Source organism: Phyllostomus discolor, chromosome 3 (assembly GCF_004126475.2).
Source record: "Phyllostomus discolor isolate MPI-MPIP mPhyDis1 chromosome 3, mPhyDis1.pri.v3, whole genome shotgun sequence".
In the NCBI taxonomy this organism is placed as follows: domain Eukaryota; kingdom Metazoa; phylum Chordata; class Mammalia; order Chiroptera; family Phyllostomidae; genus Phyllostomus; species Phyllostomus discolor.
The window spans coordinates 34371971-34603134 of NC_040905.2; the positions used below are offsets into that span (position 1 = coordinate 34371971).

General features: G+C 50.9%; 4 protein-coding genes and 1 pseudogene across 9 annotated transcripts; 2 read left to right on the top strand and 3 right to left on the bottom strand.

Annotated features, from left to right (window-relative positions):
- Positions 1 to 35245: 35245 nt before the first annotated feature.
- Positions 35246 to 83148, top strand: SLC9A3 (solute carrier family 9 member A3). Of its 2 annotated transcripts, XM_036020303.1 has the most exons (17): positions 35246 to 35613; positions 64543 to 64845; positions 68324 to 68484; positions 70405 to 70483; positions 71174 to 71351; positions 72049 to 72269; positions 73336 to 73538; positions 74088 to 74177; positions 74303 to 74373; positions 75238 to 75367; positions 77818 to 77933; positions 78659 to 78788; positions 79120 to 79296; positions 79555 to 79627; positions 79881 to 79994; positions 80297 to 80540; positions 81916 to 83148. In XM_036020303.1, the coding sequence occupies exons 1-17, from the start codon at positions 35397 to 35399 to the stop codon at positions 81917 to 81919; spliced, it is 2511 nt and encodes an 836-aa protein (XP_035876196.1). In that variant the 5' UTR covers positions 35246 to 35396; the 3' UTR covers positions 81920 to 83148. The 2 variants fall into 2 exon arrangements, with proteins under 2 accessions (XP_035876196.1, XP_028388128.1); XM_028532327.2 differs by lacking the exon at positions 81916 to 83148 and having other exon boundaries at positions 80297 to 80544.
- Positions 83149 to 83267: 119 nt separating this feature from the next.
- On the bottom strand, positions 83268 to 110670 carry EXOC3 (exocyst complex component 3). Of its 4 annotated transcripts, none has more exons than XM_028513236.2 (13): positions 110065 to 110150; positions 108310 to 108504; positions 106334 to 106553; positions 99899 to 100580; positions 97421 to 97538; positions 96492 to 96617; positions 95343 to 95443; positions 93456 to 93566; positions 93227 to 93377; positions 92215 to 92337; positions 89588 to 89749; positions 88939 to 89066; positions 87692 to 88121 (listed from the first exon to the last, which is right to left on the bottom strand). In XM_028513236.2, the coding sequence occupies exons 2-13, from the start codon at positions 108451 to 108453 to the stop codon at positions 87950 to 87952; spliced, it is 2238 nt and encodes a 745-aa protein (XP_028369037.1). In that variant the 5' UTR covers positions 108454 to 108504; positions 110065 to 110150; the 3' UTR covers positions 87692 to 87949. The 4 variants fall into 4 exon arrangements, with proteins under 4 accessions (XP_035876198.1, XP_028369037.1, XP_028369045.1 ...); XM_028513244.2 differs by lacking the exon at positions 110065 to 110150 and adding an exon at positions 110317 to 110670 and having other exon boundaries at positions 87700 to 88121; XM_036020305.1 differs by lacking the exons at positions 87692 to 88121; positions 88939 to 89066; positions 89588 to 89749; positions 110065 to 110150 and adding an exon at positions 83268 to 83357 and having other exon boundaries at positions 108310 to 108485.
- Positions 110671 to 115063: 4393 nt separating this feature from the next.
- Positions 115064 to 196933, bottom strand: AHRR (aryl-hydrocarbon receptor repressor). Its single transcript, XM_028523185.2, has 11 exons — positions 196815 to 196933; positions 187635 to 187707; positions 178062 to 178243; positions 158055 to 158161; positions 133125 to 133214; positions 126628 to 126757; positions 125542 to 125675; positions 121955 to 122154; positions 119465 to 119526; positions 119034 to 119175; positions 115064 to 118222 (listed from the first exon to the last, which is right to left on the bottom strand). The coding sequence occupies exons 2-11, from the start codon at positions 187694 to 187696 to the stop codon at positions 117205 to 117207; spliced, it is 2127 nt and encodes a 708-aa protein (XP_028378986.1). The 5' UTR covers positions 187697 to 187707; positions 196815 to 196933; the 3' UTR covers positions 115064 to 117204.
- LOC114505299 lies at positions 147369 to 148006 on the top strand (annotated as a pseudogene).
- A 10767-nt stretch (positions 196934 to 207700) lies between the features above and the next one.
- PDCD6 (programmed cell death 6) lies at positions 207701 to 225880 on the bottom strand. Of its 2 annotated transcripts, none has more exons than XM_028524416.2 (6): positions 225677 to 225880; positions 224638 to 224699; positions 216416 to 216460; positions 214615 to 214767; positions 210646 to 210755; positions 207701 to 208269 (listed from the first exon to the last, which is right to left on the bottom strand). In XM_028524416.2, exons 1-6 carry the CDS (start codon positions 225787 to 225789, stop codon positions 208171 to 208173), a joined length of 582 nt encoding a protein of 193 aa, XP_028380217.1. In that variant the 5' UTR covers positions 225790 to 225880; the 3' UTR covers positions 207701 to 208170. The 2 variants fall into 2 exon arrangements, with proteins under 2 accessions (XP_028380217.1, XP_028380207.1); XM_028524406.2 differs by having other exon boundaries at positions 214609 to 214767; positions 225677 to 225879.
- Positions 225881 to 231164: the final 5284 nt, after the last annotated feature.

Here is a 231164-nt window from a genome sequence, read left to right on the forward strand (position 1 = left end):
TCATTTACAAGAGTTTTTGATTGTTAGACTATTTTTCTGTCATTCCCACTCATGTGTGGGTACTGCAAGTTCCCTGCCTGTGACCAAGCTGGACTCCTCCTCCACTCCCTGCTCTACCCAGGGGGAGATCAGTTCCTTCTCTCCTATAAGGGTCTCCTCTCTTCTAGGGGCTCTTTGACAGGTTTCTGAAACTATGGATGTATAGCTTAGTCAGCTTGTTCGGCTTGTTAGGTGAGACTAGTTTCCTGTGACTTTCTGCACTGTAACTGAAGTAAAATGTGTATTTTTATATAAACATATTTATTTGTAGAAGTTTGAAAAGTAATATATTTTTAATTTTTTTATTTTGACAGGAATGGTGAATGAACAATACAAATAACTGTTTTCCTGACCATTTGAGAGTAAATTGCCAAAAAGATGTCTCATGCTCCAAGTATCAACAGATAAGCCAGGATATTAACTCGATTCATGGCTCTTTTAGTGAGAATCCAACCCAGAATCAGGTCTTGCTTTTAGTTGTCGTGTCTCTTTGTTCAGTCTTCTCTGGCAGTTACAGTTCATTCATTTTCTAGAAGGTTCTTCAGTTTGGGTCTATCAGACATTTCCTCACGACTAGATAGATGCAGGTTATGACTCCGCTGCAGAAATAACAGAAAAGCTATGTGGTGTTTTTCCCGTGGAATACTACCACTTGGTGCCCAGTTCTCATTGGTTCAATGGCTGAGAGGGTCATGTGTTCACTTGGACCTTAATGGAGGTAATGTTTTCCGGCATCTTTACTGTAAAGTTACCTTTTTCAATGTAGAAACCAAGGTCTGGGCACTGAGTGTGCTCATCGCTCCTGGGGTGCTGCTGCACCCTGAACCCCTCACTGGCCACAGGTAAGGAGCACACGTGCACGCACAAAGGATTATCTGCATCTGCATTCATGTTGGTAGCTACCTATGCATTTTAAAAATGATGAGTTCACACAGATACCATCAATTCTAGTCCAAGTCAGACTTCATAATCATTTTCTCTCTTTAAAACAATGTATCACTCCCTCTTCTGTAAGTAGGAAACTCAGCTTCTGTTGTCCTCAGTATAGTTTCTATTTGACCCACTCCCTTCTAGGTAACCAGTCTCCTGGTATCCTCACCCCCTGCACCCCCATGGCACTCTTTTCATCTTGCTTGGGTCTGACAGCCCACGCCAGGCCACCTGTGTGGATGCCCCCTCCCCCTGCTTGGGTTTCAATATCACAGGCCAGACCAGGCCACTGTCCCCGCCCCTATCTGCCCAGTGTGTTTAGGCTTGACTGGGCAGGATGCCCCATCCCACCTCCAGACCTCTGGTCAGGGGCTTTTCACTGCAGTGGGCAAGGTCACCTGGGCTCAGGTAAGTGGGAGCCAGCTGAGATGAGGGTCCAACGAACCTGACCCTGACTTAGAGGGAGAGGCCTGGCAAAGGCAAAGACCCTGGAGTCACTCGGACTCCAAGGATCCCCAGAGAAGGTGGGTGACATGTGGCTTTGTGACACGCACACCTTGTGGCAGACCACATATGGGAACTACACTGCTGGTGTTGCATTTGCAGGTAATGTTATCAGGTGTGATCCCTTCCTGTGGTTTCCCCATCACACAGCATTATTCCAAACAAAGACTGAAACACCTGATAAAGAACCCATTAAATCCTGTTTCTTCATCTGCTTTTATTTTATGTGACAGGCAGAACCTAATCTCATGGGGACAGGCAGCCTTTATCTTCCCAGCACAGGAAAAAGCCCCATCCCGGCAAAGGCTTTGAACTCCTGTGGGGAGCGAGCCAGCCCCAAGGAAGCCCTGCTAGCCAGAAGTAATTGGCAAGGAAGGAACTAAGAGCTTATCTGGAGGTGACCTGGGCTCAGGGGGCTGCCCAGGACAAGGCTGGGCTATGGTCAGCAAAGAGAAGGTGGTAGGAAGGTGGAGGGCAGAACGAACTCAGCTTTAGGACAAAGTGGCTAGAGGGAAGTTGAGTCAGGGTGCTGCCAGAGACCAGCTGGGCAGTTCCCTGAACTGACCAGGTCACCACCACTTGTGAAAACCATGGTGAATATTTGGGGACTGGTTGGGGACATGGGGCACCCCATGCCCAGGGTGCAGGCATAGGGGTCTGGTCTGTGCACCTTTGTATTGCTGGTCTGGCTGATGGCCAATGTCTACCTGTGGGTACTTATTGGCTGAGGCCCAGGGCCAGCACCCACTGCCCCTGAAAATAGCAGTAGGGTCCCGGTGGCCAGTCTGCAGTGGCTCTTTGTGTGGGCCCCCTTCCTCATTGCTCTGTGGACCCTCATGGCCCTTTTGTCCCTCATGGGTAAGCTCACCATGTTAGTTTGAGTGTTTGCACTGTGTTCACAGAACAAGTCTCTAGAAGCATCTGTGTGCTGTTTGGTCTGCATGGCCTTTCTGGTTTTGTTGCACGACTCCTCGTGCCTTGTAAATACTCTGAAAGTAAGCACTGTTCTTCTGAGGCAGAACAGGCCTCCCCAGCCCCAGTGAGCAGATGAAAAGCACTGGTCGCTCACTGTCCCCCTCCTGCACTCTGAGGCTGTGACACCCTCTCAGTGTCTCTCAGTCCTGTACCTACCCAGTGTGGTGAGGAGGAGACTGAGGTGTGGAGATTTTGAGAGCCCGTCTGAGGTGGAATGGCCCATCCGAGTGCACACAGGCACAGTCCTGGCCAGTGCCACTGTCCGAGGGAGTCTTCGACGGCAGCAGTGGGAAGAAGGCCGCCTGCCTGGCTGCCACATGTCCACACACAACCGTGAGCAGAGAAGGCCATGCTCCCTTGCAGAGGAGTCAACTGACCCCTTGCAACTCTTGGTACATTTGTTCAGCTTTTTTCTATTGAATGTAAAAAGACAAATATCATCCACAATTTTCACAAATTTTGGAGTCTTAATTTGCATTTATTCTTTATAAAGCATGATGTAGCCTCTTGGTAAAATTGCACAGTGACTGGGCCACACAAGGCCATCCAGGGTCCTGACAGCCCTTTCTTTTTTTGTGCTGGAGGAAAGGCTTGGAGACAGCCAGGCTATGCCTTGGAGGTGGACAAGGGAAGGGTACCTAGTGTGAGTTCTGGGAGGGTTGGTGTCTGGTGGAGGGAGTTTGTCTTTAAGACGAGAGGGATTCACAGCTAGTCTGTAGGCCAAAGGGATCATCTGGCAGAGAGAGTGCAGGGTGCTGGCCTGGGGCCTGAGTTGGGCTGGGCTGGGCTGGGCTGTGCCTGCACCTGCACCTGCACCTGCACCTGCAAGAGGTGGGGGGCTGGAGGAAGAAGGAAGCAGATGGCAGGAGGGCACAGGATTGGTTTAAACACAGGAGTCTTTGCCAAGGGGGTACTATAGTGATGAAGTGGAAATGGAAGGAATCCAGGGAAATACGAGGGTATGACTGTACTAGAAGGTGGGCCCGTGGGGGCAGGGCACTAAGAGGACAGGGAAGTATAAGGATCAGCAGCCTGGAAGTCCCTGTTGCTGGGTGGTCAGGGAATAGGAGGCTAGATGTTGGGTTGGAGGGAAACAGAGATTGGCAGGACAAGGTCTAGGGTGTGACAGTGGGACTGAGAGGCCTGGGTGGGGAGAAGACAGACCCCTGGAAGGGAGGGGCTCAGGAAGTGGCTCAGCAAGGAGTCTGTGTGCATTTCAACAGTGACGGAATTTGGACAGGGGTGATGTGCAAAGAGTGACATTGAGCCAGAAGCCGAAATCCTGGAGAAATGAGGGGAAATGACCTAGCAAAGGCTGCTAGACAATGACCTGGGGTTTTTGATGAAAAGGAGAAAGGGAGGACGGCCTGGAAGCAGTGGAAGGATTTCAGGAGTCAGGAGAGGTGGGGTGGGGTCCATAGAGCCAGTGGGTATGCAGTTTGTGAAATGAGGGTGGTCCAGGAGGCTGGCTCCTTATAGTGGGCAGAGGTGGAGGTAACAGACATGGTGGGGCTAGTCCTGGAGGGTTCAGGGCAGAGGTGATGAGGGGCTCTGAGTGTGGGGGAAAGGAAGGCAGTGTTCTCTGCACCCAGAGGATGGGTGGGTGCAAACAGCCCCAGGCAGCCCTTCTCCTGACACTGTACTGGGGGTAGAGGATCTAGGGGTGCTGATTTGGAGTGACTGGATAGTTCTTGGGCATGCCTATAAGTGCTTTAAACGTCAAGACCAGAGCTGCTGCTGTGAGGTATTCAGACAATATCTGGAGGGACTCTGAATGAACGAGCCTTCACCTGTGCTGCTGCTGCTGCTTTTCAGAGACCCTAAAGTGTCTCTTCAGCAGTTGTGTGAACTATGTAGAGGTTCCTGGACAGACAGGGCTTCAGGGATGTCACTTCCTAGGCCTCCCAAGGGGAGGCTCCCTTCCACCAGTTGTGTGCTGTCGCAGCCACGGCCACAGCTGCGGCTGCAGGTATTGGCAGGCAGGTGGGTCAGGTGGGCGCCTACCACATCCCCACAGTGGACGCTGCTTCTCTGCAGTGGGCCGTGTCCAGCAATGTTACCTTAGGTCTCTCTGCACTAGTCCCTGCTATAATGTGCAAGAGTTTTGCTGGGAAAACATGCATCCATGAGCTCATGAACTTTGGTAGGTAATGCCTAACCTGGAGTAGTCTCTCCAGTTCCCACTGGCGCTGGAGGAGACTCCCATGCTTCCTGTCCCCACAGCTGGTATTTGCAGACCTTTGAATTTCAGACGTTCTCGTGGTTCTCGTTCTGGTGTTGTCTGCATTGTCCTCATAGTCGATGAACTTGGATTTCCTCTGTTGAGTCTATTGTTCACTTCCCTGTTCTAATTTTTGGTAGCTCTTTACATAACCTGGACACTAATCCTTTGTCACTCACATACAGTCACATATCTTCTCCAACTCAGGCTTACCTTTTCCTCTCAAAATTATGTCTTTTGAATGAGTAGCTCTTAATTTTAATGTAATCAAATGTATCTATATTTTATGGTTAATGTATTTCATCTCCTATGTAAGAAATCTTTCCAAATCTCTCCTAGTTATTTTTTGTCTTCCATATACACCATCACTTGTCCCAACACCTTTTACTTACAAGGACCGTCCTTTCTCCTTTGGCCTGCAATGCACCTTTGTCACAAGTCAAGTGTCCATACACATTCTACCTGGGCTCTTTGTTCCCTTCCATTCAACCTCATGCCAGAACCTGGCTCTCTGAACTGCTGTGGTTTTATTAGCCTGGACACCCAGGAGAGCGCGGTCCCCTGTGGTCTCAGTCTGCTGCAGCTGCCATAACAAATACCACAGGCTGGCGGCTTAAACAGCAGAATCTTATTTTCTCACAGTTCTGGAGGCTGGGAGTCCAAGGTGAGGGTGTCAGAAGGGTTGGATATATTTAATGTAGAGAGCCTCAACAACGACAATAAAACATCCCAATTCAAAATGAGTAAAAGGCTTGACTAGATCTTTCTCCAAAGAAAATACACAAATTTGCAACGGAAGTCCTTGACCATGGTCAGTGAGGGCATGAAACGATTCCCAAAATCTCTAGTCACCAGGGAAATGCCAATCAAAACTGAAATGAGGTACCACCTTACAGCCATTAGCAAGGTTTCTGTAAAACAAAACAAAACACAAAACAGCAAGTATTATCAAGGATGTGGAAAAACTGGACCTTTTTTGCACTATGGGCAGCAGTGTCAAATGGTACCACTATTGTGGAAAATAGAATGGTGGCTCCTCAAAATATTTTTTTAAAAATTAGCATATGATCCAGCAATTTCATTTCTGGGTGTATACTCAAAAAAATTGAAAGGGGGGTCTCAAAGAGATATTTGTGCACCCCTGTTTATGGCAGCATTGTTCTCGATGGCCAACAGGTGGAAGTAACCCAAGTGTCTATCGACAGATGAATAGATGAGCAAAATGTTCTGTATACATACAATGGAATGTTATTTGGTCTAAAAAAAGAGGGAAATCCTGACACATGCTACAACATGGGTGAAATCTAGAGGACTTGATGCTAAATGAAACAAACCAGTCACAAAAGACCAACGCCGTGCGATATCACTTACATGAAGAACCTGGAGCAGTCAAATACACGGAGATGGAAAGCAGACAGTGGTGGCCAGGGACTGGGGGAGGGGTGGCGGGCTAGTGTTTAATGAGGCTGGGAGGTTCGGTCTCTGCAGGAGAAAGGGGCCCTGGAGACCAGCAGTGGTGGTGAATGTGCTTACTGCCACTGAGCTATACATTTAAAAATGCCTAAGATAGTAAATTTTATGTGTTACATAGTTTACCACAGTAAAAAAAGTTGTGGGAGAAATGTCAACAACATCAAGAAGCCCTGGATGAAGCTGTCCCAGCAACCTATTAACGTGGCTCCTGGGTGCTCAAGCTAAAGTAAACTCTACACGCGTGGTTCCCCGGGGCAATCCCAGCTGCGTCCTTATCCCCACCCCCCCACCCCCGCCCTCCCCCACCCCCCGCCCCGATCAGCAGTCAGAGAGCTCAGGTCTGTCACACCTGCCCAGGCTGGCATGGCTGCTTCCTCATGACTCCCTTAACTTGTCATCCTGCCCCTCGTATCCCCCGTTCTGGGGGTCAGCCCACTGTCCCCTCCACCTGGGGCCATTCCCCCCGCCCAAGGAACCCTCTGTGTTGCGTGTGTGGCGAAACTCTGCTTTCGCTTCATTCATTTTGAAGGAGATTTTCTGGAGTACAGGACTGTAGGTTACAGGGTTTCTTTTCTTTCTCTACCTTTAAAATGTCATTCGATTTTCTCCTGGCTTCCATAGGCTGGAGGTCAGGGAGACTTGCCATACCAGCCAGCATGACTTCTTACAAAATCATCCATTAAGATGGTGTCACATGGGCTCAGGAAGAGGCAAATAATGAAATTGGATTCTTCAGACAAAAATTTTGAATTACTTATCTTTCTCATATTGATTTACAAGAATTCTGTTTTTCTGGATACTAATCTTTTATCAGTTTCATGAATTACAAATACCTTCTCCTAGTCAATACCTTTTTTTTAAAAGGTGTGTTTTTTTGATGAGTAGTTTTGAAAATCTGGAATTAATTTACTGTTAAACCTATCCCCAGGACCACATGCTTCTTATTTAGTTCTTGTTTTAGCAAACTTATTGAATTTAGTCATTTGTTTATAAGCTAATGATAATCTCAAAAGTGTGGAAGACAATAATCTCATCTTGAGATAGGGTCCTCTGGTTGCTTAAGATAACCTCCAGCCCAACTCTGTCCCACACTAGGGGGTGTCTCCCCACCAGGAGCCTGGGGTCTTATCTCTCCTTAGTCATTATCAGGGACAGAGAAGATCCTCCCAGGATAACTTAACATCCATCCCTTTGACTGCTCAGCCAGAGGGGCGGCACAGAGCTGTGTTTCCTTGCCTATTAAATAGCACCCACCTCACTGAGTGTGATGAAGACGAGCTAATACATTGTGTTTAGAGCCTGCCGGGCGCGCAATAACCTCCCCACAGTGTCGGCTATCATTTGTTTTCTGAGATACACCGAGACCCTGAGCAGTGTGGGTCGTCTGGGCGAAGTGGGTGTGTGGCGGGGGTAAGGGGATGGAGGGGTGGTCTGTACATCATGGGTGGTCTGTAGAGACTGGGTGGTCTGGGCAGAGGTGAGGTTGCTCAGAGAGACATCAAGCTCGGTCCCTTTCCTCTGGAGCCTCTGTGGAGCATGGCTGGAACACCCTTGTGTGTGGACTGGCATCTCGGCCAGGCCACAAACACTGCATGTTGTCCCGAAACCCACTGCTCCTCCAGGTGGGTCTTGACCACAGCCGTGACTTGGGTAGACCTGGACTCACCAGCAGGTGGCAGGCTGTCCCTTCCTCGCCAGGGCGTGGGTGCAGAGGCCCTGCCTTCGCTCTTCCTTCTCTTCTGCCTTCCAGTTCACAGCACGGAAACGACTTCCATGCCCTGGTCACTTCCATTTGTCTTGGGCATGTATGTGCCTGGTTTGCTTTTTCTCACAGGTTTCTTATTTTTCCTTAATCAGAATTAAGGTGAGAGATCAGAGTCCAGTGAGCCGAGCAGAGAGCGCCCCACCAGAGAGGTGCAGGAGGTAGGGTGGTGGGGGAGGGGAGGGGCGTTCAGACTGAATACGTTTCAGATTCCATTTAATCTCCTTCGCTGGGTTTTGGCTGTTATTGGCTGTTGTGTTTTCCCGGTCACTTTAGGGTTTATGATGCACACCTTAGTTATCCCATTCTCCCTCCCAGGGGTGGCAGACCAGCTAAGACCTTCACAACAGGTGTGTGTTCAGCACACCTTACAAATTCCAGGCTGCATTGTCGATCTGTTTCCCAGGGATCACTGTCTAGGTGGCCTGATGTCCAGTGTCTCCAAAACCTTTGTTTCATTTACTATTCCTGCTTTCATTCATCTCAGTAAGGCAGCATGGCTGGGTCCAGTTACTCCATCTTCATTTCCACCTGGACCACGGGGAAGTCAACCCACTGTTGACAGTAACTCTTCATTTGTGTGTAAGTTGTGTGTGTTCACTGTAAAAAAAAAAGGAAGCTATAGAAAAGCAAAAGTTAAGAAAATAAAATGCATCTCAGATCCCACTCTCTAGCGCTAAACTGCACCTCCATGCACTTGTTCTTCCATGTGTGGGCATAGACCATGCCCAGTGGGCATCTCTCAGAAGCTACTGGAGCAGGAAAAGCCAAGGGCCACCTGCACTTCCAGATTTGATATGACAGCTGGACAAGTCAGTAAATGCAGCAAGACTGTAACACTGTTTATGCATGCATTTTCACATGTTGGGCTCACAGACTTGACCATTTTAGCCAGCAGAGTTTCAGGAGAGTGATGGGTACCAGACTGATGCAAAAACAGAGTGAGGGATGGGGAGTAACAGCCTGCAGGTAGCCCCGAGCTCACGGAAGGCCGGGGCCGCACACCATGGCACCACAGGCCTGTGGAAAAGGGATTCTTCCACTGAGATTGTGTGATTTCCCCTTTAGGCATTTGGGAACACAAGGCTGGGACCGCAGTCATGCCGTCTACCAGTCCAAGGGTATGGAAATGAATGAACTGGCTACAATCAAGAGATTGCTGCCCTGTCCAGGTGACTTACTTGGTTGGAGCATTATCCCATACACCAAAACATTGTGGGTTCTGTTCCTGGTCTCTCTTTCACTCTCTCTCTCTCCCTCTCCCCTGCTTCCACACATACCCCTTCCTCTCTTGCTAAAAGCAATAAACGTGTCCTTGAGTAAAGATTTTAAAAAAGAGAGACAGAGAGATTGCTAGGACAACCTTCTTTTTTGTCTTTGCCTGCAAGCCCCTCCCTCAGGTCTTACCATGGGGTCACCTGCTCCTCACCCTGGGGCCCTATGAAGCCCACAGGTGCTCCTACATCCCTAGCAGATGCTGCACTGAGCTGAAATGTCTCTGGTGCACTTTGAGAGGAGGAACCTAGTTTATCCACCTCAAAAGCAGGAGCCTGGCCCTCCCCAACCCTTGGCCAGCCCCCTCTCAGGGTCTCCCTTCCTCCAGGGCGCAGAGTGCACAGGGTTTTGCACAGAGTGCTGTCGGTGGGAAGTTGTCTTCCTGACACAGATAACAGATGGACCCCTATAAACCAAGCGACGGGTCCCGTGGCCCCCAAAGCTGTTCAGTGTGGCCTAAGTGATTTTAGGGTTTGTTTAGTGCTTCACTGTTGTCAGACCTGAACTTACCAGAACTGTCAGAGTCCTGATTATAACAGGGTGTCTCGTATCAACTGCACCCAATCCAAAGACAAGATAATCATGTGGCAGTATTAAAATGATCATAAGATGGACATTTATTCATTGGAATAAATGGAAAATTATTTATTACACAGTTATCACTAACAAAACCTGGTGCCTACATGTTATTTTGTTGGGAGGTCCCTCTGGTTCAGGTCTGGGTAGGAGGCCTAATACTACAAGAGCTGAGGGACTCTTGTTTTTCCTGCAGGTGTGGGCAGAGCGAGGGTTCTCCACCTGGTGCCTGAGCCTCAGGTGAGTTTGGATTCACCCGGCCCAGCAGCAACACACATGCCAGACTGGACTTGCCAACAGGCCAGCAGCAGGAGCACCATCCTGACCTCACCACTGGTGGGCCGGGCTGACCTGGGCCAGGTTCCTGTGTGCCGTGGAGGCAACGCTACTGGCCCCACTGCACTGCACGTGTCTTACATGGTGTGCATCCCTACACCACCCCAAAGCTGCACCCAGCTGGGACCCCAGGGCAGGCCAGCCTGCCAATGAGGGCCTTAGAACACTGCCTGACTTGTCAGACCCATTCCCAGACAGGCTTCTTCAGCAAGCTCCTGACCACCTTACAGCCAGGGTGTCTGAGTTCAGACTGTATGGGCTGAACTTAACCTCTGGGTTGCAGATGCCCAGCGGCTGAACCCCAGACTTGCCCCCTCCCTTATGTCGGGTTTGAGCAGCCTTGATCCTGGGCTCCTTGATGCACCCAGAGTCTGGCTCCCTCCAGGCCCCTAGGGCTGTGTCAGCTGCTGGACAGTATTGTCCAGCCAGCACTTCGTGGTATTGTGGCTGAGGCTGGGGACACTGAGGCCACTGGGCAGTGCAAATGACACAGAGGGGCTCCTGCTTCTGTTGTTTCAGTGATTCTAATGTCTGGTCTGTGAAATCCTCAAAACTCCATTTGAGGGTACAGCTTCCCTGCCCCAGCTTGGTGGGTCCAGGGCCTGCGGGGGCGGGGCATCATAGGCAGCAGTGGGTCATGGCTGACCTTGCTCCTTCCCAGGCTGCTCGCTCCTCCATGTCTGCTGAGACCTTTCTGGCTTCTTGGAGGTCCCCCCCCACCAGAGCATCCCTCCACCTTTGGGCCCCATGCTTGTTCTTCCCTATTGCCTGGGTGCTCCAAGTGCACCCTCAGGGGGCCCCTCATCCCTCCAGGATGGACCCATGAGTTTTAAACCCCAACAGGCAGGAGGCAGTGGCAGGCAGACACCATATTCCTGACCATCGGGAGGCTCCGGGGCCAGCACCGAGCGACAGAGACAGGGCTCCTGCCTCACTATCAGGAAGCAGGAAGTCGGCATGGCAGGTCTGAGCGGCAGGAGTCATCTGATGGCACAAAGTCCAAGCTGTAACCCCGTGAACTTTACTTGTAGGAGGGGCTGCCTTCTGGGTTCTCTTACCCCTATTCTAAAAATGATATTGGCACCGAGTATGTGTGTCCCCCTCTACAGAAAGGCCTTTCAGGGTATGAGGACATCTGTGCTCAACCTCCAGTGAGGCAAAAGGCAGAAGACATGGAAGACCAGGAGAGTCCAAGCCGGGCCCCAGGGTCGGGGCCGGCACTGAGGTTGCAGCTGGGCAGGCCAGCCCATCACCTGGCCCTGCAACCACGCACATGTGAACAGAGCCCCCGGCACGGGGTCAGTGCTGGGGCCACAGAATGATGGGCATGCACAGGCGGACTTTCCCCCTGATAAGTCCCTGGCAACTACTCCAGGCCTTGGCCAGAACAGGCAAAGTGACTTTCCTCTCCCTCCTTCCCAGAAGCTTCCCAAAGCTGCTCTCACTGAGAGCTGGAGGAGCACACAGTGGGGGTGCAGAAACACCCTTGACTTGGACCTCTCGGAACCCAGGCTTGTTACCAGAAAGGGACCCACTCAGAGCAGGCTTGCCTCAGGCTGGGCTGTAGTGTGTGGCTTATTGACTTGGTGCAGGAAAGATGTGATAACTCAAGTCCAGGTGATTTTGAAAGTACATTTATTAGGCTGGGGACAGTGAAACAAAGGAAGGCTTGGGATGGAAGAAGGAACAGGAGAGCCTAGTCAGGGCTGCTTCGGCTCACTGAGAAGTCAGAGAAAAGTAGGCCTTGGAGACAGGTTCAGGGGGTTAGCCTGGGACTACCTGCTGCTGTCCATTGTTTCCCTGGTTGCAAGTCTCACGGGGACCCTTGGAGTTAGACGAATGGCTGTGGGGAAAGAAGGGGAAAGAAGAGGGGAAGGGAAAAGGCACAGATGTGCTCCTGGGAGAGAGAATGCACACTGGATCCTCTTCTTGAATGTTTTAAAGGCTGGACCCGCAACCACGCACATGTGAACAGTGTGTGGGTAGGGGAGGATCTCAATAGAATATTCTTCAGCTTTCTGCTGATGCACCAAAATGAGATTTATTCCCTTAATATCAGCTGTCCTTGGGTGTGGTTGGTACAAATTGCACTAATTGGATTTCTGATATCTATCTCCCAGGACCATTGTCCCCACTCAGGCAGGGAGGGAGGAAGTGCTGGGGCCCAACCCTCAATGCCGCCTCCTCAGAACCCAGCCTTACCCTCCTGGGCTTGGCTCCACTGCACAAACTCAGGTCTGGGGGGCCCATGGAAGTCATTCAGTGCCTGGTGCCACATCTGGTGTGTCCTGGACCATTCTGACCGCCACACCCCAAGGGACAGTTCTAGTCAGCGGGGAAGATGAAGTTACCTTGGCTGATGGCCATCATCAATGGGCCCAGAGGTGGCACACCACCCTGAGATTGCCCACAGCAGGCAGAGTCATTGGTGACATCTGACCTCCAGGCTCTGTCCACTGATGTGTCCAGCCAAATACCAGTTCAGCAATGCCAAGCAGGGAGAAGTTTCTTAATGGCCAGGTATGAGTGGAAGAGTCTGCGTGTTGTGAGTCCTTAGCAGGTCACCTGCTCACACTCAGGGTGGAGTGATGCCTCCTCGGTCATGACTGACTAAGGAGTACACAGCTGGCCGTTAAGCACAGATGGCTCTGGGGGCCTCTGGGGGACAGGGGCTCCTCTTAGAAAGAAGCCCTGGGCATGCACCTCTGATGGGTTTGGGGAGTTTAGCACCAGAGAACCTCCAGGATACATGCCAACATGCCGCCCTGGAAGCAGACAGCAGGAGGAGGCCACGGTGACCCGACCAGCCCGCACAGGGCACTGAGGTTCTCATCCAGCCTGCCACCAGCAGGCCCCTCAGTGAGAGGTGACTTCTCTGGGTAGTCAAGGGTGGCCTCATTCACCATTTGGGTTTTGTTTTCACCAGACTCGTGTGACAGTCTGGATGAGCCCAGAGAACAGGAAGTGGTGGGGCATGCGTGGCCTGGGCCATCTTGTGTCTTGCTGGGGAACAGCCTGATTTTTCCCAGAGGCCCACAATGGCTCTTCACCTGCAATGATGGGGAAGCAAGCCAAGGTTACCCCAACGTCTCCTGTCCCCAGGCAGGCGGACGCTACACACGGCTGTATTTGTTAACTCTCCAGGGGGTGGGTCTGCCAGGCTGACAGCCCCCAGTATCTGATTGTTGCAGTGGCAGGTACCACCCACCCTCTTCACCCTCCCCCCACAGTTACACTGCACACAAAAACGGAACAAGGTGAGGAACTGGAAGGCACAGGGACCTGGCTTGCTCCACTGCTCAAGGGCCAGAGTCTTTGAGCTTGCACTCGCCCAGCGTGCTTAATTCCCTGAACGGACTCTTTGCCTTCCAAAGAGCAAGGTTGGCCAAAGACAATTTGATCATAAAATGATTTTGAGATTCTCGGTGTCTGCAGCAGGAGCCCTGCCCATCAGAAGCCATCACAGTGAGACAATCCTGTTCTTTGACCAGCTCCTGTCACTGCTGCTTCTCCTTTCTACTCAAATGACAGGACAGCGTCCAGCTTCACTAAGTACCCTAGCAGTTATCTTTTCTCTTTTGCTGACTAGGGTGTCATAAATCACACAAGGTTTACGACTGAATGTGCAGAAAGAGACTCTGGTTCTCCTCTGAGCCAACTGTGACTCATATCCAGGTGGGCAGCATTCTTGGGAGTGGACTTTGTCAGCCGCCATCCCAGACCCCCCATCCTACCCTCCCTACTCAGCCCAGGGGCCCCACAAGACTTGTTTTTCCTGCTCAGGGCCCATGGCATGGCCCTAGGGAGGTCCTTGGCCCATGCCAACCTCTAGCCACACTTATTCTGATGTCTGAAGGTGACAAGGCCCTGAGGAATACCCACAGAGAAGGACACGAGCCCAGAGCCAAGTCTCCCACTAGGACCCAGAGCCGGTGTGTGTCCAGCGGAGAAGCTCACTCAGGCTGTTCTTTGGGTCCTGAGGCCCCTGCCTCCCCTCTGCTGTCCAGCGCCCCATGGAGAGCACCTTTGCAGAGACGGAGAAGGCGTCATCTGCCCTGGGCTATCTGAGCAGTTGGCCCTGGGTGTCTTACCGATCAACAGTGAAGCAGCCCAGAGGATGTTCCCTCAACAACTTTAAGACAAAAGAAACAAAGCAAGGCCTGTTTTCAACACTGTGCACTTGACTAGTGGCGTGCAGCCACCCTCGGCCATTCGGGAGGGGAGGGCATTGTGCCTTCCTAGTGTGGCCGAGGCACAAGGGGACTCTGGTCTGGAGTGGAGTCTGTTCATTCCTGCCTATGCCGGAGAAACTGGGTCCCAGGGAGCTCTGTCAGTAGGGACAGAATCTGCACCGATGGAAGGGAGAACACGTGCTGTGCCCCGTAGTGGGGACGGTGGCCTAGTGGCGGGAGGGTGCTGTCTCCAAGGCTGGAGGCTGGGAGGCCACTGAGCCCCTGGCACAGGTCAGGACTGAGGGAGTAAAGGGTGAGCACAGGCTTTGGACAGAGGGCAGGTCCCACAGAAGTAGGAAGTGGGGGGAATGCGGATGCAGGGACCAGGTGGGGGAGACATCAACAGGGGGCCGACACCTCCCCCTTTTTAAAAGGATCTCTTGGGCCCTGGCTGGGTAGCTCAGTTGGTTAGAGCGTCATTCTGATACACCAAGGTTGCGGGTTCAATCCCAGTCACCGCACACAGAGGGCTCGATCAAAGAATGTATACGTAAATGGAACAACAAACTGATGTTTCTCTCTCCCTCTCTCTCTAAAATCAATGAATAAAAAATTTTAAAAATAAAAATATAAAAAAATAAAAGGGTCTCTTGGTCTGCTTTGGGGGCTGAGGGCCCGGGTCGGCCAGGGAGGTGGCCGGCAAGCAGGACAGCCAAGTGCCATGCCATGCACGCCTTCCCCCGACGGCCGTGCTCTCAGGTGGCCGCCCAACGCCCATCGCCAAGTCCCACTTCTCCTTGGGGATTAACTAAACTCCATTGTCCCTTCTAGATACTTTTATAGTCTTTTCCACTTTTCTTAAGACTATTTTTCTAAAGCAGTTTAAGGTTCACAGCAAAGTTGAAAGGAAGGTACAAGGATTTCCCTTACATCCTCTGCCCACGCCCCAACCCCCACCCTGCAGCCAGATCCACACAGCTTCCCTCATGATCAACAACTGCTGTTCGATAACACATTTGTGATAACTGCTGCACCCACAACGACACATCATCACCTGGAGTTCATAGTTCACATTAAGCTCGCTTTTGGTGTTGTGCATTCTGTGGGTTTGCACAAATGTGTAATGACACATATCCATCATTATAAGTGCATACAGAGTTTCACTGCCCTAAAAACCCTCTGTGATCTGTTATTAATTCCTCCTAGCCTCAAGCCCTAATAACCATGATCTCTTACTCTCTCCATAGTTTTGTCTTTTCCAGAATGTCATAGAGTTGGAATCATGCAGTGTGTTGCCTTTTCAGATTGGCTTCTTTCACTTAGTAATGTGCATTTAAGTTCCTCTGTGTCTTTTCATGGCTTCACAGCTCATGTATTTTAGCTGAGTAATATTCCACTGTCTGGATGGACCACAGTTCATCCATTCATCTACTGAAGGTTATCCTGTTTGCTTCCAGGTCTCAGCAATTACGAACAGAGCTGCCATAAACATTAATGTGCAGGTTTTCGTACGGATGTACATTTTCAGGCATTTGGGTAAATTCCAAGGAGCACAACTGCTGGATCACACATGGCAGTGGTACATTTAGTTTTGTAAGAAATCGCCAAACTCTCTACCTATGTAGCTGCACCGCGCTGCACCCCATCAGTAGTGATCGAGAGTCCCTGATGTTCTGCATCCTCACCAGCATCTGGTGTCGTGCTCTGGATTTTGTCCATTCCGGTAGGTGCGTAGTGGCATCTTGTTGTGGTTTTAACTTCTTTTTCCTTGATGACGTTTGACGTGGAGCACCTTTTTCATATGTTTATTTGCCATCTGTATATCTTTTGTGACTACATCTTTGGTGTCGTATCTAAAAAGTCATCTTCAAACCCAAGGACATCTAGGTCTTCTCCTGTGCTATCTTGTAGGAGCTTTATCATCTCGTATTTTACAGTTAGGTCTGTGATCCCCCAGTGTGAGTTAAGTTTGTGAAGGGTGGACGCTCTGTGTCTGGACTCATTTTCCTACATATAGACGTCCAGTTGTTTCAGCACCATTAGGTGAAGAGATTATATTTGCTCTGTTGTTGCTTTTGCTCACTGGTCAAAGGTCAGTGAGTAGTCAAGGAGGTCTGTTTCTGGGCTCTATTCTTGCTTCATTGATCTACTTGTCTGTTACTCCATCAACACCACACTATGCTGATTATTGCAGCTTTATAGCAAGTCTTGAAGTCGGGTGGTGTCAGCCTCCAACGTTGTCCTGCTCTTTTAATACTGTGTTGGTTGCCTGGGCCTCTGCTTCCATACAAACCTTAGATGAGTTTGTCCCAAACTAAGGATTGCACCCTGGGTGGTGTTGATGCCCCCAGCCACCGCCCCCAGCCCCAGGCTGCACACGCTGCCGCCCCCTCAGAGTGTGATCTCAGAAGGCTGAATCCATCTGAATATTCCCTGGACCAAATCAGTGATTAGCAGAGATTTCTCTAGGAGTGAACACACTTCTTTCTTTGAAGCCAGAATGACTGTTGGATCTCCCTGCCCCAGAACTCATTTCCCAAGTGGGCTCACTGGACAAGTCTGCCACTGCAGGAGGAGGTTTGTGGGGCTGGAGCCTGAGGCCACCGGGCTCAGGCCCTGATCTGGGTGGGGTGGCTGTCTGGGAACAAGTGTCAGGGTCCACCAAGAAGGCCAACTCTTGGGCACAGCCATACCCTCCTCTCATTCTGGGGCCCTGGTGCTTCAGGCTGAAGACTTGAATGTGACTTGGGGATTTGGGGATGCTCCCACCTTAAGCTCCAGGGAACAGAGGGGCAGGGAGCTCAGACCTGGAGAGATGGGACAGAAGGATGAGGGGACAAAGGGCCAAAAGACGGTTAGTGTCCTGCTGGAGTCAAACATTGGGCTAAGCATGCAAGCCAGTTCCTGGGACAGTTTGAGGGCATCCGTGGACCTTCAGCACCCCTGACCCCATTCACCCCCAGGGATCCTTACTCCCACCTGGTTGTGCCTCCATCTGGTCCTGTCCACCAGCCCATCCATACCCCACCACACATGGGCTTCTGCTGACACGGGAGGCAGGCCGGGTTCCAGGTCACCACTGGGCACCTTCAACTGCCTTTCCTTCTTGGAAATGTCCCTCATTCCTCAGCTGTCCACTAGGCCCTGTGTGGATATCACTTTGGGGGGGGCAAGCCCCCCCACCCCACTTGCCTGCTCCCTGAGGGGGGACATTCCCTGTACACAGTGCCCCTGGCCCCTACGCAGCTCAGGACTCAGTGATCCTCTGACCAGAGCCTCCCCAAAGCAGCTGGGTACAGCTCTGCAGAGCCCGAGGGTCAGTCCTTCCCAAGAACAGAAGCTCCAAGAGTCTGGCACTACTGTCCGAGGGCTGGGCTCCCTACTCACTACACCCCCCATGTGGTTACAGACACTATTGTTGTTATTATTATCACCATTATTGTCATTTTTATTACTGTGGGTGAAATACGAGTATGTCTGGACTGGCTTCAAAGCCATCTGGGGGGGCTGGGGACAAAGTGAGTTGGGGGCAGTGGGTCAAGGAAAGAAGGTGTAGTGGCTGAGAAGGGGCGGGGAAGGGCTTGCACCGGGGACACAGGAGAGAAGACTCAGGGCACAGGGAAAGGACACAGAGCCCAGGCCTGGGCTGGGCCTCAGAGATGGGCAGGGGGCTTCTTCTGCTGTCACAAGAGGGGAGATGGTTGTTCGAGATTGAGACCGTGGACAGGCTCAGAGAGGCACAATCCCTTCAATTGCTCAGAGGGGAGGCCCAGGAGATGTTTATGACGGCTCCCCACTCCCCAAGTGCAGACAGGGAGCACAGTGGGGTAGGGCCTGGCCAGCCTGGTGGTGGGGCATGCGGCTGCCCAAGACTGGAGTGTCAGCTGGCCACCTCTGCAGAAGCTGATGCTGGGTCATGGGATGGTGGTCCAAGGCACCGTCTGCCCTAAATGGCTGCGTAAACATTAATTAGCACGAGTTAATATATAATTCTGCAGACACACACACACACACACACCCGGGTATCTCGCCAGTGCCAGCACTATTGTTTGATAAGGATTTAATGAGAAGGAAGAGGGAAAGCTCCCGATAAGAGCTTTCTCTCACTGTGACCAGCACCAAGGTCATGGGATGGGGGTGGGCGTGCCAGAGAAGGGCACAGACACCACTCCTTCGCCGCCCACTCGGGACCCTGCCACAGGGAGCCCCCAGCATCGTCCAGGCCCTGGTGCCCCACTGGCATCAGCACCTGCCCTGCAGGGGCTTTGGAACAGTGCCTCAGCACACGTCTCCACTGAAAGTTTTGGGGGATATTTTACTGTTATTTTGCGTTAACGTTCACCATAGGCAGCAGCTCTGCTGAGGGGCTTGTCCGCACAGGTCACCCACAGGTGTGCAGGCTGTCCTGTCTCCATGTGCTTTCCCTCTTGGCACACAGACAGCAGTCCCAGGAGAGCAAGGTCAGGGAGCCAGTGATTGGTAGAGTCACGTATTCCCGGACAGTCAGTTCCCTTCCTGCGAGCAGGTTAGAGTGGGAGGCAGGGCAGAGTGCAGGCATTTGGGGCTTAAGGCAAAAATATGGCATGTCATAAACTGGGATCACCTCCAAGCCCATCCGGTGTCTGGGGGACGCCAGCGCACTGACCAATTACGGGCCAGCTGCCAGCGAGCAGTAGGGATGGTGACTAAGTGCTGATGCCTGCTGTTCCCCAGATTTTTCTGCCAGGGTGGAGAGGGCCACAGCAGGTGGGCGTTGGCCTTCCAAGGGAGCAGAGGAATGCATCTCAAGGAAAGGGACACATCAGGGGCCCCTCTCCCGGACCTGCCCTCTTCATCCGGCCACCCTTGCCCCATAGTGAGTGACTGTGCCAAAGGTAGGAGTCCTCTGCTGTGCCAAGGCCACACCTCCATCCTCCTCCCTGGGGAGGCAAGTGGAGCCCCCACACGATCCTCAGGGTGCAGCCCCCGTTCAGATGAGCTAATCCAGAAGGAAAAGTGGGAACTCATGTGTGTCAGAGAACAGTTCATAAGACTCGTCCACTGGGCGTTCCCCACCAAGGCCGCTGCTCAAATGTAGACACCCAGAGATCCTCGTCTTGGTCTCGAGGCACACGCGTGTGCGCACGTACACAGCTTGGTGTCAAACCTCTGGTCCTGGCTCCAAGGAGAGCTTTCCATACAAATGTGATTGGCAGTCAGTCCCCGCTGTCTGCTGCACTGTGGGCACCGGACAGTGCGAGCTCAGGAGGCACGTTTGGAGCTGGGCGGGGGGACCAAGTCCACGCCTGACTCTGCTCTGCGCTGGCCTCCCTGCCTCTGCCAGGCCTGTGGGCTGAGGGGGCTCTGGAAACCTCTGGACAAACCCTCAGGGAAAACCTTCCAGTGCATGTGCTTTCTCTAGCAAACCAAAACCACGGCTGTCACTCACGCTGAGACATCAGACCATGCCTCCGGAGCATGTGGGGCATTGATAGAAAGTCAGCCATGATGTCAGCAAATATTTAAGTGATCACTTGGCCAGCCTGATGCTGGAACTGAGTCAGGAGAGACATTTCCCCCAACGAGCCAACTGCTCTTGTGCCTGTAGGAGTCTGCGCATCTTGAAGGGACCTCATCTGTAGACATGGGGAGGGGGGGTGGCCGAGCATGGTCCCAGTGGCCATGCTCTGTGTGTCTCTCAAAACCTGCCGTGTGATGGGCTCTAGCTGTTGGTCGACGACTCATCAGGTTTTCTCCCTCCCTGACCTCCTGGCCACTGCTCCAAGTCACCAGCCCCCCTCATCACCCAGGCCTTCCCTCTAGATGCCTTGTTTCTCTTATTGGGGACTCTGGGCTTTGGAGAGAAACCCGGATGCAGCTCCAGCAATGGGGCCATGAAGAGAGACAAGGAAGCTCCACACCAAGGCTGGCAAGTGCACCGTGCCTGGGACGGGACACCAGCATGACACCTGCTAGGGAGCACCTGTTGCCAGGGCCATCCGGGCGAATTACTAAATTAGTCCACTATTGGCACCAGCATTCTTAAAATAAACCACCCATCCACCGGCCCCCGGTGGGGTATATTCATTCTGGCTAATCTTTGTGCTGGCCCCGTGCCTGGGCAGTGGCTTCACTGGGATGATCACGGGTTGCCTTCAGTTATACACAGACAGCCCCCTTCTCCTGCATGGGACGGCCAAAAGCCCACACCCGCATTCATTGACCCCAGACACTGGACCCTCCCCTGGTACTGGTGAGCTCGGTGCTGTTGCCATCACCGCACCTGACAGATTAGGTAGTCAGGCACGGAGAGGTTAAGTTACTCCCCAAAGGCAACACGGCTGACCAGTGGTGGGGGCAGGGTTCCCCTAGGCCCTTGGGCTGGTGCGGGGCCACCTACCATACGTGCTGCTTCTCAGGGAGAATGCCATTGGCCAGAACAATTGAGGCATGGGGACATAGTTCCACGGCCCTGTGATCTTCAGCAAATCACTGAGGTTTTCCACTTCCTTGCTTTATAATGGAATCCAGAGGCGTGGGCAGAGTGTCAGTTGGACCTGCTGCGTGGGGTTCCCAGGGGTATCGAATGAAACTTGGGGTGGGACGTGTGCAGGGTAAGCAGCTGAGCTGTTGTTGTTTTTCTGTGCAGCCAATACCCGATCTCTAAATAGGGAAGTTCAGAGGCAGAACAATGAACATATTCATTTGCAGACAAACACAAAGGATGGTTCCCATACTAAGTGGGGAACCCCATGGCAGCCAGTGCTGCCTGCAAATAGTGGCCACTGGGTCTCTGCCACCCCATGGGCGCATGCCTGTGGGAGTGGAGTGTATTCCTTCGTGGTACGTCTTCATAAACGACGAAGGCTATCCTAAGGAAAGGAGACCTTGGCCCCAACCCTCACACAAAATTCAGCCAGACTAATGAATTCCTATGGCGACAGCCTGCCCAGGTGAGCAGGTACTGCTCACGAGCGGAACATTGTGCCTTCAATAAGATGGCAGAAAGGCAGAATTACTGAAATAAAACACACAGGCATTTTTATCTGAGGGAAACAGTGAGCAAGCCACCACACTTATTCTTAATCTTATTTATTAAGTTGGTGATACCTGTGGCCCTGGGTAGGTGAGCCAGCAGGGGTGAGCCAGTGGGGAGTAATGGGGGGTGGGGGTGGTGATGACGGTGGCTGTTCTGCAGGAGGACCCCATGCATATCCAAGGAAAACACCCTTGTTTTCACAAGCTGAGACGGCAGATGCAGGCGAGATTGATATTTGAAAATATTATTCCTGAAATCTAAACTTGTAGCTACTGCTTCCTGGCAGCTCGGCTCTTCGGGCATCTTGGCCTCAGGACACCAGCGTCTACCCTGGGGCTTGGCTGACGTCGGTCAGGGAAGGATATTGGGACTGGGGGGGAAACGCTTGAATTTACATGATTTCCATCCTGGGAGAGCAAGAGGTGGGGGAGTGGCTCTTGCACCTTCTCTCACCTTGCACAGCCTCTCCTGGGCCACTAAACAGTGACTCAGACCCTGCTGACCTTCTAAGTTTTCCTCAGAATTACACTCAATAAACCTGGTGATTTCTGCAGAGAAGTCCTGGTTTATGTCCAACACAATCACATCTCCTTTATGGCTCAATTGACCTCAACCCAGCTTGTACCCACGGGTGTTCTTGCTGCTGGGCCCACGGTAGGTGCTCGGGGCCGGCCTGCAGGTTCTGTCCTATAAGACCCAGCAGGGGTGAGTATGGACGGAGCTTCAAGGATAAATCCAGTGTGGAAAAAGTCTTCTCAGGCAGGGGTGGGGGTGGAGGCCAGAGAGGGTCGCAGCTGGACTCGGAAAGGGCCTCCTGGGCTCCAGTCGGAGCTGCCTGAACAGGGTGGGGGCCAGGAGAGCCACGCTCCAATGCCTCCCGCTGCAGAGAGGAGGCCGAGTGGTCCTTCAGGACAGCCTCTCGGGCGTCCCTCTCCCTCCCCTCCTTGAACCGGACGGAACTTGGCATGGGAGAGTCCCAAGCCAGATGGTGTCAGCTACCACCCACAGGGTCCCCATAGAACCTGGGGACAGCACCATTCACCACACACAGGGTAGGGCAAGGAAGAGCAGTGAAGGGCTTCCGGGTTAGGCTTTTGTGGACCGGCCACCATCAGTCACATGTCCTGGGGCAAAATCTGCCATCTCTCCGTGCCTCAGTTTCCCCACCTATTAAAAGGAAGGTACAGTCCCTAGTTTTTCCCTCCCTCTATTCCACTTTCACACTCATTTTACAGAAGGGGAAACTGAGGCACAGAAAGGTTGAGGACCCAATCAAGTTCCATGACCCCCCATGAAGCCCCTGTGTCTGGTGAGTTTGGTATGCAGTGAGCACCCTGCAGACCTCAGTGCCACCACAGATAACAGAGCACAGGCAAAAGGCACCAGGTAGAGCAGGTGCTGCAGACCACCTGCCACAGGCCTGTGATGGCACCTGTGGCAAAAGGGTAGAGGCTCAGACTTATACTGCCCTTGGAGACAAAAGCTGATCTAGGTCACAGTGGCCCTGAAGCCCAGTCCTGGTGTCCCCTGGCTGTGGGGTCAGCAAGGGCTTCAGACGCCTCTGCCGGGAGAGGCATCCTGAAGAGGCCCGGGCCAGGGTGCTATGAGGATCGGGGTGCAGAATTCATGTGCAAGGCTTTGTGGGGTTTCAGGGCCCCAAAAGAGTGGAGCAGGGAGGGGACCCGTGGCTATCCGAGGAGGCAGATGGGGAGTGTCTGTGCACACAGCACCCACCGGGTCCGCCCACCACGTGGCCCGTGCAGCCGCGCCCTCCTGCCTACCACCCCAGTTCAGGACAGTCCAGTGGGAGCTGCACTCTGAGAACAAAGATAGATCCACGAGCTGCCCTCGGGGCCTGGCTGAGGCCCATGCTTGGCTTCCTCACACCCCAGAGGTCAGGGTCCCTGCAGGGCCAAGGCTAGGTAGTCTGGGCACCGACTCAGGAACACTCTGAGAGCCCCCATTCCGGTTTCTGTGGTGTTTCTTGTGGAAGTCTGAACAAACAGATGTGCTCAGGCAAGTCTGAGCCAACACCAGGTGGCCCCCTGGATGGGTGTGATTCACACTTCAACAAGATTGGGTTACAGGGACCAGGCCAGAAGGGATCCCCCACCCCTGCCCCACCCCCCAGCCCTGGGGCAGCTCTGGACAGAGGCCTCCCTCCTCCGACCATCTCAGGCCTGCTCAGACCCTGGGAGGTCCCGGGGAATAGCAGTGAAAGGAACTACAGGGGTCAGGGGGCAGTGATGTGCCTGGGAGGGGGTCTGCCTCCTGCCTGGACACCCATGAGTGTCCTGCTGGGCCAGCCCCCACCTATAGGACTGCAAAGGATTGTGCAAGGGTCTCAGGGGACAGTGCAGGCACAGTGCATTCCCCAGGGTGCTCGCTAGCATACGAGTGAGCCCCTCTGCTCCAAAAGCACCAGCAGGGGAGCCAGGCTGGAGTGTGAAGGCAGGCACAGTCAGGCCACCCTGACCATCCTCAAAGGCAGTGTGAGCAGGTGACCAGAGGCTTTTTGTCCCCCCTGTGGTCCCCCTGATGAAGGCGGTCAGCTTTGACCAGCAGCTTGGAAGGAAGAGGCTGTTGGGGGCAGGGGAAAGCCAGCCTCGTGCAGGGACCTTGACTCTGTGCCCGGGACGCAGAGTCCCCCCCGAGAAACTATTCTGTGCTGGTCAGGTCTTGCATGAGCAACATTCCCATCTGAAAGGCTAATTTGTGCAAATGAGTGTTCTGCTCACCCCTGCCTAGGAATTCCCATCCCCACCATGCAAGCTGCCGACATTCCTCTCTCTGAAAACTTTCCACTGTCAGGTGAGCCCAGCTAGTCCCACTGGAGCGACCACATGCTTAGCATCTCAGGGAGCCCGGCTCCCATGCTTCTGTGTCCACTTCTAGCACTGTCTTTGGGTATAAGCCACACTTCAGGAGGTCAGAGCCTTTGAGAGAGAGGTCAGGACAGAGCTGTCCTGACTACAGGGCCCAGAGTCACTGGCCAGGACCCTTGGTCCCCCGGTCTCAGGCTCAGGGGAAGAGGGAGCTATACACACCTCACTTGAGCCATGACGGAGGCACCTGGCGTTCCACCCTGCTCCCTGCCAGCCTGCCTCTCTGACCAAGTAGCCCACCCCTCCCAGGTTCTCTTGCAGCCCGAGGTGGGGGTCAAGAGGAACAGGCTATGACTACCCCCCCGCTCCACCACTGCAGGAACGAGCGTAACACCATGGCCCCTCCATCTCTGTGCCATAAGCCCCCTCCCACCTCCCAATCTCCTCGGCACCTTTGGGGTTGAGTGAACTCAGCACTCACTTCTAGGCCTCCAATTCTCTGGAAGTCTGGAGGCTGCCAAGCAGAATTGGGCCTTTGCTTGCACTCAAAAACATAAATAAAAGGGCAAGTGCACAAAAATATGAATAACCAATCTTCATAGCACATTCATAGGAGTTCTCAAGACTCCCATGAAGTCAACAAAACTGCCATTCTTTGGGGAAATTTCTCTGGATCCTTTTCAGAAGAAATTCGATCAGGAGTGAATGTGTTAACAAAGCTTCATCCACCTCTGTGAACAGAGGCCATCGGTCCCCCAGGAACAGTGTGTCCTTAGGATGGCATCCCTTCAAAGGCCCCTCAATCCTATGGTGCACACTTTACAGCCGTAGACAAAGCCTGGATGCCCCACTCTCCCTGTCGAGCTATTGTCACTGATATTTTAGAGAGTGCTCGCTCTGTGCCAGGCCTGATACTATTGATTGACAGGTGAGGTGGGGCTCCAGGCCAGGCAGGGCCCACAGCAGTTTTCAGGCCCAAGGGGACCAGGCCCACCTCCAGCAGCCCCAGCAAAGGCTCTGCAAGCTTCTTCCCATAGTGACAGGTTAGCTGTGTGTCTTACCCCATTTGGAAGGTCCAGGGAACAGGGGATAGGCTGGTACTCTTGCCTGGGGTCATTCCCAGTTTCAAGACGAGGACTCACTATGGTGCACAGCATGGGTTGCAGATGAGGCCTCCAGGTCCAGCTTGGAGTCTCGTTCACATCCACGCACCACAGCAGAGGGCCACTTGGGGAAAACTGAGGCTCTTCAACACAAACAGGATCTCCCCCGAGGCGGGCGAGAGTCTGGTCCCAGGGTGTCCAGAGCTTCTGTCTTCCGTATCAGGTTCTGGTGGCATGCAGGCACTTTTGGCTCAAAAGAAAAAGATGGAAAGTAGAGGAATGGGGAGCATCAGAGCTCTCTTGGAGGGACAGGAAGGTTCTTCATCTGGAGGGTGAGTTAGGATCAAGGGAACAATCACCTGATTAATCAATTTCTTCTGCTTCACCAGTGTTCACAGCCAGAGCACAAGGCAGATGCAGTGGTGACCAGGGCTCCGTGAGCAGGGCCAAGGTCCTGCCTCCATGGAGACAGGCAGGAATTCCGGCAGCAGGGAGCAGAAGTGAGTATCATCACGAGCAGGCCCACCGAGTGCCCACTCCGAGTGCAGGTCAGCATCCTGAATGATAATTCACTCCTGGGAAGCACAGTCTTGTGGTCCAGACTCCCAAGGGGGGTGGGATCAAAGAGAGGATGACTGCTCATGGTGGCAGGTGGGGTCAGCACTGGGCCACCCCTCCTCAGAATCTGCTCCCAGCTGCTTCACAAGACCCCAGGTGATGCTAGGGGTCCCAGTACCTGAGTGGGCTCCAGGGTCCTTAACTGGTACAAAGCCTACAGTCAGCTGAGGGGGCTTCTATGTTGTCTCTGTGGGTGAATAAGCCCTCCCAGAGGGGAGCCTTGCAGGACCAGGGAAGGAGCCAAAAGCAAGTGTCCTGGAAAACAGGCAGATCCACAGGTGAGGCAGATCGAAAAGCTCAGCCCAATAAACCTGGATGTGTCCAGCTAGGACATACTCTTGAGCCCCTGGGGGGCCTCTGGGCCTGGGAAGAAGTTGAGGAGGAGACCTGGATGACCACTCAAGTGTGGGAAGCCTCAGAGACACCAACAAAAGCTGAATTCTGCATGAGCAGTGACTGGGAATGCAGCTGGCAAAGCAGTGGGCAGGCCTAGATCTCAGACATAGGGCGGTCCCAGATGTGGCATAGCTTCCTGGATCTCTCCTCCCCTGTGTCTCCAGGCTCACGACTCTTTGTGTCATCCTCTGACTTTTACCTGGCAGGGTCCACTTCCCAGGCATTGACTGAGGGGTGTCTGTGCCAAGCACAGAACATAGCAGTCCAAGCCAAGCTAGCTTCAGGGAAATGAATATAAAAAGGGAGCTTGGGGAATCAACAAGGCCCAAAGGAAGAAGGAAACATTCAAGTACAGACATGCAGAGCAAATTCGCTTTTCTTTGAGCTGAGTCTGAGTGAGTGATGGATCAAATGGAGCTGAGTCTGAGTAAGTGATGGGCCAATAGGAGCTAAGTCTCAGTAAGTGATGGACCAATAGGAGCTGAGTCTGAGTAAGTGATGGACCAATAGGAGCTGAGTCTCAGTAAGTGAATGGCACAAACAGAGCTGAGTCCGAGTGAGTGATGGACCAGGTGGAGCTGAGTCAGAGCGACTGGTGGAACAAATGAAGCTGTGTCTCTGGCAGAGAAGTGTAAGTGTTAAGAAAGACACATGTCTGTCACTCACGTAAGGAGCAAGAGGTTAACTGCAACATCCAGATCTTAAATATACAGGTTGGCCATTTGTGCATTGTTATTAGTTAAGAATAGATGCATGAAGATAAATCTTGTCAGACTTGATGAGAAAATGAAAAATGTGCTTTCAGTATAGGAACACCCGGGAGGCTGCGAGTGAAAGAGTGGGGATGACACACCGCACATTCATGAACCAGAAGAAAGCAGTGCGGCTGTGTGAATATCACAGATCTTAGGCAAGAAATATTAGGAGAGAAATTGAAGGACATTCCATGATGATAAGGATCCAATCCAATCTGAAAACATAGCAACTCTTTCTCCTCCTTAGCTTAAATTGTAGAAAGCAGAAGCTGATAGAACTAAAATGACAGGCAAAGCCACCATCGTTAAGGGACTCTTTTAACATGTGTCTCTCAGTTACTGAAATTAGTAAGAAAACAGAGAATTTGAACCACTTAATTGACCAATTTGACCAAAGGGACAAACACAGCACCCTCCATCCAACAAGTACAGAATACACACTCTTATCAGAAACACATGGAGTACTTACCGAAGGGGCCCAGACTCCCAATCACAAAGCAAGTTCTAACAAAGGTGAAAGGACTGAAATCTCACAGGGCATGTTCCCTGCCATGGTGGAATTATATCTCAGTGACAGAGAGATAACCTCTCCAAATGTTTGGAAATTAAATGCCACCTGAACAACACACTCTAAGTAACCTATGTCAAGGAAGAAACCACAAAAGGAATCAGATAATATTTTGAACTGAATAAGGAAAATACAACATATTATAACCGCCGAGGTACACAAAAGTAGTTATCAGAGGGAACTTCACAGCTTTCTGAAAAAGTCATATACTAAAAAATGAGAAATACTGAAAATCAAATTCCTAAGCTTCCAGCTCAAGAAGCTAGAAAAAGAACCCAAAAATAAAAGCAAAGAAAATACAAGGGAAGACGTGTGTGAAAGTCTGTGACAGAGAAGGCAGGAACACGGCGGAGAACATCGACCAGACCAGAATCTGACTCTGTGCAGAGATTAATAAAGTTGGTCAACCTCTAGCAATACTGACCATTAAAAAGAGAGAACACGAAGATCACCAACACGAAGAATAGAAAGGGAACCGTCACTGCAGTTTTATAGACGTAAAAATACAGTGAAAGAACATTATGAACTCTATCCCAACAAACATAAAGTTTTTGATGAAGTGAGCACATTTCTTGAAAATACAATTTACCAGAAGGATCACATAAAGAAACAGAACGTCTGAATAGTCTTATATTTACTAAATAAATTAAATCCATAGTTTAAAACCTTTCCACCAAGAAAACTGCAGAGCCAGCGGGCAGTTTGGAGAGAACCCTCCTACAAGCATTTTGCATACCTTTTGTCAGATTTTTCCCCCTTAGGTGTTTCATAGTTTCTGATGCTGTGTAAACAGTATTTTCATATTAACTTTCATTTCCTAAAACAGCTGCTGTGGTGTGAAGAAATGGACAATTGCTTTTGTAGCCAGCAACCTTGCTGATCTCACCCTCCTTTACTCTAACAATTTTGTGAGTCCTTTTGGGCGTTCCTTACCGGCAACCTCTCACGTGCTAAGAACAACTTTGTTCCTTCTGTTCCCGTTCTCACAGCTTCTCTTTCATCTGCTCAAGTGCACAGAGAACAGCAGTGAGGGAGGCGTCTGGACAGGCTCCGTACCTCCAGGAGGCGGGGTCTAGTTTCCTCAGCACTGTGCTCGCTGTGGGGCTCCTGGGTCCTATTTGTCAGGTTGAGAAAACTTGCTTCTGTCCTAAGTTTGCTAAGAGTTTTCCTTCTTGCCTATTTTGTCATGAGTGGGTTTATAGTTTTCCCAAAGGCCCTTTCTGCCTCTGTTGACAGATCGTTGCCCTCTCTCCTTTAATCTGTGGAGGTGAGGGCTCGCTGCACAGCTCTTCTAATGTGAAGCCCAGCTCCTCCGCCTGGTACCTTCTCTGCACTTTGCAGGACTCAGTGGGTCCATTGCATTTAGGATGCTTCCAGTTTTTGGTGACTGGGCTGGTTTCTGGGCTGCCAGAGGGGTGGGGAGACATGGTTGGTCACTGTGCCCTGGGCTTTCATGGGGCCTCAGTGAGGAGCTGGGTTCAAGGTCCTTGCTGACCATGGCTGGGGTGGGGGCAGGGTACATTGTGCAGGTGGGTCTCAGGGCAGTTCTCTGGGAAGGGGTCCCAGCAAGCGGATGTCAGGGGGCGTGGCCCATGGTAGGGGTTTCCTCCCAGGTTGGGGGTCTGGCCTCCAGAAAGGAGGGGGTAGAGTCAAGACCTTTCAGAGGAGAGGGCAAGGCCTGGGGAGTGGGGGTCCCACCAAAGCGTGTGACAGGGCTGGCAGGACAGCACAAGGGACAGAAGACAGGAGCAGGAGTGATCAAAATGGTTGGGGGAGGGGCACCCACAGAGTCCCTGTCCAGGAGGGTCCCCCATGTCCCCAAGAGTGGAAAGGGTGCCAAGCCAGGAGCATGGAGATCAAGGCAGACCCAAGATCCTTGGGACAAAAACCCCAAAACCCCACCCAGACTGCTGCACCCACCTTCTGCCAAGACCTGCCCAGCAATGCAGTGGGAAGGTACGAAGTGTGACTACAATCTCAGCCTGTGGCTACAGCCTGGTGACCCCAGGGCCTGGGGACACAGTGGCTAAAGTGGCAAGATTGGAGCTGCTGCTTGTCCTGAGACCCCACTGCCTTGAACCCTCTCACCTGCACACTGGTCGCTGGCTGTGGGCTGGAGAGGGTCCAGGCTCACCTGAGGCCCCAGGGCCGCCATGGGCTGACCACGGAAGAGCCCTGCTCACAATCTCTTTTGAGAAATGCAGCTGTGTCACAGCAGCAGAATAAAGAAGGACAAACACGGCGACAGTGGTCAGCGCCCGGAGGGGTCTGGTGTCTAGGTAGGACCTGGGCAGCAGGCACGCAGCCCGATCACTGGCTGGGACTGTAATGACACTGGGGTCCCTCCTCTCTAAGGGCTAGTGTGTGAGCGCTTCAGGTTTAAAGATACACTTTGGGGGTTGGGTGGTGAATGCCTGTGTTTGTGGCCTTAAATGTCTTAAAGTTACATTAAAACTTAACTTTCACATCTGTGTATTGTCAGCAAAAGCATATATAGATTTGAAACCTTTTGTCTCTTTATTCAGGGGATTTTTTTCATGAGCTGTGTGAAGGAAGTTCATAAGCAGAAATTACTGTGATGTTTTTCACTTTCATTTTTTAAATTTTGAAGTTCAGATACTTATGGTAGATTGCAGTTTCTTTGGACTGGTTATTTGCTTTATTTTGACATTTTTTGAGTCATTCATGTGATCATGGCATCTTCTCATGTGCTATGGACTGAAATTCTGTGTGTCCCCTAATTCATATATTGACTCTTGAGCACCCACTGTGGCTCTGTCCTGCAACGGGGACTTTGGGAAGTAATTACAGTTAAACGAATTCATAAGGGTGGGTCTTTAATCCAATAGGATTGGTGCCTTTCATGAAGAAGAAAAAGAGAGAGAGATCTCTGTCCCTCTGTCTCCCCTCACGCCTGCATCCTGAGGAAAGGCCACAGGAGGACACAGTGGCTGTCACCAAGGCAAGAAGAGGCTCCTACCAGAACCAGAACCTGGTTGAAACCTTGGTTCTGAGCTAAAACAAAGGGTGTGCATGCAAACCCACCAGTCATCCTCACCTCTGGGGAGGGTGGGGCCGGGAAACTCTGCAGCGCTGCCCGCGGAGGTGAGTGAGGCGGTTATCAGATCATCACACACCTGCGGGGCCCTGAGGACACCTGCTGACACATGCAGGCCCAGGCCTCTGGCTATATTTGGCTGCTGGGACATTTGAAATGTACATTGCACAACTCCAGGGGTGCTGTTCATAATGGTAGCCCTAGGGGGTGGAAAACTGTAGACCTGCTTAAAACCACAGCCCAGTTAGAGAGAAAGAGGCCTTGGGGCCATCCCTTGGCCCCACTCTTCACTGAGGGCACCATGGACAAGTGGGTCAGTGGGTGGGTGGTGTATTAGGAAGAATGGGGCAGTGCACATATTCCCCACCTGTATAAACTTACTTCTGCTTGTAAGGGAGGCTGGTGTCTTCACCACTGCACCATTTCCAGGCAAGGAGTTGAGCAGTGCCTCCTGCCCTGGAGCCTTCCAGCAACCTAGAGCACAAATGCATTCATCCTACATGTGCCCACAGATCTTGCAAACAACCTCCTTTTCACTGGAGTTTGCCTGCCTTGAGTACTCACCCCATGCTCCCACCATACCATTGCAGGGGCTTGCTTCCCTTCAACTTTCCCTTGTCCTTGGGTTGCCTGTGGCCACCCACGCTGTCTGATGGCTGATGCCTGGCATCAGCCTCACTCTGAATCCACCAGTCCTCTGCCCTTTGAACTACCTCTTGGGTCTCCCAAGAGAAATGCTGTGAGCTCCTTGGACAGGCTCTGGTAAAAAGCTCCAAGGGTAGCGTGACCAGAGGGTCACTAGGCATCAGAGTACACGCTGTTCTGGTGGGCATTTGGCGTTCCTGTGGAATGCAAGGGCACTGTCATCAAAGAGGATGCCCCTGAGAAAAGAAGAAGGAGGCTGTCTGGGCTGCAGGTAATCATGTCCAGCTGACTCCACCTTTAGGACAAGAGGCTGAGAATGGAGCTGGGGACAGAAGCAGGTACGGCATGAACGAGCTTGAGCTGGGAGCAATGGTTACCGAACCAGAGAGGATGTTCAACTGCCTGCTGCCATCAATAGGCAAATTCTAGAGGCAGAGGCTGGTGAGAAAGGAGAGAGGTTTTTATTCAAATGCTGCACAATCTGGGAGAATGGAAGGCTCTTTTCTCAAAGCCCACCTTTTTGGGAAAACCTGGAGGAAAGCCCAGCCATCTTCAGCCAGACCAAGACCAAAACCAAAGGCAGTGTCCAGAGTTCCTTCTCTTATTTAAAGCATTGTCCTTTGGGAACTGCAGGCAGCCACTGAGTGGTCATCCAGGTAGCTCAGTTTCTCTCTCAGCCACTGTCAGGCTGCAGACTCCATCCTGGAACCTGTGTGTGGGGTTGGTACCAGCACTGACCATGCACTTCCGGGACCAGAAGGTCCTGTGAACGCACCGGCCAGTGTGTTTGCCAGATTGGTAAGATTGTGCATCCCTGCCTTCCCTTGGGTTTATATTAGTTTTGGGTGTGGAACAAAAAAAAATCTCACTCAACTTCCCAAACCTCTGTGCACTCCGGGGGGTCCACCTCCTGACCGATCCATTCTTTGACCCAGGCTCGACTGACATGCTCCTTCAATCCAGCACCTCCCCTACCACCATTCTGATCTCTGTGGTATATATGCCTGCCTTCCCCTGGTCCCAGACCCAATCAGTTACTGGGAGCGGGTAGAAGGGCTTTCCCCACTATCCAATTGTCTTCTTAGCTTTGTGCATGCTTGGTTCAATACTTCCGCCTGCTGCCTTCTACGCCAGGGGCAGTGGACCTGCTGCCAGGAGCAGGACGTTCCTACCAGAGGTAGAGCATTTGGAAGGCAGGAGCTCAGTTACGGGATAAGTCTGCCCACCATTGCCTCAGGCATCTCCACAGTTTCCTCCAGTGGTCCCTCCTGTTCCCCACCCTCTGCCTGCTCCCAGTGGTCCAGTCAGGCTATCTGTATCACAACTACACACGGCCCACCATGGCCCACCAAGCAGGGCCACCCTAGCAGCTGCCAGTCACATACTCCCATTGCAGCGTGCTGTGGACTAGGCCCTGTGCTCATCTCAGTCCAGCTCCCACCCCATGCTCGCAAAAACCCTTGCTCCTGGCCTTTCTCCCCCATCCTCCCTGGGCTACCACAGAGGCCCTTACAGCTGACAAGTGCCTCAGGACCCCCAGTAAATACTGACACCCTCTGCAGCATCCTCCCAATGGTCACCCGGTTTCTCTCACCATTTAGCATCCAGCCACCCAGCCAAGCGAGCATGATTTGAACTTTCTCTCCATTACCTGACTGATGGCCACCTCTCATGATAAGAAACTGATAGGAGAACTCCGGAGTTAAAGATTTTATCTTCAGTTATTGCTGATAGGCTTAAGTGATTAATGTATGTGGAAAGCTGTTATTCCAGGAACTGGAATGCAGGAACTACTGAATCCAGGAGGTCCATAAGCAATTCACCTTTTGGTCCCCAGCGGGTCTGCAAGCCTGGAGATGGTATCCGAGCCATTATGTTCCAGGAAGGGACCCTCCATGACTCAGATGAAGAATTTTTGATTGGCAGATAAAGAATACTAGGAAAATTGCAACTCTGATCTGATCATCCTTTTCCCAAACCCCTTAGCTACACTTTCCTTCTCCCTATAAAAGGTGGGCTTGAGATGAGATGTTAAGATGGTTTTTAAAAACTGCTGTCCTCACCCTGGCTGTCATAGCTCAGTGGATTGAGCGCAGGCTGCGAACCAAAGTGTCGCAGGTTCGATTCCCAGTCAGGGTACATGTCTCGCTTGCAGGCCATGACCCCCAGCAACCGCACACTGATATTTCTCTATCTCTCTCTTTCTCCCTCCCTTCCCTCTCTAAAAATAAATAATTAAAATCTTTTAAAAAAAACAAAACCTGCTGTCCTCTGAGATCACCAGCATCTGAATAAAGTGCCCCTACAGATCTGATCTGTGTCTCTACTTACTGGTTCTCGTAGTGACAGGCAGCACGTACGCTGACTTTGCTGGCTTCAAAACCAGGAAGGGAACTCACGATAAAGTCATGCAGCCCAGCACTGTTCTCACCTCCTCCTAAGACACCAACATATACTCAGATGTGTCCACCTGACCTCTCACCCACCTGTCCATCAATTGTCCATTCATTTAACCAATGTCTCCTGAATGCTCCTGTGTGCCAGGCACTGTTTCACGCACTAGGGATGCAGCTGCAAGCCTGGAGGGCTTCGTGAAGCCCTTCTCTCAGGGACCAGGTGTTCCCATGGAGAGGCAGGCAGTCAACAGGCAAGTGGAGCCAACAGCATGTTGAAAGCCCAGAAGGCGTGGGGGAACACAAGCTGGGGAGGGGGCTGGGGGAGCTGAGAGATCAAGGGATGAAACAAAGAGGTGACATTGGAGCAAGACACTCCAGAACCAAGGGAGCCTGGGAGCAGAGGTCTCAATAAAGGGGGAACATCTGGGGGGGGTGCTCGGAAGAAGTCAGGGAGGGGCCTGAGTCTTGAGAGTTCCTCTGAGTTGGAGGGTCCAATAGGAGGTCTGGGCCAGGCATCTGCCTTTGCAGCAGCCAGTGGTGGCCAGAGGTGCTGAGCAGTGGTTGGTTCCGTTTGTATTTTGCAATGAGAACAGACAGGTTTTCTGAGATGGAAACAGCGTGAGCCGAAGAAATCAGGTATGCATCCCAGGTTTGGGGTGGGGGACAGAAGGCAGGGCTGCCCCTGCTGAGGTTGCAGGGTGGGTTTGGGGAGGAAACGTGAGGTGCCTTGGAATCTTGGAATCTGAGGTGCCCTGGGAAGCCATCTGCAGACACTGCAGACAGCAGGGGCAGCAGAGCCTCCCATCCCAAGTCAATCTGAAGCCCACCCTAAGGTGAAAAAACGGCATTTCTGGTCCGATGCTAGAGGTCTGAACAGGGCTGCTGGGTTCTGAGGTGGGGGTGGTCGGCGTGGGGAAGGTATCCATCACCCAGGAACAGGGAACATGTTTGGGGAAGGGCAGCAACTTGGATTCTGCACTACCCGAGGTTGGGGAGGAGGCCCTGGTTTTCTGACAAGTTGTTGGATCCTGTTATGAAATACAGGTTCACATGGAAGACAGCACGAGGCTGGTGGCGGGGCCCTCCGGCCTCTAGCGAGGTCTAACAGCCTCAGGTCCTGCATATGTGGAGGAGTTGCTTGTGGCCAGTGTGCCCACGGAGGCCTCAGGCAACTCGGGAGCTGAACGAATGCCACCAAGGAGTGCTAGAGGCCCAGAGCACTCGCCACCTTGCAGCCGCCCCCACAGGGACCCCAGCCCCCAGCTCTGCTCTCGTCCCCAAGGGAGGCGGTCCCCCATCGCCCTGCCACCGAACGGACCTCCCCGTCTGCACCCTGCAGCCTCGGGCTCCAGGAGAGGGCGGGAGTGGGTAGCACTCGAGCGCCAAGTGTACAGGCTAGTGAGGGAGGGGGACAAAGGGGACCCGTTCGTGGGGGTGGGAAGGTGAGGTCAAGGGGCCGGTTTGGCCCGGGGTGGGCGTGCCGAGAACGCGGGGCTGTGTCTGCGTTTGCACGTGCGCAGCGGGGGCGGGAACGCCCCGCCCCAGAGCGGGAGGGGGCCGCGGGATTAAAGGCCACCCCGGCGGGCGGGGACCAGGACAACAGCCCACACCCGGAGTGCTCTAGGCTCCGCGCCACCCCTCGCAAGTCCCGCCGGCTGGCTCATCCAGCGGCCGCGCGCAGCTCGTCCAGCAGAGCGCAGCCAGGCTCACACGACATGAGCGTCCGGACAGGGCACTGAGCTGTGGCGACAATGTCGTGGCGCGGGACCCTTGGCCCCGGTTGGAGGCTTCTGCTGGCGCTGCTGCTGGCGCTGGGTGAGCTGCCACAGGCGCGGGGCGTCGAGGAGGACCCTGTTGTCGAACACGACAAAAACCAGGGCTTCCATGTGGTCACCTTCAAATGGCACCATGTCCAGGACCCGTACATCATCACGCTTTGGATCCTCGTGGCCAGCGTGGCCAAGATCGGTAAGCGACCTAGAGTTGGGAGAGTCGCGGGGTTCTGGCTTCTCCGAGACTTTCCCTCCACCGACCCCGCCTGCGCTCCAGGGAGCAGAGCTAGGCCCCCGTCTCCCTTCGGGTCTGTGCCGGTCCGTGCCGGGTCCATGCTGGGTCCGTGCTGGGTCCTCGGTCTTCCTTGTGGAAGGGGCGCGTCTAACGTCAGTTGTCCGGCGGTCGGGTCCGAGAGCACCGCGCCCAGCCCGGGGGAGTCAGACCCTGGGTCAGGCAGGGCGAGGCTCAGGGGCCGTGAACCCCGCCGGGTCCGGAGTAGCAGTGCGGGTCCCGGAGAGTCGCCGGGTCTTGCTGGGCTGGTGCAGTCTGGGAAGCCTGCGCGCTCCGGCCTCCGCGGCCCCGCGTTCAAGCTCCAGTCGGCACATCCAGGCCTGGGGACAGTGCGCCGCTCCTCCCAGGGGCTCCTGGGCCGGGTTTTCTGTCTGTCAGGCTCGTGGAGCTTTTTAATACCCGAAGAGAGGGAATGTCCTGGCTGTCAAACACTGAAGTGATACTTTGTTCCAGGGCAGAAGGGAAAACGGTGCCACTCAAAATCAAACCCAGTAAAATCCTATTTATAGGAGCGATTTTTCCACTGAGAGTGTTTCTCTTTTAAACTCCCGACTATTAAGATTTCTCTTCTTTTAACTTGCTCCAGTGAGCTAGTAGAGTGGGGATTGCTGTAACTCCCGGCAAGGTGATGGGAAGGTCAGCTTCCGTAAGAGCTTAGGAGGGCTAAATTTCTGAGTGTTGGTCAACACCTGGGAGGGTCTTAGCTGAGAGGGTGGAGATGTGAGGGCGTTTGTAACTTACCAGGGGCAGCCTGAGGGAGGGCCCACTGAGAGGGAGGGCCCATTGAGAAGGAGGTCTGAGGACTGCGCCCCCTCAAGAAACGGTAGGTGGTAAGGATGGATCACCAATGGTTTTGGAATGGGGAGGGGCAAGGCAGAGAGAAGAGGGCCCCTTCTGGGGTTTAGAGGGGGCACTGACATCCTCGTCCTCCACAGGACAGGAAGGACAGATTTGGGGCAAGACCTTAGAGGACTTCGGAGCCGCCGTTCAGGGGCGCCTGGCACAGGCTGGTTGCCGCTTGGTTCCCCCTCACTTTGGGTTATGCCCATGGCCTCCCAGAAGCCCCTCTCACTCCTGCCTTCTCTTTCTTGGAAGCTGGATGGATCCCTCTGCCTCCTCCCTCTTTCTTCCTGGCTTGTGTGTAGACCCTTGGCCCTGCCTGCCAGGTCACGTTCTTACTCTGCCCCCCAGAAGGCTTTCCGGTGGGGGCTGTGACGTCAGGAGTAAAATGTGAGCACTCAACGCGGGCCTCCTGTGCCGTGTCTCTGCCAGATGCCTGTGCCACAGGGAGACCACTGACACTGGCTACGTCCAATGTGACATTTACTGGGCAGGTCCAGCCTCAGCCTGGGGCTCTGGGCGCACCTTGCCTTGCTGCTCACACTGCTCACCCAAGAACTGACCTCTTTCTGGGGCGGAGTGGTGGGGTGAGGGGGGTCTGTGCCTCTGCCTGCTTCCCTCCTTTGTGTGACTACCATAAGGATGATGACATGTGCAGGGTGGGCCCAAGACACTCTGGGAGGTGCAGCATCTCTGTTGTGTAATCAAACGTGCACTTTCCGGTGTCTGCACAGGTGTGGAGGCTGGCAGGTGAAAGTTTGGTGACAGCCATCCGGGCACCAGCCAGTCAGCCTTGAGTGGGGCTGGGGGCATGGGGAGGTTAGCACTGACCCAAGTGTTTGCCTGGCCCAGATTTGTTACTCACCCAGGAAGAGCCACGTTCTGCAGCTCTCTGAGGACTCGGACTGTCCAAAGAGGGCCTTCCCCAGGGTGGCAGTCACCTGCTCTGGCAGCTCCAGCTCTGTCTCATGGGCAGGGCAGAATGCGCTTTCCTGCCAGCTCTCACCATTTAAAAAGGATCACCTTCACAGCACCACACCCCATATGTTGTAATCCTGGGAAGCTGGGGGTGGGGGCTCTCCGGACAATGAAGACCCAGGGGGCTGACCAAGGTCTCCTGGAGTGCCCTTTGGCCCTGGGCCAGACCTTGCTGCATCCCACCCCACAGAGTTCTCCTGTATTTGGAGGCTCCGGCAATGACGGCACCGGGCACCGGGGCCTCGCCCATGAATGGGCAGTGCTGCAGGGTCACTTAGCCTCCCCATCTTAAAAAGTAAGCTGGGACTCTACCCATGCCCACCCCTCTCCCAGCCTTGCTCGCTCCCTGTCTCTCCTTGTGCTCCCCCATAGGCCTGTCCCCTGGAATCCCCTGCACTGACCCTGCCCAAGTCTTGTCTTCACTGCAGAGCGTGAGCCTCACGTGACCCCACCTCTTTTCCCAGCCCTCTGGAAGTCTCCCCACCCCTTACTGCCTTGTACTGTCCCCATCGTTTGAGGCTGCTCCTTCCTCATCCACCTTGGGACCCTGCTCCTGGGCCTGGGCCTGGGCCTGAGGCCTCCCCTGAGTCCACCCTCCACGAACCACCCCACACCCAGCACCTCCAGGTACCAGGTGCCTGAGGTTCCCTGCCAGTGTGGCTGGTCATCAGGCATCTCTGTACAGACACCTCCCCACACTGTAGATGGACCCCGCCCCCCGCTCCCCAGGCTCCCAGTCTCCAAGCCAAAGCTCAGCAAACAAGCTGGACCCACCACTCACATTTAGCCCCACAGACCTGGAATCGCCTTGAGCCAGTCACCTCGTCCCGGTGGTCCAGATTCACTCCAGTCTGGATCCCACCGTGCTCCGCACCCTCCAAGGCCCGTGTGCCACCCCTAAGAATCCACTGTGCTCTCTGCAGTGAAAAGCAGAGCTCCGACCTGGCTTCGGCTGGACTAAGCCAGCAGCTCCCCACAGCCCCAGCCCACCCCCACCCCCCCTGCTCAGCCCTCTGCATGCAGTTCCCCCTGGCCTCTGAGAACTCTGGACTTATATGTGGGTCCTTGTTCACGAACCAGGCCCCCTCAGATGACTCCCACCCTGTGAAGCCAGCCCCAGGGCCTATACTCAACCCCCAAGAGCACTCATGCCCATCCCGTCACCTCACTGGGCCCGGAGACCGAGTGGCCGAGGGTCCAACCTGTGCACAGATGAGGGACGTGTTTGGATCACAGTACACTTCCTCCCGCCCCACAGTCCAGGGTTCACACTTGTTAAGCTCCTTGGCCCCTTTCATCGTTTAAAATGGTCAGGGATCATCCAGACTATTTGAATCTCAAGTTACAGAACAGAAGAGTTGGATTGATAGTGATTCCCAAACATTTCTTGAGCGTCTCACACATGGTTCTAAGTTCTCAGGGGGCATACATACCTTGTGTGGCAGAGGCCAGATCTCTTCCAGCCCTTTGTAACCTTGTTGGGGAAATAAGGTGCTAGGGACACTGAGACACAGGCCATATCTCGTGTACATGTTTTAAGGCAACTTGTCTACTTAGTAGCTGGGGACAGACAGCAGTGGAGAGTAGGGTCACAGCACTGTCTCGGGGGCCTGGGACTAGGTCCCGCCACTTGGCAAGGTGAGGAACCGGTGTGACGGCTGTGCCCGCAGATGCCCGAGACATGTGTCTGCCAGCTCCCCACATGTGTGCATCCAGGCCTGTGAGTGCATCTTTAGGAAATTCGGGGGGAAGGAGGCCACTCAAGCCAGGGACCTGTCCAGAGCTCAGGGCCAGGTGAAGAACGAGGTGGAGGGTCCTTGTGCAGTGGGATTGCGTCTGCCCCTGGTCAGGGTGGGGGGTGTCCTCTGGACCAGCCTGGAGCCCTGGACACATGCTTCCTTGGGGAGTCCCAGGTCTGCCACCGCCCCTGTCAGGGTCACTGTGGACCTTGGATCAGGCCAGGCTTTCTCTCACTAATAGTGCCCTCAGTCCTCGGCCTGCCCTGGCTGTGTGACTTCTGTCTAGACCCCCTGCCTAATGGTGGGTTTCTCAGAGGTCCAGCTGTCAGTCACTGGGCATCTGCCCCGAACCATATTCCCAGGCTGTAGGGGAAGCCCCGGAGTTCGTTACTGCCTGGGGTTGCTTTCACATGCTCTGGTTTTAGACCAGGAGCCCCTGCCTCCTGTTCCGCTCTTCCCCGTGGGCTCCCAGCACCCCCCACCATGCTCTCCCTGCACCTGCTGAATTTCCCTTGCTCCCTTGGAGGGAACACATGAGAGGGTCTGAAGGACAAGGATGGCTCAGAAGGGCAAAGTGACCAGCAAGAGTTCCCAGGGGACCCTACCCTCCCAAGAGTAGACGCAGCCAGTGGGCCCTCCCAGACCCCAGCCCCAGCAGGACAGGAATCTGTGGCCTGGAGTGAGGACCCATCATCCAAGGCCTGGAACCAAGGACTTTCCCAAGAGTTTCTGGGAGGGAGGGTTCTATGCTGAGGGTGTAAAGTCTCTTTTTTTTTTTTTTTTTTTTTCAGGAACTGCCCACGGGAGAATTAGCCCCCAGCTGTAAAACAATCCAGGGGTATTTGGAACTAAGATATTCCACTGGACTTTTCTGAGGAAGGGGGCAAAGGTCGGGAAGTACAATAGCACCCAGTCCTGCCTGCTCCGTAGAGGGACTCCCCAGGGAGCCTGCCATCTGAGCCAGCTTCCCGTAAGAGTCCAGGAGAGAATCACCACCTGTTCCCAGGACTCCAAGTCCCTCTCTGGAGTCTGGCCCTGGGTCAGCCTGAGCACGCACAGGCTCTGTGAGTGCAGGAGTTTGCTGAAGCTTATCTCTGCATTCTCTAATCTGGCCCTTCATCAGCCTCACATTTTATTTATTCACAGACACGTCAGCTCCACTCCCACCCCCAGCTCTGGCCCCTCTAGGAAGATTCCACTCTGTCCCAGTAGGACACAGGTGGGTTTTCCCTGCCACAAGTACGGGGCCCCTTGCCATGTGCTCTCCAGGAGCCAGGGAGTGTTTAAAGTTGGGGTTCCCACCCATACATCCTCTCTCTGGTGTCTCCTCACTCCCTTTCAGCCACAAGTTTTACCGGAAGCTGTGCACCTGAAGGGGGTAGGTGCTCCATGTTTGACGAAGAAGGCCAGCCAATGTCAGGGCCAGCCAAGGTCAGGGCCAGCCAAGGTCAGGGCCAGCTCTTCTCAGCTTCTCCACCTGCCCTCCCCTGGCAGGTGCTCTGAGTTTCTCTCAGAGAAGGGGCCTCTCTGGTTCTATCCCTGCTGGGATGCTGGCATAGGCCTGCTCCCAGGAGTACGCTGTCCACGGCTCTGACCGTGGCAGCTGGCAGCTCTCTGGTGTTGGGTCTCAGACACCAAGCCTTGGGGTGCTGGATCTCAGGTACTAGGTGTTAGGGTACCAAGTCTCAGGAACCATGTCTTGGGGTGCCAGGTTTTGGGGTGCCAGGTGTTGGGCAAGGGGATCTAAGCAGAGCCCACTCCTCCACCCCTCGGCACTAGAGCCCAAAGGGGGTGGTGTCCTGCCTGAGCCATGCTGGGCACCGTGGGGTCCCGGTCCTTTGCAAAAGCTTCACGGAGGCCGGGGGCTTTCCTAGCACGAGGGTCTAAACTGTCTGAGGTTTGCTCAGCGGGGGCAGGTCTCTTGCCCCATCTACATCTGTGCCTTGTTCACATCCTTCCCCCACCCTCTGACCTCCAGCTCTTCCTCCTGACCTCCTTCACTTATTTGCAGCCCCTCTCTATCTCTTCATACCTTTGTCTTCCATTTCCCCCCATCTCTGCTCAAGGCTGGGGAGAGAGCAATCCTGGTGAGTCCAGATGCATGCACCCCACCCAGCCCTGCCTGCAGAACCCATCAAACTGGGAGGGTGGTGCGCTCAGGGGCATGTGGGCTGGGGGTAGGTGAGTGCCTGGCAGCTCCCCAGCCATTCTGTGGCCCTGTTATGCAGTGGTTTCTCTTGGCTTCACCTGAAGCCCAGACTCCACACCCCTACACACATACACACCCCCGCCCCTGTCGGGCAGGTCGCCCAGACCAGCGCGCTGAGCCCCACCTACCCGGGACCTCTCTTGCCACACCTCTTCTGAGCTCAGAACCATCCAGTCCCCCAACCCCCAGCTCCCGAGGATGCCTCCACTACCAAGTCAGTGCTGAAAAGGCAGGGACTGTGTCTTTCTGTTCCTGCTGTGTCCCCAAAGCCCAGAGCCTTACTTGCCCCTAGCAATGCTCCTGCAAGGGTGATGGGTGGATGAATGAATGAATGAATGAATGAACACATTGATGACTGTCAACTTCTCCCCTGTGTGTAAGCTTCCTACAAACAGTCCAGATGCTGGGCCTGGGAAGCAGCTTCCTAAGTTCCTCAGCCGAATTTTTTCCCCCAGACTGCCACACAGCCTCAGGTGAGCTGAGCGGCACGCCCTATGACGACACCCTCCAGGCGGGCAGACCTTCGACACGCGGCGCCAGCATTAGCTCAGAGTACTGTGGGCATGTTGGGGTTCAGGGTGGGGAACACCGTCACCCCACACAGAGCTCGCCTGGGTGGGCCGGGTCCCCAGGAGACGGCACGCTCCTCCATGCAAGTCTAGAGCGCCCTCCACCGCAAGCTGAAACCTGCGGCCCTGTCCTCCCCCCATCCAACCCTGTAAAACAAGACAGAATGAATCTGCCGGGTGCTGACATGCTGGCTTCTGGAGACACGGACGCCTGCCCAGTTCCTGGCTCATGCACCCCGCTCGGACGGAGCCTGGGTCCCAGGCAGGTCAGCGGCCTCAGTGCAGTGATGACTCTCCAGGGCTTGATTGGGTTGATTTATCAGTACAATCCAGAATGTCGATCTTCTCGCAGGCACAGTTCTGGGCGCTAGGGCAAGCTCTCACCAGCGTGACTTTCGTTTAACAAATGTCTTCTGGCTGGCACTGCTGTGGGCCAGGAGGAGGCAGCTTCCAACAAAACAGACCCAAGCCTCGGAGGGTAGCATTCCTGTGCGGGGATAGACAGACACAGCCATGTCACGGAATAATGGCATTAAGTGCAGTAGTGAACACATGACAGGGTAGTGAGCCCGTGGGTGAAGGGGAAAAGCATTATCAGGGGTGGAACAGCCAGTGCAAAGTGCTGCAATGGGCGTGTGTGGGTGTGTCTGAGGGTCAGCCAGGGGGGAGCCAGCAGGGAGGACTGGGAGGTGAGGTCAGAGGGGCCGGGGAAGTGGGGCCATGAGGGCTTCTGAACCGAGGTGGACTGGACCCCACTGGGAGGAACATGATGCCAGGGGGGCATGAGGGCCACTCAGACCTGTCATGCCATAAGCTGAGCTGCCCCAGGGCGATTTGTAATGTGGCAAAAACCCCTCTAATTTTATAAGAGTCTTCCCAATAACATGTTCAGAATGCAGAGATTAGAAAACCAGTGCATATGTGGGGGTCTGAACAGGGGTCTGAGCAGGGGTGTGGGCTCCTCCCTCTGGAGCTGCTGACAGCTCTGGTGAAGCGAGGCCTCTGAGAGCTACAGGGCCTGCCAGGCTGTCACTTTGGCCTCTGTGCCTTCAGCATCCCAGGAGGGCCCAGGCCTGGGAAGTAGGGAGGGCATATGGTGCCCAGCTCTGTCGGACCTGAACCATGCACGGGGGTGGTGTCTACAAACGATGACCACTGACAGCACCAGAGCTGCCCTCGAAACCCTGGGCAGCACCTGAGTGGAGTGAGGGCTAATGTGGCTGTTCTTCAGGCCATGCAAGGTGCCTGAGCTGGGCCCAGGGTCCTTCCTGGGACCTGGCTGTGTCTCAAATTCTCATATATAACCCAAGAGTCATTCAGTACTAGAAAGGGGCGAGAGCCCCATAGTTTACCAGCTGAAGGCTCAGAGTCCAGGCAGAGAGGTCAGGTGGTGGCCAGGTGCAGGCTCCCCTTTGGGGGGCCAGTTGAGACGGGCCTCAGAGGAAGACAGAGGGCTGGGCTGAGTGAGAGGCTGAGGGGAGAATGGTCAGGCAGACGCATCAGCCCAGGGGGCCCCAGTGGGAGGGGTGCCAGGGCTGCTTAGGGCTATTGGGGCTGTAGCGGTGGGTAGTTAGGTCCTGAAGATGGAGACGGGGTCAGAGACGGGGTGGGGTTGGGCCAAGCTGTCTCCCAGGCATCTCCCCTCCACCCCTTCATAGAGCCCTTTGCTTGCTTCAGACACAGATATGGCCCCTGCAGTCAGACCAGTGTCAGCTCCGGGAAGGTGTCCTGTGAACCACCCGTGCCCCAACCTCCAGCCTCTGGGGGCAGAGGTAGGCCAGTTCCTTTCAGGGCCAAACCTTGCTCAGGGGAAGGAACAGAGCTACTGGGGGAGGGTCAGACTCTGTTTCTTTCCTTCCATGAATTCACCACCTGCGGAGCTGTCATGCCAAAGTCCAACCAGGTTTGAGTTCTCAGCTAGAAAAAGGTTTCTTGCAAAGGCAGGGTAGGAAAGCTGGAAATGCCTGTCTCTAACAGCTTTGGGAACATGAAGGGTGAAAACCACCAGCTCATGGGACTTTGTTTCTTCCTGGGTTTGGCTAGCCCTAGTTTAGGGTGCAATAGCACAGTGCTGCAGCCTCCCCTCATGCTTTCCCTGAGAACTTGGCTCCATGTGCTGGGCACTCAGCACAGGTCACCCTTCCCCCCTTCATTTGCCAGCCAGATGTGGACATGAGCGGGGCAGAGCCACCGGGGAGGCCCAGTCTGAATTTCCATGTGCACGCCCATGTGCAGTTGTGTGTGTGTGCACACGTACATGTGTGCGCTGGTTCCCGTGGGGTTGGGAGTTTCAGCTTATTTCCCATGTGGCCAAGGATGCTGGGCCTGGGTTTCAGTCCCAGCTCTGTCACTCCCTAGGGGCGTCAGGCCTGTCAATGACCTTTGTGGCACTCCCTATGAGGGATCAGTAAGGAGTGGGTGGAATTCGGGCCAGGACAGACCATAGCAAGCATGGAGGGGATATCCACCTAACTATCAAGTTATTGCCACCCCCACATATATCTGATGGAGTGTTGACAGGGTGACTCTTGAACCCTGGACACAGGGTCACCGAGGAGGCTCCCTGGACCCATGCCACTGGGAAGAGCTGGGCCCCCAGGGGAATGGGCTAGGGAAGAACCTGGAGGTGTAGGAAGAGGCTAAAGCCACCCCTTGGCTGCACCGGTTGGAGGCTTGGCCCACTGAAACTGTGTTGTGGGGTCACAGAGGCTTTTTTAGCTTGAGATATCATGAGGCACCTGCAGGGCAGGGCCCAGAGCAGGCCTGGGAACAGGCATACTCAACACCAGTGCACCAGAGGGGCCTCAGTCTCCTGCTACTTCCCAAAGGCCAACTCAGAGCCCAGACTCCCTACAGGCAGATGTCACCCCTGTGGCAGTGACAGCAGTAACTCGGTAACTGAGTAGAATGTACATTTTGGGGACTTGGGACCTGACAGGAGTGCATCCGGAGCAGCACCCTCGTGTCCCTCGCTGGATACACTGGCAAGTGCAGGATGGACACAGGGGGCCAGCCCCCAGGAACAGGATGGGCTCTTCAGACCAGAGAAGCCACTCTAACCCCCCGGACCAGCAGCTCAGAGTCAGGGAGTCCCCAACCCCCAGCCAGATGCTCCAGGCCCCTCCTCGCATCCCTCCTTGGTGCCTTCCAATTGGCGCAGCAGGAGCAGAGCCAGGGGATTTGTCCCTGCACTACACTCCCTCAAGAACCCCACTGACCTGCCCATGTGGGTGCACCTCCAGCGGGCTTTCCATTTATATGTTTGGTTTGCTCATGGTCTGGAAATTTCTTTGGGTGTTAATGAGCTGAATGTAAATCCACTGCCAATGAGCGGTGTGCCTCCCTGAGCCAATGCTGGCGTCTCATTAAGTGTGTGGTGTGTCATCTGTAATCCTGAGTGGCTCTGGTGGCCCATGGCTAATACAGAACTGAGTAGAATTTCTCAGGTAGACCTGATGTGGCACAGTTGTGCTGGCTCCCAGGAGAGGAGCCGGAAGGATGCTGGCAGCCTGCAACCTCTGCCCTTGGCAAAGGCCTGGCCCCTGGCCCATGTCCGTGGTGGCCACCACCAGGGGGCAGGTGCTGTGGCCAGGCAGCCCTTGAGCTGAATGGGTCCATCATAGCAGCCCAGCCACCTGCAAGAGTCTGAGGTGCCCTGTTGGGCAGTTTTCAGCTCAAATCTATGCTGATTGGCCTCAGTGCCTGACTGTGGGAATTAAAACAAGACACTATGCCCAGGAAGAAGTTTCTGCTTTGTAGCGTGCTCCTCGGGGTAGCACCCTGTGCCTCCATCAAGGGCAGCAGGGGAGGGTCTGTGATCCTTGGGCAGCCTGGCCTCAAGCCTACCCTCCTGCCATGAGAGCCAATGGATGACTCGTGGCTGGGCCCAGGAAGGACTCCTGTGCTGGCTGTGGTGAAGGTGTATGCACGCCGTGGCGGATGTGTGCGCGGCATGGTGGACGTGTGCATGCTGTAATGGGGCCACATGGGGTGGAAGATCCCTTCTTCCTGATGCTCCAGCCAAAAAACTAAAACTAAAAATAAATGACAACCTTTCCTTTTGACTTTCTTCAGGCTTGGGGAAGAAGCACTCAATGCACATTCCTTGCAGGAATCTTTCCTTTTTACAACAGCCCAGAAAGCTTTAGTAGACTATCATTTGACAATAAGGAAACCACGTCTGAAAGAGATGAAATACTAATAGCTTGTAGTGAGTGGCAAGACAGGCCCCTCCCACAGAAAGATGTCCAATGTGCAGAAATATGACTCTGACCCCTGCGCCCTCGCCCCTGCCATAGGTACAGCTCCATGAGGGCCCCTGCTGCTGGAGGTGGGTCTGCCCCTGCTATTCATCAGGGTCTGTCCTTGGCCCCTCGCTCTCCTGCATTTGCCGCAAACAACCAGGATATGAAACCTGTCCCAGTAAGGGTGTCTGGGCTCTGCACTTGCCTCCAAGAGCTTTTGCTTGTACCTGTTTTTGTTGAGCTTTCTAGAAACTCGGTGCCTGCACAGGCCCTCTGGGCTGGTGGTGTCTTGTGGCCCTCTCATGCTGGGGAGCCCTTTGTCCTCTGGCTGTGCTGCATCAGTATCAAAAATCAATAGTTCCATTTCTTCCCACTGCTCTGTGGCCTGTGACAAAGTCCTGGTTTCGGGGGACAGTACTCGGAACACCCTGATAGTGGCGACTGTGGGGACATGGTGGCCACATGAACAAACACAGCCCTGTTTATGATAATGTGGGACGTCACCCACACGTTGGGTCTGCAGCAAGATGTCCTCAGAGGAAATGACCTTGCTGGGACTTTTTACATGAAGCTGTAAACGTTCGTGAGATCCAAACTCACTTCCCTTCAGAGTATCTGTTTGCCAAATTCTTCTAGCCTTTTCGGGGTCCCTCTCATCCTCCTGGCCCCACCCCAAAGCAAAGCATCTGCATCCTTGCTTCAGTGGACTTCCCAATGAATTTCATGGTCACAGTCAATCTCCAGACCTCCCGCCAACCACAACGCCAACTGAGGGTGAGATTTTTCTCCTCTCACAATGGCTTCTTGGGCTGTAAGGAACCTTTTATGTTCTTGAAACTTGAAGCATTGGAGAAGAACACCCCTCTGAGTTGCCCAGCCCACCGGCCTTCAGCTTTCTCATCCTGGGGACAGGGGATGCTGCATGTGCCCTCCCGTGGCCCTTCTTCCACCTTGCGCATCTTCTCCATCTGGGGAGCTTCTTGGTGCTGGCCCACCTGTGTGTGACTCTGATGTGACACCCTCACTTCTTAACTGTCTTCCCTGTTTTTGCTGGCATGCCTGTCACACTGGGGTACAATGTGTCCTTCGTTTAATAAGCTCTCAGTGACCTGGTCACCAGCTACCTACCAAAGTCATGCCCCATGTGTCATTCAGTCTTCTGTTTGATTAGTGGGTGGACTCTGCTGGCCCTCTTGTGAGGTGCTAGCGGGGCCACCACCTCCCCCCAGCTCATCCCCAACTCCAGGTGCCGTGTTCAAGCCCCTCCTTCTTTTCCACCCAAATTTACCTGCCCTGGACCCTCAGCATACCTCACACCTGTTCCAGCTTCATCTGAAGATAGATCAGTAGAAACCACCCAATCTGAAAAACTTGCTCTAATCTGTAAATCTGTATATTTCACTAAATTGGGAACATTCAGCCATTATTTCTTTGGATCTTTTTTCTACCCCATTCTTTCTCTCCTCTCCTTTGGGACTCCAGTTACCCATAGATGGACATTTTGCCATTGTCCCCAAGGCCACTGAGGTGCTTCATTTTGTAATCTTCTTTCTCCTTTTTCTTCAGATTAAATAATTTTAATTGATTGATCTTCAAGTCCACCATCTCTCCTGTCACCTCTGGCCTCTGTGAAATAAGCCTATTCATTGGATTTTTTTCATTTAGATACTGAATTCTTCAATTCTGGAACTTCCATTTGGTTATTTAAGATATCTTCTGTTTCAGGGGTCAGTTGACTACAACCCATGAATTGGCCCCCTGTTTTTGTAAATACAGTTATGTTGGAACACAGGCTGTGCCCATTTGTTTATGTATTATGGCTGCTTTTGTGCTAAATAACAGAGCTAAGTAGTTGCACAACAGACTGCATAACCCACAAGCCTAAATGATTTACCATCTTGTGGAGGGGTTTTTCTTGTTTTTTGTTTTTTGTTTTTTTGCCTTTTATTTCACTTATCCCCCTCTTTGGTAACTCTCAGCTTGTTTTCTCTACCAATGGGTCTGTTTCTGTTTTGTTTTGTTTTGTTTTGTACATTCACTTGTTTTGTTTTTTTCAGATCCACATATAGTGAAATGATATGGCATTTGTCTTTCTCTGAATGATTATTTCATTCAGCACAGTACCATCTAGGCCCATCCAGGTTATTGCAAATGGCAAGACTGCACCCTTTGTATAGTTGACGAGTAGTCCACTGCATGTATGTGCCACATCTTCTTTATCCATTTATCTATTGATGGCCATCTGGGTTGCTTCTGTTATTTTAGCTATTACCAGCAGGGGTGCATATATTTTTTCCAATTAGTGTTTTTGTTTTCTTCAGATAAATACTTAGAAATGGAACCACTGGATCATATGGGAGGTTTTTAAAATTTTTTTGAGGAATCTCCATACTGTTTTCCACAGAGGCTGTACCAGTCCGCATTCCTACCAACAGTGCACAAGGGTTCCCTTTTCTCCACATCCTTGCCAACACTTGTTTGTTGATTTATTGATGATAGCCATTCTGACTGATATAAGGTTCATTGTGGTTTTAATTTGCATTTCTCTGATGATTAGTGACATTGAGCATCTTTTCATTTGTCTATTGGCCATCTGTATGTCCTCTTTGGAGAAGTGTCTATTCAGGTTCTCTGGCCATTTTTAAATTGGACTTTTTTTTTGGTGTTAAGTTGTATGAGTTCCTCATATATTTTGGATAGTAACCCTTTATTGGGTTTATCATTGGTGAACATCTTCTCACATTTGGTAGGTTGTGTTTTCATTTTGTTGATGGTTTTTTCACTGTGCAGAAATCTTTAGTTTCATGAAGTCTCATTTTTAAAATTTTTTTATTTTGTTTCCCTTGCTTGAGGAGATAGATCCAAAAAAATATTGCTAAGAGAGAGGTCCAAGAGTTTCTTGCCTATGTTTTCTTCCAGGAGTTTTATGGTTCTAAGAATTTTAAGGTCTTACATTTAAATCTTTAATCCATTTTGAGTTTATTTTTTATATATGGTGTAAAAACATGATTCAATTTCTTTTTTTTTGCATGTATCTGTCCAGTTTTCCCAACACCACTTATTGAAGAGACTGTGTTTACTCCATTGTATTTCTTTGCCTACTTTGTCATAGATTAATTAACCATATAACTGAGAATTTATTTCTGGGCTGTCATTTCTATTCCATTGATCTGTATATCTGTTTTTATGCCAGTACCACACTGCTTTAATTATTGTAGATTTGTAATATAGTTTGAAATCCAGGAGCTTGATACCTCCTGCTTTGTTCTTTTTCAGTTTTCTTTGGCTATGTGGGGTATTTTGTGATTTAACATAATTTTTAGGATTACTTGTTCTAGTTCTGAGAGAATGCCATTGGTATTTTAATAGAGGTTGCATTGGATCTGTATGTTATTGTAGGCAGTTAGGACATTTTAACAATATTAATCCTTTTCATCAATGAGCAAGGCATAGTCTTCCATTTATTTGTATACTCTTCCAATTTTTTTCAACGTCTTATGGTTTTCAAAGTATAGGTCTCTCACCTCTTTGGTTAAATTTATTCCTCAGTATCTATGCTGTTTGATGCAATTGTAAATGAGATTGTTTTCTTAATTTCTCCTTTTGATTATTTACTATGATACATAGAAATGCAACAAGCAGATTTCTGTATATTGATTTTATGTCCTGCAACTTTACTTAATTCATTTATTAGTGCTAATAGTTTATTTGGGTGGCATCCTTAGGGTTTTCTATATATATCATGTCATTTACAAATAATGAGAGTTTTACTTTTTTCTTTCCCAGTTAGCTGTCTTTTAGTTCCTTTTCTTATTTGATTGCTCTGGCTAGGAATTCCAGTACTGTGTTAATTAGAAATGGTGAGAGTGGGCATCCTTGTCTTGTTCCTGATCTAAGAGGAAAAGCTTTCAGCTTTTCACCATTGAGTATGATATTAGCTGTGGATTTGTCATACATGGTCTTTTCTAGGTTGAAAAATGTTTCTTCTGTACTCACTTTGTTGAGGGTTTTTATCATAATTGAAATTCTGTCAAATGTCTACATTTATTGAGATGAAAATGTGGTTTTTATCTTTCACTTTGTTAATGACATGTATCACATTGGCTAATTCACCAGTGTTGAAGCATCCTTACATCCCTGGGATACAATTCCATTTTGTCATGGTGTATGACACTTGTAATGTGTTGTTGAATCAGTTTTTAATGTTTTGTTGAGGATTTTTGTCTCTGTGCTCATCAAGGATACCAGCCTGTAATTTTCTCTTTTTGTAATGTCTTTACCTGGTTTTGGTATCAGGGCAATTCTGGCTTCATAAAATGAGTTTGGAAGCATTTCTTTTGATTTTTTGAAATAGTTTAAGAAGGATAGGTACTATTCTTTAAATTTTTGGTAGAATTCATCTGTGAAGCTGTCTGGTCCTGGACTTTTATTTGTTGGGAGTTTTTTGATTACTGCTTCAATTTCATTGCTAGTAATCAGTCTGTTTAGATTTTTATTTCTTTCTGGTTTAGTCTTGGAAGGTTATGTATGTGCTTCCAGAAATTTTCCATTTCTTCTAGATTGTCACATTTATTGGCATGTAATTGTAGTATTCTTTAATGATCTTTTGTGTTTCTGTGGTGTCCGTTGTAACTGCCCTTTCACTTATGATTTTATTTATGTGGGCGCTTTCTCTTTTATTCTTAATGATTCTAGCTATAGGTTTGTCAATTTTGTTTATCTTTTCAAAGAACTGTTCTTGGTTTCATTGATCTTTTCTATTTTCTTAAATTTCTATTGTGTTTATTTCTGCTTTGATCTTATTTCCTCCCTTCATTTACTGTGGGTTTTGTTTGTTCTGCTTTGTTTTAGTTCTTTTTAGGTGTAAAGTTACAGTTTTAAATTGGAGTTTGTCCTGCTTCTTGAGATAGGCTTGTACAGCATTTGCTTTCTCCTTAGAACTGCTTTTACTGCATCCCATAAAATTTGGAAAGTTGTATTTTCATTTTCATTTGTCTCAAGGTAGTTTTGATTTCCCTTTTGCTTTCCGCATTGAGCCATTGATTGTCAGTTGCTTGTCGTTTGGCCCCTGTGTATTTGGTTTTGTTTTTTTCCCCCAGTTTTCTTCCTACAGTTGATTTCTAGTTTCATGCCATTGTGGTCAGCAAAGATGCTTGCTATGACTTCAGTCTTCTTGAATTTACTGAAACTTGTCTGTGGCCCAATACATGGTTTATTCTGGAGAATGTTCCATGTGCACTTAAAAACATGTGTATTCTGCAGTGTTTGAATGAAATGTCTAAATGTCTATTAAGTCGATCTAGTCTAATGTGACAGTTAAGACCATTATTTTCTTGCTAATTTTCTGTTTGGATGATCTGTCCATTGATGTAGGGGTTTTTAACCCCTACTATTATTGTGTTTTTGTGAATTTCTCCCTTTATGACTATTATTAATATTTGCTTTAGGTGTTTAGGTGCTTCTATGCCAGGTGCATAGATATTTATGATTATTATATCCTGTACCTGGACTGACCCCTTTATAATTAGGTAATATCCTTCTTTGTATCTTTTTTACACTGTTTGTTTTAAAGACTATTTTTGTCTGATATGAGTATTGCTAACCCAGCTTTATTTTCCCTTCATTTTGTATGGGCTATCTTTTTCCATCCCTTCACTTTCAGTCTACACGTGTCCTTCAATTTGAAGTGAGTATCTTGTAGGCATCATAGAGGTGGGTCATGTTTTTTAATCTATGCAGCCAGTCTACATCTTTTTGTTGGAGCATTTAATTCATCTGCATTTAAAGTATTGATTAAGTATGTATTTATTGCCATTTTAAAATTGTTTTGGGTTATTTTTGTATTGAATAGTTCTTATCTGATCTTTTCTTCATCTCTTCCCTCGTGGTTTGCTGTTTTGTTTGAGTTTCTTTCTCTTTATTCTTTGCATCTTTGTAGGTTATTTTTGTGGTTACCATGAGGTTTATATATATCATTCTGTGTATATAGCCGTATATTTTAAGTTGATAGGCACTTAAGTTTTAATATATTCTGGCAAGGATGCCAGGTGCATGTGGTAGCAGAAGTACTATGTTTTTACTCCCCAATCTATGCTTTATGGTTTTTGCATCATATTTTAGAACTTCTTTGTTTAGTGAATTTTCTAACTACTTATTGTAATTTGAGTTGATTTTGGTACTTTTGTCTTTTGACCTTCATAGTGGGTTTTTAAAGTCTTACTCACTGTTTATTAAATATTTGATTTTACCTGTGATAATTTTTCTTTCTCATATTTTCTTATTTCTGAATATTTTCTTTCCTTTTCTGATTAAAGAATTCTCTTTATCATTTCTTGTAAAGCTGGTTTAATGGTAAGGAACTCCTTTAGTTTCTGTTTGCCCAGGAAACTCTTTATCTCTCCTTCAATTCTGAATGATAACCTTGCTGAGTAAATTATTCTAGGCTGTAGTTTCCTTTCGTACCACTCTTCTGGCCTGTAACTGTTGCTTCTGAAAAATCAGCTAGAGGCCTTTTGTGGTTCCCTTCGTGTAAAACTAGTTGTTTTTCTCTTGCTGCCTTCAAAATCATCTCTTTCACTTTTGCTATTTTAATTTCATTATATTGTATCGTGGGTCTCTTTGGGTTCATCTCGTCTGGAACTCACTGTGTTTCTTGGACCTGGATTTATCTGTTTCCTTCTCCAGGTTAAGAAAGTTTTCAGCCATTTATTTCTTCAGATAAAGTTTCTGTTCCTTTTTTCCCCCTTCTCCTTCTTGGATCCCTATAATGTGAATATTTGTGCACTTGATGCTATCCCAGAGGTCCCTTAAACTATCCTTATTTTTTTTTTTAAATCTTCTTTTCTTGTTGCTGTCCTGATTGGTTGATTTCCACTAGTCTGTTTTCCAGGTTGCTGATCTGTTCTTCTGTTAGAGTATTTTCCATTTCAGTTATTGTATTCTTCAGCTCTGCTTGGTCCTTTATCATACTTGCTAACTCTTTGTTGAAGTGTTCCCTAAGCTCCTGTATTCCACTCTCAGTTTTGGTGAAAATCTTTATGACCTTTTCTTTAAATTCTTTATGAGGCATATTACTTATCTCTGTGTAGGATTTTTTTTTTCTGGGGATTTTTCTTGCTCCTATATTTTTCTGTCTTTTCATTTTGTTTGGTTTTCTACATTTGATTATATGAATTAGACAAAATAGCACTCTCCAAGTCTTAAAAAGTGGCCTTGTGTAAAAGTGACCCCTGTGGAGGCTGTGTGTGCTGGGTGGTTTTGGCAGGCTAACTGGGGCCTGACAGGTGCCTAAGAGCCTAGGGCACTGGCCTGTTGGGCTGGAGCAGCTCTGAGCAGGGAGGCTAGGTGCATTTGGTGACACTTGTTGATCTTGCTTGCTCCCTTTAATCAGAGCAGAAATGGGCTCTGAGCAGTGTGGTTGGGAATATGCTGCAGTGATCTTCCAGGTAGGCCAAAGCACCCAAGTGGAGCTCTCACTCACCCTGTCAAAGTGGAGAGGGACACAAGCATGGTGCTCACTAGCGCCTCCAAACCTGGAGAATTCCCAGGGCTCCCAGAAAGCTCCCACAGTTTTCAAGTCTTCTCTATTTGGCCTTTTTCTCTTGGTTGTTGTTCAGAAGTGTTCATTAATCCCTCAGTCATCTCTCAAAAGGAACTCCCCTGCCTATACATGTATATTTCAGTGTGCTTAAGGGAGGTGGTGAATTCAGTGTCTTCTTATGCTACCGCCATCTTGAACACCACTATCAAGTCCTTATAGAAAAAATTTACCCATCCCTGTTCTATTCCACTGCTAAGATTTACTATTTGTTGATTTATTATATTTTCCTTAATATCCTTAAGTATAGTTTTAATAGGTGTTTTTAAATTCTTGTCTGCTAATTCTAACATCTATGTCACCTTGAGGTCTCCATTGGTTTATGGGTTCCACTATACTCGTTCTTCATATGTTTGGCGCTGTGATTTTCAACCAGTGTGCCACGGCATGCTGGTGTGCCACAAGAATTTTCAAAACACGCAGTACCTGACTGTTTAGACAGGGGCACTGACCTCTTTTCCCTCAGATTGTCAAATTAAGAAATGACAACAGCCAACACAACAAAAGCCATCTGGTGTGAATGGATCAAAATTATACCTAGTTTTTTGTCAGATGGGCAAAAAATATAATATTTTTTGGTGTGCCACAAAATTTTAATAGTTAGTTTATATGTGCCACGAGATGGAAAAGGTTGAAAATCGCCATCTAGTGATTTTGGATTGTATCCAGGATGTTGTTACTGACATCTCACAGACACCATGTATTCTATTAGGTTCTTCTGAAGAACACTGACTTTTGGGGTAGTTGTTGCTTCATTGTTGTTGCTGCATTATCGTTTTACCAGGACTGGACTAAAACTCCAAAAATGCGCCCCCTGTGGTGACAGCAGCTGAAATCTCTGCTCATTTCTTTTGGCTTCTGCTGGCGCTTGGGCTCACCTCTCTCGTGTGTCCTGCAAAGACAGAGCAACCAGAGACCTGGAAGGAAATCACACACACACTCTGGGGCTTGGCCTCTCTGGCTCTTCCCTTTCTGGGATTTGCCCCCTTCACTTCTCAGCTGCTGTGCTTTTACTGGTCTTTGTCCTTTGATTTTTCAGGCCAGGAGGACCACAGGCTTCTTTCTGATTTTTAGGTGTTCTGCATGGCCCTAGCTGGGATTTGTTCTCTGGAAAAAGCCTTTAAAAAAAAAACACAAAGAGGGAAATTACTAGTGCTTGTTCCTTCCTAAAAGTTTAGAGCCCCCTCCAGTTTCTGCTTTATTTTTCTTTTGGTCTCTCTTCAGTGTCTATCTATCCATCTATCTATCTATAGATATATAATATATAATATAATATATATAATATATAAATATATATTTAAGATTGTATATATTTTATATTTAATTACATATAAACATGTGCGAGAGAGAGAGTTCATGCTTGTTACTTGAGGGAGAGAGGGAGAGTTGGTACAATAGGAGCTACTCCATCAATTTCTAGCCATAAAGATATACAGGTTTCTCCCCTAATTCAAAAATAGAACGTTCCTATGAAAGCTTTCTTAAGCCAAAATGACATAAAGGGAGAAGCAATCACCATTTGAATGTTCCCAAACAGAAAACATAACCCACCAGATCATACCACATAACACATACGGCCTAAAATAACGCCACCGTGCAGTGAGGGCGTTGCCACTCCCCCTGCTCGGGGTCCTGCTGCCTCTGTAACGGCTGCTGCAAAACAAACGCTGGATGCTTTCTACGCTTTTTGCCTCTTTGCATAAAAACAAAAATCCTCTTTGAATTTATTCCAGTTAGCAAACACAGGTACTAATGTAGGTCTTTCATAAAAGCAAAGTGGCATAATGTGGACTTTTGAAAAGCAGGAGCTACCTGTGATTGTGGCAGGTCCTCTCCTGAATCTGTATGTTAAAATGTATAATCCTTTGTACATGGAACACTTCGGGAGCAGACTGATGTGGAGGAAGGACCGAGGAGGCCAAGGCACTTGGGGAGAAGGATGCTGCAGTGTGGAGGCTCCGCTGCTGCAGACGGAGCTGGTGGCCTGGCTCCTGTGGGTCACACCAAGGCCACACACGATTCGCTAACAGGCTTCACCTGACAGCACTTACTATTCATTACTATTCATGTGTTGAACCACATAATATATCAATAACACCTGCTGGGTGGTTACTACCTGCCCTGCAAGGGCCAGCCTTGGGGTGGATGCCTCTGAACACAGGACGAGGGTTACTTTAAAGGGAAGTGCTCCTCTGGGTCTCTCTTTAGGGCTCGAAGATGAATCTAAAACCCTGTCCTTCTGTCTTACTGCTTTTCCTGAGAGCCTGCCCTGACCCCAGGCCCCAGGAGCCACACTGTGGGCACCCAACCAGCCCCTAGCTCCCTACCGGGCACTGGGGAAGCAGTCCACTGAGCTTTTCTCGCTGGCTTTCTAATCTGACCCCAGAGGACACACCTGTCGGTGAATGGGTCACAGGGGAACAGTGGGGGCTCTCATGAAAGCTGCACCCAATCCTATTTGAGCAACACCTCCTACAAAAACATTTATGGGAGATGGTGTGACAGACAAACATAAGCGATGAGGATAATGAAATAATTCAGAGCAGGAACGCCTGTGTTCAACTGCATTCTCCAAAGGGGACAGTCATGGAAGGGACCTCAGTGTTTCAGGACTCACACACCATCTTGGACATAGGCCCAAAGGACTTCCTGAGCTCGTCAGTGTTTGTGACCGAAGGATGACGGGCTTCCCTGTCTGTCAGACCTGGGGGCCACAACGTAGACAAAAGGCCAGAGCCGCCCCAGAGAGGCCCCGCTCTCCTTCTGTCCTTATATGTGTTGCTCGCCATGGCTCAGAATTAAAGGAACTGCCGCTCCCATAGGAAGCCACTAACAATTTTCACTTTTTAATTTAAAAGTTGACGAAGTCTGCTTGAGTTTTGTAACCATGTGGTATTTAAAACATGTTGTGGTTTGTGAGCAGAAGGGCTGGCCCCCCGAGCCCGATGCACGTGGTGCAGGAAGCAGCCATCGCCCTGCCCGACAGTGCGCCCCTGCCGGGTCTGGGACTCCCTGCACAGCACTCTCGTCTGCTTCGTCTGACGGTGACCTCAGAGCGCCCATCTGGAACATCCTCTCAGGCAGGAGGTGTGGGGTCAGTTAGATAATATTTGCGGACTCTATAAATATCATTGCCTCCTGCCCTGGACTGGGCTGACACATTCACTTTAATTTCCCCCAGGGTGCCGAGCGAGCACAGCCGGGGCGTGGAGGTCAGAGAGGAGTGGGCTGGTGGCAGTGGGTACAGGAAGCTAGCCCCTGTCCTGGAGGAGTGCTGGGGGGACCCTGTACGTTGTCTGTAGAGAACGCTGGAGAGTTTGTGCTGGGTGCTCATGTGCATGTGTGTATCTGCACGTGTCTGTGTTTCTGTGTGTATCAGCATGTGCACGTGTGTGTCTGTATACCTGAGTGTGTGACACTTCAGGTCCAGCCCTGCCCTGCTCCTCCTAGCAAGTGACGTGGGTCCCAAGTGCGCCCCGTCCCTCCTCTGGAAAGGCATTCCTGGTTGCTCTGGTTACTTTGTCTGCAGGGTTAATTTACCAGGCTCGCACATGTTAAACTAAAACCAAGGGATTTACTGTGCTGTTGCATTTGCGTGGACTCAGCTGAATCTTGTGGAGAGGTCCTTGGAGGCAGCAACGACGCAGGGCCTGACCCCAGGTCCAGAGCCCTGCTGTGTATCGAGGGGAGTGACACACACCAGCACTGACCTTCCGAGCCCTCGGTGCCCGCTTTGTCTGGAGCCTGCTCCAGAAACGGCTGGTTGGTCATCTCCTTCTGACCTTTAACACTGGTCAGAGGTTGTAATTAGAACTAAAAGTGTGTATCCCCTGTTGTTACCACCTTGTGGCCATGTTGTTTGCACTTAATTAGCTATAACTCTCTGGCTTGGGCAGTTACCTGTGGGCTTGGAAGTCACTTCGCTGAAGTGCATCGTCGGAAGAACAGTAGACAGCAGGGGAGCTCCGGACCTGGCAGGCCTCACTCTGCTTTTGAGTGGCCTCACATCTGTGACACACTTCAATTTTGTCCTGTGCAGAGACTCCCGGCCGCCTCCCGCTGTCACGATTGCTCTGTGCTGTCAGCCCTGGGACTGTGTGTCAGTGTTTGCTGCTTCAGTGTTTGTTCCGGTGGCTTGCTACCGAGGAAGTGTTTGAGTGTGCGGGGAGCCAGTGTCTCCCTGCAAAGCTTTGTCTTGGTTCTGGCTGTGGCTGCAGCTGCCGGTTCTGCACGTGGGGCTGACACACAGCTGGATGGAGCTCTGCCTTTTGCACGCTAAGCAGCGCACAGAGCACAGCTCCTCTGCTCTTCCAGCTGCAAGGGCCTGGCTTCTCCCCAGCAAATGCAGGTTTTTGATGCACAAGGTTGCACCACATGCTTGCTTCCCCATCAAGGCCACCCTCATAGCGCGTGGTTATAGGATCCCGGACCTTTCTCTGTGGCTCAGGCCTTGGATGGGCCAATTGTGGGCCCCGGAGCTATGGGTCCAGAGGAAGAGATGACCAGGTTACTACTCACACACGCCTGGTGGTCCCTTGTCTCTTTGGAAGTAAAGACTACGTAGGCTGGGAGGGAACTCAGGATCTTCCCACTGCCATTGGTGTCCAGGTGGCCAAGCCCCCCTGAGCACATGGTCCCTACAGCTTGGACTGAGGTGCTGGGTCTTCTGGTGATGAGCACAGTGGTGAGGAGCAGGGCGAGGGACTGGAGCCCCTCATCTGACTGCTCTGTGTGCTGCTCCCACCACCCTGGCACCCTCCTTGGGTGCATCCCCGGAAGACCAAGCAGCCCTAGGCAGTGGCAGTGCCCCAGCCGTTAGATTGGAGGCAGCTACCCAAGTACTGGGTGGGTGTCCTCCCCACATTCGCTCTCGCAGAGCTGCGGGCTGTAGACAGAGGGCACAGGTAGGAAAGAAAGGCCCATGTGTGCAGTACTAGCAGTCACCTCCACCCCGTTACCTTGGTAAATTTCACAATAACCCTGAGACGTGAGTATTGTTACCCCATCCCAGTAATGTGCAGGCCGTGGCAGGAAGTGTGTGGCCTGCAGTGACTGGGGTCCAGACGAAGGGCCAAGTCCTTCTTGTGTCCAAGGCCCACGCCGTGGAGGCCAGGCCCGGTTCTGGCCGGAGACCCTCACCCTCAGCAGCAGGAATGATGCTGCAGGGCACTTGGAGCCAGAGTTGCCTGGCTCCTAAAGTGCCCATTATGTGCTTAATTGCCAAACCACTAGCAAATTGCCACTTTAAACCAGTTGAGTTTTCAGTATAATTAGCTTATTACAATGCAGCCTGCCGTCCGTCCGAGGTGGCCGTGGGAGAGGAGGGGAGCCGGCTTGGCCTGCACCAGGCTGGCAAGACGTGCTCCGGAAGAAACCCATGGACCAGAGACCATGACCAGAGACCCGGGGTTCTGGGTGAAAATGGAGAACCAAGACGATCTCAGACTGCTGCCCTCCCCTTGTCCCCAAGTCTGAAAGACAAACCAGTCACCAGAGGCTGACCACTGCAGTGAAGACAGGACAGGGTTGCAGCAGAAAAGACATCCCCAGCATTAGAGGAAAGAATAAAAATCGGCATTGAGAGGTGTCCTTGCTACAAGGTTGTTCTCAAGGATTAAAAAATTTCTTCCTGCAACCAGATGGAAAAAAGCAGGCCAACAGGTGACTGGCACAGGTGAAATAAGTAAATAGGAGCAGCTGGTCTGCCTTTCCTCCTTGCACCGCTCAGAGCCCAAAGACGGTGGGCAGCATCTTCGGGAGGCTGTGGGCAGCTCTGCCACCACAGGACATGACCTCACAGCACAGGAATCTGCAGGCAAACGTCTGCAGACGGGAGAAGGTGAAACCCAGGCATTCTGGGACATAGGACAGGGAAGCGTGGTTGAAGGGCAGTGGCGAGCTGTGAGTCCATGCCCAGGGGAGAACACCATGGCACAGCCCCTGTGGACGCGGGGCGGGTGAGAGTCCCAGCCACAGGGGCAGTGAGCTGTCCATGGACACTCGGGCTCAAGGGAAGGCTCTCTCTGGGGTTCAGCAGATCCTTCAGTTTCATGACTATTTTAAATTATATTCTTTGTTAAATTCAAGTAAAGCTAAATTGAATGTTAAAAGTTTAATAGAAATCAGAGGAGTAGGAATGGCTTTTTGAAGCATAACCCAACCTTCAGAAGCCATAAAACAAAAGATGAATAGATTTACCCAAAGAGAAAATGTCTGCACAAACAAAACAAAACAAAACAAAACAAAACGACACGAACAAAGTAAAAGAATAAATGGCCATACCTGTGACAGCGAGAAGGTCCCCGGACTAGTACGAGAAGAGCAACGTGTCAGTAAGAAGGGGCTTGAGAACCTGTGAAGCTGCAAGCAAATGCCGTGAAGAAACAGGTCACGGAAAAGGAAACAATGTCTCCCAAATGTGAAGAGAAGTTAGACTAAGTCTGCCAGGGCGTGCCGTTTCTCATCTGCCTGGGATGAGGACAGAGCCGCCCACTGCCCCTCGTGGGCAGATGTGACCAGCACTTCCACACAGGAGGACATGGGTGAGCCCTCGAAATGCGCCCATCCCCAGGGTTCTGCCCTCATGGAGTGTGCCCGTCACTCGTGGCAGAAGTTCAGAATCAAGCGCCTGCGTGTGGACATATGTTCTCACTGAGAAAAAAGTGCAAATCACTTTTTTTTCCTGTGGCTTTCCAGGGCTTCCTTCTGAGTAAGAGCATCTGGTCTGAAGTTGGCTTCTCCTCTGCTATTTCCCAAATTAATAAGATTTTGTAGTAACCAGCTGCCATACAGGAATGCAGCGAAGGATTAGCTGATGGTGTCAGCCAGGACTTCCAGTTCAAAAAGTGCAAAGTTTGTTGCTGTTGTGTTTCAGGGTGAGCCTGGTCCCGCGGCACCTTCCCGCCTGCTGGCCCTGCAGTTGTCAAGGGGAAATTCATAATGCTGTGATCCGTGGTGAATCTCTAATTTTGGGAGAGTTGTGACGAAACATGGAGTCCTCACCATACAACCTGAGCCAGCTCTGGGGATCCCTCACTGCTGCCTTAGCAAGGGGCCTACTAGAGTTCAGAGGTCACCGGGTGCCCCTTAAGTCTGGCCTTAGGCCCTGTAACCTGTGGTGCTGTATTTCAGTCACTGGGTTCAATCTTCCAAGAGGCCTGCAGACCTATGGGCACCTCCTGGCTGCTCTGGAGCTTTGCTGGACAGGTGCTTATCGTGTGGCCCTTAAAGAGCAAGAGGGAGGGGATCTAAGATGGTGGAAAAGTAGGTGGAAGCTACACCAAGCTCCTCCCAGAACCAAACTGGAACTACAGCTGAATTATAGAAAAATCATCCTGAGTAACCAACTGAGCGCTAGCTGGAGAGAAGCCTTATAGCCAAGGACAGACAGAGGAAACCACATCGGTATATTAAGACAGTGTTTGTGGATCTACCTAACACATAGAAACAAACCCAAAGAGGTGGAAAGAGTGGGAAGACAAAGAAACAGGCCCCAAATGAAAGAACAAGAGAATTGTCCAGAACTAGATGGAATGGGGGCAAGCAATTGATCAGATATAAAGTTTATTAGAGTAATGATTATAAGGATGTTCAAAAGCATGAAAAAAGATCTAGAAACCATTAAAAAGTACCAGTCAGAAATAAAGAGTGCAATATCTGAAGTAAATAATACACGGGAAGGAAAAACAGTAGGTGAGATGAAGCAGAGGATCAAAACAGTGATTTGGAAGACAAGGTAGAAAAAAACATCCAAGCAGAGCAGCAAAAAGAAAAAAGACTTTTAAAAAATGAGGAGAGTTTCAGAAATCTTTGGGATAGCATGAAGCGTGGATACCAGGAGAAGAGAGTGAGCAAGGGATTGAGACCTATTTGAAGAAATAATGACTAAAGACTTCCTTAACCTGGTGAAGGAAAAAGACACACAAGTCCAGGAAGCACAGAGAGTCCCAAACAAGGGGGACACAAAGAGGCCCACACCAAGACACATCACAATTAAAATGGCAAAGGTTAAAGACAAGGAGAGAATCCTAAAGCCATGAGAGAAAAGCAGCTAGTTACCCATAAGGAAGCTCCCATTAGACTGTCATCTGATTTTTCAGCAGAAACATTTCAGGCCAGAAGGGAGTGGGCATAAAATATTCAACATGATGAACAACAAGGACCTACAGCCAACGCTGCTTTACCCAGTAAAAGGCAAGAGGAACAAGTGAGGAGGTTGCCACAAATACAGTCTCTGCTGGAGCCTGGCCAAGACATGAAGGAGGACAGAAAACATGCATTTTGTAGAAAACAGTGACTTGTGTGGATGAATGGTGAGTGGAACTAGAGCCTCCAGCTGGGTGGCCCCCAAAACAGCTGGCTTGGAACTCCTAAGAATTCATGGAGGCAAGAGATAATGGCACCCCCAACCCCAGAGAAAGGCGTTCCATCACCAATGGCCCAGTCAACGACAGAGAAGCAAGGCCAGGGACCACTGGCCTTCTCAACGCAGCTCCTGGACACCAAAGCCATTAGGAAAGAAGAGAAGACTATCAGCTTGGTTCTCTCTGCACATCATTAAATAATTAGGGAGGGTCCAGCTGGAGGGACATGCTCTCCAGTCCTTTCCATAGTCCACCAGGGAGGGGCCTTGAGACCAGTTAGAATGCAGACTGCTGGAATGGCCCAGGACTTTTGAGTCTGGTGTCTGGAGTGGGGCTCTGGAACCTGCAGGGGGTTCTTGTACTACCCTGTGCACTTGGCTTTCAGGGCCACAAGCCACAGGAAGAGTAGGGCCTCCCAAGTCTCTTCCCAAAGCAGAAGGCAACCCCCAACGTCCCAGAGCCCGGGGCAGTTGGAGCATGCTGTGGCAGAAAGAGACAGTCTCTGTGTGCTCTCGCCGCAGGCTAGGTCTCTGTGGGGCTCTGGGAAGCCCATTGCTGCTGAGGACAGGGGCTCTTGGACGCTGTCGTGTGGGGAAAGAACTGAGCACGGGGTAAGCTGTGCTGCCCCCCTGCCCTTTCTCACCCACATCACGGCCCCTCCCAAGCTTGGGGAGAACTCCCTCCAGGGGGCGTGAGCCTGTAAACCCCAGTGAGGCCAGGATGTTTTCCTGCTGAGAAGCCAGGCAGGGCCTGATGATCCCAAGGAAACTGGCCCTCCTTGTTCAGAAACAACATCCCTCATTCCAGGTGGTCACCCTTTGGTTCCACTTGTCATCTGTCCTCAAGCATGTGGCAACATCCAGGCGCCAGTCTCCTCAGCTTTCAAGTTTCCCCATGAGGGTGGGAACGCCCTCTGCGGGCTTCCTGGGAGGCTCCCCTGGGGTGGGGCGAAGGGGCGCTGCTTCCGCCTGATGTGTGTGCATTTCATATTGGGGGGAGAGCAGGGCCTGGTCAGGATGCGAGATGTGCAGCTGGGCTGGGGCTCCGGAGGGCCCGCAGGCCTGTGGGCATGGGGCCGGGACCCTCAGCAGGTCCACAGGGCCCAGAAGCACTAATGCATTCTGATTCTTACCCAGCATGTGGCCGGGCGGGGTTGCGGGGGGTGGCTCTTGGAAGTCATAGGTCACAGGCCAGAGGCCACGGTACCTGGAAGGCCCTGTACTGGGTCTGTCATGTGCCTTCTCGGCTGGACTGGAGAGGGCTGTCCATGAGGAAGAAACAGCAGTCAGGCCAGGAGACCTCCTGCCTCAGGGAGCCCCCACTATGACCCGTGATTACAAGTGATGAAACAGGCCAGGGAGTGAGGCAACCTGATAGGTGGGGCTGGATCTGAACGGGCAGGACCCAGCCTCTGAGCCGCAGCCTCCAGCCTCGCCCAAGAATTCCTCCTGAGACGGGGCGGGACCTGCCTGGGGCGGGACCTGCCCAGGGCAGGACCCTGGCGGGACAGTGCCCTGTGCCCTGCATCCCAGTCCTCCCCACTGGGACTGGGTCCTGGCAGTTCAGGATATGGCTCAGCTCAGAATTTCAAAGAAGGCCTCTTGCTAAGCAGAGAACTTCAGTGGATGAAAAAGATAATTATGCCAAATATTGCTTAAGCAGAAGGAGCCCAGTGCTTCTGTCAGCATTCCAACTATTTTGAAAGCTTAATGTAGACACTGTCACTGTTTTTCTGAGTCTTACAACAGAACAAAGGAGAAATGGGCTCCATAGGCCTGGGCCCCCTGAGATCCTGGCAGGGTTGACGGCCCGGAGGGTCGAGGGGGCCAATGGGCCGGTTGTGGGAGGGAAGACCTCTGGGGGCCACGGTCCCCTAAAAGCTGAATGTGGATAGTGGAGCTGGTTCCTTTAGGGAGCCCTGGAGACCCTGATGTTAGAAGGCTCTGCTCCTGGGAGAGGCTGTTTCCTGCCCCCAGAAAGGACCTTAAGGGGGCGTGGCCTGGCTAGGCCCTGAGGGAAGGGGGGTGGGGGTTGGGGGGGCTGCCACATGAATGGGGCAGAGGGAGGCGTCCAAGGACAGGCCGAGGGGCCTTGCTTCTTGAGCCGTGTCTGTCCTGTGATGTCTGGATGGCCCCTCCCGTGGGGCCCCTGCCCCCCAACCCCTCCCTCTTGTCCTTCCCCCATGGAGTCCCAGCCCCTCACTCATCCTCCCCTTCCCTGTTGGGCCCCACTCCCCACAACCCTACTCCCTTCCCCCAGGGGTCCTGGCCCCCTGACACTCCCCTCCCCCGCAGGCTTCCACCTGTCCCACAAGGTCACCAGCGTGGTCCCTGAGAGTGCACTGCTCATCGTGCTGGGCCTCGTGCTAGGCGGCATCGTCTGGGCGGCCGACCACATCGCATCCTTCACGCTCACACCCACCGTCTTCTTCTTCTACCTGCTGCCACCCATCGTGCTGGACGCTGGCTACTTCATGCCCAACCGGCTCTTCTTCAGCAACCTGGGCACCATCCTGCTATATGCTGTCATCGGCACCGTGTGGAATGCGGCCACCACTGGCCTTTCTCTCTATGGCGTCTTCCTGAGTGGTCTGATGGGTGAGCAGGCCCCCCGTCCACCAGGCGGACTCGGCAGGGTGGGCACCATTGGGGTGGGCTTTGCAGGGTGGACACCATAGCACCCTATGGTGCTGCTCTGCTGGGCAGCCTCTGGGCATCTCTGTTTAAGAAAGCTCAGGGTGCAGAACACAGGCCTTAGAAGTGGTGTTTCTGGTCAGTGAGAAAGGTCACTGGTGGGCCCACTAAACCCTCTTGGTTTGTTTAAAGTAAGCTTCAGTTCACGAATAGCTGTCCCCAGGCCAAGGCATGCATTCTGCCTGGAAATGAAGTCCAGTTGTACCAGGGAGGCCAGTGGGCTGGGCAGGTGGGGACGGCCCAGCTGCTATCCCTCCCGCTTGGCAGAAAGATGGGGTCCGGCCCCACTCCCCCGTCACCAAGCCCCCAGGGACAAAGGAGGAGGCCCCTCTGGCAGAGGCCTGCATCCAAGCCTCACAGCCCAGGTAAACACACACCTAATCAGAATGTTTGGGTGTCCTTTCTGCATAAACCACGGAGAAAAGGCCACACCTTTTCACAGGCACACAAAGCTACTCCCTTGCCATGTGTTTCTTCAGTTTGGTTACTTAACTCAGCCTTGGCGGACTGCAAGGTTCACCCCACCCACCTGCAGGTTGGTCATTATCTACCTGGGAAACTGGAGCAGGCGAGGCTAGGGGTTCACCTGAGGCCCTGCACCGACGTGCCGGCGCCGTGCCGGCGCCGTGCAGCCCTCGGTGCAGCCCTCGGTGCTGGCCTGTCTGGGTTGCCACGGCTGCCCCTGCTGCATCACAAGTCTGCAGGTTTGCTGTTGGCACTGGGGTAATCGGGGCAGTGAGACGGTGGGTGTCAGCACCCACCACCCATGCGCCTGCTTCAGCGCTTGGCCCCACCTCACACACTTCCTCCACCGGAACCAGTTTCACGGGGATGAGCCCAGATTAGCGATTTCCCATCTGATAGAAGGAAGAGCCTTGTACCTGCCTCCCATGTGGCTTAAGACCTTTAAATCCTAGTGACAGAGGAGATGCATTGAGAAAGAGGGACCAAAGTTCCCCTGATGAGAACAGTCACCTCGCCCAGTACATGTGTCACCTTGGGACTTTGTCCTTACCCCACGGGGAGCACACATCTTCCCTCAAGCCCCCCACTGTTGGCACCACCCGCCAGGCCCAGCCCAGAGAGACCTATCAAAGGTGACATGGTGTTACACTCGCCTAGAAGCTGCAGGACCACGTGGTGCGATTAGTTTACATTTATTGGCGATGCCTTTAGGTAGTCAGGACATGCCTAAGATGGCATGGCCATCTCTGGCTGCTGGGCCCAGGGGGAAGTCTCAGGGTTTAGAGCAGGGACGCCTGTGACTGGCACCCCTGGACACAGGTGGTTCGGCTGAGCGCCAGGCCGGGTCGGGGAGCAGAGCGGTGCCCAGGGGCCAACATGTCTGTTCTGTTCCCGGGTAAACAGAGCTGGAAGCCAGTGGGACTAGGGGGGCAGGGATCCATCTGTGCAGACCAGTGGCTCGAGGCCCAGTGCACCCCTCTGGGGAAGGGTTGGCCTGGACATCCTGGGTCACTGTCCACGTGAGCCAGCTCAGGGGCAGGACCTACAGAAGCTCCCAGCAGTTGGAGAGGCCCCTGCAGGTAGGCAAAGCCACGGGTCTTCTGGCCCAAGGTAGAGAGAGGGACTAGAATGTGCAGATTGGGGGCGACAAGCCCCCAGTCTCATCCACAGCGGTCCTAGCTGGGTCAGTGCTTCTAGCCCCAGCATGCATCCTGCTTGGAAGGCTGGCTTCTAGAATGCACCGCTGGCTTGGCCAGTGTCCTCCACAACTTGAGGCTGATATTCAGGGAAGCTTTTAAGGATTGATGGGCCTGGACAGAGAACGTGTGTCAGGAAGCCCCTGGTGTTTGAACCCAGGCAGGACTAAGTTCTCATATTTGCCCACCAGCAGTGTCTGGGGTGGAAAAGCAAAACCTGTGGTCCCCATTCCAAACGGGGCCTTTAAAACTCACCGGAAGCTGGTTCTTTTAACACCTGTCACTTCCTCGGGACACTGTGACACTGATGCCAGGAGTGGGGCTTTAGGAGCTCACAGGAGACTTCCTCTGCGGGCAAAGCCCTCTGCAGAGACCACCTTCTCTGAGGGGACCCTGGGGGCATGGCTGGGCCCTGAGGAAGAGTGGGGCTCCCGCAGATGCCCCTGTCCTGGAACTCGGGGCAGCATCCAGCCCGTGTGCACTCAGGCCCGCCTGCCCTCCCTCTGTCTTCCCTGCCCTGTCAATGGGTCTCTTCCTGCTCTCAAGGCCTGGCTGGCCCTTGGGCCCCTGCGGTCCACTCGGGCTGGGGAGGGGACTCAATGCCAACAGGGCAGCAAGGAGGCCCACAGCCAAGGTCCTCCTCCAACCAAGCCCAGCTGAGGGCAGGCCTAACACCTGGGCTGAGATGAACAGGTACCCACATGCACCTCCCTGAGGTTGTGGGCCCATCACTGGGAAACGGGGTCAGCATGTGACGGTTGGTGATAACTCTGTTATCTCAGCCGTTGGTGACGGCTGAGATAACTCTGGGAGGACTACAAAGGGTGAAAGTGCACTTCAGCACCATCTCCCCACCCAAAGGTGCCCAGGAACCCCCTGGGCAGGAGCCGTGCAGCAGAAGGAAGTAGGGGGCTGGGCTCCATATGAACCCGTTCCTTCCAGAGCTTCCTCCCTCACCCCAGCCCCTGCTTCTCCCCTCCCAGCACCCCCAAATGTGTCATCCATCTCCCTCCTCTCTCCCCCATTCCCTTGCAGCCACTCACGTTAGGGGTCTTTGGGGTTTCCCAAGGGCAGTCATGGTACCCAGGGTCCTGTGAGGCCTGCCCCACCCCCTCACCTCCCCTTAGGCCAGTCCCGGTGCCAGTCATGGCTGAGACATCATTTCTCTGGGAGGCCTTCTCTCGCCCAGTCAAGTCCCCTGATGCTTTCCCAGCACCTGTGACCCTGCATCTGTACTCATGTTGACCTGGGCTGCAAACTCCCCAGGGCTGGGGTCTGACTGCACGTCTCCTGGCCAGGCACGACCTGATGCCCTCATCTGCCTGCAGTGGGCTTCCTGGTGAGCTGGCCAGGAGGGGTCCTCCAGGCCTAAGGGGACATGAAGAGGAGAACCAGGTGGTCAGTCTCCTGTGGATGGGCTGGGGTGCCCCACCTTTCTTGAAGGACTATGGAAGCCCCTGAGAAAGGCCAGTAGTCTGACTTGGGTTCCCACACCAGCCAGCCTGAGCCCTGAGAGCCAGAGTCCCCCACCTGGGGGTCCCCTGTCCAGCAGTCGCCAGGCCAGCAGCCCGAGGCAGCCCCAGAAAGGCCAAGGATATGCTCCCACCTTTGCTCCTCATAGCCCCTCTTCTCTCCCAGGTCCTGGTGGCCAGGGGACGCTGCAGGGGCCCTCACCCACTCAGCCTTCTGAGGCTCTCCCTGATGCCCCGCTTGTCTCCCAGGAAACCTGGAGATTGGGCTGTTGGATTTCCTCCTGTTCGGCAGCCTGATCGCTGCGGTGGACCCGGTGGCCGTCCTGGCGGTGTTTGAGGAGGTTCATGTCAACGAGGTCCTGTTCATCATTGTCTTTGGGGAGTCACTGCTGAATGACGCTGTCACCGTGGTGAGAGAGTGGGGGAAGGAGGGTCCTGGACTTGCCACAGAGCATTCAAACCTGTTGGTGGGGGGAACCATATTCACTGTGCTGGAAAGCACAGACCCCCTCCCCCAATCCCCGGGCATCGCCTCTGTCCCTCAGTGCGTCCAGCACAGGGAGAGCCTTGACGAGGTCACCCGCAGAGCCCGGGTCTGCTCGTTGGCCCCAACAGCCTTCCCCAGGCCAGCCCCTTTTATGGGGGGGGCCTTTTCCTCCCCTCGCTCCTAACTCGGAATGACGGGCTGTTTTAATCACATTTCTTCATTTGTTCTTTCACAGTTCTTAGCACCCACCCCCCTACCCCCGCCCCACACACACTTCATTCCTTCGTGGGTGACAATTTCACTGTTGCAATCCCATGCTCTCTGTCCCCAGAGCAGAGGGTCTTTAACCTTGGGCCTACAGTGGGTGCCCTCCTTCCTGATTTTCCAAATGGCATCAGTAAGTAAACAGACACAGTCTCACTGGGGTTGGGGAGGGGGATCAGCCAGTGCCCATGGCGTGTCCAGGAACGTAGTTTTTCCCTCAAAGAGGTGGCACTGGGGAGCTTGGCAGGGCCTTCAGGTAGGCAGGGGCTGGAGGCCAGGCTAACACTATGGGACGTGAATAGAAGATTCTTGAAACATGAGGAATTGTCTCAGCACTGTGGCCATCACGAAGGTCTCAAAACCCAGTCCCAAACTGGGCCACAAGCTCCCTGGGAGTGACTGTGTCTCTAAGCCGACTCTAGGCCAGGCTGTGTGCCCCGTGCCCCGCCGTGCACCACCTCGGCCCGTAGGCTTTGCAGACACCGTGGGAACTGGAGTTCCCTCTTTGCTCTGAAAGTGCATGTGGCTTCTCTAAGAAATCCTTGTCCCCAGCGTCGCTTCAGGGCTCAGGAGATTGAAGAACCCTAAGGGAAGATTGCACCAGTTTCATTATGTGGTGGATGAGATAGTCTCCAGGGGCTTGGAAGTAATTGGAGACCTGATCAGAAATGCAGTGCACGCCCTGTCAAGGCTGGGGCTCCTGTCCTGAGGCTTTTGTGTCTCTGTAGGGGCACAAACCCCAGCGGAGCCAGGGTGTTCTCCACTTATCTCCTGCACGAGGCCCCGTCTTCCCTCCCACACGGGTTTTCATGAAGAAGCTGGGCTGGCGATGGTCTGGTTCTCAATGACCTTAGCGTGCATGCGCTCCATCCATGTGCACAGCACCTGTGTTTCTTCTTTTGCAAATACAACTTTATTCACCCACCCCTTGGGAGTCCTGGGGAGCACAGACTTGGGGGCACAGAGATGAGTTTCCTCCCGAGGGGCCTGCAGCCCACCCAGGGCGGCACCTCTGCTTCCTTGGGGTGGAGCCCGGCGCATCGTTCAGGAGCGCTCAGGCTCAGAAAACACAGCTGTCTCTACAACTGAGGCTGAGGATAAGGTTTCTGGGTGTTTCATCTCAACGTCTTGGTGGGATAAGGTTTAAACATCAACATGCAGAGATGCCAGGGGGTGTGATCCCACATCGGGGGGCAGCATAACAGCGAAGTCACTAAAGATGAAACTGAGTTTGTCTTGGAAAATGAAATTGAGAATTGCACGCAGTGGGTTAGCTTTGTGACCACCCCTGTTTGGCCCAGAGTAGGAAAGGGCCATGTTTGCTCCTGAAGGTTCTAGTTCCTTTCAGAGTGTTCTGCCTCCCAGACCCCACCTGCTGGCTCCTCATTGGCCTTCTTCCTGTTGACCATTACTGCCCTGTGATAATTTTCCTGCCAGCGGCCTTCAGGTTACAAGATAGATGGCTGCCACAAGCTCCTCTGTAGCGCCAAGTCCCACGAGGCTTGGGGCCTGAGACGGGGAGAGGGGCAGTGCTGACGGAGGGCTGACCCCATGTCTGGTTTGCCTCTCTGTCCCCCAGGTCCTGTACAACGTGTTTGAATCTTTCGTGAACCTGGGTGGTGACAAGGTGACTGGCGTGGATTGCTTGAAAGGCATAGGTGTGTGGTTGGGGGGTCCGTGTGTTGGGAATGCCAGGGCCACGTCCCCTCCTCCAGAATTCAGGCTGCTTCTTGGCAGTGTGTCTGGGGACTGCAGAGCTGGGCTGGGCCCGGCTTTGGCCCAAGGTCTGCCCCAGGGACCCACCACGGTCTGACAGTCCTTTCTGGCCCCAGTGTGTTTCACAAACACAGTTTCACTGGGCTCCAGCCTCCCTGGGAAGCCCGGGTGTCATTGCCCTGTTAGACCCACAGGGATACCAGGTTGGGGGTTGTGGGTCCTGGTGCCCTATGAGTCCTAGATGTTTCTCTGGGCAGGGATAATGGCAGCCCGGCTGTGCCTGTGGGCGCGGGGCTGGGTCCCCGCTGCGAACCCACACCAGAGGGCCACTGGTCACAATGCGCCCTCTGATGTGGACGGGGAGCTGGGCCTCCTGTGGGCCACAGGTCCGCCCCCTCCCCAGCTTTCCACAGGGGGGCTGGAGGAGTCCAGGCCTCTCTTCCAGAGAATGGGCCTCTTATTAGCTGAGCTGTTGGCGCCTCTGTTGGGGGGGTTACCAGGCAACTGCCATGAGGAATGGCCTGAAAGGAAGGCCAGCCTGACCAGCCTGGCCCACGCCACATGGGTCAGGCCATGCTGAGGCCACAAAGGGCCATTCAGGAAACCCAGCATTGCGTCCTTGCCCCTTGCAGTGTCCTTCTTCGTGGTGAGCCTGGGGGGCACGCTGGTGGGGGTCTTGTATGCCTTCCTGCTCTCGTTCGTGACCCGCTTCACCAAGCACGTGCGCACCATCGAGCCCGGCTTTGTGTTCGTCATCTCCTACCTGTCCTACCTCACCTCCGAGATGCTGTCCCTGTCGGCCATCCTGGCGTAAGTCCTCCCTGGCTCGCGCAGGCCCCGGAGCCCGGAGCACACCCTGGCGGCCCTGCTGAGTGGGGTGGGCTGTGGCGCCAGAGGGCTGTTGAAACAGGGGAGCGGGACCGCCCAGATGAGGGGGCGGCAGGGGTGGTGCCTGTGCTCCCCCGGCCCTGGACGTGGCACAGCCTGTCACGGTCCCTCCTCCAGCCCACCGTCTGCCTGGCCCGCTTCCCAAGCTGGGTGGAACGTCACTGTGGGGGCGAAGAATTTGATCTGTTTAGCTTTTTAAACAGGGAGTCGGTGTTCTGCTGCAACCGTGCCGCTGCAGGCCCACTCTGGGCCGGAGGGGAGGGGCTTGTGTTCCTGGCCCACCACATCCCGCCTCCCTCCCGGGCCTGCGCTGTGCTCCCTGCTTCGAGCCAGCCCGCCTGGCTCGGGCAGAAACAGGCAGCCTGCTCTGGGGCTCAGGGTTCAGGTCCCAGAGGCTCATTATCAGATAGCGGTGATGTTGGCCTGGTCCCAGTGCAGGTCGCTGAACCCCAAGTAGGAACCCTGAGCTTATGGAGAGAAGGGCTGTCCAGTGAGTGGACATTTGTCCAGAACATAGAGGCCCCAAGATGTCTCTGGGGGACAGAGGTGCTGAGCCTTGGGAGTGGCCCCACAGGGTCCAGTGGGAGCGCTCCATGGCATGTTGTCACCCCCTACCCAGCATCACCTTCTGCGGCATCTGCTGTCAGAAGTACGTGAAGGCCAACATCTCGGAGCAGTCCTCCACCACCGTGCGCTACACCATGAAGATGCTGGCGAGCGGGGCCGAGACCATCATCTTCATGTTCCTGGGCATCTCAGCGGTGGACCCCCAGATCTGGAGGTGGAACACGGCCTTCGTGCTGCTGACGCTGGTCTTCATCTCCGTGTACCGGGCCATTGGTGAGGGCACCGGGGTGGGCAGTGGGGGTGGCACGGACCATGTGGGGATGGGGGAACGACAGGTAATGAGGGGAAATGGGGAACCTTGGGAGATGGTGGGGGGCAGTGGGGATAGAGCACAAGGGGGGATGATGGGGCTGGGGTGATGGGGGATGGGAGGCTATGGAGGATGATGGGGAGATGGCAGGAGGACAGTGGGGGGACAGTGGCAGGTGACATAGGGACTGGGTGTGGGGAGTCTGTGGGGACCAGGGACTTGGCATTTGCCCCCAGCACAGCAGAGGGGAGGTTCAGGAGCCCCCAGGGAGCTTCAGACGGATGGTCAGTAGTCCTCAGTGAAGGCCCAGGCCTTCTCGTGGCCTCACCACAGTGATTCTAAGGTAGGACAGCTGCAGGTCAGCATAGAAGGTTCCCAAACCCAGGGGAGCCCGGCTGGTTCCCCATGGACTCATTCAGGATGTGACAGGATGACTTGGGGACAGTGCAGTCACTGAGGAAATGGACCATGGCATGCGTGAGGCCGGAGCCCATTGCCACCCCTCAGAACCTGTCACCATCCCTCGGGGGACCTCGGGAGCTGCCTCGGGTTCCTGTGTGGGGGCCCAAGGGGGCAAGAGGCTTCCAGTGATCTCGCCCATGCCTCCCCCGGTCCTGGGGACTAAGGGCTCCAGGGAGCAGATGCCATGGTGGGGTAGAGCCAGGTGCTGGCCTTTGGTCCCAGAGCTGCCCGAGGCATCAGGAGGCAAGGCCTCGGCCAGCACAGCCTGAGCCCCACAGAGACCTGAGCCCGGCAGAGCTGCCCAGCAGCCGACACCTTGAACTTGGAGTGTTCAGAGTGTCCGTAGAGAGAGGCACAGTTCCAAAGCGGAACAAGGGACGGGGTGAATAGGGCCATAACATGGATTTGTCACCATCCCCTATGCTAGAGGCTGCTGTCACTTGTCACTGCCTTCCATCCTTAGAGGGAATTCCTAAGTGCTACCTTTCAAAGGCAGCGGCTGCCAGGGAGGGTGGCAGCGGGCGCAGGGCCCTCTGTGGCAGCTGAGCGCGGGCCTGGCCCCCACAGGTGTTGTCCTGCAGACCTGGATCCTGAACCGGTACCGCATGGTGCAGCTGGAGATCATAGACCAGGTGGTCATGTCCTATGGCGGCCTGCGCGGGGCTGTGGCCTTTGCCCTGGTGGTCCTTCTGGATGAGGACAAGGTCAAGGAGAAGAAACTGTTTGTCAGCACCACCATCATCGTCATCTACTTCACTGTCATCTTCCAGGTAGCCTCTCTGCACTGGACCGGCCAGGCCTCGCTGTCCTCCTGACAGCCCTCCATGGCCCGAGTCCGCCGGCCACAGCGGGCAGGCCACACCGTCGCCGCCGTGCTCTCCAGAGAGCCTTTCCGAGCTCCAGACCCTAATTAGATTCTATAATTTTAGTAACTAGGAGCTGTTTTGTAGGTTTTCATGTGGCCCCTCAGGGGACGCAGCACAATTCGGCTTAAAAATATCCTTCCTGAGCTGTCACTGGTTGAGAGAGCCCCAGTTCGTATTTTATCACCCCGATTGGCCTTGCTTCAGGCTCATCTGAGGAGCTGATTCGGGCCCTCAAGAGGTGCCGGGGGACCCACAGGGCTGTTGTGGGGGATCCTCTCTACAGGGTAGCCCACAAACCTGCCGGGTCCCTGGATAAGGGTGGCCTGCTCCACCCTCTGTGGGTGTGTGCGGGTCGGGTGTGGAATGGCACACCAGGGGCGTGGTGGGCTGGAGCGAGGTGCCGCGGGGCCTGCCCTGGCTGTCAGAGTCAGCGTGGCCCCCTCCGTCTCCCAGGGCCTGACCATCAAGCCCCTGGTGCAGTGGCTGAAGGTGAAGAGGAGTGAGCACCGCGAGCCCAAACTCAACGAGAAGCTGCATGGCCGGGTAGGGGGGTTGGGGAGGGAGGGAGGTGGGAGGGGAGGGGAGGGGAGAGGCTGGGGGGAAGGCAGGACCTGGGGAGGAGCATAGGGAGAGCCAGCAAGTGACACTGACCCTTCTGTTCTGGAAAGGCTTTTGACCACATCCTCTCGGCCATCGAGGACATATCAGGGCAAATCGGACACAATTATCTCAGAGACAAGTAAGTGGCCGGTGTGGCCCCTGACTGGATGAGAAGGGAACCTTGGGAGGTACTTTTGCCTCAGTTGTTCGTTTCCCTGCCTCCTCCTCTATCCAATGACTGACTATAGACCTTCCGGATAAAGAGAATGCTGCCCCTCTGACCCCACAAAACTCTAATTACGAAGAACACTGCACTCAAAGGAGCCGAAATGTCCAGGTCCCCCTCCTCCCCCTGCAACCCCTCCTCCCAGGTGTTTGGAGCCCCTCCTGCCTGGTGTTCCCCTCCCCAGGGCACTGAGCCTCTTCTGGAAGTTCCCCTTCCAGCCTTGTCCAGCCCCTTCCTCTTCTGACCCAAACAGCTGGTCCCTGTTCTGATCATGTTGGGTTTAAAAAACTACTTCTGGGCAGCTTGATTCTCTCCTAGTGTGAGAGATGAGAGGAGCGGGGTGGGGCAGTCTCCTCCCCTGACCCGTGCCTCCTGCAGGTGTGACACGCCCCACGCGGTCCTCAGCCCACCTTTCTGGAGGGTGACGTAGTCACTTGGAAAACTGTCTGCAATATCACATTAAATGAGAAAACAGAACCCACAATTTTATGTACATTCTTATAACCATTGTCATCAGATAGGAAGGTAGGAACAAAATACAGGGTTGTGAAACAGGCATGATTGTGGTTTATTGCTTTTCTTTTAACACCGGCCTCTGTGGTTGTTATAAATAGTACATAAAAACCAGTGAGAGAAAAGGGGGCCTTCTGTGTCCACCCAGCTCTGGGAGACCGTGTTTGGCGAGTCTGGGTCGTGGGTGGGGGTGCCCTGCCCTATCGTCCCAGGGCCTCGCTCACAGCCCTCCAGCTGCTGACCTTGTCTGGTTCCCTCCCCCAGGTGGTCCAATTTTGACAGGAGATTCCTCAGCAAAATCCTTATGAGGAGGTCGGCCCAAAAGTCACGAGATCGAATTCTAAATGTTTTCCATGAGCTCAACCTGAAGGACGCCATCAGCTATGTGGCCGAGGTACGAGACACTGCACATGTTCCGTGTTGGAGGTGGGGCCTGACCCAGGCCCCAGACATGGGGTGTGGCCAGCCCCTGGGTTCCTCTTCGCCTAAGGCCACGGGGTGGGTGGGGAGGCAGCTGCAGGCAGCACCATGCTGTTCTTTTCTTTTCTTTTAGAGAGAGAGGAAGGGAGGGAGAAAGGGAGAGAAATGTCAATGTGTGGTTGCCTCTCACACGCCCCCACTGGGGACCTGGCCCGAAACCCAGGCATGTGCCCTGACTGGGAATTGAACCGGCAACCCTTTGGTTTGCAGCCTGTGCTCAGTCCACTGAGCTACACTAGCCAGGGCACCATGCTGTTCTTGATGGCCCACCTGCTAGTCTACATAAAGCCCACAAGTCCTCCAATACCCCAGGGAAGGGTCACGTCACAGCTCCCTCTCACTGGAGGCTGAGGCATAGAACCCTCCCCCATGACTCTGCAGGACACTATGGTGCTGGTGGATCTGACCTCTGAGGCCAGGTAGGGGGTTATGGGGCCATCATCGCTCTCAACACACATGCACACATGCTCGTACATGTACACACATGTGCTCACACATGCACACACAGGGGGAGACAGCAAGGATGTCTTCTCAAGTCCCATGGGGTGAGCATGGAACACACCCGGGGGCAGGCTGTGGTTCTGAAGTGGCCTCCTCAGTATCCCCTCTTCCCTCTCAGGAAGCAGGACTCACCTGCGTTCAGAAACCCCAGCCTTCCCCGAGGAAATGCGTCCAACCCCAGGCCTCTGCGGGAGCTCTCCACCCCCATGCGCCCAGGGTGCGGCGTCGACGAGCAGGGCTCAGGGAGCATGTGGGTGGATAAGGGACAGGCCTGCTGTGTGGGCTGCATGGTGACACCCAGGATCTCTCTGTTTCTGACACTGCCTCCTAAGCGGCAGCTTCCAGCCACTCACAGTTGGGGCACAGTCGGGCCATGGTGGGTCTCAGGTCTAACTCCATCCCTCATGGGACACCCAGCCTGACTGGCCTCTTCCCCAGCAGCCACACACCTCCTGGCAGTGCTTTTGAGCTTTCAGTGCACATGTGTGATCACCACATGGCCATCACACTGATCACCAGACCACCCCTGCCATATGCACGCCTCCACGCATGCCCCAAGTCCCACGCATGCCCCAAGTCCCTGGTGCCTTGCACAGGCCTGGGTCTAGGCAGGTCCTGAGCTTGCTTCTTTCCTGCCCCCAGTGCATGACCTGTAATGGTGACTTCCAGGCCATCCCACATGACCCTGCTGGGCACTGCTGCCCCCAGTGACACCCAATACTCACAGCAGCAGGCTCACTTTCCAGCCCTGACTAGGCCTCCTCTGAGGGGCTCTGACTAGGCAATCCCAGCCTTCCCTCTGACCCCCCAGAACCTGCAGACGTCATTCCTTCCTTCTGTCCTTTCTCGTGCCAGCTGAGGTCTGCACAGAGCCTGAGGAGCTGGGAATCTCAGCAAACCCTCTGGCCTCAACACAGAGGTGCAGTGAGGGGGCTGGGAGCGTCTGTTTGTTCAGAGGGAAAGTGGCTGCTGCCTCCGCAGGGCTCCTCTACCCCCCACGTGCCAGACACGCTGGCACCCAGGTTGCTCAGAGGGACCTGTGCTCCTGGCGGAGGAGCTGGGGGATACGGGGAGATGAGAAGAGGGTCCCTCAACCATCCACTGAGCCAGGGCCATGCCAACCCTGTTCCACGGAAACCCCAACCCACAGGGTCCAGACTCCCGGCTGCCATGTGGGCGACACAGGCTCCTGGCAAGGTCCCCAGCCTCATCTCTACCTGTGCTCCCCACATGCAGTGTCTCAACCCCGGACTGTGCCCGTGGGCTCCTCCCCTGGTCAGGCCTGTTCAGACAGCACCAGGGTGTGGCCCGTGCACCTTGCTGTCTGCTCCCAGCAGGTCAGTCCCACCCAGCCATCCTCCCTAGCTGCAAGCCCCTCCCCTCAGGGGTACCCCCAGCTCATGGCCCGGCCCCCACCAATAGGAACCAGGCTGTGACCTTTGTTCCTGTTGGGCTTTGCTCTGTGAGGTCTCAGTCTGGAGGTACAATTCCAGAAGGCTCCCTCCATGGGCAAATGAGGACAGCTAGTGTGGACCCCCAGCAGAGGCAGGGGTCACCTCCCTAACCCCATCAGGCTTTACCGATACCTCCCCCCACACGGTGCCCAGTGAGGTGCTGTGTCCTCCACACACAGTTGCAGCGTCACTTTCCTCTCCCATCACAATGGCTAACTCACCGCTTCGTAGCCCAAGCAGGGCCTTGGCTGTGGCCTCTGTAATCTCGGCTCGCCAGGCAGAGAGGTGTCCTGGATCCAGGAACAGTGTGACATGGCTCCGGCGCTTCGGGTTTCTCTGGGCTCTGTCCGAGTGCCCGGCCTGGCCCCGGTGCTCCCTGTCCTCGCTTACGCAGGCTGTCCCCTCACAGGGAGAGCGCCGCGGGTCCCTGGCCTTCATCCGCTCCCCCAGCACTGACAACGTGGTCAATGTCGACTTCAGCACGCCGCGCCCGTCCACCGTGGAGGCCTCCGTCTCCTACCTGCTGTACGTGCCCGAGTTCACCCAGGCTTCTCCCTGGGAGAGGCCGCCCCTCACCAGGGCACCATGCCCCTGGGGGCTGCTGTTGGGGGGCTGGTATTCCCTGCCCGGCACTTCCCAGGCCCTCCTGATCACAGCCACACCAGGGACAGACACCAGCCACTGGGCACCTTGGGGCAACTGAGGGGTGTAAAAGAGGCAAGTGGAGGGCCCCAGCTTGAACACCATGGGGGGGGGGGGCACAGAGTGGTGCGGAGGGCAGGGAAACAGGTAGGTGCCAGGTGTCCCCCTGCACAAATTCACCGCTATTATCCAGTCAGCGGGTTAACGTTGGCAGGGTGGGGACAGGGGGTGGTCAGGAAAGCCAGGCAGCAGGTTTGGGGCCAGAGCCTCCTGCCTTGTCTGGGCCAGCTGCTTGGCTAAGGCTTGCAGGCAGCAGAAGGCTGTCCTTGGCTTTGTCAGCCAGTGTCCTGATGCTGCTGGGGAGAGGCAGTGGGCGTTCGGGCCCACAGCTGGGGCTTTAGCATGGCTGTGGGAAATGCACACAGGTAAGGTCAGCCTTCAACGGGAGGCTTTGTGGGCGTTGGTCAGACCAAAACCCCCAGGGAGAGGACTCCTCAGCATCAGCCTTCTAGGCAGTGGCTGGTACCCAGGCCAGAGGGCACGGGACAGGAGAGCAGGGGGGGAGAGTGACAGAGCTCTTGGACACCACTCCACGTGGTCCCGTGTAGGAGGGAGAACGTTAGTGCGGTGTGCCTGGACATGCAGTCCCTGGAGCAGAGGCGGAGGAGCATCCGCGACACAGAGGACATGGTCACTCACCACACGCTGCAGCAGTACCTGTACAAGCCCCGGCAGGAGGTGAGCTCCCCAGGCAGTGGGGGCGCCTCCCCAGAACCCCTCGAGATCCCGACCAGAGAGAGAGCCTTGGGTGGGGGCATAGGCCCCCCTTTCCTCTCCCTGGAATGCAGGGGGGAATCCTTGCCTTCAGGGAAGACGCCCCTCAGGCCGGAGGGTCAGGGCTCAGCCTACCTGCTGCTGGTCCTGGGGCTCCGGAGTCCTGTGCGTCTGTCTGGCCAGTGTCGCAGGGAGCCTGCCCTGGGGCTGCATAGGGGTGGTGATGTTGGGGTGCCTCCAGCCCTGCAGGTCACCACCAGCTGTGCCTGTCCCTGTCCCCTCTCCCCTTCCCCAGTACAAACATCTCTACAGTCGACATGAGCTAACTCCAGAGGAAGACGAGAAGCAGGACAAGGAGATCTTCCACAGGACCATGAGGAAGCGCCTGGAGTCCTTCAAGTCGACCAAGCTGGGCATCAACCAGAACAAGAAGGCGGCCAAACTGTACAAGCGAGAGCGTGCCCAGAAGCGGGTGAGGGTGCTGAGTGAGGAACTGTAAGGCAAGGGGGACCAGGGGTTGGGGGTGGGGGATACAGCGTGAAAGCAGGTGTGGGGGGTTAAGGTCACCAGGGGACCATGCTGGTCAGTGATCCAAGGCGCCCCCTTCAGGGACAGGCCTGCACAGGGAGGGGATCTGGGCTGCGGGCCAGTGGAGTTTCCCAAGGACCATCTGCCAGTAGGGACTCTGTGGCTGCCTTATTTTTACCTGTGTTTTTTGCCTGTTTTTCAGAGAAACAGCAGCATTCCCAATGGCAAACTGCCAATGGAGAGCCCCATACACAATTTCACCATTAAGGAAAAAGGTACCAACTGGGGCCACAGGAGAAACGCTTGTCAGCAGGAAGTCAGGGGCACGGGCAAAGGGTGAGGCAGGGTGCAGAGGGCCGTCCTCGGAGGGAGACCCTCCGCCCAGCACCCAGGACACTGCACTGCAGGCTGCTGCCCTGCCTGTCGGCGTGGCGGTGACGGTAGCCCCCAGGGTGTGCTGGGAGCACTGGGCTAGGCCCTTCTGTGTGCCCAGCCCATTTCCCTTGTGCTGTCCTTCTCTGCCACCAGATTTGGAACTTTCAGACCCGGAGGAGACCCCCAACTACGATGCTGAAGAGATGAGCGGGGGGATCGAGTTCCTGGCGAATGTCACAAGGGACACAGCAACAGACTCCCCCTCAGGTGAGGGGAGAGGGTGGCCTTCTGCTGCCTCAGAAGCAAATGCAGTCATTGGACAGGGCCAGTGGGACTGGGGAGGTCTCTGTTCTGAGAGAAGGGAGCTGTCACCTGTCCTGCCCGTGGTGTGGGGAAGGAGAGCATGGGGTGGAGGGCCTGAAGCCCCAAAGACACATGTCCCTGACCTTCTAGGTGACCTCCAGGTGATGGCCGCAGGACGCACTGGTATCTGACCCCTGGGTACCACCCTCCATCTTGCCATTCTGGGTACACCTGGGAAGCTGATCAGCCACTGCCCTTTCTCCTAGGAATTGACAACCCTGTGTTCTCCCCGGATGAGGACCCGAGCATCCTGTCCAGGGTGCCACCCTGGCAGTCTCCCGGGGAGACAGTGGTGCCCTCCCAGAGGGCCCGTGTGCAGATCCCCCAATCTCCGGGCAACTTCCACCGCCTGGCTCCCTTCCGCCTCAGCAACAAGTCTGTGGACTCCTTCCTGATGGCCGAGGGCCCCAAGGAGCAGCCCCACACCACTCTGCCTGAGTCCACGCACATGTAACTGGCTCCTCACCCCTCCCGAGTCCCTAACGCCTGCTCTCTCCTCAGCTCCTCTCCCCAGGCATCTGCCTCTCTCTTGGCCCTGGACCTGAACCTCTGCAGACTTTCTCCAGCAGCTGCTCTTCCTCTTGCTAAGCCTGTTCCCACAAGCCTCTTGTTCTGGTTGAACCTTTCTTAGGAGACTATCTGAGTCTCTGCTTCTTCAGCTGGGATATCAGGATTGAGCTGTTTGGGGACTTGACTCTTTTAGCTTACTGGTTAGAATTTACTCTTAGATTGTCAGTTTGATCACTAACTACTCTAAGTTTTTAACCCATGCAGCAAGCCCATGAATCTCAGTTATGAGCTCAGAGATGACTGGGCATGGGCTGGGCTGGGGTGCTATGTGGACAGGGAACTTCTATTTGTCTCCCCCAAGGCCTGGGGGCCCCAGGGAAAGACTACATGACAGAAGTGAGTCCAGGAGAGAAGCAGCTGTTTCCTTTCACCCTCATCCAGAGAGGAGCACCCCCTGAAAGGGGGCCTGGTCCTTTACCCACCGCCCTTGCCCACCACCCTCTCCTTGCCTTCTCCCATCCTGTCCTGGTGGGCGTGCCCTCCTCGATTAGGACAGGAAGGGAGAAGGCAAGGAGAGGGTGGTGGGCGAGGGTGGAGGGTAAAGGACCAGGCTGCCTTTCAGTAGGTGCTGCAGTGGTGATATTGCTGGGTCCCAGAAGGTGCTGTCCCCACTTACCTCCTGTAGGGAGGGATTCAGCCCCCTTGGGCAGGGTTTTGGGCTTGGCACGTTTACCTTGAGTGTTTGTGGGAACACGAGAGGAAATGGAAAACAAGACTTCCCCCAGCACAGGTGGGGCAGACTCGCTTATGGGGGTTTCACCTGTTTTTCTCTCCTGTGCACACTTGGAGAGGGGTGGTTATCAGTCCACCTGGGAGGACTTGGTCCAGGGTGGCGAAGTGGTTTCTTGGTATGCGAGCTAGCCTTTCTCCGGACATTTCTGGGACTAGAAGTGGTGGTGCACAGTGAAGCGTCTCACACAGTCCCACTTGGCAGAGAGTTTGTGGGCAGGACCCCGCGTTGCTTCTATGCCCCTGTCTCCTCCTGGCTTCCTCCCTCCTGCGGTCTTCTCCTTGAACATCCTGGATCTCAATGCTGGGCTCTGTACGGTGGTGGGCAGAAGGGGGCACATGTGGAAGGTCTGTGGAGTCAAGGTCTTACTGACCCTGTCACTGGGGGACCTTGGTGGTCACACAGCCAGGGTGTGGCCTGCAAGTGTCCCAGAACAAGGCAGGTGGTGGGGGTGGGCCCCAGGCTGGGTCTGTAGGGGTTCTCCTTGCCCTCAGGAGCCCGGGATCACGCTGGTTTCTCCTGCAGGTGACACAGGCTCTGATGCGCCGCTGACGGGACGCACGTCCCCGCGCGAGGTAGTGCCCGCCGCTGAGAAGCCTCCGCGCCTGTTCGCCCCACCCCTGCCCCACCCGGCCCCGGCAATTGCATCCCCGGCCCAGCCCACTGCCCAGAACCCAGGGCCCGCTGCGCTGCCAGACCTCGAACTGGGGGCGGGCCCTATGTCGGAGGCCGGTCCTGCGTCGGAGGCGGGGCCTACGCAGGGGGCGGGATTGGAGCGCCGGGGACTGCCGGGCGCGCACGCGCGTTCGGCGGCGGCGCGCCGTGTGCACAGCCGGCGCTCGTTCCAGCGGCCCCGCGCTCGCCGCCGCCCGGCACTGCTCAAGCTCGCGTCGCTGCAACCATCGTTCCATGCTCCGCCGCATGCACTAGAGCAAGAGGAGACGCCCCTGTGACGGATGCGACCTCCCAGGTGTCCCCTCCTTGGCCTTGACCCGGGGTCTTCCCGCCGAGGCCTGGGGCAGCCTTGAGCGCCACTCCCCCCGCCTCATCCAGAGTCTGGGTGTGGGATCAGCAGCAGGAGGACCAAAAGTCTGCAAGGCCTGAACCTCGAAATTGCGTGGCGCCACCTGCAGAGTGCAGGGGAGCCCCTGTGGAACAAGAAGTTGACAGTGGCCAAGCCTCCAGCTTCTGGGAGATCTGAACAGGTGCCCTTGTAAGGAGACTGCCTCGTGGGTCCCTTCTGTACACCTGTCCTGGTTTTGAACTGAGTTGGCACTTAGTACTCTTCCCGCTGTCACCCCTGACTCAGGACTGGAAGGGCCCTGGGACTCCAGAGGCCACGCTCCGCGTTTGAGTTCTTGTCACTTTTAATGTTCCTTCTCTCTCTCATCAGCACTGTCAGGGAAACTGAGACCCAAGAAAAATGATTTTTTCCCACATGGTACCAACCTAATTTCAGGCCCAGGCTGGCCTCTCTCAGGGCCCCAGGAGGTCAGAAGCCCTGGCTCCAGGAGCAATTCATAGGCCCAGGGGTCGGGGCTGTGGTCATCCAAGGCCTGGGTGATACCATGTCCACTAACCAATTCTGTGAACCACCTGCCACCTCATGGACTCAGTACAATTGCAGAAACATCTGTTCATTCATCCTTTTTGTGTTGAGACTTCTAAAGCCCAGCACTTGTCTGGTCTGGTCTCAGTGCCACAGCCTCTGAGTACCAGGTGCTGCTCCATACTCAAAACACCTGCTCTCTGGCCTGAGCTGCCCCACCTGCCACTGGCAGATAGCCCAGGCTGGGTTGGAGTGTGCACTGGCTGCATGGGCATCCCCCCACAGCTCCAGCTAAGCCAAGTGGGGCCTTCATTTAGCAAACAACTCTTGTTTAGAAATACAATCAGTCCTTAAGTGGACCTGGGCCCTCCTGACCACAGCAGAGGGAAGCTGGTGGAAGTTCTGCCCTTGGGAGCTGCTTACCCCTGGCCCTGTACTGAGGACGCTGTAGCACAGACGGCCTATTACCTCCTCCAGGGTCTCAGAGATGTGGCCTTAGAGCTCCCCCATCCCCACCAAGACCCTTGTCTGGCTATCCTGCGGGGAGCAGTTAGCGAGGGACCCGCTAACTTAGCAGTTGCCGAGTACGCCCTCATCTGCCCACCCATTCCTCAGAGGGAAGGTTTTGTGTGAAGTCGAGGTAGTGAAGGAGTAAAGGGACAGTGGACTTCAGGACACTCCTAGAGGCTTTTCTAAAGCCAGGCTCTGCTCTGCTCAGGAAAGGAGACTTCATACTGGGCTCAAGTTGTCACAGCCTCCACGAGTGAGGATTACTAGCAGTTTATAGTGTTTTCATGGTGCACATTGAGTCCCTGATGGAAAAGTCTCTGCAGTTTGCTGTCGTGGCTTTGCTGTTGAGAAAAACAAGTGACAGCAAAAGGAACATTCAGTGTGGTGTTTGTTCACCACCGTAGCGAAGGCTCTTTATCCCGAGGGGAGCAGAGCTGCTCATTATTTGAATTAGTTCAGCCATCACAAGTAAAGGGAGAGCTTGTTTTCAGTAGTTTGCTCCCCACACTTCGCAACCATTTTAATCAACTCTATCAGCACAGACGCAGCCACATTCTGCACAACAGAACCTGTCTGGTAGTGACCTCAGGCCAGCCGTCACGAGCCACAGCCACCACAGCAACTAGGAAGGTAATGCTCTGTCCACTCCCCGCAGGAGTGGTTCCTCCAGAGCAGGCTGGGTCCAGGAGCAGGTGGTCATCTGGGGTCCAGGGCCCAGTCCGTCTGGCACCTCCAGCTGCCTTAACAACTCCCCTGGACCACTGGACCCAGATCCAATTTCCGGATGCAGTGCCAGAGGCTGAGTCCGGTAAAGCAGCTCAGGGGCAGCTGCTGGACACCCTACTCACCCCACTCGACACTCAGCTTCCCAGTGGTGAATCCATTTGGCAAACATCTGGACAAACCCTTTGGCCCTGTGTTTCTGTGATGGGTGGGCAGATCTGTTTGTTGAACTGCACAGTCTAAGCACAGCCATAACAGAACTGAAGTTCCAGACACGAGACCTCACAGAACCCCAAACCCCACATTTCAGTGATTGAGAGACAACTCCACCTGTGACACAGTGTTATAAACCCTGGTACTGTGGATACATTTCATAAATGAGAATCCTAGCTGTTCTTGTCACTGTAAAACAGAATGTAAACAATGTCTTATGAATGTATTTCCTTAGGAAAACTGTTGTAAAATTTTTTATTAGGAAAGAATTCCTATTTATTTAATACTGAACTTTGGCCTACTTTGTGGTAGATGATAAAGCACACAAATTTGGAAGTCACTGTTTCTCACTTCTTGAAAATAATTTTGTCACAGTGCTCATGTACTGTGTACTATTGATCTATTGTGAAAGGAGATTTTTAAAGCAAGAATTTCATTGAAATTGGAATTGAAGTATAATGAGTGGTGAAATTGTGAATTTTGTGAAAATGATCTTAGCCAAGCTTTGTGTAACCCTAATCACAATCCATGTGCCTTAAAGGGCCCCCCAATGTGCTGTTGGCAGTGTCCAGGCAGGGGGCCCATCGTAGACCCTGCCACAACTGCCTGATCAAATCTATTAAAAACATTTCAAGGCATTTCTGGGTGCAAACTTTATCAGCGAGAAATCACACCAAGGAGAATGTAAGGAGCAGTCTCCTGAAGGCAGACATTGCTCTGGCTCTGGAATTAACGTGGACATGTGTGTGTACACAACTGTGTGCACATGTGCAAGGGGGGTCCTTCTGGATGGTATGAGGTGGGTGGACACACAGCTGTGGGCACAGGCTGGGTCCTCGGAACTGGTTCCTCCCCAGCAGAGACAGGTGGACACTGCCACTACTTGCTTAGACTTGTCACTGCACACAGGGGCCAGGCCCAAGGATGGGAGCAGCATTCACCAGTCTAAGGGTGGGGGTGGGGGTGAAGTAGCTGAAACATCAAGGTGGGTGAGCCTGGGGCCAAAACAAGGGCAGCACGGCACAACAGTGTCCACAGCCCGGTGCACAAGGAGGGCCTCTGCAGGGTTAAGATAAGACTAGTTGGGGAGGCACAAATGGGGGTGGGCCCAAGAGATGGAGCCACGTGCCTGCCTCTAAATGTCCCAATGAACCCACCTCCCAGGTGTGTCCCATCCCCCAGAGGGACCCAGACCCCCCAGGTGGAGCCACACGGGGAAGCCTAGGCAATCATCTCCAGCAGGTCATCCTTGAGGTCTTGGTGTCACAGAGACACGCCTTTAATAGTTAAAATTTAGATGTCTTTTATAAAAAGAAAATAGTGCATCAATGTCAAGTCCATAGATACCATTCATGAGGAGTCCAACCATTTCAGTTGATAGAAAGGAGCTTCCTGGGGCTGTCATAGGAATCACCATGAACTGGTGGCTTAAAGACAACACACCTTCACGGCCAGGAGTCAGAAATCGGGTGTGGACAGGGGCCCACTGCCTCTGCGCCCTGTAGGGTCCTCCCAGCTCTGCACTCGCTGCCATTCCTAGGCTTATAGAAGCATCGCCCCAACCCTGTCTTCACCTAGTGCCACCTCTTAAAAACACTAAGTCAGTTCAGGGCCCCCGCCTCCCCTCTCTAAGGTTGGTTACCAGAGGGAGCCATGTTCTGGCCCCTCCTTGCTCTGTGTCCCATGTCTGTGCCCAGGTGGCACCTGCCGTTCGGTACCATCCTGGCTAAGGCATGCGCCACACAGGAGGGTGAGGCAGAGCAGCTTGGTGTTGCCCACCAGGAACAATCTGTTTCCTCTGGATAGAAACCCTCACAGAAACTGAATGAGTCAAGGAAATTTCCTAAAGATGTTTGTTCTTTCTCCTGAACAACAGGAGTTTTTACAGAGAATGACCCTGACACTCAGTGAGTAGACAGTGGGCCCAATGAGACAGGATGAAGCTGGCCCCTGACACAGGCTGCCTGTTCTGTTAAAACCAGGGCACTTTACCTGGGTGCTGCTGGCCTCTTGCCAGGTAGCCTGTACCTAACCCTACCCTGGGTGTGGGCGTGCGTACCCACCCACTGCCCACTCGCCGAGACATGACCTCCACTGTGGACCGACCGCCCATGTCTCCCAGCACATCCTGGCCCACATCCTGCCCCAATATGTGTGCCACTGTCGGACCGTGCTGACGCTGGCATCCAGCTCGGACAGCCGATGCTTAGCTGTGACTGCCGTGTCCCTGAAGCGGACACAGCCAAGAGACCATCGAATAACCAGAGTAGGACACCAGCCAGAACATGTGCCACCTGGGTCTATTATTCTCTAAGTGGTCACACTGGACATTTATTCCAGAAGTAACTTGGAGTGAAAATAAATGCATTTTTATTATTATAAGGGGCAATAGTTAATGATTATTAACAATTAATCGAAAGTATTTACTGAGCATTGCTAGATGCTGTTTAAGGCATCTCGTAAGTAGGGAACCAGATTAACACATGTATCAAGAAACCGCACACCAGCTAGATGTCTTTAGGAAGAGTACACCTCTTCCAAGCCAGTAATACTCGTAAGAACTGAATTTTTAGTTACTTACTTCCACACTTCAGTTTTGACTCTTCCCAGAAAGTCCTAGTTGTGAATTTCTCAGGTCTCGTGAAGACGAGCGCACCACACCAACGGTGCTGTCGGGGACAGGTCTCAGAGGAAACAAGCCTGCCCACGGACACCTCGGAGGCTTAGGGCAGCCCGACCCCACGCGCACGTGCCGTCCGGTGGGAAGTTGCAGCACGGGCATCTCCCCCAGCCACAACCCTCCTGCCTGAACTGGCCAGTCCCTGGGACCCCGAACCAAGGGTGGAGGGACCTGTGACAGGGAAACAGGAACAGGTCCCTCTGTTTCCCATTTCAGTCAGCAGCGAAGCTAGACCAGAGCACTGCCACCTATGAAAGCCTGCTCACCGGGATGGCAGTACGAGGCTGGGGAGGAACGTGCAGGGGCTCACTGTTTGTCCTGGGCGGAACTTTCCTGGGCTTGGTACAAAGATTAATGTGTAGAATGAAGCTATGGCTGAAGGCAGCCAGGGGCAGACAGCTGAATGACAGAAATAGGGTCTCAGAGGCTGTGTCAGGAACAAGCAGGGCCCATAAATCAGACACACCCAGGACTACTGCCTATTCAGGTGATGAGCAGCGGGCCAAAGGGATGCCAGTGGGAGTCCCCTGCCCCACTCAGGTGGGTGAGGGTGGAGGTGGCCTTCAGATGTAGCATCTGGGCCCCTTGCAGCCATGGCTAGCAAGAAAACCCCAAAGCCAGACATCTCTAAGTTCCCCGCAGCAGCTATTTTTATTGAACAGAGGCATCCAAAGTGCTGACACTGCAGACGGGAGGGAGGCCGAGAGACAAACAGGAACAGCCAGCCAGGACCCTGCTCACAAAGCCTGTCCATGACGAGAGGGCCAGAACCCACCACCAGAGCACCTGTCCCTCAGGAAGCCTTGTGCTCGACACCATGTGTCCCTGGCTGTCACTCGTGGGGTGATGAGTGCGGGACCAGCTTCAGGCTGGAAACTGAGAGGCTACTTGAGCAGCTTGGCCACATTCAGACTGGGAACTATGATTTCTTTGAAGATGGGCACGTAGTTCGGATTCGCCTGCGTGGGGCCCTGCTCCAATGTCTCGATGATGGTCTGCTTCATGTCCCGGCTGGCATCCCCTCGCATGGCCAGCAGAGCGCCGATGTGGTCGTCTCTGGGAAAGCAGGGGTAATGGCAGGGGTGCATGGGAGAATGCACCGAGCCGCTCGCCTGGAGCCTTACTCAAGCTCCCCACCCCCACCACCCGCTGCGGCTCAGCTGACACTGAGGGTCCCCAGAACAGGGTCAGCAGCTGCAAGTGAAAGGCATGTCTCCCGTCCCATCAGAGGGGGAGAAGCCCAAGTTTTCGTATCATAACATGGTCTTTCAGTCTATAACTGAGAAGTTTTTTAAAGGTTCCTTTTCTAAATCTTTGTTTAACAGACTAACTAGAACAGGAGGACCCCGGAGAGCACAGGACCATCGGTTCTTCCTGCTCGAAGCCAGCCCAGAGCAACCGCAGGAGGAGAAGATGCTGGGAGGCCACCTGGGTGGGTGTGCAAAGTCTGCAGGAGCCTGCAGCCAGCCCCGTGGGCAGGCCCCTTTCCCCACGAGGGCTGGAAGGTGTCCTGGCCAAGCACAGAACGCAGGCTACCTTTTCTGAGTCCACCACAGCACAAGGTAAGCTTCGTAAAACCACTCTGCTCAGCCACTTTCCTACCCACATCGAGCGAGTCCCAGCCCGGCCCCACCCACTCTGACACTTGGGAGGAACACGAACAGGGCTGGCAGAGGGCACATGAAATGCAGGCAAGTCCGCTGTCATTCTCAGAAGCCCACTCTGCCTGCAACTGTTGTCTGCACAGCTCACCCTTGAAGGAGCCCAGAGCTGCCGCACTATCACCCCTCAGGGACATGCCTAAAACCCAGGACCCTTGGAATGACCCTGCTGCTCTGCTCCCTGAGTTCTAGCTGAGACAGGAGGCCATTACCTGATGTCTGGATATTTGCTGACCAGAGTCGAAACTTCCAGGTAGAGGAGGGACGGGTCTGTCAGCTTAATCACTTCTGCAATGGCGTCGATCGTATCACAGTACCCATCCACTTCTTCGCCGAAGCCCTAGAAGTGAGTGTAGAGGTCATGAGCAGCACGCAGCACCATGACGCCTCGCACCAGACACAGGCTGGAGCTTCTCAAACCCTCCCTCTGGCTGAGGATGCCTGGCTGGCCAGCCCATTCTCTCCTTTCACGTAAACATCAAGGAGGTTCCCACAGGGGGTCATTCCCATGGGAGCACTAAGCACAGAGACGGGGCTGGGGGCTGGGTGGTTCACGAGGTCTGCTCAGCCCCGCATGAGGGAAGGGACGGATGAGCATTGTGTCTCAGAGCTGAAGTCTGGTTACGTGCTGACACCAGAAGTCTTGAAGATGTTGCCCTGAGCATATGTGCCCCAACCACGGGTCAGACAGATCTCTATACAGATTCTCCTGTTTGTACAGGAAACAAGAATTAGTCACTTGGTTCCTGACATGACTGACGAACTGGCCTGAAAGTCCTATGGGTGGAAACTGGAAAAGCACCCACAGGGATACTTTTTAGTGGTAGCAACTCTGAAAGGGCACGAGGCAGTGGCACTCACAGACGCCAGCTTTCGGAACAGGAACCGCAGCTGCTCAGCCTCCCGGACCATCCTTTCGGCTCCCTCCTTGCGCTCCTCAGGGCTGCGGAAGGAGATGCGCTTCTGCATGACAGCCCGCAGGTACTCCACCACCACACGTCGGTGCGCTTCGGCTGTCATCCGCTGGGGAGCAGAGACACGTCAGCTCCTCAGACACACGGACTTCCACTTAAATCTAGGTCGACGTGTGAACAGAGTGCATTCCTTCCCATTTCCCATCAGCACAGACGGCAGGGCTTCAGAGTAAGTAAATAAGCACATCTGTGACATTTAATTATAATTTTTACTTTAGAAAATCATACCAGCATTCACTCTGATTCCCTGAAATCCAATGATAAAAAGGAATTACACAGGCAGGGCCCAGCACCAGCAAGAGTCGTGCAGGTGGGTGCCAATGGAGCTGACCCTGCGTCTCAGGTGCTGACTGTCCCTCCAGGGGACAAACAGAATAAAGGTCCCCACATACGGCCTGCCTGCAGCCTCACACGACACGTCCTTCTAGCAGCAGACATCGCTGCAGGGCGGTTTCCTGCCAGGCCAGCCAGTATAGCACGTGCTTTTCCCAGACCACTCACGGGGCCTCATGCCCACCCCTCTGGGTAACCCCAGACGACTCCTCCAGCTGTCTCATCTTGCACGTATCTCAGAGCATTTCACCTCAGCGTGGAGTTTGGGGTCAGCAGGGAAACTGGGGACCCTGAGCCAGGCCCCAGCTCCAGCCCTCTCAAGTGGACAGGCTCCAAAGGACAGATGTGCACGAAGCACACACATCGTGCCTCATCCACAGAAGCCTGTTTAACAACCAGGAAAATGGTGACAGAGCTTCAGAGGAAGGAGGAACCCCGAGTCCATCCATCTGAGGACACGTCAGAGAAGGCCACGGCTCTCTCCACAGCACATGTGGACACAACGCAGACCCCAGCTCCCACTGAGATCCACCCCCAGTGGCACGTGGGCACTAGGCAGTCATCCCGCAACCGTGCAAATAAAAACTGCGCTGACATGATGAGTGGCATCACAGCTCCAGACCGAACAGAGCTGTGCCTACCTGGGAAGGCTGGGTGCTCCACTCCCTGTGCCAAAGGGAGGGAGAACCCAAGGACCCAAAACAAGACAAGCAAGATAGCACCCAGCACCTGCCTGGGGTTGCGGCCAAGAGCAGGATCAAAGGACTGTGCTCCGGTCAACAGCCCAGGCTCTTGGGACAGCAGACGCCCTCACGTAAGGCATGAGCATCACCACACTGGGAGACAAGCCACCGGGACTGGGAGTCTGCAGAGACAAGCTCCCGGCCCGGGGACTCCACACACAGACCCCAGACATCGACAGTTAAATAAACATACAAAATGTTTAAAGAAATAAAAACTGGAATTAAAACCTGTGTAAGCAAAAAGAAATTTGAAAATGACCAGAGCTGGCTGATCCCACCAGACCTCTAAGCACCAGAGCCTCCTGACAGCTGTGAAGGGACCCATCAGTCAGGTGGACTTAAAGCACCTGGGTCTCCCTACAAGTATTATTTTTAATGGCAGTTAGAAGAACTTCTTTTAAGATTTGGAATTAGACACAGATGCCCACTGGACTGGGTGTCCAGTACAGCAAGGCATGGAGAATACATGAAAGCTGTAAGGACCAGAAATGAACACATGCAACGTCAGCGTTCATGGATAAAACTCCTGTCTGCCTAGAGACCTGGAAAGACGTGGAGACACATCCTAGGAACAGTTAGTTTTACAAAGTGTCTGGATATGAGGTCAACATATCAAAACCACTTCATTTCTGTTAAAAAAAAAAAAAGCTAGAAAGCCTGATTTTACAAATGAAACTTTAAAAATTTATTTATTTATTTATTTATTGTCAGGGAGAGGGGAAGGGAGGGAGAAAGATGGAGAGAAACACAGATGTGTGAGAGAAACATTGATCAGTTGCCTCTCTCATGGCCCCAACTCAGGACCTGGCCCGCAACCCAGGCACGTGCCCTGACCAGGAATTGAATCAGCGACCTTTTGCTCCACAGGATGAAGCCCAATGTACTCAGCCACGCCAGTCACGGCCAGATGAAACTTTTAATAACAACAATAGCAAAAACCACACAAGGCTGGGTGCACATGAAAATAGGCCCTAGCCCTGGATGAGGACATGGTGGCATTGTACTGTTAAGACTTGGAGGAGACTAAACAGTAATTAACACAGGGGCTCCCTATTATCACGGGACCTCTGCAGACTGGAGGAAGTCCAGTAGCCAATGTGTCTTGATGGGTACCTGGACAGAGGACTGCTCTTTCTCCCTGCCGTTTCATCAGAACCATGGCCACTGCCCCACCACCCACGGGGGATCGGGTCTGTGGCCGTGTGTCAGTGTGGCTTTAGTGGGGTGTCAGGAGCAGTAAAGCCAGAAGATGGTCTCAGTCTTCACTGAGAGGTGCCATCACCGCCACCTCCATCTTATCTTTAGACACCGATGTCTCCTGCCTTGGGTTAATAAAACCACCTCCGAACTTCCACTCACAGAACTAATTCGACACTGAACTCTACACAAGATGCCACGTGGGCTCCAGCATGCTAGTGACTGTGCCCCACACTCTTACCTTTTTATATGGCTTTTTAATTTTGGCAAAATCATTGAAATAGTCTTCCACGGTGACACAGATGATGTCTACAGCATTCGATCCCAACAGCCACTTTTTTGTCATCAGGTCACTGAGATGTGGCTAAAGAGCAGACCACAGAAAACATCACTTTGACACTGAGATCCTAGCATCAGGAGGGGTGCCTGCACATCTGCCTGATGTGCTGCTGTGAGCGACAGCTCCTGGTAATCACAAGCACTACTGGTGTGTAACCTGCAAGTGTGTACTTTAACCACACGGGACTCAGACCACATGCACCTGTGAGGTATGCTGGTATCTGTGTGCACACATTTCACCTTTAATGACTGACTATATATAGAGTTGGGCAAAAGTAGGTGTACAGTTGTGTGTGGAATTTTATTCTTGTATTATTATTTATTAATTACTGTCATTTTATATAAAAAATAATACTTTTGCCCCACCCTGAATTTATCATACAAATATTCTCTAATTTACCCACCCTATTCTGATGGACATTTAAAATTTGTCACATTTTGCAATTTACAAAAATGCTGTAGTGACTTTGTACTCTTCTGCAGGTAAAACTCTTATAAGTGGAATTGTCCAAAAAGCACGCAAACTAAACCCTCAGTTACCTGTTTCAAAACTGTCCTCCAAAAACTGCACAATTCATGTTCTGCACAAAACACAAGACTGTCCCTTTGCTCATGCCCTTGACAACATGTTTGCAATCCATGCCATCTTGGTAAGTAACAAATAATATTTTTTATAGCCGTATTTCTTTGCCATCAAGATTCTGCTAAGGAATATAGCAGTCTTCCTGTGACATGGTTCTCGGTTATAATCCACTGATGTTTACCGGAAGTCTCTATTCAGTTGTGCAGCAGGACCAAAACTCAGACCTACACCACCCAGGGCACACCACGTCACAGAAAAGCCACAGTGCTTTTACTACGACTGAGGATGCAGGCAGCGCACTCAGCTCGGGCGCACAGCCGGACAGCCCCACCTCCAGGTCCAAGAAGACCTCCTCCAGCAGGCTGCTGCAGCCCTCCTTCGCGATGGCGTCCAGAATCCCGTCCATGCTCGGCTGGCTCAGAGACATGCCTTCTTCCGCTTCGTTTTTTAAGTACTTCTTCTTTAAACTGACTATGGATTCTCTGCAAAGGAAGAGTTGAGGCTCGGTGAAGCGGCTGAGTGTCCTCACAGGCCTGTCTTTGACCCTAACAGTCACTTACTTGAAGGTCTGGCAGTTGTTAATGATGGCGATCACGTACTGGACGTAGCAGTGAGGGTGCTGCCGGTTCCTCAGGTGCTCCTCCTTATACAGCTGAGCTTCGTCTTTGTATCTGAGGACGCACAACCCACAGCAAATGCTATCAGAGGAAAGCCTGCAGGTGTTTCACATGCCACACTGACATCACTCGTAATATGTGGCTTACATCACTAACGCTTGACCAGACAAGTCTTTAACACAAAAAAGAAAATTTGGATGCTCTGTACTAATAAAAGAACAGAAAAATTGGTCATTTTAAATGAATTATTAAAAATTAATTTCATGTCAACTCTTTGAAATAGGGTTCTGATTATAAAAAAATATTCTGGAATATTTGATTGAGTCACTGGGAAAGTATTATTTTTTCTGACATAATTTGCCTAGAATATATAAAACGGGAACACTATCAAGTATTAGATAAAATGTCCCTTTCTGAAACTCTCCCTGAAGAAATCAAATAAAAAATAAATGAGACTCTTTAGATGTCACGAAAACAAACAACTGAGAGGGCTACACGTTTTATTTTTTAACTAATTATGGAGATCCTCAAACATGTACAGGAGTAGAACACTACAACATGCTATAGATCTTAAAAAAATGAAAATTGGCAACTAAAGGGAAATATTCAGTATTCTACCTTTCTGTCCAAAGTGTGGTTCAGGTAATCAAATGGCTGAGGAAATGAGAAAAGCTTCCTCTTTACAGAAGAATCCAACCTCACTCCCCTAACAAAATGACTAATTCCGGCCGTGCCCCCCAGATGGATGGCCGACGGGAACTCTGAGGGGCCTGCCTGTTGGCGCCAGCTACCAAAGCAGGATGGGAAGACACGCGTCTCCTGATGTGCTGCCGTGTGGAACACACATCCCACCTGTGCAGGGCTCTTACAGCATGATAATATAGGGAATCCCATAGGCTGCTAGAGACAACTTATGGTTGTGAGCAGATGGCAGTCCGAGACCTGGGCTGGAAGATGCTGGTCACTCTACAGGACAATGTGCACTCTCCACAAGCCAGTGGCTTATAGAAGGGAAGGGACTGTTCTCCTGCGTCACAGACCTGAGACCCCGAAAAACCACATGTGCTGTAGAATACGTAACTATAGAGATATGTATGTGACCACTGGGAAAGCCCAAATACAAACTTGGTGTCAGATGGTCCTGTGGAGTGACTGTGCAGTTTTATGTAGGTTGATAGCAGTGTAGTTAGGGCAGAGAATGCAGGGGAAATGCCTCAATGTCTGGGATTTTCTCTAAAGTTACTTCAGCAGAGAAAGAGAGCACAGGGGAGAAGGGAGGGGGAGGGTGACCGCATGAGGCAAGGGGTGGTTTTTAAAGGGACAGCTCTTGAATCTGGATGATGGGTAAACAGTTTTTTATGTCATTCTTTCTACTTTTGCACAGGTTGAAAAATCTTCTTCATGAACAATTCCAAGGGAGGGGGTATCCTGGGGGTACAGTCCCTCTGAGCCCCCATCTAGGGCTGGCTCAGCTGGGGATGCCTCCCAGAGGTAGGAGCCACCGCTCCTGGAGCTGTCCACCCGCCGCAGAAATTCAGACTACAGGAAGGACAAGCGTTTCGGAGAAGCTCCACCTCCACCCCTGCGGCGTGCTGACAACACTGCTGGGGGTGGCACGGATCAGACCTGGCATCTCAGGGGTCTGGGGACACACACCCAACAGAAGGTAACAAGGAAAGGCTGCCTTTCTAAATGACAAAATAAGGTGACTACAGTCAGCCCAGGCTTAAACTCTTTTTTAATATAAGGCATAACAGGACCAACACAGTTTTGCCTCTGATTTTTAAAAACATGTATTTTCTACATTAATACAATGGCAAAAATACATACCTACTTAAGAAAGAATTCATTTGCTGAAGACACAAACCTAGTACCTTTGTTTTTAAATCTTCACTTATCTGAGCAGCAACTTGAAGATTCTGTTCGAACATCTAAAAATTGGAGAATGGATGAATTCTAACACAAACTCACAAGAGCACAGATTTCCCGTTATATAAAACCCCATCTGCTAACTGGGAGTTAGGATAGTCCAAATTCAGAGGAAAAAATGAAACCATGTGAAAAATAAAGTTAAACAAACGACTTTCTCACCTGGCAAAAAAAGCAAGTGAATCATTTCCTAATTGCCTATAAACAGGCAGGTCTCCTTGAGGGGAAGCTGGCAAGGAGACGGGGCCCATGAGGTGACATGGGTGCTGCACAGTGACTACTGATGTGGATTTCTTAAGAAGAATTAGGACATATATTGGAGCTAAGAAAAAGTGAACTTGAAAAGACAGAAGAGCCAGCAGGCAAAGCTCACCCCAGGTCCTTGTTGCAAATGGGCTGTTATGATGTGAGAATAAATAAAGAATAAAAATAAAGAAAGGGTGAGGACCAATCTGTGGCTAAGTGTTGCCTGGAGAAAACCACCACCAGTACCCATTTCTGCAGGCTAGCCCCAGAACTGGCAGCAGACAGAGTGTCATATGAATATTCCAGCAGGGCTCAGGCCTCCTACTGTCATCCACTCAACTGAAAAAAACTGCACAGGCCAGAAAAAAGAGAAGGGCACTGGGTACACTATCAGGTGGCCAGGCGTTCAAAATATATTATCTGTAAGAATGCATGATTATTGTTAAAATCTAAGGGACTCTTCCCCAACTCCATCAGGTTAGACTCAATTCTATGGCATTTATAAAGGCATTTACAATATCAGGATACTCCAAACAAGCAAACTCAAATCCAAGTGTTACACTCAAATAACAAAGAATTCAGTTCTAGCTCAAGTGCAAAAGGATTAGGAAAACTAAAGTGACCCTAGACAGATCTACTTGGCAGGTACAACCCTCAGTTTCTTCAGCTTCAGAGAGAGGACCTGAGGCACTGGGCAGGATTCTTTCTATCTTCACTACGAAATGAGGCACTTGGCATTCATTTGTAAAACCCACAGACCCTGTTAACTACCCAGAAGTGAACCTCAGAATCCACAGGTGGTACCTGGAAGACAATGGCCGGTAATGTCGTCTGGTAGTACCCGTCTTGGTCAGCTTCAGGCTCAGTCTCTTTTATCCAGTCTTTCTTGTCTGTTTCTAGAGCTTTGCGCAGCCAGGCAATGATGTTTGACTAAGGAAGTTTGGCAGCAGAGGGAGGGAGAAAAGAATATGACCTCTAAGCCAAGGATACACTGGTGCAGCCCCAGAAACCAAACACAGCACGCTCAGAATTCCTGTTCTCAAACAAGGGAATGCCACAAAAGCCACCCCGAGAGCCAACTCCACAGCAGCAGTGCCCCCACCAGCCTCCATGCTTTTGGTCAGGTTTGTCAGAAGTACACAGAACACCAAGACAGACCTGTCCGTGGAAGACCGGACACCAGCACCTTCACCTCATGTGCACAGAGCCACCACCCAGCTTCCACGGCGTGGGCCTCTGCATGTCAGAACGCTGTGCGGTGAGCAGGCCGGAAGCAGACCCTGACTTCATCTTACTCTGAGACTGCCTGGGGATCACTGGGCAGCATTTGGTGCCCTAACTGCCACCCTCTCATCCCCAGGCTCAATGCTAAGTGGCTGGCAGGCACCACCACACATCAGCAGGACATCCCGAGGTCTTATCAGCCTGCAGGGGTCAGGACAGGCTCACTCCTCCAACCAGGGCCAGTTTCCATACCTGCGGAATGTGTGCCCCACACAATCTCCACATCCAGGGCTAGAGATTGGGCCATTCCCCTCATCTAACTGGCAAGTATATGTTTCAAGACCTAATTTCCCAAAAAGAGAGCCTGCGCATCCTTAGGAGCCAATGTCCAGGCAGGGTCTCACTCCCTTCTTTTGCACACTGGCATTGGTTCCAGGTTGACATGCAGAGACCGAAGCAGCGTCTGGGCACTACACAGACTGTTCGGGGCCACACGCTGCTCTACTCACAGTAAGAGTTGACATGTACGTGTCCAGCAGCTCAGAGACCACGTTTGGAGAAAGCAAAGGCTCCAGGCTGCTAACATCCACTTCTGGGGCCAACTCCACGTTTCCCATCATCTCTGTGCTATAAAAAACCCAGGAACAAGAAAGATTAAAAGCCAGGAAACAGATAGAAAATTCTAAGTGTTGCTACTTCTTTTCTGGAGGAGAGGCAGGGCCTTGGGCACTGGCCAAGGAGCCCGGGTGCCCGTGTCACAAGGTCCTGGAGGCCCCCTTGAGAAACAGGCCCAGTGTGGAGAGATCATCTGTAGTACCGCAGTGCCTCCTATGAAGACCGGGGCAAATCGGAGGTGCTGAACAGGTATGTTTTATGAAACAGGAGAGTAATCTCTAGTGCAGAGAACATGTCACATCCATAATGCAACTCAAGTCAGCAAGGAAAATGTCACTGTATCCAGTCTACCATGCTTCAGAAGGCAGGGATATAGACTAACTTTCAGAAAAAAGTTTTCTTAAAAAACGGTTAATACCTATGTATGTAGTTGGGTTCTTAAAGGTCCGAGGTTCAACTGCTCAGAAAATTCACATACCTTATGCTACATTCCCTAAATGTGTGTGTATGTTTATTTATTTTTATCATCATCTGAGGACGTTTTTTCTTTTCTTTTTTTTTTCTTTTTTTTTTAAGATTTTATTTATTTTTTAGAGAGGGAAGGGAGGGAGGGAGAGAGAGAGAGAGAGAGAAACATCAATGTGCGGTTGCTGGGGGTTATGGCCTGCAACCCAGGAATGTACCCTGGCTGGGAATCAAACCTGGGACACTTTGGTTCCCAGCCCGTGCTCAATCCACTGAGCTATGCCAGCCAGGGCTTTTTTTTTTTTTTTTTTTTTGAGAGAGTGAGAGAGATAGCAAGAAGAGACACATCAATGTGAGAGAGAAACATCAATTGGTTGCTTTCTCATTTGCACCCTGACTGGGGATTGAACCACAACCTGGGGTATGTGCTCTGACTAGGAATTGAACCTGTGACCTTTTTGCTTTATAGGATGTTGCTCCAACCAATTGAGCTACATTGACCAGAGCCCTAAATGTATATTTAAATGACACTAGTCCACTCTCTACAAGAAATACAAGATCTTCCTGAATAAAATGACACTTCATAAAATTATGCCAATGTCAAAAGATGATTCATTTAACCCAAATTATTACCCCCCCCACCAAGAACCTTAATTCATCATGAAAATATTTGCAATACAAAAGCAGTTCAATTCTTCCCATGATAAAGTCCAATATGATGGAATGGGAAGACAACAGGAAGCTGCCCAAGACAGAAAAGTGCTTACCACGTACTGAGTGAAAAACAAAATCAACACACAAAACTCAGCATGCCACATAAACACACCCCCCCATGTCAGATGGCTGGGGCACAGGCGAGGGCCCAGGGTCCAGATTTGAACCCTGTTCTACACTTGACTCGCTGGCTGTGTGAACGGGCACATTACTCCCTGTGCCTCACTCCCTCGCGCACTGAAGGAAGATAATCGTCCAGTGCCTTCCTCGGGGGAACACAAACAGATCAGGGCTGCACGGAGATGACTGCCAGAGGGGGCAACCACGGCAGCCGTGGGCTCCCGGGCTGTGTGACAGCGGCACACAGGAGGTGACCAAGGCTGCAGCCACAAGGATCATCATTAAAAAGGTGAGATATTTCCTCTCTCTTTATATTTTTCTGCACTAAAAATGTACACAGCATCTACTATAAGCTGTTACCAAAAACAAAACATCCCAAAACCTTACTGCTAGAACAAGAGGTTTAATTAATTTCTACACACTAGTGATAAGACTTAAAAAAAAAATTCCGATATAGTACCTAATACTGTTTTTTATTCACAAAACACTGTGTTTTCCTCTCAGCCAGATGATCTTAAACAACTTCACAATACCCAACCACTGTTCCGTCTTGTACCCTTTCACCCTTTCGTGAAGTGACATAGCCCCAAGGCTAAAATGCAAAAAGGACAACTGAATTTACCACCATACTGGTGAGAAAAAAGAAACCAAATCTGGCAAAGGAGTGAGGGCATCTCCTCACCAACCACAGGGACTCTGAAGGACCTCCTGGGCCCATGTGTCCTCACCTGTCCACTGAAACCACCTGCTCAGTGTCACCTCGAGGAGAAAGCGGGTTAGTGTATAGTGACCCTTAGTACCACAGGAAAGTCCAACCTGAACTGCTCAATGTGGACTGGATGTCAAGGGCAGAGGTACCACCCAAACATAAGGGCATTCACATGACCAGAGGCTGGGCCCTGACCTCAAGGACAAGCCCCCACAGAAAGATGACTTTTATCAACCGGAAAATAATGCCTGCGGTGCTGAGTACCTGACTGGAGCAAAACAACAGTGGCTGTCTAGAGAAGGTTGGTGTGTTTTTGTTACAGTTTCTACATAAAAGAAGACACAAGGGGCAAAGTTAGTGTTACCTTGTGTAGGTGTTTAAGACCCAAGTCAACAGGCTCACAATTTCATTTGCTTCTAGGTCTTCCGAGGCCAGCTCCTGCATCCGTGTGGTCAGGGCCTGGTGGTACATGCTCAGGAGATTCCTGAAAATCTCATAATGGGGAGGAAAACACTGAACCATCAAGTTTTTGGCAACAGTGAGGTCATCTAGGACATACTTCCTTATAATTTCTAAGTGGCGAACGAGCCACATCTTGTCGGACTCCCTGGTGTCTGCCTGCGTGCCCTCGATTCTGGTAGTTACAGTTCTGTCCAGGATGGCGAACATCTTCTCCTTCCAATTCTTGGGTCTCCCCGGAGGAACAAAGCCAGTTTGCTTTTTTCGATCAAGTATGCGCCTGTCAATCTTTTCTTCCCTTTCGATGATCCTGACAACAGACACCAGCAAGGTGGGGTCACGGCGGACGGTGACCAGCGACCTCTGCAGCACCATCCACAGCTGCTTGGCCAGCTCATCAGAGAGCCCCTGTGTGCTCCCAAAATAGCTGTGGATGAGGGTCATGTCCCGAGTGTTCCCGCTGTCTATGCGGTACTGCTCGTACATCAGGCCGTCCCGGGAGCACTCCAAGTCCATTAGCTTCCGGTGGGCCTGCAGGAGTGCCCCTTGCTCTATGAGGTCCTGGGTTTCCCTCACGATCTCGGGCACTGGGGAAAAAGGCACAAGATGGCACTGTGAAAAATCACATACAGCTGTACAGGATTCTGGGAAGGTGGCAGAGGAGGAAGTACCAAGAGTCTGTCTCCCCCATCTGGGTAATTGTACCAACAGAATCTGCCTGATGTAACTACTGTAGAACTATAGAGTCTGCTGAACTCTAGAGTCTTGCAACTTCCAAGGGAAGGCTTGGACAGGAAATTACAGTTAATTTTGTTCAATTTAAGCTCTCAGCACAACAGCAGCCACTGTCCCCCAGCAGCCACCACACCTGCCACATGTCTCTACAGCAGCTTACATACAACTCGCAGGAGCCAGAGTATGCAAAAAGGGCCCTAACCTCCAAATACTGGGGACCTGCACTCCACTTGCTGATTGCTGTGCTTCTGATCACAGAGGTGCAGACACGAAGGTGGGTGCCATTGTTGCGAGCCCCTCCCTAACTAGGTGAAGTGACATCCAGAGGACTTACAGGACCAGTACCTTTTACCTCTTTCATTTTTCTCTTTTTCCCTTTTGGAAGCCAGATGTTTAAAGACTAGAGCATTTAAAGGCAACCTCATATAAAGGGAAATTTAGAAAGTGACTACATAGGCCCAGGGAAAGGTGTAAGCTCAGAAAAGACTCGAGAAGAGTCTTTTCTCGCTCGCTTTTCTCGCTTTTCTCAGGCTGATCCTCAGCACAGATAGCCTATAACAATAAAAAAAAAATCAAAAACAATAAACAAAAATCAGCATTCTTGGGGAAGAGGAGAATCTGATTTTGAGTTACCTAATTATTAAATTCAAACATCTTGTGTTCAACCGAAAGAACCACAAGGCATACAATGACACAGGTGTAGGGATAATGGAGTCAGTCAGGCTCTGTCACCCGGATGTCCAGGCAACTGTGACTCAGCAGTGTTTGTATACCCTGGAGCAGGGCCCGCGTGAGCAGATTTAAGCTCTGTCATATAACCATAAGGTCAGCTATTGACACTTGCTGGCTTTGTGTTCACGCAGTATACAAGGAAGCAGGGACTCTCTGCGGTGCTACTTGTGGCTTGTGGCACACGTGGATTGTCCCACCCAGAATAGAGGCGTGTCAGACATGCTGAAGGCTCCTCCTATTTTCTTCTGTCTGCCCATATCTCATGTGAACCTGCCTGGGCTGGAACACTAGCAGGACAAGAGGGAAGTATGAAGGTTCAAAATAAAAAATAAACCAACAGAAACTGTCCTTGAGAAAGACTAGATGGGAAATTTATTAAACAAAAGCTTTAAAACAAGCTTTAAATATGATGCTCAAAGAACTAAAGGAAGACATGGAGAACATTAAGAACATGACAAATGAACAAAATGGAAACATAAATCAAGACATAAAAAATTAAAAGAACCCCTGCCCCCAAATTTAGGAGCTAAAAATAATAATGACTGAAATGAAAATTTTACTTTAGGGATTCAAATACAGATTTGAGCAGACACAAGAGGGAATAGGTAAACTTGAAAATGGTACAAGAGAAATTATGTAGTATGAGAAACAGAAAGAAAAATGATGAAAGAAGAGTGAACACAGCTAAAGGGACCTCTGGGGCACCGTCAGGCAGACACATGCACACCGTGGAGACCCTAGATGAAGAGAAGGGAGATAAGGGGAAGAGAGAATATTTGAATAACAGTAAAAATTTTACTAAATTGGATGAAATACATCAATATAAACATCCAAAAGTTCAACAAACTGCAAGTAAAAAAAACTCAGAGACCCACACTAAGACCTCCAAACTGTGGAAAGCCAGAGACAATGAGAGAATCTTGAAAGCAGCAAGAGGGAAGCAACTCATTACATACAAGAGCTCATCAATAAGATCGTTAGCAGATTTCTCATCAGAAACTCTGGAGACAAAGGACAGTGGGCTGGTATATTCAGGGTTAAAAAAAAATTGTCATCCAAGAATCTTGTAGCTGGCAAGACTATACTTCAGAAGTGAAGGAGAAATTGAGACATACCTAGACAACAAAAGCCGAGGGAGCGCATGACCACCAGATCTGCCCCCCAGAAACGCTCCAAGGAGTCCTACAAGGTGAAGTGAAAGGACACCAGACACTAACTTGAAGCTGTGTGGAGAAACAACTATCTCAGGAAAGACAACAGATGGGTAATTAGAAAAGTCACTATTTTTGTAAGTTTGGTTTGTGACTTTACTTTTTACTCTACATAACTTAAGAGACTAATACATTTAGAAAAAATAAAAATATTAGTCCAAAGCTAGGATTGCTGTAACTTTGCTTTATAATTCTACATTTTGCTTTATACATAATTTGAGAAACTAATGCATTAAAAAAACTATCAGTCTATTTTTGGATACACAATGTAAAATATGTAATTCTGTGACATCAATAACTGAGAGGAGGTGAGGACAGAGTTGCAGAGGTAGAGTTTTTATATCACTAAAATCAAACTTGCATAAACTTAAAGTATTATAACTTTAGGATGTTAAATGTAATCCCATGGGAACAACAAAGAAAACAGCTACAGAATATACACAAAAGGAAAACAGAAGAGAATTAAAATGTTTTAGCACAAAAATGTCCATTAAACACATAAGTAGACAATAATGCAGAACATAAAGGATAAAAAAGCTCTAAGGCATATAGAAAACAAATGGGAAAATGACAGAATTTTCCCTCCTTATCGGTAATTATTTGAAAGGCAAATGCATTAAACAATCTTTTGGAGTAAAAAGTTGGGTAAGAATCACACCATCCAACTTTATGCTGTCTACTAGAAACTCACTTGATATCTAAAACCATAAACAGATTGAAAATGAAAGGATAGAAGGATATTCCATGCAAAGAGTAACCAAACTAGAGCAGGGGAGCCTATACGAATACCAGACAAAATATTGAAATTTTAAAAAACTACAAGAGACAAAAAAATAGCGTATATTAATAAAAGGTTCAATCCAGCAAGGGTATACAACAATCTTAAACATTTATGTACCTAACGAGAGACCATCAAAATATTCACACATGAAGAAAAATCTGACAGAACTGAATGGAGAAACACAACTCTATAATAATACTTGAAGACTTTAATACACCACTCACAACGACTAGAAAAAACAGACAGAAGAAAACAGAGGATTTAAGCAACACAATAAACCATTAGACTTAACAGACATATACAGAACAGTACACAATTGCACATACATTTTTATTAAGTGCACATGAGACCCAGGACAGACCATAGGTTAGACCACAAATTAAATCTCAATAGAGTTTAAAAGATAGGAATCACACAAAGTATCTTTTGTGACAATGGATAAAATTAGCAACCTGTAACAGATGAAAATTCACAAATTTAAGGAAATTAAACAACATATTCTTAATGGGTCAAGGGAAATATCACAAGGGAAATGAGAAAATACTTATGACAAATGAAAATAACAACACATCAAAACTTACAGGCTGCAAAGAAAGCAGGGCTAAAGGAGAAGTGTACAGCTATAAACACCTAGAAAAAGATTTCAAATCAACAACCTAACTTTACAACTTAAGGAACTACAAAAATAATAAACTAAACCTAAAGCTACCCTGAAGAAAGAAAAATCATTATGATTAGAGCAGAAATAAAAAGTAGAGAACAAAAAAGTAAAAGAGGATATTAACAAAACCAAAATGTGGTTCTTTGTAAAGATCACAATTGACAAATCTTTAGCTAGATGGACTAAGAAAAAAAGAGAAAAGACTCACATTCTAAAATGAGAAACGAAAGGAGAACATTACTACCAATTCTACAGAAAGAAAGAGAATGCCATGAACAACTGTAGGCCAACACACTGGATAGCCTAGAGGAAACGGCAAACTACTGGGAAGACACTGAGGCCTACTGAGACCAAACCAAGAAGAAACAGAAAATCTAACTAGACCTCTGACTAGTAACGGGCTGACGGGAGGGGCAGTGGGGCGCTATCACTTAATGGGTGTAGTTTCAGGGTTTTTTCCTCCAGTTTTGAGATATTGCAACTGACATATTGCACTGTGTGAAGAGGTTCGGTTTGTAAGATGACAAGTTCTGAAGATGGATGGTGATGAGAGTAGCACAATATGGAAGTACTTAAAACCACAAAACTGTACACTTAAAGTGGTGATGACAGTGCATTTTGTACTGTATGTACTTTCATTTTCAAAAAGTGGGGAGAACACTGCGTACACAGCACTACTGAATTACAGGCGATGGGAAAAGTCTGGAGGGCGCCAAACAAGCACAGTGTCCTCCCAGGAAAAATCGACTCCTAACAAAAAAAAAAAACATATACGACACAGGCACATTTGTTCACCAAGGGAATACAATTATTTTCAACTTCCGTGGGTAAACGTCTTCCAGTAAAGAAACATTCTGGTCATTTGGCATTACCTTTCCAAGGCGGAAGAAAAGGCTGCCAGTTAACAGGCAAGTAAGAGAGGAGGAAATTAACTAGGAAGGCACTGGCTGGATGAAGGATATCCTGGCGTGAGGACTTTGTTCCAGCTCCAGGCAGTCAGCAGTCAGCAAGGGGAGCTGCTCCCTAGGCACCCACCATGGAGTCGGGAGTGCTGCTGTGCCATTAATGGGAGACACAAGAAGTGACTCAGAGCACAGACCCAGGAAGATGAACAGGCACGGAGCAATGGGGTCAGGCACTCAACATGCTGCTATCAGACACAGGCGTGAGAACAGGACCCAGATCACCAAGGTACGAGGTGGCAAGAAAAAGGCCTCCTGTGCTACGGATTCACAGTGGCAGGCTGGTAGGAAGAACTGTGCTAGGTGACACTCAGGGGTCAGGCAGAGTTTGGGGAAAGACAGAAAGAACTCGCTGAGACCTGACACGAGATGAAGGCAGAGAAGTGATTAGATCATCCCCAGGGTTCTTGCTGGGGTGCTGGTGAACCTGATGGAGGCAGGGGGACAGGCTCCGGGGTGAGGGGCAGCACACGAGCAGCTTCCATCACAGCATCATGTGGGCATCAGCTGTGCTGAATGCAAAAGGGAGCCCACCTAGGTGACAGCTGACACTTCCCTGAATAGGCCCTGGAACGCTTTTCCTACCATTATGGAGGTGCTGGGAGATTACTCTGACAAGGTCCTTCGCACAGCTTCCTGGCCCCAGACCACCCCCACCAGCCCCAGAGCCTCCACCAGGTCTGGTTCCAAAGAAGACTGAGACTCCAGAGTGTGCTGCACACCTGCCCTGCGGGCCCGGGGCTGTGCATACTCTTCCTCCTCCTGGGAACTGCCGCTCTCCTTAATCACCTTGCCCTCTGATGATTACTCAGTCTGTCCTGTTCACAGGGCTGTTTCTGTCACAGACCACAAGTTCCTATCACCAGGGTGGCACATCTTTATCCTTCTGTACCTGGCAGAGCCCCAGCTGGTCTATGGATCTAACAAGGGCCACCCTACTGCCGAGTGAATGCAGCTCACACGGCACTGGGTCAATCACTCACTCCTCTGTCCTGACCAGCACAGAGCTACTGGTCTTTACTTGCTCAGTTGATCATTTCTATCCATGTTCAAAAAAAGAAGCTAACTGTGCAAGTAGGAATCACACCTACTGCACACTCTGAAACAGGTCTACAAGACACACTGCACAGAAGCTGGACCAGCTCTCCATCACCCACAGAGCAAGGAAAACCAGGCAAGAGCCATGGGCATGAGCACCAGCGGCACTCTGCCCTGTGATGCCCGCAGCGCCCACCTGCCCTGCTGCGGGCCCAGCTACCTGAGAAGATGTTCTTGAGGTTCTCCACGGCGGCAGCAAGCTGACTGTGCCGCACCACGGCATCCTTCACATCCTTCAGGCTCTCGATGGTGTTGATGCTCTGTCTCCAGTCCTTGCTGACATCGCCCAAGGACTGCTGAATGTCCTTCACGTCGTTCAGTGCGTTGTGGAGCTGGCTCAGGCCTGTGCGCACCCCGTCTAACTGCGACTGGATAGCTGCCTGTGGGGCGACAGTGGGCAGTGAGCAGTGCTGGGCAGCCACGAACAAAGCTTCCCCAGAGAAATGCCATTTCAGCAGCAGGGGAAGAGTCAATACCCAGAGCAAAGAGGGTAAAACTCAACAAAGTACCTAACTGATTCCCAAGAAAACTTTTTTTCATTGCTGCTTGGAAAAAAAAACAATACCTTTTAAAGCTTTTTGAGAAAACCTCACACCTCTCATCCAGCCCCTCCACCTGAAGGCAATGGATGCCACTGTGGGTGCACCTCAGGTCTCGTGGCCACCCCTTAAATGGTATCTTTAGAAGGACCCCTTGTGATTTCCCAGGTGCCTCTCAGTTTTCTAACAGGCCTTATCTCAGTGCAGAAGACTGTCAGGACTTGCTCATCAGCTTTAGAGATGAGGGGCCTCCTGCCATTCAGCCTAAACCAGACTCCACTCAAGGGGAGCCAGCCCGACTATGCAGAGCTGGTGCGTGTACAGTCTGGACTCATTCTGTGGGGCCCCTGGCATGCCACCCAGTGAATTGTACACTCAGAAGGGAACGGGCAGGACAGAGGACACAGGTAGAAGGGAGGGGACAGACTAAGTAGCACAAAAGAGACCAAGAACACCTTTAATCCAGGAGTTTTAAGTTGCGTTTAGAAATAAGTAACAAAAGACTACACAAGGTTTCTAAGTCACTATTGATAACCCTTAGTTAATCCCACACATTTTTAGAACAGATTAAAATTCTGACTAAAAATGCAGCAAGTCTACACTTTAAAATTAACATGGAACTGCTGTTTCCAACCCGTCCACGGTTTTGGGATGCCTCCTTACAAATGAATGGCCTCATTCTGTCTCACCAAGGCTGCCCTTACCTTACCTGGATTCTAGTGTTTTCTAGTGGAGAGCTGACCTCACTGCCATATCAGCGTGAGAATTAACTTTCCTTAAAGACAAATCCTCAACCAGGGGTGTCCAACTTGCGGCCTGTGGGCCAATGCAGCTCAGGATGTCTATGAATGCAGTCCAACACAAAATCGTAAATTTACTTAAAAAAAAAAATTTTTTTTGCTCTTCAGTTTTCATTAGTGTTTGTGTATTTAATGTGTGGCCCAAGACAACTCTTCTTCTTCTTCCAGTGTGGCCCAGAGATGCCAAAAGGTTGGACACCCTGCAGCCATCCTGCTGCCTGTCACCACGGCAGCCCAGGTTTTTACCATTTTTGTAACGATACTGCATGTGCATATTTTAATGAAACCTCCTCTTTTCATATGAGTTAAGTTGAAAGCCAACCCAAATCATAAAATATCTTGAAAAGAATGATTTTCTTTCTTGCCCCACTCGCACACACTCTTAATACCTGTGTCTGTCTTCCTCCCTCCTTCCCCAGGGCCAGCAGAATACCTGGCCCACAGTCGGCCTGTTACAGCATGTGCTGAAGTGACCTACACAAAATATTCTCAGCATGCACGATGTAGAAAAGCTTTGAAAAAGTTAAGTGGAAATTCCAGAAAAGATTGTGTGTTTTCATGTTTGCAATATTCCCACAATCTTATTTATAAATCTATAGATGGGTAATAGACTGTTGGAAGGCATGTGCTAAGTAGAGGGAATGCTCTGCTCTGCTCTGCTCTGCTGCTTCCCAGATCATCACCAAGTCTAATTTAGGAAAATGACAATGAGGAAGCTAAGAACCTAAAACTCAAGATAAATGACTATGTCCTGCCTGGGGATTCAGCAGGTGCCTGTGGCCTCTCCAGCCTCATACCTTTAATCTGGCCTCCACGGAGGCCTTTTTCCGGGCCTCTCTTCTGCGATACTGCTCCACTTTGTCCAGCTGGTCCGGGCGCTGAAGCATCCCAGCAACCCTTTGGACCGCTGTTGCAACAGCCTCTCGGTCAGTCTCCTTCATGGTTAAAAGGCAGGTGGAATCTCGGACCCTATCATACTAGAGTTACATACCCTGTGTGCAGAGGTGAGAGGGAACAGGAGGGGAAGTATGTTAGCAAGGTAGTAGCATCAGGTACACAACTCACCCCACCAACAGTCAGTTGTTTATAGTGGACTTACAAAGAGAGCATTTGATTAATCCAGTAAACCTGAAAGAGCACTGGACTACAACCATCAACGCCTTAATAATAAATATAAAACTTAAGAACTCAAGTATGAAGAAAGTTCTACAGCAGCATTCACAGGTATAAGATTTGAGCATATGGAGGATGTCTCTGAGTGGGTCCCAGACCACTCAGCACATCAGATGTCAGTCTCCAAGGCATTTCTCTTGCCCAGACGGGGCCAAGTTCTCATTTCTGGAGCTGTCACACCACCCCTTGGCCATGCTGGTGGGACAGCTGTACCAGAAGTGCTCAGTGGGGACACAGAAGCACAGGGACAGTACACCTCACCACCCCAGAAGTCTCAGCACACAATCTACGATACCCCTCAAGAATCACAACAGTCTGTAGCACCCAGATTTGTTTTGCACTACTTAACACAGCCAAGTAAACGAAGGTGAGAAGACAGAAGACTGGGGTACAGCATAAAGAAAGAGATGTTGCCAAACCAAGCAAACCTGCCTTCAATCCCAGCTCCACCAACATCCTGGTCATGAAGTCAAAAGGGAGAGCTGGCGTCTGGCAAATGAGAGGATCAAACAAGAATTCGTTCCCCTGGACTTCAACCATCGAGCCTCCATTTTCATGCATGTTTTCTGTACACAGCTTCTCAAAGGTATGAAAAAAGACCCACCCTCTCCCTAAAATTTCCATTCCCCATTCCCACATGCTTACAGAAAAACACTGAAACCCACAGAGGATTTCCTAAGTGTTAAATAAGTCCTCTGCTTGTACATAATATGCCTTTTATCTTTCAAGTGGAACTATATCACAACCACTGTCTTTCTTTTCTGATTATGAAGGTATGGACACCAATGCAGAAAATCTGAACAGGCAACCCCGCCTTAAGTCCGCCATCGAGGGGCAGGCACTTCTGCCAGGGCTCCCGTTTTTCCTTTGCATTCCAAAGTTGACATCCACCTGCGTACATAACCCTGTATGTGCTTTGTTTCCTTGTTTCACGTTGACAGGCTTCCAGCATTGCCAGCGACATTAACACCTGTACGATTTTCACTATGCGGCGGAGTGTCGCACAAGGAGGGGTCTCCAGTGGCCACAGGTGCGCAAAGCTTCAGTCCGCGCCTCGGGGATATGTGCGGCCTCAGCTCCGAATGACGTTCTAGGGGACAGCCAAGCGCCCTCAGAACCGGACAGTCATCTCATGACGGGACCCCCAGTCGAGGGGCGACACCGCGCCCGCTCAGACGGAGGAGAAGACGACTGACTGCGGCCCGAACACATCTGGGGTGACGGGACCGCGGCGGCTGCTACCAGGGCTGCGCCACTCGCCTCCGGGGCCGCGCCCCGCCCGCCCGAGCCCCGGGAGGGACAGCGGTGGAGGCCGGCGACCACCGCCCGGGATCCCGCGTCCGCGTCCACCCCCTGGTCCCTGTCCGCAGTCCCCTCACCATCAAAACGGGTGCTGCCCGCCGCCCGACCGGAATTGAGCGTTCCGCGACCACTTCCACTTCCGGCTGCACGACCGGAAGGGCGTGGCTGGCGGCGCCCCCGCCCACCGGCAGCACCCACCCGCGGAGACTTCCAGGATCCATCCTACCTGCCTCTCCCGCGGGTTCATTTCTGGTGGGTGGGGCCCTTCGGCCCTCTCCCATCAATGCACAGGCCGCCTCCCTCCCTCGGACCCCGTCGTCAGGACTCACCCGGACCCGCGCTGTTGTCCCGCACGTCCCCCGTAGCAATTTTGTGTGTGTCTCCACCACGGTGTCCACCTCTGATGCTCCCTGTTCATCGACTACACCTGTCTGCCCAGCACGGTGTGGCAGGGCCCTGTCCCCAGACCAACGATTGACGTGTGGCGGCTGTTTAGTAAATGAGCGTCACGTGTGACACCCGACACCCTCCGTGTCACTTGGCAGTTTTCTCGTGAGATGTCATCCTTGCACCCTGGAATCTGACGCGAACTAAGCCCGTCAGGGAATACAAACATCAGAAAGGTGCAGCCCACCTAAGTCGGGCGGTCAGGGAATGCCGGACCGCGAGGCCATGGGCCGAGCCCATGGGTCTTGGAGAACGAAGTTGCCTTGTTGGCTGGGTGATAGAGTCGCAGGGCGTGAACTGGAAAGGAAGCCAGGGGAGCAGGGTCCATGTGTTACTCCTTGAGGGAGAAACATGTACTAGAAAGGCTTCAGGCTTGTCTGTTGTAGTGAGAAGCACTTTGCCTTAACTCGAACTAAAAGGGAACCTTTCACTGTTACCAACTACTAGACTACCGATGGGCACCTCCTGGAAGTCCGCCAAGATGATACTAACAGGGCAGAGTCCTGAACAGGCAGGGAGTGAGCAGATCTGGAGGGGAGGCAGGTGGGGCAGCAGCAGAGGGGATGGGTGCCTGCACACACACATGTGAACACACACATGCATGCGTACGTGATCCCACAAACATGCACACACCTGGGTGCATGGGGGTGGGGCAGAAAGATGGAGGTGTGTGAGCCTCCCACCATTGCCAGGGATACTTTGTTAAAGTATTTTTTCATCCTTAAAAACTAGAAGAACAAGCCCTGGCTGGCGTAGCTCAGTGGATTGAGTGCGGGCTGGGAACCCAAGTGTCCCAGGTTCGATTCCCAGCCAGGGTACATTCCTGGGTTGCAGGCCATAACCCCCAGCAACCGCACATCGATGTCTCTCTCTCTCTCTCTCTCTCTCTCTCTCTGTCTCTCTCTCTCTCTCTCTCTCCCTTCCTTCCCTCCCTAAAAATAAATAAAAAAAATAAAATCTTTAAAATAAATAAATAAGCCTTTCATTATAAAAAAAAAAACTAGAAGAACAAAATATTGATTAAAAATCTTTTTTGACTTTTTTTGCAAACCAAATAATTGAAATCCCTCCTATAAAACACTGAATAAAAATAGCAATCACCTATTTAAATGCACAGGAGAATTCACAAGCAAGCACAGGAAATGACCCGGGGTGGCAAAGCAAAGAGGGGAGAGTGAGGTGAGTGAAAACTCCCCCTGGAGTGGGGGTGGGGGAGATAGTCCTAATGCCCAAGGTGAGGCCACGGCTCCAGCACGTGGACTCTGACCCTCCTCCATAGGGTCAGGACGCTCAAAGAGTTGACCAGGGGAAATGAACAACAGCCCTGAAAACTAGTTTCTTTCTGTTACTGGGATCCTGAGGTTAAGGAAGGCACCCAGGAACTCAAAGCGAGGGGCCTGCACTTCACTTGGGTTTACACCTTCCTCAGGCTAGAAGCTCTCACTCAAACACCCATTGGCAGAAGCAAACTGGGAACATTTCTAGAGAAGCCCCTCCAATGTTGGCACGAGTAAGAGAAGTGAGGTGGCCTGTTCTGAAGCGTCCTGAGACCCTTGTCAGTTCTGAGGGAATAGAGATCTTGGTCAGCTCCAACTGAGACCTTGTTAAATAGGTATATCCATGATAACCACCGAAGAGACAGAAACACAGGTGTGATTTCCAAACAAATGGGGAAAGGAACAGAGGAAACCCAGCAAACCCGCATGGACAGTAGGAAGGAGGAAATGCCAAAGGATCGTGTGTGACTCAGAACACAAAGTAGAACTATGTTCAACTATATCAAAGATCAGAACACAAGTAAATGGATTTTAAAACAGCAGAATAGCTGTTAATGAGAAAAACCTAAAACACGCACAGGATGGCTAAGCATGGGAGGAGTTTGCACATGGCCAGTTGGGCCAACAAAGCTGGTGTCAGACAAAATGGGCTTTATGTCAGAGGTACTGTCAGTCATTAAGATTCTGAATGCCTAAGCCATAAAGAAACAGTTTGCTATGCTAAAATCTTAAACTTTTATTTTATTTTTTATTTTTTTTCAAAGATTTTATTTATTTATTTTTAGAGAGGGAAGGGAGGGAGAAAGAGAGAGAGAGAAAAACATCAACGTGTGGTTGCTGGGGGCCATGGCCTGCAACCCAGGCATGTGCCCTGACTGGGAATCGAACCTGCGACGCTTTGGTTCACAGCCTGTGCTCATCCACTGAGCTACGCCAGCCAGGGCTAAAATCTTAAACTTTTATGATTAAAAAAAATCCTTCACTGAAAAAAAAAGCTGCAGACATCGACCTGTAACTGAGGGGCACCACTATCCTGAGCAAAGACAAGCACAGTTCACCCAGTGAGGGCGAGTGTGCAGGAGAGCAGGGAAGAGACCAAGTCTGTGCTGCCCCAGGCCTGGTCAGCGACCTCGGGGAGGCCAGAGGGCCCCTCCCACCCTGCAGTCCTCATGGCCTTCAAACCACAGGCCAGGGTCATTCCCACTCAAAGCCCTGCCAATCCCTCTCACTCAGACCTACCTGTGACCTGCAGGCCCTACAGGAACTTGTCCCACCCTCGCCTTCCCTTCCATACCACCCCACGGCCCCTCCAGCCCCACCCACCTGAGCTGTTTGTGTACCTGCACCTGTAAGTCAACTTCGGGTCTTGGCTCAAACACAGCCTCCCAGCACAGCCTTGCCCACACAGCTGCCACCTGGGCCGCCCCCTGTCCCACCCCAGCTAATCCACCTGTGTGGCACCCAACCCCTTCTGATGCATTACAGACCTTAGTGGTTCTGCGGTCACTTCTCCCTCCCTTCCCCCATGCACACATGTGCACACACATGGGTATCAGCTTCAGCACGGCACAAATGTCTGTATCCTTCCATTTCTGGTGTGTCCCCAGCCCTGTCACAGGGTCTGGTGTTCACCAGGGACTTAACAACTACTGTTGAATGATGAAAGGAAGGAAATACACATAAAGCAACTACCTACCATTCACCATCCGAAGGACAAAGCCAAAGTGTCTGACAACACCCAGTGTTGGCGGGAACATGAGCCCCAGGGCTGCTGGTGGGGCATGGCTGTGGTCCATGTCCCACAAACTTTGTATGCTGAAACCTCACCGCAAAGGTGATGGTGTCCAGAGGTGGACCTTTGGAGGGGTACTAGGCCCAGAGTGTCCTTCAGAAAACATGCCACAGAGCGGGCCCCTCCCACCAATGAGGACACAGTGAAGAGCTGGCTGAGCCCTCACCCACTCTCCGGCACCCTGATCTCAGGGTCCAGTCCCCAGGATGTGAGTGTCTGTTGTTGAACCCCCACCTGAGGTGGTGCTGCCACAAGGGGACTGAGGCATGCATGTGGCAGGACCCCTTTGGAGGGTCACGGCAGCTCTCTTGGGATGTCTTCAGTCCTAAAGAGTGCATTTGAGGGGTCTGGAATTGACCCCCCTGCCCATCTGTCCCCACAGGAGCAGAGTAGTCACGGGACAGAGTGTGAGTGAGTGACCTCCATCTCAGGTCTCAACACAGATGAGGCTGAAGAACATGGGCAAGATGGGGAGGCGGCACGGGGGAGGATGGGTGGCCACTATGGAGGGGGCAGCTGGGTTTGGCCCAGCAGATGGGGAGTGGCCAGCCTGCTCTCCCCTGTGAGGGACACAGGAGTCTCAGGACCCCAAAGGAGGCCTGGCCAGGGCGTGACCTGCTGCTGGCAGGGGCAGGTCCATGCTCTGTCCAGGGCACCTGAAACATGTTGTTTTGGAGGAGCTCTTTGACCAAACAAAGGGAACAACCCCCACTCTCTGGGCCTCGGGAGGGGTCTCTGCTGGGCCCTGATGGCCCTTGCCCCTTCCCACACACCCATCACAAGGTCCTGGGCCAGGCCGGGCTGAACCCACAGGGTCTCCACACACATGTGGCAGGGGCATCTGCTCTCACTCAAGTCTGGGGTGTCCTGAAGGCACCTGGGAGAGTCCCCTAACCTCAGTGACTGGCCAGAGAGGAGCTGGCAGGCAGAGGGAGGAAGCAGCCCAAGGCTGCAGCCAGCGCCCCGCCCCGCCGATCAGTCTCCCTCCCCCTGTGATGGGGCCCCACCATGTTGAGTTTTGCCTTTACCACTACCTGGTGCCTGCGACAGTAAGGAACTGTCTCAGCGTGTGAGCTAACCAACACTCATTTTTAAAGGAAATAAAGTGACTTCATTTGAAAAAATCAAGTAGATGTTTCCATTTACGATAAACCCTTATTACCATGATTTATTTTACATCAATATTGCAAATGTAATGAGTCCACGGTATCAGAAATACATTTGAAAGCTCCTTCCAAAGGCACCAAGGAAACTACAAAAAGTTACATTATAGTCATCCATTTGTAAAATTCAGAAACATCAGTCTAGATACCAGAAACTTTTTTCTCCCAGTAGAAACTGCCAAAATATAAAATATAATTTGTGTGTATCTCCTCCCTCCCATCCCAACCCCATCTTCTATTTGATTGTAATCTGCTCCAGCGACCCAGGCACAAGCCACAGACAACAGAAGAACACAGCAGGCCATCGGCACTGCTGTGGACAGCTCAGAGCAGGAATGCCGCCGCTGCACCTTCTGCCTCCTGTTGGCACCGTCCCCACACAGTTTTGAGGACAGGCACTGACTCAGGGAAGTTTTGTTGCTGCTGACCCGGCAGAGGAAGGAACCTGGGCCCAAGCACGGGACAGCCTCGAGGACAGAAAACCTATGGCGTTGAAGTCCAGATGCTGAATTCTGCAGCAACAAGCATGCCCTGTCCACCCAACAATGACCGGTCTGGTGCACGTGGGCCAGCGAGAATGCGGACTGACAGGTTCACCTGAACATGAGGGAGGGGGTGGGGCAGCACGAGCACTGACGCGGGCGGGACAGGGCACCGCAGGTGCCTCGCCCCGTTGGCAGGGGCCACGGAGTATGTTTGGGAAGGCTTCTCCTCCCGGGACGTTCAAGCCTGCAGCTCTCCTTCAGTTACGCTGGGATCTGGCTACAGTGTGCAAACACGCAACGGCATCTCTGAATTCCATCTTTTTAGTCCCCTATTTTCATAGTTACACATTACGCATGTGCAGTACTGCCCTCTGCAGCATCCGAAGGTGGGGAAGGGCAGTGGCCTGCACCCTCTCAGTTGAATGAAGTGAGAGGAGGAGCTGAGGGAGAGCTCTCCCAGGTGGGAGCACAGAGAGCAGGCGGCTACTCCCGAGAGATGCGCAGGGGCTTCTGGCGATGAGGAGTGGGCACTCAGTTTGAACAGGAAGGAGGCAGAAGATTCCGAAACTCCACCTCTTGTCTTTGAAATAAAATCTATAGATACCCAGAGAGCAGAGGTGTGCTGTGCAGGGCGTGAGAACTGGGCAGACAGGAGATGCTGGGCCAGCATGAGGTGAGAGGGGAAGTAGGTGGTCCTCAGAGCAGCTGGTCCTCACAGGTGGCTGATCCTCACAGGTAGCAGGTCCTCTGCGTGGCTGGTCCTCAGGGTGGCTCTTACCAACCAGTTTCAGCATTAACCCAGGAACTGAACACTGATACCCCAAAGCCACCGATGACAGAGAGGAAAAACCACACACGGAAGAGCAGAATTTCCAGATGGTGGAACAGCAATTGCTCACTCAGGGGCTCCTGCCACCTCCCTAGATGCCCAATGGGAGGCCACTTTAAGGACAGATGTCCTTTGCCCCCAAAGCCTACCTGCTGTGACCTCTCCTCCTGCCTGTTGCCGGTTTCCACAACCTGATGGGGTGCCCTGGAGTCCCCCCTGGAACTTTGCCATCAGTCACAAGCCATCTCTGGGGAGACTGGGGGTCGCCTTTGCTTTCTGATTTATGCTTTGTATCCAAATTCTCTACAATCAGGATGTATTACATTTTCAATGAAAAAAGTTACCTGCCTGCCTTTTCTGTAACAATTCTTCCTGGGATGGTGATAGGAGTCCTCATTTGAAAAACTGTGGACAGTCAGCAAGACAGCAGCACAACGAGACCTCCTGTTTCTTTTCCCTACGTTTGCAACCTCTACCTCCAAACCCAGAGTCTGGGAACTCTATGTGACATGTTGCACCAAGATACAGATAAGCATAAAACGTCTTCAAAGGCCCATTCCAAACCTCAGAGAGACTTCTGGGAGAAACTGGACATTGCCCTACGAATCTCCACTCCGGTATGGCCTCTACCTCCGCCGAGAGTCACAGAGCACATGCTGCAAAACCTGGTGCCCACCATGCCTTCTGCCTGGAACTTCGCAGATTCTTTCCACGAATGGGTGACCAGCCACCTGCAGCTCAGAGAGTTACAGCCCTGAGTTACTGCTGGCAGTGGAATCCCCAGGGTGGGGTGGCTCTCTGAATTCAAGCCAGGAGCTGCGAGGCAGGTGTGGGGCCACAGGAACTTCACCTCAACAGCCTGCATGCACTGTGGACATGACTGACAGTCAGGCCAGAGCCTGCTGCCACCTCTCAAGGCCCTGATGGAGTGCACACCCTGAGGCCTGCATGCCCCACAGTGGTCGCTTCCTAAAGAAATTTAATCCCTCAGAGAGAAATACTGTCATATTGGAACTGACTTAAGGCCACTTTGCACTTAAGAACTTCGGTGATATTTTACAAAACACAGAATGTGCTCTTGCGTGTAACATATAACAGGGGACTGAACTGGTGCAACTCTGCAGAGAGTCACTGAAGAGAGGCTCCGACCTGCCCCTGCCATTCATCCCAGCTGACAGGTGAATCGGAGCATGGACAGACGTCACTTTTAACAAACACCTAGATCTATGGCAGAAAAGAGCATTCAGAGGCTTTGGGAGGCACCAGTGTCGCCAAGGCACTTCTGGGGAGCATTCTGGGCACCCCACCCTGGTTGTGAGCAGCCCACGGTGGGGAGTCCAAGGGCTCAAGCTTGATCATGGGTGTGGTCCCGGGAGCTCTGCAGTCACAGCCCAGGGTGGGGGGCCGGTGGCTCCGCACACAGAGGCAGGGGGGAGGCTCCGGCTCGGGAGGGCCATGGCCATGCTCCAGGCAGACGAAGTGTGCAGGGTGGAATGGGGCCAGCTCCCTGCCAGGCCTGGGGGGAGCCCCCAGCATGCCATGCCCCAGGTGTGGGGGGTACAGGTGGTGCTTGGAGTCTGGCTCTGTTTTTAAGTGCATCCTGGTAGGGAAAGTGACCAGCTGTCTCTTGGCCACATCACTGGTTCCCAGCCACACCTGGCCTGGGGACACAGAGTAGCCATCTGCTGCGTCCTCAGACCCAGAGTCACTCTCCATCTTGATGGGCACGTTGAGTGACAACATGGGGTTGCATGGGGCCTCCAGGGGCATGGGCACACCTGGCAACTTGATGTCCTCGGTGGAGTAGCCCCCTGCTGCGAGGCACTGTACTCCAGGCTGAGGGAACTGGTTTTCCAGGCTTCCCTGGGGGAAAGGACAGCTGGTGGGGGGGTGTACTTGGCCCTGATCACCATCGCGAAAGGCTCTGCTCGGCTGGCTGGTGTATGCACTGGGGGACTGCTGCGAGCCAGGTGAGTTCCTGAAGGCAGGGACAGTGCCTGGGGTGCCGGGGTAGGGCAGGCAGGAGCCCCGGGGCGTGGCATGCACAGAGAAGGGGTCACTCCTGCTGGGCTCCAGCTTCAGCTTGGTGCCATCCTGACCATGTTTCCCTGTCGCCCAGTTCAGCTGCCTCATGGGTCCCGGCGTCTCGAAGCAGCAGTCATAGGCATGTATTTCCCGCCTTCTCCTCCTCGCCCCGGAGGAGCTGCCTGGCACCCGCCTGTGCTCCTCTCCTCCCCAGTCCCTGCAGAGAGGAGATGGCCAGTCACACAGAGGAAGGGTGGTGATAAGAGAGGGTGCTAAGTTAGGGCTGCCACGTGCCCACACTCCACTGCTGCTCTTAACCTGCCTGCAGCCCTGTGATACCAGCACCAGCACCCTCTCTTCTTGTGCTTGACCCTCCACCACCTCCTGGGTGCCCAGCGGGACTCTGAGGACTCGGGATGGGGTAGGGGTGCAGAGAGCAGCACCTCTGTAAGGCACACGCCACATGTGAAGGACTGGTCAGCCACACCAGTAGCTACTAACACTGGGAGAGGGGTTTCTGGGTGGTTTCTGTGTGCCAGGCCCTGTCACTGCCCATGTTGCTGCTGCAGTCACTACATGGTGTGGCATCACCTGTGGTGACAGGGGAGATGGTGACCGGGAGCAAGAGGTGGAGCCCTGTAACCACATAGCCAGGCCAGTCTTCCAAGAGAAGACCCACTGGTCAGGGAAGGGGCGGGGGCTGAAGGGGGGAGTGCAGAGGGTTTCCAAGCAAAGGTGAGGGTGTGGGATGGGGCAGTCACCCATCCAGGGTCCGGGCTACAGGCAGAGGGAGAGACCAGGTCCTGGCAGCCTCCACTGAAGTCCCCTCCCCTGTGTCCAGCCAGTCTCCACACACAGAATAATGACTTGTAGGGTGAGAAGCATGTTTGGGCATGTTTCGTATGCATCTGCATGTTCCACTAAGAGCAAGGTTTAGCCATCATGGTCAAGGCCACCAGTCACTCTTTTTTTCTTAAAACCCACCTGTGACTTGGCTACATATGGCCTTGGGCAGGGGCACCACTTACCCTGCAGCCCCCTCGGGGTAAAGGACGAGGTCAGGGCCACCCCGGAGGCACAGACACGTGGCCCTGGCTGGAACCCGGGCCCAGCGGCAGGCATCCATCTGTGCCCTGAACACCGAAATGCCATTTTCTCCGTTGTTTCTTCCTGTCAGGATTCAGAGAAGGGAAAAGCCATCATCTCGTGGACTGAATGGTGCCTGGACCTGACGAGCTTTGTTCTCCATGGACAGGATTCATGGGGTTCCTCAGAAAGGCACGGGCCAGAGCCCACGGGAGCCCGCCTTCGTCCCGGCCTTGCTCGCTCGCTCTGAATGGCATTTCTGAGGAATACACCATGGTTTCCAGAGGTGGGGGGCGGGGGGGCGGGCCCTCCAAGAGACACGGACACATTTTACCCACTTGAAAAGAATGACATAGTGAACTTTTAAAAGTACCTGCTATGTAATTGGGTTTCCCATGCAATTCTGACACGCACAGACTCCTGGTGGCTTTTGCTCTGTGAAGAACAGAAATTTAAAAAAAATGACATGCACATCATATGTGTTGACAGTAGCAGTTAACAATAAGACAGGTATTACTATCACAGCTTGGAGGGGGAGACATGCCAGTAACTCACACTTTTTAACTTTGCGTAGATTGTAAAGCCTTTTCTCAGCTAGAGATTTGCTGAAAATTCCAATTCATGTCACTTTTTAGGCCAATAAAGGGCTAGAGGACTTGCTTCAGAAAGTCAGCTTGCATACATAATGAATTTTCAGTGCTTTTGTTTTATTCTGGATGACCAGAATGAAAACGTAGTCGATTCTTGTTATTTACACTAGTTATGTTCCACATGTCACTGTGAACACTACATTAGTGAACACTGAGCCATCACTCCTGGGCATGTACATGCACACACACACACACACACCCTCACAGAGCTTATGTGGAATACTAAGTCTGGGGCAACCCCTCCTGCTAGATTCTTTTCTAAAAATATTTTTCAAGAGAAAAGACAGGCTTGGAAGTGTTCAGTGACTTGCTTGGGGCCACTCCTCTAGCAGGGGCAGGGGCGGGACTCAAGTCCAGTCCACCCTACTGGCCCCAGAGCCACAGCTGCCTGCCCTGCCCCGCCCCACCCCGCCCTGCCCGGCCATCCCCTGGCCATTTCTGTAGAGCAGAGACAGGAGGACAGAGATGGAGAAGAGGAGAGAAAAGAGGAAAGAGCAGAGACAGGGTGAAGCATCTCCCTCGGCTGGAATATGTTCACTGGGCAACTCAAGTATCTGCCACTCTGCATGAGCACGAACGACTGCAAAAGCCCCTGAATATTGGTTTTGGGGCCCAAATAAGTGTTAGCCAGCAGGTGGAGTGGCACATACAGGATCCATGGACAACTGGGCGTGAAGGAGTGTCACAAAGCCATCCGGAAAGTTGTGGAAGACTTGATCAGCTGTCTGCAGGGACAACGGCACACGTCCGGAGCAGCCCTCGGGGCCCCTGATTCTCTGGGTTTGCACCTTCTGTGGTTTCTGAGCTCAGAGGGGAGCGAACGTGAGGTGTGAACTGAACCCGGGCTTAGGAAATCCATGCAGAGCATCTGGGAATTCCCAAACCAGGAAGCCGAGGAAGTTGTCTGCTCCTCTCTTAAAATGTTGAGTGGAATCAACATTCTCCTAGGGCCTCTGTCTTCCCTCTTCTGAGTTTAATGATATTCCGTACAGTATGATGTCTAGGATTGACTCAGCTGTCATCATGTGTGCCACCTTCGTATCCCTTAGGGCCACACCACACCTGCCACCTCCACACGCCAGCTACAGCAGCAGTGCAGCGAGCCTGTGCTTCCCTGCATGGTCACCAGGGGGCGGCAGGAGCCCACCTTGCACACAGACCTCTGCCAGGCGCTAGGAAAGGTAGAATTTTCCTCTCTTGTTTGTAGGGCTGGAAAAACAGGTTTAGAAGAGAGAAGACTCATTGCCTGAGTTTCAATTATGATTATCAAACCCCAGCAGCTTAAAAACACAAAAAACTCGAAGAGACTAAATGAAAATAAAGAGGGGTGTGTTAGTCTGGGTGGTAAGGAAGCAGGTGTGGACAGGCTCAGCCCCCACCAGGTGGATGAGAGCTTTGCAGCGGGCTCTGCACACGTGAGTTGGCCTCTGGGCAATAAATAACCTCTGCACTTTGGCACACCTTCCTGATTCATCTTGCTTTATCACTTAGGTGTACAGTTGGTTTCCTTGGGTATTGCGTTTCTCCTCCTCTATATTTCATGACATTTTGTATCTTTAAAATTAAAGAGGCATGTATATTTCATTTAAAACTGCTCCACAAAGCTGCTGTCTTAGCATGCTGGCACCTGCCAGGGACCCAGAGGGTGGCCCCAGGCTCACAGGTGCCTGTACCCCTAGAAGCCACCTTCGGCACAGACATGTGAGACCAGCAGGAGCAAGGTGGGACTTGTGCCATGAAGTCAGTGGCCCCCACTGCAGGCTTGAGAGAGAAGCCTCCTGGGTCTGGGCTGTAGCTGGAGGATTTAGGGAGGAAGAGGCGTAGGCCGGTTGGCTGCCACAGTTCACAAAGGCATCTTTTTTCTTTATCCTCAGCCGAGGACATTTTTTTAATTGCTTCTAGAGAGAGAAAAACATCGATGCAAGAGAGAAGCATCTATTGGTTGCCTCCAATACATGCCTGGACTGGGGGTGGAACCTGCAACCTTTCGGTTATGAGATGACGCTCCAACCAACTAAACCACGCTGGCCAGAGCGGCATTTCGTTTTTGCTAATGGCTGCTTCCATAATGTGCTAGCTTAAAGGACACGAAGTTTCTCATTTTATTGTTGGTGGAAATAAAGAAAGAGTAGCAGAAAGTGCTCCGTGTCAGGCACTTGGCTCTAAGCACCAGCCACAGCTTAGAGCGCAGCTGCTGAGGGTTTCTTACTTACTTTGTGTCCATTGTGGCTGGGATGTCTGTCCTGTGCTTTGCCCTCAAGAATGCGCCCTTCATTTTCATCTCTGCCACAGCAGGCAGGAGGACGGGTACCACAACGCAGAACAGTGAGAGCCGAGGGGACAGGACGGTGCCCGACGGTGCCTTCCTCTTCTGTCCAAACAGGAATTTTAGTTTTCCTTGAAACTGCATTGTCTGGTTTTTAAAGACAGAAACATGTTCACAGAGCAATTAGCAACATGGTCAAAAGACATGGAAATGATATGCTCTGGGAAAGAAACACAGACAAAAAGCTTGTCCTAAGTCACCAAGGAGACTCGAACTGACATTTCTCCATGCTTGGCCTCCTTGGCACAGGCACTATCTATCCCAAGGCCTTCGGAATGACCCGAGGTTCCTCTGCAGTCTCTGTATCAGCCTTCAGCAGACAGATGTGTGCTCGTGGGTCACCTGCGAGCATGAACATGCATCAGCTTGGGCCGACACTGACCCCAGTATGGTTCGCCGCAGTGGACCATCTCTGAGAACTGTTCCAGCTTTACCCCTCCACTTCCAAATGATCACTCCTTCACTTGTGATGACCACATTCAGGGACAGCCTGACTTTGTTTACCTACAGTACATAGTGTAAGTTTAAAAGCCAAGTGTAACTTAACATTTTGTGATAAATTAAAATAAAGATCCCTATATCATAGAAAAGCTGATCTATAATTGAGTTAGTTACCAAGTGCCTTCTGCCCTTGATTATATAGGAACCACCCTACAATATGGCTCCCTTCCCTTCCCTTCCCTTCCCTTCCCTTCCCTTCCCTTCCCATCATCCATTTATCCTTCCATCCACCCATACCTCCATCTGTCCATTTCTCCATTTGTCCATGAAGTTACTGAATGCACAAACACCTACAAAGCACCTAGTATATGCCAGTCACAAACCTGATATAGAGGATTCAAGGCAGTGATATGCTGGGATATGTTTAACATCAGGCTCTCCATAGAAAAAGATCTGATTTGCATTGTCTGCCAATTTTTTTGTATAAATATTTCTACCATGGTTGATGACAAGCTACCAATCTAATGTCAGCTGGACTCCTGAAACTTGAACAAGGAGCCTGCAACACCACCTCGCCCAGTCTGTGATTCAGCAGTCCGCACCCTCAAGGGCAGAGATGGGAAGAGCCTGAGTTCACGCATGCGCAGTGCGTCCGCGCACTTGTTCTCGCTGTGCCAGAGCACTTTCCATTGCGCAGCAACGGACTTAAGGGTAAAATACAACCAGACGCTTATTCTCAAACTAACTTATTTTGCTGGTTTCCTCAGTGCTTTTACAGTTTCATTTTAAACCTATATTTCAATCTCTGCTTGACGGTATAGTAAAATGTACAATATCTGTATTGTAGCAACAGTAAGACCACCTTGGTTTCTGACAAAATTTAGAATAAAATACCAGAATAAAAGACTTTATGGACAACCAGTTGCCTAAAAACAAGATGGGAGATTGTGTGTATGTCGGGATTGTGGTGCAAATTAACAGTTCTGTTTTTTGTTTTTTTTTTATGAACAAAGGGACCTGGTGGAAGCTGGGGGGCCTACAGAAGCAAATGGGCCTTCCAGATGCTCCTGAGGGGCTGGGCAGGGGTCCTCGGAGCTGGTTCAAGAGACATTCCCACTGTCACCCACCAGCCACCTTCTTCATGGTCCCCTTGAATCAGGAGAACAAAATGCAGGGGCCATGAAGCTGTCAATTCACTGCCCGGTGGCTGAAGCCAAACTATTGCCATAAACAATAAGGTTGCCCATAGGCAGCCAGGCGTGCCTCGCTAAGCTGCAGTCACTCTGGGCAGACACAAAGCCTGAGGCAGGTGATGTGGGGCCGGAAGCACAGCATCTCTGGTGGGAACCCCCGTTTGGAGAGGGGTCAGCCAGGCGAGGCTCAGGAAGAAGCACACACTGGTCTCAGGAGATCACCAGACACAGGGACTGGAGGGGATGCCCGAGACCTGGTGACCATCTCCCAGGCACGGTGGCGGGGGCGGCTCAGCTTCCTCACTGGTCAGGGTGGAGCAGAGAAGAAGGGGTATGGGGATGGGAAGGGGAGCAAGATGCCGGGGCAACACCTCAGGAAGGGGTGTAGTTGGAGCAGTGACGTCTGGAGAAGGGGCCTGGGTAGATGCAGTGGAGGAACGTTTTTTCATTCTCTACTGTTCTGAGGTGCCTGAATTTGTATTACATACAAATAATGTTTTTCTTAAGAAAAAAACAACTGTTAACACAGAAACAAAAGAACCAACCAACAGGAAAAGGTTAATGAAACTGCAGCCTCTGGAGCCGGCGAGGCTCCTCTGCACTGCGCCCAGCCTGGAGGGGACTGGCGTTGGGCGACCCAGGCCACTGATGCCAAGGGCCTCGAGTCCTCAGGGGGTTTGCCCCCTCAGCCCAGGACTGATGGGCAGCTCCAGTGTGGGATGGTTTGGGTGTGCATTTCCCCAAGGTCTGGGCCTGGGGGTTGGGGGTGCTCAAAGGGCCCTGAGATGAAAAAGGGGGCACAAAATAGGAACAGTGAGACAGGCACCGATGTGACCAACCAGTAGGTGGCGCCTGAGGACGGGTCTGCAAGGACTGCTCCCTCTTGCAGAGCCACTTAGAGGATGATCCACAGGCAGCCTGCCTTCCCTCCCTACACGCACGCACACTGAGTACCTGCCAGAAGTCACCAGCCCAACCCGGCCCAACACTCAGGGGCTTTGTCAAACACCAAACACCAAACAACAGGGTTCGTCCCTCCCAGGGCCACAGCCCAGGTGGGGAGATGGGCTCTCCAAGAGCCCGTAGTCCAGGTGGGGACATAGACCCCAGGATAGAGGCCCCAAGTCTGGGGTGGGCAGACGAATCCCTCCAGGGTGCGCAGTCCAGGTGGGTCTGGGGAGGTGTGTGCAGTGGTCGGGCAGCGGGGGCTGGAAGCTGAGCCCAAGAGGCCTGCCCTACAGCACCGATGGTGAAGGACCCTGGGGTCGGAGGGCCTCGGTGTTGAGTTGCTACCCAAGGGTGGGGGCACGGGGACCTTGGGAGGCTGTGACCCAGAGGAGAGTGTAGGGACCCAGCGGGGGAAGGGTGGCGGCAGAGGCCTGGCATGGGCTGGGGGCTCTGCTCTGTTGTGCCCCTGCGAGGCCGCCTCTTCCCTTCCCCTGGCCCCTTCAGTGAGGAAGAGGAAATGGTCACCCGTGAGACGTGGGAACCCAAGTGATCTATTTGCAACAGAAGAGATTACACCTAAAAGCCTGGCAGGAACGTCACCTCAGGTTCTTGTGGTGTGCACTGAGAAAATTTTTTAAAATGGACTTGACATAACAGTACAATTAAACACAAATACAAACCCAGTGCATTGTAAAACCTACCGCAGGTTTTTAACATTCCAGCTGTGTCATGCCATCAATCTGTAGCAGCTGTCACATGTTCACTCGCACTCAGCCACCCATTGTCACTCGGTCCCGCTGAGAACCATGTGTGGTCTAGCCCCCAGCCCCTCCCTCCCTCTCTGTCCCTTCTGCAACCAGAAGCAACACACCCGGACATCACGCTCACTCACCAGGAAGCCCGAGGTGCTGTCCAGCAGGCAGCGCACGCGGCAGATGAAGCAGCGAGTCAGGAAGGCCGAGTACTCGGAGGGGCCCGTGGCCCCCTCCTGGGCCCTGAGCAGCCTCCCCAGGACAGCATCCTCTCCTGCCCGGGCGGGTGCAGGCAGTGGCGAGAGCCAGGAAGGCAGTGACCGAGAGAAACCAAAAAACACACTGATGAGCCAGGGCACGCACGTAACAGCCAGCGGTCGCCCTGAGACACACGCCCTGGAGGGCACAGCTCGCATGTCCCCCATGCTCCCGCCCATCCCCATGACCACGTAGAGACAGCTGCTCTGACAAAGTGCTCTCGGTCCTTTGCCCTTAAAAACGTCACTTCAGTACAACCACACACATGACACCATTGGCTGTTTTTTCTCTGTCTGTTTGGAGCTTTACAAAACAGGACGGCGCATCAGCACCAGGGTTTGCTTCCCCTACTCCGCTTTATGCGGTAATTATGCTGTTGCGTGAAGTCATGTTGGAAACTTCTCTTGAATCATTTACAACTTCTGGGGGGATGTGTGAGAGGACCGGGACTCGCTCTCCCCTGCTGGGCCCCCGGTGGATGGCAGCCTGTCTCCTGACAACCGAGTGTGCTGTCTCCCGAGCGCCAGTCTGCTCTGTAGCAGCTGGACGCCTGCCAAGCGCATCCTGAGTGGACAGGGGCCTTGGTCTGGTGGGGCTTCTCAGGCGGTTCTGCCTACAAGGGGCACCATCTGTGAGCAGACAACAATCTTTTGGGTTGTTTTTTTTTTTAAGGTAAATCTAACATGGGCCAAAGGAATTTCCTGGAGGGCTGTGTCTCAGGGAGAAGACAAGCCTACGGCGGCTTTTTGGCGAGGGGTTCTCAGGCCCAGGCAGAGCACAGAGAAGTGGCCAGAGGTGCCATCACGCTCAGGAGCCCACGAGCCCCGTGGGGCTAAATGGAGGAGGCAAGACTGGTGCTGAAGCGGGGAGGCACCACATTCAATGTGCAGGAGCAGAGATGGAAGCTAGGTGGGCAGTTTCTTGGGCAGCGTCCATGTTGAAGGGCTCCCAGTCTCACTGAGACCCACCTGTCTCCGAGTGCAGGGGCTGCCCACACACCACCTGCGGAGGGTCCATGGCCCAGTGCAGCTGCCGGCAGAAGTCCTGGCGGTCGTCCACGTGGATGTAGTCATAAATGTTTTGGTGCATCACATCCGTCTGAAACATTGCAACAGTTATTTGAGCCTTACCCTGCAGGAGTTTCCACATGGTGCCTGGTGATCACCACCTGCACAAACGCCTCATCCGTCTGTCAAGAGCAAATCAAGTCCGTGAAGAGAAAGTCCACAGGAAAGACCAGAGCTTGGCCTGGGGGCCATTCCCTTCCTGGGAGGGTGGGCCACACGACCCAGAATGCAGAGCCCTCCTGGCCCCCGCCCACCTGCCATGTGGCACCTTCAGGGGCAGAGCAGGAGGCCCAGAGACCAAATGTCTTCTGGGGCCAAGATGCCCACTTTTCTAAACTGATTCTGACCCTCAGTGACTTGGAGGAACTCATCAAGCTGTATTATTAGGGCACTTCGAAGACTGTATGTTATATACAAATCACGAAAGTTTGTCAGGAAATCACCCCTGGGAGGTGAGGTAGGAGCCACCAGTGCCTCCCGGCCACTGACTTCCTTTTCTTGGCACCTCCAGGCCACGTTCAGCCCCTTCCAGCATTCCACAGGGACCCACTGGTCCACAGCCTCCTTTCTCTTCCTCTGTCCTCTCCTCTGCTTGGGCCCTGCACACAGAGGCTGACCCTCCCGGGTGCCCGGTCCACACTGGGAAGTCACTGTCTGGGGCACCAGGTCCACAACCACAGGCCACAAAGGCTGTTGCTATTGTCAGTGAAAACATTCTCAGAGCGCAGACATAAATGACAAGGGCCTGCACACGTCTCCCGCTACCTTCTCTCAACTGCAACTCTGGCTAAGGCTGGCTGGGATGCCCCAAATGTCAAACCAGATACCACCTCAGGAAGGCAGAACAGAAACGTGATCATAATCCAAAGGCTGGACTCCGACCCTCTGCACACCCTATAGTCCAAAGAGACTATATTTATACAGAAAGAAGTGGACACAGAGGTCAGGATGGTATTGTCCCTGGTCTGTATTGTCCAGGGTCAGGGGTTCTGGACATGAACATGAACCCAACCGGCAGAGACCAGCTCCTGGTGGAAAGGGATGCACAGGCTCTCCCTCCAGCTCCAGACCTGCTGGCTCCACCTCATCTGGTAGCTCCCAGCGCACCCGAAGGTTCCTGTCTCACCTGGTGGCTTCCAGCTCACCTGATGGCTCTCACCTTACCTGGAAGCTCTATGATCACAAGTACACTCCCTCCAGGGATGTTTTCCTAATAAACTTTCATAACTCAAGCATAACATATAGGCCAAAAAGTGCCCGAATCATAAATATACAGCTTGATGAGTTCCCGGTGTGACCACCCCCCAGTCGGGAAACAGGATACCAACAGTGCCTCAGAGGCCCCTCCCCTCCCCTCTCTCCCTCCTCCTCGAGGCGGTCACCGCGCTGACGTCACTGGTTCTGTACACAAACAGGGCTCCGTGCTCTCTGGTGCGCGTCCATTGCCCCAAGTTGTGTGCAGGGCAGTTTCCATTCCCAGTGTTGTACGGGTGTCACTGCATGGACACCCCACCTCTGGCCAATCCCCTCCCTGCTGACGGCCATCTGGGCCGTTTCCCGTCCGGGCCGTACACTTGACACTGCCGGGTCTGCGAGGGCACACCCAGGAGTGGAATTACGTGGTCTCGGTGGCCGAGGTTCAGCGTCAGTATCTAACGCCAAACGGCTTTCCAAAGTGAGTGTATACACACACACTCCCGTTGTGGCGAGTGTGAAAGCTCAGTTGTTTTACATTCTGGCCAACAGCCGGCCCTTCAGCCTTTCTTTTTCGAGCCACTGTGGCGAACGTGTCAGGGTTTCTTCGTGTGGTTTCAATTTGCACGTCGTAAACTCGAAGGAACTTGAGCATCTCGTGTATTTATTGGTCTTCAGATGTGTGTGTGCATGTGTCATGTGTGTGCGTGCATGTTGCCCATTTGTGTGTTTTTCTCCGTTTTCCATGGAATAGCGTGCGGAGTCGTCAGTGTTCTGTGTCTGTTCTGGACACGAGGGCTCTGCTGGGTGTGCTCCATGGCAAACGTTTCCACTCCCTGGCCCGCCTTCCTGCTCTCCCCGTGGATCCAGCTCAGTTTAATTCAGCAATCTTTTCTCAGAGATGGGGTTTCGTCCTAAGAAGTCCTTCCTTGTACAGATATCCTAACTCTGCCCTTCGTTTTCTTCTAGAAACGTCTACCACCTACCTGGTATTTACTGGGTATGGTCTGAGGCAGGAGCCAAGATTCGTTTTTCTGGCAGTGGATCCAGTTCGCCCAGCTCTATTTATCGGCAAGACCACTGTGTCCCCATCGTGGGCAGTGAGTGCTGCCTTTACCGTACACCCCATCCACGCACACACGTCTTCTCTGACTTCCCGTTCTCCCGTGGGTCTATTTGTCCTTGTGCTGAGGCCACACTGTCTTAACTGCTGGGCTTTGCAGGAAGCCTTGTGTGCAGGATCATACGTCCCCCAGAGTCACCCCCACCCCCACCCCCTCCCTCCGCTCAGATCCCTTAGCTCTCCACACTTCCAATTAGCTTGTCAATTTCCAGGGAAGCTGCTGATTTTTTGGTGGTAATGTCCTTAATTCTATAACTTGATCTGACATCTTTATAATAAGACTGGGTCCTCCAATTCATGAATTTGACGTATCCCTTAATTTATCTGGGTCTTCTTTAATTTCTTTAAAGAATGTTTTATGTTTTCTGCGTGGTTGCGTCATTACTGAGAATTTGGTGTTTTTCCATCCAGTTGCAGAGGGACGGCATTTTTCCCTCTATGGTTTTGATTAAGAAAAAGCTTATGCTGACCTCTGAGCACTGGGTGGTCATGGCTCTCGCTGCGGTTCATCTCGTTCTCTCACGAGTTTTAGTCTGTAACCCCAGTGCTTTACAGAACCCTGGAAGGTGGTGAACCACCCACAGGTCCCCCTGGGTGCCCCGTTCGTTCATCGCTGTCACGAGAGGGATGTGCGGAATTCACATGCAAGCTATGGATCGGTGGCTCCACCAAAACAGGGGACAGACTAACTCGGAGGAGGGCATGATAAAGCTGGATAAGGAATTTCTGGCTAAGGCACATTTGGAGACATTACATGGGACTGTTTTTCAGTGTGAGGAGACAGGGTCTGTGCCGTCATAATCAGTGTGGCGTGTCTCATCGCCCTGTGTCTTCTTCAACCTCCTAGACTTTGAGGCTGACGAAGCCAAGTCAAGAAACACAAATGGTGGGAAAATGTAAGAAGAGGAGAGAATAATGTAACAATTATCCAAATGGACAAAAACACAACTTTGATCAAGTAAAAGCAGTCACTAGTTTAGCTCTAACCCATAATTTATGGAGTTCAGACTAAAAGCGTTTCTTTAACCTTCATCCCAGGGGTCACCACCTTCACTTCTTGGTGCAAAGTGGGTGTGCATCTGTGACCCACACACGTGCTCCGATCAACGAGCTCCAGCCGGCACCCGGCTCACGGGGGGACAGCCTGCCCCAGCTGCTGACCTTTGAGACAACAGATGACTTCTTCAATCAATAAGTGTCGATGGCAACTGCAATGTATGTGTTAACCCACATGTTCATCACCGAACATGCTGGACTTGAAGACGAACCACAGGGTGGTGACAGGAAGAATCTGGCTCCTGACTTAGGAAAGCATTTTGTATAAGAAGCTCACAGTAGCAGAAAGCTGTTCTAATATTTTATGAAGTATTTTGCATAAATTAAGAGTCAATTTAATGGCATTTGGAAACAATATAATAAAAGGCAAAACTTTTTTTTTTTATTTCTAACTTTGGCGGGAAATAATCAAGCTTCGAGACATGTTCAGACCTGGAATCAAGGCTGCCTGCCCCACAGGACCCCTGCCTTGACCGCCCAGCCGAAGCCTACGCTGAGATCCTGCAGTTACGGCTAAAGAATTCACAGGGTGACGCTGGTGACAGCACAGCAAGGCAGACCAAAGTGCGTTTCTCTGGATGCAGGCCCTGCGCAAGCAATGGTGGGGAGTCAGTTGAAAGCTTCGCCACCTGGGGCTGGAATCGAGCCATGTCCACATCCTCACAGGGTCCACCAGTGGCCCTGTGAGCTCTGCGCAGCGTCAGTGAACCCCTCAGTGAGGGAGCCACTGCCCCCGGCCATGCCCACCAATCTACTGGTCCCTTAGGGGTGGAGTCAACACTGTGTAAATGAGGCGCCCCAGAGCCACTGTGACATACAGGAGGGGACTGTGGAGAGGGAGGGCATCAGGGCTCAGCTGGCCATGCCTGGTGTTTGTATCATCCTAGGAATGAGAGACTCATTACTCATCACTACCCACCTCCCTGAGCCAGGGGTCTTCAGGAGATGGACGTGGTAACAGAGCTCTTGTCACATATACTTCAGGTGGGGTATATGTGACAAGAGGTGAAACACCTCTGGCAGCAGGGCTGGTGGTAGGGATGCCTCTCACAAGTGTAGCAGACACCAATGCCCTTCCCAGTGCTCTGTTATGTACGGGGACCTGTGTGGTCCCAGCAGCTACCTTGGCTGTGGACACCGCCGCTACCCCTTCGTGTGCAGGAACAAAACAAGGCCCAGAGCAGCTACCTAACAGCCAAGACCACAGAGCCCAGGCTCTGACATGCAGCCTGGGAACACCTCATGGAGGTCTTGCCCACCACACTTCACTCACTCACTCATGGGACATAGTGGCCGTCCCATGGGGTCCCTCAGGGGCCACACCTCCACGTGCTGCCGGGTCCCACCCAGGCCATGTGATCAGCTACACGAGAAGCAGAGGGGATGGGGAGTCCTACTGTGGACACATGGACAGCCGGAGGGCTGCCCTGGGGCCTGTGAGAAGGAAGCCTGGTCAGGACAGGGCGTGGTGGTCATCCTGTCCTTGGGTCCAGGTGGTAGGAAAGTAAACTGAGAGGCAGGTGTAAGAGACTGCTCCTCAGCATCGTGGTGGGGTGGCAGCCACTTCAGTTCTGCAAGCATTCAAAATGACAGTTTCTGCAGAAATCGGACTGAACACTTCCTCAGCCTCAGGGGCCTCAGGCAGACTTGAATGTATCCTGAACTCTCTCTCCTGATGTGCCAAAGACCCACGTTCTTAAATCCCAGCTCCACCGTCCCTCTCTTTTCCAGGCACCTCCTGGGTGTTCTGCCCGTCCAGTGAGATTTTTGCCGCTAACTTCACCACTTGCCTCTTGGCTCCAAACCCCCCTTTCATGGCTCTGCTCTGATCCTAGGTCCTACCAACGTCTCCCCTTGGCCAGAAATGGTGCTTCCGGCTCTGCAGGGGGAGGTCCGTCCCCTCAAGTATCAGGCGCTCCCAGCGGCCTCCTGAGGAGCAGCCACCAAAGGCAGTCTCCTTGAGTCCCGCCAGCATCCCTGTGGGCAGTTTCCTCTTGGCCAGCCCCGGCTGGGAGCACCTGGGGGGATTTCTCTACCCAGGGGCCAAGGCCTCACCTCACACGACAGTGAGGAGAGGTCTCTAAAATTTGCTCCCCCGGACACCCAGCCTCGGTGCTGGGGGCATTGCCGTCCTCCACCCGCTGTGTGTGCCCATGTCTGTTCTCCCTCATTGCTAATCCGTGTTACTACTTAACAAATCTTTACATAAACGCACAGCAATTCTTTACATTAACTGTTCCACTCACTGCACAGTTTCCACCCCGGACAGGACCCTGACTGACTGACTGACACACCGTATTCTTCATTTTCAAAGTTCCATTTTGCTCTTGCTCTGATCCACTGTTATCGTGAGTCCTCAGGGAGCATGCCGGCCCCTTACAGGTCGGGGCTTCCCAGGGGGTTGTGATTTCATGCCGTGGACTCCTCCCCCTGTCCCAGGAGTCCGCATTCCGTGGGAGAGTAAATCATTTGGGGGGTTTGGATTTCTCACAAGAGACTTCTTTCCCTTCCCAGGGGCCATGTGGGGAAGTTTCCTTTTCCCTTCCTGGGCGGGAATGGGACTTTTCATTGCTCCTTTTCTTGGAGAAGCCGCCCTCCGGATCCCAGCATTTGATGGCCTCAGCAGCAGCTCTTGGCCCCGATGCCTGGAACCAACCCCCTGCTGGTCTGTGGGAACATTCCATATGGATTATCAGTGCCTCAGTGAGGGCATTTCCAGAACACACTCTGTCCTGACGTTTAAGGCATCGGCACTGCTGGCGAGGACTTGACAGAGAGTGACAGGCATGGGAACCACGCCACAGTCAGCACGGTCGCTGTCGCCCCTCGGACTTGGGACGCCCTGGACACTGTCATGCCTGTGGCCATGACTGAGCCCCAGACAAAGGTGGGCTGTGGAAATCCGTACCTGATAAAACCTCTGTGATAAGGAAAGCTTGATTTTGGAGATGTTTAAACCTCGAAGACAATGAGCATTCACAGGGAACAGAAGCTGTCGTGTGGCAGACGCAAGAGCTGTGCTTACCTGGTGGAAGCCCAGGTAGTCTGCGATTGTGGCCGAGGCATAAAATATCACTCCTTCCGCGCTCACGACCAGAGCAAAGCCGTCCAGGGACTGGAAGAAACAAAAATCGAGTTGGCTCCAAGATACATGCATGCAATCACTCAAAAGAAAAAAGTGCAAGCATCATTTCTGCTTGAGACTTCCACCTTTCTCCCTGTTTTGTAGGCTGTATTCACGACCCCCAGAAATGCCTGCTCTTTATTCATGACCATCTTGCAACAGGTCCCAAGTCAGCAGGTGACATGGGAACTTGTAAGGCTCACGGTTTGTAAGGCTCAAGACTTGAGCTCTTGTTTTTGTGATGGTTATAAAAGTTGTTTTATAAAATGAAAACATCATGAAAAGATGACATGCCATCAGTACCAGAAACAAAACAGGAACTTTCTTTCATTTCACCTGTGTGACTTCCCCATCGTCTTCATTGCTGTGTAGTAGGTTTTTTTTAAACAATTTTTAATCATGAAAAAGCATTGAACTCCATCAAATGTTATTTCTATATTGATGGAAATAATCACACATGAATTTTTGTTGATCTATTAATGTGGTCAATTACAGGGATAGATTTGCTGATGAAGAATCATTCTGCCCTGGCAGGATGGCTCAGTTGGTTGGAGCATTGTCCCATACACCAGAAGTTGCAGGTTCAATCCCCAGTCGGGGTATGTATGTTTCTCTCTCACATTGATGGTTCTCTCTCTCCCTCTATCTCTCTCTCAAATCAATAAACACCTCTGGATAAGGATTTTAAAAAACAGAATCATTCTGGCACACATAGGGTAAACTCATCTGATCATAACTTTATATGCTATGAATTGATTCATTTCACTTAGGAGTTACTCATAAATATATGCTACATTTAACAAAAAGCCAGACTGTATGCTTTTCTCATTTCTGTGTCAAGTATATGTAATTATCAAACGTGAGTAAGGCCCCTTCCCCCTTCTTTCATTTTTCTGGACCCACTTATTTAAGACGAGCTTCAGGGGTTCCTTGAGAGTTTGGTTCCCCCCATCTCTTAGATCATTCATTCCAGGGAGGTGGGAGGTGAGAATGGGTAGATTTCTGTACTATGTCATTTATTTAATGGTTGTTAGCATATTGTGGTTAAAATTTTTTTCTTATATAAATTCTGGCATCTTAAGATATTTTATAACAATGAATCTATTTCATCTTGATTTTAAATTCGTTAGCGCATGTCATTCACAATGCTACTGTGATGGTTAAATCTGTTATATCCATAATTACCGTGGACTTTGTGTGTGCAGAGAAAAGTAGGGCCTGTGGCTGCTGCACTTGACTTAAAGTCTCCCTTCACTTGTCAAGCAAGCCCTCTGGGCCGTCCATCCCGCAGTGGCTTCCCCAAACCGTCAGCGCTGAAGATGCACAGGAGACCACCGCGCCTAACGGCAGGACCCGTGAGCATTCTGCCATCTATCTGCTGCCTCCCTGCCTGTCTGTCTATCTTCTCCATCATCATGACCATCGCCATGACAAAGTAAGGGCAGCACACGCCGTGTAGGTCCTTATGAGTGGGAGGCATTGCACATGACACATCTCACTCAATTTCATGTCGCCCCCGTGAGACGGGAACAGGTGCGACTCCACTCTGCCAGCGCAGAAGCCAGAGGTGAGGGAGGCTGACACACCTGGACAGCGGAGTTCATAAATATTTCCATTCACATCTTTAAAATGCAGACATTTAGAGACTTTAATTTCCATGAAGTCTGTAGCCATCTGTGGTATATCATAATACTCATTTAATTCTTGACCATCTGGATACTTTCGTCTTTTCTTTTTTTAAACCTTTGCCAATTTGATAAGCACTAAAGGACTTTACCATTATTGTGCTTTTCATCTCTGTCATTATCAGTGAGACTGACAACATTTCATACAGTCATCAGTAACTCGTATTTCTTCTCCGGCAAACTGTCCATGCAGGTCATGTGCTAATTTTTCCATTAGGGTTCACAAATATCAACTTCGAAGAACTTTTAAGTTACTGATTCTGAAGATACTCTGGGATATAAATGGCAGCCACCTAGATCCAAACCCCACGCTTCTAAAAAATGATGGAGAGCAACGAGAATGAGCAAAACTGCACAACCCACACCCCTCAGCGTGGCGAGGACACGGACACTGGTGCAGAAGAGGCAGCACGAAGTCCCAGTGAGCCCAACACCAACATTTCAAAAGGTAAAGTGTAGCCTCCCCCTCAAGAAACCAGGGAGAGAAGCCGATGAAATCCACGGTAAGCAGAAGGAAGGAAAAGTGAAAATAAGAGCAAAAGTGGAAGACAGCTGTCTAAAGCAGCCAGATAATGAAGGTCATCAATAAAGTCGAAATTCAGTTCTTTAAAGCTTGATCAAGAAAAATACAAATTATTGATGCCAGGAATTTTAAAGACTGTATCATTATAGATCCTGTAGACATTGAAAGGATAATAAGAAATATTAAGACTGATATTCAATAGACTAAACAAGTTAAGTCAAATGGACAGATTCCTTGAAAAACACTCAGAAAAGTGATATAAGAACTAGAATATCTAAATAGCCCAGTATTTATTAAGCAAATTAAATTTGTAATCAAAACTATCTCACAGAGAAAACTCCAAGCCCAGACGAAAACAATTTTTAAACCTAGTAATAAATCTAATAAAACGTGCAAGACCCACGTGCTGAAAACGATGACACAGTGCGGAGAGGAGCCCTAGTGCACGGATGTGCAGGTTCCTGACTGAAAGACTCCGTGGAGTTGGGACAACACTGTAGGGCTTTGCTGACTGCCTCCCCAGCTGACTCTAAAGGTGTGGTGATTAAGGCCACTTGGTGTAAGGACAGACAAGCCATCTTCGGCAGAGGGGCTGGGTCAGTCCAATGGGGAAAGGAGGATCTTTTGCACAAATGTACCTGGGACAGTCGGTTATGTGGCTGGGAACGTGAACCCTGACTGCTGTCTCATTCCAGTACTTCTGACCATTAAGAGACGATTCCGAAAAGATAAGACGTGACGCCCGTGAAAACATAAAATGAGCTCGTGTCAAAGTTTTACTCGAGAGGGAAGCAGTCCGGTCGCAGTTGCCAGGAGAGGCAAAACTCAGCCCCTGGATGATCCCTGAATGGAAAGGATGTGCCACCCGAGCCGTTGGCTTGTTTCAAAGTTCCAGATAATCATCCCGACTGCAGAGGTGCAAACACCAGGACAGTGACTTCACAATGTGATTTAGACTTTGCCTGAGTTTTTGGAGCAAGAAATCCCAGCTCACACGGCACCGGCACTGCAGCTGCAGCAGCCACTTGCAACCTGAGACAATGACCACATATCACCACAAAGCCCATTATCAGCCACCGACCCCTGGAGTCCGATGTACTTCTAAAGAACGGGAAACTGACCCGTGCAACGTAAGCATCCACCACAACATCTCTGGGAACTAAACAGACTATGTCATTTGTCATTTCAATTTCTGTGCAGCTCCATGGAGACGTGCCTGGTCCCACTGTCCTGACATCTCCAAGAGGGACTGGTAGTGTCTGCCCAAACCTCGTCCTACTGGGTCAGTCCCGAGGCTCAATGTGCCAGAGCCTCCCCAATGCCTCTGTTCTGAGACACACGGTATTTCTTGGGGGGGGGGGGATCATCTGTGAAACATCTGAGATTTGATTGGTTTGTTTATTTTTTAGTCTTCATCAGAGAACATTTTTTTTCATTGCTTCTAAAGAGAGAGGAAGGCAGGGAGAGGTGGAAAAAAGAGAGAATGTGTGAGAAAGAGAGAAAGAGTGGGGGAGAGGGAGAGAAACTTCGATCAGTAGCCTCCCATTCGTGCTCTGACTGGGGATCAAACCTGCAACCTAGGTATGTGCTCTGACCAGGAATCGAACCCACAGCCTTTCAGTGTACAGGACACGCTCCCCCCAACTGAGCCACACGGACCAGGGCAAAAGATTTACTTGTTTTCATCATTCAACAAAAGACCCAATTGTCTAGTCTGGTGAGTGCAGGCAGGAGGCAGCTCTTCCCCGGCCCAGTGGTCGGACGCCAGGACCCGATGCGGGGTGAGCAGGGGCTGTGGAAGCCGCATCGCGTGGGTGTTTCCCTAAGCAGGTGAGTCCTGTTCCTGCAGGCTGGTTTCCCCTGCCTGGTAGTCAGCAAGTTTGGATGTCCACACCCCACACCATATCCTGGGCCACCTCAGAGACATTTTACCTAAACATCTAAGACTGTCTCATCCTCTCCCACCAGCTCGGAGGTTTTCCTAAAGCACCTTTACTGTCAGCACCTGCGACCAGGCTGTGACCCACTGAGGTCCACATTTCTGTGTCCCTCAGACCGCTGGCCCAGCCAAGGCAGTACGTTTTTAATGACAATTTTTTAACTCATTTTTTTAAAAATTGTGGTAAAATATGCATAAGATAAAACCCAGCATTTTAACCATTTCTGAGTGCACAGTTTGCTGGCATTAGGCACCTTCACACAGCTGCGCAGCCACATCCACCACCCTCTCCAGAACTTTCCCACGTCCCCAGACTGAGGCTGCGTGCCCATCACACACTAACCCCCCACCCCCTTCCCCAGCCCTGTGCCTTCCCTGCTGCTTTCTGTCTCTGTGAGTGTGACGGCTGCTCCGGGGACCTCGAATTAGTAGAATCACACAGGACATGTTCTTCTCGGACCAGCCAATCTCACTCAGCACCATGTGCTCAAGGCTCGTCCACACTGCAGCGTGTGTTGGGACGTCCTTCCTCCTTCAGGACACAGTGCCGTTCCAGTGTGCGGCTGGGCCACGTTGTGCTTCTCCATTCATCCATCCATGGACACCGAGGTTGCTTCCACTCCTGGCTACTGTATGTGATGCTGGGGTGACCGTGTCAGGACCAGTAAGACAGGGAGCACATCGTCAAGAAGGAAGGTATCTGAGATAAGCCTGAAATCCATTTCGACAACACTTTGCTCTTCCCTGACACCCTGCCTGGCATAAAAGAGGCCCATAATGAGGTTTAAACACATGGTCAACCTGCAGAGCTGGACGTCTTTGGAAAAGGACAGATGGCACTCAGCCTGCACCTTGAATCCACCCTGTCATGGCCTCAACGTGCTGCTTCTCGGAAGCCCTGGAGCTCCTGCTCGCCTGGACTTGATCGGAATGCGTGCACAAAGCGCTCCTGCTCCACGCTCATTGGGACCTGGGCCCAGCTGAGGCTCCGGAGCCAGTGCTGATGGAGGATGTGGGTTTCAGGGCCTGGGCAGGGAGGACAGGGCTGGTACCACACACTTCCCAGGTGGTGACGGGGACACACTCAGATCAGGAGATCCCAATGCCTGGCTCCCACAGGTGCTCAGTGGCTGGAGTGCTATCCCCACAGTGGCTCCTGGCTTATCAGGAGCCCTCAACAGCACCCTGGGATGGGGGACCCTGCAGGCTGCCTGTCTAACACCCACTCCATCAGGCCCCCGCAGCCTTGCCCGAAGGATTTGGGCAGCCATACAGTGGGGCGATGCTGGGGTCCGCCCAGGGGTTCTTAGAAGACGAAGTATCAATTCTAATAGACTCTTAGAGCAACTGTTTGCTGTCACAGCAAGTCACCAAAAAGTGAAAACCTGATGTAACCTGTGGGCCCTGTGGTCCAGGGAACATATACTAAGAGGACAGTGGTCAGGGTCCAATCACCCACGAGTGCTGGGCAGTAGTGACCTTGAGGGACCCCAGGTCCAACCCCTGGGCAAGCTGAAGGGGCGCAGCCACCTGCAGGGCCAGGGCAGCCCCATCCTCCGAGCCCAGCAACTCAGCGAGCAGGCCGGGAGGAGGCGGCGGGCACCTGGGCTGGGCACCGGCTCCCCCACAGCTTCTCCCAATGCCAAGGTTGCCGCATACTGATGTCCTACTAATAATAGTTCAAAGACCAAAGAAATGCTCAAGGCTTGAGCATATAAAATGCCTTCTTAAAAAAGATTTTATGAGATTAGTCACAACCAAAACAACCTTAATTTTAACTCACAAAGCAGAAATTTAAAAAAAGAAGAAAGACCATAAAGTGCTGTGTGCCGAGTCATATGGATTCAATATCGGACTGGCTTTCTGGTCCAGAGTCATCGCGCCAAATACTTTTACACATGTGGGACCATCCTTCAAATATGCATCTCGAGCGTTTGTTTGTTTTCTCTCCCCCTCTCTTTTTAATCCTGCAAGAGTTTTGTGTGTGCGTTTTTTTTTTAAAAACATGGTACATGGAAAATGAGATCACTTTTCCAAGTGGAAAACAGGATTTGGCCCCAAGCTGAAGGCTGCATTTTTTTTAAGGGGAAAATAATCACATCTACATTCAATTACTGAAAGTCACGAAACGTGCACCTGCCACTTCAGGGCGAGGGTCCGAGGTGCCAGCGCCTCCTGCCCTGCTCGGCCACAGACACTGTTGCCACTGGCCGCCCTTCTCCGGGAAAAAGGGACCTCTGTGAAAGCGAGGGCTTCCTTTGGTCAACCCTTTGAATACCCTGATCTCTTCCAGTTCTATGGCAAAGAAAAAGCCAGCAAGTACTTCAGAGATGGTTTTGTCAAGGTCACGGCAGGAGAAAAAAAGAGGGAAAAGGAACAATTCTCACAGCCCCTCGTTGCTCCTCCCAGAGTAAAGGGCAGCGGGGAGCAGAGCACTCCCCTGAGAGCTGTTGCCAAGGTCACCAAGCAACAACACGAGGCCAAAGCCTGCTAGTCACGCGAGCCCAGTGAGTGAGCGGGCACTGACTTGGGGTGTCAGGCAGGCTGGCTCAGCCTCCTGGAGCCAGATCACTCACTGGGCCTCTCTGCGGCCAGTGTGCGTGCGAGCGGCGTTCCTGCTGGGGGAGCGGAACAACTGGCTGTTTATAGATCCCACAAACAGTACACTCTGGCTTGACTCTCTGCCATGAAGCAGCTAGAGCACTTGAGAGCAGTTCTTGAACAATGCAACTGGCTGAGGTAGTGGGGCCACAAAGACGGGCAGGTGGGCCCCTGGGCTCCTCCCACTAGACCAAGGCTGCCTGGGCTGGGGTGAAGAGGAGACTGGAGCTTGCAGCCTGCAGGGGCTTTGGGGAAGCGGAGAACAGGTGGAAGAAATCCGTTTTATGTCCTGCTGCTACCCCTCCAGGTGGCCTGGGGACAGTCTCTGCCTGGTGGGACAACAGGGGCCCGACAAGAGGGGCAGGGCTGGCTGGAGTGGGAGCAGCTGAGCCACCCTCCAGGCACCCACCCCTCCTTCTCTTCTGGTGCAAACGCCAGGCAGGGGGCCCCTCCCACTGTACCCCTTTCTAAAGGGGATGCAAACTCCCACCCAGGCCTTCCCCTCTCCTTTCTCCAGCCTTCGACCCTGAGCCAGCACACAGCTCATGGAAGGAGCTGGGGTCAGACACTGGCAGGCACGGGGCGCACAGGAGCCTGGTGCACGCCCAGCCCATGGGCAGCATAAAGCAGACACCTAAGAGCTGAGCCAAGCGTGATTTTAAATACATGTATATAAGGGGATTAGGAAAGCTATCAGCAAAATGAAACAAGAACAAGAAACAGTACAAACAAATCAACGGGAAATACTAGGAATGAACGCTGCACAAAGGGAGAAAACCATTGGGGGGTTTGGAGTGACAGGTCCACCGCCCACTGAGGCGGGCAGGAGAAAACAGCACATAAGGGAAGCCGGAGGGGAGGACGACGCAGAAGGACCAGCACCTGTGCAACCGCAGCTCCGGGAGGTGAAGCAGTGACGCGGAGGGGACGAAGTTGGATGAACGATGGAAATAAGGTGTCCAGACTGAAGACAGAAGAGCTCAGATGGACAGAGCACAGAGCACCACACAGGTGACCCAGGCAAACAACTCAGTGACATTTAAGAACATCAAAGCCAAATCTGCAAGAGAATGCTGGAAACAACGGGAACCCCAAGACTTCTCCACACCAGCAGCCACAAGGATGCTATGAACAATGTATGAAGATTGAAGGATAAAAACTTTGAAGCTAAAATTGTATATTCAGCCCCGTTACTATCCAGATGTGAAGGCACAACAACATCCCAGCAAGCAGGGGACCAAGGGCAATTTCACACCCAGACCCACAAGGAAAGCACTTTCAGGGAAGCACTCGAAGAGAAACACATCTGGGCTACAAGACACAGCAAGGACGGTGGCCAAATCCCAGTAAACGTTAAAGGGGAGTCCTTTAACAAGTTAGGAACAGAGACTAGAATCTTTGCCATCCGGGATTCACCTTCTGTGCAAGTGTGTGCGTGGGAGGGGTGTGGAGACCAGAGGACCAGAGTGCATGCCATGTGCAAGTCTTGTTGGGGAAATGGCAACACTGACGCATCTACAATAATAAGTAAGATCACACCAGCATGAAAAAGGTTTATGCTAAAAGCAACCCCATAAGAGCAAAAGCTTATGAAAGCTCAGTCTGTAACTGGAGAGCTGGGGAGAAAAAGAGACACAAATGAAAGTATAGTAAATAGAAAATAGAAAATACAATGACAGAAGTTAGCCCCAGTGAAACTGATTACAAGAAGTACAAATAGGTTAAAATAATCACCAGAAGAAAGTTTAGGGGCAGGGTCCTTCATGTATGTCTGCAAGAGGCAGACTTAAACAGAGAAGAAAAGCTGAAAATGAAAGAACGCAAAAGATGCATCACGTGGCAAGGAACCCAGAGGAAGCTGGGGACGATTTTGTATCTGATAAAATGTAATTAGCTGGGACAAAAGGGTTAAAGTCACTTGTGCCAGACTTAAAAGGCATGGGCTACCCCAAGCTTGTAACGAAATTAGCAGCCTGTGGCTGACACCCGCCCCCCACCCCCAGCCTCCTGCTCCTCAGAGCTGCCCCTACCAGCTCTCCCTGCAGCAGAGGTGCTGATGGGACTGTGCTCAGTTCACTGAGTGGCTCACTTACATAACGGCTCTCTCCACTTCCTTGGGTTCAGACGTCCCTGTTGGCTTGCTGCCACGTGTACCTGCCCAAAACATATGCTCACACGCTAGCTTCCGCTCCACCGCCCTAATTTAGCTGTGTCATAATTTTGCTGAAATCAATGCACAGTGTTTGTGTTATTACAGGCTCCTCTCAGCTGAGCCAGGCGGATGCACTTTGAACACTTCATTGTCCCTCAACAACTTGGGGGCCTGGGGTTAACAAATGGGCTTGTTGGTGTATTTACACTGTCCCTGACTTACCCCCTAACTCCCCTGCGTGGAATAAAGCCTTCTATCTGTCGGCTTCCTGCTCCCCCATCTCCTGGAAGCTGGCCTCTGTCCCCTCTCCGTCACCCTGGTTCTGGTGGAGAGATCCTCTTTCTGGGAAACCATGCAGAGGAAGTGAAACTTCTGAGGCCCAGAATGTCTAAAGCCGTCCTCACGCCACCTCCTTTCCAATGATAGAGCAGGTACGTGTGAGTCCCAGGTGGGAAGCCACCTTCCTTCAGCGCTTTGCAGGTATGTCCTCCTGGCAGTCCAGCCTCTGTGGGCCGTGGACACGTCGTGAAACCCACTCCTTCTCTCTGGGAGGACAGAGGGTTTTCTCATTGTCCCTGGGAGTGGAATTTCACAAAGGTGAAGCCTCTAGTCCTTTCATCCATTGTGCCAGTCACCCAGTGGGACCTTCTGGGCCGGAAACTCAGTCCTGGGTTCTGGGAAACCTTCTGGGCTGCTTCCCCCATTTCCTTCCCTCTGATCTTTCTGGGACTCTTATTACTCAGGTCATGTGGGATCTGGCAGTCTGCCTGACTTTCCTCTGCTTTTCTTCCCTACTTTTCTTTCTTTTCTTCCTTTCCTTCTATCTCTCTCTCTCTCTTTCCCCTCCTGCTCTCCCTCTCCTTCCTTCCTCCCTTCCTTCCCTCACCCAAGGATATATTCACCAATTCCAGAAAAAGAGAGAGAGACACACATCGATGTGAGAGGACACAACCCACTGCCTAGTATGTGCTCTGACTGGGGAATCGAACCCGCAGCCATGTGGTGCACGAGACGACACTTCAACCAACTAAGACAGTGAACAGGTGCCACCTCTGATGTCACAAATGGTGGAATTATCAGTTTAAAATTTTAAAACAACTAATGAGATAAAAGTAAGCACTTCTGAAATGAAAATAAGAAAAAAAGGTAAAGAGTCTCAGAAGAGAAGCTGACACTATAAAAAAAGAACCAACAGAAATGTTAGAACTGAGAGGACTTCTGGCCAAGATGGAGGCATACGTAGATACACTCTACCTCTTTGCACAACCAAAACAAGAACCAAGAACAACAACAAATTTAAAAACAAAAAATAACCAGAACTGCCAGAAAATTGAACTGTATGGAAGTCTGACAACCAAGGAGTTAAAGAAAAAACATTCATCCAGACCGGTAGGAGGGGTGGAGACAGGCAGCTGGAATGGAGAGGACTCACGGTAAGGCAGCAGCTGGAGAACCAGGCAGTCCCACATTTGTGCCCAGATAAACCAGAAAGAACAACTGGGGAGTGAGACAGACCATGCAACCCAGGGTTCCACGAAGCACAGGGAAATAAAGCCTCAAAATCTTTGGTGGTAAAAACCTGTGGGGCTTGGGGCAGCAAGGGAAACTCCCAGCCTCACAGGAGAGTTCATTGGAGAGACCCACAGGGTCCTAGAATGTACACAAAGCCACCCACCAGGGAATCAGCACAGGGAGGGCCCAATTTGCTTTTGGGTAGCGGGGGAAGTGACTGAAAGCCAGCAGAGCCAAACAAGTAGAATTGTTCCCTCTCAGACCCCTTCTCCACATATAGCACCACAATGCAGTGAAGTGGGTTGCCCTACCCTGGTGGATACCTAAGGCTTCACCCCTTACAACTTAACAGGAATGCCAAGACAAAGAAATACGGCCCAGATGAAAGACCAGATCAAAGCTCCAAAGCTACAACTAAGCAATGAAGAGATAGCCAACCTATCAGACGCAGAGTTGAAAACACTGGTAATCAGTATGCTCACAGAAATGGTGGAGTATGTTTGCAAAATAGAGGAAAAAGTGAAGGCTATGAAATGTGAAATAAAGGAAAATGTACAGAGAACCAACAGTGAAACAAAGAAAACCAGGACTCAAATCAAGGACTTGGGCCAGAAGGAAGAAATAAATATTCAACCAGGACAGAATGAAGAAACAAGAATTCAAAAAAATGAGGAGAGACTTAGGAACCTTGGAGACAACTCTAAATGTTCCAACATCCAAATCACAGGGGTGCCAGAAGAAGAGGAAGAGCAAGAAATTGAAACCTTATTTGAAAACATAATGAAGGAGAACTTCCCCAATCTGTCAAAGGAAATAGACTTCCAGAAAGTCCAGGAAGCACAGAAAGTCCCAAAGAAGTTGGACTCAAGGAAGCACACACCAAGACACACCATAATTACATTACCCAAGATTAAAGAGAAGGAAAGAATCTTAAAAGCAGCAAAAGAAAAGGAGACAATTTCCTACAAAGGAGTTCCTGTAAGACTATAGCTGATTTCTCAAAAGAACCCTGGCAGGCAAGAAGGGGCTGGAAAGAAGTGTTCCAAGTCATGAAAGGCAAGGACCTATATCTAAGATTACTCTATCTAGCAAAGCTATCATTTAGAATGGAAGGGCAGATAACGTGCTTCCCAGATAAGGTCAAGTTAAAGGAGTTGATCATCGCCCAGCCAATTATTACATGAAATGTTAAAGGGACTTATCTAAGAAAAAGAAGATCAAAAATATGTATAGTAAAATGACAACAAACTCACAACTATCAACAACCAAACCTAAAAAAAACAAAAATGAACTAAGCAAACAACTAGAACAGGAACAGAACCACAGAAATGGAGATCACATGGAGGGTTATCAGTGGGGAGGGGGAGGAGGGAGAATGGGGGGAAAGGTACAGGGACTAAGAAGCGTAAATGGTAGGAACAAAATAGACAGGGGGAGGTGAAGAATAGTATGGGAAATGGAGAAGCCAAAGAACTTACCTGTACAACCCATGGACATGACTGAAGAGGGGGGATGCGGGTGGGAGAGGGGGTGCAGGGCAGAGGGTAATAAAGGGGGGGATATGGGAGCAACTGTAGTAGCATAATTAATACAATATATTTCAAAAAAGAAATTTTAGAACTGAGAAATATAATATATGAACTAAAAATTTCACTGGGTGGGCTCCATAGTGGAAAGGAGGCAACAGAGAAAAGAGTCAGTAGAGTTAAAGATAGCTTGGTAGAAATTATCCAACCCCAGGGAGAAAATATTGGGAAAAAACAAATGGAGCCTCGAGGATTTAACATTTGTGTCAATGGACTTTCTGAAATAGGAGAGAAAGAGATTGGTACAGTAAAAGTACATTTGAAGACTATGGCTGAAAACTTCCAAAACTTGGCAAAAGACATAAATATACAGTTTCAAGAAGCTCAGTGAACACTAAGCAGGACAATCTAATAAAACCAAAACTAGGTACATCACAGTTAAGCATAAAAATTAAAACCAATGATAAGGGAAGTGTCCTGATTATAGCCAAAGAAAAATGGCACAATATATACCAAGGAACAATAATTTGAATGACTGCATTTCTCATCAGAAAACAAGGAGGCGAGAAGAGAGTAGATAACATCTTTCAAGGGCTAAAAGAAAAGTGTGTCACCTTGGCTGGTGTGGCTCTATTGGTTGGAGGATCATCCCATAACTGGAGGGTTGTGGGTTTGATTCCTGGTCAAAGCACCTATGATCCCCAGTCCGGGCATGTGCAGATGGCCCTCAATCAATGTTTCTCTCTCACATTGATGTTTCTCTCTCCCTTCCTCTCTCTTTCTCTCTCTCTCAAAGTAATTTTTAAAAGGCCTCAAGTGACGATTTAAAAAAAAAAAAGGTCTGTCCAGAATTTCATCCCTAGCAAAAATATCAGTCAAAACTGGAGGCAAATAAAGACATGTCCTGGTGAAAGACAACTCGAATAACTCATCTCCAGGAGGCCGACACTCTAAGAAGTGCTCAAGGGGGTTCTTCAGGATGAGGAGAAGTGACGCCAGATGGAAACTCAGAAGCTCGGGGACCAACAGACAGCACTAGGAGTGGTAAGTATCTGAGAAAAATATTACAGACTATTTTCACCTGTTGAGTTGTTTAAAATATGTAATGCTACTGAAAGCAAAATTTATATTGTTTAGATGGTTTAGTATATGTGTATATAATACATACGGAAATATAAAAGAATGAGGTAAAAGGATTTAATGATTTAATGCTTAAGAGTTTTACTTGAAGTAATACAATTTTAATTCTGACTATTAAAAGTGGGGTTTGCTGCCCTGGCTGGTGTGGCTCAATGGACTGAGCACCAGTCTGTGAACTGAAAGGTCACAGGTTCAATTCCCAGCCAGGGCCCATGACTGGGTTGTGGGCCAGGTCCCCAGTTGGGGGTGTGCAAGAGGCAAGTGATGAATGTATCTCTCACACATCAATGTTTCTCTCCCTCTCTTTCTCCCTTCCTTCCCCCCTCTCTAAAAATAAGTAAATAAAATCTTAAATCATTGATAAACTCTGTGGAAAAAGTTGGGTTTACATTATATTCCCTAGAGCAACTAATTAAAAAATTAAAAATGAAATATATACCTAAAATCCAATAGGCATACTAAAATGGAGTACCAATAAATATCCTTATAATTAAAAGAAGGCATCAAAGATGAAAGAAAGGAAGAAAAATGGGAAAATTATTAAATGTTAGACTTAAGTCCAATAACACTCTAATTAAAAGAAAGAGGTTGTCAAACTGGATTTAAAAAGAAAGCAAAACCGGGACCCGACTACACACTGACGACAAGAACTATACTTTAGAGCGTCTGGTGCACCCGCCACCAACTGCATAGCTGCCACCATCCTGCCACGGCCACCGCAGGGCCCTACCCTCCGTGTAGCTGCCGCCTCTGGACCAGCGGTGTGATTAGGCCACACCCTTCAATGAGTAAACATATTCTCCAGTTCTGTGGCCTTTTTGGTCACACATTTATGGAGTTTCTGCAGGGCAGTGGAGATTACCGCCAGGCACAGCACGACCTCTGTGCAGACAAGTGAGCTGTGGAAATTCATTCCTACCCCACCAAGAAGCCCCCAGAAGAGTGGTTAGCCTGGACACCGAAGCGGTGAATTGAAATGTGCAGAGCACTTTACAGGAGTTCTGACCTGGACGGGTAAACCTCAGTGCACTTCCTTTCGATTACTTCACTGCTGCTGGGTTGAAGAATCGCTGCTTCCTGTTAGGAGGCTCATTGCACTTCCCATCGCTCCCAACTCCACACTCAAAGCACGGAGAATTTCAAGTGGAGTATACTGAAGTAGACTCAGTTTCTTTGCATTATTTCTGTATCCACTTTTTAAGTTCTTTCATAACCCTACTGAGTGTTTTTTAACTAAATTAACATGACTCAAATGAACCACCCAGCTCCTGTGGAAGTCACATACGAACACATGAGATTTCTTATTACACACAGTCCAACCAATGCGACCTTAAGCAAACTCACAGAGGAACTTAAGAAGTGTGGAGTTACCACAAGAGTAGGAGTGTGTGAAACAATTTATGACACTACTCTAGTGGGGAAAAAAGGCAGCTGTGTTCTCAACTGACCTTTTGATGATGGTGCACCACCATCCAACCGGACTGTTGATGGCTGGTTAAGTCTTATAAAAATTAAATGTCATGAGGAACCTGGTTGTTGTGTTGCTGTTCATTGTGCTGCATTGAGATGCGGTACAGTTCATAAAACAAAAACAGTGTGGAGCTTTTAATAGCAAGCAACTTCTGTGTTTGGAGAACAATCGTCCTAACATGCAGCTGAGCGTCCAAGATTCCAATGGCCATAGAAAAACTGTTGCATGCAATGAAATGGGTGCCTGATGTCATTGCCTTGGACGTGGATTTGAAACAGGGCCTAACTTGTCAAACGTGTGGGCGTGGTGAATAAATCTAATGAAGCCTCGACAGGAATCTTAAAGAGCGGTTTTACGAGGCCACAAAGTAGACAGAATGGCAAACCTCTATGTGTGCGTTAGAGCAATCTACTTTGACACTTAGCAAAAGATTCTTAATGTTCAGCATGTAAAACGTGCTTATCATTTGTGCCAATTGACTTTTCCTGAAATCATGCAGTATTGAGTTATGTCTTTAAATCTATTCCCAAGCCAGAATCTTATCAACATATAAGAGGTTTTAGAAAGATTAGGTGTGAAAACACCCAGCACAGCACTCGTATATATTTAGTATCATACCGAACTAAAAGCCCAGCAACTGTGAACCCTCTGGACCGTATGTGATTTATCCCTTCCTTCATTTCAAACACAGACAAGAAGGACCTACCGGTTATTTGCCTGCTCACTTTCTGTTTGCTTCTCCCACATTCATACAAGTACACATCAGGGCTGCTCAAGTTTTTGAAAAAAATTTTATTCCAAGTCTTAGTGATTATTTATTGTCATTCTATAAATCCCATGATGTGCTGCATGGAAAACCTTCCTTCTGAAAACCTGCATTGCGCAGAAACACATGTCTTTAATGTCTCTAGACAAAAAGCCTTAGTTAATTTTAATCTTTGCACTTGGGGTGCGACTTCTATGGAGGCCCTGAGAAAAGAACGGGAGGCGCTATTAACTGTTTTCCGTAAAATGTTGCCATTGTCTTGTGTGGAACATGTAGAATATGCTCTCTAATTGAGTAAATAAAGGTAAAAATATTTTGTTATTATAGTTAAAACAATTTTAATCATAAAAACTCTGAAATTCTTGTATTTTTCTTACTTTCTGAGGTCGTTAACTAACTTACTTTGTTTGAAGTATGATTTTTTCCCTTCTCACCCTCTCTTGCAAAAAAAAAAAAAAAAAGCGGGTTTCTGCTAATGAATTGAGCAGACATTTAATATTTTATGTGCCTTTTGAGCTGTGTAACTTACTATTTGGACACTTTATAATTTGTTTTATTATGTAATTGGTAAAATGGTGATGTGTATTAACGTGAGTCCAACCATGTATTTATACTGTCTGGCAATGTGTGGTTATAGTTCTGGGGGAGAAATAATCTGTCAGAGTTCACCAACTTGTGAAAATCTAGTGTGAGAGCTTAAACATCTAAATACATAATGAAATGTATTTATCTTTTCTTAATTTTTAAAAGATTTTATTTATTTTTGGAGAGAGGGGAAGGGAGGAAGAGAAATATCAATGTAGGAGAGAAACATCAATTGGCTGCCTCTTGCATGCACCCCAACCGGGACCAAACCTGCAGCCCAGGCATATACCCTAATTGGGACTCGAACAGCGGCCTTTCACTTTGCAGGATGATGTCCAACCAACTGAGCCACACCAGTCAGGGCGATAATGGGATGCATTTTTAAAAAGTAAAAAGAAATACACTTTAAATATAACATAAATGGATAAAAAGTTAAAAGATGGAGTAAAATATGCCAGGCAAACATTAATAAAAAGACAACCAGAGTGATTATATTGGCACCAGGCAAAGTAGACTTCAGAACAAGAAAAATTACCAAGAAAAGAGAGGCATTGTATGTAATGATAACACCTGAAGGGTCAATTCATGAAGAAAACAATCCAAAATGAGTATGCACACCTCAAAACAACTCCAAACTACATAAAGCAAAAACTGATAGAACTGAAAGAAGAAATTTAAAAATTTACAACCATACTGGAAAACATTAACACTTATCTTTAAGGTTGAGGCTGGATAGAAAACCTACAAGGATATAAAAGACTTGAACCAACTGGATGTAATTGACGTATATAGAATAACTCACCCCATGACAATGTCTAGTGAGGGCCCACTTCCTGGTTCATTAATGGCCATATATCACATGGCAGAAAGTGGAAGGACCTCTTTGGGGTCTCTTTTATAAAAGTACTAATCTCATTCATGAGCGCCCCACCCTCATTACCTAATCATCTTTCAAAGGCCCCATGTCCAAACACCATCACGTTGGGGATTAGATCTCCACATATGATCCTGGGGATTTGAGGGGGGGATATAAATAGTCAGTCCATAGCAACTGTCAATGAAACCAATAACTGTGTCTCTGGAAAAAATCAATAAAACCAGTAAACCTCTAGTCCAACTGACTATGAAGAAATGAAAGAAGACACAAATTACCAATGGAATAAAAAAGGAGACATCATTACAGAAACTATATGAAAAGGACATTAAAAGGCATCACACTTACCTACATATGGGAAAATTGTGAACAACTCTATATACACAAATTCAATAAAGTAGATGAAATAGATCAATTCTCTGAAAGATCCAAACTACTAAAATTCACACTAAAATAGATAGCCTGAATAGTCCCATATCTATTAAAGAAATTAAATTCATAGTTACAAATATTCTAACAAAGAAAACTCCCAGACCAGTTGTTTTCACTAGTGAATTCTATCAAATATTTCAGGAGGAATAATACCAATTCTACACAGTCTCTTCCAGAAAAAAGAAGTGAAGGGAATACTCTCAACTAATTTTATGAAGCCTGCATTATTATATCAAAACCAGACAAAGACATTACAAGAAAGAAACCTAAAAAATGCTTCTTATGAATATAAACACAAGTACTCCCACAAAATACTAGCGAATTTAACCCAGCAATATATAACTAAGATCTAAACTGAGCATACAAGCTGGGCTCAACATTTGAAAATCAGTCAAGGGAATTTACAACATTAACAGAAGAAAAACCATAGATGCAGAAATCTCAATAGATTCAGAAAAGTATATGACAAAAGTTAACACCCATCCATTATAGAAAATCTCAGAAAACAAGAACTAGAGGGAAATTTCTTAATCTGATATAAGGCATGTACAAAAAAATGAAACAACAAAAACAAACCTAAGCTAGTCCATTTAAGGTTGAAAGACTAAAGACTTCTCCCTGAGACCTGGAACGAGGCAAAGGTGTTCTCTCTTCTGCTACTCTACCTTGTACTGGCATTCCTAGAAGTGCAATAAGGCGAGGAAATAAACCAAACCAATTGAAAATGTAGATATAAAACTGTCTCTATTCTCAGACAACATGATGATCTATGTAAAAATTCCCACAGACTTTGCAAAAAAAATCCCTAAGAAATAGTAATGAATTCAGCAAGCTCATAGATACAAAGTCAACCTAGAAAAACAAATGGTCTTTCTATATGTGAGTAGTGAAAATTGGAATGAAATAGTAATTCCACTTATAATAAAAATTGAAATATAAAATACACGCATATAAGTCCAGCACTGTACACAGGATTTGTACACTAAAAACTACTGAAGACAGTATATGCGGGAGATCTAAATGAGATGCACCATGTTGGTGTACCATGCACTGGCACAGTCAGCACTTTCGGGGCATCAGTTCTCCCCAGACTTACCTACAGATTTAACACAGCCTCGGTCATAATTGCAGCAAGATTTTTTTGTAGATATCAACAAGCTAATTCTAAAATTTATAAGGAAAGAAAGAGAAACTACAGCAGCCAAAACAATTTTGAAAGAGAACAAAAAATAGAAAGATCCACACCAACTTCAGGACTTATAAAGCAATAGTAATTAATACAGCAGAGTAATTACTTGTGAAAGATCCAACCCACAATAGATGGAAAATAGTAGAGTCCCAAAGAGATTCACAAAAATATGGCCAAATGATTTTTATGAAGCTGTGAAGGCAATTCACATCTTTGAGAAGACAGCCTGTCAAGTAAGTTATTCTGAGGTGACTGGACCTTCCTACGCAAAAAAAAATAGATCTAGATCTTGACCACTACCTCACACCTTTTACCAAAGTTAACTAAAAATGAACCAGAGACCTAAATATAAAATGTAAAACTATAAAAGTCTGGAAGGAAATATTTGTTTAAATCTTTGTAACCTTAGGTTAGGTAAACAGTTTTTAAATATGACACCAAAATCATCCTCTATTAAAAAATAAATTGACAAATTGCACTTCATCAAAATCAAATACTTCTGCTCTCTGCAAGATCTTGCCAAGAGAATGAAAATACAAGCCACAGCCTGGGAGAAAATACTTCCAAATTATACATATGACAAAGGATATGTGTCCAGAATATATAAAGAAATCTCTTAGCTTCAATAGTAAGAAAGCAAACAATCTGATATTTTAAAACAGGCAAACAGTCTACAAAGAGGTCATATGGAAGGCAAACAGACAAGTATCCTAATTCTCATCAGTAGCCTAATATTATTAATCCTAAAGGAAATGTAAATTAAACCCTCACTGAGGTTCCAGTAAACACCTGTCAAGACAGAGATGAGAACAGACAAGAGCGCTAACTTGGAGCAACCAGAACGCCCATCACTGCCAGCGGGGATGCGACATGGCACAGCCACTTTGGAAAACAGTATGGCAATTCCTCATTAAGTTAAAAACTCACTTTATGACCTGGCAATTACATACACACATGCTATACAAACAAAACAAAAAAACCTATGTTCAGAGAAAAACTTGTGTGTGAATATTTATCACAGTTTATTCTGAAACACCAAATCCTGGAAGCAACCCAAATGTCCCCCCACTGTGAGATGGGCTGGTATATGCCAACAGCCCTGATGAACTCAGATGCTAAAATCTTCAACAAATATTAGTAATTTGGACCCACCAGTACATTAAAAAATCATACACCATGATCAAGTGGGATTTATTCCATGGTTGCAAGCTTGGTACAGTACCCACAAATCAATAAGTGCAATAACCACATAAATCAAATGAAGGATAAAATTCACACGATCATATCAATAGGCACAGAAAAAGCCCATATATGACAAATCCACAGCCAACATCATACTCAATGGGCAAAAACTAAAAGAGTTTCCCTTAAGATCGGGAGCAAGATATGGATGTCCACATTCACCACTCTAATTCAACATAGTACTGGAAGTTCTGGCTATAGCAATCAGACAAGAAGAAGAAATAAAAGTCATCTAAATTGGAAAGAAAGAAGTAAAACTGTCATTACTTGCAGGTGACATGATACTGTATATAGAAAACCTTGAAGATTCCACACATGTGAAAAGATGCTTAATGTCACTAATCATCAGAGAAATGCAAATTAAAACCACAATGAGATGCTACCTCACACCTGTTAGAATGGCCACCAGAAACAAATCAACAAGCAACAAGTGCTGGCGAGGATGTGGAGAAAAGGGAACCCTCATGCACTGTGCGTGGGAATGTATTTTGGTGCAGCCACTGTGGAAAGCAATATGGCCTTAACCTAAAAAAAAACAAACATTAAAAATGGAACTGACTTATGACCTGGAAATATATCTGAAGCAACCAGAAACACTGATTTGAAAGAATATAAGCACCCCCATGTGCACTACAGTGCTATTTACAATAGCCAAGGTTTAGAAGCAGCCCAAGTGTCCATCAGTAGATGAGTGTGGATAAAAAAGCTCCAGTACCTTACACAATGGAATTTACACTACTTGGCCATAAAAAAGGAAATCTTAGCTTTCATGACAACATGGATGGACCTAGAGGATATCATGCTAAGTAAAATAAGCCAGTCGGAGAAAGATAAATATCATATGATTTCACTTACATGTGGGATCTAATAAACAAAATGAACAAACAAACAAAATAGAAACAGACTCACAGATACAGAGAACAGACCGACAGCTGTCAGAGAGGAGGAAGGCTGGGGGGGCTGAGTGAAACAGGTGGAAGTATTAAGCAAAAGAAAAAACTCACAGACACAAACAACGGTACAGTGATTACCGGAGGGAAAGGGGGTGGGGCAGGTAGAAAAGGGTAAACGGGCTAAATGGTAACGGAAGGAAAGTTGGTGGCAGAAAATGGGGCTGGGTCTGCCCTGAAGGAGCTGTGGGGACCCAAGAATCAGGCCTGGTCATCAGCGCCTGGGCTTCTGCCTGAACCAGGAAGCCCCAGGGAAGACTCAGGCCCCTAGAGCAGAACCACGGGGTTGGCGGGGTGCAGCACAGCCTCCGGGGTGTTGCTCTCGGCAACCCCAGCAGAGGAGCAGGAAGAGGGCTAGTGGCAAGGACACTTGTGAACATGTGTGACACTATCTCCTGAACTCCAACCAGGAGATGGGGTGCTTTGTGCATAAGCTCCTGTATTTACACCTCAGAACAAAAGTTTTTAAAAGATTTCATGATTAAGATTTTATTATCTTAACTTGGAACATGAATAATAAAAGAGTAATGCCCATTAGATTTGCCAAGAATAAAATTCAAACTGCCACATTTCCAGCTCCAATTTTACTGACAACAAAAATTTAAGGAAAAATAATATTTAAGAATTTGCTTCCTAAAAACCTGACAAATAGTGAAGTATGGAAGGATTTCCTGCACTGAACGCATGACACGTCCACCCTCACCCTGCTGCCGGTCCCACGCTCCGCTCCAGACAAAACTGAAATGAAACCTGCGCTCGTTCCAAGACAGGAGTCCCCCAAACACCCACAAACCCAGCAGACCAGACAGCAGTGATGTAAACACTTTCTCACACATTTTCTTTTTTAAAAGGAAATGATTCATAAGCTCATAGATCCTCCTAAGAGCAGACCCAAATCTTTCATCGGGGCACAGACCTTGGTAGGCCACGGGGAGCGTGGGGTCCCTATGTCGATCAGGGAGGTTAGGGGCTCACGAAGCTGGGCCGGGTTATGGGGGGTACATAGCTGGCAGGTGAGAACACAGAGCCACCAAGCTCCATCTGGCACCAGCACCCCCAGATCCTATACTGCAAACCTCTCCCTCTCTCCCACTTCCCTCAAATCACTCTGGATGTTGACTGTCTGTCTGTCCGTCCATCATCATCCTTACTGTGCCCCACTGTACTTAGCTACCCACCCAGGTTCTCAGAAATAGCGGAGCTCGCAGCTGGGCAGATGGGAAGATGGAGGGCTGGACACAGTGTCCACATAATGAGACGATGCAGCACGAAGGAGGGGGAATCCAGAGACCAAGAAATCTCGGACCAGGGAAGAGTCTGAGGAGATGAAGCAGAGCAGGGATCTGGGGAGAGATGAGGACTGGGGGGACGAGGCAGAGCAACTTAGCCAAAGCTGACCACCACTACTCTACCCTCCCTTCTTTGTGAGCATTTGAAATTTCTTTTTTTAAATTTTATTTTAATTGTTGTTCAAGTACAGTTTTCTGTCTTTTACTCCCACCCCAGCCCACCCTCCCAGCCCTCCCCACCTCCCTCCCATTTTCACCTCCCTCTAGTTTTTGTCCATGTGTCCTTTATACTTGTTCCTATAAACCCCTCCCCTTTTCCCCTGAAATTCCCTCCCCTCTCCCCTCTGGTCACTGTCAGCCTGTTCTCTATTTCAGTGTCTTTGTTATATTTTGCTTGCTTCTTTGTTTTGTTGTTTAGGTTCCTGTTAAAGGTGACATCATATGGTATTTGTCTTTCACCGCCTGGCTTATTTCACTTAGCATAATGCTTTCCAGCTCCATCCATGCTGTTGCAAAGGGTAGGAGCTCCTTCTTTCTTTCTGCTGCATAGAATTCCATTGTGTAAATGTACCATAGTTTTTTGATACATTCATTCACTGATGGGCACCTAGGTTGCTTCCAGCTCTTGGCTATTGTAAATTGTGCTTCTATGAACATTGGGGTACATAGGTTCTTTTGGACTGGTGTTTCAGGGTTCTTAGGATATAATCCTAACACGGAATTGCTGGGTCAAAAGGCAGAACAAATTTTAGTTTTCTTAGAAAATTCCATACTATTTTCCATAGTGGTTGTACCAGTCTGCAATCCCACCAACAGTGCACTGGGGTCCCTTTTTTCTCCACAACCTCTCCAACACTTGTTGTTTGCTGCTTTGTTTATGATGGCCATTCTGACTGGTGTGAAGTGGTATCTCATTGTAAAACTCGAGCACCAACTTACACCACACACAAGAATAAATTCAAGGTGGATAAAATATTTAAATATAAGCCGTGACACCATTAGAGTCCTAGAGGAGAACATAGGCAGGAAAATCTCAGATATTTCATGCAGCAATATTTTCACTGATATGTCCCCTAGAGCAAGGGACATAAAAGAAAGAATAAACAAATGGGATCTCATCAAAATAAAAAGCTTCTGCATGGCTAAAGAAAGCAGTATTAAAATAAAAAGAGAACCAACTGTATGGGAAAACATATTTGCCAATGATACCTCTGACAAGGGTTTAATCTCCAAAATATATAAAGAACTTACATGACTGCACTCTAAGAAAACAAGCAACCCAATTAAAAAATGGGCAAAGGACTTGAACAGACACTTCTCCAAGGAGGACACACAGAGTATCCAGAGACACATGAAAAGATGCTCAATACTGCTAGTTATCAGAGAGCATTTGAAATTTCTAATAAAAAGTGGAAAGTGAACGAGGGGAGAGGGTGCCAATCTCTGAAGGGCTCGGCTGAATCAGATACAAAAGGAATCAGGTGAGCTCCCCTTAATCACCCAAAGGGGCTGCAAGGACATGGGGTGACTGATCTCAATGCCTGGGGCAATCAGAGGACACGCCACCCCACTGCAGCCCACGCTGGTTAAACAGCCAAACAGCTAAGAACTTACAAGACTGATCAGGGATGCTGCCGAGAAGGCCCAGAAAAGCACTGAGTGAAGTTGGGTTGAAGAGCTGGAGTCCGAGGAGGAGGGGCAAGGGGCTGAGTGGGCCTGGGGGCAGGGCCTCCCCTAGGGTCTCCACCTCAGACAGCCCAGCCCTGCTCTGGCCCATGAAGGTGAAACACAGGGACCACAGAGGCAATTCCAGTAGCATGGCTGGGTGTCAGGTGCGAGGTGAAGGACTGGGGTTTCCTTTCAGGGTTTGCCTGTCCTTCTGGTTGCTGCAGAGCAGGCTGGGGTGCAGAAGAACCATCTGGAGCAAAGCTGCTGCTACTGTTCAGAAAATGGGGACTTGACCCAGCTGAAATGGCACCCACAGCCCACCATTTCTGCCCTTCAACACATCAGTCTAATAGATGGACCAAGTGGGGAAGACAGACGAGGAAGCTTCACCTGGGGGGATAGAACCACCCACCAAACAGGGCTGGGAAGGTGGTAAGAACCAGTTCTGCTCTGGACATAGGGGTCCGAGGTGAACCCTCTGGGGGACATGTGGGCCCAGCCTCTCCCACGGAAGCACCTTGGGGCTTCAGGGGCACCCTGGCTGCTGGTTATGGCGCTACCTACCACGGGCCTCTCTCCCTGTGTCCCCCACACCCTCCCACGTGCCGAGAGATGGCTGCATCTTCCCAGTCCCTCTGAGAAAGGGCAACCAGGGCCTGGGGCGCTCAGTGACTTCGGCCCCTGGTGAGGCAGCAACAGCCTCACTCTGCAAGAGAGTGACTTGATAGATCCCAGAAAACTCCTCACCATTATATCTCCTTATGAAACTGACCACAGCTCCCCCATCCTGTATGTAAAGGCCGATGTGACAGGGTCAGGGAAGCACCCCAGACTAACAGAACAGGGCCAGGGGTGTCCACTCAGGTGAAAATGCCGACCTGACCCTTCACAGCCACCGTGTAATGCCAATAAATGGACCAGCCAGCCATGCCTGCCAGACACCAAGAAGCTTAATGCACAATTTGCTGTCTTTAATGTGAAAGAAAAAATACCCTGCTTAATAAGTTTATTAGGTTCGGCCACAGACAGGTAAAACCAGAGAATGCAGACTGAATACGGTGTTCAGATTTGAAGCGTGGTCGTGGCTGTTTCTCTCTGCCCGGCACCTCACCCGGAGCACCTGAGACCCCAATTTCGAGCTTCTCCCAAAAGGTCACAGGACTCCAACCACAAATAGTTCTCAGAGCCTTAACTCAAGTTCATTGTAAATGGCGACAACCTCAGGGTCCTGGGGGAGCGGCCTGCACACCGTGACCCTGCACATGATCAAAGGTCAAGGGGGCTCACCTCCAGCAGCAACCTTCCCTCCAGCACGGCTGAGCCTCCGTGAGGACCACTGGCTCCGGGTGAGGGGGCACTGACTGCCGGTCGCAGTGGGCACTTCTCCTGCACGGCTGTCAGAGAGGAACAGAGGACGTTAGCATCTTCCTGGCCCAGGCCTGGTTGCAAGCCTTTGTGAAGTTACATTTCTCTGTTCTTCACCCCATTGTTCTTCACTGCCACCTTCTTCTGACAACATTGAGGTCCCATGCTGACCTGTGGTCACCAGGACACACTGGGCAGCTCCACCTCCCCGGGAAGGGGGCGGGGCAAGTGGAACCAGGACCTCTGACCTGGGGAAGCCATTTGGGAGATCAGGACATCATACCTGGGCCTGACCCTGAGGACCCTGCCCGACTCTGCTCCCCAGAAACTGCTCTCTGCCCCCTCATATATATTCCTCAGAGCCTCACTGGCTTCAGGGGCCCTGGTGTGGAGCAGGCCACACCCCACAGTTGTCCATTATTGCACTGACTGTTCCAGTTCCAGAAGTGCCCCGTCTTGCATTGTCACCCTTCCCTGTGACTCTGGCAGCTCCCTATGCCTACCCCATGCCCATACTCATCTCCATTTTGTGGAGAGGAGCTCAGACAGATAGACAGACGTTGTCCATTTCCCAGCTCCCTGGAGCTGGTTAGGGACCCTCAACTCTATGCTCAACATCCTCAGTGGCCCCCGGGTTTTATGGGAGGACCCCCGGGGACAAAGGCGACGGCACCTAGAGGGACCCAGTCAGGAGCCCAGGCTTTGTCTCTGTGGAGGATGGGTGGGGAAGCGCCTCACAGCTTCTCATTTCTGAGGTTTGCAAACTGAGGCTACAGGTGATGACAGTGCACTGAGGGCCAGGGGCTCGTCCAGGAGGTGGAGCTGAGCACTTGCTCTGGTCTGGGAATAAAATGTAAATACAGGCACTTAAATCTGCAGCATTTTCTCTTTCAAAACCAGTGGGTTGTGCTGAACTTTTGCTCCAGGATGCGCTGGTCTGCGATGCTTGTCATCCACTGACTGTGAGGGAAACCGCAAGGCTCTGCCTGCAGCTCCCCACAGACGCCCCCACCCCTGTCAGTGAGAGGTGGGCAGCATCTGCTCCCAGGGGCTCCAGGCCCCCAAACCCACAGCAGGACCTGAACATGCACTCCAGCTTGAGACACTGTGTCCGGCCCCCCTCCCTACAGAGTGGACATGCACCAGGCCACACCCCTGGACCAGCAGTCCCCCATCCCACGCTGGGCCCCTTCATTTAAGACCCCAGGAGCTGGCCGGTAGGGTGTCCTCCGGACAGAGAACTCAACGCAGGGAGGTGGCCCTTGGGAGAGCCCCACAGACGGTGGCCACATCTTGGCCACACTGTGGCCTTTGGTCCCTGCTGGCCTCTCTCTCCCACCCTCTCAGAAGCCTTTGTGCCATCACCCTCCTCTCCCACAGCGAAAGCGCACTACACTGCTAGTCACTGTGCTGAACAGAATAAGAAAGGAACCCATTTCCTCCCAAAGACAGGTGTATTTCTGGGGACAAAAGCAGTGGCACCTGGGGGGACAGTCCCTAGGGGTCCCTGACAAATAGGCGGAGGCTGTGTGTGCTGCCAGCCACCTTCTCAAAATGGAAACCTCACAGCAATCGAGCCCCTCCACAACAGCTGGTTTTCCAGGCAGACACTCGGAGCCCTGCGACGTTGAAGGCGATTATTTTTCATACCCCCGTTGTACTGCACTGGGCTTACTCCACGCGGGAGTTCCCAAGTCTGAGAGCTCTGAACACACTAAGCTGCTACAGCTCTGCTTCCTGGAGGAAGACAGATCCAGGATCAGGCCCTTCCCCCAGAGGGACCTTCTGGTCTCAGAACACTACTAAAGGCTGTGCCTGGTGAGCTTCTGGCAGAGAGTTTAGTCAGTGTGTTCTCAGATGCTGAGAATGATCAAGGAGAAGCTGGTGTGGGGATGAGACAAGGAGGTCTACCCTTGTCACCCCTCCCCCCACTCCTCCAGACAGCCCGTGTGCCAGGACAGGCTTCCCAGCTGCCCAGACAGTCCCACCACGTTAGGGCTTGGGGATGGACCTGGTGGGGGGCGGGTGGTGAGGGCAGCCCCCCCACATCAGTACATCCAGGTCGCCTGCCACAGAACCAACCACCAAGACCTCCCGTTCAGCAACCTCCATTGCAAGGGCCGCCCCAACCCCCACCCCCACCTCACCCCAGCTCAAGTCAGCTCCCTGCCCCAGCCTTCCCCAGCACTTCCCATCAGCTGAGGGGAAGGGGAGGTTTGGGGCTGTCCTGACCCTGCCTTTCTTCTCTCTCACCCCTGTAGGCCCAGTGGGTGGGGGATGCTGACTCCTACAGTAGCGAGGAGGGTGGGAATCCGGGTGGTGACGTCACTGCGGATACGGAGGCCGACCCCTTGCCACCCCCTCGCCAGACCCGACCTCGACCCCTACTGCAGTGCGCACAGTTCACTCCCAGGTGCACGGGGGCTGCAGCCCACGTGTGGCGCCAAAAGTGGGGTGTCTCCCCCACTTCCTAACTTCTACCCCATCCCCTGTACCTCTCTGTACCTGGACACCTTCCCCCATCGCATCCCATCCCACATCTCTGCACCCAGATACCACCCCCAGCATCGCGTGTCCCCCTCCCGCATGTCCCCTCCCCTCGCCACAGCTGTGCTGCGGACACACACACCCCCACTTCCCCGCTCCACACATCTCTGCACCCGGACACCGCCCCCTCAGCATCGCGGGGTCCCCCCCTGCGCCGCGGGCACCCCCACTTCCCTCCTCTGCAGCCACATTCCGGGCCACACCCAGCGGCCTCCTCGGGTCCTGTCACGCGATGGGGCCTCAGCGCGCAGTGACAGCCGCCTGGACCCCGGCCAGGGCCTCGCGTGCGAGCAGGACCGCCACCCCCACCCCCAGGCCTGCGGCGAGACAGAAAGAAACCGAGTGCGATTCACAGGGGTGGGGCGGGGCAGAGGGAGGGGGGAGGTGGTGGCCCGCTTTCCAGAAATCCCTGAGCCAACATGGCCTGCCCCCTCACTTCCCAGGTCCCCCGTTCAGGGGCTCTCAGGATGTTGAAGCAGGGCAGCAAACTCCAATGGGGGAGGATCACAGCGGGGGCGGGGGGGGGGGGAGCAGCCCAAGTGCTGAGGATCAGGTCATCCCTGTTACCAGTGAGTGAAGATGCTGACACACCAGGGAGGCTGTGGGGAGCAGCGCGGCTCCCCCACTGCAGGTCCCCCCAGGTCCCCTCCCAGCAGCGCCCGGCGTCAGCACTGCCTGCACCCTGGGTCTGATACTGCATCTCAGAGGCTCTCTCCTGAGTCACTCTTCTCCCTGGGACTCAGACCTGAGGGTCTGACCTGGGAGGGGAACCAGCCTCCCTGAGGGGAGAGCTGAGTGAAGGTGGGGCTGTGGGCAGGGGTGCCCACACTGCTGGGCATACCCTGGGGGGTCCCTCCTCTCCATACCCAGCCTCCTACTCCTGTGGAGGAGGGCAAGCCCACCATCAAGGTTGGTTCCAGGTCCCCTTCCACCTGCACCTGGCTGCCCAAGGTCAAGGAGAAAGGCTGAAAAGGAGCAGGTGTGAGGTGTCTTTTTGGGGAGTTGGTGCAAATGTGGAGAGAGCCACAGTGCACTCCTACCCCCAAGGCCCAGCTTGTAGAGAAGGTGGTGGAGGCAATGTTCTTGGGATGAGAAGTGCCCTGAGACCCCCGGCCAACCAGTGACTGAGAGGCCTGTCCATGCCAGGTGCCCAGTGCCTGGCCTCCAGGGGGCAGTGTGAGGTGGGGCAGTCCCATGGAAGCAGATCTTCCCCTGGGCAGATCCTGGGGCATCCAGCTTCCTGTCAGACGGAGCTCAGGGCCAGGCAGTAGGGACCAGGGCTGTCTGCTCTCAGAAAGGACAGGGTCACAGGCTTATGCAGCTGCTTGCCTGTGACAGAGGTCTGGCCCCCTATGACCTCCCCACTGAGTGCCACAACCCTGGAACTGCAGCCACACTTGAGATTCTCACTGCCCCATCCACGCTGTCCCCCAACTGGCTGCAGAGTTAACTGGAACCAGCCTTTCTCTCATTTCATTGATTTCTTGCATCCCTGAAAAGTTTCACTTGGAACAGAGAGAAGCTGAAGAATTATCATGGAGACAGGGGACGCCCCTGTGAAAGTGCTACACACAGAGTATGTGCCCATGCAGGGTGGGGTAGGGGCTTCCCTTTGAGGCTCAGACTGAGGCTGACTGCACTCTGCCGGCCCTCACCCCGCACCCCCTACCCTGCTTGCTAAGAGACCTCCATCTCCTTTGCACAGAGGAAACTCAGGGCAATGTATAACCCTGAACTGTGCCGCGGGGGCCCAGTCCTCCACTGGCAGCTATTTAGGGGTCATGTGCCTGAGTCTGGCCAGTGATAGGTGCCAAGTGCTCCTGGTGGAAGCCAGGAGATTCCCCCATCTCTGCCTCTGGACAGTGCTGTGATGCCCAGAAGGTGGCAACCACTTTGCTCCCAGTTCAATGAAGCCAACTCTTTGGTGGAAAAACAGGTGGGTCTGGGACAAGTGAATCCACAACAGGAGAGCAAGTTTAGGTCAGGTGGGTCCAGGACGGATGATCCCAGGATGTGGGGTGCACTAAATGTGGAATTCATGGGGCCGTCTAGGGATTGGGGTACAGGACACCTGTCACCAGGGTGACAGAGAGCCACAGGAGGCTGGACTGGAAACCCGATTCTGACCAGCTGCAGTTCCTTGAGTGCACGGGCCTGTATCCACAGGCCGGCCCCTGCTTTGAACAGAACACATGCCCAGTTAAACCTGGCACTATTTCGTCATCAAGTCGAGTCCTAAGGGCTCTGCCCTGGGACCTGAACTCCATGCTTGGGGCAGTACCCACAGCGAGTGTTGTCTGGGTGTTCCCTCCTCCAGCCCCGGTCCAGCAGCTTGAGGGGCCCTAGGGCTCAGCCTCTGCCCCAGGCCCTCACAGCTCAGAGCCCACCTCCACACGGCCTCAGGTCCCTCTACAGGCAGCTGGCATGGCCTCAGCCCCCATTTTGTCCCGTTCTCATTGGAAGCTAACTTCCAGCCTGGCCCCCCAGGAGTCACACTCAGCAGAGGGATGTGCACAGTTTAGAGCCAGGTCCTGGGGTCCCCAGTGAGATGGGGTCCAACAAGGCCACACACCCGACATGCCTTATGCGGCCTGGGCAGCGGGTACCCCATAAATACCTTTCTGTTCTGCTTCCACAGCTTGGTGCTGCTAACTCAACACCACCCACAGTGAGGCAATGCCACTGACTAAATATGTGCCCCCAATTCATGGGTTGAAACCTACCCCCCAAATTGTATGTGGAGGTGGGGCTTTGGGGGATGATTGCGTCATGAGGGTAGAGCCCCGTGAGTGTGATTAGTTCCCCACCTTCCTGGCCTTGTGAGGGCAGAGAGAAGGCAGCGTCTGGTGCCAGAAGAGGTTCTCACCAGAACCCAACCACGTGGGCACCCTGGGCTCACACGTCCAGCCTCCACAACGTGAGGCAGAAGTGTCTATTTATAAGCCGCCCCATCCGTGGCAGTTTGTTACAGCAGCCCGGTTTGACTAAGATGGGTAGTTACCAAAGTATACAGATGGTGACCACGTGGCCACACGCTGAGTGGGGCAAGGTCCCTGGCAGCCTGTACACAAGGGTCACTTGCCAGGTGCACTGAAGGTGGCCCGTCTCCTTTGTACAGCCAAGAAACTGGGATCTGGGACGGGGGCAGTGTAATGGGAGTGCACTTCCCCTCTTGGTGACTATGGTGATTCCTCTCCAGGGGCAAAGAGGCAACGTGAGTCCAGGAGTTGACAAAAGACCTGAAAGCCCCAGCTCACCTCTCACAACACCCACTCGCTTCGTGCACCTGCCCGACAAGCATGTGTGTGAGTCTCATGCAGTACACTGCAGACGGACCAAGGGGAGTAAATGACCAGGGCCTGGCAGGGAGGGTGGATGGGTGGGTGCTCCAGGGCAGAGACAGAGGGCAGGAGCTCCAGGAGATGGAGGAGAGAGTGGGCACTGCAGGAGAGGGAGAGACTCATTCTCCGGGGTAGGGAGAAAGGGCAGGTACTCTGTGGGAGGGTGGGAGGAGAGAGGGGCTGTTCCCTGCCCCCCCCACCTCTGCTCCCCATCCCTACTGTGTCTACACACCAACTGCACCACCCGGTCAGCGCTTAGTGTTTCTTGAAGGCTACAAGCTGTATTCATAGCAGAAGCTCCTGGCCTCGGTTACCTTCTGCATAGATGTGTTGCCTGTACCTGGGATGCAGACAATTAACGCTTTGCATCATTCTAAGCAGCTGGCAGGTAACAGTCCTTAGTGCCCAACACCTGCCCAGCTCTGCACAGGGAAGGTGAGCAGAAGCACTGGGTCATACTGCCCAAAGGTTCCCGGGCTCAGACTCAGACAAGCATACCTCTCACCCAACCACCCCAGGGAGGTGGAGTCCCCACAAATAAGTCAGGAGCGCCCTGGGTGCCAGGAAATATACACAGGCAACCTTACACTCAAACAGTGTGAAAGGAGACAGAGGGCGCCTGGAGGTCCTGGAAGGACTGTGCACACGTCTATAAACAGGCGAGAAACACGTGCACTTTATCTCCGCAGGGCAGGCGAGTCCAGCACACCAGCCAGAGCAAGTGTCTGGGGAGGGGCTGGGGTGATGGGGGTCCCAAAGAGGCCCTGTCCCTCCCAGAATACATGTGGCACCAGGTGAGAAGGAGCAGAGCTCTGTCCAGGCTGCCAGTTGGAGGCGTGAGGGAGCTCCTGGGCATCCCAGGTGCATCTTTCTGTTCCTGGCAGAGTGAGGACATGAGGGCGTGCTAGCCCTGTCCTGCCAAGGATGGGTCTCTCCCGGGCTCTCAGTCCTCTTACCCAAGAGCTCCCTCTGTGGATCTGTGGGGACCTCACCTGCCTTGATCAAAGGGCACTGCCCACAGTGCATTTCACCTGCAGGCTCTACGACCTGCCCCAGGTTTGCAAAGTGGCCTGGAGGAGACCCCCCCCCCCCCGGGAAGGGGCAGGGGGGCAAGGGGAGGGGCAAGCCTGCAGGCCTCCCCCTTCCTGGCCACGTCCCCATTGCCCCCGCTGCCCTGCCCGGCAGCCCTGCTCTCCCCAGGCAGTGCTGTTCTGTGAGGGTAGCTGCGTGCTAGCCAGCCAGGTGGGCCCAATGGGTAAAAAAACAGGCAGCGAGGGACCGCAGGAGTGGGAGTCACCAGCAAGGCCTGTGTGGACACTCTGAGTGTGTGAATGTCCTGTTTCAGGTTAAAACAATGAGCGGGAGAAAATGATTCCTTTGTGAGGATGCTTTCCACACATGGAGGGATGCGCTTTTCCAGAGCGTGACACAGCCGTGTGGAGAGAGGGTCCCAGCATGTGGGACTTGGCATGGGGATATGTCCTTCCAAATGCTTGTCCACCCTCCTTACTAGTACAGCTTGTGGGGAGAAGGGATTCAAACTGCTGTTCAAAGCCCTAGGTTCCCTTAGACAAGAAAACTCATCAGGACTGTAAATAAACATGTGCGTTTCACATATTTAGAGAATGAGAGCACGCTCCATAATGTATATGCATCCAGTTGTTCATTTTCTATAGAAAGAACTTCCATATTTTCTAAAATGCACCAGGCAAGCTTTAGGCACCTCACACTGCAACATGGCTCAAAGAACCACCAGAAATGCTTTTCTTCTGAGCCAGTGGAGATGGGGAGGCAGCAGCCGACGAGTCTGGTTTTCTCTGGTCAAGAGGACACATTTCTAACCATTTTCTGAGGTCACTCCTCCCTGGAGCCCACAGAAGGCTCTGTGGAAACTTGGTCACAGGTTCTGCAGCAAAAATGCACCCTTCTTGTCTATAATTCCCATGCCACAGGGCAAAGTGCCACTGAAAACAGCTCTTGGGAAAGAAAAAGAGAAAAGGAATGTAGTGTATACTCATCGTGGGTCCATATTCTGTTCATGGTGTAAGGCACCTGGAAGAAGCCAACTCTTTGGGTGCTTTTGTTAAGTTTCAACACATAGGATGAAAAGTGCACCAGTGTCAAGCCAAGGGTTCAAGAAAAGTTTTGCAAAACAAAACAAAAAAAGGGTGCCCTGGTGCTTTTAAAAAGTCCAGTATTTATTTAATCAGTAATCGTGTGGTGTGCAGCTGTGAAGGCGAGGAGCAGGGGCCACAGTGCAGGACCCAGTATCTCACACGGCGACGGTCAGGGAACCCTGGCCGGAGTCGAGGCAGGACATTCCCCGGAGGGACAGCCCCACAGAGAGCTCTCAGGGGCGGTCCCAGCTGACAGCAGTCCCAGAGCGGTGCACCTTATGGGCTGGGCCAGCGTCCCGGACCTTAGAGGAGTGCTCAGCTCAGCTGTCAGGCAGCCTCTGATTCCTGCACAAGTCCCGAACTTATAGTAAATTTATAGTAAGTTTGTACAGTAAAAACTGGAGGTCCGGCCGCCAGTTCCCCGGATTTGCAAATGACTCCGACTTGAAGTGGGCCTGTCACCCACCATCACCCTCGATTTCCTGACAAATCAATCACAGGTCGGGTCCTATCTGTCACGTGTAACTCACCGTCAACAGATGCAGACCTAACTGATGGAAAGACCTGGAGGCCCTGAGGGACTGGCGGGGGCGGGGCTGTACGGGAACCACAGGCAGCTGCTTGGCCAGGAGAGCGCCCCCATCTGAGGTGGGGGCCCATCTTTGCTCCATGGCACCCTACCCTGCTGGGGCTTCACCCCAGTCCTCATGGCCACAGCCACCCACTCCCCTGCTCCCACCTGACCCGCCACCCCTGCTCAGACCGCATTTGTGAAATGGTGGGTGGCAATGGTGGCTGTGAGGAAAGTGCAGGCTCTTCTCACATTTCTGTTGACAAAAGGACTAAGTGCCGGAAAATACCAAGCACTTCTAAAAGGGCCAAATGTGACTCACCTCACAAACACCGACAAGCGCGCTGTGCTCCCCAAACACAGCTGCTCTGTCCAGAGCTGCCCCACACCCCTGCCCTCGACATCCTCCTGCCCTCCCTCCCGAGGAACTCGCTGTCCCCACAGTCCCTCCAGGGGCCCCACCTTTCATATGCTCAGAGCAAATTTTTGGTTGTACGGTTTTCTTTGTTCCTTCCTCTGTTTGCATGTGTTTAGAGACAATGTTGGACTTACAGGCAAGTTATGAGAATAGTGCAAAGCACCCCAAACGTCCTTTGCCCAGAGACTCGACTCCAGTTCTGCCTGCTGTCCCACGAACATCTTTGTAGCCTGGGGTCTGGTCCCACTGCCCCATCACTCCGTTCCCCTCCGTCCAGAGTGCTCCTGGTCCATCCTGGACTTTCATGACCTTGACTTTAATCATTATAGCAAGTTGTTTTGCAGGCTGCTCCTCCACTTGGGTTTGTCTGGTGTTTCTTCTTGATTAGGCCAAAGTTATTCATCTTCAGCCAGAATATGACAGAAGTGACCGCGTGTTCTTCTCATGCATGATATCAGCTTATTCCATGATTGGTGAGGTCAAATTTGTTTACTTAGGAGAGTGTTTGCTGGGTTTCTTCACTCGTAAGTTTTTTCCCTTTGTAATTCATTTGTATTTTGTTGGGAGATCATTCAAGACTACAAAAAGCCCACTTCTCACGTCAGTTCGATACAGTAATTTTAGCATCTTTGATGTTCCTTGTCTTGAATGGTTACCAACTAGTGAGTTTATAATTCACCTCTTCTACTTACAGCCATCTGTCTGGAATTCTGTCTCCTGTCTATTAGTTGCCAGCTTACTGTAAGGAGGAGCTTTCCCTTATTATTCATTTATTCACATCAGTGTGAGCTTATGAAATCCTATGTTCTTCACTGGGTTATAATCTAGCACTGCCCTTACTCTTGTTAATGTTGAAACTGTCCCAGGCATGGCCAGTGCAGCCCCTTCGGGTGGCTCTGGGTCCTGTGACGTCCTCCTCCCTGTCTGAGCACAGCCTTGTTTTCTGGCCCAAAGGATCTAAGCTTCTCTTGTACTGTCCCTGCTCTGACACTGGAAAGAGGCTAAAAAAAAAAAAAAAAGAAAAAAGAAAAGAAAAAGCCCTCATTCCTTTTAATGGTGTCTAGACACCAAGATCTGAATGTGAGTTATGCTCACTGACACTCTGGTGTAACCCTCTCCCTGACGCCATCAGTGGGCAGAGCTAGAACACACACATTTATGCATATACGCAGCCTGTCCATCAAGTATCCAGACATGCAATGTGAAAAATAGAGAGATTTATTGAAGAAGATACAAGATATGACTGGGCCTTCATTTCCAGGCCATAGCTGTAGACCCACGGCTCACCTCCTGCTATGACCCCCTTGAGGACGTCTGATTGTTTGGTAGCAGTTTGAATCAAGTCATTGGCAATTGCAGTACGATGTTCCTTCTGCTCTGGTAGCAGAAGCTGCAGAACAAATTTTGCCACGAAATGTTTCATGCCAAGATCCTGTGTCAAAATCTCAGATACAGTACTTCTTGGAATCCCCAGATCAGCTTCTAGTTCTCACACTGTCAGTCACTGATCTTTATTGATTGCAGCTTGCACACGTTCAACGTTCTCAGGCGTTCTGCTTGTTGTAGGCCTTCCAGAACCTGGGTCACTTTCAACAGATTGTTGACTATCTTTGAAGTGTTTATTTGTGCTGCACTCATTACATCATCTCTGAAAGCCTTTTGAATCATCTGAATAGTTTCCACGGAAGAATGTTCAAGCTTAACGCAAAATCTGATGCAGATTCTTTGCTATACTAGCTCACTATTAATGCGATGGCCACACAGTACACGTACTTACTCAATAGCTTCTACCACCCCCACTGACTAGTACATTGAAGTCGTCATTGTTCACCCATGCACATTCCAGTCCACTCTCCTTGGCTGCAAGGTTACATCGACGCCACACAAATTCTTCTTGTTATATTAACAATGGCTGGACTTTTCCCAGACAGACCTCATATATTTGTGTCTATATTGATACATATCAAAATTCATGATTTCACACTAATACCTCCAATTCCAACTCAACACCTCAGGATTCAGTAGAAAGTGAAATTATGTTTCCTTCAGTATTTGATAGAAATTGCTTTAAACCTATCTAGCCCTAGATTTTGTCTGGGGGAAGATTTGTAACTGATTCAGCTTCTTTAATTGTTATATGACTATTCAGGTTTTCTATTTCCTCTTGAGTCAATTTTAATAAGATGCATTTCTAGGACATTTCTCACATGGGTTTTCATATGTAGCGGCATACATGTGTTCACAGTAGCCTCGAATTACCTGTGAAACATCTACATCATCTATCACTGTGTCCCTTGGACATTCCTGACACTGTTTTTCTTTTCTCTGTCATCAGTCTCACCAGATCTTTGCAAATTTTGTGATTTTAAAGGAATCTCTTTTTGTTTATTTTGCTTTTCTTTATCAAAACCATTAAGCTGAATGCTTAGCTAGGAGTGTCCAACCCACAGTCCGCAGGCTGCATGTAGCCCAGGATGGCTATGAATGTGGCCCAACACAAAATCTTGGATTTACTCAAAACATTATGAGGTTTTTTTTTTTGTGGTTACATGTCATGGTGTATTTACTATGTGGCCCAAGACAATTCTTCTTCTTCCAGTATGGCCCAGAGACACCAAAACGTTGGATACCCCTGGCATAGGCCATTAATTTTCAGCCTTTCTTCTTTTATATAAACACTTAAGGTTATTTATTTGTAAGTATTGTGTTGGGCACCCCCCACGCATTTTAATTTGTAAGTATATTCTAAATTCCACCACATTTTCTTCTTTGAACTATGAGTTATTTATAAGAGTGTTTATTTCCCAATATGAGGGTTTTCAAGTCATCTTTTCATTTTTGATTTCTAGCTTAATTGCATTAAGTCCTCAACATGCATTCTCCATGATTTTGTCTTTCAAAATTTATTGAGACTTGCTTTATTGACCAATCTGTTTTCAATCTATTTGCAAGTTTTATGTGGACTTGAAAATACGTGAATTCTGTAGTTTTAGACTAAAGTGTTTTATGTATGTCCATTAGATTAAGCCTTTTTTTGCATTGTTCAAATAGTCTGTAATCTTTACTGATTTTTACTTATTTGCTCTATTAAAAACTGAGAGAATTACTTCACATCTTTCTCTCTGATGATGAGTGTATGTATTATTTTTCCTTATATGTCAGTCCGTGTTTATTTTGTTTTCGAAGTTATGTTATTAGAAGCATACAAATTTAAAATTATTATATCTGCTTAATGAAATGAATGTTCTAATCATTAGATGAGGACACTGTCTTATGATTTCCAGTAACATTTGTTACCCAAAAAATGATTTTATGACATTAGTATGGTGTCATCAGATTTCTCCCAGGTAGCATCTCTCGACCCTCTCACTGCCCTGCCCTGCGCCCTCTGCAAACAGCTGTCTCCTCTCAAAACCCTGGGCCACCAGCTGGCACGCTTGTTCCATCTACATTTCCTGTACGTATTAACTTGTTTAGAATTTAGTGCTTTCTATTTGTTCTACCCTTTTCATGTTTCTTTTTTTTCTCCTTTCTTGTCTTTTTTCTTTTGGTTGATTACCTTTCTTATTCCACTTTTTTTTCTCTACTAGTTTGAAAGTTAAATCCGCTTTCTCTCGTCTTGATGATTATCCTGGAAATATCACTATAAATTAGCTCATCAACCTCCAAAGGTAATTAATGCAAGAGCCATTGAACTATTTAACACAAGTCTCCTCCAAATGCACACGCTCTTTTGGCTGGAATTGATCTCCCTTTGTTCCCACCGCGCAGCAGTGCCATTGCTCTACACCATCAGGGCCTGACGCACCACAGTCACCGCTTCCCGTCTTCCTTCTCCTTGCATCTCAGGTCCGCCCCCTGGGATTCCCTTTCTTCAAAATTTCCCTTAATGGAGTTCTCCTTGGGCTCTTGGCTTCACTTAGACTTGGTCTCTGAGTATTCCTTAATTTTCTGCTGGCTCGTCAATATATTTTAAAAGGCTTCAGATATTTTTATCTTGTATTTTTGGCTTCTGTCAGCAGGAGGATGGACTGGTCACTTGTCCAGCTTGCTGCCAGGAGAGACTGTGTTTGGAGCACATTTCCCCACCAGACACTGAATGCCAGGGCGGCTCCTCTGGTTTCTTGCATTATAGCAGGTTGTTAATGTGGAACCTTTTTAGTCTGAATTTTGGCTGAGGCCCGAAGGCAACAGGTGCCAACTACACCAAGTCCCACAGTGAGATTCCAGGTGACTGAGGCAGGGCTGCGAAGCCAGTGTCGGGGATGAGACACATTCGGGCTGGGAGAAGGGTTTCCTTGCAGGGGCTGGGCTGGGAGTCCCATGTCCCCACCGTCACCAGGAGAGGGGTGCAGCACTTTTCTCTTCACCTTGTGCCCAGTGAGAGGGGCTTCATGAAGACCCCTGTGAGGACCTGCCATCTGCCTCCTGAGGCTAGTGGGGCACTATGGTGTCTCTCTAACTCGGGAAATCCAAGGGGCAGAGGCTGCGCCTGGCAGGCAGTAGGACTGAGTGTGGCAAGTACCACGAGCCAACTGGGTGGGTCAAAGGCGCACATTTCCTGAAGAGCAGGTGGGGCCGCACACCCAAAACACGGTCCTGGGATACCTCGAGTCCTCCCAGGAAGTGCCTGCAGGCTGGAGAAGAGGCTGGAGGCACGATCTGTCACCAGGGGCTAAAGAAGGAAGTGCAATGGGGCAGCCGAAGAGAATGGGTCATCTGATTTGGCCGCAGCAGACAGACCCCTGGCGTATAGTCTCTTAAGAAACCATGGAAGCACCCAAGAGCCCCCAGACTCCGGCCAAGCAGCATGTGCCAGGTCACCGAGGAGCCAGTTGCATGGGATCCATCCCAGTTCTCCCCTCTCCCCTCCTGCTGCTCAGCCTGCTTGGGGGGCAGTGACTGGAAGACCCCAAATTAACCAGAAGGGACCAGAGAAGTCCTGGGACTATCCCTGTTCTTCCAGGCACAGAGGGAGAGCCAGCCCCCGAAGTTCTGCTGGGTTTGCTGGGGCAGCGAGAGAAAGTCAAAGCTGTTGATCTGTGTTCTGGCTCCTTCCTGTGTCCTGGAGGTGGGGAACGAAGGAATAAGCCAGGGGCCAGCTCCTCCTCTTGGTCAGGTTTATCTTCTGGAAATGATTAAGAGATGGTAGGAAAAATAAAACCGATGTGTAACATAATCAAGAGAGACCTTTCCGCACAACTGTGTGGGGACCTCCCCAGGCTCTGGGGTTAGAGGCAGGTGGCCACACAATGGTCACCATGACGGCGGTGCAGGACTGGCTCTTGGACCTGAAGCGTTCCAAGCCAGTGTGTCTTTGCTGGAAAGGCCTCAGGGTCAGCTGTGTTCCGGAGGGGCTCCGTCAGAAACAACCCACGTCTGTCCTGTGGGCATGGGCTCATCGAATGTTCAAGAGAGAAGAGGCTGCCCCCCACCCCCAGCAGCACCACGGGGCTATCTCAGTCTGCTCTGGCTGCTGTAACAAGATGCCACACAGGGGTGGCTTAAACACGTTTTGGAGGCTGGACGTCCAAGACCGGGGTGCCGACAGACTCAGTTTCCAGGGACCGCTCTTCCCCTGACTGGCAGACGCCGCCTTCTCGCTGTGTCCTCACATGGCCTCTCCTCAGCCCCACGGGAGACAGGGATGCAGGGAGTTCTGGCATCTCTTCTTGTAAGGACACCAGTCCTATCAGACTGGGGCCTCACCCTTGTGACTTCATTGAACCCCAACTACCTCCGTAGAGACCCCATCTCCAAAGAGAGCCACCCAGGGGGTCAGGGCTTCAGTATGTCCATCGATGAGGACACAAATAAATATTCAGTCCATAACAGGGCTCACAAGGGAAGGATGACTTTTCAGTGAAGGCCACAAACTGGTAGAATTTAGCTTAATAATTGTATCCTCTTCCGTCCTCTTCTGGGTTATAAGATCATTGATGGTGTCAAAGAGCACTTCACTTCTGACACCCAATGAACGTGGCACCTGTGTGGAGGTCCCAGGACACACGCTCGTGATTCGAGGACTTCTGCATCTGCCCATCCCTGGTGGGGGTGACCATTCAGCCCAGGTGCCGTGGGAACGAAGGCCAACCACGTAGAGCTCCGAGACCGAAATGTGTGGAACTTGGTGCCAGAGGCGGAGCACGAATACTCAAAGAGACAGGAGGCCCAGTTTCAGGCACAGGGTACGTGAAGAATGGGGTAGGGGGCACCACGTAAAGCATCTCCAGGTTTTGTGATCTTCCTGTCTCAGTCGTGTTTACTGAGACTGGTCCCTTCTCCCTGGCGCCTCTCTCCAGGGTGTCAAAGGTACACATCTGTTACCCCCATCGGCGCTCCCATCTGTGTGACTCACTGGGGGACACTGTCCATGAGCCAGGCCTGCATGGGCATCGGTCCTCTGTCCTCTGTGCATGCTGCTCCTCTGCACCAGGAACTGTCCCTTACACCCAGTGAGTCTCTGAGATGAGTGGGCCCTCAGGCCTGACGGACCATTCAGCCTAAGTGAGGGGCTCCCTGGACCTGCATGTGCTGGGGTAGAAGGTCCTGGAAGGAACCCAGCTCCGCTCCAGCCCCACCTCGGGGGTCCTTCATGCTTTTCCTCTGCCCGCCTTCCCCCACAACACCCCTTGCGAGAATGGTCAGATTTATGAGTGGAAAACTCCGCTCTTGGGTACCAGCAGAGGGTTTATAACTCAGAAGCCCCAGCCCTTTGCTCTATGCAAAACCAAATAAATAAAATAAAATAATCCCACTGCCTTCTAAAAATTCATGAAAGTCACCACTAAAGTAAACATTACTGGAAATTTTCAGGCCATTGTTATGAGGCTGAAACTTTCCAGCCCACGTCCTTCCCAAAGGTGACTTTTTATAGAAGCTGTAATGAAATTAATTTGTTCACTTCTGAGTCAGGAAGCACAGATTAAGATCCAAGTTTTATAGCTTGACTCTGCTAACTGCACAGTGGAAATGGATTCAGGAAAGTGTTTAGAATTTCCTCTAAAACGTACACGTGCAGAATCCTTGACAGGAAAGGTGATGGAGAAACAGGTTTGTTATTTCACTCAGTGGTGACAGTCACAAAGCTCCCACAGTGCCTCTGAGCTTTGCAGCCTGGCCGGCCTGCAGCACAGCATGACGTCAGCCTCAGGGGCTCAGGCAGTGGGAGCCCTGCACCCGGGGGGGGGGGGGGGGGGGGGACAGGGGCTGTGGGGTCGGCGTTGAGATGCTTTTGGTTAAAACTGGGCATTCCAGTGGACACCTGGACAGATGTGTGAACTCCTGCGAACAGCAGAATCTTTCCAAGACTGACAACCCTGGCCTGGCTGGGCACAGCGGGACTGGTCCAGAGAGGAAGGGACCGGCCCCCTCCCAATCTCCCGGCCAGCAGGTCCAGTCTTTGTGGGTGTGTCAGCGGGAGGAAGGTGAACTGACAGCCCCATCGGGGGGCCCCACACCTGGCCTGAACGGCCCGAACAGCCCAGGAGCTCCAGCTATACAACAGGTGCTTCACAGAGGCAAGTCTGGTGCCCCAGGTGATGGCACACTGTCATTTTGTGTGACTTTCTCACTTTTATCACATCATGGCCCTCCTGGAAAAGCAAAGGCATCCTGCACACCTTGATAACGCTCCAGGTCACCACAGAAAACTGACCTCAACACCAGGCGTGGGGTCAGAGTACCCAGTGAGGGGAGCCTCTGGCACCGGGACACGGTCTCGTGGCCCCCACAGCATTGGGCCAGGCAGAGGGTCGTGACGGACGACCATGTGCCCACAGCACGAGCTCTGTGCCTAAAGGGCTTCCTTGGTCACTCCCCCAGGAACTCTCGGCTTTGTGAACACAGCCCTTCTGGCCGGGCAGTCGGGGCGCAGTGACTTCTGCATTCTCGGTTCTCACAGTCACGTAGCTTTTCCTGATGAGACAGATTCCTTCTGCTCCTCCAGCGTTCCCACAGCAGGCTTCCTTCGCTGCTGGGTGGATGCCTGGCCCGCCCCCTGGGGACTGTCCTGCAGTCAGCACGTGCAGGAGCGACATCTGCTCATCCTCGGCGGCATACATTACTGTGTAATGTTTGGTTATGACACTTTTGCACAAGGAACTACGTGACGATTTCAACACTTATCTATCCAGCAACCCCAGCACAGCCGGGTCTCCAGGACAGGAAGCCTGGAGTCCCCACATCAAGATGGCAGCAGTGCTGCTGGGATTTTTCTTGGCTGCTTTACACATTTGAGTTTTTCCTATTTGTAAAATTTAATACATTTTGGTATGAAACTGGAACCCCTGGAAAGTAGAACAAACCCCTGGAACATCTCCACTGAGAGATGCTAACACATTCGTGTGTTCAATTCAAGGGCACTGGGGCTGGCCAGGCCCTGGGAACGGGGCCGACGATGCCCCCATTGTAGGGTCACCGGGTGATGCTGAGTGTTCACACCATTCGGGCACCCTCTCCAGCGTCCCCAGAGCCAATAACCTTCACAAGGGGCATCTAAGGTGTGTGGAGACCAGCAGCGCCCCTGTGGTAGTCTGTTACACATGCCCACGACAGACCCTCCTCCCTGAAGGGATGCAGGAGGGCCAGTGAGGGGCCTGTACAGGCCCCCACTCCAAGTCAGAAAGCTGGCCACACCCCTCGTCTCCTCGAAGCCTCGGAGGACCTGGCGGCCAGCCCTGAGCCCACAGAGGACCTGGAACAATACTCCCTCAACCCCCCTCGGAGGCCCCGCTGGCCGAATGACTGTTGGTTTTTAATTTTAAAAGCAGTGTGATTTAAAACCACCTGAGGGGATGTCATTTTCAGCTTCCAGTTGGAATATAGAAGCCCAAAGCCAGTCTCCTCACAACAAAACACCAAGTGACCTGCAAGTTTGCAAGTTTTCATGGGCTCAGCAGATACCTGAGGTCCCAGGGCAATCAATAACCAGAAATCTAAGGAAATAAAGGTACTTCTGGGGACAGACAGGACACAAGCCTGCTATTGTGGGCACGGGGAAGGAGAGTTCAGACACACCTCAGACATGATTCTGTATGTGGGCCCAGCACCCAGGGAGAGAACCAGAACACTGGCAGCTATAAAGGTTCAAGGTGGAGCCTGCACCACTGAAGCTGCTTCTGTGGGGAACTCAGGGTGGTCAGGGAGAAGAGGGGGCTGGGAGAGTTCTGGTGCAGGCCAGGGGAGGGGGGCAGCAAGCCCATCACCCTAGGGCCTGGTAAAACCCCAGTGCAGCTGGAATAGGGACAGAAAATCCCTCTGCCCCTGCGGGGGAAGGGGCCCAGACTATAGCAGGAAGGCAGGAACACTGAAGAGGGCCCATGAAGGATGCAGGAACACCTCAGTGCAGCCTGCAGAGGGCCTGGCCCCCTCACCTCCTCCGGGAAGCCCTCCAGCCCACCCGACCCTCCTGGTGACTCCCACTGAGCCCCCCCCCCCGAACCCTGTGGCACCCACTGTTCTCTGCTATTCTCCAATCCTACTTTTCAGGAAATGTTTTATGAGCTTGCCCCTCCACACACCAGGGTCTGGGTAAGAGACCCTGGACAGCAGCCTTTTAACCCAAAGGAAAAGTGTGCGCTTTTCTGGGGAGACTGACCTGGGCTGGGTGCTGGGTGAGCTCCAGGCCCAGGCTGCAAAATCTCACCCACCATCCCCGCCTAAGGTGCCCATGTACGTGAGTGTGGCATGGGCACAGGCAGGTGGCTTCGGGTGTCATGGATATGCATGAGGGGCTGGGACACCCCAGGGAGCTCAGGCATAGCCGACACCTCAGCTGCCAGTGCACAGGACCAAGCCCCACTCAGCACATTCCCAGGCCACAGCCTTATGTGCTCGGCCTCCCGTGGGGGCAGAGGGCCTTTCCACAGTGGGACAGCTCGGCGGGGCTCAGGGCCAGCCCCAGGGCAGAGTGGGAACACAGACAGTTGGGCTTCACGCAGGGCTGGGAGGGAACCGAGACCACCTGTGCACAGTCCTCACACACACAACAGGGGCTCTCGGAGGCCGGAAGTGGCCGGAGGGTGTGGGGCTCCTGCTCCATGAGAGGAAAGAAGGCCAAGGGGACCCTATGGAGGAGGGATCAGTGTCCAACTGGAGTGCAGGGCAGCCAGAGCTGAGTCCTCAGGAAAGCCACCCTCCCTCTCCCGGAGGAACAGAGAAAGCTAGCAATGGGCAGAGGCTGAGTCACACCCCCGTCACATCTCCGTGAAAACTGCTCCCGCTGGTGTGGGATGTAGACAGACTTGGTTCACACCATCCAGGCCTCAGCCCTCACCCACCGTCCATCCTCACTGCAGCCCAAGGCGTTCTGCTCAGCAGCAAGCGGAGGCACAAACACTGACGGTAGGTAGAGCAGGAACTCTACAGTTTGCTGTGTCCCCACCGCTCCCTGTTGCCCACACATGCCCACCTGAGAGAGTTACCTTACCTGCTCCCAAAGACACATCATAAGTTCATGCTTTTGTAAAAAGCTCACACTTAATTCACTGGGAGTGGCAGTCACAGGTTTTAAAATCGGTGGCAACCACATTTCTTTCTCAGGAGCTGAGCCAGGCCACATGGAAAATAGCATGACCCAGAGCATCAGATGTGGGTAAGCACGCCGGACACCCAGGACAGCCAAAGCAATCACACGGCGGCCGGCCACCCAGCCTTACACTGGTCCATAGCAGGACACAAAGCAGGCCTGCCTGGTCCCCTGGAGCCCTGGGGTTGTGAGGACGCCCCAGGGCCCAGGCAGTGAGTGAGGCCAAGAGGGGGAGAACCGGCCCTGCCCCTCCCACCAGAGCTGCTCTGGTTCATCAACACTCAGCAAGCCCTCCTCTACATGGTCGCCCAGACAAGAGGCACAAACTGGACCATCCCAGCAAAGAGGGGGGGCGGAACCCAGGTGAGACCCAGCTGGGCACAGCTGGACACAGGTGACAGTCCTACCTTGGAAGAAGCTCTTCACCCTGAGGTAACTGACGCTGAGACGCAAGACTGAGAGTTTGTCCAGCTTGGAGACCACGTCTGGTGGGAACGGCAGCAGGCTGGCCAGGTGGTCCAGCTCGGCATTGAGGCGGTCTCGGTGCCGCTTGGAAGGGTTCGACTTCTCAGCGCCCCCAGCGGGCTTCCTGTGAGGAAATGACCACAGTCAGACTCGGGTGACCCCACCAGAGGCCATCGGCCACACAGGAAGAAACCTGTCCCTGTTTCCAAATGGAACCGCCGCCAGGGAAAAAAGTGCTGGGAGGAACCAGAACTCGCCCATGCCTGAAAACGCGCATGCGGAGAACCTGAGGCTGCACCTCAGTGTGACTACCTCTCATTACTGGGAGAGAATGAACCCAGAGATGAAGAACAGCTGTAGCCTGAGAATGTGGCTCGGTGAGAGCTGTGTGACTCTAGCACAGTTCCTGACCTCTCTGTGCTAACTGTCCCGTAAGTGAGAGGACAGCTGGCCCGAGGCCGCATCTGTTCAGCCTCTTTCAGTAACTCCTCCGAGTCTCAACACACGGCCTTCTTAGAACCTGGATTCCTAGTCCTGCAGTCTGGGTGCAAGTGGCCTCCCTGGGCCTCCCCTTCCCCTCTACACAGCAGGGCTGCAAGGGAATGAGGTGAAGGTGAGTAAGAACCCCAGGCACCATGGCTGCTGTCCCGCCGACCCTTCCAAGGCCTGCCATCAAGGGTGGTGCCGCCATGCAGGAGGGCAAGACCCTGACTGCTTTTTCCTCTCGCCCACAACAGACCTGCTCTACCCTCAAAGGGAGTGTCCCCCGCCCACCCTCCCTGACCCCAGACCCCCACCTCTCTCATCTGACCCTCATGCCCTCCAGGATGACAGTCCCCTTCACCTGACCCTATTTCCTGCCTCACAGAACAGCTTCTCCCACGTGTCCCTCCTCAATCTCGTCACAGGAAACCTTCTGCCCTTAAATGTGGCCCGAGCACTGGAGCTGCTGGGAGGGGGGCGCCGGCTGCAGGGCCGACCCTCCCTGGGCTCCTGCTGCCTTCAGGCGCTTGGGTCTCTTCCGTCCGGAAGTTCTCAGTTTTCTATTGCGCGTTCCCTTGGACATACACTGAAAGCAGTCTGTAAGCAGGCTGCGCTCCCTGCTCTGTCTGCAGACCCAGCCCCCGTGCTGTCTGAGGGCCTCGGCCACAAGAACCACGGCAGCACCTCCAGCCCCTGCCCCCCAGTCACTTCTTTCTTTGGTTGAGAGGTCCTTCACATAACAGAAAACCAACCGATGTGAAGAGTGCAGTTCAGTGGCATTGCCGACATCCGCAGTGTTGTGTAACCACCACCTCTGTCAGGGTCCAAACCGTGTCATCAGGCCCAAATAAAACCCATACCCAGTTGCGCTCCGCCTGCCCCCCACCCTCGGCCCAGGGAACCGCCATCTGCTCTCCATCTCAAGGATCTGCCTGTTTGGGACGTTTCGCATAAATGGAACCATACAATGTGGGATTTTTCGTGTCTGGCTTCATTCACTGAACATCGGGTTTTTAAGAGTCACCCATGGTGTGGCATTTATCAGAACTTTGTTCCTTTTTAAGGCTGAATAATGTTCCTCCACATGGATTTACCACATTTTGCTTGACCCCCCGCCAGCCCAGGCACCTCTGAGTCACTTCCCCTTGGTGGGTACAGAGAATACGCTGCAGAGACATCTGCGTCTAAGTTTTCGCTTGGACGAGTGGGCTCAGCTCCCCTGGACACAAGCCCCGCTGTGGAGTAGTTGGGTGGATGCGTGACTCTGTGCTTAACTTTTCAAAAAACTGCCAAACTGATCCCACGAGGGCCGCACCACTTCGCACCGCTTGCAGGAGGGACTCAGTTGTTCCACACCCTGCCCGCACTCATGAGTTCTCTTTTCATTCTAAGAGACAGGCTCCCTGGTGTGAAGCGGCATCTCGACATGCTTTGACTTGCATGTCCTTAAAGACCAATAATGTTGAGCACCTTTTCATGTAGTTTTTGGCCATTTTTCTGTCGTCTTTGGAGAAATATCTATTCAATCCCTTTTCCCATTTTTTTAAGATTTTATTTATTTATTTTTTAGAGAAGGAAGGGAGGGAGAAAGAGAGAGAGAGAGAAACATCAATGTGCGGTTGCTGGGGGTCATGGCCTGCAACCCAGGCATGTGCCCTGACTGGGAATCAAACCTGCGATGCTTTGGTTCACAGCCCACGCTCAATCCACTGAGCTACGCCAGCCAGGGCCCTTTTCCCATTTTTAATTGGGTTGTTTGTCTTTTTATTGTTGAGTTGTAGGAGTTCTTTATATATTCTAGATACAAGTCCCTTGATATATATATACTTTTCAAAAATGTTCTCCTATATCCTTGGCTATCTTTTTGCTTTTTGTGGGTTTTTCATTTGTTTGTTTGTTTGTTTGTTTTGGTTTTAATGAGGCCCTTACACCAGAGTTACTCACACCACTAGCCAAAACATAAACAGGCAAGAGGCTTGGAGAGAAACTGAGCAGAGTCCAGTGTAGACCGGCACTTGCTGGCCAGAGAAGAGGCCCTCTCTGCCCGTGAGAGAGCCTCGCAGAAGCAGGGCAGCACCAACGGCGCATGTGGGGTCAGAGAAGGGGAGCGACACTGGGACCTGGGCAGGAGGCCCTGGCTCACATCTCGTCTCTACACAGACCTGGGGGAGCAGTCGCCTGCCCACCTGCCTCCCCAGAGAGCACGTGTCTGAGAATGAGCTGAGCGTGACTACTCTCCCACCCCTCGCCCCATGGGACACCTGGGGGACAGACACTCGCCTGCTGAAGAAACGGGTGTCTGAAGAGCTTGGCAGTCGCCACTCTGCTCTTTCAAACTTTCTCAGACCACCTGGCTGCCCTGGGATGCAGCTTCTCCACTCCACTCCCAGCCCCAGGGGCCGGAGCCGAACCGCCCATCCCAGAGCCCGGTGGGTGAGAAGGGGTGGGGTAAGGGATACGTGGAGGAAGCGCCATCCCTCAGGGCAGAGACTCAGCAGGAAGCATAGGGACCAGGGGCTGGGACCAGGGGCTGGGACCAGGGGCACAGGACCCATGCAGGAGGGACCACGGTCAGCTCAGATGGAAGGAGAGGCACAAAGGAAGCCTTGTGACACCAAAAATATGAAATTCTTATAATAAATCTAACAAAAGACATCCCAGACACCTAAATCGAAACTATAGAATATTGCTGAAAAGAAATTTTAAAGACCTAAATAACTGAAAAGATACACCATATTTATGGACTGGAGACTCAGTATCGTCACGGTAGCAACACTCCCGGAATATCATCCATAGATCCACTGCAACAGCAAGTAAAAGTCCCACAGGCCTTTCTAGAAATTGACAAGCTGATTCTAAATGTGTGTATAAATGCAAAGGACCTAGAACAGCCTATTAGGAAAGAGGAATGAAGTTGGAGGACTTACCCTATTGCTTCTAAGCCTTCTCAAAAGCTACAATATTCAAGATGATTTGGTATTAGAGACAAGATATAAATATAGATTGATGGTATAAAATAGTCTTAGAAATAGACCCACATATTTTGGTCAATTCATTTGACAAAGATACTATTAAAGCAATGCAATAGGGAAAGGAAAGTCTTTTCAATAAATGGTGCTGATCAACTGGATATTCATGGAAACAAGTGAACATCAACCCTTACCTCGCACTACACCCACAGATTCACAAAACAGGTCATAGGCCTGAATCTGCTACATCCTACAGTATAACTTTACAAGAAGATGTGAGGAAGTCTTAGTGACCTTACAGTGGTCCCAGACTCTTAGAACACACACACACAATCGTAAATGAAAAAAAAGTGTAGCCCTGGCTGGCGTAGCTCAGTGGATTGAGCACAGGCTGCGAACCAAAGTGTTGCAGGTTCGATTCCCAGTCAGGGCACATGCCTGGGTTGCAGGCCATGACCCCCAGCAACCGCACATTGATGTTTCCCTCCCTCTCTCTTTCTCCCTCCCTTCCCTCTCTAAAAATAAATAAATAAAATCTTTTTTAAAAAGTGGATAAATTGATCTTCATTGAAAATTTTACAATGTCTTTTGAAAGTCACCATTACAAAGATCAAAAGGGAAGCCATAGACAGGAAAAAAAAAATTCACAAGAGCTTATATCCAGAACATGTAATCAAGTGTTACCACTCAGCGAAAAGACAAATAATCTGATAAGATAGGCAAATCACTTAGGCAGACGCTTCACCAAAGAAGTGTGGTTGGCAAACAAGCGCCTGAAAGGCCCTCAGCACCAGCAGTCACCAGGGAAATACAGGGTGAGAACCGCAGACCAGCAGGGCCGATGCTAAGGGGACCCGTGTCCAGGCCCTGGGCCGAGTGCAGAGGAGCCAGGACACTCATGCTCGGCCGCCGAGATGTAAACAGTGCAACCGCTTCGGAAACAGTCTGGTGGTTTCTTAAGAAGTTGAACGCACAGCCGCTCCATGACTCAGCAGTTCCACGCCCAGGTATTTATTCAAGAGAAATGGAAACATGCAGCCACACAAAGGCCTGCACCCTGACGTCCACAGCAGCTCCAGTCGCAAAGGCCTGCAACTGGGGCCAGCCCAAGTCTCTGTCTGCCTGCGAATGAACGAGTGAGCGTGGAGCCTCCAGTCTGGGCAGGGCTCCGATGTACCAACCGTGCAGGGATCTCCTTTCAGAGTTGTTCTGCGCAGTCAAAGGAGCCCAGCACAGTGGCATGTGATTCCCTTTATAGAAACTTCCAGGAAATGCAAGCCAGTCTGCAGGGCAGAGCACGTCACAGGTTTCCGGGGACTAGGTACAGGAAGGAATGACAGGGAAACGCAGGGTGTGACAGGCCTGTCTGTGACCTTGGTTTCAGGGATGCTTTCATGAGTGTGCACATGTGTTAAAACTGACTGGACTGTGCACTTTAAATCTGTGCAGCTCCAGCTACTTCAGTTATAGCCTCACGAAGACAGAAAATGCAGACCACAGAAGGGAATGCTCACCACTCCCTCACCCCAGGGAGCTCAACGTGCCACCCGGAGAGCACAGTCACGCTGCATCGGGAAGGCCCACGCACCCAACAGCACCAAGGTCCACTCTCTCTGCATCCACTCTCTGTGTTCAGCCCCAAGGAACCTTTTCAGGTTCAGGTTCTGCCCAGGAACCGGGAGCCCATTAAGTCTAGCCAAATTGTGTCTTCTCTGCTCACCCCTGCTCCATGGCTCTCATCACCCTCACCTTCCTGGGGAAAGGTGGGCATGCACGGACACACTGCCCACCACCCACTCCAGAGGGCAGGGCCAGACCACAGCCCCACCGCGCTCCACCACCATGAAGAGGCTGGGACCACCGCTGGGATGCAGGGCTGTAGCTCACTCCCAAGGAGGGGCTGCAGGCTCTGGTGTCCTGCACTCAGACATCAAGAACAGAAGTGCTCTGGCCCCCAGTTTCCCAGAACACGTTCCTGTGGAGATGCTCTGCACACATGCGCACACCCAGCTGCTCCTCGTGAGTTTCTCAAATCGTTAGTCTAAAATGCTCAGTTTAGAAACTGAAAGAAACTGAAAGAGATATAAATAAGTGGAAGCATATACCATGTTCATAGATAAGAAGAATTAATATCATTAGCAATCTATAGATTCAATGCAATTCCTATCAAAATACCCATGGTGCATTTCACAGAACTAAAACAAATATTTCAAAAACCCGTATGAAACCATGAAAGATTCTGAACAGCCATAGCAATCTTGAGAAAGAAGAACAAAGTTGGAGGAATCACACTACCTGATATCAAACTATGCTACAAGGCATCAATAATCAAAACAGCATGGTACTGGCATAAAACAGACACACAGATCAGTGGAACAGAATAGAAAGTCCAGAAATAAATTCATGCCTTTGCAATCAATTAATATTTGACAAAGGAGGCAAGAACATACAATGGGGTAAAGACAGTCTATTCAATAAACGGTGTTGGAAATATTGGACTGTACATGCAAAAAAACTAGACCACTTTCTTACACAAAATAAAAGAATGAACTCAAAATGGATTAAAGACTTAAATATTAGACTTGAAACCATAAAAATCCTAGAAGAAAACACACATAGTAAAATCTCAGACATTTTTGTAGCATTATTTTTTTCTGATATATCTCCTTGGGCAAGGGAAACAAAAGAAAAAATAAACAAACATCACTACATCAAACTAAAAAGTTTTGCCCAGTAAAGGAAATCATCAACAAAACGAAAAGACAATCCACTGAATGGGAGAATGTATTCACCAATGATACATCTGATAAGGGGATAATGTCCAAAATTTATAAAGAAGTTATACAACTCAACACCCTAAAAAACAATCCATTTAAAAAATGGGCAAAGGACCTCAATAAATACTTCTCTGAAGAGGACATAGACTTGGCAAATAAACATATGAAAAGATGCTCTGTGAATGCCACTAACCATCAGAAAAATGCAAATTAAAACCACAGCGAGATACCATCTCACACCTGTTAGAATGGCCATCATCAATAAATCAACAAACTACAAGTGCTGGTGAGGATGTAGAGAAAGAGAAACCCTAGTGCACTGTTGGTGGGAATGCACATTGGTGCAGCCACTGTGGAAAGCAGTATGGGCTTACCTAAAAAAGAAAAAAAATTAAAAATGGAACTACCTTATGACCCAGTGATTCCACTTCTGGGAGTACATCCGGAGGAATCTGAAACACTGATTGAAAGAATATATGCACCCCCATGTTCACTGCAGCGCTATTTACAACAGACAAGGTTTGGAAGCAGCCCCACTATCCAGCAGTAGATGAGTGGATAAAAAAGTTCTGGTACATTTACACAATAGAATACTTATCAGCCATAAAAAAGGAAATCTTACCCTTTGCAATGGCATGGATGGACCTCAAGAGCCTTATGCTAATTGAGATAACCCAGACAGAGAAAGACAAATACCATATAACTTCACTCATATGTGGAATGTAATGAACAGCATGAACTAGCAAGCAAAACGGAGACAGACTCATAGATCCAGAACAGGCTGACAGCTGGGGTGGATGTTGAGGGGCTTGGTGGGTTGGTAGAGGGTTTGAGCTGTAAAGGAAAACAGAGAAGAAACTCACGCACACGAACAAGTGTGGTGATTACTGGTGGGGCGAAAGGAGTTAGGGAGAGGTAGAGGAGGCTATCGGGGGATAAACGGTGATGGAGAGACTTGACTTGAGGTGGTGCACACGATGTAGTGTGTGGATGATGTGCTGTGGAATTGTGCACCTGAAACCTGCATCATTTTGTTAACCACTGTCACCCCAGTAAGTTCAGTAAAAAGGAAAACAGTTAAAGAAAAATAAATAAAATGTCTGATGCCACTTAAATCAGTGAGGGAAAGAGTGGTAATTCAATGAAAGTATTACCAACAACCGGCAGCCATAAGGGAAAAGAATGAGATGGATTCAGACCTCATTCCTTATACCAGGAAAAGTTCCAGGGGCTCGAAATTAATTTTTTTAAGGAATCCATAAAAGTTGAGAAGAAATATTTGCAAAATTCACTTATAAAAATGAAGCAGACATCTTTCTAATCGTGACATAACATTGATTAGCCACAAAGGAAAAGACTAATAAATTCAACATCATAAAAATTAAATTTTTCTGCATGACAAAGAACACCATAAATAAATTAAAACTTGGGAGCCCTGGCCAGTGTGGCTCAGTTGGGTGGATCATTATCCCATCAACTGAAAGGCTGGGGGTTCAATTCCCAGTCAGGGCACATACCAGGTTTGTGCCCTTGTTGGGATGCATACAAGAAGGTAACCAATCAATGTTTCTTTCTCACATTCATGTATCTCTCTCTTTCTCCCTCCACTTCCCCTCTCTAAAAGCAATGAAAAAATGTTCTCAGGTGAGGATTTAAAAAAAAAAAAAGAAAACTGGAGAAAAGTATTTGAAACACACTCAAGAATTAGTCTCCCTAAGTGTGCACGTTCCTAAGGACCAAGAAGCACAAAAGCATTAAAAATTTAATAGAAAAATGAGCAAAGTTACCAACGCAGACAGTTCAGAGAGAAGGAAACACAGTGGCTCCAAAACCCCCCTAGTGACAAAAGCGCACAGATCACCAAGGTCTGCACTATGCTGTGTGCCCAGGCGGGCGACAGGCACATCTCCAATGCCGAGCAGTTTGGCGACCTGCCAACGTCACAGATGCCCACATCGTTGACTGAACAATCCCAGTTTAGACATACATGTGCTTGTTGGGTCTGGGCCTTGATTTACCTTCTTGCAATTAATAGCCTGCTATTCTGCGTGGATGCGGGTGGGAGGCACAAATCTGCCTTGCCCTCGTCCAGGTGCGCACAGCTGCACTCCGGCCACCTCCCCTGCAGACCGGGCTGTGCCTGTGCTCCCAGCACCCACCCCACCTAAGGTCTGTGGTGCTTCGAGGCCACAGCCAAGTGACAGACTCGGGTGATAAATCCACTTGCCAAAGTCCAGCCTCACGGGCCTTTGCTGCCTATCCTTGGGGCTGGGGGTGCCACATTCCTGAGAACCTCCCACTGAAGCCGGCAGCCACCAGAGGCCAGGCTTGGGTCACAGAAACACAGACCTACACACAGACAATGCTACAGGTACGCACCCACACGCACAGCGTTGTGGACACACACACAGTTTCTCAGAGATGCATTACACACAGCTATATTACACATGTGCACACAACTGCATTACACACACAGCTGTATTACACACACACACAGCAGTATTATGCACAGCTGTATTACACACTTAGCTGTATCACACACTCACACACAGCTACCTCTCTCTCACACAGCTTTACTAAACACGGAGCTATATTACACATACACAGAGCCCCAACCAATGAGGGACACCTGCAGGGCCCCTAATGGAGGAGCCAGAGGTGGCCTCACTGCTGACTGCCCCGCAGGGCATCCCCCAAACCCCATTATTCCTGCAGCTACCATAGACCTCACATCTCGGTGGCCCGGAGCTCCATGGGGCTGGCCACGGGCAGGTAGAGGGACCGTGAGCAATGACAATGCATTCCAGAGGTGATGGAGGGCTGGAGCCATGGAGCTTGGGGCACCCTCAGGTGGGGAGAATGAGCCCCCCGTGGTCTCCTTTCATCCGTGGTGAAGCTCTCAAAGGAGTGCTCGGTACACCCTCACTGAGGATGGGCAGAGAGGGGTCGGGTTGTCGCCACAGATTGGGGTGACGTCACAGCCCTCCGTGTGGGCCTCCGGCCAAATGAGCATCACTGGGCCCTCACCTCACCTTCCATCAAAGTCAGGAGAGCAGCCAGAGCAGGTTCTCCCAGGTTACCACTGAAGGAGGGCAGCAGGATCCCCCACCACAGGGGCCAGCGCGCACACCACCAGCCAGGCCCTGCAAGGCCCTCCGTCCCCTGGGGAGACACAACCAAAACCTCTCCCTCCTTTGCTGCGTTCCTAAAAATCACTTTTGCAAGTGAAAACACAAACACTTCCCTCTTCATCAGTCACAATCAGCAAAAAAAGGTGATACTTTACTGTTTCTGGATGGGCTTCCTTCTTTTCCTCCCCGCGTACATGCACTCCCCTGGCGGGATCATTGTCTTTGCCCCTACAAAAAAGGAGCATCAAGTTAGTCATGTCAAAGTGGCCCCAGTGCTTTCATGACTCCTCAAACCACCAAAGGCAGCAATGTCAACTGAGGTCCCTGTGCCTGGGTTGAGGTGTCACGCTGTTCTACCCCCACCACTGGGGTCCCACTCCTCTGTCACCACTCACGCAAGGTGACCCACTCCAGCCTCATCTCACTCAGTGCACCCCCGGCCAGCATCCACCCTTCAACAGGCAGCATCATGGTCCCCTAGCCTGGCCTGGAGACCGGCGACACCACACCCCTACAGTGCACAGCCTGGTGCCCTTGTGCCTGGCTCGAAAAGCTTACAGTAGACAAACACAGTGGGGCTACCATCACAACGCAGAAGCCGTTCCACATGGTGCCCCAAGCAGAACACACACAGCTGAGACTCAGTGTCAGGGCTCCATGCAGCCCTGGGACTGCATGTCCTGTCTCAGTGGCCTTTGTGGTGGGTCTTCTTCCTCTTCCCATCCCCCCTCACGGCCCTGAACTTCTGAGCCAATAGGCTTCCTCTTTTCTGTGTAAAATCTCTCACTCAAGTCTACAGCGCGGGGCTTCCACTCTGGCCACTAACTCACAGCTGCACCAAGCCCAGCTGACCCAACCCACCAGCCCCCACCAGCACAGCCGGACACGAGTGCCTGAATCTGAGCAGCGGCCCCTGAGGGGCAGTCTACCACCTGTGTCCTGAGGCTGGTCAGCTCGCCCATCACTTCAGGTTTCTGTGCAGTGAGGATGCCCGAGGCCTCTCACACCCTGCAGATGAGTGTGCAGTGACCACTCAACGCCAGGCTCTGGGCCAACAGGCATGGGGAGGTGGTCAGGAGCCCTCACCTGGCCTCACGCATGTGCAACTTGGAAGGTGAGGCAGACTCAAACACACAGCTTCCACCCTGTGCAGAATGTGCCGTGAGAACATTGGAAATGTGTCATGGGCCCGCTTGAAATACAAGAAACACGCTTCAACTATAAAGATGTAAGCAGGTAAAGTAAATGGATGGAGAAAGACACACCATGCAAACACTAATCAAAAGAGGCTACCATAGCTGTGTGAGTATCAGACAAACTAGATATCAAAAACGGGATTACCAGTGACAAGGAGGATTATCACATAATGATACACGGTTCAGTTTTCCACCAAGATATGGCAATCCTAAATGTGCGTGCATGTAACAACATGTATGCTTCAAAATACTCGAAGTAAAAGCTGATAAAACAAAAGGTGATTCATCGGAGACTTCAACACTGCTCTCTCGATGATCAGTAGAACAAGCAAGCAAACGCCAAAGGACACAGAGCAACCAAGCAGCGGCAGCCAGGAACCCGCGGGGACTGACAGGACACTCCCCCTGGCAAAGGCAGAGCACACGTCCTTCGTACACAGCACGTTCGCCAAGACAGACTCCATTCTGGAAGTTAAAACAAATGTAAAAGAATAGAAATTATATAAAGTACGTTTGCTGACAACTACAGTATTAAAAACTACAAAGATAAATTTAAAATGTCCAAATATTTGGAAAGTAACCATTTCTAAGTAGCCATGGGTCACAGAGAAAGTCCCAAAGAAATGTGAACGTCTTTCGGACTGAAGGAAAAACAAAAACACAGCACATCCTGAGCAGCATTTCGGTGGGAGCTGGTTGCTTAGAGTAGAAAAAAGGTCTCAAGTAAGTAAGCTGAGTTTCTACTTTAAATAACTAGAAAAAAAAAGAAATCCAAATCGAGCAAAAAGATGAAAATAATAGAGGAAAAAATAAATGGCACTTGAACAGAAAAATAGAAAAAAATTGCAAAAGCCAAAAGTTGGTTCTTTGAAAAGATCAATACAATTGATAAACCTCTTGCCAGGCTGATCAAGACACAGAGAGACACAAATTACCAATATCACAAGGGGCATCACTATAGGCCCCATGTACACTAGAAGGGACATAAGAGAACGCTGCCAGAGGCTTGGTTGTGCCCTCTGAAAATCCCTATGTTGAAGCCCTAATCCTCCACTGGACTGCATTGGAGACAGTGCCTTTCAGGAGGTAATTAGGGTCAAACAGGGTCACGGAGGTGAAGCCCTGACACAACAGAACTGTTGCCCTGGTAAGACAAAAAAGAGCTCTCTCCTCACCAGGTGTGGGCGGCCACCTGCAAGCCCAGAGGAGGCCCTCACTGGAAACCGGACCAGCAGGCACCCTGATCTTGGGCTCCCAGCCTCCAGAACTATGAAAACTAAATTTCCATTGCTTACGCTGCCCAGGCTGTGCTATTTTGTTATGGCAGCCCAAGTTGACAAGGACAGGTACTATCCCCACAAATTCAACAGTTTAGATAAAATGGATGGATTCCTTGAAAGACTCAAAATACCAAAACTCACTGGAGAAAAAATAGGTAACCTGTTTAGTCCTCTATCTGTTCCACCAACAACATCAATGATTTCACTGGTGAATTCTCCCCAGTTAAGGAATAAACAAATACCAATTCTCTGCAACCTCTGGCAGAAAATTGAAAACAAAATTTAAAGATGCCAATTCATTTATAAGGTCAGCACTATCCTGATACCTAAAAGCAAAGTAATTTTAAGAAGAAAAAACTACAGGCCATTATCCTTCACAAACATAGGAACACAATCCTCGATTAGATATTAGCAAATAGAACCCAGCAGAATATAAAGAGGACAGTACAGTACAAGCGAGATTTAGCCAAAGAACTCAAGGGCGCTTCCACATCCAAAAATTCATCAGTGTAATTCACTACATCAATTAACTACAGAAAAATACATATGATTATCTCAGTACATGCAAAAAAGCTTTTGAAAGAAAATCCGAATCATTCATAATAATGAATATCCTCATTGAGCTAAGAATGGGTCATTAACTCAATTCACCCGAGGGAGGGTATCTACACAAGAGCCTGCAGCCAACACCGCACCCCTCAGCGAGGGCCAGGCCACCCTCCACCCCACTGCCATCGAACCTCTCTCTTGTGCACCGGGCAGGACAAGGAGGTGACAAAAAGAAATGCCATGCAGCTGGGAAAGGAAGGAACACACTCCATGTTCACGGGCACACGGCTGCACATTCCAACAACCTTACTAAGACAAATCTTGGGTAACCAATACCTGAGCTCAGCAAGGTCATGGGGTAAGAGTAACACAGGAAAGCACGCTGTATTTCTGTAGACCAGCAATGAACGATCTGAATACAGACTTTTAGAAACCAGTACCATTGACAATAGCACCAAACCGAAAATGAAATACTCAGGTATTTTAGGAGGTGCAGCTGGGGCCCTGAAGAATAGGGTGATAAAGGAGGTGATGGGGGAAACAATTAAGAAATAACAGCAGAAATTATTCCAAATGTAATGAAAACTATAAACCTACAAATCCCAGAAGGTCAATGACCCCCAAGCACAAAAAAAAAATGTGGAAAAAAAAATGACACCCGGGCACATCATAATCAAATGCTCATAACCAGCGGTAAACAGAATAATGTAATGGCCCCCAGAGGAAACGGTCACCAGGCAGGGAAACAAAGGTGAGAAGGGCAGCGGATGCCTCCTCAGAAACACGTGCGCAGGAAGACAGGGACGCACTGGCCTGAAGGCCCGGAGAGAAGAAAACACTGAGACCTAGGATTCCACACCCTGTGAAAATACCTTTCAAAAATGAAGGTGAAATAAGGACTTTTTCAGACACACAAAAGCTGAAAGAATTCACTTCCTGCTGACCCACACTGGAAGAACTTTGAAAGGGTGTCTCCAGGCCAAAGGAAACCGATACCAGATGGTACATGGAACACAAAGTGCGCATTTGTTCTTGCTATGAAATGTCTTCAAAAGATAATCAGCAGTTCCAAAACAATGACAATACCCCATGCATCGTGGGGTTTATAACATGTAGGTGTCAAGGGGGTGGCCAGGACAGCACAGAGGCCAGGCGGGAAGTGCTCAGGGGTAAGGTTCCCACACTCATCCTGAGGCGGTGGAACGGTACTGCCCTTGGGCTCCACATTCGCCCTCCTCGCTTGCTCCGCACTCATGCACTGAACCCCTCGAGCGTTTCTTCTTTGAAGTTAACACAATGTGTCACTGCCCATAAAGGCACTGGAGGGACCTGCAGGAGTGAGGGGACTTGGGTTTCTGTTTGTTTCTGCTCACTGCTGCTGGAGGCTGGACTCCATGAACTTCACCAACTGGGGAGCTTAACAACACCTTCTCCAGGGAGGCCTGACCCAGGTTTGGGGCAGGCCCTCCACGTCCGAGGGTGCTGCTCGACCTGCTCAGCCCTGGAGAAGCCTTTGGGGTCGCCTTTTCACCTGTGCAGTGACTCCACTGTTGTAGCTAATGTAACTGTACCTCGTTACAGTTAAGTCTCTCATAGCACACAAAACACTACGTTAAAAATATAAAAAGCTAACTTTTTAAAGTGTACCAATTTTAGAGATGCATACTAAAACACGTCCAAAAGAAATGGTAAGTCAGAGATTGGCTTCCACCACCGGGGGCAGAGTGGGGTCTGAACGGAACCAGCCCGGCCACCTGTGCTGGCTGATGGAGAGCTGGCCACCTGTGCTGGCTGATGGATGGATAAAGAGGCTCATTATAAAACTGTGTCCTTTTTCATAAAAGATTTGAAAATATCCCTAATAATGTTTAAAGCATTAAAAAGAGAAAAAGGACCATAAGAATAGGCATACTGTGGTCAACTGCCTTTCAACAAGAGTGCCAAGGCCATTTGGCGGGGAAAGGACAGGCTCTGACAGATGGTGCTGGGACAACTGACATCCACAGGCCAGAGAATGAAGCTGGGTCCCTACCTCACACCATATGGAAAAACTTAACCAACATTAGTTAAAAGACCAGAGTGTAAAAATTTGGCAATGGATTCTTAGAAATGTTGCCAAAAGCACAAGTGAGACAAAAAACAGACAAGTTAGACTTCATCAGAATTAAAACTTGTGCTTTAAGGAACACTATCAAAAACAAGTGAAAAGACATCCCACAGATTGAAAGAAAATATCTACCAATCATGCAACTGATAAGGATCTAGTATTCATACTACACAGAGAACTCCCACAACTCAACAGCAATAAGACAAACAACCCAATTTTTAAATGGGCAAACAACTTGAATAGATATTTTTCCAAAGAAAATACAGAGTCAACAAACATATGAAAAGATGCTGAAGACTATTAGTCACTGGAGAAATGTAAACCAAAACCACTCTGAGATACCACGTCACACCCACAGGGATGGCTGTAACAAAATAAACAGAAAATAACGGGCCTTGGTGAGGCTGCAGAGAAATTGGGACCCGTGTGCTCTCTGAGCTGCTGTGCAAAGCAGTGTGGTATTTCCTCAAATTGCTGAACACGGAGTCACCTAGGACCCAGCAGCCCCGCTCCTAGGGGGGGGGGGATGTCCAAGAGAACTGAGAACACGTTTGAGGAAAACCCGGCACACAAATGCTCCCAGCCACACCTCACAGGAGCCGGACAGGGGAAGCAACTCAAGTGTGCATCATCCGGTGGAGGGATAAACAAGACACACTCTCTCCATACAGGGGGCTCCTACTCTGCCACAGAAGCCACGTTCTGATGCTCCGATGTGGATGGACCTGGAACACGTGGCACTACGGGAAAGCAGGCAGCCTTGAGAGGGCACACGTTGACTCCACGGCATGAAATGTCCGGAGCAGGCAAGTCCATAGACACAGAAAGTAGATTCATGGTTGCCAGGGGCTGGAGGGAAAATGGGGAGTGACTGCTAAAGAGTCCAGAGCTTCCCTTTGGGGTGAAGGAAATATTTTGGAATTAGACAGAGGTGGTAGCCGCACAACTCTGGCAACATACGATATAAATGCCACTGAACTGTATACGCTTTTAAATGGTTAATGTTATGTTATATGAATTTTAACTCAATAAAAAATGTATGCCCTGGCTGGGTGGCCTAGGTGGTTGGAATGTCATCCTGTGGGCTGACAAAAAGTTGTGGTTCGACTCCCGGTCAGGGCACACACATAGGTTTTCAGGTGCGATCCCCAGTCTGGGCATGTACGGGAGGCAACCCATCAATGTTTCTCTCTCACATCAATGTCTCTCTCTTTCTCCCCCTTCCTTTCTCTCTAAAATTCATTGAATATATCCTTGGGTGAAAATGTTTAAAAAGGCACAACACAAATGCACATGCAAATATAAGCAAAGTTTGCAGGGTGGTGAGATAGAAAGGTACGGCAGCGAGGCAATGCCTGCGGGGAGCTCTGCTCGGAGCGGGCGGAGGGAGCAGAGGGTGGCGGGGCAGCAGGGGGTTGGAAGTCAAAAGCACGGTTTCAGTGCAGGGCGGTGGTGCTGTAGGGGACAGGGAGCTTTGAGCATGGGTTGGGATGGGTGGGTGGGGACAGGGTCCAGGTGGCCACAGGCTGGAGCAGGAACAGGTAGATGGATTCCTCAGAAGACCCAGCCTTCTCAGCCGCACCCAGTGCCAGGGCCATCTTGCCCACACTCCTCCAAGAAGCCAGGTCTAGCCCTTGGTGGCTGGACGCCATTATGCAAGACCCTCCCATCAGAGCTGCAAGGCCTCTCTCAGTTCAATCAGGAGAGTCCTGAGCCGCACCCAGGCCCATTTCCAGCCTTGGGGAGATCAGGCCAGGAAGGTTTCCCTGAACCCTGAGACAGGCCAACCACTCAGTAACCCACCCAGCCACCTCTCGAAGTCAAAGGTGACAGGGACAGCTGACCTGCACCAGTCCCAAAAGATCCCAGCACCAGGAGACATTGTCCCCAGCACCACTACTTCCCAAATCAGCCTGAGCCTCGGGGCAGGGATGATGCTGGGTGGGGGGACAACTGGGAAGATGAGGAGCGGACCAGTTCTCCCCCCAGATGCCCTGGTGAAAGCTCAGGACATGGGTTCAAAGCCTCCTGCCAGCATCTGCCCCAAACATTCCTCAGGCACTCACCCCCCTCACTCTCCATCCAAACCCTCCTCCCCACAGCAGGAGCTGAAAAGGATCCAGGCTCACCCTGTGCGGTGCCCCTCCCAACCCCGCACAGCACGCGCCCCTGCACAAAGCTGCAGTCTCCCTCAGGGTCCCCAGCTCAGTGCTCCGAGGGCCCTATGAACGCAGGTATGGCAAAGAGCACCAAGAGCAGAAAAGTACCCCCAGGTACCTCTTCACTTGGGGGTGTGGAAGCCACCGTCGACGCCCCCACCATCCTCCCTAGCCACAGTCCTCACTGTGTAACACAGCGTGGGGTGTGATGTGTGCAGAGTTCCTAACCTCTCCGTCATAAATACAGGGTGGGTACTCTGCAGGAGTTTCTCTGCTTTACTAAATATTGGTGCATTCTCCTCAAAACCGTGAAGCCTCCTTGGCCTAAACCAACCTCCCCCCAGAAATGCCCCTCTGAGCAGGGATGCAGGATCCAGCCCAAGACCACCTTCCTTTTCTGCCTAAGGGGGCCACGAGGCTCCTCTTGGCCTGTGTCTGCCCAAGGCCAGGGTCCTCCTGCAGCCATGGACAGCGCTGGGGTGGGGGTGCATGGGGGCTGGGTGCCACACCGACCAGCAACAGGTGCAGAGCCAGACCAGGTGACTCATGGGCCTCCCGCCCCCACCGAGCTCTGAGCTGACTACGTCTCAGAGGAATCCGAACTTCTCACATGTAAAAGGTGAAAGGGATAACTCCATTTTAGAAAACACACGTAAGCAGAGCACAAACAAAAACCCTCCCCACCTGGCAGTGCCCCCCGCCCTCTTTCCGCAGGGCACACACCGCTCCGGGACCGAGCCTGGGCAGAAACCGCACACGGCCTGCGTCCAGACTCTGCCGGTCAGTGCCTCAGACTCCTCCTCCGCAAAACAGAGTGACTGCAGCCACCTCAGGAGGGCCGCAGGCGATGGCAGAGCCCCCCCGCATCAGGGCGGCACCTGTGGGGACAGCCTGCATGTCACCACCGGGTCTCCCCCTCCCCCATGACTGACGGGCCCCCACCCAGGCCTGAGGCCCTAGCGGCAGATGGACACAGGGCAGGAGCCAGGCAGGTTTAAGGGCCCGCCTCTCCCAGAGCCCACTGGGGAGTGCCCTTCATGGAGAGATCCAGAGCACCCAGAGCCTGAGGACAGACACCCAGAGCCTGTGGCTGGTCCCACCGAAGCCATCTCCCTGACCACATGCCCCCCAAATGTGACACTAACAACTGGAGGCCTGTCGGATGGCTTCCCGGGGAGACGGGCAAATACAGTATCTCCAGCCCCAGCCCTCGGAACCAACCAGGAAACAGGAGGGACCCGAGGGCTCAACTGCCCAAAGCCTCTGACCTCTGACCTTGACCAGTACCAGGGACAATGTCAGAGTGGGCAAGTTCCTTAAGGTCTGTGCCACTCAGGAAGAATCCACAATCTGTGAGTTTCAGCAACTCGAAACAAGACTCAAAATAAGGGGAAAAACTTTCTCCGTGCGAGGAACTGCAACCCAGCGAATTCCTGGAACATGGGCCCTTCCGCCTTTCCCAAGTGTGAGAACTAGGCCTGGTACTCCCTGCCAGGAAGCAGGGGCTGAGCTGTGCCAGGAGCCAAGCGGTGCCACACCGGCTCTGGAAGCCCCCAGCCCGGCCTTTTCCACCCCCAGCTGCCCTGGTGAAAGCTCAGGACGTGGGTTCAAGGCCTCCCGCCAGCATCTGCCCAAAACATTTCTGAAATAAACTGGCTGAGACTGAGGGCAATTAGACCAACTCCCCCAGTGCGGGTGGATCACAAGCATGAGCTTCAACTCACTGCATAGGGGGAAGGAGGAAAGGGGGGAAGGGGGGAAGGGGGAGAACGAGGACTGAGGCTATGATAGGATGGAGGATTGAGGGATCGTGAGCCGTGGAAGTGGACCATGAGCAGTGGAAGCGGAAAGGCTTTCCTCAAAAGTTCCGTTTTTATTCTTACGTGAGAAGCTGCCCGTTGGACCCCAGGGCCTTGAGACAACGGGATGGGATGGGAGGAGGGTAATCTAACGGAGGATGGGGTAGGAGGACCTGTAGGAGGAAGGCTCCCCACGAGCGTCTCCATCGCGCAGAGGGACCGCGGAGCCCGCCCAGGGCACTTACCGGGGCCGCTCGGCTCGGAGGCTCAGGCGCGCCCGTGGGGAAAGCCCGCCAGGGCCAGGAGCTGTGGCAGCGCGGCTGCGGGCTCTCGCATCTCGGGGACCAGGCGGCGGTGCGGCGGACGGCCCCACCCCGGCACGCGAGCCCGCCCCGCCCCGCCCCGGAGCCGACGGACCGGGAGGCAGCAGGGGGCGCGCGCGCACGCATCCCTCGGGTCCTCTGATCCTCCGGGTCTGAGTGCGCCTCTGCAGGGTCGCGCCCTGCGCCCCATGCGTCCCCTACTCCTCCAGGTCTGTGTGCTCCTCTGCGAGGTCGCGCCCTGCACTCCTCTGTCCCCGTGGCCTCCACAGGGAACTGTCTGCTCCGGGGTGGGTGGTGCCCTGCGCCTCTCGAGGTCCACGTCTTCTCCTCACATCCTCGGTTCCTTGCCCTCAGTCACGCGCCCCTCCCACCTGCGCCCGAGTAGCTAGAACACACACTTGCACGAGCCGCGGGCCCCCGCGGTCCCGAACCAAATAGGTAACAGGCGGTAACATATACGGCCCCGCCAGCTCCTAGGGATTGTTGCGAGAATCAAAAGGTTTTGCAAACAGTAGAACGGTATTACATATAATACTCTTGACCCTGAACTTCCCTGTAACCGCAGCTTCGTTCGTGCGACGATGTCCCAATCCTGGGTATTTCGGGTCCCACCAGGTGGGTGCGCACGGCGTAGAAGCCCTGCTCTGCTAACCCGCACGCTGTGGGCAATGGAAACTCGCGCGGCCAAGCGCACGCTCCTACCCCTCGCCTCTCCTTCCTGGGCCTCCAGCAGTGGGTACCTGCCAACCCCTCGGGCATGCTCCCTCCTCCTCTCTTCCACTCTGCAGTCCTCAGGCCCCCTCCCCTCCTCTGTCCTGGTGAAGACCTAACTTTCACAACCTCCCCACCACCGCGCGGACCCCGTGTCCTGTCCTGGAGCTCCCCGAACACTCCCAGAGCCTGGCCTCACATCCTGAGGTCTCTGCCCAACGTCGGAGGGGCCCCAGAGACCTCCGCTCACTCTGGCGTCACAGTCCTAACCGGGCCCACCACGGGATCACCCAGCCTCAGTTCTCTCCCCAGTCCAGTCCCTCGGTGGTTCGCGAAGGCGGCACCTCAGCACCCGCCGCTGTCCTCATCCAAGTCCAATAGACCGACCTCAAATCACCGCAGCTGGTCTTGTAGGGGCTTCCGGGCCCCTCCTGCCCACAGCCAAAACATCACTCCAGCCCCCTTCCTGGGCTCTGAGAAAAATGCTGCCCCCCCCCCCAGAAGCCCCCAACTCCTTCCCCTCTGGCTTGTTTGATGCCCTCTGAATGAGCAGTGTGCCTCAGGACCTTTGCTCTTGCTGTCCCCTCAGGAAAATGCTCTTCTCCAGCTATTCACAGGACCAGCCTCTTGCTCTTGTGTCCTCAAAGGGAACGCCAAATGGAAGCCCACCACTACCCTCCTCCTCTCCCTGATGGTTTTCACAGTGTGCACACCCCTGACATCACAGCGCGTGTTTCTTTGCTCCTTGTGTCCAGCAGGCAGGCTCCCCAGGACTGTTCTGCTTGCCTCTCTCCGAGGGGGAGCATGGGGCCTGCTGCAGAGCAGGGGCTGAAAGTGTTGGCCGAGGAAATGGGTTTGTATTATGTTTTGACATGAAACAATGTGTGGCTATAGTGCTGCACGTTTTAAGTAGTTAAAAATCAGTAGTTGTGACTTGATCCGATTTTTGTCAAGTGCACTACACACAGACAAGTTGATTGGATAATTCTGAGGTTACAGGTGAACTTTAGTTTCTTCTTTATACTTTTTAAATTTCTATAATTCCTAAATGTTTTTGCAAGAACCATGTGTTGCTTTTGTACGTTTTTGGTAGTTTTTCCTTTTGTTAAGGAAAATAAGTGAGCACACTTGTGATGTTGGGGGCCCCTCTTGGAGTGGCAGTGGTAATACGGGTCAGCCACGGGAGTCCAGGCCTATGGGGGGGGACCCTCGAATCTAGGAATGTGGGCAGAAACACCTGCGTGATCACCCATCCTGAGGACCTGGAGCTTTGTAGTAAGAGCTGACACTTCCCCAGCTTGGGAATACTGCACCCCCACATCTCAGGGAACCCCCTACTTTTTGTCCAGACACCAGTCACACCCACCTGTCCCATCCCATCAGGGAACTGGCTGCAGCCAGACAGGTGAAGCTGGGCAGCCCCAGGTGCCAAAGAAAACCAGCATCCCCCTCCGCGTCCTTCCCTCGTACTGCCCTGGATGGACACAGGCCACTCACCTCGGCCACCCACTGTGCTGGTTCTCAAAGCAGAGCCTCAGGCAGTCAGCGGGACTGAGCAGAAACAGATGACCCTCCCCAGAAAGGCCGCCTTCCTTGCAGTCCCAGGGCTCCCAGGGGAGCACCCTTTCTGGGAGCCTCTGGGCACCCCACCAGAACAAAGTGGCTCCCGCCCCGCTGCATCCGAGGGGGTGCTCCCAGGGGCCCAGCAGGCACATCTTCCCTCTGGCAGCTTCCCATTCACACAGGTGCTGTGCGCACGCGGCAGTTTGCAGTGCATGTCTGGGAGTGTCCTGTACCTTCTTCATTGTCACTACCCTGCCCCTACTCCCCCTCCACCATGAGGGTCCACATGCAGCTAGACACACCTCCAATAGCAGCCTTCTCCTCAGAACCTCCCAGCAGAGAATCAAAAGGGAGGCCCCCTTTTGCCCCCCCCCCCCTCCACAGTCAGGACCCCCGACTGCAAACCAGCTCTGTGGGCCTGAGTCCTCCAGCTGCCACCAGCTGGGGAGGAGTTTCTCTTTCCTGGGTCAGTTGTCCTCCCAGAATAACAGGAATGAGTGCTGAGGAAAGAGGAAACCCCGAGGTGCCACCCTCTCTCCTAAATGTCTGCAGCTCAGGTGGGGCCCTCCCAAGTGAGAGCTTGGGGATGTCACAGCTAGCCACATGAGCTGTGACTGCTCAAAGCATGGACTTGCAGCACCTGCAGCTCCAGGTGCCTCCCCAGACTCTCCATCCTCAGAGGCCCCAATGTCTCAGCCACTGACCGGCAGTGACCAAGGAATGCTGCGGATGGCTCGTCGAAACACGAGAAAAAACATACACAGAGACAGCCAGGTCCTGTGGGGAAGTAGGAACGGAATGGCCACTCTCTCTAGTGCCATGGCTACCCTCCCTAGGGGAGAGCGCCCCTAAGGGAGAGTGCCCCATTCTCCTGTCTGAGCAGGCTTTTTATTGGGTTCGTTTGCATGAGAATTCAGGTAAAGCTCATTACTCATTGCCGGAAAGGATTGAACAATAGATAACAAGGAACTCTGAGGGCCTATTTTGAATCAGGGTCAAAGAGCTGTAAAAGTCTTTAAGGAACAAACTTACTTCTTCTTTGGACCCTTATCATTCAACTGAGAGCATTCTAAACAAAGCAGGTTTCACAGGATTTTACATATTCTTTCTTAGGCCTGGGGACCTGCCCTTTCCAGCTGAGCTGCACCACCCTCCATCATTGTTTCAGGTTTAGGTGGAGCAAGGGAAGTAAGGCAGCCAAGAGATTAGGAGATTTTCTTGAAGACAATGAGGACTCAGGCTACGTCAAAGCTGAGGGGCGAGGGTCCATCACCCCCTTTTGCTGTAACCCCCAAAGTCCTTCCTTGGGGGCCTCCCACGTAACCGTGCCTGTCTTAGGTCGTTCCCCCCTTGGGGAATCTTACCCATCATTGGCTAACCAAACAAGCATTGGGGGGCCAGGCAGGGTGAAGTAAAAGGAGCAGAAGCAGTGCTCCTGCCAGGGAGATAAGACAGAGGTGAAGGAAGGAGCAGGACTGCTCAGTAGATGACCATTCCAGGAGGCCAGGAGCTCTGCTGGCCCAAGGACATTTGAGTCAATGAAATACAATTCAGGGGGTGTTCCCAAACACCGAAGACATTGGTTGTGGCCAACTGGCAAATGAGTATGGGGGGCGAGGAGGAGAAATGCCCTCAGGGAGTGGGCTGGTCTGACCCTGCCACTCACCTCCACCTCCTAGTGCTCCCACCCTGGTGCCAACAGCCCAGCCTCCGGTGGCTCTGAAGCCCCTTGGAGCCCGATCTCTGCCAGTCGCACCAGAGATGCAATCTCTGATGCATCTCAAAGGCGTGTCTCTGGCCGCCACCAGGTGACCATCTTTTGCAGATCCCCCTGCTAGCAGGGAACCAGGACAGATTCCCCACCTGAAGCAGATGATCAGGGTCTCACCCTGGGTGCCTACCAGGGGAGCCACTACTGGGGTGCAGGATAACACCCTACTTCCATGGAAGTGGGGCATGGGGAACCCACACTTGGAAGAGGGCATAGTCAAAACCCTTCAGGGTTTGCAGGTGCTGTTTCTCTGTGACTGGAATGCTCTTCTAGGCATATTCTGACCTGTCCTACTCCTTCAGTTTAGAGGTCCCCTTTTATTGTAGAAAAGGCCACCCATATGCCGTTTACCACCTGACATTTGGGTTTAAGGTGGGGGTCAGTGCAGACACTTTTATTCACCTTGTACCCTGCTACAACTCTATAGCCCATGGGGGGAGAGGCTATGGGAGAGGGAGGGAAAGGAAAGGTGGGAGAAAGAGGGGAAGGAAGGAGGGAGAGAGAGGGAGGGGGAGGAAAAGAGGTCCCACTTTGTCCCACTTTGTCCCACTTTGTCCCACTTTGGAGACAAGTGGGGAGGAGGGGGAAGAAGGGAGGGCCAACTTACTAAATTTCCTGACATATTTACTATGTTTTATTTCCTTTCTTGTACAACCCCCACTCCCAACTGAACAAAAAGTCATTGGCTTGGCTTTCTCTGAACCCACTGTTGTCTTCCACACCCTCTGGCAGCTCTGTAAATTCTGTCCAGGAGCCTTCTGCAGAGGTCCGTGGGTCAGGCCATCTCAATCCCACACACACAGGGACAGCTCCCTCCAGGCTGCTGCCCATGCTCCCAGCTCCCTTTGGTCTGTCCCATGTTGGTGTCACTTCTGGAGCCCCAGGCCTTCCTCGGTTTACTCACTTTTGCTGGAGCGCATCTTCTAAGGGCTAAAGAAATGGAGGAAGAAAACGTCTTGACGTCCACCTGCACCGCTGGGGGACGGCTAGACCAGGACAGAATTGAAGGTGGAAACTTCCCCACCACATGCCTGACACCGGCTGCTGGTACAGCCATCCTGTCCCTGAGCCTCACATGGGCCTGTGCCAGGCCTCCCTCACAGGAGGGTTAGGGTCTCCTTGCCCCCTAGGGTTCTCAGGGCAGCCTTGTCCATGCACAGTGCTGGACACCAGTGCACCCTTCCTTCCAAACCAAGTCTCACCTGCTCTGGAAAATGACCTCCCCGCTTTTGTTTGGAAATTTTCTTCCCTATACTCTTCTCTGTTCTTTCATTTTTTTTTTCTCTACTAGATATTTTTTTTTTTTTTTAAATTTAGAGAGAGGGGAAGGGAAAGAGAGAGGGAGAGAAACATCAATGTGTGGTTGCCTCTCACACGCCCCCTACTGAGGACCTGGTCTACAACCCAGACATGTGTCTGGACTGGGAATTGAACCCTCTACCCTTTGGTTCACAGACCAGCACTCAGTCCAGTGAGCCACACCAGCCAGGGCTAATTCTCATTCTGTATTATTTCTTATAGGATTGGTTCATTTATCAATGGATGCAGTGTCTTCAGTCATCTGAGATGCTGGCTGAAGACTGTAGGACTCTAAACACTTCTTCTGGTCCCTAAGGTGCCTTTTACACATCAGGCGAACTCTGCTGGGCTTCATACAGGAGGGCAGCACCGCCCTGCATAGGCTGTCTGAGTAGTGGGCTTGCTGGATGGTGAGTACCACAGTACATGTTCTCAGGATGGCAGTTTCTTGGACCTCCCACCTGGGGTGGAGGGCTTGTCCTGCAGGAAGACCCCAGGACTCCCTCAGCCCCTCCTTGCTCCACCCTTGGCTGCCACCACCCTTCTGAGCCTTCCCAGGTTCTGCAGGGACTGGTGCCTTCTCCCCTGAACTGTCCTTCCTGGGATTTGGGGACAAGTGTCTCCTGACATCATCAGAGGCTGAAGCCTTGTTTCCCACTCTGGTTCTTTGCATTGTTGAGGCAATGTCAAGAGGAACTTTGCCATCTTAAAATATTCCTGAATTGTGGGCAGCTAGTGCGACCTATTTAAAACACCCCCGCTGGCCTGTGTGCCATCTGGTGGGAAGAGCTGGCCGATCAGATATACCCTCTGCATTCCCCACCTCCCAGTGTGGACAGGGCAGGGCCAAAACCCCAGCCCAAGTACTGCTGACCATGTAACCTCAGCCAAATCACAGGTCCTCTCTGGGTCTCTACTTTCCTATCTACAAAAAAAAGTAAATACAGACCAATGGGTCAGCATAGAGAGCCCAGAAATAAACCCTCCCATGTGTGGTCAGTGGCATCTGACAAGGGTGCCAGAGCATGCAATGGGAAAAGAACAGTTTTTCCAAGAAATGGTGGTGGGACAACAGGGTCTCCACAAGCAGAGACTGAAGTTGCATCCTTACCTCACACCAAATGCAAATATGAACTCAAAATGCATCAAAGATCTAAACATAAAAGATAAAACTCTTAGAAGAAAACGTAGTGGGAAAGCTTCATGACATTGATTTGGCATCGCTATCCTACAGAATGACACCCGAAACACAGGCAAAGAAGGAAAAAAAGTACATCAAAATTTAAAACTTTTGTGCATAAGGAACACTAACAATAGAATGAAAACACAACCTATTGTAGGAGAAAATAATTGCAAATCATACATCTGATAAGGGATTAACATCCAGAATATATAGAGAGCTCCTACAACTCAAAGGCAAAAAGACAATCAATTAAAAAAATGGACAAAGGACTTAAATAGACATCTCTCCAAAGAGTACATACAAATGGCCAAGAAGCACATGAAAAGATGCTCCACAGATTGTTAGAATGCAAATCAAACCACAATCAGATAATGCTTCACACCCATTAGAATGGCTGTGTGTGTGTGTGTGTGTGTGTGTGTGAGGTGGAGAAGTTGGAAGCCGTGCACTGTTAGTAGAAATGTAAGATGGTGCAGTCGCTGCAGGAAACAGCATGGACGTTCCTCAAAAAATTAAACATAGAATTACCATATAACTGACCACTTCTGGGTACAGAACTGAAAGAACTGAAAGCAGGGGCTTGAAGATATATTTCCACACTCATGTTCATAGCAGCTCTTCACAATGGCCAAAAGGTGGAAACAAACCACGTGTCTACTGACAAATGAGTGGGTGAGCAAAATGTGGTGCATGTATATGATGGAATGTTATTCAGTCTTTAAAAGCAAGGACATTCTGACACATGCCACAACATGGATTAACCTTGAAGGCATTATTCTGAGTGAGATAAGTCAATCACAAAAGGACAAATACTGTGCTATCACTTCTATGAGGTCCCTAGAGTCATCAAATACCAAGAGCTAGAAAGCAGATGGTAGGTGCCAGGGCTGGGGGCAGGGCTGGGGAGTTAGTGTTTTGTGGGGACAGGGTTTCATTTTGGGAAGATGGAAAAGTTCTGCAGATGATGGAGGTGACAGCTGCACAGCGATATTAACGTGCTTAATGCCAACAAATGCTTAAAATGGTTAAAATGGTAACTTTTATGTTCTATATATTTCACCACACACACACACACACCAGGTAAGAATCCCATCCCCAAGGTGTGTATGTTCCACTTTTAGAAGCAGACATGGGCTGGCTTCCTGCAGCATCTAATCTGTGGGGTCAGACATTGGTCAAATAATCACAGGCACACATTCACACTCATGAGCACACACACACACTCATACACTCAGGCACACAGATTCATATACACGTGCACTCGTACACTCAAGCACACATGCACATTCACACTTACATGTGCATGCATGAGTCCACAATGCATTTAAGCTCTAGAGAAGCAGCAGGCCCATCGCTGTCAGGTGGGGTGAGGGTCTGGGTACCGGGTGGGCATGCACTGCCCAGCTTCTCAGGTCCCCGTCTCCCAGTGCAGCCCAGCAGCCCATCTGCATGGGCACCTTGGTCAGAGGGGACAAGAAGAGGGCCAGGTGGGGGCTCCATGGGGACTGACTCAGCCACACAACAGAAAGATCTGCCCTCTGCTTCAACTGCAACCCTTGCCCTCCTCAGGTGAAGGGAAACAGTCCCCATCTCTGGAAGCCTGACCCCTGGTGGTGACACCTCCTCTCTGTCCCGACCCCCGCCTGCTCTCCTCCTTGGCCAGACACATGTAGACTGGAATAGGGGACTCTTCCAACTGGCAACAGTGACTTCAGGGGTGACTGCAGAGGAGGCCAAAGTCAGATGTCCTGACTGTTCTGGGATTATGGTCCTCTTCATGAACAACTGGACAAGAACTCCAGGGGTCTTGAGGAGGTTTTTCATTTCTCCACAAGTCAGATTAGGAGCTGGGTCAATACACTGTTCAAATGGCAAGAGAGGGAGCCGTGATAGCATGTGACTGGGAGCAGTAACCAGGGATGCGGAGCAGGGGATCAGGACAGACAGGGGACTTGAGACTGAGGATGGGAGATGGGGGTGGGGGTGGAGGATGAGGGACTAGGGACGGGGGACTGGGGAGGAGTTAGGGGGAAGGAAAGATGGGGGTGGAGGACTGGGAGGAGTAACAAAGGAAGGGAAATGGGACAGGGACGGGGTACGGTGGTGGCCTTTGCAGCTTGCCTGGCTCAACATCCCAGTGACCTGGCCAGGCCAGGCCAGCTGCCCGAAGTGCTCCTGCTGGTCCCAAACACCCGACTCCAAGTGGACCCGATGCAGCATGAGCTGAGCAACTTGATAAATGAAAAGCTTCCAGTCAGTGTTTCCACAACTTTCTTGTGGTGTTGCTGCCTCCCCACCACTTTGAGCCCCACTGTCCCTGGTTTCTGGGTAGCTTCTGCGATTCCATGCTGGCAGGTCAGAATGAGGTGGCTGGTGTCCCTCTGAGGTGTGATGCACTGCCCCCGTGTGGCCACTACTTGTGGGCTGCATTTGGAGCCCTTTACCTTCCTGCCCTCTTGCCAGGGCAGCCTGGTGGCTCAGGAGGGCTTGCTCACCACCCTTCAGGTAGCCCTGCCCTCCAGCAGGGTCCCCTCAACCCCCAAAGCTCACCTGCCTCTCTGGCATTCCAGTAGGCAGAGTTGGCTCCCCCCCACACAGCCCTTGAGGCTGCCAAACTGCCCCATTTAGCATCCCCCACTCCTCACTGTGACTCCCAGAGAGGATCTGTGCCACACACCTGAACACCTGTACCACACACCTGAGCATATCCGTCTTACCTGATAGTATTACCACACACCTGAGCAACTCTATACCTTACCTGAATATCTATCCCAGAAACCTGTACCTTATCTGAACGTGCACCACATACCCAAGCACATCTGTAGCTTACCTGAATCTGCACCACACCTACGCACACCTGTATATTAAAAAATATCTGCACCACACACCCGAGTTGATGAGAAGCCCATACTATTTTCAAAAGGAGCAGCTCTCCCTGCTAATCAGGATGAGACCTTAACCCATCTACAATCTGACCTTTTCTTTCCAAGTGTCTGTCTCACCTCCCCTAAATCAGGAATGCAGAGCTAATCACATTCACACATCACGTCTCACCATGGCCGATACACAGTGTGAGAGAGCAGGCCTCTCAGCACCCAGACACTCAAGTGATCCCTGGAGATGAAATACCTCGTACTTGCGGGAAGGTGCCTCACCAGGGCCTTGAACCACCATTGCTGGGACCAGGTTCCCAGGGTTCCAGGCTGACTCCAGGCCAAAGGGGCTTCAGGTGTAGCGTAGGTAGGGTCCAGTGTACAGCAGGTGGACTGGGAAAGCCAGCATTTGCAGGATGGGGCACAGAACTCGATGAGGCTGGATGAGTAGTGATGCCTGCTGCCCTCACCCTAAGCTTGGGGTCTTCACAGGCCCGAGATCAAGGGAGAAATGGAGTGGTGTCTCCACAGGCACCTCTAGTAGCCACGGTGTGTGGCACGGGAATGGGGACAGGGAGGCAGCAGCAGTTACCAGGTGCAGGCAATGTGGGTGTGGGACTCAGTTGATGGAAGACACTGAGTGCAATGTGTCCAAGAGGACCTGGGAGGTCACCTGAGCACCTGGATGTTGGGACTCAGGAAGCTGATTCTTGGGCCTGAAGGCCTCATGGAATCTGCAGCTTGGGGCCTGGGGGTCTGAAGGCTGCTTGTAGTTGCAATTTTTTTTTAAAGATTTTATTTATTTATTTATTTTTAGAGAGGTAAGGGAGGGAGATAAAGAAACATCAATGTGCAGTTGCTGGGGGTCATGGCCTGCCTGCAACCCAGGCATGTACCCTGACTGGGAATCGAACCTGCAATATAGTTGCAATTTTAGGGTTTGGGATCAGGAGACTGACTTCACTAAAGCGGAACTCAGGGTCCTGTGCTGGTGCTGTGTCATAAGTGTGTCAACATCCAAAGAGGCATCCAATATGCACGAGAGTGGAAATCCTCAGAACCCGCCCCCCACCTCCACCAGTTCTGGTTTGGGGAAGCAGTTCAAGCGGTAAAGCGGGAGGGGCAGAGACAGCTTAAGGTGATTCCCTGTGTGACTGACCACTCACCCACTTTACTTTCCTGTTTGAAAACTCGGTAGCAGAGCATGACAGGGTTCAGAGTGAATGACCAAAACCTGCCTCTAAACTACACTGGGATGTGTATGTCCAAAGTAGTCCCCTGAAATTTAGACAAACTCCTCAAACAGGACGGATGGGGTCGAGGCATTTCCATAAGTGAATTGTGTGGACAGCTGGAGGTGTCCCAAACCCCCCCAGGCTTCCCTCACGAGCACGTCAGAGATGGACTGGGACAAGGAGCACATTGCTTTATTGCTTATTCAAATAAATACAATAAACCCTTTTATTAAAAAGTAAGGCACATGAAAAGCCTTCTGTGCAAGTTCTGTATAATTTTAAAATTCCTATTGGCTAATAAAAGTTTTCCCACTGTAGAATCAGAGCTATACAGCAAAGCACATGATGAACGTTTTACATGCAGAGTACCTGAACCATTCATTATTGTATCTTAGCTCATGGCACAAACAGTCCCAAATCAAATGCCTGTGTGTGAATAACAACATGACTATTGTTACAACGGCAAAAAAGTTAATCAGCTTATCCACATATGTACAGTTGGGTCCCCAAATATGAATTATACAAAATCTAAAGGAAGAACAGCAGCTACTGCATCCATGCTCCGTTTTGTTAAATGTAAGAGATTTGGCATTTTCAGTCTTTTTTTCCTGCAAGTCACGTTGCTATTTGTAAAAGGCCAGTGTTATACGATGCTGAAGACCATGGAGAGGTACTGTTCATATGACACCTGAATCCAGCCATCCTGATCTGTATCATAGCGTCTGAATATGTCTGTCAACCTCTGGGGGGGGAAAAAAAAACACAGGCATTTAGATCTTGATATTAAACAGAAGGAACAAAATGAATTTGGCAGAAAGACATTCGGAAGCCCAGTTTGGAAGCATTCATGTCTCCACACTCTGTGGCAGAGACCAGTGCGAGGACGGTGGAGGTTCCTGCCCACTTCCCGAGCCAGGCCTCCCCAGCAGGTGATGCTCAGCACACAGCATGGAAGGGCAAGTCTCCTTGACAGTTCAGGATCTATCCTGCCTGCCGTGTTCTCCTGTCTGCCAATCTCCCACCCCAAGTCTGACCATTCAAAAGCAGAAAGGAGCTGGTCCCCAACAGCAGGAACAGTCAGGAAAGGCCCGTCCTAAATGACAGCGCAGGCAACCACAATCAGTCCTGAAGAACCATAATGCCGAGAGAAGAAATCAAAGCCTGGGTTCATCGTGACCCTGGTGGCCAGCCAGCTGCCCAGAGCAGGGCCCAGAGAAAGGCTGGGGCCTGGCCACGTGGGCTGTGTGTGCCCTAGTCTCCCCGGTGCTCTACCTGTTGTCCCTTCAGAGCCGGGGCAAGGAACTGGCTACTACAAACAGGGCCTGACACAGGCGACCATCCCCTGGGTGTCAGCGAGGAGCATTCCAGCATGTGAGCAAAACGACAGAAACCACCAGTAGCACTTAACTCTGATTTGAAGAACAATGGGTAATGTTTTTTATGTTTTAATTGTATTTTTCCAAGATTTCTACAAGGTTTTAAAAAAGATTTTATTTATTTTTAGAGGGGAAGGGAGGGAGAGAGGGAGAAAAACATCTATGTGAGAAACATCGATCAGCTGCCTCTTGTACATACCTTGACCAGGGACTGAACTTGCAGCCCAGGCATGTGCCCTGATGGGAATCACCTGGCAACCCTTCACTCTGCAGGACGATGCCCAACCAAGTAAGCCACACTGGTCAGGGCTCTACAAGTTTTCATGGTTTTTGTTTTGTTTTCTTTTTTGTCAGAAACAATTTTCGAAAAGCCTTTTTCTTTTTGGAAAAGAGATGAAGGAAAACAAACATTTTTAGGGCTTTTTACTTGTGGCCTACAGCTCTTCTTTCCAATTCCCCACCTCTGTCCCACATTTAGGGTCATTCTCGAAATGGCAATCAGGCCCAAAGCACAGCTTCTGGAGGCCTGCCTGGAGGCAGTGGCTGGCCTGTTCTCAGCCTAGGGGGAGCTTCTCAGGGGATTTATCACATTACCTCAGCTGCTGAGCATATATGCAGTAACCTTTGCTTAGGCAGAAAAATAAGAATCATATGTTTACTTATGGAATCATCTCAAATGAAAATCCTAAACAAATCAGACACAGATTCTAATGAGATTTTTACACTGCACCTTTTTCTGGTGTGTTCGAGCACTGCCAACCTGTAACTCAACCTCACCAGACCCTGAGAGACAGACGAGGTCAAGGTCTCGCATCTCAGATATCTGAAGCTTCAGCGTTAACAGGCCTGGATCTGGAGAGACAATGACCCACCAGATTCACTGGAAGGGAAATCAGAAACTTCACTTTTAATGACCTATCATTTTAACAAGAAAAAAAAAATCTGAGAATGTTTTTAAAAACTCCACATTAGATTTAGAAACCTCATACTGTTCACATCTTCAGTGAGTTTTAAAGCTGACAAAAGGGAACCTCAACTTGGATTCAAGTTGCTAGCACTTATCTTCTAGAGATGGGCTCTGCTAAAATATTGATGGAAAAAAACATTCTTTTCCGTAAGTGGAACCTGCTTCAGAATAATGGGGGAGGAGGTTATAGAGTTGTTATAATTCACTGACCACGAGTAAAAATGGTTGAGTCTGAGTGACAGGCACATGGGTTCATTTTACTGTTGTCTCTGCTACTGCTAATTTTTTTGCCGTAGGACAGGCATCTCAGAAACCTGTGCGGGAACAGGGCGTACAGGGTTCAGCGGGACCTGAGCTCCACCAGATACTGGCGGGAATGGCACCAACACCCGCACAAGGACCTGTGAGCTCCGGACCCAGGATGGGGATTTGGAGCTCACCTCACACAGGAAGGCAGGGCAGCAGGAAGACCACATGGAAAATCTGCCCATTTCCTCAGAACAAAAACACAACGAAAATAGTAGAGTATACACGTAAGTAACCCGCTGGATATGGGGAAAGAAAACCATTCTTCCGAATGGACTACTCTATAATATTTCCAGGGAGAGAAAGAGCACTACTGTTTACCCCTCTGAGTAACAGAAAGAAGAGTTACCTCTCCAGAGGAAAGAATAGCTTTCAGAAGCTTTAAGAACTAGTATTACACATGGCCTGACCCCACTTTACCGCAGCGTCCAGACTGGTATTTCCTTTTTCCTCTGGGGAGCCCAGTTACCTGCAAGACGATGCAGCCCTGGATGAAGTCATCAAAGGCGATCTGTCCCCGTCCTTGTCTGTCAAATTTTCGAATGAGGATGTCGTGAAACTGGTCAGAGAGCCGGTAGCCTTGAAAGGGAATCAGAGTAAATACAGTGCCAGGGGGGCAGGCGTTTGCTTCAGCACCACACGCGCCCTCCTCCCCAGCAGACCACGACTCTTACCACAGCTGGTAATAAATGCTCTGGGCTGGGGGGAACACACGGTGCACATTCATTCAAATGCACTCTAACCTACGTGAGTCACTCGGCAGTGACCACTGCTGACAGGTGGAGTGTCTTCCCGGAGGGTGAGGAGAAACCGGAGGCTGGACCGCACCATGAGCCGAAGGACCCCGTGAACTCACTAGCTCACACTGTACCCGCAGTCCACTGGGTGGCCCCGCCACAGACCACCCTGCAAGGCACCCAGGCCAAGTTTCTTGAATGCGATGGGGTGTTCATTTTAAAAACTCCTTTACTGATAGATTTTATTACATTTATTAATCTAGATGTGAAAGTTCTGAATGGTTCAGCTGCCCTGGGTTACTCATTACTAGAGAATGTTTTGAAAGATACAATATCACTGACATTTTCTAGTTAAACAAAATGTAAACCTGAGGAGGAAACAGATTAATGGATAGATATCTCCCCCACAGAAATGAACTGACTAGGAAATAAAACATTGCAAGGAGTAAGAGCCTCACAAAGTTCAGAACCACTACAGGTTCAAAAAATGTTATGGCAAAGGGTCACTGATTCCATTTTCAATTTACAAGGCGTGTCTTGAAAAGATCTCCAGCAGGAAGATGGGTCTGAAGACGTGTGAACGCAGTCCCTCATGTGTGGGACAACCTTGCGGGCCAACTAAATGAGGACACCTGCTTCCTTCCCCTTCCTCCCCTCTGAATCCCACTACCTGCGTGACCAAGGTATCCTTACTTAGTCAGGAGACAAGATCCAGGTGCCAAAATATTTTTACTGGTTTTCAGTCTTGCTGCAGTCTTTGCAAGGAAATGCACACCATACTGTCTGAGTGAATGTCACAGTTAATTACCTGTATGAACACTTAACACTTCACTAAAAAAGACTTAAACATGCAAATGTGATGGTACCTTCTTGAGTGGCCAGCGTGCTTTGCACGTCTCTATGATGTAAATCCAGGTGCCCCTCCCTGCAAGCTCAGTAGAAGACAGGATGCCTGACTTAGAAAGAGACAGCAGGTCCTGGATGGCTGTCACTCCTCCTGGCCCCTATGATTCTCATCTCCTCACACCAGCACCTGTGCCTGTGGTCAGGTAAGAGAGACCCAGGCTGGTGAGGGCTGGGCTTGGGACACCAGGATGAGGCCATGCCCATTCCAGTGCAATAGTCTCCTGCCCAGAATGGGAAAGGACAGACGAGGGAGTGATGACACAGTATCTCCACAATCTACAGACAACTGGAAGCAGCCTGTATTGCCCCTGGCACTAACTTCCAGTGACCCTGGATCTCAATACCATTGCCAGGAAAACAAAAGCGAAGAAAATCAGACCAGAAAAATAAATGATGGAAAAACCATAGAAAGAAGAGTATTTATCTGAGAGGCCAAAATCTGGGAGCAGCCAGTTCTCTACCAGGTCCTTTCAGTAAAAATCCACGTAGCAATAATTAAAAGGAGGTGCCCTCTGTTGTGGCCCCCCACAGTTTAGAGCCCTGGCTGGGACTGGCTGCCCTTTAAAACTGGCGTGCTGGCCACAGGGTCATACCCCAACCTGTAGATAAGCACCTTTCTGCTTCTGAATAAAAAGGAGACAAAGCGAATGCAGCAAAAAGATAGAAAACAGTTGAAAATGAGTTATGAGTAAATAGAGGTTCATTACATTTCAGGAAGTTTTCATAATAAACATCACCCTGGCTCAGCAGCCGGCGGGGCCCAGGTGGAAGAAAGGAGAGGTGGGCGTGGAGCTGCGCCGGGCCATGTACTGCCTGAGTCAACTCCACCTGAGGAGCTGTGGCCTGCGGCCGCCAGGAGTGAGGGCGTGCCTCATGCACCTTCTCACATCTGGGTCTCTGTACGTGGCACACAGCACATATTAATAAAAGTTTAAAAACCAATGGACTATCAAATCCAACACATGTGCCAGTCAGTCACACAGTGCTGCCAGGGCTGGCCTGAGACACCAGCACGGAGCTGACAAAGGTCAGAGAGCCCCTTAGGGCTCAATGCCCCAGACCCCCTCATGCATCTGCTGGGCTAAATTTAGCCCTTGCTTACCAGAGGCAAGATACCTGTTCTTAGGGGTCAAAACTGAACGGAACATCTTGCTTTTGCGGCACGTTTCCTAATACTATGAAAATCTTCCAAAATAATCAATACAGGAAAAGGATGACAATGTTCCTTGCACAGAAAACAAGGCTTCAGAAAAGCCCTAGAAAATCAAGAACCAATCACGGGAAGAAACTTTTTAGAATAAATGAAGAAACACTGCAAAAGATTATTTACTTTCTCCAGAAAAAGGTCGGAAGCCACGACAGGAAACATCTCAGTACTGAGGTGTGAGGGGCCTGCCAGCCCCTGACCACGCGGCGTCCCTGCCTGACCTGCAAGGCTGCGTCATCGCTGCAGCAGTCCTGGGTTGGACCGGTACTGGGAGGCCCGAGGGTTCTGGGTCACCACGCTCCACACAGGCGTTTCCACCATGAGCTCCAAGGACACGGTGTTCACAGCACCAAGTAAAAAGAGAGGGCTCTGGGCCTCTCGAGGTTAGACAATGCTGTGTTCTGTGACCTGTGACACCTGAGGTCACTTGACTGTAAATCATTCACAGGATCTGGGCTCCTCCCTCCCAAGTGCTTCCCAGCCTGGCCAGGCCCCTGGCTCCTTCCCTCCCAGACTCCCCTCGGACCCCCAGCAGGTCCCCTACCTAAGGGAAGAACAAGGTCAGTAGTGTTCCGAGTTCCAACTCAGAGAACCCGAGGTCCACGTCCTACACAAACTGACCACACAGACTTCCTGTGCAATCCCATGGCCTCTACCTGACAGATACTATGTCTGAGTTCATAAGACAAGGAAAAGAAAACTGACAGAAAGAGAAGACAGCCATAAAGCACGTGATCACAGAAAAATGGAGAGGGCAAGACCATATTAACCACCACAAGAACTGAAATGTAGTTTATACTATTAAAACTTGAAATACCCAGAAAACAGTACATTATAATCTAACTTTTCTTATTTTTTCTAAGAGGCATTTATAAGCAGCCTTTTAAGAAAAACATAGAAGGGGTTTTGTCATGGGGGCCCAGTGAACACAGGGCTGAATAAAACTGACCCAAATTAGAATCTCAGTGTAACTTCAACCTTGAACAAGTTCGTCAACATTTTGGTTTTTCCTCTTTTAAAAAAAATCACAACTTCCTCTCAGACACATTCCTTGGTATCGGAAGGCCCGCTGGCCCCTCTGGAAAGGTACCATGTGCGCACTCCTGACCACACTGCACGCACACACGCTGACATGCACTTGAGAATGGGAGCTCTTACTGACTGACGCCCTGCCCGAGGCCCACAGTGTGCACTGCAGCTTAGAGAATCATCTCTTATGTGTATTGTGTCATCTTCCTGTGCATTTTGATGTATCATGAAATATAAGCTGCCCTACACTGTTTTTTTCCACTTATTCACTATAAATTGTTTCAAAGCCACATTCTCAATGTGCTTGTGATGTCATTCCAATTCACAAAAGATAAACGATTGCATAGCCCTTATCTCATTTTGGATGAAAAAATGCATTAACAAAACTGCATGTGTCTCCAATAACATCAAAATATAAATCCGTTACGATGTAAACAAAAAATTCACATAGACTGGGTTAAAAAATCAGTTAAGTTGAACAAAGTAAAAAGCGCTTTAATGGTACCTAGGTTCCAAAATGAAACATGCTACACAATCAAGGTAAATGAATTACCAAAACCTGAGAGGGCTTGCTTGAGCTCATTCTTGTCAATCATCCCCGAATTGTCCCTGTCGTAGGTGCGGAAGACGTTCTGCCAGTCTGTGATGTACTTCCAGACGCCTGTGAACTCGTTGAAGTTCACGCCAGCCTTGTTCTCACGGTCAAACATTGCTAAGAGGAAAAGGAGTGTGAGTGGTGGCAGTGAATGGAATCTCAACGTTATTCACCAAGAAACACAGCCCCAGCAGCCACCTCCCCTCATATCCAGCAGACCTGGGTACCTCTGGGCCCAGCATGGTGCTCAGCCAGTGAATCCCCAAGTGTTGCTGCTAATCATGCTCATTGGCTGAGTCAGGGGCAAGATTACCTCTGCTGGGGAGGGGCAGAGATACCGTCCCCATGAAAAGGAAAGTGCAAGCAAAACACACTATTAGAGTCACAATAAAAAGAATACTTCACACTGAAGCAGGTTCTACAGAAGTGCAACCACTGGCAGTTTTGCATTGCCAGGAAGACACCAGAGCTAAGTGCCCCTTACCCCCAGCTCCTAGTTCTGGGCCTAGAGCCCAGGGACCCCTCCCCTCCCCAGGACTGACACACTCCAGAGGAGGCCACTTCAATGAGAAAGAGACTCCATCAGGGGTGTCCGACCTTTTGGTGTCTCTGGGCCACCCTGGAAGAAGAAAGGTTGTCTTGGGCCACACATTAAATACATTGCAGCACGTAATCAACAAAATCTCATAATGTTTAAGTAAATTTACGATTTTGTGTTGGGTCGCAATCATAGCCATTCTGGGCTGCATTCAGCCCCACAGGTCACAGATTGGGCACCCCTGCAGTGTACTGGCTTCACTGTTATTTTTAAAAGATTTTATTTGTTTTTTAGAGAGCAGGGATGGGAGGGTCAAAGAGAGGGAGAGAAACATGGATGCCCAAGAGAAACATCAATGGGTTCCCTCTTGAATGCCCCCAACTAGGGTCCTGGCCCACATCTAGGCATGTGCCCTCACTGGGAATCGAACTGGCAATCTTTTGGTTCACAGGCCGGCACTCAACCCACTGAGCCACACCAGCCAAGGAGAGACTCTACTGGCTTTAATGTTTCCTTAGTAAGACCTGCCTTTCATTCAAAAAAAAAAATCAGCCCAATTCCAGGTCCAAATACAAAAGAACCTAAACCTATATTTACATAAAATTGCAAAATGGCTAAAATACATGTATATAAAAACTCGGTCTGAATCAATGCCATAAGGAAAATGATAAGTCACATTTGGTGTCTCTTCAGCTAAGGAGATTAATGTAAGCCTGTAGAGCATGAGTGCTCCTGGTTTGGTCAGAAGCACATTACATTCAGTGAAGTTCCGTGTAATAAAAACCAGGGGATTCCTCAAGTCTGAGGTCACACAGGATAAGGCCTGTGCGTGCAGCATGCAGTCCAGTGTATACATGAAACCTTCAGGTGGGCAACTGAAAGGGCAGATCAGATGTACACTCACAGTAAACAATCAGCCCTGGCCAGGTGACTCGGTTGGTTGGAGCATCATCCCGTGTATCAAAAAGGTTGCTGGTTCGATCCCCGGTCTGGACACAAACCTAGTTTTTGGGTTCAATCCCCAGTCGGTGCGTGTATGGAAGGAAACCAATAGGTGTTACTCTGATTCTCTCACTCTCTTCCTTCCTTCCTCTCTAAAATCAGTAAACCCATCCTCTGGCAAGGACTAAAGAAAAGAATCCGTGTGGGCACAGAAGGGCAGGACGAAGGCCCACATCTAACAAGAGTTCTGGGAAAGTAAGGCAGGATGCCAGCACCCTTACTTACATATGATTGACCTGACAGTCACAGGATTAAATGGAGTCCAGGTGCCTGGAAACAAAGAGGAACTCAAGTAAGAGAGAGCAATTCGTACCTTTATTGATTTTTACACTCAGTAAAAACAAAGTAAAAGAAAATGCCTTTAATGTGGAGGAAAAACAGTATTTCTGCCTATCCCTCGTTTCTATAAAAACAGCCCATTTTCCATTCTATGCATACAACTGTTTCAGTTCTGGGTGGCACACAGGGACCTACCCCCGCCCTTTGAGCTGTGGTGTGCTGGAGAGTCTGCTGGGGCTACACCTCACACTCAGGGACACTGGGCCCTGGAGCACCTCCCAAGTCCACACCCACCCAACTCAGGGCTCGTCCAGGCTTCTAACCCTCACATGTTTCCCTCCAAACACGTGCACATCCTCCACCCAACTCCCACCCCCGCTTTAGGCCTCAGGTGAAATGCTTCCTCAGGGAGCTTTCCCTGAGTGCCCCATACTCCAGGTAGCTACGTTAAATCCATCTGCTCTGCTCGTGCCTTCTGACTAACCCCTTCAGAACACCTGCAACGGTCATTACTCCAGGCAGGCTGGTCCTCCCAAGAAAGAAGGGGCTCACATGTCCCCACCCAGGCCTGGCACACATCACCGCTGGACAGCACCTTTGTGCAGGCTTCACAGACCTTTGGGGGGAGTTGGGCAGGAGTGTGTATATAAAGGCATTAGGAAAAGTCAGTATTGTTGCAAACCAGTATAAAAGCAAAACTATGTTACAGGAAAATTCCACACACAGGAGTATCACTGCTTCACCCATGCCTGCTGGCCCTTTCCTCCTCCTTACTGGCTCCGTGCACAGAACTGGGGTTCTCAGAAGATAACCCCCCAATGACCAGAAGCCAGGAACCACAGGCCCCCACTGGAGTCTCTTCCTTCCTTCGTGTTCCCGCCACCTGATTTGGACTAAGTGACCAAGGAGATGAATTGAGTGTGGGCCGAACTGAGCTGACGGTGCAGAGCTGGAGCGGTCAGTCTACCCCGACTGCGCATATTGACCCTGGGCTGTCAGCCAATGACTTGGTGGAACAAGTGTTAAAAGCAGTCCAAGTGAAGGCACACTTGGACTAATTAAGTAAGGCGGCACACAGGCCCTCTTGTGGTGAGGACCAAGGGCCCCGACGGGCAGGTGTGGAGTGCACAGATGGCGCAGACGAGAGAGGCAGGCCTGGGGGACCCAGCCGTGCTGGAGGAGCCTGGGAACTGAAGGGTCTGGGCGGAGTCAATGATGGAGGCACCTAGAACATGGGGGAAGGCCCCAGGCATCCACTTGTCCTTCCTGTTACCCAAATGGGACCTGACTCTCCACAGAAACCAGGGGGGCAGTAACAGCCAACAGGTAACTAATTGATTCTCAGTCCTGTGACCTGGTTCCCAGGCTTAACATCAAGGCTTAATAACCCACAGTGAAGCCGAAATGCCGCAATGTGCAGACACTTTACAACTTGGTTATATTAAGCATTAAATGCACCGTCCCTGGCTGGTGTGGCTCAGTAGATTGAGTGCTGGCCTACGAACAAAAGGGTCGCCAGTTCAATTTGCAGTCAGGGCACACGCCTGGGTTGCAGGCCAGGTGCGGGGAAGGGGTGTAAGAGGCAACCACACATTGATGTTTCTCTCCCTCTCTCTCCTTTCCTTCCCCTCTCTAAAAGTAAATAAATAAAATATTTAAAAAATAGATAAATGCGCCCCAGTGTCAGCCCGAAAACCTAAACAGTTTATAAAACAGTTTTCTGTAAGAACACACACTGTAATGCCAGTAAGGCATGTTCGACAGCGCTTGCTGGAGGCAGAGGCCATATCCTACAAGTGGGTTTTTCCACAAGCCCTTCGCCCCCAGCGAGCCTCTCCCAGGTTTCCTGGGCCAGCCGTGACTTCGAACATTCCCATTTGCTCCTTCCAGTAACCGACGTGTCCAGAAACACCAGAACCAACCAGGATGCAAAAGATTACCTGTCAGACTTTTACATAGAAATATATGTTCACTGTATTGCCTCAACTATGTCTCAAAGAGCACCCCCTCCAAAAAATCCCAAAACAAAAAAACCTGGAAACACTACTCTTTCCCCTATAAATTGAGTACACAGCTTTTCACCCATAATTTGGAAACAGTGCTAACACCTGAAGCAACACTGCACGAATGGCACGCTCATGGGACAAGCTGCAGTCTGCAGGGTGGTCAGTCACCGTAGGGGGCTTTAGCGTTTTTCCACTTCAACTCCAAGCACACAACTGATTTCAGGAATTTGTATCTGCTCCCTTCTCAGTTTGCTCTGCGATAATACTGGGTTGGCCAAAAATAGGTCCTTGTTTTTTTTTCTGTAAAATAAAAACCCATTTTTTTCATTTTCACCAATCACTTTATTGATTTGGATGTTTTTTGAGTATGTTGGCTACCTCCTGCATGGTACAAAGCTAATTAATTGTTCTCAATTAATGTCTCAATTTGATTGCTATCAACTTCAACTGGTCTACCTGACCACGGAGCACTGTCCAGCAAGAAATCTCCAGCACAAAACTTCACAAACCACTTAGACACATTTGATCAGTCACAGCACTTTCTCCACACATTGCACAATTTTTTTTGTTTCAGTTGCGTTTTTACATTTCCTGAAATAATAAAGCATAATATCCTGAAAATGTTGCTATTTTCTTCTATCTTCAATATTAAAATAGCTACATAAAAATTCACCAATACTGCTAAGTTTTCAGAATGCACGCTGTTGTGACAGCTGTCACAATACAATCTAACAAAATTGTTTCAGATGAAATTAAAGAAAACTAAGTGCTGTAAGAGCCATCTAATGGGAAAAAAAAACCAAACGAACTTTTTGGCCAACCCAATATATCATCTTTTCACTCTCCAAAGAGAGTAAATGAAATTATGTCCTATTAACCATAAATTTAAATTTTGGTTGACAGAGACTTTAGTGATGGTGACGGGTTTAGTCTTCACAACTCCTTGCATACATACAGCTGAAATACCTGAGTACTTAAAATCTTTTTTGGGGGGAAGACTTCCCATCATCACTGGCAATCTCTGCGTGCTTTCCTGCAGCAGACGCAGAACCCAGCCTTTCTGGCTTTTCTGCCAGGGGAACCTGTGGGGAGGGGGTGGAAGTGCCGCAGGCCCTGGACACCATTCAACACATGGATGTGCGAGGACTTTGGTGCCTCTTTAGATTCAGCAAAATCCCACGTTTCACCAGTCATCTTCAGTTAGAGCCTCCAACAGCCATGACTGGAAATATGGCCTTTCTGAAAAGCTGACTGAATACTGACCAACAGCACAACAATGCCTATACCCTTTATCTGATAAATGCCCCTTCTAGGAACGTGTTCTATGAAACTCTGGGTCCAACCACTGCAGTAGTAACATTGATGAAAATTAAAACAATGAAGTGCCTAACGGCTAACACTGTAAACTCCATTCGGGTAGATCTGACATTGTCTTGCAGTTCTGGACCAGGCAGTGAGGCACCTGGTGGAGATGGGCTCGGCTGGAGGGGGAACAGGATCTCAACTTCAGCTGTCCTGTTTTTACACCCAAAGACACTGAGGCCAGGAACGCTGTGACCTGCCCAGGCTCGTGCAATAACCTATCAGCAAAGTCAGGTCACCTAATCCCAACTTTCCTTGTTTCTATCTGAAACTCTGGTGGGCAAGTTTCTGGGAAGAGCAGGTGTGACAGGCTGTGTAACTAGCTAGGACAACACTCATGGTCAGTGTGGTACAGCAAAAGGACAGAAAGTAAAACCAGCAGAGGGAAAGGCACTGGGACAAGTCTGGGAAGACTGGGCACAGCTTCCAGAGTGTGCCATATGTAGTCACCCAGGACAAGCTTGATCCTCCAGCGACAGGCTCATGACACATGTAAAAGTATTTGCTGTCAACCAGAGAAGCTCCCCTGAGCCAGGGAGCCTAGGGCTTCTCTTGGGGATCAGTCACTGAAGCTCCCGATGCCCAGACAAGGCATTGCTAGCACCAAACTGTGTAACATTTTCCAGGCAAACGGGCACAATGCACTTAAGGCTCTCAGTGTGCAAAACACTCTTTATTAGTCAGAACATTCCAGAGGCAGCCAGTCATCCAACAGGCCCTTTCTGGAAATGTGCAGGCTCTGAGTAACCTAGCCTGCTGAGTCAGCCCTCACCTGCACACAGGCAGAAGGGGGCTGCAGGTGAACCTCACTGCCTCTGCTACATCTGGGCAACAAACACCATCACCCACAACACTGGGCCGGACAGGGATGCAACTGCAGGGACTGTCTGCTTGCATGGTCTCACTTCTCTCATTCTTTCAAATACGGGATCCCAAAGACAGCTGGAACTCTATTTCGTGAAAAATGCCTTTAAAAGAATATATGAATTATTACTTTTTAAGATATAGCTAAAAATGCCTCCTTAAAATACACCAATATCTTATGTTAAGGCAAACCTTAAAGCACAAAAAAAGAGGCTTGAGCAAAAGGTAACTTCCCTTAATTCCAAAAAATAGTGTGAAAGTAAAAAAAATAAGTACCTAAAAGTCAAGACAGTTTGTGACAAGTTATTTTTAAATGAAGGCACAAGAACAGTCCCTTGTCTCTTCAGACCCACTGGCCACACACGTCCTGAGAGCAGTCATTTCTGGAGGTTTTCCTACAAAGGACTCCGTGTGTGCGACCTACAAAAGCCCTTTTCCAAGATGGTCTCAGCTCGACTTCAAACAGACAGCACTCCAAACCACAGGTCTAACTGAAGATAAAGACCATGCTGTTCTGTAGCTCCAGTTTCTCACCAGCAACAAACTACTAAAAATAATTTCCTAAAACAGACCAATAACCTAGCTCTAATGTGAAAACAGAAGCCTATTCCTGGGAGAAAAATCAGAACTGAAAGCAATGTCAACCATATCAGCTACAGGAATTCAAGGAGCAAGACGAGCCGACACTGTCTATCCAGTAAGCAGCCTGGCCCTTGTTCGGGAGGAGACAACTACAACAATAGTTACAGAAGGTGAAGAGAAAGGAGCACATCAAAGAAACAGAAATGCTGTCCAAAGGGAGGAGTGGCACACACCAACGTGGGAGGAAAGGGGCTTGAGCGGGTGGTGGTATGGAAGGAGTCCGTCTTACCGGGAGGAGAGGTGGGTATTCTGGACAGAAGGAACAGAGATCCGAGGCTGGGGGGGACACGGCAGGGCACCAGAAGCATCTGGCCACCAAGTGAAGAGACAGATAGGAAAGCACCAGGGTCAGCAAGGGCCTGACTGAGGAGCGAACCTGAGGCAGAACATGAGCAGCGACGTGGAGGTGCACCAGCAGCACACTTCCGGATTCGGATCCTGACTTTATCATGTGAGAGCAGCAAAGGGCAAGTACAGTGGTGGTAATACCATCACCGACTCTGCGACGTTGTGAAAGGACTAGAAACCTGTACTCGTCAATCACCTGCCTTTCTGCAGAAAGAAGTTTATGAAGCCCTGTCCAGGTATTTCAGTTGGTTAGAGTACTGTCCGGATACGCCATGGTTGTGCATCCAAGTCAGGGCATGTACAAGAAGCAACCAATGAATGCATAAATAAGCAGAACAACAAATCAATGGTTGTCTCTCTCTCCCCACCCCTCTGTCTCTCTTTAAAAAAATCAATAATACTTTTTAAAAAAGCAGTTTACAAAGACAGTCAGTCAGTCAGTCATGAAAGTAAATTTTAATTATGTTGGAGAAAAGTAGGAAGAAAGTGAGGAGTCTGAGGCTACATTCATGAAGCTTACCTCCTAAACGCTAAATTCTTGTTACCAGTGAACCACATACTTAACTAAATTTTTAGCAGGTAATTTGAAGAGAAAAACCTAATTGCTTAAAAGATTGTGTTTGTAAAATACAACAAGACAGCTCAATCATCACAGCTGATAAATACACAAGAAGCACCACGTTCCCAGGGAGGAGTGACATGGCCATTTCTCTGGGCTGCCCCAGAGGGCACAGTGACCACAAGGCCACCTTTGTCAGGTTAAATGACTGCTTCATGGGGCTAGTTTAATGGTTCCAATAAAAGCTGAGGGAATCCCACAGGGCAATTCAAGAAAAGCAACTCTAGAGGGGCCACTGTGAGATGGGTCCTGATACACACTGGGTTAATCCAGGTATTGATTTCTAAGCACCTTAGAAGGGGGGAACGGTCATCCTTTGGACAATTCTATTCAAAATTCGCAGTCAAGCAGGCTCCTGGTTGAGATTTAGTAGCAGTGGAGTTCAAGACTATGTTCTGACAGAGCAAAGAGCCTATGCTCCAACAAGCGTAACCTCTAGTGAAAACACAGGAGCCTAACCCTTAGGTCAGAACAGAGGTCCCCCACTCGCACCTGTGGGACTCCAACAACAATGCTGACTGTGGGACAAGGTTTGCGAAGTGCCCAGCATGCTGCCCACGTGTAGTGTGTGCTCCCTAGATGGTGACTATCATCACCACTGTCATTAGGGAAAGAAAAGCCATCAAAGACTCAAGGCGGTCCTTTGACCAGTAACAGTGGCAGTAACACCACTATTCCTTATCCCTCACCAGAGCTCTACATGCACTTCCTCAATTCACCATCCTGGTAACTGTGGGACACAGACCCAGAAAGGTCAAGCCCCTGCTCAAGGTCACATTCCTAGAACCGGTAGAACCTGGGTTTGATTTAGGGAGGCTGACCCCCTGAGCCCACCCAAGGTGGACAGATTCAGAGTACGCGACCACCACTCCCAACTAAACAGGTTTCACACAAACCCTAAACCCGGGCAGCATTCTCCAAAGTGAACAGCAAACGGACAGAAAGATGTCCAAGTGGACTGCGAATCAGTCCTCCCTCGCTGGAAAAGAGCTCTAAAGAACAGAGAGTGAGCGAGGGGCACTCTCACTGTCCTGGCCAACATCTTTAACATCTGCCAATTAACATATGATGGGAAGAAATCATCTATTTTGGTCACAGAAATCACCTATTTTGGTTAACATTTACAAAGTTTTAAGCCAGGATTTGCCAGATTGTAGCCTGCTGGATTCCAGGTGCTCTGGACATCTTTCATCTTTCTGGCAACCCTGTCTTCTACTTGCCCTGATGTAACTCAAGCACTGGGGACACAGACCACAAATAAAAAGGGGTTAATAATGATCAGAGAAGAATCAAGAACACACAATCGTCAAGATGGAAGTAATAGAATTTCTAAATTTTCTGAAAATAATCTATATAAACATATGTGAAGTTGTACACCAACATCTGTAGCCTACACATGTTAAATACTGGAAATAAAGTCAGTGGTATCCACCCTTCTTCTATCACGTAAATGCACTAATGTAAATACAAATCTGCAGCTTCATGCAAATCATGAAGCAATAAAATACACTAACACTGAGTTCCTGGTTGTGCTAACAGTGAGGGGCGCTGCCTTCTTTAGCACCATCTTCCGCACTGGGAGGCAGGGTGTGCGCCCTTGGTCCGTTCCACTCCCTAGTCCAGTCTTTCTACAGCATCAAACTGCTTGCCACTAATAAAAACTAGTAAAAATGAGCCTTTCAACATCTTCATAACATCTTAAAATTAATCCCCTTTCTAGCGTATTTCTAGTGGGAAGGCAAGCTACAAATGTAAGAATCAGAAAGGACAGTGCATCTGAGGGATTAAAAAAAGGACAACACTGTCAGAACATTTAATAAAGTAAAAGATCTCTAACAGTACTTCCACAGATTAATCATGTGGATTGACGCTGGCAAAAACTCAACTCCACGGAGAGCCGGTAACACACCACTCACAAGAACTGTAACCCTCTTCCTTGGCTGAATGCTTCTAGTTCTGCCACTGACAAGACCACCCCCTCCCCCAATCTGGTGGTCACTGGGACCTTGGTGGCCCTCTCCAGGAGGGTCACAAAGATCAGTTACCTAAGAAATTCAATGATCTTCAAGATACCAGAAGGATATCTGCTGTACAAATCTAAACTTCTATTCCTCCCTAAAACCTACACCTCCAATCTGCACCACTCAAATAGCAGTTCCCCACATTGATCCACACAGTTGTTCCACAAGGCACTCTGAGCAGCATTAACACACACAGGACCACTTGGCAAAATAAGTCGGAACCGCCTCCAGCACGTGCAAATAATCAGATGTACAGGGGGGGTCGGGCTTGCAGTTTAGAAGTCCTGATGGCCAAATCCCACTCACCGTTGGACAGTGCTTGCTGAAGCTCGTTGTCGGATATCACGCCACTCCTGTCTTTATCAACCCTACAAAATCAAGACCAGTTCACCTGGTGATTAGAAGGGCGCCAAAAGCAAACTATGCAAGCACAAACATTTAACCCCACTGACCACCCAATATTAATTCTGGCATGCTTCTTCCCATGGAGCTTTCACTTTGTTCTGCTGGGGACAAGGGAAACACCTGGGGCTACTCCCTCATCCTAAGCACTCCACCTGCCAAAGTCTAAATTGGTTCCCAGGCCTTTTCCTTCGATTCTCCCTTGGCCTGAGTTCCACCTGCACCAGGTTCTCTCTTGTCACAAACAAGAACAGATTTTCTCATTCATGTCATTCCTTGGCCATGCGTCACCCCAGGTTTCCGTCATTTATTCACTGGAACCACGGCCACCGACAGAAGGGCCTCAGGTAAAGATCACCTGTCCCGGCAGCCATCACGTCCCAGCTTCTTTCCTGGCTGCTAGCATTTTAATAGCGCTGGGGCAGAGTCTTGTTTCTCTTTATCTAAAACTATCATCGCCAGGAGAATCTTCCGGAGCAGCAAGAGCCCGCCCCTCAACCGAGGGTTTCTGGCTGTTAGGGAGAGGGGTGGAGGCAAAGCGTCTACCGCAGGCTCCATACCTCCAGAGAGGTCCGGCGCTTGGGAAGACCCGGAGATAAAAGGGGGTAGGACCAGGGACAGGAGGGGAGGAAGGAGAGTGAGCAGAGCGGAGGCCTCGGAATGGCTGGGTTGTGGGGGGAAGTTGGAGAAGGCCAGAAGGACGGAGAAAGACTAGGAGGGGGGAGAGACCGGGGACAGGCCAGAGTGAAGACTAGGGAAAGGCTGGGGTGGGAGGGTGGTGGGAGCGAGCGAGGCCGGGGAGAGGCGAAGGGGGAAAATTAAGCAGGAGGCTGTGGAGAAGCTGCTGGGAGGACAGAGTGCAGGCTGGAGAGAGGCCAGGGATTGAGGGTTGGAGGAGCAGAGGCCGGCGGACTCCCGTAAGCGCTCGCACCCCGAACCTCACCTCTGAAAGACGTTCCACAGGAAGCTCTGGTCCGGCAGCGCCGCGCCCATGGCTGGGCCGGGGCCCGGGCCGGGGCCGGCCCCGGGGCCCGGGCGGTAAGGGTAGGCGGCCATGAGCCCAGGGGTGAGGCTAGGCTGGGGAGTCGGTGGCGACACTAAACGCCTTAAGGTAACTGCACTTCCGCCTCTGCTAGGGGCGTGGCCTGGAGCTCAGTCCTCTTCCAGAAGCAACCGGAAATATGTGTCTCCGAGAAGGTCACGGGGTCTGACGTGGCCAATCCCTTTGCGTCTCCGCTTCCGTGCTGTCGGCCGCTTCCGGGTTTGGGTACCGCCCGCGTCAGCTCCGCCGAGCCTGCGTGAGAGTTGCGAGTGCCGGAAGGAGTTCCACCCCCGCACGTTTAATTCAAGTATCGAGAGAGTCGTGATAGGCAATGTGACCGAGGGGACAATGCGCTTGCCACACCCTTGGTGTGTCTTGGGGTTTTTCCAGCCCTTGTCCCAGCCTGCTTCCTCACGTCGTGTCACCAGCGCGCCTTTCCCGGGCCTCACCAGAGGCTCTCAGTGCTTGCGGACCCGGGACCCTTCACGCCCCCGTCAAGGCTGTCCCCATCTCCCAGTGATAGACACCGCCCTCATTTGGACGGTCGCGCGACTGTGAGCGTTTTTAGCGAGGTCCCTGCTTAAGGGCACTCAGGTCCCCCTCCTGTCCTCCAGCTCGCCCCTCCCGTCCAGGTCCGGAGGCAGTTTTATCCTGGGCTTTCACAGACTTCCAGCTTCGCAGGTTTTTAAATTCCTGCTTCAATGATCGTTGACTTGTTTCATCCTCAGAGCTGGGAAGCATTTCTTACCAGAATGTGGGAGGAACGGGAGCCAAGGACATGGCCTTTTATTGGAGGCACCTGAGACTTTGCTCCCTGTGGACACGAATTCATTATTCAGCGCCCTGGGCACAGCTGCAGATCGGACCAGCGATCATTCTCCCAACTGTTACCCTCTGCCCCACTTAACACCGGGCCGCATTCTGGAGAGTTCTCACAAGGTCTACAAAGAAGTTAAATTATTCTATGACCATGGCATTCACCTGCGGTACTCATCCTCAAGCCTTTTCAACCATTCGGATTTTTTTCTTAAGGCCCCGGTGAATTAAGTGATTTCTAGTTTTCTCCTCATAAAGTATTCACATCACTTAACAGTCCTATCTAGATTTTCCACAGCTCTTTGATCTGTAGTTTTTGAAATCCACCTTTATATCCCATCTCTGGCTCCTATTTTGTTCTTTAGATCTCTACAAAGTTAGTAACTATGATTTTCCAACCCAATTTGTAAGTTTTCTAGTACAGTGTGCAGTAAGAAACACCTCGACGGCTGCAGAGGGCCCCTGCTTCCCTCTCTCCACAGTGACACCGGCTTCCACGAACCCTTGACCAATTCTCCAACCTGGACTGGCCCAGCCAACATCATCTCTGGGGCCCCAAAGGACCCCATTCTATTTTCTGTTTAGTTCTTGGGGTGGGGAACGAGTCATTCAAGGTAAGAATCACTCACTGGATGCTTATGATGAGCTAGAATCTGTCCTAGTGTTTAAGTGTTACTTTGTGTAATCCTTATATCAGCACCTGCTTGTAAGGTATTGTACCAAAGTCCACACTTTGCTGATAAGAAAACCACAGCTGGCCTAAGATCAAACGGGCAATTTACTGTTTTTTCTGCATTACCTCAGTAGTGGCAAGGCTGACTTTTAAATGGGAGATTAATTAGTAGGAAATAAAGGTTTGTAGAAAATTCACCCCTGCCCCATGTACATCCATATACATGTACAAATGCACTTAGAAACGATTCACCAGACTGGTCTGGTGCACTCACAAACCAGGCAGGCTCAGTCCCTCCCTTCACCGCACCCCCCATCTCCAAGGATCCTCTGGCTCTGTGAGGCTCCCTCTGAGAGCACTCTGAGCACTGCACGTGCGTGGCACACCTGTGCTGCACTGCTAGGGCCCAACCAGGCCTTCAAGCCATTGCCATTGATGAGGGGTGTTGCCTGGGGTCTTCTCACCGCATTACAAAGATGCACAGCAACAATGGAGACCACCTTCTGCCAAGAGAAGGAGGCAGATCATCTCCTGCCCCTGGTCCTGCTGACTCAGTCATTTAAAGTATTGATGTGCTTGCCACTATCTCCTCGCCTATCTCGGGATTCAGTTCCCTCCAAACCAGGTCTGTTCTAAACTTTCCATTTAGATGGTGCTCCTGGATGGAGGAGGAAATAAACTGAAAGACAACACTGCTTTCTTCTGTACATTAACGTTACCACACAATGTATCAAGTCTCAGGCCAGTCTTTCCTTTTAGTCCAATTTCTCTGGGCTAATTGGGAAATGGCTCTTTTGTTATCCTGAGAATTTTTCGAAACATTGGTTCTATCTGGATGCTGGAATTCCTAACACTTTCCACAACTCATTCTCTTGTTTATCCTGTCTTTGGCATACAATTAGTTCTCTATAAATATGTTAAACAAATGGAAGACAAATTTTGTGTGCACCTTACCTGACAGCTTACCTGTCTTCTCATCCATCAGCTGCACTATGACTCTTGCACAATGGGTGATTTTCCTTTTTTGGTCACTTTCCCTTTTACAGACTCTGGTGTAGAATTCTAGGGGACAGAGCCCACCACACCCAGTCTTCCCCTTCCTTCTCCATATTGTTGTCAGAATTCAGTATGAAAATATATGCCCTACCACTTTTTGTCAGGCTTCTGAGTAGTGGTCAATTCATCAAGTATATGCTGTTTTCTTAGATACTTAAGCGAGCGTCTACATTAGCACTGGCCAACAGAACTTTCTGTAAAGATAATTGTTTTCTGTATGCTCCCCAATGTGGTAGCTACTTGCCATGTGCAGCTACTAAGCACTTGAAAATGGATCGAGGTAGCTTGGGAATGAAATTTTAAATTTAATTTTGATGAACTTAAATGTGAATAACCATGTGGTTATGGTTATTGCTATGGTGGTGCAAGTCTGAATGTTTTACTATATGTCTTATCTTTTGGTTCTTTTAATCCATATTAGAAATTATCCACATAATCTCTTTGGACATTATTCTATTTTCTTTATACCTTGACTCATATTTTTTTACTTAGTCTAGTTTGTCAATTCCCCTAGTACAGGTGGGTTCATTTAAAAACTGAACACATTTTATAAACCTTTCCAGTTTGAAATATTCTGTCCCATGGCTCAACTAGAGGAATCCCATAGAAACTTACACTTTCAGGCTACCCATGCTGATGGTTTTCTTGGTCTCCAAATACTCAGGAAAATAGGATGAAGGTTTCTGGCTCAAAAGGAGACAGACAAGAAAACCATGATACTTATTTCTTTGAACCCTAATTGGCCCTTTTGCTGTCTTATTGTGCTTTAGGGGTACCTGTGCTTTTAATTCATTGTCCTAATACCTAAATGTTGCTCAAAATCCTGTATTAACACTTTGACTTAGTTTACAAAATACTCTGGCTTATACCTTCTCATTATATCTGCTGGTTGGGATGAAGCTGTCTGCAGTAGTCAGTTATTTTTCTGCTGTTTTCTCGTGAAAATTACCTCCTCCGTGTTTGTTGGATCACATCAGTCCATGCAGATGGTTTTCAAAGTGTGGCCCTTGGACATGAATTCCTTAACAATCTCAACGAGATTACTGTGGCATTCCAGTTCCAGAACCACTGTATGAGGGATTGTTAAATGGTGGTCTTCAAATCCTATTATTCCTTATTTATTTATAGGAATTCCTCTGTAAAGAACTTTCCCTAATCAACTAGGTTATCCTGAGTTGCAATTTGTAGAGAAAAGGAATGATTGTTTATTTTCCTTTAAATGTCCATTTTCAGTTAGGAGTTGGTGCCCTAGTTATTTCCAAGAGTAACCAATTATGCTTTTGTTTAGTTTTGGCTGTTTTTCTTTTTTTAAACTATCATATGTTCAGTTACAAACTTATTTATATTTACTTATTTTAGGGAGAAAGAGAGAGCACCATCAATTTGTTGTTCCACTTATTCATGCATTCTTCCGTTGCTTCTTGTATGTGCCCTGAGCAGAGAGCAAACCTGTAACCTTGGTGTATCAAGACAACACTCTAAACCACTGAAATGAGCTACGCAGCCAGGGCTAGACATTCAATATTAGACATTAGACACTTTACATTCAGTGTTTCAGTCGGATGCGATCATTATTGTTTGCTGACTCTCATACATCCTCTGACATGGTCCTAGTGGTCTCTGACGGTTTCCTGGCTCTCAATTAGAAAACTACTCGGGTTCATCTTACACATTCCCTCCCCCAGCCCAGGAATCAGGAATCGGAGGAGGCCTGGTCTCTTGCAGTGGGATATGGTGTACAGGCCACAATCCAGGTGTTTGGGGTGTCCACTGCTACTAGGCCAGCACTAGGAAATGTGAATATTTTAGAAGAACAAAGAATAGTTTATACAATATTATAGGATCTTCACCTTTCTGATTTTGAATGTTTCCTCTTTTGTAAAAAATATCTTAAGTTTTAACATTTAAATCTTAAGCAACATAATTACCTATTAACTTATACTACCCAATTTCAAAAGATAAATATCAACACTACTACCAATAATGAGATTACTGATTGAAATGTAAGACCTCTTAGTGGCTCTATTTCTTGTTAGATTCTAGTTTCCTCAAGCTATAGACTCAGAGCCACTTGAAATAAGTCTTTTTTGTGTGACTGTCACAGCTGGATTTGTGGTTGGGTTGCAGACACTTGATGCTATCCCTGAGCACTCACCACATCTGTGCAGCTCCTTGCTCCTTGCCCCAAGAACCTGCAACTCTGCCTGAGGGCTTTCTTTGGTGGTAGAAGTATGGCTTGGAGCAGGGCAAGGAGTTTTGACACCCTGGATGTAGCCCTCAACCCATGAAACAGACCAGTCTCCTTGCTTGTGTACTACTGGCTCAAAGGCATGGATGAATCTCAATTACCATGCCAAGTAGAGAAACCAAAGGAGATATCACATGCTGTATGTTTCCACTTACATAAAATGTAGAGAATGCCTAGCCCTGGCCGGGTAGCTGAGTTGGTTAGTGTCGTCTCAATATGCCAAGGTTGAGGGTTTGATCTCTGGTCAGGGCATATACAAGCAACCAACAGAATGCATTAAATAAATGGAACAAATCTATGTTTCTCTTTCTCCCTAAAAATCAATAAATAAAAAACTTTAAAATAAGGGAGCACCTTGAAAAATGTAGAGAATGCAAACTAACCTATAAGAATGAGAAACAGATCAGTGGTTCCCTGTGTACTGGTGGGGAGAGACGGGGAGGTAGGTATTTGGGGTTGGTGAATGTTTATCTTCTGCCGATTATACCTCAAAAAAGTGGTAACAATGACAATGAAAAAAATAGAAGAAAAGCTATACTAAGATAAAATTTCTCATTATGTGAGTGTTAGCACCCAGAAGCTTGCCATCAATTTCT

Excerpts from the sequence above, each read along its gene's own strand:
- PDCD6 (XM_028524406.2), bottom strand. The coding sequence starts at position 225,789 with ATGGCCGCCTACCCTTACCGCCCGGGCCCCGGGGCCGGCCCCGGCCCG. Across the intron at positions 224,700-225,676 it reads CTGTGGAACGTCTTTCAGAG|GGTTGATAAAGACAGGAGTG; the intron begins GTGAGGTTCGGG and ends TTGATTTTGTAG. Across the intron at positions 210,756-214,608 it reads GCAAGCCCTCTCAGGTTTTG|GCTACCGGCTCTCTGACCAG; the intron begins GTAATTCATTTA and ends TTCCCTTTCAAG.
- SLC9A3 (XM_036020303.1), top strand. The coding sequence starts at position 35,397 with ATGTCGTGGCGCGGGACCCTTGGCCCCGGTTGGAGGCTTCTGCTGGCG. Across the intron at positions 74,374-75,237 it reads CACAATTATCTCAGAGACAA|GTGGTCCAATTTTGACAGGA; the intron begins GTAAGTGGCCGG and ends TCCCTCCCCCAG. Across the intron at positions 79,297-79,554 it reads GAGAGCGTGCCCAGAAGCGG|AGAAACAGCAGCATTCCCAA; the intron begins GTGAGGGTGCTG and ends CCTGTTTTTCAG.
- AHRR (XM_028523185.2), bottom strand. The coding sequence starts at position 187,696 with ATGATCCCGCCAGGGGAGTGCATGTACGCGGGGAGGAAAAGAAGGAAG. Across the intron at positions 126,758-133,124 it reads ACTACCTGGGCTTCCACCAG|ACGGATGTGATGCACCAAAA; the intron begins GTAAGCACAGCT and ends GCAATGTTTCAG. Across the intron at positions 119,176-119,464 it reads GAAACCCAATTACATAGCAG|GAAGAAACAACGGAGAAAAT; the intron begins GTACTTTTAAAA and ends GAATCCTGACAG.
- EXOC3 (XM_028513236.2), bottom strand. The coding sequence starts at position 108,453 with ATGAAGGAGACTGACCGAGAGGCTGTTGCAACAGCGGTCCAAAGGGTT. Across the intron at positions 100,581-106,333 it reads CCTCAAGAACATCTTCTCAG|TGCCCGAGATCGTGAGGGAA; the intron begins GTAGCTGGGCCC and ends CTTTTTCCCCAG. Across the intron at positions 89,067-89,587 it reads TGTTCCGAAAGCTGGCGTCT|GGCTTCGGCGAAGAAGTGGA; the intron begins GTGAGTGCCACT and ends ACTCACTTCTAG.